Source organism: Mobula birostris, chromosome 1, assembly GCF_030028105.1.
Source record: "Mobula birostris isolate sMobBir1 chromosome 1, sMobBir1.hap1, whole genome shotgun sequence".
NCBI classification, from domain to species: domain Eukaryota; kingdom Metazoa; phylum Chordata; class Chondrichthyes; order Myliobatiformes; family Myliobatidae; genus Mobula; species Mobula birostris.
This window is the reverse complement of record NC_092370.1, coordinates 62,103,310-62,391,667: the sequence shown is the minus strand read 5'-3', so window position 1 is coordinate 62,391,667 and position 288,358 is coordinate 62,103,310. Positions and strand designations below refer to the sequence as shown.

Below are 288,358 nucleotides of genomic sequence, written 5' to 3'. Positions count from 1 at the left end.
ACATGGATCTCTGGATTGGGACTTGGAACTCGGGACCCGGACTTGGAAATTGGAACTCGGAATTCGGGATCCGACTTGGAACTCGGTATTTGGAACTCGGGACCCGAACCTGGAACTGGGAACATGGAACTTGGGACCTGGAAATGGAAATCGGGACCCGGACATGCAACTCGGAACTTCGGACCTGTACTTGGAACTCAGGAACCGGACATGGAACTCGGAACCTGGACCTGGAACTGGGAACATGAAACTTGGGACCCGGACTTGGAACTTGCAACTTGGAACTCGGGACCCAGACCTGGAACTGGGAACATGGAACTTGGGACCCGGACATGGATATCGGGATCGGGACTTGGAACTCGGAACCCGGACTTGGAACTCGGAACTTGGAATTCAGGACCCGACTTGGAACTCGGAACTTGGAACTCAGGGCCCGTTCTGGAACTTGGAACGTGGAACTCGGGACCCCGGACACGGAACTCGGAACTTGAAAGTAGGGACCTGGACTTGAAACTTGGAACTCGGGACTTGAACATGGAACTTGGAACTCGGGATGCGGATTTGGAACTTGGAACTCGGAACCGTGACTTGGAACTGGAAACCCGGAATTGGACTTGGAATTTGGATCTCGAAACTTGGATCTCGGGACCCGGTCTTGGAACTCGGAACTAGGAACTGGAGACTCGGACTTGAACTTGGAACTTGGAACTTGGGACACGGACTTGGAACTCGGGACCCAGACTAGGAACTCGGGACCTGGACTTGTAACTCAGAACTTGGAATTCGGGACCCCACTTGGAACTCGGAACTTGAAACTCGGGACCCGGACTTGGAACTCGCGAGCCGGACCTGGAACTCGGAATTTGGAACTCAGTACCCGGATTTGGAACTCGGAACTTGGAACTCAGGACCCGTACTTGGAACTCGGGACCCGGACATGGAACTGGAACCATGGAACTTGGGACCTGGACCTGGATCTCAGGACCCTGACCTAGAACTGTGAATATGGTACTTGGGACCTGGAAATAGAACTCGGGACCCGGACATGGAACTCAGAACTTGGAACTCGACCTGGACCTAGAACTGGGAATATGGAACTAGGACCCGGACATGGAATTCAGAACATTCAACTCAGGACCGGGACATGGAACTCGGAGCGTGGAACTGGGGACCGGGACTTGGAACTTGGGACCCGGAACTTGGAAATAGGAACTTGCAATTCACGACTCGACATAGAACTCAGTATTTGGAACTCGGGACCCAGACATGGAACTCGGAACTTGGAACTCGGTACCCGGACTTGGAACTCGGAACTTGGAATTTTGGACCTGACTTGGAACTCTGGTCACGGTCCTGGAACTCGGGACCCGGACATGCAAATCGGAGCTTGGAACTTGACCCGGACCTGGAACTGGGAATATGGAACTCGGGACCCGGACATTGAATTCGGAACATGCAACTCGGGACCAGGACATGGAACTCGGAAATTGTAACTCGGGACCCAGACATGCAACTCGGAACTTTGAACTCAGGACCCGTACTTGGAACTGGGGATCCGGACCTGGAACTGGGAACATGGAACTTGGGACCTGGACATGGAACTGGGAAAATGCAACTCGGGACCCGACATGGAACTCGGTATTTGGAACTCGGGACCCGGACATGGAACTAAGAACTTGGAACTCGACCCAAACCTGGAACTGGGAATATGGAACTCGAAACCAGGACATGGAATTCAAAACATGCAACTCGGGTCCGGGACATGGAACTCAGAACATGGAACTGGGGAACCAGACATGCAGCTCAGAACATGGAACTCGGGACCGGGACTTGGAATTCGGGATCCTGACTTGGAAATCGGAACTTGGAATTCGGGACTCGACATGGAACTCAGTATTTGGAACTCGGGACCAAGACTTGGAACTCGGAACTTGGAATTTTGGACCCGACTTGGAACTCTGGTCATGGTCCTGGAACTCAAGACCCGGACATGCAAATCAGAGCTTGGAACTTGGACCCGTACTTGGAACTCGGAACTTGGAACTTGGGACCCGGACCTCGAACTGGGAACATGGAACTTGAGACCTGGAAATGGAACTCGGGACCCGGACTTGGAAGTTGAAACTTGGAACTCGACCCGGACATTGAACTCGGAACATGCAACTCGGGACCATGACATGAAACTCGGGACCCGGACATGGAACTCGGGACTTGGACATGGAACTCGGAAACCGGACTTTGAACTCGGAACTTGTAACTTGGGACCCGGACCTGGAACTGAGAACATGGAACTTGGGATCCAGACATGGATCTCGGGATCAGGACTTGGGACCCGGACTTGGAACTTGGAATTCGGGACCCGACTTCGAACTCGGAACTTGGAACTCAGGACCCGGACCTGGAACTTCGAGCGTGCAACTCGGACCCCGGACATGGAACTCGGAACTTGAAAGTCAGGACCTGGACTTGGAACTTTGAACTGAGAACATCAGAGGCTAGACTTGTAACTCGGAACATCAGAGCTTGTACTTTTCTCAGACACAGGAGATGGAAAACTGAGCTGGGCGTCCTCCTTTGGTACAGAACATAGAAACGGGTCTCTTCTTAGACACAGGACATGGGTAAACAACAAATTGACCTTTTGTAACTGTTGTTGTAATTGCGCAATTTTTTTTTCTGGAACTGTTACCTTCGAATTTCAAGTCACTTTCTTGAATTCTGTGAGATGCATTCTGTATAGGATTCCAGTGGGGAATTCTGCCTAGCGAGAGTTTGGGAAAGAGTATTTGTGTCTGCTGGTTCCATGTTTGGCTAGATCGTTCTGTCACAAGTGCGGAACATGGGTGGACCTAAAAACAGAACACAAATATGTTTTGTAGCATTAAAAAGAATTGAGTTTGCTAATCATTACTGGGAAAGCAGGGAAGCAAGGATTGTTCAGAGGGAGATCAAGAAGGGAGCAAAGCAGTAGCAGGAATAAGCATGGCTAGACTCGGACTGGGACATGGAACCTGGAACTCGGTACTGGAGAGCTGTACATAGAACTCGGAACTTGGAAGTGGACCTGGAACTGGGAATATGGAATTCGGGACTCGGACATGGAACTCGGGACCCGGACATGGAATTGGGAACATGGAACTTGGCACCCGGACATGGAAGACGGGTCCCGTACTTGGAACTTGTGACCCGGACATGGAACTCAGAACTTGGAACTCGGTACCCCGACTTGGAACTCGGAACTTGGAATTTTGGACCCGACTTGGAACTCGGGTCACGGTCCTGGAACTCGGTACCCGGACATGCAACTCGGAACCTTGAACTCAGGACCTGTACTTGGAACTCGGGACCTGGACCTGGAACTGGGAACCTGGAACTTGGGACCTGGACATGGAACTCGGAAAATGCAACTCGGAACCTGGACATGGAATTTGGAACATGGAACTCGGGCTCAGGACCTAGAACTGGGGACATGGAACTCGGGTCCTGGACATGGAACTCGGAAACCGGACTTCGAGCAGGGAACTTGTAACTCGGGACACGGACCTGAAACTGGGAACATGGAACTCGGGACCGAGACATGGAACTCAGAACATGGATCTTGGGATCGGGACTTGGAACTCGGAACTCGGAACCCGGACTTCGAACTCGGAACTTGTAACTCAGGACACGGACCTGGAACTGGGAACATGGAACTCGGGACCCTGACTTGGAACTCGGGACTCGGACTTGGAACTCGGAACTTGTAACTCGGGACCCGGACCTGGAACTGGGAACATGGAACTCGGGACTCGGACATGGAACTCGGAACATTGATCTCGGGATCAGGACTTGGAACTTGGGACCCGGACTTGGAACTGTGAACATGGTACTTGGGACCTAGAAATAGAACTCGGGACCCGGACATGGAACTTGGAACGTGCAACTCGGGACTGGGACATGGAACTCGGAATGTGGAACTGGGGACTGGGACTTGGAACTCGGGACCCGAACTTGGAAATAGGAACTTGGAATTCGCGACTCGACATAGAACTCAGTATTTGGAACTCGAGACCCAGACATGGAACTCGGAACTTGGAACTCGGTACCCGAACTTGGAACTCGGAACTTGGAATTTTGGACCTGACTTGGAACTCTGGTCACTGTCCTGGAACTCGGGACCCGGACATGGAAATCGGAGCTTGGAACTTGACCCGGACCTGGAACTGGGAGTATGGAACTCGGGACCCGGACATTGAATTCGGAACATGCAACTCGGGACCAGGACATGGAACTCAGAAATTGTAACTCGGGACCCGGACCTGGAACTCGGAACTTGGAATTTTGGACCCGACTTGGAACTCGGGACCCAGACATGCAACTCGGAACTTTGAACTCAGGACCCGTACTTGGAACTGGGGATCCGGACCTGGAACTGGGAACATGGAACTTGGGACCTGGACATGGAACTGGGAAAATGCAACTCGGGACCCGACATGGAACTCGGTATTTGGAACTCCGGACCCGGACATGGAACTAAGAACTTGGAACTCGACCCAAACCTGGAACTGGAATATGGAACTCGACACCAGGACATGGAATTCAGAACATGCAACTCGGGTCCGGGACATGGAACTGGGGAACCAGACATGCAGCTCAGAACATGGAACTCGGGACCGGGACTTGGAACTCAGGATCCTGACTTGGAAATCGGAACTTGGAATTCGGGACTCGACATGGAACTCAGTATTTGGAACTCGGGACCAAGACTTGGAACTCGGAACTTGGAATTTTGGACCCGACTTGGAACTCTGGTCATGGTCCTGGAACTCAAGACCCGGACATGCAAATCAGAGCTTGGAACTTGGACCCGTACTTGGAACTTGGAACTTAGGACCTGGACCTGGAACTTGGAACGTGGAACTCGGGACCCCGGACATGGAACTCGGAACTTGAAGCTCGGGACCCGGACTTGGAACTTAGAACTGAGAACATTAGAGGCTAGACTTGTAACTCGGAACATCAGAGTCTGTACTTTTCTTAGACAGAGGAGATGGAAAACTGAGCTGGGCGTCCTCTTTTGGTACAGAACATAGAAACGGGTCTCTTCTTAGACTCAGAACATGGGCTAACAGCAAATTGACCTTTTGTAACTGTTGTTGTAATTGTGCAATTTTTTTTCTGGAACTGATACCTTCAAACTTCGAATCACTTTCTTGAATTCTGTGAGATGCATTCTGGACAGGATTGCAGTGGGGTATTCTGCCTAGCGAGAGTTCGGGAAGGAGTGTTTGTGTCTGCTGGTTCCATGTTTGGCTAGATCGTTCTGTCACAAGTGTGGATCATGGGTGGACCTAAAGGCAGGACACATATATGTTTTGTAACTTTAAAAAGAATTGAGTTTATTAATCATTACTGGGAAAGCAGGGAAGCAAGGATTGTTCAGAGGGAGATCAAGAAGTGAGCAAATCAGAAGCAGGAATAAACGTGGCTACACTCAGACTTGGACTTGGAACCTGGAATTCGGAACTCAGGACCTGGACATGGAACTCGGGACCCTGACTTGGAACTCGACTCGGACCTGGAACTGGGAATATGGAACTTGGGACCCGGACTTTGAACTCGGAACATGCAACTCAGGACCAGGACATGGAACTCGGGACCCGGACATGGAACTGGGAACATGGAACTCGGCACCCGGACATGGAAGACGGGTTCCGTACTTGGAACTCGTGACCCGGACATGGAATTCGGAACATAGATCTCTTGATTGGGACTTGGAACTTGGGACCCGGGCTTGGAAGTCGGAACTTGGAACTCGGTACCCGGACTTGGAATTCGGAACTTGGAATTTTGGACCCGACTTGGAACTCGGGTCACGGTCCTGGAACTTGACACCTGGACATGCAACTCAGAACCTTGATCTCAGGACCTGTACTTGGAACTGAGGACCTGGACCTGGAGCTGGGAACATGGAACTCAGGACCTGGACAAGGAACTGGGAAGATGGAACTCGGGACCCAGACATGGAACTGGGAACATGGAACTCAGGACCTGGACAAGGAACTGGGAAGATGGAACTCGGGACCCGGACATGGAACTGGGAACATGGAACTCGGCACCCGGACATGGAAGACGGGACCTGTACTTGGAACTTGGGACCGGGACATGGAACTTGGAACATGGAACTAGGGAACCAGACATGCAGCTCGGAACATGGAACTCGGGACCGGGACTTGGAACTCGTGACCTGGATTTGGAAATCGGAACTTGGAATTTCGGGACTCGACATGGAACTCAGTATTTGGAACTCGGGACCCAGACATGGAACTCGGAACTTGGAACTCGGTAGCTGGACTTGGAACTCGGAACTTGGAATTTTGGACCCGACTTGGAACTCTGGTCACGGTCCTGGAACTCGGGTCCCGGACATGCAAACCGGAGCTTGGAACTTGGACCCGGACCTGGAACTGGGAATATGGAACCTGGGACCCGGACATTGAACTTGAAACATGCAACTTGGGACCAGGACATGGAACTCGGGACCCAGACCTGGAACTGGGACATGGAACTCGGGACCCAGACGTGGAACTTGGAACATGCAACTCGGGACCCCGGACACGGAACTCGGAACTTGAAGGTCGGGACCCGGACACAGTAGATGGAAAACTGAACTGGGCATCCTCCTTTGGTACAGAACATAGAAACGGGTCTCTTCTTAGACACAGGACATGGGCAAACAACAAATTGACCTATTGTAACTGCTGGAATTGCGCAATTTTTTTTTTCTGGAACTGATACCTTCGAACTTTGAGTCACTTTCTTGAATTCTCTGAGATGCATTCTGGACAGGATTCCAGTGGGGGATTCTGCCTAGCGAGAGTTCGGGAAAGAGTGTTTGTGTCTGCTGGTTCCATGTTTGGCTAGATCATTCTGTCACAAGTGCGGATCATGGGTGGACCTAAAGGCAGGACACAAATATGTTTTGTAACTTTCAAAAGAATTGAGTTTATTAATCATTACTGGGAAAGCAGGGAAGCAAGGATTGTTCAGAGGGAGATCAAGAAGTGAGCAAATCAGAAGCAGGATTAAGCGTGGCTACACTCGGACTTGGACTTGGAACCTGGAATTCGGAGCTCGGGACCCGGACATGGAACTCGGGACCCGGACTTGAAACTTGGAACTCGGGACTTGGACATGGAACTTGGAACTCTGAACTCGAGAGCTGTACATGGAACTCGGAACTTGGAAGTCGACCTGGAGCTGGGAACATGGAACTCGGGACCCGGACATGGAAGACGGGTCCCGTACTTGGAACTCGTGACCTGGACATGGAATTCGGAACATAGCTCTCTGCGGGACTTGAAACTCGGGACCCGGACTTGGAAGTCGGAACTTGGAACTCAGTACCCGGACTTGGAACTCGGAACTTGGAATTTTGGACTGGACTTGGAACTCGGGTCACGGTCCTGGAACTCGGTACCCGGACATGCAACTGGGAACCTTGAACTCAGGACCTGTACTTGGAACTCGGGACCTGGACATGGAACTGGGAACCTGGAACTTGGGACCTGGACATGGAACTCGGAAAATGCAACTCAGAACCTGGCCATGGAATTCGGAACATGGAACTCGGGCTCCGGACATGGAACTGGGAACATGGAACTCGGGATCTGGACATGGAACTGGGAAGATGGAACTTGGGACCCAGACATGGAACTTGGAGCATGGAACTCGGCACCCGGTCATGGAAGACGGGACCTGTACTTGGAACTCAGGACCCGGATGTGGAATTCGGTACATGGAACTCTGGATCAGGACTTGGAACTCGGGACTTGGATATGGAACTTGGAACTCGAGATGCGGATTTGGAATTTGGAACTCGGAACCCTGACTTGGAACTCGAGATCCGGAATTGGACTTGGAACTTGGATCTCTAAAGTTGGATCTCGGGACCCGGTCTTGGAACTCAGAACTATGCACTGGGAATTCAAACTTGGAACTTGGGACTCGGACTTGGAACTCGCGACCCGGACTTGGAACTCAGAACCTGGACTTGGAACTCGGAACTTGGAATTCGGGACCCCACTTGGAACTTGGGACCCGGTCTCGGAACTTGGAACTTGAAAGTCGGGAACCGGACTTGGAACTCGGGAGCCGGACCTGGAACTCAGAACTTGGAACTCGGTACCCGGGTTTGGAACTCAGAACTTGGAATTTTGGACCCGACTTGGAACTCGGGATACGGTCCTGGAACTTGAGACCCGGACATGCAACTCGGAACGTTGAACTCAGGACCCGTACTTGGAACTGGGGACCCGGACCTGGAACTGGGAACATGGAACTTGGGACCCAGACATGGAACTCGGAACATGGATCTCAGGATCGGAACTTGGAATTCGGGACCCGACTTGGAACTCTCAACTTGGAACTCAGGACCCGGACCTGGAACTTGGAACGTGCAACTTGGGACCCCGGACACGGAACTCGGAACTTGAAGGTTGCGACCCGGACACAGTAGAGGGAAAACTGAGCTGGACATCCTCCTTTGGTACAGAACATAGAAATGGGTCTGTTCTTAGACACAGGACATGGGCTAACAACAGATTGACCTTTTGTAACTGCTGTAATTGTCACAATTCTGTCACAAGTGCGGAGCAGGGGTGGACTTAAAGGCAGGACGTAAATATGTTTTGTATCATTAAAAAGAATTGAGTTTATTAATCATTACTGGGAAGGCAGGGAAGCAAGGATTGTTCAGAGGGAGATCAAGAAGGGAGCAAAGCAGAAGCAGGAATAAGCGTGGCTAGACTCGGACTGGGACATCGAACCTGGAACTCGGAACTCGAGAACTGTACGTGGAACTCGGAACTTGGAAGTCAATCCGGACCTGGAACTGGAAATATGGAACTCGGCACCCGGACATGGAAGACGGGACCTGTACTTGGAACTCGGGACCCGAACATGGAATTCGGAACATGGATCTCTGGATCGGGACTTGAAACTCGGTATTTGGAACTCGGGACCCGGACCTGGAACTGGGAACATGGAACTTGGGACCTGGAAATGGAACTCGAGACCCGGACATGCAACTTGGAACTTGGAAATTCGGACCTGTATTTGGAACTCAGGAACCGGACATGGAACTCAGAACCCGGACCTGGAACTGGGAACATGAAACTTGGGACCTGGAAATGGAACTCGGGTCCCGGACTTGGAACTTGGAACTCGGGACCCGGACATGGAACTCGGAACATGGATCTCGGGATCGGAACTTGGAATTCGGGACCTGACTTAGAACTCGCAACTTGGAACTCAGGACCCGGACCTTGAACTTGGAACGTGCAACTTGGGACCCCGGACACGGAACTTGGAACTTGAAGGTTGGGACCCGGACGCAGTAGATGGAAAACTGAGCTGGGCATCCTCCTTTGGTACAGAACATAGAAACGGGTCTCTTCTTAGACACAGGACATGGGCTAACAACAAATTGACCTTTTGTAACTGCTGTAATTGTCACAATTCTGTCACAAGTGCGGAGCAGGGGTGGACTTAAAGACAGGACACAAATATGTTTTGTATCATTAAAAAGAATTGAGTTTATTAATCATTACTGGGAAGGCAGGAAGCAAGGATTGTTCAGAGGGAGATCAAGAAGTGAGCAAATCAGAAGCAGGAATAAGCGTGGTGACACTCGGACTTGGACTTGGACTTGGAACTTGGAACTCGGAGCTCGGGACCCAGACATGGAACTTGGGACCCGGACTTGAAACTTGGAACTCGGGACTTGGACATGGAACTTGGAATTCGGGATGCGGATTTGGAACTTGGAACTCAGAACCCTGACTTGGAACTCGAGACCCGGAATTGGACTTGGAACTTGGATCTAGGGACCCAGTATTGGAACTCGGAACTAGGAACTGGGGACTCGAACTTGGAACTTGGGACACGCACTTGGAACTCGGGACCCGGACTTGGAACTCGGGACCTGGACTTGTAACTCGGAACTTGGAATTCGGGAACCCACTTGGAACTCAGGACCCGGTCTCGTAACTCGGGACTTGAAACTCGGGACCCAGACTTGGAACTCGGGACCTGGACTTGTAACTTGGAACTTGGAATTCGGGAACCCACTTGGAACTCAGGACCCGGTCTCGGAACTCGGAACTTGAAACTCGGGACCCGGACTTGGAACTCGGGAGCCGGACCTGGAACTCAGAACTTGGAACTCGGTACCCGGATTTGGAAGTTGGAACTTGGAATTTTGGACCCGACTTGGAACTTGGGTCACGGTCCTGGAACATGGAACTCGGAACTTGGAACTCAGGACCCGTATTTGGAACCCGGAACTTGGAACTCGGGACCCGGACCTGGAACTGGGAATATGGAACTTGGGACCCGGACATGGAACTTGCAACATGCAACTCAGGACCGGGACATGGAAGTCGATACATGGAACTCGGGACCCGGACATGAAACTGGGAACATGGAACTCGGGAGACAGACATGTAACTGGGAACATGGAACTCGGGACCCGGACATGGAACACGGGACCCAGACTTGGAAATCAGAACTTGGAAGTCGGGACCCGACATGGAACTCGGTATTTGGAACTCCGGACCCAGGCATGGATCTCGGAACTTGGAATTCGGTGCCCGGACTTGGAACCCGGAACCTGAAATTTTGGTTCCGACTTGGAACTCGGGTCACTGTCCTGGAACTCAGGACCCGGACATGCAACTAGGAACTTGGAACTTGTGTCCCATACGTGGAGCTCGGAACTTGGAACTCGGGACCTGGACCTGGAACTGGGAACATGGTACTTGGGACCCTGTCATGGAACTCAGAACATGCAACTCGGGACCGGGACATGGAACTCGAAACATGGAACTGGGGAACCTGACATGCAGCTCGGATCTTGGAATTCGGGACCCTGGACTTGGAACTCGGGTCCAGAATTTGGAACTCGGAACTTGGAATTCAGAACCTGACTTGGAACTCGGAACCTGGACCTCAGGACTTGGTCCTGGAAATTGGAACGTGGAACTCGGGACCCCGGACTTGGAACGTGGAACTGGGAACATCAGAGCCTGGGCATGGAACTCACGACAACAGCGGCTGGACTTGGAACTCGGAACATCAGAGCCTGTACTTTTCTTAGACACAAAGGAGATGAAAAACTGAGCTGAGCCTCCTCCTTTGGTACAGTATTTGTGTCTGCTGGCTCCATGTTTGGCTAGATCATTCTGTCACAAGTGCGGAGCTCGTGTGGACCCAAAAGCAGGACAAACCACATTTTGTAACATTAACCAGAATAGAGTTTATTAATCAATACTAGGAAAGCAGGGAAGCAAGGATTGTTCAGAGGGAGATCAAGGAATGAGCAATGCAGAAGCAAGAATAAGCGTGGCTAGACTCGGACTTGAACGTGGGACGTGGAACTCGGAACTCGGGACCCGTACATGGAACTCGGGACCCGGACTTGAAACTTGGAACTTGGGACCCGGACTTAGAACTTGGAACTCGGGACCTGGACATGGAACTTGGAACTCGAGATGCGGATTTGGAACCTGGTACTCGGAACACAGGTTGGAATTTGTAATGAGAGACCTGAAATTGGACTTGGAACCAGGATATAGGAGCACTGACTTGGAACTTGGATCTCGGAACCCGGACTTGGAACTTGGAACTTGGGACCCGGGTTTGGAACTCGGAATATCAGATCCTGTACTTTTCATAGACACAGGAAATGGAAAACTTAGCTGGGCCTCCTCCTTTGGTACAGAACATAGAAACGGGTCTCTTCTTAGACTCAGGACATGGATGAACAACAAATTGACCTTTTGTAACTGTTGTTGTAATTGCGCAATTTTTTTTCTGTGAAACTGATATCTTCGAACTTCGAGCCACTTTCTTGAATTCTGTGAGATGCATTCGGGGCAGGATTCCCGTAGCGGATTCTGACTAGCGAGAGTTCGGGAAACAATGTTTGTGTCTGCTGGTTCTATGTTTGGCTAGATCGTTCTGTCACAAGTGCGGAGCACGGGTGGACTCAAAAGCAGGACACAAACACGTTTTGTAGTGTTAACCAGAATAGAGTTTATTAATCGTTACTAGGAAAGCAGGGAAGCAAGGATTGTTCAGAGGGAGATCAAGGAGTGAGCAAAGCAGAAGCAGAAATAAGCGTGGCTAGACTCAGACTTGGACTTGGAACCTGGAACTCGGAACTCGGGACCTGGACATGGAACTTGGAACTCGGGACCCGGACTTGGAACCTGGAACTCAGGACCTGGGCATGGAACTTGGAACTCGGGACCCGGACTTGGAACCTGGAACTCGGAACACTGACTTGGAACTTGGAACTCGAGACCTGGAATTGGACTCGGAACTTGGAACTTGGGACCCGGACTTGGACATGGAACTTGGATCTCTGGACCCGGTCTTGTAACTCGCAACTTGGAACTCGGGACCCGGAGCTGGAAATTGGAAAATCAGTACCTGGACTTGGAACTGGGAACTTCAGATCCTGGATTTGGAACTCTGAACATCAGAGCCTGGACATGGAACTCGGGACCCGGACTTGGAACGCAGAATGTGGAACTCTGGACCAGGACTTGGAACTCGGATGTTGGAACTCAGGACCCAGACTTCGTACTCGGATCTTGGAATTCTGGACCCGGACTTGGAACTCAAGACCCCGACTTGGACCTCAGGACCCCGACCTGGAATTGGGAACATGGAACTCGGGACCCGGACCTGGAACTCAGAACTTGGAAGTCAGGACCCGGACCTGGAACTGGGAACATGGAACTCGGGACCCAGACTTGGAAGTTGGAGCTCGGAAACTGGACTTGCAACTTGGAACTCGTGATGCAGATTTGGAACATGGAAGTCAGGACACAGACTTTCAACTTGGAACTCGAGTCCCGGAATTAGAGTTGGAACTCGGAATTCGGGACCCGGACTTGGAACTCGGGACCTGGACCTGGAACTCGGAACTTGGAACTCAGGACCCGAACCTGGAACTGGGAACATGGAACTCGGGACCTGGACATGGAACTCGGTACCCAGACTTGGAGCTTGGAACTCAGGACGCAGACTTGGAACTTGGAACTCGGAACCTGGACTTGCAACCTGGAAGTCGGGTTGCAGACTTGGAGCATGGAACTCAGGACCCAGACATGCAACTTGGAACTCGAGACCCGGAATTAGAGTTGGAACTCGGAACTCGGGACCCAGACCTGGAACTTGGAAACTGGAAATCACGACCCGTACTTCGACTCGGAACTTGGAACTCAGGACCTGGACCTGCAACTTGGAACTCAGAGCCTGGACATGGAACTCAGAACATCAGAGGCTGGAATTGGAACTCGGAACATCAGAGCCTGTACTTTTATAAATAAAGGATATGCAAAACTGAGCTGGGCCTCCTCCTTTTGTGCAGAACATAGAGCCGGTACTCTTCTTAGAAACAGTACATGGGCTAACAACAAATTGAACTTCTGTAACTGTTTTAATTGCGCAATTTTTTTTTCTGAAACTGATATCTTCGAACTTTGAGCCACTTTCTTGAATTCTGTAAGATGCATTCTGGGCAGGATTCCTGTAGCGGATTCTGACTAGCGAGAGATCGGGAAACAGTGTTTGTGTCTGCTGGTTCCATGTTTGGCTAGATCGTTTGTCACAAGTGCGGAGCATGGGTGGACCCAAAAGCAGGACATAACACATTTTGTAGCATTAACCAGAATAGAGTTTATTAATCGTTACTAGGGAAGCAAGGATTGTTCAGAGGGAGATCAAGGAGTGAGCAAAGCAGAAGCAGGATTAAGCGTAGCTAGACTTGGACTTGGACTTGGAACCTTGAATTCGGAACTCAGGACCCGGACTTGGAATTCAGAACTTGGAACTCGGGACCCGGACTTGGAACTCAGAACTTGGAATTCGACCGGGACCTGGAACTGGTAATATGGAACTCGGGACCCGGACATGGAATTCGGAACATGCAACTCGGGACCGGGACATGGAACTCGGAACATGGAACTCGGAACCCGGGCCTGGAACTGGGAACATGGAACTTGGGACCTGGAAATGGAACTCGGGACCCGGACATGCAACTCAGAACTTGAAACTTCGGACCTGTACTTGGAACTCAGGACCCGGACTTGGAACTCAGAACCCAGGCCTGGAACTTGGAACGTGGAACTCCGGACCCCGGATACGGAACTCGGAATTTGAAAGTCGGGACCCGGACTTGGAACTTGGAACTGAGAACATGAGAGGCTAGACTTGTAACTCGGAACATCAGAGCCTGTACTTTTCTTAGACACAGGAGATGGAAAACTGAGCTGGGCGTCCTCCTTTGGTACAGAACATAGAAACGGATCTCTTCTTAGACACAGGACATGGGCTAACAACAAATTGACCTTTTGTAACTGCTGTAATTAACCATAGAAACCATAGAAACTACAGCACAGAAACAGGCCCTTTGGCCCTTCTTGGCTGTGCCGAACCATTTTCTGCCTAGTCCCACTGACCTGCACACGGACCATATCAATCCACACACCTCCCATCCATGTATCTGTCCAATTTATTCTTAAATGTTAAAAAAGAACCCGCATTTACCACCTCGTCTGGCAGCTCATTCCATACTCCCACCACTCTTTGTGTGAAGAAGCCCCCCCTAATGTTCCCTTTAAACTTTTCCCCCCTCACCCTTAACCCATGTCCTCTGGTTTTTTTCTCCCCTTGCCTCAGTGGAAAAAGCCTGCTTGCATTCACTCTATCTATACCCATCATAATTTTATATACCTCTATCAAATCTCCCCTCATTTTTCTACGCTCCAGGGAATAAAGTCCTAACCTATTCAACCTTTCTCTGTAACTGAGTTTCTCAAGTCCCGGCAACATCCTTGTAAACCTTCTCTTCACTCTTTCAACCTTATTGATATCCTTCCTATAATTTGGTGACCAAAACTGAACACAATACTCCAGATTCAGCCTCACCAATGCCTTATACAACCTCATCATAACATTCCAGCTCTTATACTCAATATTTTGATTAATAAAGGCCAATGTACCAAAAGCTCTCTTTACGACCCTATCTACCTGTGACGCTACTTTTAGGGAATTTTGTATCTGTATTCCCAGATCCCTCTGTTCCACTGCACTCCTCAGTGCCTTACCATTAACCCTGTATGTTCTACGTTGGTTTGTCCTTCCAACGTGCAATACCTCACACTTGTCAGTATTAAACTCCATCTGCCATTTTTCAGCCCATTTTTCCAGCTGGTCCAAGTCCCTCTGCAGGCTCTGAAAACCTTCCTCACTGTCTACTACACCTCCAATCTTTGTATCATCAGCAAACTCGCTGTTCCAATTTACCACATTATCATCCAGATTATTGATATAGATGACAAATAACAATGGACTCAGCACTGATCCCTGTGGCACACCACTAGTCACAGGCCTCCACTCAGAGAAGCAATTCTCTACCACCACTCTCTGGCTTCTTCCATCGAGCCAATGTCTAATCCAATTTACCACCTCTCCATGTATACCTAGCGACTGAATTTTTCTAACTAACCTCCCATGCGGGACCTTGTCAAAGGCCTTACTGAAGTCCATGTAGACAATATCCACTGCCTTCCCTTCATCCACTTTCCTGGTAACCTCCTTGAAAAACTCCAACAGATTGGTCAAACATGACCTACCACGCACAAAGTCCTGTTGACTCTCCCTAACAAGCCCCTGTCTATCCAAATGCTTGTAGATTCCGTCTCTTAGTACTCCCTCCAATAACTTACCTACTACTGACGTTAAACTCACCGGCCTATAATTTCCCGGATTACTTTTCGATCCTTTTTTAAACAACGGAACAACATGAGCCACCCTCTAATCCTCCGGCACTTCACCCGTAGACAGCGACATTTTAAATATTTCTGCCAGGGCCCCCGCAATTTCAACACTAGTCTCCTTCAAGGTCCGAGGGAACACTCTGTCAGGTCCCGGGGATTTATCCACTTTAATTTTCCTCAAGACAGCAAGCACCTCCTCCTTTTCAATCTGTACAGTTTCCATGGTCTCACTACTCGATTCCCTCAATTCCATAGATTTCATGCCAGCTTCCTTAGTAAATACAGACGCAAAAAACCTATTTAAGATCTCCCCCATTTCCTTTGGTTCCGCACAAAGCCGACCACTCTGATCTTCAAGAGGACCAATTTTATCCCTTACAATCCTTTTGCTCTTAATATACTTGTAGAAGTTCTTTGGATTATCCTTCACTTTGACTGCCAAGGCAACCTCATGTCTTCTTTTAGCCCTCCTGATTTCTTTCTTAAGTATTTTCTTGCACTTCTTATACTCCTCAAGCACCTGATTTACCCCCTGTTTCCTATACATTTCATACAACTCCCTCTTCTTCTTTATCAGAGTTGCAATATCCCTTGAGAACCAAGGTTCCTTATTCCTATTCAATTTGCCTTTAATTCTGACAGGAACATATTTTTTCTGGAACTGATACCTTCGAACTTCGAGTCACTTTCTTGATTTTTTGTGAGATGCATTCTGGGCAGGATTGCAGTGGGAGATTCTGACTAGCGAGAGTTTGGGAAACTGTGTTTGTGTCTGATGGTTCCATGTTTGGCTAGATCGTTCTGTCACAAGTGCGGAGCAGGGATGGACCTAAAGGCAGGACACAAATGTGTTTTGTATCGTTAAAAAGAATTGAGTTTATTAATCATTACTGGGAAGGCAGGGAAGCAAGGATTGTTCAGAGGGAGATCAAGAAGTGAGCAAATCAGAAGCAGGAATAAGCGTGGCTACGCTCGGACTTGGAACCTGGAACTCGGAGCTCGGGACCCAGACATGGAACTTGGGAACTGGACTTGAAACTTGGAACTCGGAATTTGGACATGGAACTTGGAATTCAGGATGCGGATTTGGAACTTTGAACTCAGAACCCTGACTTGGAACTCGAGACCCGGAACTGGACTTGGAACTTGGATCTTGAAACTTGGATCTAGGGACCCAAGTATTGGAACTCGTAACTAGGAACTGGGGACTCGAACTTGAACTTGGAACTTGGGACACGGACTTGGAACTCGGGATGCGGACTTGGAACTCTGGACCCAGGCTTGGAACTTGGGACCCGGACTTGGAACTCAGAATTTAGAACTTGGGACCCGGACTTGGAACAGAGAACTTGGAATTCGGGACCTAGATTAGGAACTCGGAACCTGGACTCGGAACTTGGAACTGGGAACTTGGCACTTGGAACTCGGAATCCGGACTGACTTTAAACTCGGAACTTGGAACTCGGTACCCGGACACGGAACTCAGAACTTGGAACTTGGGACCTGGACATGGAACTCAGAACATGGAACTCGGGAACTGGACTTGGAACTCGGGACCAGGATTTAAAACTCGGAACTCGAGACCCAGATTTGGAACATGGAACTCGGGACCCAGACTTGGAACTTGGAAGCCGAGACCCATACTTGGAACTCAGAACTCAAAACCCGGATTTGGACTTGGAACTCGGAACTCGGGACCCGGACGTGGAATTTGGAAACTGGAACTCGGGATCTGGACTTGTACTCGGAACTTGGAACTCAGAATTTGGTATTCGGGACCCGGACTTGGACCTCGGGACCCAGACCTGGAACTCGGATCTTGGAATTCGGAACCCTGGACTTGGAACTCGGAACTTGAAACTCGGGTCCAGAACTTGGAACTCGGAACTTGGAATTCAGAACCCGGTCCTGGAACTTGCAACGTGGAACTCGGGACCCCGGACTCGAACGTCGGACCCCAGACTTGGAACGTGGAACTGAGAACATCAGAGCCTGGACATGGAACTCAGAACAACAGAGGCGGGTCTTGTAACTCGGAACATCAGAGCCTGTACTTTTCTTAGACACAGGAGATGAAAAACTGAGCTGAACCTCCTCCTTTGCTACAGTATTTTTGTCTGCTGGCTCCATGTTTGGCTAGATCATTCTGTCACAAGTGCGGAGCACATGTGGACCCAAAAGCAGGACACAACACATTTTGTAGCATTAACCAGAATAGAGTTTATTAATCGTTACTAGGAAAGCAGGGAAGCAAGGATTGTTCAGAGGGAGATCAAGGAATGAGCAACGCAGAAGCAGGAATAAGCATGGCTAGACTCGGACTTGGATGTGGAACCTGGAACTCGGAACTTGGGACCCGGGACCCGTACATGGAACTCGGGACCCGGATTTGAAACTTGGAACTTGGGACCCGAACTTGGAATGCAGAACTTGGAACTCTGGACCAGGACTTGGAACTCGGATGTTGGAACTCGGGATCCAGACTTCGTACTCGGAACTTGGAATTTGGGACCTGGACTTGGAACTCAGGACTCCGACTTGGAACTCAGGACCCCAACCTGGAATTGGGAGCATGGAACTCGGGACCTGGAACTCGGAACTTGGAACTCAGGACCTGGATGTGGAACTTGGAACTGGGAACATCAGAGCCTGGACATGGAACTCAGAACATCAGAGGCTGGAATTGGAACTCGGAACATCAGAGCCTGTACTTCTATAGACACAGGATATGCAAAACTGAGCTGGGCCTCCTCCTTTGGTGCAGAACATAGAGCCAGTACACTTCTTAGACACAGTACATGGGCTAACAACAAATTGACCTTTTGTAACTGTTGTAATTGCGCATTTTTTTTTCCTGAAACTGATGTCTGCGAACTTCGAGCCACTTTCCTGAATTCTGTGAGATGCATTCTGGGCAGGATTCCTGTAGCGGATTCTGACTAGCGAGAGTTCGGGAAACAGTGTTTGTCTCTGCTGGTTCCATGTTTGGCTAGATTATTCTGTCACAAGTGCGGAGCACGGGTGGACCCAAAAGCAGGACACAACACATTTGTAGCATTAACCAGAATAGAGTTTATTAATCGTTACTAGGAAAGCAGGAAAGCAAGGATTGTTCAGGGGGAGATCAAGAAGTGAGCAAAGCAGAAGCAGGAATAAGCATGGCTAGGCTTGGACTTGGACTTGGGACCTGGAATTTGGATCTCAGGACCCGGATTTCAAACTCAGGACCCGGGCTTGGAACTCAGAACTTGGAACACGTGACCTGGACATGGAACTCAGAACATGGAACTCGGGAACTGGACTTGGAACTCGGGACCCGGATTTAGAACTCAGAACTTGGGACCTGGATTGGAACTCGGGGCCGGACTTGGACTCGGAACGTGGATCTTGGGACCCAGACCTGGAACTGGTAACATGGAACTCGGGAACTGGACTTGGAACTCGGGACCCGGATTTAAAACTCGGAACTCAGGACCCAAACTTGGAACTTGGAACTCGGGACCCGGATTTGGAACATGGAACTCAGGACCCAGACTTCGAACTTGGAAGTCGAGACCCGGTATTGGACTTGGAACTCAGGACTTGGAACTCAGAACTTGGAATTCGGGACCCGGACTTGGAACTCTGATTTTGGAATTTGGGACCAGGACTTGGAAATCGTGATTCAGACTTGGAATTCGGTACCTGGACATGGAACTCGGAACATGGAACTCAGGAAATGGACTTGGAACTCGGGGCCCAGACATGGAACTCGGGACCTGGACATGGAACTTGGGACCCTGACGTGGAACTCAGAACATGGAACAAGGGACCGGGACTTGGAAATCGGAACATGGAACTTGGGACCGGGACTTGGAACTTGGCACCCAGACTTGGAACTCGGGATCCGGACACGGAACTTGGGAACCCGACTTGGAACTCAGGACCCCGATTTAGAACCTGGAACTTGGAACTCGGAACTCAGGACCCAGATTGGAACTCGGAACCTGGACCTTGGAACCCGGACCTGGAAATTGGAACATCAGTGCCTGGACTTGGAACTCAGAACTTCAGAGCCTGGAATTGGAACTTTGAACATCAGAGCCTGGACATGGAACTCGTGACCCGGATTTGGAACTTGGGACCAGGACTTGGAACTCAGAAGTTGGAACTCGGGACCCAGACTTAGAACCCGGAACTTGGAATTCGGGATCCGGACTTGGAACTCAGGATCCAGACGTGGAACTCGGAACCTGGACTTGGAACTCGGAACTTCGAAGTCAGGTCCCAGACTTGGAACACAGAACTTGGAATTCGTGACCTAGACTAGGAACCCGGGACCTGGACTCGGAACTGGGAACTCAGAACCCGGACATGGAACATGGGAACCGGACTTGGAACTCGGGACCCGGATTTAGATCTCGGAACTTGGAACTTGGGACCCGGTTTGGAACTCGGAATTCGGTACCCGGACTTGGAATCCGGAGCGTGGAGCTCAGGATCCGGACCTGCAACTGGGAACATGGAACTCAGGACCCGGGCATGGAACTCGGTACCCAGATTTGGAACTCGGGATCCGGATTTAGAACTCAGAAGTTGGAACTCGGAACTCGGGACCCAGATTCGAACTCGGAACTTGGAACTCGGGACCCATACTTGGAACTCAGAACTCAGGACCCGGACTTGGACATGGAACTCGGAACTCGCGATCCAGGCGTGGAACTCGGAAACTGGAAATCGGGATCCGGACTTGTACTCGGATCTTGGAATTTGGGACACTGGACTTGGAACTCAGTTCCCGGACTTGGAACTCGTAACCTGAAATTCAGAACCCGACTTGGAACTTGGAACTCAAGACCTGTACCTGGAAATTGGAACGTGGAACTCGGGACCCCGGATACGAAACTCAGAACTTGGAAGTCAGTACCCGGACTTGGAACGTGGAACTGGTAACATCAGAGCCTGTACTTTTCTTAGACACAGGAGATGGAAAACTGAGCTGAGCCTCCTTTGGTACAGAACATAGAGCCTGGACTCTTAGACACAGGACATGGGCTAACAACAAATTGACATTTTGTAACTGTTGTAATTGCACAATTTTTTTTTCTGAAACTGATATCTTCGAACTTCGAGCCACTTTCTTGAATTCTGTGAGATGCATTCGGGGCAGGATTCCCGTAGCAGATTCTGACTAGCGAGAGTTTGGGAAGCAGTGTCTGCGTCTGCTGGTTCCATGTTTGGCTAAATTGTTCTGGCACAAGTGCGGAGCACGGGTGGACCCAAAAGTGGGACACAGCACATTTTGTAGCATTAACAAAATAGAGTTTATTAATCATTACTAGGAAAGCAGGGAAGCAAGGATTGTTCAGAGGGAGATCAAGGAGTGAGCAACGCAGAAGCAAGAATAAGCCTGGCTAGACTCGGACTTGGACGTGGAACCTGGAACTCGGAACTTGGGACCCGTACATGGAACTCAGGACGCGGACTTGAAAGTTGGAACTTGGGACCCGGACTTAGAACTTGGAACTCGGGACCTGGACATGGAACTTGGAACTCGGAACACTGACTTGGAGCTGGAGACCCGAAATTGGACTTGGAACCATTATATAGGAACACTGACTTGGAACTTGGATCTCGGAACCCGGACTTGGAACTTGGGACCCGGGTTTGGACTTGCAACTTGGAATTCGGGACCCAGACATGGAACTCGGAACTTGGAACTCGGGTCCCGGACATGGAACTCGTACCCGGAACTTGGAACACTGACTTGGAACTTGGATCTCGGTACTTGGATCTTGGGACCAGGACTTGGAACTTGGAACTTGGGAACTGGGCTTGGACTTGGAACTTGTAAATCGGGACCCGGTCTTGGAACTCGGAACTTGGAACTCGGGACCTGGACATAGAACTCGGAACTTTGAATTTGGGACCCCACTTGGTACTCGGAAGGTGGAAGTCGGTACCTGGACGTGGAAGTTGGAACTGGGAACATCAGAGCCTGGACATGGACTCAGAACATCAGAGGCTGGAATTGGAACTCGGAACATCAGAGCCTGTACTTTTATATACACAGGATATGCAAATCTAAGCTGGGTCTCCTCCTTTGGTGCAGAACATGGAACTGGTACCCTTCTTAGACACAGTACATGGGCTAACAACAAATTGAACTTTTGTAACTGTTGTAATTGCGCAATTTTTTTTCTGAAACTGATATCTTCGAACTTCGAGCCACTTTCTTGAATTCTGTGAGATGCATTCTGGGCAGGATTCCTGTAGCGGATTCTGACTAGCGAGAGTTCGGGAAAGACATAGAACATAGAATAGTACAACACAGTACAGGCCCTTCGGCCCACAATGTTGTGCCGACCCTCAAACCCTGCCTCCCATATAAGCCCCCACCTTAGATTCCTCCATATACCTGTCTAGTAGTGTCTTAAACTTCACTAGTGTATCTGCCTCCACCACTGACTCAGGCAGTGCATTCCACGCACCAACCACTCTCTGAGTGAAAAATCTTCCTCTAATATTCCCCTTGAACTTCCCATCCCTTACCTTAAAGCCATGTCCTCTTGTATTGAGCAGTGGTGCCCTGGGGAAGAGGCGCTGGCTATCCACTCTATCTATTCCTCTTATTATCTTATACACCTCTATCATGTCTCCTCTCATCCTCCTTCTCTTCAAAGAGTAAAACCCTTGCTCCCTTAATCTCTGATCATAATGCATACATTCTAAACCAGGCAGCATCCTGGTAAATCTCCTCTGTACCTTTTCCAATGCTTCCACATCCTTCCTATAGTGAGGTGACCAGAACTGGACACAGTACTCCAAGTGTGGCCTAACCAGAGTTTTATAGAGCTGCATCATTACATCATGACTCTTAAACGCTACCCCTTGATTTATGAAAGCTAACACCCCATAAGCTTTCTTAACTACCCTATCCACCTGTGAGGCAACTTTCTGTGGACATGTACCCCGAGATCCCTCTGCTCCTCCACACTACCAAGTATCCTGCCATTTACTTTGTACTCTGCCTTGGAGTTTGTCTTTCCAAAGTGTACCACCTCACACTTCTCCAGGTTGAACTCCATCTGCCACTTCTCAGCCCACTTCTGCATCCTATCAATGTCTCTCTGCAATCTTTGACAATCCTCTACACTATCTACAACACCACCAACCTTTGTGTCGTCTGCAAACTTGCCAACCCACCCTTCTACCGCCACATCCAGGTCGTTAATAAAAATCACGAAAAGTAGAGGTCCCAGAACAGATCCTTGTGGGACACCACTAGTCACAATCCTCCAATCTGAATGTACTCCCTCCACCACCACCCTCTGCCTTCTGCAGGCAAGCCAATTCTGAATCCACCTGGCCAAACTTCCCTGGATCCCATGCCTTCTAACTTTCTGAATAAGCCTACCGTGTGGAACCTTGTCAAATGCTTTACTAAAATCCATATAGATCACATCCACTGCACTACCCTCATCTATATGCCTGGTCACCTCCTCAAAGAACTCTATCAGGCTTGTTAAACACGATCTGCCCTTCACAAAGCCATGCTGACTGTCCCTGATCAGGCCATGATTCTCTAAATGCCTATAGATCCTATCGCTAAGAATCTTTTCCAACAGCTTTCCCACCACAGACATAAGGCTCACTGGTCTATAATTACCTGGACTATCCCTACTACCTTTTTTGAACAAGGGAACAACATTCGCCTCCCTCCAATCCTCCAGTACCATTCCCATGGACAACGAGGACATAATTACTAGGAAAGCAGGGAAGCAAGGAATGTTCAGAGGGAGATCAAGGAGTGAGCAAAGCAGAGGCAGGAATAAGCATGGCTAGACTTGGACTTGGACTTGGAACCTGGAATTCGGAGCTCAGGACCCGGACTTCAAACTCAGGACCCAGACTTGGAACTTGGAACCTGCAACCTGGACATGGAACTCAGAACATGGAATTCGGGAACCGGACATGGAACTCGGGACCCGGATTTAGATCTCAGAACTTGGGACCCAGATTGGAACTCGCAACCCGGACTTGGAACTCAGAACCCGGACTTGGAACTCGGAACGTGGAACTCGGGACCCGGACCTGGAACTAGGAACATAGAAATCAGGATTCAGACTTGGAACTCTGGACCCGGACATGGAACTTGGGACCGGGACTTGGAACTCGGGACCCGGACTTGGAACTCGGAACATGGAACTCAGGAACCGGACTTGGAACTCAGGATCCGGACATGGAACTCGGGACCTGGACCTGGAACTCGGTACATGGAACTCGGGACCCAGACATGGAACTTGGAACATGGAACTCGGGACACAGTCTTGGAACTCGGAACTTGGAACCTGCAACCTGGACATGGAACTCAGAACATGGAATTCGGGAACCGGACATGGAACTCGGGACCCAGATTTAGAACTCAGAACTTGGGACCCAGATTGGAACTCGCAACCCGGACTTGGAACTCAGGAAACGGACTTGGAACTCGGGACCCGGATTGAAACTTGGGACCCGGATTGGAACTTGGAACCCGGACTTGGAACTCGGAACCCGGACTTGGAACTCGGAACGTGGAACTCGGGACCCGGACCTGGAACTAGGAACATGGAAATCAGGATTCAGACTTGGAACTCGGGACCCGGACATGGAACTCGGAACATGGAACTCAGGAACCGGACTTGGAACTCAGGATCCGGACATGGAACTCGGGACCTGGACCTGGAACTCGGAACATGGAACTCGGGACCCAGACATGGGACTTGGAACATGGAACTCGGGACACAGTCTTGGAACTCGGAACTTGGAACTTGGCTTGGAATTCGGAACCCGACTTGGAACTCAGGACCCGGACCTGGAACTTGGAATGTGGAATTCGGGACCCTGGACTTGGAACTCAGAACTTGAAAGTCGGTACCCGGACTTGGAAATTGGAACTGGGAAAATCAGTGCCTGGACATGGAACTCAGAACAACAGAGGCTGGACTTGGAACTTGGAATTTCAGAGCCTCTACTTTTCTTAGACACAGGAAATGGACAACTGAGGTGGGCCTCCTCCTATTGTACAGAACATAGAGCCTGGACTCTTCTTAGACACAGTACATGGGCTAACAAGAAATTGACCTTTTGTAACTGCTGTAATTGTGCAATTTTTTTTCTGTGAAACTGATACCTTCGAACTTCGAGCCACTTTCTTGAATTCTGTGAGATGCATTTGGGACAGGATTCTCGTAGCGGATTCTGACTAGCGAGAGTTCGGGAAACAGTGTTTGTGTCTGCTGGTTCTATGTTTGTCTAGATTGTTCTTTCACAAGTGCGGAGCACAGGTGGACCCAAAAGCAGGACACAAACACGTTTTGTAGAGTTAGCAATAATAGAGTTTATTAATTGTTACTAGGAAAGCAGGGAAGCAAGGATTGTTCAGAGGGCGATCAAGGAGTGAGCAAAGCAGAAGCAGGAATAAGTATGACTAGACTCAGACTAGGACTTGGAACCCGGAACTCGGGACCCGGACAGGGAACTTGGAACTCAGGACCTGGAGTTGTAACCTGGAATTCAGGACCTGGAAATGGAACTTGGAACTCGGGACGCCGATTTAGAACCTGGAACTTGGAAGAGTGACTTGGAACTTGGAACTCGAGACCCGGAATTGGACTTGGAACTTGGATCTCGGGACCCGGACATGGTACTTGGAACTTGGAACCCGGGACCCGGACCTGGAAATCAGAAAATCAGTACCTGGACTTGGAACTGGGAACTTCAGAGCCTAGATTTGGAACTCTGAACATCAGAGCCTGGACATGGAACTCAGGTCCCGGACTTGAACCTCAGACCTTGGAACTCTGGACCAGGACTTGGAACTTGGAATTTGGAACTCAGGATCCAGACTTCGTTCTCGGAACTTGGAATTCAGGAACCGGACTTGGAACTCAAGACCCCCTCCTGGAACTCAGGACCCCGACCTGGAATTGGGAACTTGGAACTCGGGTCCTGTATCTGGAACTCGGAACTTGAAACTCAGGACCCGCACCTGAAACTGGGAACATGGAACTCGGGACCTGGACATGGAACTCGTACCCAGACTTGAAACCTGGAACTCGGGACCCAGACTTGGAACATGGAACTTGGAACCTGGACTTGCAACTTGGAACTCGGGATGCAGATTTGGAACCTGGAACTCAGGACCCAGACTTGCAACTTGGAACTCGAGACCCAGAATTAGAGTTGGAACTCGGAACCCGGACCTGGAACTTGGAAACTGGAACTCATGACCCGGACTTTGACTCGGAACTTGGAATTCGGGATCCGGACTTGGAACTCGGGATGCCAACCTGGAATTCGGATCTTGGAATTCGGGACCCGGACTTGTAAATCGGGATCCGACGTGGAACTTGGAACTCAGGACCTGGACCTGGAACTTGGAACGTGGAACCTGGGACCCCGGACACGGAACTCGGAACTTGAAAGTCAGTACCCGGACTTGGAAATTGGAACTGGGAACATCAGAGCCTGGACATGGAAGTCAGAACATCAGAGGCTGGAACTGGAACTCGGAACATCAGAGCCTGTACTTTTATAGACACAGGATATACAAAACTGAGCTGGGCCTCCTCCTTTCGTGCAGAACATAGAGCCGGTACTCTTCTTAGACACAGTACATGGGCTAACAACAAATTGAACTTTTGTAACTGTTGTAATTGCGCAATTTTTTTTTCTGAAACTGATATCTTCGAATTTCGAGCCACTTTCTTGAATTCTGTGAGATAAATTCTGGGCAGGATTCCCGTAGCGGATTCTGACTAGCGAGAGTTCGGGAAACTGTGTTTGTGTCTGCTGGTTCCATATTTGGCTAGATTGTTCTGTCACAAGTGTGGAGCATGGGTGGACCGAAAAGCAGGACACAGCACATTTGTAGCATTAACCAGAATAGAGTTTATTAATCGTTACTAGGAAAGCAGGGAAGCATGGATTGTTCAGAGGGAGATCAAGGAGTGAGCAAAGCAGAAGCAGAAATAAGCATGGCCAGACTTGGACTTGGACTTGGAACTTGGAATTCGGATCTCAGGACCCGGACTTGAAACTCAGAACTTGGAACTTGGAGCACGCAACCTGGACATGGAACTCGGGAACCGGACTTGGAACTCGGGATCTGGATTTAGAACTCAGAACTTGGGACCCGGATTGGAACTCGGGACCCGAACTTGGAACTCGGAACGTGGGACTCGGGACCCGGACCTGGAACTGGGAACATGGAACTCGGGACCAGGACTTGGAACTCGTGACTTGAACTTGGAACTCGGGACCTGGACATGGAACTCAGAACATGGAACTCAGGAACCAGACTTGTAACTCGGGATCCGGACATGGAACTCGGAACGTGGAACTCGGGACCTGGACCTGGAACTCGGTACACGGAACCCGGGACCCAGACATGGAACTCGGGACACAGTCTCGGAACTCGGAACTTGGAACTTGGAATTCGGCACCCGACTTGGAACATGTGACTTGGAACTCAGAACCCGGACCTAGAATTTGGAACGTGGAATTTGGAACCCCGGACATGGAACTCGGGACCTGGACTTTGAACCTGGAACTCGGAACTCGGGACCTGTGAATGGAACTTGGAACTCGGGACCCGGACTTGGAACTTGGAATTCAGTACCTGGACATGGAACTTGGAACTTCGGATGCTGATTTGGAACCTGGAACTCGGAACAGTGACTTGGAACTTGGAACTTGAGACCCGGAATTGGATTTGGAACTTGGATCTTGGGACCGGACTTGTAACTCGGAACTTGGAACTTGGCATCTGGACTTGGACGTGGAACTTGGATCTCGGGGCCCTGACTTGTAACTTGGAACTTGGGACCCGGACTTGGACATGGAACTTGGAACTCGGGACCCAGACCTGGAATTTGAAAAATCAGTACCTGGACTTGGAACTGGGAACTTCAGAGCCTGGATTTGGAACTCTGAACATCAGAGACTGTTCATGGAACTCAGATCCCGGACTTGAACCTCATACCTTGGAACTCGGATGTTGGAACTCGGGATCCAGACCGTACTCAGAACTTGGAATTCGAGACCCGGACTTTGACTCAAGACCCCGACTTGGAACTCAGGACCCCGACCTGGAATTGGGAATATTGGACTCGGGAGCAGGACTTGGGGCTCGGGACTCGGACTTGGAACTCGGGACCCAGACATGGAACTCGAAATATGGAACTCGGGAACCGGACATGCAGCTCGGAACGTGGAATTCGGGACCGGGACTTGGAACTCGGAACATGGAACTCAGGAACCGGATTTGGAACCGGGATCCAGACATGGAACTCGGGACCTGGACATGGACCTCGGTGCATGGAACTTGGGACCCAGAAATGGAACTCGGCACACAGTCTCGGAACTCGGAACTTGGAACTTGGAATTCGGAACCCAACTTGTAACTTGCAACCCGACTTGGAACTCAGGACCCGGACCTGGAACTTGGAACTTGGAATTCGGAACCCGACTTGGAACTGGCAACTTGGAACTCAGGACCCGGACCTGGAATTTGGAACATGGAATTCGGGACCCCGGACATGGAACTCGGAACTTGGAACTTGGGACTCGGACTTGGACAAGAAACTTGGAACTCGGGACCTGGACCTGGAAATTGGAAAATCAGTACCTGGACTTGGAACTGGGAACTTCAGAGCCTGGATTTGGACCTCTGAACATCGGAGCCTGGACATGGAACTCGGGTCCCGGACTTGAACCTCAGACCTTGGAACTCTGGGCCAGGACTTGGAACTCGGATGTTGGAACTGGGGATCCAGACTTCGTACTCGGAACTTGGAATTCGGGACCCAAACTTGGAACTCAAGACCCCGACTTGGAACTCAGGATCCCGACCTGGAATTGGGTACATGGAACTCGGGACCCGGACCTGGAACTTGGAACTTGGAACTCAGGACCCGCACCTGGAACTCGGGACCCAGACTTGGAACTTGGAACTCAGACCCTGAACTTGCAACTTGGAACTCGAGACGTGGATTTGGAACATGGAGCTCAGGACCCAGACTTGCAACTTGGAACTCGAGACCAGGAATTAGACTTGGAACTTGGAACTCGGGACCCGGCCCTGGAACTCGGAAATTGGAACTCGGGACCCGGACCTGGAACTCGGAACTTTGAACTCAGGACCCGGACCTGGAACTCGGATCTTGGAATTCAGGACCCAGACTTTTAAATCGGGACGCGACTTGGAACTTGGAACTTGGGACGTGGAATTTGGGTCCCCAGACACAGAACTCAGAACTTGGAAGTTGGAACTGGGAACATCAGAGCCTGGACATGGACTCAGAGCATCAGAGGCTGGAATTGGAACTCGGAACATCAGAGCTGGTACATTTTCTAGACATGGCATATGCAAAACTGAGCTGGGCCTCCTCCTTTGGTGCAGAACACAGAGCTGGTAGTCTTCTTAGACACAGTACATGATCTAACAACAAATTGAACTCTTGTAACTGTTGTAATTGTGCAATTTTTTTTTCTGAAACTGATATCTGCGAACTTTGAGCCACTTTCTTGAATTCTGTGAGATGCATTCTGGGCAGGATTCCTGTAGCAGATTCTGACTAGTGAGAGTTCGGGAAACAGTGTTTGTGTCTGCTGGTTCCATGTTTGGCTAGATCATTCTGTCACAAATGCGGAGCACGGGTGGACCGAAAAGCAGGACACAACACATTTGTAGCATTAACCAGAATACAGTTTATTAATCGTTACTAGGAAGGCAGGGAAGCAAGGATTGTTCAGAGGGAGATCAAGGAGTGAGCAAAGCAGAAGCAGGAATAAGCATGGCTAGAATTGGACTTGGACTTGGAACCTGGAACTCGGAACTCGGGACCCGGACATGGAACTTGGAACTCGGGACCTGGACTTGGAACTTGGAACTCGGAACCCTGACTTGTAACTTGGAATTCAGGACCTGGACATGGAACTTGGAACTCGGGACGCTGATTTGGAACCTAGAACTCGGAACAGTGACTTGGAACTTGGAACTCTAGACCCAGAATTGGACTTGGTACTTGGATCTCGAGACCTGGACTTGTAACTCGGAACTTGGAACTTGGGACCCCGACTTGACATGGAACTTATAACTCGGGACCGGACCTGGAAATTGGAAAATCAGTACCTGGACTTGTAACTGGGAACTTCAGAGCCTGGACTTAGAACTCTGAACATTAGGGCCTGGACATGGAACTCGGGTACTGGACCTGGAACTCAGACCTTGGAACTCTGGGCCAGGACTTGGAACACGGCCGCTGGAACTCGGGACCCAGACTTCGTACTCGGATCTTGGAATTCTGGACCCGTACTTGGAACTCAAGACTCTGACTTGGAACTCAGGACCCCGATCTGGAATTGGGAATCTGGAACTCGGGACCGGGACTTGGAACTCGGGACTCGGACATGGAACTCGGGAACCGGACATGCAGACCGGAACATGGAACTCGGGAGCCAGATATGGAACTCGGAACATGGAACTCAGGAACTGGACGTGGAGCTCGGAACGTGGAACTCGGGACCTGGACCTGCAACTCGGTACATGGAACTCGGGACCCAGACATGGAACTCGGAACATGAAACTCATGACACAGTCTCGGAACTCAGAACTTGGAACTTGAAACTTGGAATTCGGAACCCGACTTGGAACTCGCAACTTGGAACTCAGGACCCGGACCTGGAACTTGGAACGTAGAACTCAGGACCCCGGACACAGAACTCGGAACTTGGAAATCGCTACCCGGACTTGGAAATTGGAACTGGGAACATCAGTGCCTGGACATGGAACTCAGAACAACAGAGGCTAGACTTGGAACTCGGAATATCAGAGCCTCTACTTTTCTAGACACAGGAAATGGAAAACTGAGCTAGGCCTCCTCATTTTGTACAGAGCATAGAAGTTGGACTCTTCTTAGACACAGTACATGGGCTAACAACAAATTGACCTTCTGTAACTGCTGTAATTGCGCAATTTTTTTTCTGTGAAACTGATACCTTCGAACTTCGAGCCACTTCCTTGAATTCTGTGAGATGGATTTGGGACAGGATTCCAGTAGCGGATTCTGACTAGCGAGAGTTCGGGAAACAGTGTTTGTGTCTGCTGGTTCTATGTTTGTCTAGATCATTCTGTCACAAGTGTGCGGCACAGGTGGACCCAAAAGCAGGACACAACACATTTTGTAGCATTAACCAGAATAGAGTTTATTAATCAGTACTAGGAAAGCAGGGAAGCAAGGATTGTTCAGAGGGCGATCAAGGAGTGAGCAAAGCAGAAGCAGGAACAAGCGTGGCTGGACTTGGACTTGGACTTGGAACCTGGAATTCGGAACTCAGGACCCGGACTTCAAACTCAGGACCCGGACTTGGAACTCAGAACTTGGAACTTGGGACCCAAACTTGGACTTCGAACGTGGGACCCGAACTTGGAATTCGAACTTGGAACTCGGGACCCAGACTTAGAACTCGGAACTTGGAACTTGCGACCCAGACATGGAACTCAGAACATGGAACTTGGAACCTGGTTTCAGAACTCGAAACTTAGGACCCGGACATGGAACTCGGGACACAGTCTCGGAACTCGGGACCCGGACTTGGAACTTGGAACTCGGGACCTGGACATGGAACTTAGAACTCGGGATGTGGATTTTGAACCTGGAACTCGGAACACTGACTTGGAACTTGGAACTCAAAACCCGGAATTGAATTTGGAACCTGGAAATCGGAACACTGACTTGGAACTTGGATCACGGAACTTGGAACTTGGGACCTGGGCTTGGAGTTGGAACTTGGAACTCGGGACCCGGACTTGGAACTCGGAACTTGGAACTTGGGACCCAGAGTTGGAACTCGGACCTGGAACTCGGAACACTGACTTGGAACTTGGATCTCGGGACCAGGACTTGGAACTTGGAACTTGGGACCTGGGCTTGGACTTGGAACTCGGGACCCGGACATGGAACTCGGACGGGAAACTCGGAACTGGGAATTCGAGACATGGATTTAGAACTCGGAACTCGGGAACCGGACTTGGCACCCGGAACATAGAACTCAGGACTCCGACCTGGAACTGGGAACATGGAACTCGGGACCTGGACATGGAACTCGGAACATGGAAGTCGGGACCCTGACATGGAACTCGGAACATGGAACACAGAACCGGGACTTAGAACTCGGATCTCGGGACCTGGACATGGAACTTGGAATGCGAGATGCGGGTTTGGAACCTGGGACGCAGAACACTGTCCTGGAAATTGGAACTTGTACTAGAGACCCGGAATTGGACTTAGAACCTGGATATCGGAACACTGACTCGGAACTTGGATCTCGGAACTTGGAACTCGGACCAGGAACTTGGAACTTGGAATTCGGGACCCCTCTTGGTATTCGGAACTTGGAATTCCAAACACCACTAGGAACTCGGAACATGGAACTCGGGAACCGAAATTGGAACTCGGGACGCGGATTTAGAACTCGGAACTTGGAACTTGGAACTCAGGACACAGATTGAACTCGGTCCTTGGAGCTCGGGACCCGGGTTGGAATCCGGAAAGTGGAACACAGGTCCCGGATCTGGAACTGGGAACATGGAACTCGGGAACCTGACAGCGAACGTGGAACATGGGACCGGGACTTGGAACTCTGATCTTGGAACTCTGGACCCGGACATGGAACTCGGAACATGGAACACGGGACCGGGATATGGAACTCGGGACCCGGACTTGGAACTCGGAATTTGGAACTCAGAATTTGGAACTCAGGACCTGGACATGAAACTTGGGAATCGGACTTGGAACTCGGGACCTGGATTTAGAACTCGGAAGGTGGAATTCAGAACCCGACTTGGAACTTGGAACTCAGGACCCGGACCTGGAACTGGGAACATGGAACTCGGTAACCAGACATGGATCTGGGAACATGGATCTTGGGATCGGGCCTTGGAACTCAGGCTCTGGACTTGTAACTCGGAACTTGGAACTCAGGACTTGGACCTGGAACTTGGAACTTGGAACTCGGGACCCCGGACACGGAACTCGGAACTTGGAAGTCGGTACTCGGACTTGGAGCTGGGAACATCAGAGCCTGGGCATGGAACTCAGAAGAACAGAGGCTGGACTTGGAACTCGGAACATCAGAGCCTGTACTTTTCTTAGACACAGGAGATGGAAAACTGAGCTGAGACTCCTCAATTGTTAGAGAACATAGAGCCGGGACTCTTCTTAGACACAGGGCATGGGCTAACAACAAGTTGATCTTTTGTGACTGTTGTTGTCATTGTGCAATTTTTTTTTTTCTCAAACTGATATCTTCAAACTTCAAGCCACTTTCTTGAATTCTGTGAGATGCATTCTGGGCAGGATTCCGGTAGCGGATTCTGACTAGCGTGAGTTTGGGAAACAGTGTTTGTGTCTGCTGGTTCCATGTTTGGCCAGATTGTTCTGTCACATGTGCGGAGCATGGGTGGACCCAAAAGCAGGGCACAACACATTTTGGTCATTAACCAGAACAGAGTTTATTAATCATTACTAGGAAAGCAGGGAAGCAAGGATTGTTCAGAGGGAGATCAAGGAGTGAGCAAAGCAAAAGCAGGAATAAGCGTGGCTAGACTTGGACTTGGACCTGGAACCTGGAACTCGGAACTTGGGACCTGTACGTGGAACTCGGGACCCGGACTTGAAATTTGGAACTAGGGACCCGGACTTGGAACTTGGAACTCGGGACCTGGACATGGAACTTAGAACTCGGGACGCAGATTTGGAACTTGGAACTCGGAACACTGACTTGGAACTTGGAACTCGAGAGCCAGAATTGGATTTGGAACCTGGATATCGGAACACTGAGTTGGAACTTGGGACCCGGGCTTGGAGCTGGAACTTGGAACTCAGGACCCGGACTTGGAAATTGGAACTTGGAACTTGGTACCCAGACATGGAACTCGGAGCTGGAACTCGGAATACTGACTTGGAACTTGGATCTCTGGACCAGGACTTGGAACTTGGAACTTAGGACCTGGGCTTGGACTTGGAACTCGGGACCCTGACATGGAACTCGGACCGGAAACTTGGAACTTGGAATTAGAGACACGGATTTAGAACTCGGAACTTGGAACTCGAAACTCGGGAACCGGACTTTGAACCCGGAACATAGAACTCAGGACTCCGACCTGAAACTGGGAACATGGAACTCGGGACCCGGACATGGAACTCGGAACATGGAAGTCGGGACCCTGATATGGAACTCAGAACATGGAACACGGGACCGGGACTTGGAACTCGGATCTCGGGACCTATGGAACGTGAAACCTGGGACGCGGATTTGGAACCTGGAACTCGGAACACTGACTTGGAACTTGGAACTTGGAACTAGAAACCAGGAATGGACTTAGAACCTGGATATCGGAACACTGACTTGGAACTTGGGTCTCGGAACTTGGAACTTGGGACTTGGACTTGGAACTTGGAACTCAGGACCCGGACATGGAACTCGGACTGAGAACTCGGAACTTGGAATTCGGGACCCCACTTCGTACTCGGAACTTGGAATTCCGGACCCCACTTGGAACATCGGAACATGGAACTCGGGAACCGGACTTGGAACACGGGACCCAGATTTAGAACTCGGAACTTGAAACTCGGAACCTGGATTGGAACTCGGAACTCGGGACCCAGACTTGGAACCCGGAACGTGGAACTCAGGACCCGGACCTGGAACTGGGAACGTAGAACTCAGAAAATGGAAATTGGGACCCTGACATGGAACTCGGAACATGGAACACAGGACTGGGACTTGGAACTCGGATCTTGGAACTCTGGACCCGGACATGCAACTGGGAACATGGAACACAGGACCGGGATATGGAACTCGGGATCCGGACTTGGAACTCGGAATTTGGACCTCAGGACCTGGACATGGAACTTGGGAACCGGACTTGGAACTCGGGACCCAGATTTAGAACTCGGAAATTGGAATTCGGGTCCCGGACTTGGAACTCGGAAGTTGGAATTTAGAACTCGACTTGGAACTCAGGACCCAGACCTGGAACTTGGAATGTGGAACTCGGGACCCCTGACACGAAACTCGGAACTTGGAAGTTGGTACCCGGACTTGGAACGTGGAACTGGGAACATCAGAACCTGGACATGGAACTCAGAAGAACAGAGGCTGGACTTGGAACTCGGAATATCAGAGCCTGTACTTCCTTTAGACACAGGAGATGGAAATAGAACATAGAGCCTTTGGTACAGAACATAGAGCCTGGACTCTTCTTAGACACAGGACATGGGCTAACAACAAATTGATCTTTTGTAACTGTTGTTGTAATTGCGCAATTTTTTGTTTCTGAAACTGATAACTTCGAACTTCGAGTCACTTTCTTGAATTCTGTGAAATGCATTCTGGGCAGGATTCCAGTGCAGGATTCTGACTAGCGAGATTTCAGGAAAGAGTGTTTGTGTCTGCTGGTTCCATGTTTGGCTAGATCATTCTGTCACAAGTGCGGAGCACGGGTGGACCCAAAAGCAGGACACAACACATTTGTAGCATTAACCAGAATACAGTTTATTAATCGTTACTAGGAAAGCAGGGAAGCAAGGATTGTTCAGAGGGAGATCAAGGATTGAGCAACGCAGAAGCAGGAATAAGCGTGGCTAGACTCGGCCTTGGACGTGGAACCTGGAACTTGAAACTCGGGACCCATACATGGAACTCGGGACCCGGACTTGAAAGTTGGAACTTGGGACCCGGACTTGGAACTTGGAACTCGGGACCTGGACATGGAACTTGGAACTCAGGACGTGGATTTGGAACCTGGAACTCAGAATACTGACTTGGAACATGGAACTAGAGACCCAGAATTGGTCTTGGAACCTGGATATTGGAACACTGACTTGGAACTTGGATCTCGGGACCCGGACTTGGAACTCGGGACCTGGACATGGAACTCGGACCTGGAACTCGGAACACTGAATTGGAACTTAGATCTTGGGACGAGGACTTGGAACTCGGAACTTGTAATTCAGGACCCCACTTGGTACTCGGAAGTTGGAATTCCGGACCCCACTTGGAACTCGGGACCCGGTCTTGGAACTCGGAACTTGAAACTCGGGACCCAGACTTGGAACTCGGTATTTGCAACTTGGGGCCCAGACCTGTGACCCGGTCTTAGAACTCGGAACTTGAAACTCGGGACCCGGACTTGGAACTCAGTATTTGCAACTCGGGACCCAGACCTGGAACTCTGAACTTCGAACTCAGTACCCGGACTTGGAACCCAGGATCCGAACCTGGTACTCGGGAACCAGACTTGGAACTTGGAACTCGGAACTTGGACTTGCAATTTGGAAATTGGGACGCGGATTTGGAACATGGAACTCAGGTCCCAGACTTGCAACTTGGAACACGAGACCCGGAATTAGACTTGGAACTCGGAATTCGAGACCCGCACCTGGAACTCACGACCCGGACTTTGACTCGGAACTTGGAATTAGGGACCCGGACTCGGAACTTGAGACCCGACTTGGAACTCGGAACTTGGAACTCAGGACCCGGACCTGGAACTTAGAACGTGGAACTTGGGACCCCAGACACGGAACTTGGAACTTGGAAGTCGGTACCTGGACTTGGAACTTGGAACTGGGAACACCAGAGCCTGGACATGGAACTCAGAACATCAGAGGCTGGAATTGGAACTCGGAACATTAGAACCTGTACTTTTATAGACACAGGATATGCAAAACTGAGCTGGGCCTCCTCCTTTGGTGCAGAACATAGAGCCGGTACTCTTCTTAGACACAGTACATGGGCTAACAACAAATTCTCCTTTTGTAACTGTTGTTGTAATTGCACAATTTTTTTTTCTGTGAAACTGATATCTTTGAACTTCGAACCACTTTCTTGAATTCTGTGAGATGCATTCGGGGCAGAATTCTAGTAGCGGATTCTGACTAGCAAGAGTTCGGGAAAAAGTGTTTGTGTCTGCTGGTTCTATGTTTGGCTGGAACTCGAGACCTGGACCTGGATCTAGGAATTCCAGACTTGGAACTTGGGTCCCGGATTTGAAACTTGGAACTTGGTATTCAAAAACTGTCTTGGAACTGGGAACGTGGATCCCAAACCCGGATCTGGAACTCGGAACATGGAACTCGGGACCCTGGACACGGAACTCGGAACTTGGAGATCGGGACCCAGACTTGCAACTTGGAACTGGGAACATCAGAGCCTGGACATGGAACTCAGAACATCAGAGGCTAGACTTGGAACTCGGAACATCAGAGCCAGTAATTTTCTCAGACAAGGGAGATGGAAAACTGAGCTGGGCCTCCTCCTTTGGTACAGAACATAGAGCCGAGAGTCTTCTGAGACACAGTACATGGGCTTACAATAAATTGACCTTTTGTAGCTGTTGTTGTAATTGCGCCATTTGGTTTTCCTAAACTGATAGCTTCGAACTTCGAGTGACTTTCTTGAATTCTGTGAGATGCATTCTGGGCAGAAATCCAGTGGGGGATCCTGACTAGCAAGAGTTCGGGAAAAAGTGTTTGTGTCTGCTAGTTCCATGTTTGCCTGGATTGTTCTGTCACAAGTGCGGAGCACGGGTGGACCCAAAAGCAGGACACAAGCACGTTTTGTAGCATTAACAAGAATAGAGTTTACTAATCATTAGTAGGAAAGCAGGGAAGCAAGGATTGTTCAGAGGGAGATCAAGGTGTGAGCAAAGCAAAAGCAGTAATAAGCGTGGCTAGACTTAGACTTGGACTTGGAATGTGGACTCGGAACTCGTGACTGGGACTTGGAACTCGGGACCCGCACATGGAACTTGGATTCTGGGACCCGGACTTGGAACTCCGAACTCGGGACAAAAACCTGGAAATTGGAAAATCAGTGCCTGGACTTGGAACTGGGAACTTCAGGGCCTGGATTTGGAACTCTGAACATCAGAGCCTGGATGTGGAACTCGTGACCCGGACTTGGAACTCGGATGTTGGAACTTGGGACCCAGACTTCATACTCGGAAGTTGGAATTGGGGACCTGGGCTTGGAACACAGGACCCAGACTTGGAACTCAGGACGCGGACTTGGAACTCGGGACCCAGACTTGGAACTTGGAACTCGGAACCTGGACTTGCAACTTGGAACTCAGAATGCGGATTTGGAACATGGAACTCAGGACCCAGACTTGCAACTTGGAACTCGAGACCCGGAATTAGATTTGGAACTCGGAACTCGGGACCCAGACTTGGAACTCACAGCCCAGACTTCAACTCTGAACTTGGAACTCGGAACTTTGAATTCGGGACCCGGATTTGGAACTCGGGACCCGGACCTGGAACTCGGATATTGGAATTCGGGACCTGGACTTGTGAATCGAGACCCGGACCTTGATATGGAACGTGGAACTTGGGACCCTGAACACGGAACTCAGAACTTGGAAGTCGGTACCTGCACTTGGAACTTGGAACTGGGAACATCAGAGCCTGGACATGGAACTCAGAAAATCAGAGGCTGGAATTGGAACTCAGAACATCAGAGCCTGTACTTATATAGACACAGGATATGCAAAACTGAGCTGGGCCTCCTCCTTTGGTGCAGAACATAGAGCCGGTACTCTTCGTTGACACAGTACATGAGCTAACAACAAATTGACCTTTTGTAACTGCTGTTGTAAGTGAACAATCTTTTTTCTCTGTGAAACTGATATCTTTGAACTTTGAGTCACTTTCTTGAATTCTGTGAGATGCATTCGGGGCAGGATTCTAGTAGCGGATTCTGACTAGCGAGAGTTCGGGAAACAGTGTTTGTGTCTGCTGGTTCTATGTTTGGTTTGATCATTCTGTCACAAGTGCGGAGCACAGGTGGACCTGAAAGCAGGACACAAACACGTTTTGTAGCGTTAACAATAATAGAGTTTATCAATCATTACTAGGAAAGCAGGGAAGCAAGGATTGTTCAGCGGGAGATCAAGGAGTGAGCAAAGCAGAAGCAGGAATAAGCGTGGCTAGACTTGGACTTGGACCTGGAACCTGGGACTCGGAACTCAGGACCTGTACATGGAACTCGGGACCCGGACTTGAAACTTGGAACTAGGGACCCTGACTTGGAACTTGGAACTCAGGACCTGGACATGGAACTTAGAACTCGGGACGCGGATTTGGAACCTGGAACTCAGAACACCGACTTGGAACTTGGAACTCGAGACCCGGAATTTGATTTGGAACCTGGAAATCGGAAGACTGACTTGGAACTTGGATCATGGAACTTGGAACTTGGGACCAGGGCGTGGAGTTGGAACTTGGAACTTGGGACCCGGACTTGGAACTCGGAACTTGGAACTCGGGACCCAGACATGGAACTCGGACGTGGAACTCAGAACACTGACTTGGAACTTGGGTCTCGGAACTTGGATCTCGGGATCAGGACTTGGAACTTGGAACTTGGTACTTGGGACCTGGGCTTGGACTTGGAACTTGGAACTCAGGACCCAGAATTGGAACTCAGGACCTGGACGTGGAACTTGGACTGGAAACTCAGAACTTGGAATTCGAGACACGGATTTAGAACTTGGAACTTGGAACTTGGGACCCGGACTTGGAACCCGGAACACAGAACTCAGGACTCCGACCTGGAACTGGGAACAAGGAACTCGGGATCCGGACATGGAACTCGGAACATGGAAGTTGGGACCCTGACATGGAACTCGGAACATGGAACACGGGACCGGGACTTGGAACTTGGATCTCGGGACCTGGATATGGAATGTGAAACTCGGGACGCGGATTTGGAACCTGAAACTCGGAACACTGACTGGGAACTTGGAACTTGGAACTAGAAACCAGGAATGGACTTAGAACCTGGATATCGGAATACTGACTTGGAGCTTGGATATCGGAACTTGGAACTCGGGACCTGGACTTGGAACTCCGAACCCGGACATGGAACTCAGACCGGGAACTCAGGACTTGGAATTCGGGACCCCACTTCATACTCGGAACTTGGAATTCCGGACCCCACTTGGAACTCGGAACATGGAACTCGGGAACCAGACTTGGAACACGGGACCCAGATTTAGAACTCGGAACTCGGGACCTGGGACCCGGATTGGAACTGGGAACTGGGAACTCGGGACCCGGACTTGGAACCCGGAACGTGGAACTCAGGCCCCGGACCTGGAACTGGGAACATGGAACTTGGGGCCCTGACATGGAACTTGGAACATGGAACACGGGACTGGAACTTGGAACTCGGATCTTGGAACTCTGGACCCGGACATGCAACTCGGAACATGGAACACAGGACTGGGATATGGAACTCGGGACTCGGAATTTGGAACTCAGGACCTGGACATGGAACTCGGGAACCAGACTTGGAACTCTGGACCCGGATTTAGAATTCAGAAATTGGAATTCGGGTCCCGGACTTGGAACTCGGAAGTTGGAACTTAGAATCCGACCTGGAACTCGGAATTTGGAACTCAGGACCCGGACCTGGAACTTGGAATGTGGAACTCAGGACCCCAGTCACGAAACTCGGAACTTGGAAGTTGGTACCCGGACTTGGAACGTGGAACTGGGAACATCAGAACCTGGACATGGAACTCAGAAGAACAGAGGCTGGACTTGGAACTCGGAATATCAGAGCCTGTACTTTTCTTAGACACAGGAGATGGAAACAGAACATAGAGCCTTTGGTACAGAACATAGAGCCTTGACTCTTCTTAGACACAGGACATGGGCTAACAACAAATTGACCTTTTGTAACTGTTGTTGTAATTGTGCAATTTTCTTTTCTGTGAAACTGATTATCTTCGAACTTCGAGCCACTTTCTTGAATTCTGAGAGATGCATTCTGGGCAGGATTCCAGTAGCGGATTCTGACTAGCGAGAGTTCGGGAAACAGTGTTTGTGTCTGCTGGATCCATGTTTGGCTAGATCGTTCTGTCACAAGTGCAGAGCACGGGTGGACCCAAAAGCAGGACGCAAACACGTTTTGTAGCGTTAACAATAATAGAGTATATTAATCGTTACTAGGAAAGCAGGGAAGCAAGAATTGTTCAGAGGGTGATCAAGGAGTGAGCAAAGCAGAAGCAGGAATAAACGTGGCTAGACTTGGACTTGGACTTGGAACCTGGAATTCGAAACTCAGGACCCGGATGTCAATCTCGGGACCCGGACTTGGAATTCAGAACTTGGAACTTGGGATTGGAACTTGGAACTCGGGACCTGGACATGGAACTTGGAACTCAGGATGCGGATTTGGAACCTGGAACTCAGAACACTGACTTGGAACTCGGAATTAGAGACCCGGAATTGGTCTTGGAACCTGGATATCGGGACCCGGACTTGGAACTCGGACTTGGACTTGGAACTCGGGACTTGGACATGGAACTCGGACCTGCAACTCGGAACACTGACTTGGAACTTGGATCTCGGGACCAGGACTTGCAACTTGGAACTTGGTACCTGGGCTTGGACTTGGAACTTGGAACTCGGGACCTGGACTTGGAATTGGGAACTTGGAACTCAGGACCTGGACATGGAACTCGGAACTTGGAATTCGGGACCCGGACCTGGTACTTAGAATGTGGAACTTGGGACCCCGGACACGGAACTCGGAACTTGGAAGTCGGTACCTGGACTTGGAACTTGGAACTGGGAACACCAGAGTCTGGACATGGAACTCAGAACATCAGAGGCTGGAATTGGAACTCAGAGCATCAGAGCCTGTACTTTTATAGACACAGGATATGTAAAACTGAGCTGGGCCTCCTCCTTTGGTGCAGAACATAGAGCTGGTACTCTTCTTAGACACAGTACATGGGCTAACAACAAATTCACCTTTTGTAACTGTTGTAATTGCACAATTTTTTTTTCTGAGAAACTGACATCTTCAAACTTCGAGCCACTTTCTTGAATTCTATGAGATGCATTCGGCGCAGGATTCTAGTAGTGGATTCTGACTAGCGAGAGTTCGGGAAACAGTGTTTGTGTCTGCTGGTTCTATGTATGGCTAGATCATTCTGTCACAAGTGCGGAGCACAGGTGGACCCGAAAGCAGGACACAAACACGTTTTGTAGCATTAACAATAATAGAGTATATTAATCGTTACTAGGAAAGCAGGGAAGGAAGAATTGTTCAGAGGGAGATCAAGGAGTGAGCAAAGCAGAAGCAGGAATAAGCGTGGCTAGACTTGGACTTGGACTTGGAATCTGGAATCCGAAACTCAGGACCCGGACGTCAATCTCGGGACCCGGACTTGGAATTCAGAACTTGGAACTTGGAACCCGAACTTGGACTTCGAACGTGGAACTCGGGACCCGGACTTGGAACTCGGAACTTGAAACTCGGAACTTGGGACCCGGATTGGAACTCGGAACTTGGACCCCAGGACCAGGACTTGGAACTTGGAACGTTGTACTCGGGACCTGGACCTGGAACTGGGAACATGGAACTCGGTACCCGGACTTGGAACTCGGAACCTGGAATTTGGGACCTGACTTGAAACTCGGGACCTAGACTTGGAACTCGGGACCTGGACCTGGAACTCGGAACCTGGAACTCGATACCCAGACTTGGAACTCAGAACTTCGAACTCGGGACCTGGAATTGGAACTCGGCTCCCAGACCTGAAACTTGGAATTCGGTACCCAGATTTGGAACCCGGAACTTGGAATTTGGGACCCGGTCTTGGAACTCACCACTTGCAACTCGGAACTTGGAACTCCAGATCTGGAATTGGAGCTTGGAATTTGGAACTCGGGGCCCGGAATTAGAACTCGTTAAGTGGAACTCGGAACTCTGACTTGGATTGGAACTCGGAACTCGGAACGCAGGATCCGGACATGGAACTTGGGACCCGGACTTGGAACTCGGGACCCAGACTTGGAACTTGGAACTCGGGACCTGGACCTAGAACTTGGAACTCAGGACGCGGATTTGGAACATGGAACTCGTGACCCGAAATTGGAACTCGAGACTCGGAACTGGACTTGGAACTCTGAACTTGGGACCCGGACCTGGAGTTCAGAACATGGAACTCGGGACCCTTACTTGGACTCGGAACTTGGAAGTCGGGACTCCGGGCACGGAACTTGGAACTTGGAGGTCAGGACCCAGACTTGCAACTTGGAACTGGGAACATCAGAGCCTGGACATGGAAGTCAGAACATCAGAGGCTGGACTTGGAAATCGGAACATCAGAGCCAGTAATTTTCTCAGACAAGGGAGATGGAAAACTGAGTTGGGCCTCCTCCTTTGTTACAGAACATAGAGCCGAGACTCTTCGTAGACACAGTACATGGGCTAACAATAAATTGACATTTTGTAGCTGTTGCTGTAATTGCGCCATTTATTTTTCCTAAACGGATAGCTTCGAACTTTGAGTCACTTTCTTGAGTTCTGTGGGAAGCATTTGGGGCAGGATTCTAGTAGCGGATTCTGACTAGCGAGAGTTCGGGAAACAGTGTTTGTGTCTGCTGGTTCTATGTTTGGCTAGATCATTGTGTCACAAGTGCGGAGCACGGGTGGACCCAAAAGCAGGACACAAACATGTTTTGTAGCATTAACAAGAGTAGAGTTTACTGATCATTAATAGAAAAGCAGGGAAGCAAGGATTGTTCAGAGGGAGATCAAGGTGTGAGCAAAGCAAAAGCAGTAATAAGCGTGGCTAGACTCGGACTTGGACTTGGAACGTGGAACTCGGAACTAGGGACCGGGACTTGGAACTTGGAACTCGGGAGTCAGACCTGGAAATTGGAAAATCAGTGCCTGGACTAGGAACTGGGAACTTCAGTGCCTGGATTTGGAACTCTGAACATCAGAGCCTGGACATGGAAGTCGAGACCCGGACTTGGAACTCGGATGTTGGAACTTGGGACCCAGACTTCATACTCGGAACTTGGAATTCGGGACCTGGACTTAGATCTTAGGACCCAGACTTGGAACTCAGGACGAGGACTTGGAACTTGGAATGTGGAACTCGGGATGTGGATCTGGAACTTGGGACCCGGACATGGAATTCAGAACATGGAACTCGAGGCCCGGAATTGGAACTTGGAACTTGGAATTTTGGACCCAGTTTTGGATCTTGGAACTCAGGAAGCGGATTTGGAACATGGAACTCGTGACCCGAACTTGGAACTCAAGACCCGGAACTGGACTTGGAACTCAGAACTCGGCATCCGGATCTGGAACTCGGAAAATGAAACTCGGGACCCTGACTTGGACTCGGAACTTGGAAGTTGGGACCCGGACTTGGAACTCGAGACCTGGACCTGGAACTCAGTTTGGGAATTCCAGACTTGGAACTCAGGTCCCGGACTTGGAACTTGGAACTTGTAATTCAAAAACTGACTTGGAACTGGGAACATGGATCTCAAACTCGGATCTGGAACTTGGAACGTGGAACTCGGGACCCCAGACACGGAACTCGGAACTTGGAGATCGGGACCCAGACTTGCAACTTGGAACTGGGAACATCAGAGCCTGGACATGGAACTCAGAACATCAGAGGCTGGACTTGGAACTCGGAACATCAGAGCCTGTACTTTTATAGACACAGGATATGCAAAACTGAGCTGGGCCTCCTGCTTTGGTGCAGAACATAGAGCCGGTACTCTTCTTAGACACAGTACATGGGCTAACAACAAATTGACCTTTTGTAACCGTTGTTGTAAGTGCGTAATTTTTTGTTCTGTGAAACTGATATCTTCGAACTTCAAACCACTTTCTTAAATTCTGTGAGATGCATTCGGCGCAGGATTCTAGTAGCGGATTCTGACTAGCGAAAGTTCGGGAAACAGTGTGTCTGCTGGTTCTATGTTTGGCTAGATCATTCTGTCACAAGTGCAGAGCACAGGCGGACCCAAAAGCAGGACACAAACACGTTTTGTAGCGTTAACAATAATAGAGTACATTAATCGTTACTAGGAAAGCAGGGAAGCAAGGATTGTTCAGAGGGAGATCAAGGAGTGAGCAAAGCAGAAGCAGGAATAAGCGTGGCTAGACTTGGACTTGGAACCTGAAAATCGAAACTCAGGACCCGGACGTCAATCTCGGACCCGGACTTGGAACTCAGAACTTGGAACTTGGGACCCGAACTTGGACTTCGAACTTGGAACTCGCGACCCGGACATGGAACTCAGAACATGGAACTCGGGAACCGGACTTGGAACTCGGGATCCAGATTCTGAACTCGGAACTTGGAACACAGAACTTGGGACCCGGATTGGAACTCGGAACTTGGAACTCGGGACCCGGACTTTGAACTCGGAACGTCGTACTTGGAACCCGGACCTGAAACTGGTAACATGGAACTCGGTACCTGGACTTGGAACTCGGAACCTGGAATTCGGGACCTGACTTGGAACTCGAGACCCGGGCTTGGAACTCAGGAGCCGGACCTGGAACTCGGTACCCAGACTTGGAACTCGGAACTTTGAACTCGGGACCCAGAATTGGAACTCTGGTTCCGGACCTGGAACTTGGAACTTGGGACCCAGATTTGGAACTCGGGATGCGGATTTGGAACATGGAACTCGTGACCCGAACTTGGAACTCGAGACCCGGAACTGGACTTGGAACTCAGAACTCGGGACCCGGACCTGGAACTCGGAAAATGGAACTCGGGACCCTGACTTGGACTCGGAACTTGGAAGTCGGGACCCGGACTTGGAACTCGAGACCGTGACCTGAAACTCAGTCTGGGAATTCCAGATTTGGAACTCGGGTCCCGGACTTGGAACTTGGAATTCAAAAACTGACTTGGAGCTCAGAACGTGGATCTCAAACCCGGATCTGGAACTCGGAACGTGGAACTCGGGACCCCGGACATGGAACTCGGAAACTGGAACTCGGTACCCGGACTTGGAACTCGGAACTTAGAATTGGGGACATGACTGGGAACTCGGGACCCGATTTTGGAACTCATGACCAGGACATGCAACTCGGAATTGGAACTCGGGACCCGGATGTGGGACTGGGAACTTGGAACCCAGGACCCGGACCTGGAACTCGGAACATGGAACTCGGGACCCAGCCATGGAACTCGGAGCATGTAACTCAGAACTCGGAAGTTGGGACCCGTACTTGGAACTTGGAACTGGGAACATCAGAGCCTGGACATGGAACTCAGAGTGTCAGAGGCTGGACTTGAAACTCAGAAATTCAGAGCTTGGAATTTACTTAGATGAAGGACATGAATCACTGAGCTGGGCCTCCTCCTTGGGTACAGGACATAGAGCCGGGTCTCTTCTTAGACACAGGATATGGGCTAACAGCAAATTGACCATTTGTAAAATTGTTGTAAATGTGCAAATTTTTTTTCTGGAACTAATACCTTCAAACTTCAAGGCACTTGCTTGAATCCTGTGAGATGCATTCTGGACAGGATTCCAGTGCAGGATTCTGACTAGCAAGACTTCGGGAAACAGTGTTTGTGTCTGCTGGTTCTTTGTTTGGCTGGATCGTTCTGTCACAAGTGCGGAGCATGGTTGGACCCAAAAGCAGGACACAAACACGGTTTGTAGCATTAACAAGAATGTAGTTTACTGATTATTAGTAGGAAAGCCGGGAAGGAAGGATTGTTCAGAGGGAAATCAAGGTGTGAGCCAAGCAGAAGCAATATTAAGCGTGGCTAGACTTGGACTTGGACTTGGAACTCGGGACCGAGACTTGGAACTTGGGATCTGCACATGGAACTTGGAACTCGGGACCCGGACTTGGACCTTGGAATACGGGACTGGGACCTGGAAGTTGGAAAATCAGTGCCTGGACTTGGAACTAGGGACCCGGACTTGGAACTCACAACTTGGAACTCTGGACCAGGACTTAGAACTTGGATGTTGGAACTCGGGACTCAGACTTCATACTCGGAACTTGGAATTCGGGACCCGGACTTGGAACTCAGGACCCAGACTTGGAACACGGGACTCGGACTTGGAAATCGGAATGTCGAACTCAGAACCCGGACACGGAACTCAGAACATGGAATTCAAGACCTGAACTTGAAACCCGGACCCAGACTTGGAACTTGGAACTCGGGACCTGGACTTGCAATTTGGAACTCGGGACGCTGATTTGGAGCATGGAACTCGGGACCCAGACTTGGAACTTGGAATTCAGAACCTGACTTGGTACTCGGAACGTGGAACTCAGAACCCGAACTTGGAACTGGGAACATCAGAGCTTGGACATGGAACTCAGAACATCAGAGGCTGGACTTGGTACTCAGAAATTCAGAGCCTGCACTTTACTTAGACGAAGGACATGAATCACTGAGCTGGGCCTCCTCCTTGGGTACAGGTCATAGAGCTGGGTCTCTTCTGAGACACAGGACATGGGCTAACAACAAATTGACCTTTTGTAACTGTGGTTGTAATTGCACAATTTTTTTTTCTGGAACTGATACCTTCAAACTTCGAGACACTTCCTTGAATTCTGTGAGATGCATCCTGGGCAGGATTCCAGTGGGAGATTCTGACTAGCGAGAGTTTGGAAGAAACAGTGTTCGTTTCTGCTGGTTCCATGTTTGGCTAGATCGTTCTGTCACAAGTGCGGAGCATGGATGGACCCAAAATAAGGCCAAAAACACGTTTTGTAGCATTAACAAAAATGGAGTTTACTGATCATTAGTAGGAAAGCAGGGAAGCAGGGATTGTTCAGAGGGAGATCAAGGTGTGAGCAAAGCAGAAGCAGTAATAAGCGTGGCTAGACTTGGACTTGGAACGTGGAACTGGGAACTCGGGACAGGGACTTGCATCTTGAGACCCGCACATGGAACCTGACCCAGACTTGGAACTTGGAACTCGGGACCCCGACCTGGAAGTGAGAAAATCAGTGTCTGGACTTGGAACTGGGATCTTCAGAGACTGGATTTGAAACTCTGAACATCAAAACCTGGACATGGAACTCTGGACCCATAGTTGGAACTTGGGACCCAGACTTTGTAATTGGAAATTGGAATTTGGGACCTGGACTTGCAACTCAGGACCCAGACTTGCAACTCAGGATGAGGACTTGGAACACAGAACATGGAACTTAGGATGCGGGCCTGGAACTCGGGACCCGTACATGGAACTCGGAACATGGAACTCGAGACCCAGACTTGGAACTTGGGACCCGTACATGGAACTCGGAACATGGAACTCGAGACCCAGACTTGGAACTTGAAACTCCGGAGCTGGACTTGCAACGTGGAACTCGGGACACGGATTTGGAACATGGTACTCGTGACCCGAACTTGGAACTCGGGACCCTGACTTGGAACTTGGATCTCGGATCTTGGGACCAGGACTTGGAACTCTGAGCTTGGAACTTGGTACCTGGGCTTGGACTTGGAACTTGGAAATCTGGACTTGGAATTCGGAACTTGGAACTCAGGACCCGGACATGGAACTCAGAAAATGGAACTCAGGACCCTGACTTGGAACTTGGATCTCAGAACTTGGATCTCGGGACCAGGACTTGGAACTCGGAACTTGGAACTTGGTACCTGGGCTTGGACTTGGAACTTGGAACTCGGGACCTGGACTTGGAATTCGGAACTTGGAACTCAGGACCTGGACATAGAACTCGGAACTTGGAATTCGGGACCCGGACCTGGTACATAGAACGTGGAACTTGATACCCCGGACGCGGAACTCGGAACTTGGAAGTTGGTACCTGGATTTGGAAATTGGAACTGGGAACACCAGAGCCTGGACATGGAACTCAGAACATCAGAGGCTGGAATTGGAACTCGGAGCATCAGAGCCCGTACTCTTATAGACGCAGGATATGCAAAACTGAGCTGGGCCTCCTCCTCCAGAACATAGAGCCGGTACTCTTCTTAGACACAGTACATGGGCTAACAACAAATTCACCTTTTGTAACTGTTGTTGTAATTGCACAATTTTTTTTTCTGTGAAACTGATATCTTCGAACTTTGAGTCACTTTCTTGAATTCTGTGAGATGCATTCAGGGCAGGATTCTAGTAGTGGATTCTGACTAGCGAGAGTTCGGGAAACAATGTTTGTGTCTGCTGGTTCTATGTTTGGCTAGACCATTCTGTCACAAGTGCGGACCACAGGTGGACCCGAAAGCAGGACACAAACATGTTTTGTAGCGTTAAAAATAATTGAGTATATTAATCGTTACTAGGAAAGCAGGGAAGCAAGAATTGTTCAGAGGGAGATCAAGGAGTGAGCAAAGCAGAAGCAGGAATAAGCGTGGCTAGACTTAGACTTGGACTTGGAACCTGGAATTCGAAACTCAGGACCCAGACGTCAACCTCGGGTCCGGGACATGGAATTCAGAACTTGAAACTTGGGACCCGAACTTGGACTTCGAACGTGGAACTCGGGATCCGGACTTGGAACTCGGAACTTGGACCTCAGGACCCGGACCTGAATCTGGGAACATGGAACTCGGTACCCTGGACATGGAACTCAGAACCTGGAATTTGGGACCTGACTTGGAACTCGGGACCCGGACTTGGAACTCGGGACCTGGACCTGGAACTCGGAACCTGGAACTCGATACCCAGACTTGGAACTCAGAACTTCGAACTCGGGACCCGGAATTGGAACTCGGCTCCCAGACCTGGAACTTGGAACTCGGTACCCGGACTTGGAACCCGGAACTTGGAATTTGGGACCCGGTCTTGGAACTCGCCACTTGCAACTCGGAACTTGGAACTCGGGATCTGGAATTGGAGCTTGGAACTTGGAACTAGGGGCCCGGAATTAGAACTCAGTAAGTGGAACTCGGAACTCTGACCTGGATTGGAAATCGGAACTCGGAACACAGGATCCGGACATGGAATTTGGGACCCGGACCTGGAACTCGGGTCCCAGACTTGGAACTCGGGACCCAGACTTGGAACTTGGGACCCAGATTTGGAACTTGGAGCTCGGGACACGGATTTGGAACATGGAACTCGTGACCCGAACTTGGAACTCGAGACCCGGAACTGGATTTGGAACTCAGAACTCGGGACCCGGACCTGGAACTCGGAAAATGGAATTCGGGACCCTGACTTGGACTCAGAACTTGGAAGTCGGGACCCGGACTTGGAACTCGTGACCTGGACCTGGAACTCAGTCTGGGAATTTCAGACTTGGAACTCGGGTTCCTGACTTGGAACTTGGAATTCAAAAACTGACTTGGAACTGGGAACGTGGATCTCAAACCCGGATCTGGAACTCGGAACGTGGAACTCGGGACAATGGACACGGAACTCAGAACTTGGAGATCGGGACCCAGACTTGCAACTTGGAACTGGGAACATCAGAGCCTGGGCATGGAACTCAGAACATCAGAGGCTGGACTTGGAACTCGGAACATCAGAGCCAGTAATTTTCTCAGACAAGGGAAATGGAAAACTGAACTGGGCCTCCTCCTTTGGTACAGAACATAGAGCCGAGAGTCTTCTGAGACACAGTACATGGGCTTACAATAAATTGACGTTTTGTAGCTGTTGTTGTAATTGCGCCATTTGGTTTTCCTAAACTGATAGCTTCGAACTTCGAGTGACTTTCTTGAATTCTGTGAGATGCATTCTGGGCAGAATTCCAGTGGGGGATCCTGACTAGCAAGAGTTCGGGAAAAAGTGTTTGTGTCTGCTAGTTCCATGTATGTCTGGATCATTCTGTCACAAGTGCAGAGCAAGGGTGGACCCAAAAGCAGGACACAAGCACGTTTTGTAGCATTAACAAGAATAGAGTTTACTAATCATTAGTAGGAAAGCAGGGAAGCAAGGATTGTTCAGAGGGAGATCAAGGTGTGAGCAAAGCAAAAGTAGCAATATAAAGCAGTCCTGACGAAGGGACTCGGCCTGAAACGTCGACTGCACCTCTTCCTAGAGATGCTGCCTGGCCTGCTGCGTTCACCAGCAACTTTTATGTGTGTTGCTTGAATTTCCAGCATCTGCAGAATTCCTGTTGTTAGCAGTAATAAGCGTGGCTAGACTCGGACTTGGACTTGGAACGTGGACTCGGAACTCGTGACTGGGACTTGGAACTCGGGACCTGCACATGGAACTTGGATTCCGGGACCCGGACTTGGAACTCCGAACTCGGGACCCAGACCTGGAAATTGGAAAATCAGTGCCTGGACTTGGAACTGGGAACTTCAGAGCCTGGATTTGGAACTCTGAACATCAGAGCCGGACATGGAACTCGGGACCCGGAGTTGGAACTCAGGTGTTGGAACTTGGGACCCAGACTTCATACTCGGAAGTTGGAATTCGGGACCTGGGCTTGGAACACAGGACCCAGACTGTGAACTCAGGACGTGGACTTGGAACTCGGAACTTGGAACTCAGGACCCGGACCTGGAACTCGGGACCCGAACTTGGAACTTGGGATGCAGACTTGGAACTTGGAACCTGGACTTGCAACTTGGAACTCAGGATGCGGATTTGGAACATGGAACTCAGGACCCAGACTTGCAACTTGGAACTCGAGACCCGGAATTAGATTTGGAACTCGGAACTCAGGACCCGGACCTGGAACTCACAACCCAGACTTCAACTCTGAACTTGGAACTCGGAACTTGGAATTCGGGACCCTGATTTGGAACTTGGGACCTAGACCTGGAACTCGGATATTGGAATTCGGGACCCGGACTTGTGAATCGAGACCCGGACCTGGAACTTGGAAAGTGGAACTTGGGACCCCAGACACGGAACTCGGAACTTGGAGATCGGGACCCAGACTTGCAACTTGGAACTGGGAACATCAGAGCCTGGACATGGAACTCAGAACATCAGAGGCTGGACTTGGAACTCGGAACATCAGAGCCTGTACTTTTATAGACACAGGATATGCAAAACTGAGCTGGGCCTCCTGCTTTGGTGCAGAACATAGAGCCGGTACTCTTCTTAGACACAGTACATGGGCTAACAACAAATTGACCTTTTGTAACCGTTGTTGTAAGTGCATAATTTTTTGTTCTGTGAAACTGATATCTTCGAACTTCGAGCCACTTTCTTAAGTTCTGTGAGATGCATTCGGCGCAGGATTCTAGTAGCGGATTCTGACTAGCGAAAGTTCGGGAAACAGTGTGTCTGCTGGTTCTATGTTTGGCTAGATCATTCTGTCACAAGTGCAGAGCACAGGCGGACCCAAAAGCAGGACACAAACACGTTTTGTAGCGTTAACAATAATAGAGTATATTAATTGTTACTAGGAAAGCAGGGAAGCAAGGATTGTTCAGAGGGAGATCAAGGAGTGAGCAAAGCAGAAGCAGGAATAAGCGTGGCTAGACTTGGACTTGGACTTGGAACCTGAAAATCGAAACTCAGGACCCGGACGTCAATCTCGGACCCGGACTTGGAACTCAGAACTTGGAACTTGGGACCCGAACTTGGACTTCGAACTTGGAACTCGCGACCCGGACATGGAACTCAGAACATGGAACTTGGGAACCGGACTTGGAACTCGGGATCCAGATTCTGAACTCGGAACTTGGAACACAGAACTTGGGACCCGGACTTTGAACTCGGAACGTTGTACTCGGAACCCGGACCTGAAACTGGTAACATGAAACTCGGAACCTGGAATTCGGGACCTGACTTGGAACTCGAGACCCGGGCTTGGAACTCAGGAGCCGGACCTGGAACTCGGTACCCAGACTTGGAACTCGGAACTTCGAACTCGGGACCCAGAATTGGAACTCTGGTTCCGGACCTGGAACTTGGAACTTGGGACCCAGATTTGGAACTCGGGATGCGGATTTGGAACATGGAACTCGTGACCCGAACTTGGAACTCGAGACCCGGAACTGGACTTGGAACTCAGAACTCGGGACCCGGACCTGGAACTCGGAAAATGGAACTCAGAACTTGGAACTTGGGACCCGAACTTGGACTTCGAACTTGGAACTCGGGACCCGGACTTGGAACTTGCGACCCGGACATGGAACTCAGAACATGGAACTTGGGAACTAGACTTGGAACTTGGGACCCGGATTTAGAACTCGGAATTTGGAACACAGAACTTGGGACCCGGATTGGAACTCGGAACTTGGAATTCGGGATCCGGACTTGGAACTTGGAACGTTGTACTCAGAACCCAGACCTGAAACTGGGAACATGGAAATCGGTACCTGGACTTGGAACTCGGAACCTGGAAGTTGGGTCCCGGACTTGGAACTTGGAACTTGGAATTCAAAAACTGACTTGGAGCTCAGAACGTGGATCTCAAACCCGGATATGGAACTCGGAACTTAGAACTTGAGACCCCGGACACGGAACTCGGAACTTGGAGACCGGGACCCAGACTTGCAACTTGGAACCTGGAACATCAGAGCCTGGACATGGAACTCAGAACATCAGAGGCTGGACTTGGGACTCGGAACATCAGAGCCAGTAATTTTCTCAGACAAGGAAGATGGAAAACTGAGCTGGGCCTCCTCCTTTGGTACAGAACATAGAGCCGAGACTCTTCTTAGACACAGTACATGGGCTAACAATAAATTGACCTTTTGTAGCTGTTGTTGTGTTGACTTGGAACTCGAGACCCAGCCTTGGAACTTGTAACTCGGGACCCGAACTTGGAACTTGGAATTCAGGACCCCACTTGGAACTCGGGACCCGGTCTTGGAACTCAGAACCTGGACTTGGAACTCCGGACCTGGAACTGGAACTCGGAATTCAGGACCTCACTTGGAACTCGGAAATTGGAACTCGGTACCCGGACTTGGAACTCGGAACTTGGAATTGGGGACCTGACTTGGAACTCGGGACCCGGTTTTGGAACTCGTGACCAGGACATGCAACTCGGAATTGGAACTCGGGACCTGGACGTGGAACTGGGAACTTGGAACTCGGGACCCGGACCTGGAACTCGGAACATGGAACTCGGGACCCGGTCATGGAACTCGGAGCATGGAACTCAGAACTTGGAAGTCGGGACCCGTACTCGGAACTTGGAACTGGGAACATCAGAGCCTGGACATGGAACTCAGAGCGTCAGAGGCTGGATTTGAAACTCAGAAATTCAGAGCTTGGAATTTACTTAGATGAGGGACATGAATCGCTGAGCTGGGCCTCCTCCTTGGGTACAGGACATAGAGCCGGGTCTCTTCTTAGACACAGGATATGGGCTTTCTTTCTTTTTCAATCGTTTTAATAATTTCAAAATATAGAAACAAAACATAGCAATAATACAAATACTAGGAGGTATATTGTTACACTTAAGAAAACTAATTGTAAAATCAAATAGTGTAACTTAACAGAGCTCCCAATCATGTAAAACTAACAACGGATAATACAAAGCAAAAAAAAACTAGAAAAAAAGTCATGAAAAAGAAAAAAAACAAAACAAAAAAAAAAGCAAACCCCATCCCCAAAGAAAAACAAAATTAATCAACTAAACTAAAAGACTTGGGCAAAACTAACAACTTAAAAATGGAAAAGAAGAAAACCTTAGTGTCGACGACTCCATTCCTCTCCAACAACAGTACAGAGAGATAAAACAAGTTTGGAGATGATCAAATTACATCAAATGAAAATGCTGAATGAATGGCCTCCAATTTTTTCAAACTTAATGGAAGGGTCATAAACTGCACTTCTAATTTTCTCCAAATTCAAACACACCATAGTTTGTGAAAACCAATGAAATACATTAGGAGGGTTAATCTCTTTCCAATTCAACAAAATGGACCTTCTAGCCATTAAAGTAAGAAATGCAATCATCCTTCATGATGAAGAGGTTAAATTATTTAAGTCTATCATTGGTAGTCCAAAGATAGCAGTAATTGGATGAGGTTGTAAGTCTATATTTAGGACCGTTGAAATAATATCAAAAATATCTTTCCAATATTTCTCCAACAAGGGACATGACCAAAACATGTGGGTTAAAGAAGCTATCTCGGAATGACATCTGTCACATATTGGATTAATATAAGAGTAATAACGAGATAGTTTATCTTTGGACATATGAGCCCTGTGCACTACTTTAAACTGTATCAACCTATGCTTAGCACATACAGAGGATGAATACACCAACTGAAGAATTTTTTCCCATTTTTCAGTCGGTATATTAATCTCAAGTTCTCTTTCCCAGTCAGTTTTAATTTTATTAGCAGCATCAGGACATAAATTCATAATTATATTATATATAATTGCTACTACACTTTTCTGAGAGAGATTTAAATCTAAGATTTTTTCCAAAGTGTCCATTGGATATGGGTGTGGAAAATTAGGGGAGACAGTAATTAAGAAGTTTCTAATCTGTAGATATCTAAAAAAGTGAGATCTGGGTAAGTTATATTTATTAGAGAGTTGATCAAAAGACATAAAACAATTATCCAAAAATAAATCGCGAAAAGATATTATACCTTTGATTTTCCAATCAAAGTAAGCTTGATCCATCGTGGAAGGTTGAAAAAGAAAATTTGATATAATGGGACTTGCTAGAATAAATTGATTAAACCCAAAAAATCTTCGGAATTGAAACCATAAACGTAAAGTATGCTTAACTATTGGGTTGTTCATTTGTTTATATGATTTAAAAGAAGTAAAAGGAAGTAAAGTTCCTAAAACCGAACCCAAGGAAAACCCTTGTAATGAATTAGATTCAAGATTTACCCAATGAGGGTTTAAAGATACGTCCAAATCTCGTAACCAAAATTTTAAATATCGAATATTAATTGCCCAGTAATAGAATCTAAAATTCGGGAAGGCAAGCCCCCCCTCCTTTTTAGATTTCTATAGATACCTTTTACCTACCTAGGATTTTTATTCTGCCAAATATATGAGGAAATTTTTGAATCTCCGTTATCAAAAAAAGATTTTGGGATAAAAATTGGAACTGATTGGAATATATACAAAAATTTGGGCAAAATGATCATCTTAATAGCATTAATCCGACCAATCAAAGACGAAGAGATTGGCGACCATTTGGTAAATAAAAGTTTAATCTGGTCAATTAAAGGTAAAAAATTAGCTTTAAATAAATCTTTATATTTTTTCGTAATTGTTATCCCTAAATATATAAATGAATCAGTAACCAATTTAAATGGTAAACGTCCATAAATAAGTACATGCTTATTTAAAGGAAATAATTCACTCTTATTAAGATTCAATTTGTAACCAGAGAAGTTACTAAATTGAGCCAACAGACCTAAGATAGCAGGAATTGACTTCTCCGGGTTAGGGATGTATAACAACAAATCATCTACATATAATGATAATTTATGTATTTCGTTTCCATGGGTAATACCAACAATATTTGGCGAGTCACGAAAGGGAATTGCTAAAGGTTCAAGAGCGATATTGAATAGTAAAGGACTAAGAGGGCAACCTTGCCTAGTACCACGAAAAAGACGAAAAAAAGGAGATCTATAATTATTTGTACAAACCGAGGCTACCGGGGAGTAATATAACAATTTAATCCAAGATATAAATGTCAAATTAAAATTAAATTTCTCAAGAACATTAAATAAATAAGGCCATTCAACTCTGTCAAAGGCTTTCTCAGCATCTAATGAGATAATACATTCCAGGGTAGTAAGTGAGGGGGTATAAACAATATTCATTAACCTCCTAATATTAAAGGATGAATAGCGATTTTTAATAAATCCAGTTTGATCCATGGAAATAATTTGAGGTAACACCTTCTGCAACCTAGCTGCTAGAATTTTTGAAAAAATTTTAGAGTCTACATTCAGAAGAGATATCGGTCTGTATGATGCACAATCAGTAGGATCTTTATTCTTTTTAAGAATTAAGGAAATAGAGGCTTCATAAAACAATTGTGGTAATTTACCTAAACTGATTGCTTCCTTGAATATTCTAGACAACTTAGAAGAAAGAATGAAGGAAAAAAATTTTTAAAATTCCACTGTAAACCCATCCAGACCGGGTGCTTTACCGGAATTCAATGATGAGATTGCAGTTATTATTTCTTCCTCTGAAATGGAAGCTTCTAACGATAAGCAATCTTCGGGTGATAGTGTCGGAAAACTCAATTTACTTAAAAAATCATGCATGAAATTAGAATCATGAGGAAAATCAGAGTGATATAAAGAGGTGTAAAATTTTTGAAAGGTTTGGTTTATCCCAGCATGATCAACTGTGAAAGTATCATCCTGTTTGCGAATCTTAGTAATTTGACGTTTAACCAAATCACTTCTAGTTCTCATTAATTGATTTTCGATCGAGGATGTTAATAATAAGCTATGTTCCAATTGGAGTTCAACTCTGTGTTTGTACAGCTCCTTACTGGGAGAACTAGCATATTTTTTATCGACTTCTTTAATTTTATCAACCAACAGAAGTATTTCATTGTTAACACGTCTTTTCAAACCAGTCGAATAGGAAATAATCTGACCATGGATATAAGCTTTAAAGGCGTCCCAAACAATTCCATTGGAAACTTCTTCCGTAGTATTAGTTGAAAAGAAGAAATCAATCTGCTCCTTTATAAATTTGACAAAGTCCTGAGCTTGAAGCAAAATAGGGTTAAATCGCCATTGTCTGCTAGTACAAGAGGTGTCCATTAACTTGATGGAAAGTTTCATTGGAGCATGATCTGAAATAGCAATAATGTCATAATTACAATCAACTACATATGGAATCAAACGAGAGTCAATCAAGAAATAATCAATTCGGGATAAAGAACGATGAACATGTGAAAAAAAGGAGAATTCCTTATCATTTGGATGTAGAAATCTCCAAATTTCTGAAATCCCAGAATCCAACACAAAAGAGTTAATAATAGTAGCCGACTTATTCGGTAAAGCCGGACTACCTATGGATCTGTCCAACATGGGATTCAAACATAAATTAAAATCACCGCCCATTATCAACATATACTCGTTTAAGTTAGGAAAGGAAGTGAATAAGTGTTTAAAAAATTCAGGGTAATCCACATTTGGAGCGTAAACGTTAACAATAGTGACCTTTTTATTAAAAAGTACCCCAGTAATTAACAGAAATCTGCCATTAGGATCTGAAATAATGTCTTGATGAATAAATGTAATTGAGGGATCAATAAAAATTGAAACGCCTTTAATTTTGGCTTGAGCATTTGAATGGTATTGTTGTTCTTTCCAAAACTTAAAGAAGCATTGATTGTCCTCTTTCCTTACATGAGTCTCTTGTGCAAAAATAATATAAGCATTCGGTCTTTGGAACACTTTGAAAATCTTTTTCCGTTTTATTGATGATTTAAACCATTTGTATTCCAAGAGACAAAATTAATAGTATGAGCCATAATTGAAAATTAACCCTTTGGTGAGTAAGGGGTTAACCATAATGTGAGCTCATGAAATCGGAAGAGGAATACATGATTAGAGAGGAACCGGAAATCTCGACACTGCGGACATCTTTGTAGTTCTGAATCAGCCCAATAGAAAAAATTAGAAAAGAAAAAGACTACCCCATCCCCCAACCTCAAGAACCCCGAACTAAGCCAAAGAAGGCTGAAGAAAGCACTAACTAAAACTAACTCTAACCCCATTTCTGCAGGGGGCAACTCCAAAAATATATGTTAAATAGGTGACCTCCCGGAGACTAATATATGTAAAAAATAAACAGTATAGTAAATTAGTCTACATAGTAAAAATTACTAAAATATATAAAATAAAAAAAATTAGTGTCAATACGTATAATTAGTTAATTATAAACGAGTAAATAAAAAATCACTTCCAGAAGGAGAAAAAAGGATTATGGGAAGAAGAAGCATAAGAACATGGCATCCCGAAAAAAAAAGGAGGTTATACAAAAAGAAAGACAAGTCGCTATTTTAATTATGCGGAAACCAAAAATAGGAAACTCATAACTAAAAATGATCGTCGGATCAAATCATTAATAATAACGAAAAAGGAAAAGTTAAAACAAAAGGTTAACTAAAGGAAAATGATGTTATTCACAGGAGATAAGTATTCTATATAAGTTATAGAATAACAACGATAGTAATAAACAAAGAAAAATCTTGGACTTATAAAAAACCTTCATCGCACGGTAGCACCAGACACAAATTAAGAGAGGGTGTCTGTATCAGATGGGAAATTATCATCCAAAAAGCTTCGAGCGGCAGTTGTAGAATGGAAGACATGACAATTTCCATCGGGAAGAGAGATCCTGAGACATGAAAGGATACAATAGTGCCGGTTTGAGATTTTTTTGATAGCATTCCGACATTAGAGGTTTAAAAGTCATTCATTCCTTCATCACTTCAGGACTATAATCTTGAACTATCCTGAAGGAATGCTGGCGATAGTTGATCATCCCTTGTCGACGAGCAGTCTGGAGAAGCTGTTCTTTAACATTGACATAATGGAAATGAAGAATAACTGGTCTGCGTTTGGAAACAGCCGCTGCCGACTTTATCCACGGTATACGATGGGCGCGGTCGAGTAATGGAGGATCGTTGGGAAAAACTGAACCGAACGAATCTTTTAAAAGTTGAGGAAAGAATATTGCAGGGTCTCCAACCTCAACATCCTCAGGTAAGCCAATTAAACGTAAGTTTTGTCTTCTCGATCGATTCTCAAGATCAATAACTTTGGATTTAAGTTGTTGGAGTTGTTTAGTAGTCGAAGCTAGATTCTTCTCTAAGATCTCAACTTTTGTATCCGTCTTCTGAGATTTAGTATCCAGTTCAGAAATTTTAGCATCATGTTTTTGAACATCAGAATTCAGGGATTTCAAAGAATCCGTGATTGATTTTAAATCTTCATTGAGGCTTTGGCGATGTTGTTCAAATTGGGCAGTTAAACTTTCAGATAATTTTATCCGATGCTGCTCAAACATTTCCTCCAAACACTTCATCATAACTTCGTAAGTTAATTCCATTTGTTTGGAATTACCTTTCTTCTTTCCTCCGCTCCCATCAGCGTCTTTCCCATCTTTGGTTTTAGATCTCGTACTCATTTCTTTAAGCTCGAGAGTTACAGTTTACAAAAGGAAATCAATTAATCAGTAAATCAGGAAGATAAAGTAAATCTTCTGGTGTACTTAAAGTTGATTAGATCAAGGAGATGATAGGTTAAAAAGGATAACGGGAATGGAGCAAAGCCAGAGAGAGGACCTCACTCCATGAGCACTCCCTGCAGAATCAGGATATGGGCTAACAGCAAATTGACCATTTGTAACTGTTCTTGTAAATGTGCAAATTTTTTTTCTGGAACTGATACCTTCGAACTTCAAGGCACTTGCTTGAATTCTGTGAGATGCATTCTGGACAGGATTCCAGTGCAGGACTCTGACTAGCAAGACTTCGGGAAACAGTGTTTGTGTCTGCTGGTTCTATGTTTGGCTGGGTCGTTCTATCCAGTTGGTCCCAAAAGCAGGACACAGACAAGGTTTGTAGCATTAACAAGAATGTAGTTTACTGAACATTAGTAGGAAAGCCGGGAAGGAAGGATTGTTCAGAGGGAGATCAAGGTGTGAGCAAAGCAGAAGCAATAATAAGTGTGGCTAGACTTGGACTTGGACTTGGAACATGGAACACAGAACTCGGGACCGGGACTTGGAACTTGAGATCCGCACATGGAACTTGGAACTCGGGATCCGGACTTGGACCTTGGAACACGGGACTGGGGCCTGGAAGTTGGAAAATCAGTGCCTGGACTTGGAACTGCGAACTTCAGAGCCTGGACATGGAACTAGGGACCCAGACTTGGAACTCTGGACCAGGACTTAGAACTTGGATGTTGGAACTCGGGACTCAGACTTCATACTCGGAACTTGGAATTCGGGACCCGGACTTGGAACTCAGGACCCAGACTTGGAACACGGACCTCAGACTTGGAACTCGGACCTCAGACTTGGAACTTGGAATGTCGAACTCGGGACCCGGACTCGGGACCCGGACTTGGAACTCGGAGCATGGAACTCAGAACTCGGAACATGGAACTCAGAACCCGGACATGGAACTCGGAACATGGAATTGAAGACCTGAACTTGAAACCCGGACCCGAACTTGGAACTCGGGACCTGGACTTGCAACTTGGAACTCGGGACGCTGATTTGGAACATGGAACTCGGGACCCAGACTTGGAACTTGGAACTTGAGACCCTGAACTTGACTTGGAATTCGGAACTCGAACCCGGACCTGGCATTCAGGACCCGAACTTGGAACTCGGGACTCGGACCTGGAACTCAGATCTTGGAATTCAGGACCGGGACTTGGAAACCGGGACCTAGACTTGGAACTTGAAACTCAGGTCCCAGACTTGGAACTCGGAACCCGAACTTGGAACTTGGAACTCGGAACGTCAGAGCCTGGATATGGAACTCAGAACATCAGAGGCTGGACTTAGACGAAGGACATGAATCACTGAGCTGAGCCTCCTCCTTGGGTACAGGACATAGAGCTGGGTCTCTTCTGAGACACAGGACATGGGCTAACAACAAATTGACCTTTTGTAACTGTGGTTGTAATTGCGCATTTTTTTTTCTGGAACTGATATCTTCGAACTTCGAGACACTTTCTTGAATTCTGTGAGATGCATTCTGGGCAGGATTCCAGTGGGGGATTCTGACTAGCGAGAGTTCGGGAAACAGTGTTTGTTTCTGCTGGTTCCATGTTTGGCTATATCATTCTGTCACAAGTGCGGAGCATGGATGGACCCAAAAGAAGGCCAAAAACACGTTTTGTAGCATTAACAAAAATGTAGTTTACTGATCATTAGTAGGAAAGCCGGGAAGGAAGGATTGTTCAGAGGGAGATCAAGGTGTGAGCAAAGCAGAAGCAGTAATAAGCGTGACTAGACTTGGACTTGGACTTGGAACGTGGAACTCGGGACAGGGACTTGCATCTTGAGAACCGCACATAGAACTTGAAACCGGACTTGGAACTTGGAACTCGGGACCCCGATCTGGAAGTGAGAAAATCAGTGCCTGGACTTGGAACTGGGATCTTCAGAGCCTGGATTCGAAACTCTGAAAATCAAAACCTGGACATGGAACTCGGGACCCGCAGTCGGAAATTGGGACCCAGACGTTGTAATTGGAAGTTGGAATTTGGGACCTGGACTTGGAACTCAGGACCCAGACTTGTAACTCAGGACGAGGACTTGGAACTCGGAACATGGAACTCGAGACCCAGACTTGGAACTTGAAACTTGGGAGCTGGACATGCAACTTGGAACTCGGGACGCGGATTTGGAACATGGATTTCATGACCCAGACTTGGAACTTGGAACTCAAGACCCGGAACTGGACTTAGAACTCGGTACTCGGGATCCGGACCTGGAACTCGGAAATTGGCACTCGGGATCCGGAATTGGAACTTGGAACTGGGAACATCAGAGCCTGGATATGGAACTCAGAACATCAGATGCTGGATTTGGAACTCAGAAATTCAGACCCTGGACTTTACTTAGACGAAAGACATGAATCACTGAGCTGGGCCTACTCCTTGGGTACAGGACATAGAGCCGAGTCTGTTCTCAGATACGGGACATGGGTAACAACAAATTGACCTTTTCTAACTGTTGTTGTAATTGCACAATTATTTTTCCTTAAACTGATACCTTCAACTTTCTCGTCACTTTCTTGAATTCTGTGAGATGCATTCTGGGCAGGATCCCAGTGCAGGATTCTGACTAGCAAGATTTCGGGATACAGTGTTTGTGTCTGCTGGTTCTATGTTTGGCTGGATCGTTCTGTCACAAGTGTGGACAATGGGTGGACCCAAAAGAAGGCCAAAAGCACGTTTTGTAGCATTAACAAGAATAGAGTTTTCTAATCATTAGTAGGAAAGCAGGGAAGCAAGGATTGTTCAGAGGGAGATCAAGGTGTGAACAAAGCAGAAGCAGTAATAAGCGTGGCTCGACTCGTACTTGGACTTGGAACGTGGACATCGAAACTCAGGACCGGGACTTGGAACTTAAGACTCGCACATGGAACTTGGAACACGGGACCCGGACCTAGAAAATGGAAAATCAGTGCCTGGACTTGGAACTGGGAACTTCAGAGCCCGGACATGGAACTCGGGACCCGGACATGGAACTCAAGACCTGGACCTGGAACTTGGAACTTGAGACCTGGAACTGGACTTGGAACTCGGAACTCAGGACCTGGACATGGACTCAGAACTTGGAACTCGGAAAATGGGATTCAGGATCCAGACTTGGAACTCGGGACCCGGACCTGGAACTCAGATCTTGGAATTCGGGACCAGGACCTGGAAATCGGGATCCAGACTTGGAACTCTGTTCCCGGATTTGGAACTCGGAACTTGGAATTTGGAACCCGACTTGGGACTCGGAACGTGGAACTCAGGAACCAGATAGGGAACTCCCAATGTGGAGCTGGGGACCTGGACATGGACTTGGAACTTGAAACTTGGAATTCGGGACCCAGACTTGGAACTCGGAATGTGGAACTCGGAACCCGGACTTGGAACTTGGAACTGGGAAATCAGAGCCTGGACATGGAACTCAGAACATCAGAGGCTGGACTTGGTATTCAGAAATTCAGAACCTGCACTTTACTTAGATGAAGGACATGAACCACTGAGCTGGGCCTCCTCCTTGGGTACAGGACATTGAGCCGGGTCTCTTCTGAGACACAGGACATGGGCTAACAACAAATTGACCTTTTGTAGCTGTTGTAATTGTGCAATTTTTTTTTCTGGAACTGATACCTTCGAACTTCGAGTCACTTTCTTGAATTCTGTAAGATGCATTCTGGGCAGGATTCCAGTGGGGGATTCTGACTAGCAAGAGTTCGGGATACAGTGTTTGTTTCTGCTGGTTCTATGTTTGGCTAGATTGTACTGTCACAAGTGCAGAGCACGGGTGGACCCAAAAGAAGGCCAAATACATGTTTTGTAGCATTAACAAGAATAGAGTTGACTAGTCATTGGTAGGAAAGCAGGGAAGCAAGGATTGTTCAGAGGGTGATCAAGTTTTGAGCAAACCAGAAGCAGGAATAAGCGTGGCTAGACTCGTACTTGGACTTGGAACGTGGAACTCGGGACCCATACATGGAACTTGGAACACGGGACCCGAACCTGGAAAATGGAAAATCAGTGCCTGGACTTGGAACTAGGAACTTCAGAGCCTGGACATGGAACTCGGGACCCGGACTTGGAACTCTGGGCCAGGACTTGGAACTCGGGTGTTGGAACTCGGGACCCAGACTTCCTACTCGGAACTTGGAAGTCGGGACCCAGACTTGGAACTCGGAACATGGAACTCAGGACCCGGACACGGAACTCGGAACGTGGAACGTGGGACCCGGACTTGGAACTTGGAGCATCAGAACCTGGATATGGAACTCAGAACATCAGAGGCTGGACTTGGTTCTCAGAGATTCAGAGCCTGGACTTTACTTAGACAAAGGACATGAATCACGGAGCTGGGCCTCCTCCTTGGGTACAGGACATAGAGCCGGGTCTTTTCTGAGACACAGGACATGGGCTAACAACAAATTGACCTTTTGTAACTGTTGTTATAGTTGGGCAATTTTTTTTTCTGGAACCGATACCTTCGAACTTCGAGTCACTTTCTTGAATTCTGTGAGATGCATTCTGGGCAGAATTCCAGTGGGGGATTCTGACTAGCAAGAGTTCGGGATACAGTGTTTGTTTCTGTTGGTTCTATGTTTGGCTAGATTGTACTGTCACAAGTGCAGAGCACGGGTGGACCCAAAAGAAGGCCAAATACATGTTTTGTAGCATTAACAAGAATAGAGTTGACTAGTCATTGGTAGGAAAGCAGGGAAGCAAGGATTGTTCAGAGGGTGATCAAGTTTTGAGCAAACCAGAAGCAGGAATAAGCGTGGCTAGACTCGTACTTGGACTTGGAACGCGGAACTCAGGACAAGGGCTTGGAATTCGGGACCCGTACATGGAACTTGGAACACGGGAGCCGAACCTGGAAAATGGAAAATCAGTGCCTGGACTTGGAACTGGGAACTTCAGAGCCTGGATATGGAACTCAGGACTCGGACTTGGAACTCTGGGCCAAGACTTGGAACTCGGATGTTGGAACACGGGACCCAGACTTCCTACTCGGAACTTGGAAGTCAGGACCCAGACTTGGAACATGGAACTCAGGACCCGGACACGGAACTTGGAACGTGGAACGTGGGACCTGGACTTGGAACTTGGAGCATCAGAACCTGGACATGGAACTCAGAATATCAGAGGCTGGACTTGGTTCTCAGAAATTCAGAGCCTGGACTTTACTTAGACGAAGGACATGAATCACGGAGCTGGGCCTCCTCCTTGGGTACAGGACATAGAGCCGGGTCTTTTCTGAGACACAGGACATGGGCTAACAACAAATTGACCTTTTGTAACTGTTGTTGTAATTGCGCAATTTTTTTTTCTGGAACTGATACCTTCGAACTTCGAGTCACATTCTTGAATTCTGTGAGATGCATTCTGGGCAGGATTCCAGTGGGGGATTCTGACCAGCGAGAGTTCAGGAAACAGTGTTTGTTTCTGCTGGTTCCATGTTTGGCTAGATCGTTTTGTCACAAGTGCGGAGCACGGGTGAACCCAGAAGAAGTCCAAAAACACATTTTGTAGCATTACCAAGAATAGAGTTGACTAATCATTGGTACGAAAGCAGGGAAGCAAGGATTGTTCAGAGGGTGATCAAGTTTTGAGCAAAGCAGAAGCAGGAATAGGCGTGGCTAGACTCGGACTTGGAACGTGGAACTCGGAACTCAGGACCGGGACCTGGATCTCGGGACCCGCACATGGAACTCGGGACCCGGACTTGGAAATTGGAACTCGGGACCCGTACCTGGAAATTGGAAAATCTGTGCCTGGACCTGGAACTGGGAGCTTTAGAGCCTGGAATTGGAACTCTAAACATCAGAGCCTGCCATGGAACTCGGGACTCGGACCTGGAACTCGAACTTGGAACTTGGGACCATGCTGTGGAACTCAGGACCCGGATTTAGAACTCGGAACTTGGAACTTGGAACTCGGGACCCGGACATGGAACTCGAGACCCAGACGTGGAACATGGGACCTGGACTTGGAACTCGGAACTCGGGACCCAGACTTGGAACTTGGATCTTGGGACCTGGACTTGCAACTTGGAACTCGGGATGTGGATTTGGAACATGGAACTTGAGTCCCAGACTTCTAATTTGAAACTCAAGAACCGGAATTGGTCTTGGAACTCGGAGCTTGGGGCCCGGACCTGGATCTTGGAAATTGGAACTCGGTTCCCGGACATGAACTTGGAACTTGGAACTTGGAATTCGGGATCCAGACTTGGAACTCGGGACCCAGACCTGGAACTTGGATATTGGAATTCAGACCCGGACTTGGAAATCGGTACCCCGACTTGGAACTCAGAACTTGGAACTCAGGTCCTGGACTTAGAATTCAGAACCAGACTTGGAACTCGGAACTTGGAACTCAGGACTCGGACCTAGAACTCGGAACATGGAACTCGGGAACCCGGACAAGGAACTCAGAACTTGGAAGTCGGGACCCGGCCTTGGAACTTGGAATTGGGAACATCAGAGCCTGGAAATGGAACTCAGAACATCAGAGGCTGGACTTGGAACTGGGAACATCACTGCCTGTACTTTTCTTGGACACAGGAGATGGAAAACTGAGCTGGGCTTCCTCCTTTGGTACAGAACATAGAGCCTGGACTCTTCTTAGACACAGGACATGGGCTAACAACAAATTGACCTTTTGTAACTGTTGTTGTAATGGAGCAATTATTTTTTTTCTGAACCTGATACCTTCGATCTTCGAGCCACTTTCTTGAATTCTGTGAGATGTATTCTGGGCAGGATTCCAGCAGCAGGTTTTGACTAGCGAGAGTTTGGGAAACAGTGTTTGTGTCTGCTGGTTCTATGTTTGGCTGGATCATTCTGTCACAAGTGCGGAGCACGGATGGACCCAAAAGAAGGGCAAAAACACGTTTTGTAGCATTAACAAGAATAGAGTTTACTAATCATTAGTAGGAAAGCAGGGAAGCAAGGATTGTTCAGAGGGAGATCAAGGTGTGAGCAAAGCAGAAGCAGTAATAAGTGTGGCTCGACTCATACTTGGACTTGGAACATGGACCTCGGAACTTGGGACTGGGACTTGGAACTCGGGACCCAGACTTGGAACTCGGGACTCGGGACCTGGATATGGAACTTGGAACTCGGGATGTGGATTTGGAACCTGGAACTCAGAACACTGACTTGAAACTTGGAACTCGAGACCCGGACTTGGAACTTGGGACCCCAACTTGTACTTGAAACATGGAACTCAGGACCCGAACTTGGAACTCAGAATTTGGAACTCGTGACCCGGACATTGAACTCGGACCTGGAACTCGGAACTTGGAATTTGGGACCCCCACTTGGAACTCGGGACCTGGTCTTGGAATTCAGGACCCGGACTTGGAACTTGGGACCTGGACTTGAACTTGGAACTCAGGACCCAAACTGGGAACTTGGAACTCGGGACCCGAACATGGAACTCGGACCTGGAACTCGGAACTTGGAATTCAGGACCCGACTTGGAACTCGGGACCCGGTGCTGGAGCTCAGAACCTGGAACTTGGGACCCGGACTTGGAACTCGGGACCCAGACCTGCAACCCGGAACATGGAACTCGGAACACGGAACTTGGGACTCGAACATGGAACTCGGAACTTGGATGTGGGGACCCGGACTTGGAACTCGGGACCCGGTGCTGGAGCTCAGAACCTGGAACTTGGGACCCGGACTTGGAACTCGGGACCCAGACCTGCAACCCGGAACATGGAACTCGGAACACGGAACTTGGGACTCGAACATGGAACTCGGAACTTGGATGTGGGGACCCGGACTTGGAACTCGGGACCCGGACCTGGAACTCGGCTCTTGGAATTCGGAACCCGACTTGGAACTCGAAATGTGGAACTCAAACCAGGACCTGGAACTCGGAAAGTGGAACTCGGGACCCCGGACATGTAACTTGGAACTTGGAGGTCGGGACCCGGACTTGGAACTTGGAACTGGGATCATCAGAGCCTGGACATGGAACTCAGAACATCAGAGCCTGTAATTTTCTTAGACACAGGAGATGGAAAACTGAGCTGGGTGTCCTCCTTTGATACAGAACATAGAGCCGGGACTCTTATTAGACACAGTACATGGGCGAACAACAAATTGTTCAGAGGGATCTCAAGGTGTGTGCATAGCAGAAGCAGGAACAGGAGTGGCTAGACTTGTACTTGGACTTGGAACGTGGAACTTGGAACTCGGGACCCGCACATGGAACTTGGAACTCGAGACCCGGACATGGAATTTGGAACTTGGGACCCGGACCTGGAAATTGGAAAATCAGTGCCTGGACTTGGAACTGGGAACTTCAGGGCCTGGAATTGGAACTCTGAATATCAGAGCTTGGACATGGAACTCGGGACCCGGACTTGGAAATCGGAACTTGGAACTCAAGACCAGGTCTTGGAACTCGGGACCCAGACTTGGTACTCGGAACTTGGAATTTGGGACCCGGACTTGGAACTCGGAACTTCGAACTCAGGACCTGGACTTGGAATACAGAACTTGGAATTCCAGACCTGGACTACGAACTCGGGACCCAGATTTGGAAGTCGGAACGGCGAGCTCGGAACTTGGAACTCGGGACCCAGACTTGGTACTCAGAACTTGGAATTCGGGACCTGGACTTGGAACTCAGGACCCAGACTTGGAACTCGGGACCCCGACTTGGAACTCAGGACTTGGAACTTGGGACCCGGACTCGGAACTCGGGACACAGACCTGGAACTAGGATCTTGGAATTCAGGTCACGGAAATGGAAAAATGGAAATCGGGACACGGACTTGGAACTCGGAACTTGGAACTAGGGACCCAGACTCGGGTCCTGGTGTTATGTTTGGCTAGATGGTTCTGTCGCAAGTGCGGAGCATGGGTGGACCCAAATCAGGACACAACACGTTTTGTAGCGTTAACAAAAATAGAGTTTATTAATTATTACTAGGAAAGCAGGGAAGCAAGGATTGTTCAGAGGGAGCTCAAGGAGTGATCAAAGCATAAGCAGGAATAAGCGTGGCTAGACTCAGACTTGGACCTGGAACCTGGAACTCGGAACTTGGAACCCAGACATGGAACTCAGGACCTGGACTTGAAACTTGGAACTCGGAACCGGGACATGGAACTTGGAACTCGAGACCCGGAATTGGATCTCGGAACTTGGACCTCGGGACCTAGACTTGGAACTCGGAACTTGGGACCCGGACTTGGACTTGGGACTTGGAACTCGGGACCCGGACTTCGAACTCAGGACCCTGACATGGAACTGGGACCTGGAACTCGGGACTCGGACTTGGAACTCAGAATATGGAACTCAGGACCTGGAACTGGAACTTGGAATTCAGGACCCCACTTGGAACTCGGAACTTGGAATTGGGGATCCCACTTCTAACTCATGACCAGGACATGCAACTCAGAAGTGGAACTCGGGACCCGGACTTGGAACTGGGAACATGGAACTCGGGATCTGTACATGGAACTCGGGACCCGGACTTGGAACTTGGAACTCGGGACCTGGACCTGAAACTCGGAACATGGAACTCGGGACACGGACATGGAACTCGGGACCCGGACATGGAAGTCGGGACCTGTACTTGGAACTGGGAGCATCAGGGCCTGGACATGGAACTCAGAACGTAAGAGGCTGGATTTGGAACTCAGAAATTCAGAGCCTGGACTTTACTTAGACAAAAGACATGAATCACTGAGCTGGGCCTCCTCCTTGGGTACAGGACATAGAGCCGGGTCTGTTCTCAGATACGGGACATGGGTAACAACAAATTGACCTTTTGTAACTGTTGTTGTAATTGCGCAATTTTTTTTTCTGGAACTGATACCTTTGAACTTCGAGTCACTTTCCTGAATTCTGTGAGATGCATTCTGGACAGGATTCCAGTGCAGGATTCTGACTAGCAAGATTTCGGGATACAGTGTTTGTGTCTGCTGGTTCTATGTTTGGCTGGATCGTTCTGTCACAAGTGCGGAGCACGGGTGGACCCAAAAGAAGGACAAAAACACGTTGTGTAGCAATAACAAGAATAGAGTTTACTAATCATTAGTAGGAAATCAGGGAAGCAAGAAGTGTTCAGAGTGAGATCAAGGTGTGAGCAAAGCAGAAGTAGTAATAAGCGTGGCTCGATTCAGACTTGGACTTGGAACGTGGAACTCGGGACCTGGACTTGGAACTCGGGACCCAGACTCTGAACTTGGAACACGGGACCCAGTCTTGGAACCTTAAACTCGAGACCTGGACTTGCAACTTGGAACTCGGGACGCGGATTTGGAACATGGAACTTGGGACCCAGACTTGGAACTTGGAACTCGAGACCTGGAATTGGACTTGGAACTTGGACCTCGGAACTTGGATCGCGGGACCCGGATTTGGAACTCGGAACTTGGAACTTGGGACCCGGACTTGGACTTGGAAGATGGAACTCGGGACCCGGACTTGGAACTTGGACCTGCAACTCGGAACTTGGAATTCAGGACCCCACTTGGAACTCGGGACCCAGACTTGGAACTTGGAATTTAGAGCTCGGGACCTGGAACTGGAACTCAGAACTCAGGACGCCACTTGGAACTCGAAACTTGGAACTCGGTACCCGGACTTCGAACTCGGAACTTGGAATTGGGTACCCGACTTGGAACGCGTGACCTGGACATGCAACTCAGAATTGGAACTCGGGACCCGGACTTGGAACTTGGAACTCGGGACTCGGACCTGGAACTCGGAACATGGAACTTGGGACCAGGACATGGAACTCAGAACATGGAACTCGGGACCCGGATTGGAACTTGGGACCCAGACATGGAACTGGAAACATGGAACTCGGGACCCAGACTCTGAACTTGGAACTCGGGACCCAGTCTTGGAACTTTAAACTCGGGACCTGGACTTGCAACTTGGAACATGGAACTTGGGACCAGGACATGGAACTCGAAACATGGAACTCAGAACTTGGAAGTCGGGACCCGTACTTGGAACTGGGAACATCATGGCCCGGACATGGAACTCAGAATGTCAGAGGCTGGATTTGGTTCTCAGAAATTCAGAGCCTGGACTTTACTTAGATAAAAGACATGCATCATTGACCTGGGCCTCCTCCTTGGGTACAGGACATAGAGCCAGGTCTCTTCTTAGACACAGGGTATGGTCTAACAACAAATTGACCTTTCGTAACTGTTGTTGTAATTGTGCAATTTTTTTTCTGAAACTGATACCTTCGAACTTCGAGTCACTTTCTTGAATTCTGTGAGATACATTCTGGGCAGGATTCTGACTAGCGAGATTTCGGGATACAGTGTTTGTGTCTGCTGGTTCCATGTTTGGCTAGATCGTTCTCTCACAAGTGCGGAGCACAGGCGGACCCGAAAGAAGGCCAAAAACTCGTTTGGTAGCATTAACAAGAATAGTGTTTACGAATCAATAGTAGGAAATCAGAGAAGCAAGGAATGTTCAGAGTGAGATCGAGGTGTGAGCAAAGTAGAAGCAGTAATAAGCGTGGCTCGACTTAGACTTGGACTTGGAACATGGAACTCAGAACTCGGGACCGGTATTTGGAACTTGGGACCCGCACATGGAACTTGGAACTCGGGACCCGGACTTGGAACTTGGAACACGGGACCCGGACCTGGAAAATGGAAAATTAGTGCCTGGACTTGGAACTGGGGACTTCAGAGCCTGGACATGGAACTCGGGACCCGGACTTGGAACTCAGAACTTGGAACTCTGGGCCAGGGCTTGGAATTCGGGACCCAGACTTGGAACTTGGAACACGGGACCCGGACCTGGAAAATGGAAAATTAGTGCCTGGACTTGGAACTGGGAACTTCAGAGCCTGGACATGGAACTCGGGACCCGGACTTGGAACTCAGAACTTAGAACTCTGGGCCAGGACTTGGAACTCGGGACATAGACTTGGAACTCAGGACCCAGACTTGGAACACGGGATTCGGACTTGGAACTGGGAACGTGGAACTCAGGACCCGGACTTGGAACTCGGGACCCAGACCTGGAACTTGGAGATCGGGACCTGGTCTTTCAACTTGGAACTCTGGACACCGATTTGGAACATGGAATTCGGGACTCAGACTTGGAACTCGGGACCCAGACTTGGAACTTGGAATTGGGAACATCAGAGCCTGGACATGGAACTCAGAACATCAGTGGCTGGACTTGGAACTTGGAACATCAAAGCCTGTACTTCTCTTGACGCAGGAAATGGAAAAATGAGCTGGGCCTCCTCCTTTGGTACAGAGCATAGAGCTGGGACTCTTCTTAGACACAGGACATGGGCTAACAACAAATTGACCTTTTGTAACTGTTGTTGTAATTGCGCAATTTTTTTTTCTGAAACTGATACCTTCGAGCTTCGAGTCACTTTCTTGAATTCTGTGAGATACATTCTGGGCAGGATTCTGAGTAGCGAGATTTCGGGGTACAGTGTTTGTGTCTGCTGGTTCCATGTTTGGCTAGATCGTTCTCTCACAAGTGCGGAGCACAGGCGGACCCGAAAGAAGGCCAAAAACTCGTTTGGTAGCATTAACAAGAATAGTGTTTACTAATCAATAGTAGGAAATCAGAGAAGCAAGGAATGTTCAGAGTGAGATCGAGGTGTGAGCAAAGTAGAAGCAGTAATAAGCGTGGCTCGACTTAGACTTGGACTTGGAACATGGAACTCAGAACTCGGGACCGGTATTTGGAACTTGGGACCCGCACATGGAACTTGGAACTCGGGACCCGGACTTGGAACTTGGAACACGGGACCCGGACCTGGAAAATGGAAAATTAGTGCCTGGACTTGGAACTGGGGACTTCAGAGCCTGGACATGGAACTCGGGACCCAGACTTGGAACTCAGAACTTGGAACTCTGGGCCAGGGCTTGGAATTCGGGACCCAGACTTGGAACTTGGAACACGGGACCCGGACCTGGAAAATGGAAAATTAGTGCCTGGACTTGGAACTGGGAACTCGGGACCCGGACTTGGAACTCGGGACCCGGACTTGGAACTTGGAATTGGGAACATCAGAGCCTGGACATGGAACTCAGAACATCAGTGGCTGGACTTGGAACTTGGAACATCAAAGCCTGTACTTCTCTTGACGCAGGAAATGGAAAAATGAGCTGGGCCTCCTCCTTTGGTACAGAGCATAGAGCTGGGACTCTTCTTAGACACAGGACATGGGCTAACAACAAATTGACCTTTTGTAACTGTTGTTGTAATTGCGCAATTTTTTTTTCTGAAACTGATACCTTCGAACTTCGAGTCACTTTCTTGAATTCTGTGAGATACATTCTGGGCAGGATTCTGACTAGCGAGATTTCGGGATACAGTGTTTGTGTCTGCTGGTTCCATCTTTGGCTAGATCGTTCTCTCACAAGTGCAGAGCACGGGTGGACCCAAAGTCAGGACACAACACGTTTTGTAGCATTAACAAGAATAGAGTTTATTAATCATTACTAGGATAGAAAGGAAGCAAGGATTGTTCAGAGGGAGATCAAGGAGTGAGCAAAGCAGAAGCAGGAATAAGCGTGGCTGGACTCGGACTTAGACTTGGAACCTCGAATTCGGAACTCAGGTCCCGGACTCGGAACTCGGTACTTGGAACTCGGGACCCATACTTGGAACACGGAACCTGGAATTCACGACCCCACTTGGGACTTGGGACCCGGTCTTGGAACCCGGAACTGGGAACTCGCTATTTGGAGCTCGGGACCCAACTTGGAACTCGGAACTTGAAACTCGGGACCTGGAATGAGAACTCAGAACATGGAATTCGGAACTCAGGACCAGGATTTGGAACTTGGAACTCGGGACCTGGACTTGGAACTCGGAACTTGGATTTCAGGACCCGGACTTGGAACTCAGAGCTTGGAACTTGGGACCCGGACATGGAACTCAGGACCTGGATGTAGAACTCGGAACTTGGAACTCAGAACTCTGACCCGGATTGGAACTCGGGACCCAGTCCTGGAATTGGGAACATGGAACGCGGGACCAGTTCTTGGATCTTGGAGCTCAGGGCCTAGATTTGGAACTTGGAACTCGGGAGCTGGACGTGCAACTTGGAACTCGGGACGCGGATTTGGAACTTGGAACTCGAAATCCGGAATTATACTTGGAACTCGGAACCTGGGACCCGTACCTGGAACTCAGAAATTGGAACTGGGGACCTGGACTTGGACTTGGTACTTCGAAATCAGGACCCGGACCTGGAACTCAGAACTTGGAATTCGGGACCCGTTCTTGGAACTTGGAACTCAGGACGTAGACTTGGAACTTGGAACTGGGGACCTGGACGTGCAACTTGGAACTTGGGTTGCGGATTTGGAACATGGAACTCGGGACCCTGACTTGGAACTAGGAACTCGAGACCCGGAATTGGACCTGGAACTCGGAACTCGGGACCTGTACCTGGAACTCAGAAATTGGAACTCGGGACCCGGACCTGGAACTCGGAACTTGGAATTCCAGACCCGGACTTGGAAATCGGGACCTGGTCTTGTAACTCGGAACTTGGAACTTGGGACCCAGACTTGGAACTTGGAACTCAGGACCCGGACCTGGAACTCGGAACTCGGAACGTGGAACTCGGGACCCCAGACACAGAACTCAGAACTTGGAGGTCGGGACCCGGACTTGGAACTTGGAATTGGGAACCTCAGAGCCTGGACATGGAACTCAGAACATCAGAGGCTGGACTTGGAGCTCAGAACATCAGAGCCTGTACTTTTCTTGACGCAGGAAATGGAAAACTGAGCTGGGCTTCCTCCTTTGGTACAGAACATAGAGCCGGGACTCTTCTTAGACACAGGACATGGGCTAACAACAAATTCACCTTTTGTAACATTGACTGTACCTCTTCCTAGAGATGCTACCTGACCTGCTGCATTCACCAGCAACTTTGATGTGTGTTGCTTGAACCTTTTGTAACTGTTGTTGTAATTGCGCAATTTTTTTTCTGAAACTGATACCTTCAAACTTCGAGTCACTTCCTTGAGTTCTGTGAGATGCATTCTGGGTGCGATTCCCGTGCAGGATTCTGACTAGCATGATTTCCGGATAAAGTGTTTGTGTCTGCTGGTTCCACGTTTGGTTAGATCGTTCTGTCACAAGTGCAGAGCACGGGTGGACCCAAAATCAGGACACAAACACATTTTGTAGTATTAACAAGAATAGAGTTTATTAATCGTTACTAGGAAGGCAGGGAAGCAAGAATTGTTCAGGGGGAGATCAAGGAGTGAGCAAAGCAGAAGCAGGAATAAGCGTGGCTAGACTCGGACTTGGATGTGGAACCTGGAACCCGGAACTGAAGAGCCTATTTATATGATTTTATGACTCTCATTTGCTCTTAAAATTGATTAAATGCATTAACACAAAGTAAAATAATTAAAAACTGAAATGACCATTTGGTTCCAAATCTTAAGATCAGGAAAGCCCGTTTATACCAACAGGGACTATCTGGATTATTATTGTAAGAGCAGCATAAATTTGGGATGTTCTGAGTGCACCCATCCTATGATATGACTGTAATGATATAATGGACGTAGAACAGAGATTGAATAAAATAATATGTTGTATTTTTGAAATTTAGAAGCTCACTTCTCTCAACGTATCATTCAATTTAATGTGTTTTCTCTTTTTAATAAATGAATTTACAATTCCTATCATGCATTCCCTTTAGATGTTTTACATTATGTCATTTTGTTTAAATACATAGATGATTTCAGGGGATAATAATGCTAAATTTAACCTTACATTTGAATAATTTGATGATTATTATTTTCATTAGTATCATTTTGCAGCATGTACTTAGAATGTAGTGAAAAGTTTACTCTCTAATGTTAGTGGACACTATTGATATAGCTAAACAATTAATCCAGATTTTTTTTAAGAAAAAAAGGTTAAATGAGAGTTAATACTGAAAATCTCCCATGCCCCATCTTCCTGCTAAATATAGTTCAGTAAATTCCCACTAAGACTCCAGTTGTCACTTGTTTCCATTTGCCCTACTGCCATTCTTTGTGTCTGCAAATAAACATTCTATAGTTAAACTGTGCTCTTGCCTGTAGTGGTATTGAAAAGATTAAAAACTGAATGGACCTTACATATTCCTTGCAGAATGAGTGAATAATTATGAACAAGAGCTGAGATACTGGAAACCATATACACAATAACACAAATGTGATAAAGCAACTTCCATTAGCAAAGGTTGAAATGGACAAAGATTTCAGCATGATTACTGTCCATTCATTAAAAGTATCTAACAAATGCAAAACACCAATCAGTAATAATATTCAAGTACTACCTTTGAATTCAATATGAAGCCATTTTACCATGTCCAAATAACTTGTTTTAATTTTATGTTAATTTATTGCAGTTATTTTATGTCTAGAATACCAGCCCTCTGCAAAAGTGGTTTTCTGGAACGAATTCAGAGAACAACAGAGGTCTTTGGTTCTGTTCAGAAAGAGGTAAACAAAACTAACACCGCTGGAATAAATTAGATTAAGGGTTTTAAAATATTGAGACTTATGGAAAAGTTATATCTAAAAAGACAATTTAATTTGATCATAGAAGATGGATAACAAACTTGAAGCAAAGGATGAAATATTAAAGATTCCTTATAGATAGTAGTGGCTGGGCAGAATGAGTTTCCAGTTAATATTATGCTAATTAATACAGCTTATTTTTATAAAAATAGTTTTCATAAAAATAATTGGTGATCATTTATTAGATAAAAATGTAATGTGTTTACTGAAAGGAATATAACTTTAGATAAAAGTAAATAGTAAACAAAATGACAAGTTTTATGATGCTATATACAGTAAAGTATAAATAGAATGCAGGGTGGGTAAGACTAGGCTGGACGAACATGCTTGAAATCTATATTAAGTTATGAGATCATCTTCCACTGTGCAGTGAATGGCTATATTCCAGTCCTCCTCATTGGACTTCCTCTATTTAGAACAATGTGTAATACAAAGAAAGGTTAGCCATTGGATAATAGTTTGAGGAGTCTTTTGAGGTTTAAGGCAAAAACTTTATTAAAAGGGAGCAAAATGGAGTTCTGCATAGGAGTTGTCAATGATACTGATTCATTGACAGATGGAGAATGATTCGGAATTCAGATATCTTATTAAAGAGCTCGTTAGAGTTGGGGAGAAAAATTAATGAAGGTCTATTGTAACTAACTATAAAATGAGACAAATGCTTTTCTGTGGAGTCCTAACAAATACACAGCTGAGAAGGATGCTAATTATTCAGGTACACTTGTATAAATGAACTACAATTGTTCAAGTTGAAAAGTATAAATGATTGAGACCAGCCAATCAGGCAACTTACTCCAAGCATCACAGGCATAATTGAAAACAAGACCAATAAATATTTATAGAGTCATAACTAATCAAGGGGACTTCATGAGCTAGACTCATTTGCCATGTTTAGCCCACATCCCTTTAGACCGGGACTTGGTTAATGGCAAGGGTCGTGGCATAAAAAAGTTTGGGATCCCCTGCCATAGACGCTGCCTACTCACAAATCTGCAGTCGAGTCATATAGCACAGAGACAGACCTTCAGCCCAATTGGCCCATGCTGATCAAAGTTCCTATCTAAGTAGTCCCATTTGCCTGTATTTGGCCCATATCCCTATCTGATGGCCAGAAAGAACTCAAATCTACAAATAATGAGAAGGAGTGAGGCAGGAGCAGTGGAAACAGACAAAGAAAAGGACATGTCATCACAGGGATAGAGGCTGCCATTTTGTGAGACTGTTCTTGCAGCCACCATTTTATGAACTGTTTGAATGAACTGATTCTTATTCTGGAAAGCTGCTTAGATGCTGCAGAGTTACCTTCATGAATGGACCATCAAAGTTGTTATCTCTGGTCAGGCTTCTGATTCTTCAACCATCAATGCATCTGTACAACAGGGTTCAATACTTGGGCCACTTCTGGTTTTCCATCATTATTGACAATTTGGTTGATGCATGCAGTAACGAGCTATACCTGTACACTGATGACTCCACACTATTTGCACCAATTAGAGCAGGAGAGAGTAATACAGTGGCAGCAGGCCTGAATAGGGATCTTGACAGACTGAAAGCCTGGGCAGGTGACTGGAATGTCACCTTTGAGCCTACTAAGTGCAAGGCGATGGTAATGTCTAGGAAAAGGAATCCATCTAACCCCAACCTGTATTTTGGGCGCTGCAAGCTTGATTTAAAGGAGCTAGTAATCCTTGGTGTTAATATTGACAGCAAGTTGGTGTGGGGTAAACACCTTTCCACTATTTCAAACAAGGCTGGACAAAGGCTCAGAGCTCTGCGGAAAGTAGCATCCAAACTAGACAAAGAGGGCAGAGCCACGGTTTACAAAACCCAGATACGAAGTATCATGGAGTATGCCTGCTTATCATGGATGAATGCCTCACAGAGTGTCCTCAGCCAGCTTAATTCAAAGAAAGGCTCTCAGGATTATAGGTGAAGATGAAGCCATAGCTCATGAGAAGATAGCCATCAGTAGCTTACACCACAGATGACAGGTTGCTGCAGCTACTGTGCTATACAAAGTGCACACCAGCCACAGCCCTGCAGACCTTCGCGCCATGCTGCCTTCATCTTATGAGAGACAGCGCACCATACAATCAAGTTTATCTATGTCTGCTCATGCTGTTCTATGCCTGATGCAAGAACCTACATACTGGATAGAAGCTTCCTTCACTGTGCTATCAGAATTTGGAACAGCCTTCCAGATGCTGTGGTTGGAAACATCTGCGATGATGGGGTCCAAGCCTTCAAGAGTCGAGTGCACAAACACCTATCATCTCTGGGAGGAAAGTCACATACTTCTTCATAAGTTATCATGAAGGGGACCAGGACAGCAATGCTTGGTTGTTGGTAGGTAGGGTTAATACCTGACTTTCAAGGGCACTTGTGAGTTACGTTCCGGCTGGACTTAGTCCTTAAACTGCTGGAGAACAGTGCAGAAAGAACAGATGCTGTTTTCTCCCGGTGGGGATTAGTTTTTAGTTCCAAGTGCTCCTGCCATGTTTTGTCACCCTGCAACCTTATCCTTCAATCTCTTTGAATTATGGAGGATAGCATGTGTGTAAATGTCTCTCTCCAGCAGACTTCATCATGATCATCATGACTCCAGTATTGCTACTATTTTTTAATGTTTCTTAATTGTACATATAATTTTTTTGTGTGTTCTATCACTGAGCAGCAGTAAAACATCTGATTGGCCTATCAGAGTGCTCTTTGGGAACTAGTTGACTTGATCAGCATTTCTGATCTGGCTACTGTTCACGATTGCACTTAATAAAAAAAAAAGGATAACTGTATCAGAGCAACTGACCATGGACGCAATGCGTTTTCTGCAAACCTGAAACCATTTTCAGATATGAAGCTTGTTATCATGTAAAAGTGAAAGCTGGTAGAAGGAACTGCTTGTGATCTGGTGGTCTGGGCCGAGTATCTGGCCAGCCTGCTTGAACTGGTTTGAACTAGTCTATGTTGGAAATAATAAAAGAAACTACCTAGGGCATGTCTGGGAAAAAGACGCATAAAGTAATTCTGCTTCTTGGACTACACCTCTTCCTACCCCGTTACTTGTAAAAATGCCATCCCCTTCTCTCAATTCCTCGTTCTCTGCCGCATCTGCTCTCAGGATGAGGCTTTTCATTCCAGAATGAAGGAGATAGTCTTCCTTCTTCAAATAAAGGGGCTTCACTTCCTCCACCATCAAAGCTGCACTCAACTACATCTCTTCCATTTCACACATCTCTGTCCTCACCCCATCCTCCCGCCACCCCGCTAGGGATAGGATTCCACTTGTCCTCACCTACCACCCACCAGCTTCAGTGTCCAGCACATAACTCTCAGTAACTTCTGCCATCTCCAACAGGATCCCACAACCATCTTTCCCTCCCTCCCACTTCCTGCATTCTGCAGGGATTGCTCCCTACTCCCTTGTCCATTTATCCCTCACCACTGATCTACCTCATGCCACTTATCTTTGCAAGTGGAATAAGTGCTAAACCTGCCCCTACACCTCCTCCCCACTACCATTCAAAGCCCCAGACAGTCCTTCCATGTAAGGCAACACCTCACCTGTGAGTCTGTTGGGATCACCTATTGTATCTGATGCTCCCGTCGTGGCCTCTTTTGTACCTACTTCGCGAAGCACCTACGCTCCATCCACAGAAAAAGTGTGGTTTCCCAGTGGCCACCCATTTTAATTCTGCTTCCTATTCTCATTCCAACATGTCCATCCATGGCCTCCTCTTAGATCATGATGAGGCCACACTCAGGTTGGAGGAGAAACACCTTTTATTCTGTCTGGGTAGTCTCCTACCTGATGGCATGAGCATCAATTTCTCAAACCTGGTAATGCCCCTCTCCTCTGTTTCCCATCTCCTTTTCCCTTTCTTACCTTATCTCCTTGTTTTCCCATCACCTCCCTTTGACGCTCCTCCCCCTTTTTCTTTCTTCCATGGTCTCTGTCCTCTACTATTTGTCATGGTCCGGTCCGTGAAGTCCGCATTCTGGTTCACGGTCCGGTCCATTGACTCAGGACTCCGGGTTTTCCAGCTGTCCATTGTTTTGGTTGAGTTAATCATAGGCACCTGATTCCCATCTTGGGGCTTGGAATATAAGTAGCCTTGGGGATGACGGTGGGTTGCTGGTTTGTCTTGTTAAGATCTTGTGGGAGCAATCTGCTGGTGGAAGGCTGGGGTGGACACTTGTCATCTTTGGGCTGATTGGAGAATCATCCCTTCATGGAGCCTTGCTGTTGGTAGTTGGAGCTGTTGTTGTGGTGTGGATTTGGCTGTTTCCCAGGCCAGCTGAGTGGCTGTCAGCCACTCCGAGCTAGGTAGGGATCTGGCTGTTTCTGTAGCCAGCTGAGGTTGCTGGCTGAACTGTGATACTATTAGATCCCCCCTTCTCCAGCCCTGCATCTCTTTCACCAATCAACTTCCTGGGTCTTTACTTCACCCCTCCCCTTTCCTCTCCCAGTTTCACCTCTCACCTTGTGTTTCTTTCTCCCCTTCCCCCACCTTCTAACTCTGACTCCTCATTGCTTTTCTTATTCTCCAGTCCTGCTGAAGGGTCTTGGTATGAAATGTTGACTGTACTTGTTTCCATAGATGCTGTCTGGCCTGCTGAGTTCCTCTAGCAATTTGGTGTGTTGCTTGGATTCTACTGTCTGCAGATTTTCTCTTATAAGTAGTTCTACTTGTAGCCTTGGGCCAGACCCAGTGAGAAGCTGACACAAGTCAGTTAGATGAGCTGGAGCCATTGAAATTGAAAGATAACAGATTGATCTGATATGGAGAAGGATAAAAATGGAGGATTTTGCAAGTATAGACAGCAACTACTGCAGTAGTGGATGACCCCACTTTGGAAATATGGAGATTACATCAGAATCAAAAGGAAAGACTGGCCATTGTAGACTCCTTTCCCAAGGTAATTACATTTGCTATGCTTTGACAATTTATGGAGGGTACACAGGTACTTAGTTTTGTAAATTCATGTGTTTGTTAACTGTTCCAATAAAGGTATTTGTCAGTAAATACAGATTCTGTCTGTGCCCAAGGGATCATTATTGTTGAGAGTTAGTATCTGTTACATATCCATATACATGTCCAAGTGCCTTTTAAATGTTGCTAATGCACCTGCCTCAGCCACTTCATTTGGTGGATCATTTCCTAAACTGACCACCTTCTTGGTGCAAAAATTATCCCTCATATTCCTATTATTTTCCCCCCCTCACCTTAAATCTATACTCTCTAATTCTTGGCACCACAACCTTAGGAAAAAGATTGTGTGCGTTCACACCATCTTTGCCCATCATGATTTTATACATCTCTGTAGGATCACCCCTTATTCTCCTCTGCTCCAGTGAATAAAGTCCCAATCTGCCTTACATCTCTCCATAACTCAGTCCCTTAATACATGCCAATATCTTTAAAAACATTATCTGCTGTCTTTACAGTTTAATGCAATCTTCCCTAAAATGGAACTCAATAATCCAAATGCATGCTCACCAGTGTCTTGTCCAAATGCAGCATATTCCAACTTATATAGTCAGTGACCCGATTGATGAAGGGCAGCACACCAACCGCTTTCTTCATGAACTTGTCTACCTGCAATGCCACTTTCAAGGAACCATGTACTTATACTCCAAGATCCCTCCAATCTACAACACTTCCTGGGTCCTACAATGTTCTGTCTTCCCAAAATGCAACACCTCATCCTTATCCAAAGTAAATTTGATAGGCCATTCTTCAGCCCACTTGCCAGCTATCTAAATATCTTTTAAATGTATTCTTCAACCAGTCTCTATCCCTTCCTTTGGCATCATATTCTATATACCTACCATCACCTGTTTGAAAGCTTATGCCTCAGATTCCTTCTCACTTTAAAATGTATGACCTCTAGTTTTAGATACCCTCCTTTGGAAAAAGACTGTGACCATCCACCTATGAATTCACCTCAAGATTTTATAAACCTTTTTAATGTCACCCCTCTGCCTCTTTTGCACCAGGGAACATATCGCAGCCTATCCATTTTCTCAGTATAAGCTTGTCATTCCCAATAAATTTTTGTAAAACTATTCTGCACCCTCTCTAGCCTAACCACATTCTTATAGTATGGCATTCAGAACTGCACACAATTTTCCAGGTGTGCTGTCGTCAACATCTTGTGAGGCTGTCATATAACATTACAGCTTTTTTTAAAACTCAGTGCAATGCACACAAGATGCTGGAGGAACTAAGCAGATCAGGCAGCATCTATGGAAATGAATAAACAGTGAACATTTTGGGCCAAGACCCTTCTTCAAGACTCAGCCCAAAATGTTCATTATTTATTCATTTCCATACATACTGTCTGACTTGCTGAATTCCTCCAGCATTTTCTATGTGTTGATCTGGATTTCCAGCATCTGCAGAATCTCTTGTGTTTTTAACTCAGTGTTCCATATGATGAAGGCATGAGTGTCAAATGCCTTCTTCACCACCTTATCTACCTACAGTGTATTGCAATGCTTGAGGAACTTGGTACTTCTTCCCACATATCTTTGTTTCATCACATTCCCCAGAGCTCTACTATTCAATGTTCTGTGTTTAACTTCACAAAATGCATCACTTCACACTTATCTGCATTAAATTCTATTTGCATTCCTTGGAAAACTTTCCCAATTGATGTAGACTCCATTGAAACTTTAGACAACCTTCTTCACTGTTCAGCTCACTACTAATTTTGATGTCATCTGCAAACTTGTCATGCCAACTACATTCTCATCCAAATTGGTGAAAAATATGGCAACCCAGCCCTGATCCCTGTGCTACATCACTGGCCACAGTCTTCTCATTTGTAAAAGGATGCTTCACCACCACCCTCTGACACCTTCCACAAAGTCAATTTTGTGTCTAATTGGTTAGCTCACCTTGGATCCCATGTGGTCTCACCATCAGGACCCAGACCACCGTTGTAGAACCTTGTCAAAAGCCAATGCCTACCTCTCTGGCCTTTTCAATCTTCTTGGTCACTTCTTCACACAGTCAAAGGCACGAGGCTTTATTGTCACCAAAGACACTCACAAAGTCATGAGTTCCTACAGATGTACTATGGAGAGCATTCTAACTGGCTGCACCACTGTCTGGTATGGGAGGGGCACTGCACAGGATTGAGGTAAGCTGCAGAAGGTTGTAAACTCAGTCAGTTCCATCGTGGGCACTAGCCTCCACAGCATCCAGGACATCTTCAAGGACTGATACCTCAGAGAGGCGGCATCCTTATTTAAGGACCCCCGTCACCCAAGATGTGCCCTTTCTCATTGCTACCACCAGGGAGGAGTTGCAGGAGCCTGAGGGCAAACTCTCAACAATTCAGGAACAGCTTCTTCCCCTCTGCCATCAGATTTCTGAATGGTCATTGAACCCATAAACACTGCCTCACTACTTTGAGTTTTATTTCTTGTTGCACTACTTACTTACTTTAACTTTTTTAAAAAATATATATACTTACTGTAATTTACCATTTTCATTATGTATTGCAATGTACTGCTGCCGCATACAACAAATTTCACAACATATGCCAATGATATTAAACCTGATTCTGATTCCATGTTGAATATCCCTAATCAATCCTTGACCTTCCAAATGCATATTGATCCTATCCCTTAGGATCCCCATTCATTAACTTTCCCATCACTTGTCATGGTCCTGATCATTAACTCCTTATCTTTCTCCTAATTTCCTTTGATTGTGCCATAGTTCCGACCACTAATCTCCCATTTGCTTCTAATTCTCTTTGATGACGGCACACCTGGTTTCCATCAAGACCTGCAGCATAAGAACCCTGGTGTTACAACCACTAGTTGCCAGATCGTTGGTTTTGCCTGTGTGGTGATTAATGTTTCCTGCCTGCTTAGGACTGTGTGTTCTAAGTTTTGCTCCAGTTTCAAGGTTTACCTATGAAACTCTGTCTCTCTGTGTCAAGGCTCAGTGTCCAGATCCCTCCTGTTTGCTTTTCAACGTTCACATCCGCGTAAGCATCCTAACTCAATCTCCATGCCTGTGTCCTGCTCTTGGGTTCGCTTCATTCACTCATTACAACAGAATGTTCTGGCCACAATGGACCCAGCAGACACGAGTACCCTGCAACAAGCCCTCGCCAGCCAGGACTCCCTACTGGGTCTGCACAATCAAGTTCTCTGGGATGTAATGGAGAACCTCTGTTCCCTGTCTGCTAATGTAACGAAGATCAGTGACCAGGTGGACCGTGTATCTACTCAATTAACCTAATTTCCTCTCCTCAAGCTCCTATAGTTCTTGCTACCCCTGGTTAAGTGGCCATAATCCCCACATTGACTGGTCCACCGGGAAGATAGTCAGCCGGAACCAGCCCAGACAGCCTGTAGTGGCAACCTCCTACGTGTCAGCAACACCCTGCCAAGAAAGCCGCACATACCTGAACCAGAACACTATACTGGGGATCTGGGGAAGTGCCAGGCCTTTCTTCTGCAATACTCCTTGGTGTACGAACAGCAGTCATCCACGTACTCCACGGATAAGTCAAAGATAGCTTATATCATGGAGTTGTTGTGGGGAAGTGCCTTTGTGTGGGCTACAGCTGTTTGGGATAATCAACCGGATATCTGCTCTTCTTTCCCCACCTTTATCACAGAAATGAGAAAGATCTTTGACCACCCCATCCATGGTAAAGATGCCGCTAAGTATTTACTCTCTCCGTCAGGGCTCACGCAGTGTTGTCGAATATTCTGTGGAGTTCCGGACGTTAGTGGCTGACTCGGGGTGGAACAATAAGGTGCTCCAAGGGGTATTTTGGAATGGTCTCAGCGACATGGTGAAAGTCGAGTTGTGGCAAGAGATGACACCGACAGCCTGGGTTCCCTAATCTCCCTAGCCACCAGGTTGGACAATTGTCTTCGAGAACGCCAAAGGGAAAGAACTGGTCGTCCACCACCTTTGGCCACTCCACGGCACTCATTACCGTCTCCCACCAGCACAAGCCTCTCTTCTCCCGCTCCTAGAATAGCTTCCAGCCCGACTGTTTCCACCGCCCCAGGAGAGGAACCCATGCAGCTGGGACGGAACCGCCTTTCTCCCACAGAGCGACTCCAGAGATTGAGAGTGGGGGAGTGTCTCTATTGCAGCCAGTCCAGCCACTTCCGTGCTACCTGTCCCCTTCGGCCAAAAGGGAAGGCTCACTAGTAGAAAGGGGGACCCTGGTGAGCCAGACAACATTCCCTTCCGTCCCCCGAACCCGGATGCAGATCCTGGCTACCTTATGTTACAACCAACAATCCCTGCCTCTATCAGCTGTAGTGGACTCTGGCGCTGAGGGAAACCTTCTGGATGAAAGCATAACTTTCTGGGCCGGAATTCCTCAGGAGCCGTTGAGTACCCCTCTGGAAGCCCGGGCACTGAATGGTAGACTTCTGACCCAAGTCACACACTGCACACCACCCCTGTCTCTTATTCTCTCCAGGAGCCATTGGGAACAGGTGCGATTTAACCTAATTTCCTCTCCTCAAGCTCCTATAGTTCTTGGTTATCCCTGGTTAAGCCGCCATAATCCCCACATTGACTGGTCCACCGGGAAGATAGTCAGCTGGAATCCATTCTGTCACTCCACTTGTCTAGAATCGGCCCTTTCTCCTGTGAAAGTCACTGCGACCTCGTCTGCCGCTGAAACGCCGGACTTATCCAAGGTTCCAGCAGAGTAACATGATATGGGAGAAATGTTCAACAAACAACGGGCTCTTTCTCTGCCTTCACACCGCCCTTACAATTGCGCAATTGACCTTCTCCCCAGAGCCCCTATACACACCAGTCGGCTGTACAACCTGTCCCAGCCCAAAAGGGAAGCAATGGAGGCTTACCGAAATGACTCTCTCGCGGTGGGCATTATTCGACCCTCATCTTCCCCTGTAGGCGCAAGTTTCTTTTTTGTGCAGAAAAAAGATGGCTCACTGCACCCCTGCATTGACTACTGGGGCCTGAATAGCATAACCATAAAGAATAAGTATCCACTGCCCCTTATCAACTCTGCTTTCGAATCCCTTCATAGAGCCACCATCTTCTCTAAGTTGGACCTACGAAATGCCTACCACCTAGTCAGGATAAGGGAGGGAGATGAGTGGAAAGCAGCTTTTAAAACTTGGTCACTTCGAATATCTGGTCATGCCATTCGGTCTCACCAATGCCCCCACCGTCTTCCAAGCTCTGGTAAACGATGTCCTTAGGGACTTTATTAACTGTTCCATTTTTGTTTATTTGAATGACATCTTAAACTTCTCCCACAGTCTTCAGGAACACATCCACCATGTCCGTCAGGTTCTGCAGAGGCTTTGGGAGAACAAACTATTCACGAAGGCTGAGAAGTGCGAGTTTAATGTCCCTTCTGTCAGTTTCTTAGGGTACATCATCAAGAGCGGGCAAGTGAGGGAGGATCCCGAAAAGATCTGGGCGGTGGCAGAGTGGCCAAAACCCACCTCACTGAAGCAACTCCAGCAACTTCTGGGGTTTGCAAACTTTTATCGTTGCTTCATCAGGGATTACAGCTGGGTGGCAGCACCCCTTATTCGACTCACCTCTCCTATGACCCCTTTCCACTGGGACCCCGAAGCGGACTCAGCCTTCTCGGAGCTGAAGAGGTGTTTCACCTCCACTCCCATCCTGGTCCAACCTGACCCCTCTTGCCAATTCATTGTGGACGTTGACGCCTCCGACTCTGGGGTGGGAGCGGTCCTCTCCCAACGCTCTGGCCCAGATCAAAAACTCCATCCCTGCGCAGCCTTCTCTCACCGGCTATCCCCCGCTGTAGGGAACTGGGAGTTACTGGCCATGAAACTCTCTTTGGAGGAGTGGAGGCACTGGCTGGAGGGAGCGGAACATCCATTCATCGTCTGGACTGATCATAAGAATCTTACATACATCCAGACTGCCAAATGCCTGAATTCTCACCAAGCCCGTTGGGCACTATTTTTTAACTGTTTTAGATTCACACTCACCTATCATCCAGGATCCAAGAACGGGAAGCACGATGCTCCCTCATGTCAATACGTCTCCGAGGAGGGCCTTCCGAACCCCGAGACCATCCTTCCACCATCCTGTGTAGTGGCTGCCCTCACCTGGGAGATCGAATCCATAGTCAAAGAGGCCCAACAGACTCTACCTGACCTCTTCATGCCTGACTTGGTTTGGTCTCAGGTTCTCCAGTGGGGGCACACTTCTCGTTTCGCCTGCCATCCTGGAATCGATCGAACTCTGTCCCTTCTGAAGAGACATTTCTGGTGGCCCTCCATGGACGCTGACACCTGTTCCTTCGCCTCTGCTTGTTCTGTTTGTGCACACGGAAAAGCCTCCCACCGACCACCAGCTGGGTTGCTTCGTCCCCTACCTGTCCCTAGCCGCCCTTGGTCTCACATTGCACTGGATTTTGTTAATGGACTACCCACTTCACATGGGAACTCTGCCAGACTCATCGTGGTGGACCGCTTCTCCAAAGCTGTGCATTTTGTAGCCCTTCCCAAACTCTTTACAGACAGCCGACCTCCTTGTTCATCACGTCTTCCGCCTTCATGGAATTCCCTCTAACATTATTTCTGGCTGGGGTCCCCAGTTCATTTCTCAACTCTAGAGATCCTTTTGTCAAGCCCTTGGAGCCTCAGTAAACCTGTCTTCTGGCTTCCATCCACAGACTAATGGTCAAACAGAACGAGCAAACCAGGATTTGGAAGCAGCACTGCGCTGCATAACCGCTAACAACCTGTCATCCTGGAGCACCCATCTCGTTTGGGTCGAGTAAGCCCACAACTCCCTGGTCAGCACCGCCACTGGAATGTCTCCCTTCAAATGCTCCCTCAGTTACCAACCCCCTCTGTTTTCCGCACATGAAGATGACATTGCTGTGCCTTCTGTTCGGACCCATCTCTGCAGGTGCCGCAAGATCTGGAAGGATGCACTAGCGGCCCTGCTCCACTCAGCCAACCGCAACCAGAGGATTGCCAATCGCCATCAAATTCCTGCACCAAATTATCGGCCTGGACAGAAGGTTTGGCTCTTGCCAAAAGACATTCCCCTCAAGAATGAACCCAAGAAACTCGCTCCTCGCTACTTGGGACCATTCGAGATTGAGAGTGTCTTCAGCCCCTCAGCGGTCAGACTCAAACTGCCCGGATCCATGCACATTCATCCCACGTTTCACACCTCCCAATTGAAACCTCTATCTGTCAGCCCTTTGTGCCCTCCTGCCAAATCCCCTCCACCAGCCGGATGATTGACGACCACCCAGCATACACCGTCCTGCGAATACTGGATGTGCGCTACCGAGGCAGGGGCCTCCAGTACCTGGTCGATTGGGAGGTAAACGGCCCAGAGGAAATCTCCTGGATTCCTCACTCCTTCATCCTGGAACCTTCCCTCCTCTGTGATTTCTATCGAGACAATCCGGACAAGCCTGGTGGGTTTGCCTTGAGATTCCTGATTTGGGGGGGGGGTACTGTCACAGATCATTAATTCCTTACATTTCTCCTAATTTCCTTTGATTGTGCCATGGTTCTGACCATTAATCTCCCACTTGTTTCTAATTCTCTTTGACGGCACACCTGGTTTCCGTCAAGACCTGCAGCATAAGAACCCCGGCGTTACAACCACTAGTAGCCAGATCATTGGTTTTGCCTGTGTGGTAATTAACATTTCTCAGCTGCTTAGGGCCGTGTGTCCTAAGTTTTGCTCCAGTTTAAAAGTTTACCTATGAAACTCTGTCTCTCTGTGTCAAGGCTCCGTGTCAAGATCCCTCCTGTTTGCTGTTCAATGTTCACGTCCGCATAAGCATCCTAACTCAATCTCCGTGCCTGTGTCCTGCACTTGGGTTCGCTTCATTCACTCATTGCAACACCACTGATGTTAGGCTCCTGATGTAATTGTTTGTCCTATTTAATCTTTGTCTGATTAATGTGGGCATCAGTCTGAGGGAGAGAGGAAAGTACAATAATATTGATTGTCTAATATGAGGTGGGAAAGTTCAGCCAGACCCAGTGCATGGATTGGTCTGTGTTACTTCTTTTGAGTTAAGAAAATAAAGTTGTACAAGGCAGTTGGAACTTAGGTCACAAAATGAGCTTGTTCAGCTATCTATTGATGCAACAGCCAGGTTTTGAAATTAATACATATATTGTTCTTGAATATCATAATTTTTGGCCGCACATAATGTTTAGTATTGCTCTTGAAGTATCATTTGAAGTCGGAATACTTGTGATTCTACATCTGTGTATGTGTGCACGCGTGTGTTAAATCCATGAGGCAGAGCCTAGTCCCTTGTCTTGAACCTCTGCTTTGGAGACCTGTTGATTTTTTTTTAAATCTTGCATAGACGCCTCCCGCTCCTGTAAACGTCCCATTTCCATCTTCCACATCCCTTCGCCTCATCTGTGACCGTCCGCGGATCCTACAACGGATTCATCAGTCATTTCAAAATCCACCGAACTCGCGAGGAGGCAGGTCACCTCGAATCAGAGAACCGCTAAGAAGATTGTGATCCTGGCACCTTTCAGTCCACATATGTGTATGCAATCACCGGATCAGCTATCAGGTCAATCCCGTGAGAGGGGCAGAGGGTGGCTAAAATTAGTGGTGTGTATTCAGATTTAAGAAGCGAGTGGGTAAAAGGGATCGGCAATTTGAAGCTTGAACTCCATTAATTGCAAACTCTTATTTCTGTCTGCATGAAATGTTAAACAGCTCTTTACCTGCATGCAATCCCTTGAGATTTCTAGCCGTGGGAGACTGATTACTTGCTCTAGTGCTATATTTATCAATCCTTCAAACCATAAAAGGTCGGGACTCTGGTTTTACATTCCACTGACGGGAGACATTATTTTTGTACAGAACTCTGCAGCCGCTTTCCCCGAAACATCACACCGAGCGTTCTCTCTAGTATATACAACAAAATCCCAGAAAACATTTGACATTTGGTAAGTGCGCCTGATTCTCAGTAGATTTAGCAGCTCTTGTGGCGGTTCTGTGACTTAAATGTCATTTGCCTTGTTAAAAAGTTAAAGTTCCGTTGGCAGCTGACCGGTGCAGTTCTAAATGTGCACTCAACACATAGTTCAACTGGCGAGATCGGTCAGAATCACTGAGTTTTATTAATTTGGTTTTGTGTCAGGGTTATCTACAATAAAGGGCACACTTAGAGAGCAAGAACGAACCCGTATAATATTTCAACTGAATTCTATGTGGTTGGATGTTAACAATTCAATCAGAATTACTTTAACATTCATCTTGAAATAGAAAATTGAACACAGAATGGGAAGTTGGATGTAAGTGTGGCAAATGCAACGCACGATGGTCAATTTGCAGCTAATTGTGTTTATTAAAACGGATTATTTAAAATAATTATTTAAACCGATCGAAAGTAGTGCCGGTTATTTCGAATTATAATTATTTTTATTTAATATGATTGATATATATATATATATATATATATATAATAAAAACCCTGTACTTTTGTTTCGCATTTCTTGCCAATCATGATAAATTATACTGAAACTTTGCTAGATGTAAGGATTTAAATGTTTCTCTGCACTGCTGGAGCTGTTACTTCGACCGGCTATGGTTGGACCAGAAAAAGAAACAAAATGAAATAAATCAGAACCCTGTTACCTATATCTCGGCTTCAGCGCACTCTAAACTTCACCCACTGACAATGACCTACGTACATCATTGTCGGTTTATTCTGTTTACATTAATGGAGCAGATCGTTGAGCCCTTTACCTGATTTACTTTTTTTTTTGTTTCTGCTTTATCTACGAGCAGATTCCTGAGAATTCATACAACGTAAGAGTTGGATATTACGTTGCCAGCATGTCCTCGCTATCATTACCTTTTTACCAGAAGCACCACCGGCACTATGACCGTAACTATCGTAGTAGCCAGTTGCAGTCCGCTATGCAAGACTACCGCCTGGAGGAAAAGCGCAAAATTACAACTCACTCCCATGGGTAAGACGCTTTCAGGGTCACATACTGACTGGGGATGGAACACCGACCACGAATTTGCAAAGTTCTCCAATATGTAAACCGTGTTTACGTTGTATTTTAATGTATGCCAACAGCGGACGCTCCCAAAATTGTAACAAATTTCCAGGATTTGGTCTGAACATAAATTCTTAATCATCTGCAGGGATCTTGATTTAAATAACTATTAAATCTTATCAACGTGCGGGACAATTTCTTAGCCTAAGCTAGGGATCTCAGAAAACATCGATCTATTCCAATTAAACTCTTTCACTCTGAGAGTATTCATTAGATCAAAATTTTAAAGTGACTGCCATTTGATTGAGTTGATTCCCACAAAATGGTATGGTGAATTGAATGATCCCATTTAATAGACCAATCTAAATCTTTCAGGTGCTGATAAATTCACAAGTTTCTTCCAGCATGGTTGATTTGAATGTATTTTTGTTTTATACTAGTCTATTGTAAATTTGAGATTGAAATCATGCTATAAACACCCAATTATGCATGTAGCCTAGTCAGTCACAAGTATGTAGTGCAGTGAAGCAGGGAGAGGGTTAATCTCTCAGCTCTACAATCAGCCAAGCATAACAATGGAAATAAATGCACCTTGCATATATATTGTACCACTAACATAGTAAAATAGTTTGGTGCCATTATGTTACGAACATGAAAGTATACTAGCAAACCTTTAACACCCCTAAGATATCTAATATATATTCTTTTTCAGTGGTAATTTGCTGTAAAATTCCATTATCCTCCACCCTGAATTCTCCAACTTCAATTGCTTTCTCCACAGTAAAATCAGATGAGAAATATTCAATTAAGATCCTACCCATATCCTTTGACTCCATGCACATATTGCTAATGGACCTCGTATATTCTCTGGATACTCTTTTGCCTTTAATATACTTATTTTACTCGAATACTTTCCTTGATCTTTGCCCACCAGTGTGATCTCCTATCCCCATTTTGTTCTCCTACTTTGTCCTCTACAGGTCCTGTAGAGCCACTTCTATTTTCACTTTCACTACTGCCACTACGATTTTGTTTCATTAACCAACACTCCATATCCCTTAACCTGTAGGGGGTTCCTTCGACTTTCAGTTTTTATCTTTCACCCTTACAGGAATGCTTAGGCTCAAAACTCTCACTGTTTTATTTTTAAATGACTATTGCCCTCTCTGCTATGAGAGCCAAATCGTTTTTGTTTGGGAGATTAGGAGAAAGGTAAAACAATTGTTAACAAGAGGATGTCAACAACAATTTTTCAATCTCAGAAATCTATCATTTGATGGCATGTAAAGAGGGTCACTTTGAATAGTTAAGCAAACACAGACAATGTTGTTCCTTCTGAGTTAGTTTATTGTAACTGTCACTATCAATTATGACATTATATTGGGAACACGAGTATATACTACTTGTGGGAGTTTTCTATTCAAAATATTCAGATCAGGATTTTGAGCATTTGAGCTAGAAAATTTTCTGTATTAATTTTATGTGTGACTCATGAAGGATTTTAAGTGCCACACTAATTGCATTGCATTTTTTATAATAGCTATTTGCCTGGCCACCATCAAACACTGGTACATTTGTTACTAGATTTGAGCTTTCCTATGTTGAAGTTGAAAGTATTTTGCATTAGCACTTTTTCTATGGTGATGGACTGAGCCAGATCAAAGAGCAAATTTAATATTGTGTCTATAGACATGACTTCATTGTTATATTATTCTGCAAAGCAATTTCAATCTCATTTATTTTCCAAAAAAGCTTGGGCTGGGTAGTACAAGCAACACACTCAAAATGCTAGAGGAACTCAACAGGTCAGGCAGCATCTATGGAAAAAAGTACAGTCGACGTTTTGGGCCAAAATCCTTCCAAAGAGTTTTGGCCTGAAATGTCGACAGCACTTTTTTTTCCATAGATGCTGTCTGGTCTGCTGAGTTCCTCCAGCATTTTGTGTGTGTTGCTTAGTCTGCTAGCATCTGCAGATTTCTCTTGTTTGTGATTGGGCTGGGTAGTATTTTGATCATACTTCACACATCTCACATCTGATACAAATGAATTTAGGTGCAGAATTTTTTTGTTCTGACACCAGGGATTGTGCAGTCCCACAACACTCTTTTAAAAACATAAATAGGGGCTAGTTATCTGTTTTATTAGTCAAACCTCCAAATCCTTGCAATTGCAGATTCCACAATCTTTCAAACAATCAGATGTTTTGAGGACTGAAAATTGTACATGCCCTCAACCTAAAAAAGCAGAAGAATTAATTAGATAACAATTTGTTAATCAGACTATCATTGACAGTGGGAAGACATCTGGAGACAATTGCCCAAGAGTGTTAGATTCCTCTTGGCTAATAAATGACAACTAGCAATGTAGTGATAAGGGGAAATTCTATCTGATTAACCCGGCAATGTTTTCAGATGAGATAATACTACATAATAATTGAAATGCTAGCAAAATGAAAGTCTGTGCAATTACAGTGATAGTAATAACATATATAAAATAGGTTGAATGTCAGAAAATGAATAGTAGTTATTTTCCTTTCATAGGCAGAATGTAAAGCTGGCCTTGGTTACTTCTGCTGAGTTTAATTAATCTGCATTTGGGCACAGGAGGCAGCATTTTAAAATTTATGGATGGAACAAAGATTAGAAATATAGAAAAGAATGAAGAGAACTGTAAGAAGCATTTGGAGACGACTTGGTGTTGCAGCAGGCACCTACATAACAGATGACACTTAATGCAACAAATATTTTAAAATGATACAAGAGGAGAAGCAAATGACATTTTAAAAAGTGAAGAAAGTTCATAGTTTCTAAATTCCATTATTTGACAGTGACTAATCAAGTGAAACAAGTAACAAGTTTCTTGGCTTTATAAATGGAGCTGTAGGAAACAAAAAAAAGGAAGCTGTGGTAAAGCTTTTTAAGTCATTGATTGGACATCAACTGCATTCAATTAGACTTGTGACATGGAGCACTAGATGCCAATAACCAGTACTTTGCTAATTCCTGAAGCACATTAGAAAGGAGCTTTGTACTGTCTGTCATCCACAATGTAAAACAAGGTGCTCATTTAGGATGAGGGAGATTGGGACCAATATTCTTGCAGGCAGGTTTACTAGAGCTGTTGGGAGTGGCTTAAATTAATATAGCAGAGGGATGAGAACCAGTATGATAGAGCTGAGGATAAGCCTGCAGGTTTACAAGTAGATGATCGATGTAACATGAGTGTAAGGAAGGACAACTCAATGATCGGGTACAAATGCAGACAGAACTAAGAGATAAATTGTACTACAGAGGCAAGATTCAAAAAGGTGAAGAATGCAGGACTGAATGTGCTATATTTAAATGTGCGTAGCAATGGAATAAATTGGATGAACTCGTGGTGCAATTAGAGATTAGTTGGTATGACGTTGTGGGCGTTGGTTGAAAGAAGGCCACTGTTTGGAGCTTAAGATCATATGACCATAGAACCATAAGGTATAGGAGCAGAATTAGGTCATTTGGCCCATGATTCAATCATAGCTGATCCTCTTCTCCCCCCTCTCTAGCCTTCTCCCCGTAACTTCTGAGGTTATATCCAATCGAAAACCTATCAACTCTGCCCAATAACCTGGCCTCCACAGCTGCCTGTGGTAATACATTCCACAAATTCATCACCCTTTGGCTGAAGAAATTTCTCTGCTTTTTCAATGGATGCCCTTCTATCTTGAGGCTGTGCTCTCTTGTCCTAGACTCCCTCACCTCGGGAAACATCCTTTCCCCATCTACTCTGTCTAGCCCTTTCAACAATCAGAGGATTTCAATGAGATTTCTCCCTGCCTATCCTTCTACATTCCAGCGAGTACAGATGCAGAGCTATCAAACATTCCTCATATGATAACCCTTTCATTCTCAGAATCATCCTTATGAACCTCCTCTGAACCCTCAAAGGTACATCAAAAGATATACTTTGTATTGAGAGGACAGGCAGAAAGGCAAAGGTTGTGGTGTGGCTCTGTTGGTATGAGATGGAATTATATCTTTATAAAGAGGTGACATAGGGTCAGAGAATGTTGAATCTCTGTGGGTGAAGTTAAGAAACTGCAAGGGTAAAAAAACCAATATGGGAATCATATATAGGCCTTCAAATAGTTGACAAGATGTGAGGTTGAGATTGTAAAGGGAGTTGGGAAAGGCATGCAATAAGGGTAATGTGGCAATAGTAATGAGGGATTTCAATATGCAAGAGGATTGGGAAAATCAGATTGGTGTCGAATCGTAAGAGAGGGAATTTGTTGAATGACTATGAGATGGCTTTTTAGAGCAGCTTGTGCTTGAGCCTAGTCGGGGAAAATACTACCTTAGATTAGGAGTTGTGTAATAACCCAGATAATATTAGGGAGCTAAGTGTAAAGAAACCCTGAGGAGGCAGTGATTATAATATGACTGAATTCATACTGCAGTTTGAGAGAGAAAAGCATAAGTCACACATATCAGTATCGCAATGGAATGAAGGGAATTACAGAGACATGAGAGAGGAGCTTGAGCCCTGGATTGGAGGAGGTTACTGGCGGTGTTGACAGCAAAGCAGTGATGGCTGAAGTTTCTGGGAATAGTTCCCAAGACACAGGATAGATATGTCCCACAGAAGAAGTTGTTCCGAAATGGCAGGGGTAGGCAATCGTAGCTGACAAGGGGAGTTAAGGACTGCATAAAAGACAGGGAAAGGGCATATCAGGTAACAAAAGTGAGTGGGAATTTGGATGTTTGGGCAGCTTTTAAAATCCAACAAAAGGCAACTAAAAAAGCTATAAGAAGGGAAAAGATGAAATTTGAGGGCAAACTAGCCAATACTATAAAGCAGGATACCAAAAGTTTTTTTTCAGTTATATAAAGAGTAAAAGGGAAGTGAGAGTTGATATTGGACAACTGGAAACTGATGCTAGTGAGGTAGTAATGGCTAACAAAGAAATTATAGATGAACTGAATGGATACTTTGCATCAGTTTTCACTGTGGAAGATATTAGCAGTGTGCCAGAGGTCCTTGAGTGTCAGGGAGCAGGAGTGAGTGCCATTGCTATTACAAAGGAAAAAGTGCTAGGCAGACTAAAAGGTGTTAAGGTGGATAACAGATGGACTACATCCCAGAGTCCTGAGAGAAGTTGCTGAAGAGATAACGGATGCATCGGTCACAATCTTTCAAGAATCACTTAATTCTGGCATGGTCTCGGTGGACTGTAAGATTGCAAATATCACTCCACTCTTTAAGAAGGGAGGAAGGCAAAAGTGAGGAAACTATAGGCCAGCTAACCTAACCTCAGTGGCTGGGAGAGTGTTGGAGTCTATTATTAAGAATGAGGTTCCGGGGTACTTGGAAACTAATGATAAAATAAGTCAAAGTCAGTGTGGTTTCTGTAAATGAAAATCTCGTCTGACAAATCTGTTGGTTATTTGAGGAACTAACAAGCAGGGTGGACAAAGGAGAAACAGTGGATGTAAATAACTTGGATTTTCAGAAGGCATTTATTTGATAAGGTGCCACACACGAGGCTGCTCAACAAGATGAAGTCCCATGGCATTACAGGAAAGATACAAGCATGAATAGCTGACAGGCAGGAAGCAGTGAGTGGGAATAAAGGGAGCCTTTTCTGGTTTTCTGCCAGTGACTACTGCTGTTCCTCGGGTCAGTATTGTTACTGCTATTATTCATATTTTGTCATTGATTTTAGATAATGGAATTGATGGCTTTGTGGCAAAGTGTGCAGATGATATAGAGATAGTTGGAGTGGTAGGTAGAGCTGAGGAGGCAACGTGATTGCACCTGGACTTAGACAAATTGGAAGAATGAGCAAAAAACTGACAGATGGAAAACAATGTTGGGAAATGTATGATAATGCAATTTTGTAAGAGGAACAACAGTGCAGATTATTTCTAAATGGGTAGAAGGTTCAAACATCAGAGGTGCAGAGGGACTTGGGAGTCCTTGTGCAAAAGTCCCAAAAGGTTAATTTACAGGTTGAGTCTATGATAAAGAAGGCAAATGAAATATTGGCATTTATTTTGATGAATAGAATATAAAAGCAGGAAGATAATGTTGAGGCTTTATAAGACACTATGCAGTCTGCACTTAAAGTATTGTCAACAGTTTTGGGCCTCATATCTCAGAAAGGATGTGCTGTTATAGGAGAGAGTCCAGAGGAGGTTCACGAGGATGATTTCAGAATGAAGGGATTAACATATGAGGAGTGTTTGGCAGCTTTGGGCCTGTAGTCACTGGAATTTAGAAGAATGCAGGGGGATCTCATTGAAACCTACCGAATATTGAAAGGACTAAATAGGGTGGATGTGGAGGGGATGTTTCCTATAGTAAGGCTATCCAGCACTTGAGGGCACAGCCTCAAAATCGAGGGGTGACATTTTAGAACGGAGGTAAGAAGGGGTTTTTTTTTTAGCCAGAGTATAGTGAAACCCTCTGCCACAGATTGCGGTGGAAGCCAAGTCCATGGATATATTTAAGGCGGAAGTTGATAGTTTTCTGATTGGTCAGTGCATCAAAAGATATGGTAAGAAGGCTAGTGTATGGGGTTGAGTGGGATCCGGAATCAGCCATGATAGAATGGCGGTGTGGACTCCATGAGCTGAATGACATAATTCTGCTCCTATGTCTTATGGTCTTTAGTGATTCAGAACCTGGAATTTTTCTTCTTAGTGCAACAGAGGATATGATTTAACGGAGGTAGTCAAATACAATTTGCAGAAAGGTCAAAAACCAGACAATCTGGATTTAGAATAAATGACCAAAAATCCATGGGTTGGGGGGGGGAAATAAGACAAAACTCCTCTGAATCATTAATGTATGCCTTGCCTGAAATGTGGTGGAAGCAGATTCCATAATAATATTCAAATTAAATCAGATGAAAATTTTAAAATGAAACATTTTCAGAGCAATGGAAAAGGTTAGGGAAATGGGGTTAATAGGTAGCTCTTTCAGAGAATTAGCATTGATGTAATGGATCTCCCCCCCCCCCAGAATATTTTGACTGTTTTGATAAAATCTCTACATATTTGCTTTCATTATATTGCTGGATGGACTGCACATCATTGTAAATTGAACGCAAATGCAATGATAATCTAATATATTCATCAACTTAAAACATGAGGAAATCAATGAGATTACTGACGTTATCAAAGAAACGATTTGTTACTTATATGGACTTCCAGCAGATTTTTGATTAACGCCCTCATAAGGATTTCACTAAAGTAGAAGGCAGCTTTTTACCCTGGTTAGAGAAGTAGGAGAGCATAAAGCAACAAACCATAGGATATTGGATAGGTGCTATAGAATTTGCCAAGCACAATCATGCTCCTAGACCATGATTATCCCAGTCATACTATATGGTACATAATGATGATGACCCTGATATGCAAAAGATGAATACCAAAGGAATTGTCTTAGGTTTCCATCAAAAACCTTTCATCCCTACCACTGTATTGCAGGTAAATGTATGATGCATGTGCAGAATTGTAAGAGTGGCTACAGGGCATTATGACTACTCAGCAGCAACATTGAAAGCCTTGATGAGTAAACTGCAGTGCAGTGACCTTTCAGTTCATGGAAATGTTGCTGGAACAAGCAACATGGTGTTAATTGGTTATGAGGGAGCTGAAGAAAATGGTGGTTCATAAGAGTGCAAGAAAACCATCAAAAGGAATCTGAACTCAGATGAATGTATCTCTTTGAAGGATTTTACTCAGCACTGGAACATTGGTGGCTTTTTTTGATTGCATGCTGCACAGAAAGTCTTTGTGGTTTAAGTGATGAACTAAGTGAATCAGAGTTATTAGGCACACAGATTCTCACATTTGATTTTGCATGCATAACTATGACATCTACAGAAATGCCACTGATAAATGCTAAAGATGCCAATAATGCTGCAGTTTGTCAGAGCAAGAACTCACAGAAGGCTCATGTACCCAAACTGAAGTTGATGTGGTTAATGGAAAAATTTAACTTGCCTAGCATTTAACCACCCTGACAATGACAAAATGACAATTGAATTGAATTCTCCAACTTCCGGTAATTCCTTCCCCCTCCCTTCCCCCTCCCTTCCCCCTCCCAGTTTCACTCTGCCCCCTCCTCCAGCTGCCTATCACCTCCCTCATGGTTCCGCCTCCTTCTACTACCCATTGTGCTTTCCCCTATTTCTTTTTCACCTTTCCTGCCTATCACCTCCCTACTTTCCCTCCCCCACCACTTTATCTTTCCCCTTACCGATTTTTCACCTGGAACCTACCAGCCTTGTCCTTCCCACCCTCCCCCCAACTTCTTTATAGGGCCCCTGCCCCCTCCCTCTTCAGTCCTAATGAAGGGTCTCGGCCGGAAATGTTGACTGTTCGTTTCCACGGATGCTGCCTAACCTGCTGAGTTCCTCCAGCATGCTGTGAGTGTTGCTTTGACCCCAGCATCTGCAGAGTATTTTGTGTCATGATTAAATGGTCAGTGCATCAACATGAGCCTCAACATCATGGCAGCATACCACTTATTTATGGACAAGAATGTATTTCTGATTTATATAAATTAAGTCCCACTGACATACAATGAACTTGAAAACATATCCCAGTGAATTATTGAAAACTTTATGCCAAATTGAAATGATTAACATCCCATTGTTGTCAGCTGTTTCAAATGACAAATGGTGCAGCTGATGCTGATAACTGATTAATTGGGAAAGATTGGATCAGAGAAGTGAAGTTAGATTGGAAAGAAATGTTCAGCATGGATTGTCAAAGGCACGCTTAAATTTAGAGTCATAGAACATGGAAACAGGTACGTCAGCCCAATTTACTACAAAGCTTGAGACTGTAGGAGTAGTTACCTGTGCTAAGTAGTGCCAGATTTTAAAAGTGAGTGGGGCCTGTCAGGGCATTCTGCAGAGCTTGAGATTGCTTGGTTTATCAAGTAGTAGGCAAGTGCCAATAAAATGAAGATAGGTTGAATTGGAGCAGCCATTGTGCGTGTGGCCATAGTGTGAGTGGACAGAGTGGGGAACTAAGGTTTTGGCTCAAGAGGCTTCAGTGAGAAGAGGCTGAGGCTAGAAATAGTATCTATCAAGTTGCTGCTTCTTTCTTTTCTAACTAGGATAACAAAAATGGATCTTGGTAGTGGTGTGCTCCTCTTGCAAGATGTGGCAAATCTGGAAGGTTCTCCATTCTAGTGTAGCTTGCATACCATGTTAAGGAAATGGAGTGGAGCTGGATGACCTACAGATCATTCAGGAGAATGAGGAGGTGATAGATAGGAGCTACAGGGAGGTAGTCACAGCTACAATACAGGAGGCAGGTAGCTGGGTGACTGTCAGGAGAGGGAAAGGAAATAGGCAGATAGATTCCATTGTGACCATTTCCCTCAACAGTAAGTATACAGCTTTGGATACTGTTGGGGGCATGACCTACCAGGGGAAAACAACAGGGACCAGGTCTCTGGTACTGAGTTTTGCTCTGGAGCTCAGAAGTAAAGGAGGGAGAAGAGGAGAGCAGTGGAAAAAGGGATTCAATAGTTAGGAGAACAAACAGAAATTCTGTGAATGTGAAAGACTCTTCCCAGATGGCATATTGCCCCCCAGGGTAAGGGATGTCTCAGATTGGGTCCACAGCATTTAAAAGAGGAAGGGTGAGCAACCAGAAGTCATATTGGTACTAAAGACATGGGTAAGGAAAAAGAATGCTTCCTGAAGTGCAAATATAAGGAGCTATTTAGGAAGCTGAAAAGCAGGTTCACAAGGGTAGTAATCTCTGGATTGCTACCTGTGTCACGCACCAGTGAGGGTAAGAATAGTAAAACATGGTAGATGAATGTGTGAATTGTTACAGGGGACAGGGTTTCAAATTTGTGGATCATTGGGATCTCTCCTGTGGAAGTTATGGCCTGTACAAAGGGGATAGATTACACCTGAACTTGAGTGGGACCAATGTCCTTGTAGGCAGGTTGATAGATGCATTTGTAAAGCTTTAAACTAAGTTAACAGTGAGATAGGACCAGAGTGACAGGACAGAGGATGTAGCAGTTGGTGTAAGGGAAATACAACATGTAGAGAGACTGTGAGGAATGATAGATAATGCATAGGACATAAATGCAGTCAATTGGATAGGTTGATGTGTTTATTTTAAGGTAATAAGTATTAAAAACAAGGGTGATGAATTTGGAGCATAGCTCAGTACATGAACTACAGCATTGTAGATTTGGCTGTCACAAAGGCAGGAATGGCTGCTGGATGTTCCAGGGTTTATATATTTCAAAAGGGACAGTGAGGGAGATAAAAGAGGAGGGGTGGGGGGGGGGGGGAGCATTGCTAACCAGGGATAGTACTAGAGCAGCCAAAAAGATGTATGTTATGGAGGGATCATCTTCTGAGTCAGTATGGGTGTAATCAGAAATAGGAAGGGAGCATTTACTTTATAGGGAGTAATTCTATAGACCTTCAGTAGAAACAGATAATGAGGAGCAGGTTGGGAGGTAGGTTTTGGAAAGGTGCAAAAATAACAGGGTTGTTGTCATGGATGACTTCAACTTCCCTAATACTGATTGGCAACTCCTTAGTGTAAAATGTTTAGAAGGAACAGGATTTGCTAGGTGTGTTTAGGAAGGATTCCTGTCACAATATGTGGACAGGTTGACTAGAGGAGAGGCCATAATGTATCTAGTACTAGGTAATGAACCTGATAAATGACAGATCTCGATGGGTGAGCATTTCAGAGAAAATGGCCATAACGCCCTGAGTCTTGCACTGGGATAGGAGCAATCGGTATGGAAAAGTATTTAATTTGGGAGGGTGAATTATAATATTAAGCAGGAACAGGGAGTGTAAATTGGGAATAGATGCCCTCAAGGAAATGCACCAGGGAAATGTGGAGGTTGTTTAGGAAGCACTTGCATGGGATTCTGCAAAAGTTTGTCCTGCTGAAGCAGAGAAAAGATGGTAGGGTGAAGGAACATGTGGATCATCTAGTCAAGACAAAGAAGGAACCATACTTAAGGTTTAGGAAGCAAGGATCAGACTGGGCTCTGGAGAGTTGTAAGGCAGTCAGGAAGGAGCTTAAGAAGGGTCTTGGGAGAACTAGAGGAGGACATGAGGAGGTCTTGGTGAGTAGAATTGAGGAATACCTTAGGATTCATCTACACATATGTGAAAAAGAGGTGGATGACTAGAGTGAGGGTACGACCGATCAGGAATAAAAGAAAACATGCTTGGAGTTAGAGGAGCTAAGGGAGGTGCTTTGCTTCACTTTTCACCAGTGAGAGGGATCTTGACAAAAGGGAGGACAGCATAAAACGGGCTGAAATGCTGGAACATCTTAACTTTAAGAAAGAAGATATGTTGGAACTTTTGAAAAACATTAGTAAGGATAAGTCTCCAGGGCCAGAGGGATACACCACAGGCTTCTACGGGAAGTGAGAGAATAGATTGTCTGCCTTTGGCAATGATCTTTGCATCCTCACTGGCAATCGGACTGGAAGGAGGCAAATGTTATTCCTTTGTCCAAGAAACGTTAGGCCTTTGACAAGGTGCCGCACATGAGGCTGCTTAGAAAGATAAGAGCCCATAGAATTACAGGGAAGTTACTAAAATGGGTGGAGCATTGGCTGGTCGGCAGAAAGCAGAGTGGGAATAAAGGGATCCTATTCTAGCTGGCTGCCGGTTACCAGTGGAGTTCCACAGGGGCTGGTGTTGAGACTGCTGCTTTTTACAATGTATGCCAATGATTTGGACTACAGTATGGCTAAATTTGCCACTGATACAAAGATAAGTGGAGGCGTGGGTAGTGTTGAGGAAACAGAGAGCCTGCAGAGAGACTTAGATAGGTTAGAAGATTGAGCAAAGAAGCGGCAAATGAAATACAATGTTGGAAAGTGTATGGTCGTGCACTTTGGTAGAAGAAATAAACAGGCAGACTATTATTTAGATGGGGGAGAGAATTCAAAATGCAGAGATGCAAAAGGACTTGGGAGTCCTTGTGCAAGATGCACTAAAGTTTAATCTCCAAGTTAAGTCAGTTGTGAAGAAGGCGAATGCAATGTTGGCATTAATTTCTAGAGGTACAGAATATTAGAGCAGGGATGTGATGTTGAGACTCTATAAGGCACTTGTGAGACTGCAATTGGAGTAGTGTGTGCCGTTTTGGGCTCCCTATTTTAGAAAGGATATACCGATATTGGACAGGGTTCAGAGAAGATTTATAAGAATGATTCCAGGAATGAAAGGGTTACCGTATGAGAAATGTCTGGTAGCTCTTGGGTTGTATTTTCTGACGTTCAGGAGAATGAGGGGGGGATCTCATAGAAACATTCTGAATATTAAAAGGCCTGAATAGATTAGATATGGCAAAGTTATTTCCCATGGTAGGGGATTCTAGGACAAGAGGACACGACTTCAGGATTGAAGGATGTCCATTTAAAACTGAGATGCAGAGAAATTACTTTAGTCAGATGGTGGTAAATCTGTGGAATTTGTTGCCATGAGTGGCTGTGGAGGCTGAGTCATTGGGTGTATGTAAGGCAGAGATAGATAGGTTCTTGATTAGCCAGGGCATCAAAGGATATGGGTTTAAGGCAGGGGAGTGGGAATGACTGGAAGAATTGGATCAGCCTAAGATTGAATAGTGGAGCAGATTCGATGGGCCAAATGGCCTACTTCTGCTCTTATATCTTATGGTCTTATACAAGTGAGTTATGTTAGTGGAGAGCAAACTATTGGAGAGGATTCTTAGAGACAGGATATATAAACATCTGGCGAAGCATAGGCTGATTAGGAAGAGTCAGCATGGCTTTGTGAAGAAAAAGCTGTGCTTCATGAACCTGATCAAATTCTTCTAAGAAGTCACAGAACAAGTTGATGGAGGTAGATCAGTGGAAGTTGTGTATATGGGTTTTTGTAGGGCATTTGAAAGGTTCCCCAAAGTAGGCTCATTTCAGGAAGACGGGAGGCATGGGATTCAGGGAAACACGGCTGCACAGATTCAGAAGGTGGAGAGTGGTAGTAGATGGAGCGTATTCCGTCTGGAGGTCAATAACCTACTGTGTTATGCAGGAATCTGTTATGGGACCCTTGCTCTTTGTTTTTTTTTATATAAATTACTTGAATGAGAAAGTAGAAGGGTGGGACAATTAGTCCGTAGATGACATAAAGGTTGGTATTGTTGTAGGCAGTGTAGAGTTTTCATAATTTACAACGGGATATTGATACAATGCAGAGCTGGGCTGAGAAGTGGAAGATAGAGTTCAATCTGGATAAGTGTGAAGTGATGCACTTCGGAAGGTCAAACTTGAAGGCAGAATACAGGGTTAATGGCAGGATTCCAGACAGTGTGGAGGAACAGAGGCATCTTGAGGTCTATGTCCAGAGATTTCTCAAAGATGTCACACAAGTTAATAGGGTATTTAAGAATTTTCATGGTGTATTGGCCTTCATTTGTCAGGGAATTGAATTTAAGAGCTGCAAGGCAAATTTGCAGCTCTTTAACACACTGGTTAGACTACACTTGGAGTATTCTGTTCATTTCTGGTCACATCATTATAGGAAGGACATAGAAGCTTCAGGGAGGGTGTATAGGAGATTTACCTGGATGTATTCTAGATTGAAGAACATGGCTTATGAGAATAGGTTTTTCTCTTCGGAGGAAGAACGATGAGAGGTGACTTAATTGAGGTGCAAAACTTCAAGTGATTGAAGGAAAATGTGGAGGGATGTCAGGGGTACTTTTTTTGCACAGTGGTGGGTGCATGCAATGCACTGCCAATGTGGTGCTTGAGGCAAATATGATAGGAACATTTGAGAACCTCTCAGATAGGCACCTGAATTAAAAAAATGGAAGGCTATGTGTGAATTGAAGGGTTAGATTGCTCGTAAAGTAGGTTAAAAAGATTGTGCAGCATCATGGGCTGAAGAGCTTGTACTATTGTGCAATATTCTATGTTCCATGTTCTATGTACTATGACCCATGCTAAGATTTCCCATCCAAGACAGTCTAATTTGCCAGCAATTAATCCTTTTAAACCTTTGCAATCCTTGTACCCATCCAATGTCTAAGCATTATTATTGTACCCGTCTCAGCCACTTCCTCTGGCAGCAGGTTCCACATAACTACCACCCTAGGTGTTTTTTTTTAAAGTTGCCCTTCAAGATCGTTTTAGACATTACCCCTTAAATCTATGTTCTCTAGTTCTTGATTTCCCAGCTCTGTGAAAAAGACTGAGTGCATTCATCCTATCTATAAATCTTCATGATTTTATACACCTCAAAAACATCACCTCTTGGTCTCTGATGCTTTATGGAATAAAGTCTTAACTTGTCCAACCACTGCCTATAACTCAGTCCCTCAAGTCCTGGGAGTATCTTTGCAAATCTTTCCTGGTCTCTTTCCAGTTTAATAACATTTTTCATAGAACAAGATAACTGAACCATGTACTCCAAGTGCCCTGTACAACTGCACCGTGATCTCTCATCTTTTATACCCAATGTCCTGATTAATGAAAGCAATATGCCAAAAGCTTCTTCACCAGTCTGTCTACTTGGAAGTCTACTTTGAATGAACCATGTACAAATACTCCAAGATCCCTACTACACTTGACAGGGCTCTGCCATACACCATGCATGTCCTATCCAGATTTGATTTTCCAAAATGCAATACTTCACACTTATCCAAATTAAATTCCATTTGCCATTCCATGGGCTACTTGCTGATTAGGATGCCTCTGTAGTTTTTGATAGCCATCTTCAATGTCTAGTCTGCTGTCTATTTTACTACTAGGTAATTATGGAGAAATATTCAAAGATACAACTGTGAATGCTCATCCTTATCAATACAACTGCAAAACCAGTCTGTGGAGGTTTTGACCTGCTGGATATGTATTAAAGAATAGCTGGAGGAAGGGTGAAATAAGTTCTAATAAAATAGAGTCCTAGTGAAGATAATCTATGCTGACCGTTCAATAGGAATTGCAGTGATATGTACAGTGAACAAAACTGTTGAATTGTGTTGTGATTACAAGGTGACATTGAAGCAGACAGTTGATGACTAACAAAAACCATTGCCTACTTCACAGGATTTATATGCAGACTTGGCAAGAACCAATGTTTTCACCAAACTATATCACATGCATGTGTTCAACAATGTTTTGGATAAGGAATAGCTGGAATATTTGATAATCAAATCTCTTTTACTCCTACTTAAAATAACTGCATGGTGTGTAGTTAGCACCACAGGTCTTTCAATAGATAATATATTACTAGATTATTGTCAATGCAATGAAGAACATGCAGTAAAAACCACAAGTGCTGAAGAAGTAGTTTTACTATTAGAACCGTTCAGACAGCTGCACAGGAAGCAAGAAGACATTTCTACCAGAAAGGGGCATCACAAATACCACAGCTAAAAGAACTGCTGCTTCACAACTCCTGCAACCTGAGCTCAATCCTGATTTCTGGTTCTTTCTGTGTGACATTATCATATTTTTCCTGAGTGTTCTGACTTCCTCCTATATCTCAAAGCCATGCACATTGGTGATTTAATTGGCCATAGCAAATTTCCTCTGTGATGTGTGTGGGAGTGTGTTAGAATCTGGCAATACTTGATGGGAAGTTGTGGAGAAATATTTGGGATTAGTGCTATAAGATATTTGAGCAGAGATATTGGGCTGAAGGGCACGTTTCAATTTTCAAGAACTTTATGACTAAGTAGTTTAAACTTGCCTAAAAATAGATGCATGTGGATCGCAAGTAAATAAATTACAATTGAAGTGCAAGGAATCCTCAGGTCTTTAGCATATACAGATTCTGCAAAAATATTACCTTTACGGCAATTATGAAGAAATAAGCAAAATAAATGATGCAATGAATAGTACACAGCATAGGACAAGCAAGAAATTCCTGGGAACTTAGATTTAATTAGTTCACAATGATGCAACATGTACATTTATACTTATAATGCCTTAAGTAAGAGACTGAGAGCTGAAATTGCCTTCTGTAAATTCAGAGAAAATGCATGGAATTGTTTTTCAGGTTTAATGTCACTGACATATGTCGTGAAATCTGTTGATTTGTGGCAGCAGTACGTTGCAATACATAAAACTATAATTTACAATAAATATATGAAAAATGAAATTAAATTGTACAAACAGAGAGCAAAATAGTGAGGTACTGTTCATGAGTTGGTTTATTGTCAATTCAGAAATCTGATTGTGGAACATAAGAAGCTGTTCTTAAAATGTTGAGTGTGTGTCTTCAGGCTCCTGTACCTCCTCCCTGATGGTAGCAGTAAGATGGCATGTCCTGGTTGATGGGAGCCCTTGATGATGGATGCAGCCTTTTTGAGGCATTGTCTTTTGAAGGTATCTTGAATGCTGGGAAGGCTAGTGCCCATGATGAAGCTGGCTCAGTGAGCAACCTTCTGCAGCTTTTACCAATTCTATAAAGTCGCCCCTCCATCCCAGATGGTAATGCAACCAGTTAGAATGCTATCCATGGTACATATGAAGAAATTTGCTGGAGTCTTTGACATACCAAATCACCTCAAACTCCTAAAACTATAGAGCTGCTGTTATGCCTTCTTTGTAATTCTATCCATATGTTGGACCCAGGATAGATCTGAAGGTTTGTTGACAGCCTGGATAACTGTCGGGAGAGGGAAAAGAAATAGGTAGGCAGTACCCCTGTGGCCATTTCCCCAATAAGAAGCATCTCACTTTGGATACAACCTACCAGATCAAATTCCAAGAAAGGGGTGACATTATGTAGGATCAGAAGATGTAGTACCCTTGTAAGCAGAGTTAAGAAACTGCAGGAGTAAAAAGACCCTGATGGGAGTTATATACAGGCCTCCGAATGGTAGTCAAGATGAGAGATACAAATTACAACAGGAGATAGAGAAGACACGTAAAAAGGACAACATTACAATAGTGATGGGAACTTCAATATGCAGATAGATTATGAAAGTCAGGTTGATGCTGGATCTCAAGAGAGGGAACTTGTAGAATGAATATGAGATGGCTTTGTAGAGCAGCTTGTGGTTGAGCCCATTAGGAGAAAGCAATTCTGGATTGGGTGTTGTGTAATGGACCAGATTTGATTAGGGAGTTTAAGGTAAAGGAATCCTTAGGAGACAATGATCACATTATGGTAGAACTCACCCTTTGAGTATCCTGAACAATTTTGGGCTCCTTACCTAAAAAAAGATGTGCTGGCATTGGAGAAGATCCAGAGGAGGTTCACAAGAATGAACAGATGTCTCTGGTCTATACCGGCTCAGGTTTAGAAGAATGAGGAGGCATCTTATTGACACCTATCTAATGTTGAAAGGTCTGAGTAAAGTGGATGTGGGGAGGACGTTTGGTATAGTGGTTAAATAAAGTACCAGTGCACAGCCTCAGTAGAGGGATGTCCATTTAGATCAGAAAGGAGGAGGAATTTCTTTAGCCAGAGGGTAATGAATCTGTGGAATTCATTGCCACAGATGGCTGTGGAAGCCAAGTCACTGAGCATATTTAAAGTGGGATTGATTGGTTCTTGATTATTCAGGTCTCCAATAGGCTATGGGGAGAAGGCAGGAGGATAGGATTGAGAGGGATAATAAATCAGCCATGATGTGGAGCAGTCTTGATGGGTTAAGTGACATAATTCTACTCCTGTGTCTTATGGTATAAGTTGAAACTGCTCACCCCTTCCACTGCTGATCCCTCTATTGGTGTGTTTTCTCGACTTCCCCTTCCTGAATTCCACAATCGATTCCTTGCTCTTATTTTCTTTGAGTGCAAGATTGTTGAGACACCACTCAACCACCTGATCTGTCTCATGCTTGTATGCCTTTTCCCCTGAGAATTATCTAAATGTTGAAAGTAAAAGCTGATATTTATTTGCTACAATAATAAAGAAAGCTGAGGAGCACAGAGCCATATTGTTCTAATTTGAGTGACCTTTACAAGAATGGACAGATTCAGGCACATTGTCAGAATCAGATGAAGACACAGAACCCCACTTTAACAAATGATGTAATTGGAAAAAGGTTGCAGCAAAAGGGGACATGCAGCTGTATTACTGAGTGTATCTAATTGATGGACTTCTGAATTGCTTAAAAGCATGAAAAGCACTGCCTGAGTCAGTGGTGGAGGCAGATACACTCGTGAAGTTTAAGAGACTACTAGACTGGTATGTGGAGGAATTTAAGGTGGGGGGTTATATGGGAGGCAGGGTTGAGGGTCAGCACAACTTTGTGGGCCGAAGAGCCTGTAATGTGCTGTACTATTCTACTTTTCTATGAAAACCACGGCCAGAAATTTTTGTTATTGCCTGAGTTTTGATAAGGGTCTTGAAAAGTTAACAGATGCAGATTCCCTTTGTCAAGAATACAGAGTGAAGCCAGTAGAAATATCTTCATATATTTGGAATTGGCCAACAAACCTTTCCTTATAGCTCAATTATTATTGTGAGAAGGGTATTAGATGTCCTTTCAGATTGCAGTCATTTCAAATGGTCATGGATAGAACATGTTTGAACCGGTACTATACGGTATCAGAGTGTACAATCAACCAATTGTAATCCAATTTCTCATGTCATAAGATCTCATCTGCATTCTTCTCTAACCCTATGATCATCTAGGATATCAGGACAACACCAGTTTTCACTTCCTAATCATTCTGAAATATAAATACTCCACTTACCTGGCAAGATTTTGTGCTATAGAATAATATTGATGCAGATAATAATAATAATAAAGGCATCAGTTAGTCTTGCGAGACCATGGATCTGCACCTGGAAAGTCTTCACTCTCCAGGGCGCAGGCCTTGGCAAGGTTGTATGGAAGACCAGCAGTTGCCCATGCTGCAAGTCTCCCCTCTCCACGACACCAATGTTGTCCAAGGGAAAGGCATTAGGACCCATACAGCTTGGCATCAGTGTCGTCGCAGAGCAATGTGTGATTAAGTGCCTTGCTCAAGGACACAACACGTTTCTTCTGCTGGGGCTTGAGCTCATGACCTTCAGGTCGCTAGTCCAATGCCTTAACCACCTGGCCACGTGAAGAGAACAAAATTGTGCACAGTGCAGGTCAAGGTCTCATTCTGCATTGATATAATAGGATGATAGGTTCCCTTCAACCATTCAATTGTCAAATCAACCAACACAACCCTAATTATTACAGTTTAGCAGCATTATGTCCACTTTGATCACTTTGCACTTAAACAGACTTTGATTTCTTTGTTCGAATTTGTCATGTACTGTAACTCCAGAAATCAATTGAAAGAAAAACACAGGAGCCCAATAATAACTCGTGTACTTCATTTTACATTAGTGAGGTGAGCACTTATGAAGTGGTGGTTTAATGACATACGCCATTCACATACTTTTACGTATAACTCATAATAAATTATTTAAACAACAAAGAATGCTTAAACAATATATTTACAATATTACTTAAATATTATTGAAATATTAAATACACAATACAATTGTGTTAATTTTTTTGTAAAGGTTGTGTCTAGTCTATGTTTAATTTGTTTTTCTTGTTAATGCTGCTTATAAGATGCTATGAGCCCTTGATCCTGTTGCAATTAAGTTTTTCATTGCACCTGTGTACACATGTACTTGTGCATATGACAATGAACTCAAATTTTACTTTGAACTTGACCATCTGCTGTAAAATTCTGAGTTTTAAGTTTTAAGGCCCTAACATTTAAGATGAATACATTAGATGCGAATCAATGAGCAATGTGCATGATTTTAAAGCTTGTCTTTAATTACTGAAGAGTGTCAGATAAAATTCAAGTAACTCATTACAATGTACAAGGGAAATATAGTGGGAAAGCAATGTATAAAAGTATTGGGTAATATTTATACACTGTTTTCTTTGTTTAGCCACGAACATGTCAGCAGAAATATTGCTGTAAAGGATGAAAAGCTCAAACAGTCAGAAGGATACATTGGTGGTGAGTTTCAGCTCTTCCAAAAGGATACTAGTGAAGAACATAACATTGCAAGGACTGCAGTACATAAGTCAAGAAAAGTAGCCATCCGGGAGTCTGCTGAACGCATTTCACTGAATAAGCAGGTGAATATATTAAAAACTTCAATCCAGACTATAGACGTTAGATAGTTCTTTAGAATCAAGGATTATTTGGTTCCACTCCATTTCTGTGGGTTTTCAGGACTGACAAAACCTGCAGCAGATGAAACAAAAGGTATCTGATAAGGCCTGTGGGTAATTAGGAGGTGATTTGCTGCTGCGGTATTCAATGCTGTGATGCCGTGTGCTCTGAATGTGTGGACATAAGATTCTCAACATCATCCAGAGTGTCTCTTCTCCTGGAGACTTTGGTGACTGCCAGATCTGCTTTATATTGAAAATGGAAGGTGAAGCCTCAAAATTAATGCAGAGTGGGGATCAAGTAGGGAAGTCTGAAGTGTGCATGAAATACCCCCGGGTTTGTTGTGGTGAAATCTTGGCCCCGGGGCCTCACCTATATGTCTCAGCTACTGAGCATCAACCAAGAAGAAGTGGCGTTTGAACACTGGACCAGAGTGGAATGTCCAGTAACTGAACGTTAATGGATGGGCCATGTGAATGGGCACATACAGCCATCCCACATCTCTCGGAACTTCCGGGAATCTCCCGTATATTAATAGTGGCTGTCTGATGCCCGCAAATTATATACAATATCACGGAAATCAATTTTTTGAAAGCAAGCAAGAGAGGGCGTGAGAGTGACCATGAGAGAGAGCGCGTGAGCGAGAGTAAGAGAGGGAGAGAGAGCGAGTGAGAGAGAAAGCAAGCGAGAGCGCGTGAGCGACCACGAGAGAGAGAGAGAGAGCACGAGTGATAGTGCGCCATTGCAGAGTGTTCCAAAAAAATATAAAACGTACGTCACCCCAGACTACACTAAAGTGTACTTCTGCCTAATAGGGGTCAAAATAATGACAGTGTTGCTCATTGCACTGTTTGCAACAGTGACTTTTCTATTGCCCATGGTGGGTTAAGACTGTAAAAGACATGTTGAGGTAAGTTTAACAGGTGTCATTCGTTCATTAGCATAGCTAACATTATTTAAACTAGCTGGCCAGCTGCTAAGGAGCTACTCTATTGCAGACCTCTCCCGGAAGTCTCCCGCAAATTGATGGTGCTACCTCCCTGAAATGAATTTTTGCAGGGTGGGATGTCTGCGCATATATATATATATAGGAATGATTAGAGTGAGAAACCACAAACAAGGGCAAACTAGTGGAGAAATGAATTAATGTGTTCATCTGGATGAAGTTAATGCTTTCTATTATTAATATTCTGTAACCTATACAGATGTGCTAATCAATATGAGGAGTATCCCAGCAGTTAGAAATAAGGAAGTCCTTTGTACATTTCTTACTCCTGACACTACCAACTATATTTTAATTAGAAGAAAGCAGTTTTATGGCTGTTATTTAATACCCTATAATATGAGCCAACTCTTTTCTATAATTGAAAGAGTTAAAGTTCTGAACTTAATACTTCAATCCTATTAAGAATGTCCTTCCTAACTTTATTTTGTTGTTTTTCAGCACAATGAAATGGGAGAGTCTAGGAGCAGAGGGCACAGCTTCACAATCAAAGAATGTCCCTTTAAAACAGAGCTGGGGAGGGATTTCTTCAGGCGGGGGGGTGATGAATCTGTGGAATTAATTGCCACAGACAGCTGTGGAGGCCAAGTCATTGGGAATATTTAAAGCAGAAGATGATATGTTCTTGATTAGTAACAGTGTGAATGGGGGTAAGAGGGAAATAAATCAGCCGTGATTGAATAGCAGAGCATACTTGATGGGACAAATAGGCTAATTCTCGCCAATGTTTTATGGTCTTATTATCTTGTGGCTCTCCGCGTAATGCCTGTAGCTAGCAACATTATGGCCTTAGAAGTCTAATTGAGATTGGGATCTTGCTTGCACGAGTGCCCTCAGTGCCATGTCATCTGTAAGTGGTAATTCGACCTCAGGCAATGTTTCCTGCACCCCTGTCTCTGAACTGCTCTGACACACATTTATCAGCTCTGGTTGTTAAAGGCCTTATGCAAATATCTCTAATAATCAAAGTCATTGAGAAAAAATTATATTAATTTTCAGAATGCATTTAGCTGTTATAAAATTCAAAGCATTAACTAATTAAAATATTAAGGAAAAAGCGATCAATTTAACCTCCTCCTCACCGTCCCCTGATCTGTATGACTGATCTCTGTTGCTGAAGCAGAGCTGAGTTAAATGGTGATCAAAAGGTCACATGTGCTGACATCTAGCCTCCAGCACAATCATGACTATCGTACTTTATTCTACAAGCATGTGCTAACATGTGAACAAGACTTCAATGGTAGTTCTCTTCCACACCATAGGCAAAAGGTAAATACAGTTGGGAGTCAGAAATCTTTTCTTCAATTTACTTTTTTTTGTATTTTGAGAATTATGGAGCAGAAATAGCATAGAAATCAGCTGATTAATAGCTGATCAGGCAGGTTTCTGAAGAATGTTGCTAACCACTGATCATATGGCAACCACCGTGATTGCAGATGAAATGTCAATGCAAGCTGAAATGTGGAATTGGAAAAGATTAAAGGTAGGATGAAATCTTATAGGATACAGAAATTGAAGTCGGTGTAACTTCATGATAGATAGTAAGAAAGTGAAATCAGTACGGATAAATTTTTAAAAGCGGAAAGGGGATTTACTGTTTGGAAAATGAGATTGGAGAGTTTTGGATGAATGGGTGATTATAGGAAACTGACAATTAAGTTAGTGAAAATATTAAGTCAGGAGGTGACACAGGCATCAGTATTTTCTTGGACAATGAGTATTAACCAGGGATGGAGGTGACTGAGAAATGTAAGCACTCCTTTGGATGGATGTGGGTTTGTAAGTTCGTGTCAACGTTCAGTAGGACACCGAGACCATGTACCTCTATCAATACACACAAAATGTAGGAGCAACTCAGTGGGTCAGGCAGCATCTATGGAGGAAAATGAACAATGTTTTGGGTTGAGATCCTTCATCGGGACTTGAAAGGAAAAGGGCAGAAGCCAGACTAAAAGGATACTGTTGATGGGGATGATCAGGAGCTGACAGGTAATAGTGAATCCAGGTGAAATGGGAAGGCAGGAAAGTAGGGGTGGGGGGGGGGGGAGGGAATAATGTGAGAAGATTACTTTCCTGCCTTCTAGGTGTTCTCACCTAGAACCTCTACACACCTGCGCCCCCCCCCCCATCTGGAAGCTTCTCTCTATTACCTTCCTCCCTCCCCCACTCTCCTGCTTTCCCCTCCTTATCTGTCCCCTGCCTGATCTTGCTCCTTCCCTTTCCATTACCCTTTTATTCTGGCTTCTGCCCTCTTCCTTTTCAATTCTGATGAAGAGTTTCAGCCTGAGATGTCATTTTTTTCCATAGGTACTGTCTTGCATCATTATAAGGATTTTGAATGCATACACAAGAAAGGGGTGGAATTAGGATCAATGACATTATGATTCTGACACTGAATAGGATGGCTTTAGACCCAGTGAACATTGGTGTCATCCATGACCGTATGTCAGATTGTATGTTGAATAACTTCTGTCAGTCTTCAAATTAATGATGTTGATGGGGATTGCCACTAGAGGCAATTATGTACACTAGATGATGAATACAGGGAAACATCAATGATGCTTCATGGTATAGGCACTAGAAATGAAACTCTCATATGAAATGTGCTAGGTACAATAGAAAAGATAGAAATTGAACTATGTGTTGAAGCACATTGGAGCTAACAAAGGAATTGCTGGAAGAAAAAGATATGATATTTCACACAGAATGCTGTAGAGGTACTGAAGATACAGTGATAGAAAATATACCACAGTCACTGTTATACATGTTAGTCACCTTTAAGTAGAACAGAATTGGCACTATAGGCATTTGGAGCCAAGAGTGAAGGCACTTTAACATGGTTTGGAGGGGGAGCTGAATATTGTTGGTGGGTCTAGAAGAACATAACAATTGTTCATTGAAAAAGGAATTGCACAGAGCAATGGAGGGTAAGGAATATTGTGCAGCTTCAAACGGAAAAGATATCTGAAGGAAAATGTCCTCCAATGGGAACAACAGACTTGGAAATAAACCAGTCCTCTTTTTAACTTTTAAAGCTCTAGGGTTGATACAGACAGTTGTCCAGGTGTAAGCCTATGTCAAGGTAAAACATTTTCTATGTTGAACTGAGGCGGTATTCTAGGCATGCCATGGGAAACAGGCATTGGGAATAAGGACAAACTCAACAATGGAAGTAAGGTCAGGCTCAAAAGCTTACCTTACTGGAAGTGGGGAAAGGAGAGAAATTTTGTCCATCCTCATTAAGATCCTTGAATGATCTGAAGAATTGGCCCTTTCTTGCCCATATACTGCATATAGAATGCTCAGGAGCTGTTAACAGGAAACATCTTGTATCTTCTTTGTGTAACCTCTGAGATCCTGAATTCTGAGAATTAAATATACAAGGATGGGAAACAAACATATTTTTCTGCCATGCTGCTAAATCAGTAAGGTTGAAGCAATATTCAAGTTTTTAGAGTTGTTAACTCAGCTCTCCTACAATCAATCGGAACATCTAATCGGAACATGGAAGATTTGAAAAGATTTACTAGACTTGGATAAGACTAGTGCCAAGAAGCTAATGTCCCTATTTCCATTGGTGGACTTAACAATTTCTATCAGCAATACAATAATTTGTATCTTTATTATCACGTTGCAAAGAACTAGATCCTCTGTTCTTGTGCCAAAAAAAACTTGAACGAAGTCAGATCAAACATTATATTAAGAGCTTCTAAAACAGGAGCCTCTACAATAGTACATACATGAATTCTAAAGCCTGTTTCTTGGCCACTTTGAATGGAGTTGGTTAAAAATCCATGCACACTGTCCTGCATCATGTTAACTTCTCATAATCTGCAGTCTGTAATTGTTTGCAGAGTGCTTTTATAAAAAGAAATATTGAAGTAATGATTTTGCTGAATTGTGTACTCCAATGCAACTTTTGCTAAATTTCAGTTAATCTGTGAAAATAGATATTAAAATACTTAAATATTAATGTCAGTAATTCTCAAATATTTTGTGCTGGATATGGATCATGTTCTTATTTATCTTGCCTCAGATTCATGAGACTGAAGAATTTCACAAAAGACTGAAGGAAGACAGCCTGCTTCGTTTGCCTGAATTTATAATCAAGCCTAGATCCCATACAGTCTGGGAAAAGCAGAATGTGAAGCTACATTGCACTGTCTCAGGATGGCCTGAACCCCGAGTCACATGGTAAATATCTCCATTATAGCACAGTAGAATGTGCTTCAGTACTTTCTTCAGTGCTGCACGATTCCATAATTCCACGTGGTTGATATTACCCGAGTCTGAATGGAAAAAAACAACAGGAATTCTGCAGATGCTGGAAATTCAAGCAACACACATCAAAGTTGCTGGTGAACACAGCAGGCCAGGCAGCATCTGTAGGAAGAGGTGCAGTCAACGCAGCAGGCCAGGCAGCATCTGTAGGAAGAGGTGCACCTCTTCCTACAGATGCTGCCTGGCCTGCTGCATTCACCAGCAACTTTGATCTGAATGGAAAATGTGGGTTGAGTGCATTTTATTTCCACTTTTAGTGGAATGCTATATATATTCAGTGCCACTTTAATAGCTATCTCCTGTAATGGGCACTGAATGTATGTGATCCTCTGTTGCAATAGCCCAACCACTTCAAGGTTCAACATGCTGTGCATTCAGAGATGCTCCTCTGCACACCACCTTTGTAACACATCATTGTTTGAGTTATTGTGCCTTCCTGGCAGCTTGGACTAGTCCAGCTGTTCTCCTCTGACCTCTGTCAAGGTGTTTTTGCTTACAGAATTGCTGCTCACTGAATGTTTTTTGTTTTTCATACCACTCTCTATAAAATCTAGAGACTGTTATGCGTGAAAATCCCAGGAGATCAGCAGTTTGAGATATTCAGACCACCCCATCTAGCAGCAAAAATCATTCCATGGTCAAAGTCACTTGGATCACGTTTCTTCCCCATTCTGATATTTGGTTTGAACAGCAACTGACCTCTTGACCATGTTTTCAGGTTTATGTATTGAGTTGTTGCAACATATTTGGCTGATTAGATAATTACATTAATGAGCAGGTGTACAGCTGTACCTAATAAAGGGGCCACTGAGAGTATATTTTGTGATTGAGAAGGGTTTTAATGAAAGGAAGTTCTTAAATTTCAAATTGTAGGAATTGCCTAATCATTGATTTCAAAACTAATTGCACTTGGTTCCTTAGATTTTGTTTTTGTTCTGTTTTTCTCTCTCTGCTTTTAGACTTAACTGCTCAACCTGAGGATATATTGCTTCCTAATATTATTAAATTTAACAAGTACTGTACAAAACAATGACTGAACATATCCTTGTGGATCAATAATGAGTTCAGTCTTAGTTCAGCTATGGTGGTAAATTGAGATATGAATTGAGGTTTAGACCATCTGATATCACAGAACAGAAGAAGCAGCCTTGATTCCTGAGCTTAGTGTGAAGGCAGGGAAACTAAACTTGATGATGGATGTTTATTGATAAATACTTTGTTATCGATGCAAGTTATGCCCTTCAGGTGTATATTTGATTTGTACTGGCTGCGTAACTTTAATTGTACTTGAAGCTTTACCATACTGTTGTGATGATTTGCTGTTAAAATTGTACCTTTTTTTTAATCCTGGTTGGTTTATTGCATGACAAAAACCCAGGTGCTTCCTGAGGAACTTGGAACATAGAACACTGCAGCACAATACAAGCTTTTTGGGCCATGATTTGTGCCGATCTTTTAACCTACTCAAAGATCATTCTAATTCTCTCTCCACATAGTCCTCCACATTTCTTTCATTCATCTGCCTATCTCAGAGTCTCTCAAATACCCATAATGTACCTGCCTCTACCACCACCCCAGCAGCACATTCCATGCACCCATCACTCTGTGTAAAAAAAAAAACAAAACAAAAAAAAACGCACAAACCTACCTTTGACATACCCCTACGCTTTCCTCCATCACCTTAAAATTATGTGCTCTTTTGTTAACCATTTATGCCCTGGGGAAAAAGTCACTGGTTGTCCATTCTATCAATGCCTTTAATTATCTTATGCAATTCTAACCAGTCACTTCTCATCTTCTTTTGCACTAAGGAAAGAAGCCTGAGCTCGCACAATTTTTCTTTACTTTCCCCATAAAATAGTACAGTACAATATTGAAGAATATCCTTACATGATCTGCTTTTCTGAATTTAAAGCTTTCACATCCTTCCTATAATGAGGCGTCCAGAACCGAACACGATACTCCAAGTGTGATCTAACCAGAATTCTGAGAGCTGCAACATTACCTTGCTGCTTCCTCATCCAAATCATTTATAAAAATTACAAAGAGCAAGGATCCCATAACAGATCACTGCAGAACACCATCGAGCACCGACATTCAGACAAAATATGCTCCATCTACTACCATCCTCTGCCTTCTGTGGGTAAACCAATTCTGAATCCATCCAGCCAAGAGGCCATGCCTCCTGACTGAGCTTATCATGGGGAACCTTGTCAAATGCCTTACTAAAAGTCCATATAGACTACATCCACTGCTCTACCTTCAACAGGACCAGCCTAACCATTTCCTGAGGTGAACAGGAAGCTTAATCCACATGGAGGTTACTGCTAATTGCTAACAAGAGAAATTCCACATATGCTGCAAATCCGAACAACACACACAAAATGCTGAAGGAACTTAGCAGGCCAGGCAGCATCAATGGAAAAAGTACAGTTCACTTTTCGGTCCGAAATGTCGACTGTACTTTTTTCCATAGATGCTGTCTGGAATGCTGAGTTCCTTCAGCATTTTGTGTGTTATTCTACTAATTGCTAGCTGCTGTAAATCTTCAACTCCTGAGCACAGGGAGCAGTGATCTTGTCAAAGTTAAGAGAATTGGGAACAAGAATTAAAATAATGAAGAGCTTTTATTTCTATAATGCTCAGAACTTCATAACATCCCAGTGCTCCTTGAAGCCAACAGAATACTTCTGAAGTGTAATCACTGTTGTAATGTAGCCAATATAAATGCAGCCAGTTCCCACAAATAGCACTGTGATCATCACCAGATAATCTGTTCCAGTGATGTTGACTGAGGAGTGAATATTAGCCAGAATACTGGAAATAAATTTGCTTCCCATCTTTAAATTAGTGCTGAGGGATCTTCTATTTCAACCTGGGAGGGCAGACAGGATATTGGTTTCAATGCATTATCTAAGGGATAGCATCTGCAGCAGTGCAGCATTTCTTCAGTGGTGAATTGGGACATCAGCCTAGATTCTAGTGGTCAAGCCACTGGGATAGGACTTGTACCCTCCTTCTTCTGATTCAGAGACAGAAGTGCCATTTACTGAGCTACATCAGGGAACAAAAGTGAAATATATTTCTTCATACAATGTTGTAGTATCATATTGAAAAACACCTTTATTTGATCTGGGTTTTTTGGGGGGAATTTAGTTGAAGTATCATTTCCTTTTGTATTTATTATACATATGAGCATGCAAATATTTATTATACATATCAGCACCTTAAGTCTATTCCACCATTCAATAAAATCACAGTTGACCTAGCTGTAACATTAATTTTACTTTCCCATCTACCCCATTATATTTGTATCCCTGTGCTCATTGAGAATCCATTTACTTCTGCTTTAAAAATATTCAAAGCCTCTACTTTCTCTGACATTTGAAGAAAATTTTCAAAGATTTGTGACCTACTGAAAGAAAAAATATCGCCCTATCTTTGCCTTAAATTAACAACTGTTTATTTTTAAATAGTGACCTGTCCCTTTTCCTAGATTCGTCCACAAAAGCAAACACTCTCCTTGTCAAGCAGCCCCAGGATTTTACATTTCCAATAAATATTCACTACTCCACTGAACTTCGGAAGAAACAAACTTAACCCGTCCAGTCTTTCATCATGAAACAACCTGCTCATTCCAAGTATTAGTCAAGTAGACCTTCTCCGAATCACTTCAAATGCATTTACATCTTTCCAAAAATAAGGTGATCAATATTAAATATAATATTCTAGATTGTGGTGTCAACAGTGTCTTATGCAACTAAGGCATAATCTCTTCAAATTTGCATTCATTTCCTCCTATAGTATATGGTAATATTTTGTTAGCCTTCCTAATTACTCACTATTCCTGACAACCAGCCTTTTGAAAATCATGCACTAGGTCATCATGATACCCTGCATTTTAGAGCTTTGTAGTTTCCCACTACTAAAATAAATGGTTCCTTTCGGGTAATATAAAGGGTAATGTAATTCACAACCACCAACATTGAGTTGGGGTTCACTTTAAGAGAATGGTCGTGATGTAATGATGTGAACTTTTTTTACCTCGGTTTACATTCTATGTTTGGTTGACAATAAAGTGATTTGTTACAATTTCCCTTAAACTTAAAATGCCTCTGCCACTTTATTTGAGAAAACTTGCATCTTTTTATTTTTCCTGGTAAAATGGACATTTCCCATTTTCCCACTATGCACCATTTAAAGATGAAAAGATTAGTTGTATTTGTCACATGGACATCAAAACATACAGTGAAATGCATTATTTTGCATCAAATCAAATCAGCAAGGATTGTGCTGAGCAGCTTGTAAGTGTTGCAAAGCTTCTAGAGCCAACACAGCACACCCACAACTCACTAACCCTAACTGTACATCTTTGGAATGTGGGAGGAAACCAGAGCAACAGGAGGAAACCCACACTATCATGGGGAGAATGTGCTCAGGGGTGGGAATCAAACCCTGTGGAATCAAAAAATATTGTGGTATGCTACTCATTACATCTTTGCAGTCAAAGAAATTCTTTGATTGCCAAGAGATTCTTTGTCAACCAGAAAATTGTCAGTTTTCTGTTAGCCAGATAATTTTCTGTCCATGTCTTCTATTAACATGAGCTTTTATTTTCCACAATAAACTTTAATACAATACCTTAGCAAATGCTTTCTGGAAATCTACAGTAAGTGTAGTATATCTTCTGATACTCTGTTATCCAACATGTTTGTAACTTCTTTAAACAACTCCAATAAATTGGGCAAATATAATTTCCTTTTCACAAAACTCTGTTGATTTTGCCAGATTACCTTGACATTTTCTGGGTTATCTTCAAAAATGTCTTTAATAATGGCCTTCAACATTTTCTTTGGCTTGATATTAAGACAATTGACCTGTAGATTCCTGCTTTCTCTCTATAGATTACAGTTTAAGCATCGCATGCATATTTTGTGTTTGAGATTGGGAAAAATTGCTAAATACCTGCAAAGATTAAATATTAACACTGTTTTTATTTTTACCACTCAGGTACAAAAACAATGTGCCTGTTAATATCTACACTGACCCTGGGAAGTACGTCATTGATAGTAAATATGGCATTCATTCCTTGGAAATTAACAAGTGAGTCCTTTTCATTCTTCCATCTGAGCTCAATTTGTTTGAGTTAGAAGAAGAAATAATGTACTTAAGGAATCAGAACCACAACTACAATGTGACTCAGACATTAACGAAAGTGGAAATGAATTCTTTCACTGATGCTTCAGTTGTCGGATCTGTTACTTGCAGGTGTAGCACTTGTGTAAATGATTTATCGATATAGCATATTGCTTGATTAGGTGGTGTGGTAGCTCTTCTCACTACTTTGCCGAGGTAGCTCTTCTTTCTACTTTTGTCAGTTGCACATACCAAGGAAAAGTACACAAGAATATCCCATAGCAGTACTTTAAACCACAGATGTCATCAATATTTCACACATTTTGATTTAAGATGGTACAGTTAGGGAAATTGGGCAACTGTGAGTGATCTCCTCAATCAACGTGTAAAAAAATTAGACTGAAGACTGAATTAACAGGGGAAGGACAGCAAAGGAAGATGATTAAAAGATTGTGAATTGGAAATTGATTAAAAAAAATGGAACAATTATATTAAATGATAAGAAGGAAATGAATATAAAAAATCACGTTTTAAAACTGTAAAATTGAAAATAAATGTCAACTTTACAGTGTAATTGAAGAAGATTGTCACTAATATTTTCTACTAATTATATTTCTATAGCATGTTTAATCATACATATACAGTAGGTCATGAGTTAGTATATATCAGCAGTGAGGCAGATACAGAAATGTTATTGTCACAACTGCGATATGAATATCTTTTAGACCGGGGGTCTCAACTTGGGATCCACAGACCCCTTGATTAATGGTAGGGGTCTATAACATTTGTGTTAGTTGTTCATATAACCCTCACACAAAAGTTATTGACTTTCTGTATAAATAATTGTTTGTTTCAATATTAGCCATTATTTTGCCATCATTCCACTGTGAAACTGGTAAGTTTTATAAATAATGTAAATGTTAAGAATTTGCATCAAGAGAACAAATAGACAAAGCAAATGGAGTAATAATTTGTCGAATTAACTATAACAGTTAGGTTCACAACTAAAATAAAAATTGATCAAAGTTTATTATCCAGACCGTTCATGTTCAAGTTTATTGTCATTCAACTGTATAGATGAATACCATCAAGCGAAACAATGTTCCTCCAGACTAAGGTGCACAACACAGTATATATAACTCAATTTCAAAGTAAATTTGCTATCAAAGTATATAGGTGTCACCATATACAACCCTGAAATTTGTTTCCTTGTGGGCATGCACAGTAAATCCAAGAAACATAATAGAATCAGTGAAAAAAAACACCTAATAAGAGAGACAACCAACCAGTGTGCAAACGGCAACAAACTGTGCAATTACAAAAGAAAAATAAGTAAATACATACATATTAATGAGAACCTGAGATGAAGAGTCTTTGAAAGTGAGTCCTTAGTTTGTGGGAACTGTTCGGTGATTGGGTGAGTGAAGTTATCCCCTCTGGCTCAAGAACCTGATGGATGAGGGGTAACAAATGTTGCTGAACCTGGTGGTGTGGGTCCTGAGGCTCTTATACCACCTTCCCAATGGCATTAGTGAGAAGAGAGCATGACCTGGGTGATGGGGGTCCTTGACGATGGATGCTGCTTTCCTGTGATAGCGCCCTGTGCAGATATGCCCAATGGTGGGGAGAGTTTTACCTGTGATGGACTGGGCCCTATCAACTATTTTTTGTAGGATTTTCCATTCAAGGCATTGGTGTTTTCATACTGGACTTTGATGCAATCAGTCAATATACTATCCAGTACATAACTATAGAAGTTTGTCAAAGTTTTAGATGTCAAACAGAATCTTCACAAACTACTCAGGAAGTACAGGCACTGCCATACTTTGTTCATAATTGCACTTGTGTGCTGGGCCCAAGATACATCCTCCAAAATAATAACTCTGAGGAATTTAAAGTTGCTAACCCTCTTCACCTCTGATACCCCATTGCGGAATGGTTCATGGACCTTCGGTTTCCTCCTCCTCCTGAGGTCAATCATTAGCTCCTTCGTCTTGCTTACGTTAAGTGAGAGATTGTTGTTGTGGGACAACTCAGCCAGATTTTCAGACTGTTGCCTATATGTTGATTCATGACCACCTTTGATTTGGCCAATGACAGTGGTGTTGTTAGCAAACTTAAATATGGCATTAGTGCAGTATTTAATCTCAGTCTTAAGTATAAAGTGAGTAGAGCAGGGTGCTAAGCACACAGCCCTGTGGTGCACCTGTGCTAATGGAGATTGTGGAAGAGTTGTTGTTACCAATCTGAAGTGACTGGCAAGTGAGGAAATCAAGGGTCCAATTCCTCAAGGAGGTATTGAGGCTGAGGCCTTGTAGCTTATTGATTAGTATTGAGGGGATGATGGTTTTGAATGCTGAGCTGTAGTCCATCTTTGCAGTCCAGATGTTCAAGTGCTGAGTGAAGAGCCAATGAAATGGTATCTGCTTCGGACCTGGTGTGCCAGTAGGCAAACTGGAGTGGATCCATCCCATTTCTCAGAAAAGAATTGAATATGTTTCATCACCAACCTCTCAAAGCACTTAATCAATGGAAATAAGTGCTATTGGACAATGGTCATTGAGGCAGGTTACCGCGTTCTTCTTAGGCACTGGTATAATTGAAGCCTGCTTGAAGCAGGTGGGTATCTCAGACTGCTGAAGTGAGATAAATCTTTCTTCTGCATTGATCCACTCAGCAATCTTCACAATCCTTTGTCGGGACTTGCAGTCAGATGCCTTGCAGTTCTTCTACCTAATTGTTGTCTCATTTGAATTTTTCAGACTAAACTAAAAGAGACATTAATTCAACTTTAGTTTAGTCCTCTAAGAAATTATGGCCAATTACAAATACAGCTTAGAAAATTATAACTATGCATTGACATCAGTAAATACAACAATAACTGATTAACGTTGATTATTTTAACTGAAGTTTTATTTCCTTTATTATTTCCTTTCCTTCGACTAAAGCAGAAATTAAGGCATTGTGTCTTTGTTTGTAAAGATAACTGAGATTTTTTTGTTTTTTGTCTTTGTACTTGATTTTCATCTTCTGTTGGTATTAAAACTATATTTGGTAAAGATTAATAACCATTATCGAGACTTGAAATAAATAAATATTTGGACAATTAAAAAAATAGAAGATGACATTGGGCTGAGCAGATCATTTCATAAGTGAGTTACAATAGAAAAAAGGGGTAAATTTTAAAAAGAATGAAATTTAAGAAGTTACTCTCAATGTTTTAATAGAAATATCACAAGTCTTGAGCATATTTCAGTGTCCAATATTCAGCCATTTAATTTATATAGGCAATGGTATACCCTCAACTCCCATGTTTCTAATTAAATTTGCTGAATAATCATGTCCAAATATATATTTTTTTAACATAAGTCAATTGAGTACATATGTGTTGCCATAATTCTTAAATTGGTACCAAATTTAATGCCAACTGCTATTCGGAAAGAAAATATTTAATTCTGTAAAAAGCAGCATTTGCGTATTACGGATCACATAATAAAGGGACCAGATCTTGTTCGTATGGACCCCCAGTCCAAAACTGTCACCTGTCATCAATATTTGTCTGAGCTTGATGCAGAAGACCAACCTTGTTGGCCTCTAAGTGTACTGGACTCCCACTGTGTGGCCTGGCAGCATCAAAGACTTCATTGCACCTCTGAAATCCTACTTTAAACCTCCTTGAAATCTTTGACAATGGGCAAACCTTCAACTGAAATAAATATCTAATGGTAAAAGAAATAAACAATTAAATATGAAAAACAATACCTAAAAGTCCTTCCGTAATTAAAAGCTAATCATTTTTAAAAAAAACATTCCAATCCTCTATCTAAAGCCCTGTGATCCCTATTGAAATCAATGGAGCCATGGATCTTTGATAACATGATGATCATCAATGCTGTAGGTCTAATTTAAAACAGAATCCAAGAAGTGATTATTCCATTGCAAATGCAGAGCAATCTGATAAAATGAGACTTTGCCATTGTATTCCACATAGAATCCTGGAATGGAGTGAACTGGTAAATTCAGTGTTTGCCAAAAAAAAATCTGAGTCGATACAAGTGGAATGTTTAATTCAAATGTTATTTCAAATATCAATGTTATGAATACTACAACTTCAAGCAAAATGAACAACTACCATGTTCAGTTCTTATTGTAAATTGGTGTTGTCAGAATTTGAGTTCTGGTTATAGTAATTGCTATTTGGAATGTTATTCTTTAACTTATTATTAATGTTCTTTTGAACTGTCATCGATCACTGACATAAAACTTTGGGGGCAAAGAAGGCAAATATCTGAATGACCTCAATTCCATCTCATGCATAACAACTATATGCAAAGGTGTATATGTAGCACTTTGAATGGTGGAACAAATTTTAATCAGAGCAAATGCAGCATGTTAAGATTTTTTTTAAATGATCCCTCATCAAATAAATATATTAGCGGATTCTCCAATATTTGGTGACTGCCTACTGCTGGAAAATTGTACGAAGCAGTGACAATTGTGAGACAGATTCTGAATATTCTAGAGTTATCATTTGAACTTGAAGGATTTCCAATATTAAAGTTCATGTACTTCGGTTGGGACATCTCACTTAATTAGAACTGCTAAGCTAGCATCATTCAGCCATATGGCATACAAATCTATTATCACCAGTTTATAAATAGCTGAACACTGCATCAAAACTATAGAACTGTCCAGTTTGCCTAATCATATGTGCTCCTTTAGAAATGCTTGTTTAGCTATAAAATTATTGCAGTGAAATATGTTCATAGATTTTCAGTTTTACTTTTTCTTTCTGCAGTGCATTATTTTCAAATTTCATCTCTTGAAATATGCCATTTTATTGTGTTTATTCCACAACTAACTTGCATGTATAAATTCTGATGTACCTTTGAAATGCAAGTACTGCCATGATGAAAGGAAGCACAACATCGAATTTGCAGAATAATCCTCTTTCATAATGTTAATTGAGGAAAATTTCTGGTTGTGATACTAGGACAACCCCTTTCTGTACTTCAGATAGTGCTTTAGATTCCTTTGATTGATGTGAAAAGACTTAAAAAGCCTAGGTTTAATGTTTCATCTGAAAGATGGCATCTCTGACATTATATCTTTCCCATAGCACTTTTAGTCTAGATTATGTACTAGTATCTCAATGGAGAGATCAGCATACTACACTAACCTAATGCTATCTCCCAAAAAACAGTATTAATGCAAGTACAATTCTCAATTTTATTACCTCATTCAATTTTACATCACATTTTCTTTCCCTGCTATTTTATGCAGTGCAGACACTATAGTTTCTCCTATATAATTGACTCTTGCTATTTCAAATGTTCTACAGTTAGTTTCAATGATAAGCTCAAAAGTTCTGTGACAAGCAAATACAAAACCTATGCAACCAGCAGGATCAACATTGGTACAAAAATGAGAAATTCTGAATTGACTAACTAGTGCCCAGAAGAATAAAGTGGGATCTTATTTTATATGGCAAGGGCTTCATTTGGGAGGGGCTACCTACAATCATCATGTCAACATTGATGAAATTGTGGAATTGGTGACTGGCTAAAAAGGAAAATGTATTGAGGAAGTTACTGTGATTAATCACTACACTGCCAGGACAAACCAGGAACCATGGTTCACTGCAGAGGCTTGTGCACTGCTAAAGGATCAGGGCACAGTTTTCAGATCAGGGGATAGGATGATTCGAAGACCAACAAGAGCCGTGCTCTCCTGCACCATCAGGAAGGCAAAGAGAGAATGCCACAGAAAATTCACTGACAACTTTGTTACACCAGGGACAAGTTGCACAGTTTGAAATGTATACAAATCATGGCAGATTACAAGTCCACCCTGCGTGTCAACGACAGTGACATCTCCCTTCCTGATAGGCTGATTGGCTTCTGTGCATGATTTGATGCAATGAATGATGTGACATTGAGGAAAGCTCCCTCTCTCCCTGAGGAACAGGCACCCTGTCAGGCCACAGCTGAGGTGAGAAGGATCCTAGCCAGGGTAAATCCCGCCACAAAGCTACTGGCCGGATAACATATGCAGTCTGGTGCTGAGGGATTGTGCGGCCCAGTGACCAAAGACCTTAACAGACATCTTTAATATCTCCTGTCAACTGTCTACCGAACCTGCAGGCTTCAAGGCAGCCACCATCATTCCAATGCCCAAGGGTGCGATGGTAATTGGCCTAAATGATTACCATCCAGTGCCACTGACTTCAACAATCATGAAGTCCTTTGAGTAGCTGGTAATTGATTTTATAAAGTCCCACCTTCCAGTTGCATTGGCCCCTTTCCAGTTCACCTACTGCTCAAATTAGTTCACTGATCCTCCATCCTGTCCCAACTATAAAACAATGCCTCATAAGCCAGCATGTTATTCATCAGCAAACAACAGGAATTCTGCAGATGCTGGAAATTCAAGCAACACACATCAAAGTTGCTGGTGAACGCAGCAGGCCAGGCAGCATCTGTAGGAAGAGGTGCAGTCGACGTTTCAGGCCAAGACCCTTCGTAAGGGCTAACTGAAGGAAGAGTGAGTAAGGGATTTGAAAGTTGGAGGGGGAGGGGGAGATCCAAAATGCTAGGAGAAGACAGGAGGGGGAGGGATGGAGCCAAGAGCTGGACAGGTGAAAGGCAAAAGGGGATACGAAAGGATCATGGGACAGGAGGTCCGGGAAGAAAGACAAGTTGGGGGGGGGGGGACCCAGAGGATGGGCAAGAGGTATATTCAGAGGGACAGAGGGAGAAAAAGGAGAGTGAGAGAAAGAATGTGTGCATAAAAATAAGTAACAGATGGGGTACGAGGGGGAGGTGGGGCCTTAGCGGAAGTTAGAGAAGTCGATGTTCATGCCATCAGGTTGGAGGCTACCCAGACGGAATATAAGGTGTTGTTCCTCCAACCTGAGTGTGGCTTCATCTTTACAGTAGAGGAGGCCATGGATAGACATGTCAGAATGGGAATGGGATGTGGAATTAAAATGTGTGGCCACTGGGAGATCCTGCTTTCTCTGGCGGACAGAGCGTAGATGTTCAGCAAAGCGGTCTCCCAGTCTGTGTCGGGTCTCGCCAATATATAAAAGGCCACATCAGGAGTACCGGACGCAGTATATCACCCCAGTCGACTCACAGGTGAAGTGTTCCCTCACCTGGAAGGACTGTTTGGTACCCTGAATGGTGGTAAGGGAGGAAGTGTAAGGGCATGTGTAGCACTTGTTCCGCTTACACGGATAAGTGCCAGGAGGGAGATCAGTGGGGAGGGATGGGGGGGACGAATGGACAAGCGAGTTGCGTAGGGAGCAATCCCTGCGGAATGCAGAGAGAGGGGGGTGGGAAAGATGTGCTTAGTAGTGAGATCCCGTTGGAGGTGGCAGAAGTTACGGAGAATAATATGTTGGACCCGGAGGCTGGTGGGGTGATAGGTGAGGACCAGGGGAACCCTATTCCTAGTGGGGTGGCGGGAGGATGGAGTGAGAGCAGATGTACGTGAAATGGAGGAGATGCATTTAAGAGCAGAGTTGATAGTAGAGGAAGGGAAGCCCCTTTCTTTAAAAAAGGAAGACATCTCCCTCGTCCTAGAATGAAAAGCCTCATCCTGAGAGCAGATGCGGTGACTTCTCTAACTTCCGCTAAGGCCCCACCTCCCCCTCGTACCCCATCTGTTACTTATTTTTATGCACACATTCTTTCTCTCACTCTCCTTTTTCTCCCTCTGTCCCTCTGAATATACCTCTTGCCCATCCTCTGGGTCCCCCTCCCCCGCCTTGTCTTTTTTCCCCGGACCTCCTGTCCCATGATCCTCTCGTATCCCCTTTTGCCTATCACCTGTCCAGCTCTTGGCTCTATCCCTCCCCCTCCTGTCTTCTCCTATCATTTTGGATCTCCCCCTCCCCCTCCAACTTTCAAATCCCTTACTCACTCTTCCTTCAGTTAGTCCTGATGAAGGGTCTTGGCCTGAAATGTCGACTGCACCTCTTCCTACAGATGCTGCCTGGCCTGCTGCGTTCACCAGCAACTTTGATGTGTGTTGCTTGTTATTCATCAGCTTCAACTTGGCATTTAACAAGATTTTCTTCAGAGGCTGTGGGAAACAGTCCTCATTGGACTCAAAACCCCTCTCTGTAACTGAATCTTAGACTTCTTGATGGAAAAGTCACAGACAGTCCAAGTTGGAAGCAATGTCTCAAGCTTCATCACACTGTCCCCCAGAGCTGTGTGTTCAGCCCACTGCTGACACACGACTGCACTGCCAGATCCAGCCCATGCTCAAGTTTGCATCATCAAGTTCTCTGATGATACTACAGTGGTTGGCCTCATCAGCAGCAATAATGAGTTGGCATACAGAGAGGAGGTAGGGAGGCTTGTCAAATGGTGTGAGAATGACAATCTGAGTCTCAATGTGAGAAGATAAAAGAGATGGATACGGATTTGAGGAAGGTGCAGGTTGACCACTTTCCATTGCACATCGATGGCTCTGCTTAGGAGAGAGTGAAGAGCACAAATCTGCTTGGTGTACACATAATGGACAATCTAACCTAGACCTACAACATCTCCTCATTAGTCAAGAAGGTACATCAGCTTCTACACTTTCTAAGGAGAGTGAGATGCACAAGGCTCCCCCCCCCACCCCCCCCCCCCCCGATTCTAACAACTTCCTGCAGAAGAACCATCGAGAGTGTCCTGTCTGGATACATTATTGGAAGCTTTAATGCATCAGGCTACAAGCCCCTACAGAGGATGATTAAAAACTGCTGAGAGGACTACTGGGGTCTCCTTCCCCTTCTATTGTGAAATACTGTATACAAAGGGGCCAAAGCATTGTTGAGGATCCCAACCACCCATCCCACAATCTCCTTGATCACACTATCATCAGAAAGGAGGTTTTAGCAACATCAGGACTAGGACTGTCATACTGGGTAAAATCTTCTTGCCTCAGGCTGTGAGACTAATGAATCCCCTGCCACCATTGAGATCTCGTCATGAGGAGAGTGAGCTGTTTACTGTTTACCTGTGCAGCACACTACAGGCATTTTGAATTGTATTTGATTAATTTAATCATAGTAGCATTTATTTATGTGTTGTGTGTGATGTATATATTTTATGTGGGTGCACAGTGGTCTGGAGGAATGTTGTTTCATTTGGTTGTATTTATTTAATGAGACAGTATGGAATAGGCCCTTCAAGCCGTGCTGGCCAGCTCCCCCTGATTTAACCCTAGCCTAATATGGGGACGATCAACATTGACCAATTAACCTGCTAACCAGTAGATCTTTGGAATGTGGGAGGAAACAAGCACCAAGAAAAAACATGTACATTTCACAGGGAAGATTTAAAGACTCCTTACAGATAACAATGGAATTGAACTCCAATGCCCTGAACTGTAATAGCATCTGGTGCTAATCAACTACGCTACAATCGCGTCCCATACATATATGCACAGTCAGATGATAATAAACTTAAACTTCCCTGATATCATCACTAAGAGGAAGATGATCATGAAATGCTAAGTTGTAATGTTCCTGATATTTTCACAGCTAACAGCGATTAAACAAAAAAAACAACAATTAAACATCAAAAATAAGATGTACCAATTGAGGCAGAAAGAGTACCACATTAGGATTCCATGGCAGATAAAATTAATGAAAGACTAGGCGGTAGCTGCTCCAACAATGAACCAGTTTCTTTGAGAGAAGACAAACTAGGACAATATTAAACAATTGAAAAAGCTAATTGTATATTGTATAACAAATATAGTTTTCTTGTTTTTTGTATCTAATTTTGCCATCTGGTTCCATTTCAGTTGTAACTTTGATGATACTGCCCAATATCATGCTTCTGCCATGAATGCCAAGGGAGAACTTTCAGCTTATGCATCAGTTGTGGTGAAGAGTATGTCCATGCAAATAACTTTTTAATGTTACCCATTTCAGTGACTTGTGTTATTTTTGGTGGAATGCATCAATAGACATCCTTCTGTTTCCTATTTGCTTCAGGGTTCAAGGCTGAACATGATGATTTCTCATTCCATCCGGGAAGATATGGAGTTCCTTCCTGTACGTACCACTTTTATCAGTGTAGTCAGCTTATATAGATACCACTGCTGGATAAACTAATTTTTACTCTACTAATTGATTGCAAAATAACATTGATCTATATTTTAAATCATATGTAGATAATTCTATGATTTGTAATTTGTAGAGTTTAAAATCAGAAACCTGACATTACACTAATTAACATTCCATGATGTAACATTTTCCCTCTTTTCAGCATTCTTGAGATCTGCACCAGTGGTTCTCAACCATTCTCTGTTTGTGGCCCAATTGTGACTTTCATTTACTTCTGTGGCCCCCAGCTTTTAGAGTCTCCATTAGTTACTAAGGTTTTTTTGTTGGGGGGGGGGATCAACTGTACTAATTATTCCAATATACAGTCAATATTTGTTTTAACAGGTTATAGGTATTGTATGTTAAATATAATGTTACAAGTGTATATGAAAAACAAAACTACTTTGAAGCCCTGAAAAGGATACTTTATTTATAATATATAAAATATCCTTCCAACCAGAAACAATAAAGCACTTAATATCGTTACTTGGGTATTTAGTGAGATCCTGGCAGCTGACACAAACTAGCAAGTTTTTTGAATATCTGGTTGCAACTTGGTTAAAGATAACTAAATTACATTTATTCATTTCTTTTTTATTTATATATTTTAGTAATTTAAAAAATCAAAACAGGAAACTTGTGGCCCATTCAGAAGCTCCTGTGGCTCCCCGATTCTTGTTTTTTACTTGTTTTTTACTACAAAAACTGGCATGGTCCACATTGAGAACCACTGAAATAGAACTTCCTTTGATCTCATTAAAAGTAATAAACTGTAGCCAGTTGATAATTGATTCTGATTAAGTGACACTAGATTTCATCTGATTTGATAAATTAACCAGGTAGATAGAATATCACAGGTACTACAACGTCTGCAAATGCTGGAAATCCAAAGCAATACACATAAAATACTGGGTGCTGGTCGGGCAGGATCTATGAAATGAATAATCAGTTGACATTGGGACGAGACCCTCCTTCAGGACCAAAAAGATGTTCCCCATCCTTTTCAGACCTGAAGTACAGTGTTGGCCCGAAATGTCATCTGATTATTCATTTCCATAGATGCTGCCTGACTTGCTGAGTTTCTCCAGCATTCTGTGTGTGTTGCTTTGTAATATCACAAAAATGATATTCTTGGAAACTTTACATATTGTAATACAACAGTGGTTCAGTTTAAATCAAATCTGCAAAGAGCATTATTTTTGCTTTAATAAATACAATAGTAAGCAACAAAGAATCAGTGATGATGATCTAAATAATATGACCACGTATTCTCCAGATATAAACAAAATAATATTGTTAAAGAGTTAATGATCAGCATTTGAAAGGTCAAATATGTTAATGGGCTTTGTCTGATGGATTTTTAGTTTGTATTGCTCTAGAAAACCAGCTGTTTGCTACGGCATGCATGTCAGTCGCTTCTGCATGCACACAGTGCAGAGGCACCAAGTTTGGAACCATTGAGTTCAGGAGTGATTCCTAATTGTACTGAGTTGAGAAACCACAAAACTTCCTTCCAGGCTATCCAGCTTTATGTCAGCCAGAAGTGGCCCATCAAATACTGTCCCATTCATTTGAATGTGATTGCCAATTTCATTTTCATTATAAGAAGCAGTAAATAATTCATGTTTGCTTGAATTTTAAATGCCTCTAGCATTTTTTTGTTTGGAATACAGGGAAATAGGAGTAGGAATAGCTACCTGGCCCCTCAAATCTGTCCATCCATTCAATCTGGTCATGGCTGATCCGCCCCAGGCCTTAACTTTTGAAAATGAACTTGCCAAAAGTGTATTTAAATCCTCAATCCAGCTTTTATTCTTCCACAGTTCATGTCGCTTAGATGTCTTTATTATTTTTGGGATCTGAGATAGTTATTTCCCTAATCTGATTATTCAGAACATAGAAGGAACAAAACTAAACTGAAAATATTTTTCAGATGTTGATAAATCCAGCATTACATAGCAGTACTTTCTGTTTTTATATGAGACTTTTTCAAGGCTTAATAGAGTTAGATCTTAAGTTAGCATGATCAACTGGGTTTCATTTGTTTTTATAGTCTCTTTTATGGTATCTGAATCTGCAGTACTTTTTGTATTATGTTGACAAAACCAGTCAAAATAAGTTTTCTAAAATTTATTTCACCTGATAGGTATGTTAGCAGTCTGACTTCTTATCAGGGCCATATAGTTAGGCAGATTCTTGTTAAATGTGTTCATTGTTGCTGTCCCTGACTATTGTGAAATTACTGCAGTAATGGTCAAAAGCTGCATGAATATAAAATAGTTATTTCATACTGAACAAACCTGTAACTTCCTGTTACCCATTTGCAACTCTTCCCTTGGGCTACCAGAGGTCAAGTCAGGGGATATTTACCCTTTGCAGCAAATTACAATTTGCTCAATACTTGTAAAGGCTACGCTCGGGAAATATTTGCAGGGGTCACTAGTGGGAGCATGAAAATGAATGGAAGCAACACACAGAAAAGTTGCTGGTGAACGCAGCAGGCCAGGCAGCATCTCTAGGAAGAGGTACAGTCGATGTTTCGGGCCGAGACCCTTCGTCAGGACTAATTGAAAGAACAGCTAGTAAGAGATTTGAAAGTGGGAGGGGGAGATCCGAAATGATAGGAGAAGACAGGAGGGGGAGGGATGGAGTCAAGAGCTGGACAGTTGATTGGCAAAAGGGATATGAGAGGATCATGGGACAGTATTTATATACACATATTCTTTTTCTCTCTCTCCTTTTTCTCCCTCTGTCCCTCTCACTATACCCCTTGCCCATCCTCTGGGTTTTTTCCCTCCTCCCCCTTTTCGTTCTCCCTGGGCCTCCTGTCCCATGATCCTCTCATATCCCTTTTGCCAATCAACTGTCCAGCTTTTGGCTCCATTCCTCCCCCCCCCCGTCTTCTCCTATCATTTTGGATCTCCCCGTTCCCCCTCCCACTTTCAAATCTCCTAATAGCTCAGTTAGTCCTGACGAAGAGTCTCAGCCCAAAACGTCAACTGTACCTCTTCCTAGAGATGCTGCCTGGCCTGCTGCGTTCACCAGCAACTTTGATGTGTGTTGCTTGAAATTCCAGCATCTGCAGATCAACTGGTGTTTGCGTTTTTAAATGAATGGAAGGTTCTGAATATTATATACTTTTCTAAACAGATGACTACTTCCCTGGGGATTCTCACGTGAAGTTTGATGTGCATATTGTTGAAAAGTTCGGTGTGTCATTTGGTACGGAAGGAGAGACGATGAGTTTGGGCTGCGCTGTCATTGTTCACCCCAGTCTAAAGCGATTTCAGCCAGAGATCCAGTGGTGGCGTGATGGTAAGTGTCCTTTCTGTGCTGGAGAAATCATTATGACACCATATTTACCAAGAAATTAAACTGAAAACAAAAACAAAAATATTCCTTAATTATCTCCCAATTTTCCTGGCATGTTGTTCAAAAGCATTCATCAAACCTCCCTAACCTTCTCCCTATCGTTCTCCAACCAGCCCTAGTTCTCTAACACTTATAACAAAAGCTAAATCTGTGAATTTAGATGATATGACACAGTGTGGTGCCTTGTCACAAAGACCAATGCTGGAAAATGGTTAACTAGATATCAGCCAAGATACTGGGTGATAGTGGCTGCTATTGATAGCCTTTTGCTGTCGTGACTCTGAAATCTGCAACTCACAGCCACTATGTGGGTAAGATCAACTGATCAAATTCCAGTCAGCGGTCGAGTGCATGATGTTGCTTTTGGATGAGCACGTTAAAGAGACATGATTTATATTTGTGCATTCTTAATGTTCTATTTGATAATTATAAGTGCCAGTGTCCTTGCTGGCAATTCCCCTGCAAGCAGACAATATAGATTTGGGATTTTCCTACCTTAACTTTCAATATTTTATACTTTAGATTTCATTTTAACCACATTGACAGTGATAAGCATGCCTAGTAAACATAAGACATTGTTGGAATTGTGGCCTCACTGTCTTGCTGTCTGCGCCTGTCCTATGCTTATTTTCTATCTTTTATATTTCTTTACTAGGTATTCAGTTACATCCTTCCAAATGGGTTCAGATGCACTGGAGTGGTGAACATGCCACACTAACTCTTACTCACTTAAACAAAGAGGATGAAGGGCTGTACACAATGCGTGTGCTGACAAAGTCTGGTTATGAACTCCATAGTGCCTATGTGTTTGTGAGAGGTATGTATGTGCAACGTTCCATTATATTAGCTCGTGTATGTCTAGGGGAAACCCCGCCCAGCACCTGCTTCAACACTCCCCTCAGGGTCAGTCGCCGCCCGAATCAATCACAAACATCAATCATCAGCCAGCACACCCAGTAAATTTTAACACATACACTTTATAGATATTACTAATTCTATGACATTAATATGCATTTGATACAGAGAGGAAAGTAATGGAAAAAAAAAGGCGCCAACACTTATCAAAGTCCAAGTTCTTCGCGCGCTACTGTTGGAGCTCAATTTGACGTCAGACGACCACCCGAATTCCGTCGACTCACGGCTCGGGACCACCCTGAGTGATCGACCGGAGCCTCTCCGCACGTCTGCCGTCCTCCTCGTCTCTCCTCCGACTCCCCGCCAAAACTCAGTCCACAGTCATATCATACAGCATGGCATCCGAAAACAAAACGATACATAACCACCCATTGGCTAATAGAACCTTGTTATCTCATTTTAAAGTAAAACAAACTGTTAGCGCAAACTCTCTGCAGCATTAAAACACAACAAAGCCGCATTCCCCAGATTAACATAACAAAATCGCCATTTTAAATGTAACAAAAGAAAGACCCCGTACATATGTAAATAAACTTTCAGATCCAGTATTAACAAAATTCTCAGACAATATCTCTGCATAGCTTCTCCCATTATGATACCCACTCAGCATCCATCCTTCAAAAAGGTATCTTCAAATAACATGGGTGTTTTCTGATTATCAATCCTCCTCTACCACCATCCCAATATCACTCTTTGAGTAATTAATCACCAGCATAAGTACAATAAACATAGTTCAGCAGTGATCGTGGTTGTATAGGTAGTTTTCTTCCTATTGGTACTCTCCCAGTTCAGTATAAACACATCTAGGTGGGGAAAATCAACTACAACTCAGTTTCTTTTAAACAAGTTTTAAAAAGTTTATTAACATCCAACCAAATGCAATGAAAACAATATAAATAGAAACTTTACAAATGACATATGATGTTGAGTGAAATTACCAAAGGTATGTATAAAATATTACAAGTTGTTGAGCTCTGGTGTGACTGCTGTATTCTGTTCTTGAGAGCATTTGCACTCGTAACAATAACTACTGTTCTTTCTGCACGTATGCTGAAAAATGTTGTAGTTCCCTTGCAAACTCCCAATATTAGTTTACACAGAACTCGTATGGAAGCCAATCAGAATTTTTGGTATATAATTCCCCACAATTTTTTTTTTGTTTCTTGCTGAGCTTTTTGCTTGTAATCCAATAATCACACCTTTAATAATTTGATTTTCGCAACCTTCCTTTTGTTTTTATCATTGTGTTTGTACAACTTCTTGTGATGACAAAAACTTTTGAGTATATCAGTAGTTGAATGGCTGTTAATAAATATCTTGCTTGATACTCACATTTGCCAAAATTTGTTGAGGATCAAACCAGACAACAATGGAGCCATCCTGCTACTTGACTTGTTACTTTAATGACAAGATCACATAGCAAAGTTCCAGAGGAAAATAACATTGCCTTTGCACAAGCAAATATCTCAGTATTTCCTTTCCAGTTTATAGTAAATTTAAAATGTTCAGCAATGAATTGAATTCCCCATGATGTCTTGAGAAAGGAATTGCTTGCAATTTTTGGTCATTTTCACATTCACCACGAGTGCTATCTTCTTGCTGAAGGCATATGTCTGCAATTGGAGATACTCTAATCTGATGGAGAACCATGCCATAACAGTTATGCTTATAACCACTGAATAGACTTCAAGAATCTGCTAAACCCATTGTCGCATGGGTTACCAACACAGAATGGAACCCAGTATATCTGTAAAAATGACAGTCATTTGAAAAAAAATATAATGAACTGGCCACGAGTTCAAAACCAGCCAATAATGTTGCTGTAACTGGGCAGATGAAGTGACTGGTAGTGTGAAAGAGTCTGCAGTGTGGATAGGAGTAAGGGAATGCATTAATTGCTGGTATCTTCTGTATAAACTATTGATTTGCTTTGCCCTTTACTTGACATTGACCTGTTGATTGTTATATTGCTGCACATCCAGGAACTAGGAAAGATATTGCAGGTTGAGAAGTGGCAAGCTGATATGGATAAAATAATTAGAAGCTTGTGTCTACTTTACAGATAGTGATGCGGAGGTTGCTGGAGCCCCAACTGCTCCCTTAGATGTCTCCTGTTTGGACGCCAATAAGGATTATGTCATTGTCAGCTGGAAACAGCCAGCAGTTGATGGCGGAAGCCCGATCTTTGGGTACTTTGTTGACAGGTGAGTAGTAAAAATCGACAACTGAGCCGTTATAAATTTGCTTATAAATTTATTTTCTAATTAAGTCAAGTTATGCCAAAACATTAAATTTAAACAGAATCTGTTGGAATTACTCAAAGATCTGTAAAGAGAAAAACAGTTAACATTTTGAATAAGTGACATTTTAAGGTCCACAATTCATAAGACATGCCGAAGTTTGGGTTACCGGAGAAAGAATACTAGTACTATCAATTAGATTTGTATATTGGTTTATTATTGTCACATGCACAGTGGAAAAACTTGCATGCATACAGTCTGTACATATCAATTCATTACAACAGTGTATTGAGGTAAATAAAACAACAGAATGCAGAATAACGTGTTACGCTATGGAGCAAGAGCAGCGAGTAAGGTCACGACAAGGCAGATTATGAGGTGAAGAGCCCATCTTATTGATCAGGGAACCATGCAATATTCTTATAACAGCATGATAGAAAATGTCCTTGAGCCTGGTGGTATGTACTTTCAGGCTTTTATACCTTCCGTCCAATGGAGGGAGTGGGCAAGTACACCATGAGTAAGTGGTCAGATCAGCCATGATTTTACTGAATGGCAGAGCAGGCTTGACAGGCCAGATGGCCTACTTCTGCTCCTTTTCTTATTCCTTTTATAATATAGTACCAGATAATTTTAACATAGTACAAACTGCAGGATTAGCAGTAGAAAATTACATTGAGTTTCAAACAAAATGTACCTTACACAAAAGAGTGTCTTAATTCAAAGTATTAGAGGAGGACTTAGAGCAGAAAATAATATTTGGTTAAATTTTCTTTTAATTGAACTGCTTAAAAAGCACTCCCTTGACTCTGTGGTTAAGAAGGCATACAGTGCATTGGCCTTCATGAACCGTAAGATTGAGTTTAAGAGCCGAGAGGTAATGTTGCAGCTGTATAGGGCCCTGGTCCGACCCCACTTGGAGTACTGTGCTCAATTCTGGTCGCCTCAATACGGGAAGGAGGTGGAAACCATAAGAAGGGTGCAGAGGAGATTTCAAGGATGCTGCCTGGATTGGGGAGCATGCTTTATGAGAATAGGTTGAGCGAACTTGGCCTTTTCTCCTTAGAGCGACGGAAGATGAGAGGTGACCTGCTAAAGGTGTACAAGACAATGAGAGGCATTAATTGTGCAGTCAGAGGCTTTTTCCCAGGGCTGAAATGGCTAGCACGAGATGGCATAGTTTTAAGGTGCTTGGAAGTAGGTACAGGGGAGATGTCGGGGTAAGTTTTTTTAAATGCAGAAAGTGGTGAGTGCGTGGAATGGGCTGCCGGCGGCGCTGGTGGATGCAGTCTTTTAAGAGACTCCTGGATAGCTACATGGAGCTTAGAAATATAGAGAGCTATGGGTAAGCCTAGGTAGTTCTACAGTAAGGACATGTTCGGCACAGCTTTGTGGGCTTTCTATGTTTTCCTGTTTTTTATCATTACAATATACTAATATTCATTTTCTAATCCATGGAACAGTTGTGGGATTACAGTTACTGTTCTCCACTGGTGCTAGTGGGACTTGGATCCCACACTAAACTTTTGAAAAACCATTTATAGAGGGAGAGCAGCTTCAAATTACTCAATGTTGGCATTTCTGAGAATCTGTCCTGGATCCAGAACATGGGTGCAGTTGGGAAGAAAGCTCAGCAGCATCTCTACTTTCTTAGAAGTTTGTGAAGATTCACGTAACCTAAAACTTTGTTGTCTGCTGGAGAGTACATTGACTGGTTGCATCACATCCTGGTCTGGAAACACTAATGCCCTTGAACAGAATAGCCTACAACAAGTAGTGGTTATGGCCCAGTACATCATGGTTAAAGCCCTCCCTATGATTGTCACAGGAAAGCAGCATTCACCATCAAGGACCCCTACCATCCAGGCCCTGCTCTCTTCTTGCTGCTGCCATCAGGAAGAATGTACAAAAATCTCAGGACCTGCACCACCAGGTTCAGGAAAAGTTATTATCCCTCAACCAACAGACTCTTAAACTAGAGGGGATGACTTCACTCAACTTCACTTGAGTGGGGAAATGTTCCCACTGAACTGGACTCACTTTCAAGGATTCTTCATCTCATGTTCTCGATATCCTTTGCTTCTTTATTTATTATTAATGTTATTATTTCTCTTTTTCTCTTTTTGTATTTGCACAGTTTGTTTTTTTAATCATATTGTTGTTGTCTGCTCTGTTGTGTCACCATTTACAACCCTGAGATTCATTTTCTTGCAGACAATCACAGTAAATATAAGAGACACAAAAGAATCAATAAAAGGGAGCACCCAACAAAGTACGTACTTCGATAATATGGTGTCCAGTGGTTTAGTGGCATCCACACTGGGCTTCGAGGCGAGTTGTCCTGGATTTGAATTCAGCCAGCTTCTTGCACACTTTCCATCCATGCTGGGTTGAGAATCAAGTAGCTACTTGGCCTTGTAAATATAGACAAATGCTGAAAGAAACAGCAAAGTTGCCACCTGATGCACCACAAGGCTCAGAGGAACCGCAAAAACTTTGATAATCAATCGACTTTGAACTTTGAAGTTTGAACTTTATAACCTAAGCTTCCACATGAGGATATGAGGTTGGGTGAGGCACTGAAGGACTATCTAGTAAATCTCCGATAATCTGGGTGTTGGTGTTGGATTCGCAAATTTTGCAGATGATTAGATATTGTAACTACTAATATACTACCACGTTTTATTCACTTTTTAGATATTACACAGTATTGCAATTAATTTCTCAGTGAATCAGTTCGTAGGGATAAGGGACCCTTGTCACTCTGGAACCACACTGAAGGGGAAGGGAGTATGGGGATTTGGGCTCTAGTAAATTGGAAGGGAGAATAGGAACACCGACTCCGGCATTTGAAAGACATTGCAGGAAACCACGGCAGTGTGAGTGGAAGGGAATGTAGGATTGGGGCCTCAGAGAATCAGAAGAGAGTACAGTAAACATTACGCAGTGAACTGGATGCAGAATTGTTGGAATACCTGAATTATCAGCTCATTGTCAGAGTTGTACCATAAGAGGGAAAAATCAACATACAAAACAAAATCAAACTTTGTTTTGAGGTATTTAAAGGTACGTACTTGTATAACATAAAACTATAGCATTATTGTGTAATAGTGATATCTGAATTAATTAATAGAAGGGGTAGGTCTTTTGTTTGTGCCATAAAACAGCTGAAATTCTTTTCTTACAGATGTGAAGTTGGAACCACTCATTGGGTTCAGTGTAATGACACCCCAGTGAAATTTGCCCGCTTCCCTGTCACTGGGTTGGTGGAGGGACGCTCTTACATCTTTCGTGTACGTGCTGTTAATAAGGTTGGAATTAGCAGACCTTCCCGTGTGTCTGATCCTGTGGCAGCCTTGGATCCTTCTGACAGAGATAGGCTGAAGGGTATGCCTGCCTCTTCTCAGACCAAATCTTTTGAGTGACTCTTTTGATATTATCTATACATGCACAGAATAAATCATAGTTGCTGTAAAATGATGGTAAAATAAAATACACCAAATTAAAGCATCTCACAAAATGGAGTGCTGTTTCATCAGTAATAATCAGAGATAGGCAATTAATGCTAGCCTTGCCAGTGATACTCAGTTCCTCAGCAATAAAACTTGCCTAGGGTTTCTGAAAATTTATGTCCATCATATCCACTGCACTGTCATGTTCTTTGTCATATCCTCCAAACAATGCAAGTTACCATTGCTCATATATTGTATACTGTGGTAGCTGTGTTAGATTAGAACCCTATGGACTGATAGATATGTGTATGTTTACAACTTTGATTAACCCTTCCTCTTTATTTCTGGCACAACAAAAATACTTTGAAATATGTTTTAAACATTTTTTTCAAATCAGCTTTTAATTTTTTTTTTGTTATTTAATTATTAGGCATACCATTAGCCCCCTGGACTGGTCAGATTATTGTAACAGAAGAAGAACCAGCAGGTAAAGAATATGTTACCTTCTATACAGTATCAGTCTGCTAAACCTGTACCAAGTGACAACTAATCAAAAAGTTCTTGCTCCTAAAAAGTAATTGTTCTCTCAGAAGAGTTTATGTACTTTCTGAGGTGGTGCTAATCAAAATGAGAAGATTTTAATCCTTGGGTGTCTGACTTGTGGAGCATGCCAGGCAGTTGTTATAGATCCAAATGGCCTGACACAATTTGAGTCTTAAGGTTCACTTAAGTCAAAAAGGAAAGCTAGGAGGCCAAAAGGGCAGTTGGTGTTCATACTGGGTTACTTAGCTCATTCTGGCTGATGCTTTATTAAACACCTTCCAAGTAATTAAGATTGTGATCAAAAAGTCTATTATGTTATGAGGCCTGAACAACCATTTTTTTTTTATCTGAGATAAGACCATAAGACATAGGAGCATAATTAGATCATTCAGCCAATCAGGGCTGCTCCACCATTCCATCATGGCTGATTATTATCTCTCTCAACCCCATTCTCCTCAGTCTGTTCTAAAGGGACATTCTTGTATACTGAGGTTGTGCCCTTTGGTCCTAGACTCCCCCACTAAAGGTTGGGGGTGTTGTGGGTAGTGTGGAGGGCTGTCAGAGGTTGCATTGATAGGATGCAAAACTGGGCAGAGAAGTGGCAGATGGAGTTCAACCCAGATACGTGTGAAGTGGTTCATTTTGGTAGATCAAATATGATGGCAGAATATAGTATTAATGGTAAGACTCTTGGCAGTATGGAGGATCAGACGGATCTTGGGGTCCGAGTCCATAGGACACTCAAAGCGGCTGCGCAGGTTGACTTTATGGTTAAGAAGGCATACGGTGTATTGGCCTTCATCAATCGTGGAATTGAATTTAGGAGCTGAGAGGTAATGTTGGAGCTATATAGGATCCTGGTCAGACCCCACTTGGGGTATTGTGCTTAGATCTGGTCACCTCACTGTAGGAAGGATGTGGAAACCATAGAAAGGGTGCAGAGGAGATCTACAAGGATGTTGTCTGGATTGGAGAGCATGCCTTATGAAAACAGGTTGAATGAACTCTGCCTTTTCTCCTTGGAGCGACAGAAGATGAGAGGTGACCTGATAGAAGTGTATAAGATGATGAGAGGTGTGGATAGCCAGAGGCTTTTTCCCAGGGCTGAAATGGCTGCCACAAGAGGATACAGGTTTAAGATGCTTGGGAGTAGATACAGAGGAGATGTCAGGGGTAAGTTTTTTACGCAGAGAGTGGTGATTGCATGGAATGGGCTGCTGGCAACAGTTGTGGAGGTGGATATGATAGGGTCTTTTAAGAGACTCCTGGATAGGTACATGGAGCTTAGAAAAACAGAGGGCTATGGGTAACCCTAGTAATTTCTAAGGTAGGGACATGTTTAGCACAACTTTGTGAGCCGAAGGGCCTGTATTGTGCTGTAAGTTTTCTATGTTACTATGTTTCTATAGGAGGCATTCTATCCACATCCACTCTATCTTGGTCTTTCAATATTCAATAGCTTTCAGTGAGATCATTCTCTCATTCTTCTAAGTTCCAGTCAGTACAATCCCAGAGCCATGAAATTGTGGAATTTGAAGTTAAAGTGACTCAATAGTGAAGACTAATGAAATTTGAACTATCACTTTGTCAACTCTGTTGATTGCTAACTATCAATGAACTTAATGAAAGCATCTATCGCAAAACTTTAAAACAACTAAATTTCTTCAATCTTTCAAATGTAACATTATAAATTTTCAGCTTGAGGTTTCCAACACTAAAATGGCCTAGATCTGTTCATATTGCCTCAAGAGCTTAGCTAGAGCACAAGCAATAGCAGTTCATCTTTTCAAAGCTCCACTGATTTGCAGCTTGGTAAACATAACCCTAAATATATCCCTTAACACAAAGAAACATAGGCTTCACCTAATGCTCTGACATATAAATGTACAGTAAACTTTTCTGTGTATTCACTGACACCCATCTAACAATTCCTATCACCTCCAGAATACCATGGTTGCACTGTTTACTGTCTACAAAGAGCACTGCAGTTACTTGCTAACATCTCCAAACCCACAATCGCTAACATAAGAAGGACAAGGGTAGTGGGTGCATGGGGACACCACAATTAACTTCTCCTCCAAGTCACCATACTGCCTTGGAAGTATTTCACAGTTCTTTCATAATTCCTGAATCTAAGTCCTGGAATAACCAACCCAACAACATGGGAGGAAAGTGGTAGTGAGGGCAGCAGTGGGAGGCAGGGTCTGGCACTAGAAACATTTCATAAAAGTGCCTCACATTTAACTTCTCCAGGACAATTTGGGATCGGGCATTAATACCTAGTTAAATAATAAGAAGCATTGATCTGTTAGGGAAAATCCTGAGGAATTTTTTACATTGAAGTTATACATTACTATCTCACTCTTGCCTCTACAGAAGGAATTGTCCCTGGAAAACCTACAGAACTTACGGTGACTGAAGCCACCAAAAATTATGTTGTCCTGAGCTGGAAACCACCCGGTCAACGCGGCCATGAGGGTATCGTGTATTATGTGGAAAAGGTAAAGATCTCAAAACTCCAGCGGTGAAATATAATATAGATTAACTGATGTAAAAGCAGCTTAAATAATGTCAGAACCAGAATCAGGTTTATTATCACCAGCATTGTTGTGAAATTTGTTAACAGCAGCAGCAATACAATGCACTACATAGCAAAATAGAAAACCTGCAGCACAATACAGGCCCTCTGCCCACAATGCTGTGCTGAACATGTACTTACAGTACTTTAGAAATTACGTAGGGTTACCCATAGCCCTCTATTTTTCTAAGCTCCATGTACCTATCCAGGAGCCTCTTAAAAGATCCTATTGTATCCACCTAACATCACTGTCGCCGGCAGCCCATTCCATGCACTCACCACTCTCTACATTAAAAAAAAACTTACTCCTGACATCTCCTCTGTATCTACTTCCAAACACCTTAAACCTGTGCCCTCTTGTGGCAGTCATTTCAGCCCTGGGAAAAAGCCTCTGACTATCCACACGAACAATGCCTCTCATCATCTTATACACCTCTATCAGGTCACCTCTCATGCTCCGTCGCTCTAAGGAGAAAAGGCCAAGTTCACTCAACCTATTCTCGTAAGACATTCTCCCCAACCCAGGCAGCGTCCTTGTAAATCTCCTCTGTACCCTTTCTATAGTTTCCAAATCCTTCCTATAGAAAGAAAAAAAATAAGTAGATCAATTACATTATTTATGTATATATATATTTAGATTAAAAGTTGTACAAAACAGGAATAATGTACAGGTTGCCCACCAATTTTCTGGAAACTGATGGTTCAGCACCTCTTTTAATTTGGATGAAATTATAAGGCCAGGTATCACTCACTTTTCATGAAACATCTGTTAGATGAGGTGAGTACTGGCAATTCTTTACAGACATTTATTAAAAAATTTAACATGAAGGACATTATTTGGTTCACTGCTCGAGGGTGGGAGAAGGTAGAAACTTCAACACTAAAGAATGGCTGGCATGAGTTAGGCCTTGCCTTGACGTTTGATAATGCGGCTGAAGAAAAGTTTGACAATGATTTTACAAGATTTCATGTGCCAAAGGAGAAAGTAATTGTTCATGATTTGCTTGCATAAGCCAAAGTATAGGTTTCCCCCGCCATCCGAAGGTAAAGCATTCCTATGAAACGGTTCGTAAGCCGAAATGTCGTAATGCGAAGAAGCAATTACCATTTATTTATATGGGAAAATTTTGTGAGCGTTCGCAGACCCAAAAATAACCTACCAAATCATGACAAATAACACATAAAACCTAAAATAACAGTAACATATAGTAAAAGCAGGAATGATATGATAAATACACAGCCTATATAAAGTAGAAATATTTCTCTACAATGATTGCCTGCCCAGATCTCCGTAGCAAAAATCTCACGCAAGCGCTGTTGGCATAAACGCGCTCTCCAGTAACCTTTAAGCTATGAGGCTGCCAAATCTACCAAATAACACGTAAAAATACACAGCCTATATAAAGTAGAAATAATGTATGTACAGTGTAGTATCACTTACCGGAATCAGGAAGACAGCTTGCCGAGCAAACTGATGATGGTGTGTTAGGCTGAGTCGTCTCAGGTTGGGTGGTGAAGTGGTCCCCACCCTCCAGGCCACTGACCCGATATATTGGTGCGAAGAACGCAGCAGTAGCCGGGAGGCACACAGCTCATCTCTAAGAAAAAAGCTGAAATAAGCATGCTAATTAATTAGGTGCTTCCGACACGTAATTGTCGGCCCAGATCAGAGGTGACAACGGCACCTAATTAATTAGCCTGTTTATTTCGGCTTTTTTCTTAAAGATGTGCCGTGTGCCTCCCGGCTACTGCTGCATTCTCCGCGAATCAGTATGGTATCTGTCCGGGGCCTGGGTGTTGGGGTGGTGGGGCATGGGAGTGTCATCTCATCGTCGATCAGGGCAGGCAACTCATCTTCTCCTATGACTGCCTGCCTTGATGTCGAAGATGGAGGTACGTCGTCTGATGTGGAAGGCTTGCTTGACTGCCAAACCTCGCGCATTTTTCTATCATACAGTTGTTTGTAAGGACTCAAACCATCCTGCAAATATCCCCTAAACCTACGTACCCTTTCAAAATTAAAGTTGTACTTTATCATTGCAGCGAAAATCTCACGCAGTTGCTTCACGTTCAGTTCACTATTGCATTCGGTTTCGATTGTTATCCTTTCCTCTTCCAATTGCATCAGCTCTTCGTCTATCAGTTCTTGATCATGGGATGCCAAAACCTCTCCAACATCATCTTCGTCAGCTTCCATAAGCCAAACTCACTTTGTCCTTGCTTCATTCACCACGATCGAAACGCTTAATTATGTCTAGTTTTACGCTAAGTGTAACACCCTTATGAGCTCTTTTAGGCTTTTCCGACACCTCAGAACTCATCTTGCTAATGGCTGCTCACAGGCACGTGTTTAAGCAATGCCGTTTCGAATCCGGGGCAGAGCGGCTGCTCGGGACATGCGCTGCCTTTTATCGCACGCTGATTTTTTATCGCGCGCTGCCTTTCTTCGTAACAGTGAAAACACCTTCTGAAAGCGAAAACAGGGTACTACTGTAGGTCTTTCGTAACAGTGAGGTTTCGTAAAGCGAACGTTCGAAAAGCGGGGGACACCTGTGTTACATGACCTGCTTTCAAAGATATAGCAAGTCGACTTAATGAAAAAAATCAATGTGAGTGGACGACAAAACACCTGTTGTGCATCTCCTTACAGACTCAGAAACTATAGATAGTGTTCTGAAAGCTGATAAAAACACTACAAGTAATGAAGGTGGCAGTGATGATGATGAAAAGAATGAAACTCAAAGATTTATGATTGACAAGTTAATTTAATTGTTGGGTGACTTAATCAAATGGTTAGAGAAACCTACCTTCATGACAGAACAAGAGCTAATGAATTTTTATTTGATGCAAGAAAAATTACACAGAGAGAGGTCAAAACACATGAAGCAACTTTGCCTGAATGAAATGTTTTAAAAAAAAAAATGAGAAGCAACATTCTATGTAAACACAGTGATTAATTCTTTTTAAACTTCTACAGTCCATTTTTGCCATTATTATTGCGTGACCTCGTTTACCTGGGCAAAAATGTTAATCTGACAAGGCTCAGGAACCGAGGGTGCTGGAAAATCGGTGGTCAATCTTGACGTATATTTAAAAAAAAAAAGTGAGTAGTGTTCATGGGTTCAATGACCATTTAGAAATCAGGGAAGAAGCTGTTCCTGAATTGCTGAGTGTGCGGCTTCAGCCTTCTGTAGCTCTTTCCTGACGGTAACAATGAGAAAAGGACATGTCCTTGGTGATGGGGGGTCCTAAGTAATGTTCGCAGCCTTTCTGAGGTTCTGCTCCTTGAAGGTGTCTTGGATACTACGGAGGCTAGTACCTAAGATGGAACTGACTAATTTTACAACCTTCTGTAGCTTCTTTCAGTCCTGTGCAGTAGTAACTCCAACCACCCCCCCACCCCTCCCCATACCAGAGAGTGATGCAGCCTATCAGTATGCTCTTAGTGGTACATCTAAATGTTTTAGGTGACAAACCAAATCTCTTCAAACTCCTCATGAAATATAGCTGCTAGACCACTGTTACACCACCATCAAGAACGCCTACTGTGCTATTCCACACCCACACTTCGGAAAGTCTGACCACCTGGCTGTATTCCTACTCCCTGAGTATCAGCAGAGACTGAAAACTGCAGCACTAGTAGTGAGGACCAAGAAGATATGGATAAGGGAAGCATAGGAGCGCTTACAGGACTGCATTGAATTGGTGAACTGGATTGTATCCAGGGATTCATCTTCAAATCTGGATGAGTATGCCACAGTTGTTACCGACTTCATTAAAACCTGTGTGGATGAGTGTGTGCCTACAAAAACTTACTGTACATTTCCAAACCAAAAGCCGTGGATGAACCAGGAGGTTCGTCATCGCCTTTGGGCTAGATCTGTGGCATTTAAGTCTGGTGACCCAGGTTTGTACAAGAAAACCAAGTATATTTGCAGAGGGCTATTTAAAGAGCAAAGAAACCATGCTGAGTGAGGTTAAGGCCATGTCAGATGCACACCATCTCTGGTAGGGTTTGCAGGACATTACTTCCTACAAAGCAAAACTCAACAGCTTGAATAGCAGCGATGCTTCACTACCAGATGAGCTCAATGCCTTCTGTGCCTGCTTTGAATGAGAGAATATAACTACAGCTATAAAGGTCCATGTCGCACCCAATGACCCTGTAATCTCTGTCTCAGAGGCCGATGTGTTCTGATGGATGAAAAACATATCATTTTTAATGCAACTCCTCAGTCTATCTGGCTGGATTATTCACCGAGATCTTTAACCTCTTGCTTCAGCAGACTGAGATGCCCACCTGCTTCAAGCAGGCTTCAATTGTACTGGTGCTTAAGAAGCACATGATAACCTACCTCAATGACTATCATCCAGCAGCGCTTACATCCACAGTGAAGAAATTTTTTGAGAGGTCGGTGATGAAACATATCAGCTCCTGTCCGAGAAGCAACTTGGATCTGCTCCAATTTGCCTCCTGACACAACAGGTCTGCAGTAGATACCAGCTCTTCACTTAACCGTGGAACAACTGGACAACAAAGGTGCATACATCATGATGTTCTTTATTGACTACAGCTTAGCATTCAATACCATCATCCCCTCAACACTAATCAGTAAGCTTCAAGACATTGGACTCAATACCTCCTTGTGCAACATCTCTTCAACAACTTCCATCAGTAAAGGCGTGCCAGAAGGCTAAGTGCTTAACCCCTTGCTCGACTTTCTGTGACAGACATCCCATCCCCCGGAAGTTCCGGGAGTCTCCCTCATATCGATAGTGGCTCCCTGACATCCAGAAATTATATACAATATCCCGGAAATAGATTTCTTTGAGAGGGAGAGTGAGCATCTTGATTGGTCTCTCTTCGTGCTACGATTGGTCCCCAACCACCGGGCCACGAGGAAACAATATGATTTGGCGATATGAAACAATATGAGTCAGCTGCACCTTTCCTCATTCCTTGTCACACACTGTTGAATTTTAACACACGCGAGGTCATCAGTGACCCAAGATATGCAAAGGAATGGGTTTGTGACCCATTTGTGAATGTCCTCGGTGAATTATCCATGTCAGCGCAGGAAAAAGATCAACTCCTCAAGCTTGCGAATGACGACGGGCTGAAAAGTATGTTTGACATAACATCTCTGCTGGCATTCTGGATCAAAGTCAAGGCTGAATATCCTGAGACAGCAACGAAAGCACTGAAAACGTTGCTTCAATTTCCAACATATTTCTGTGAAGCGGAGTTTTCTGCAATGAATGCAACGAAAACTAAATTGTGGATAGACTGGACATAAGGAACCCCTTTCGAGTGATTCAGCGATATTGCTGTGTTGCAATGATTTTATATGTTCTTACGAGGAAAATATGCACCGTGTGTTTAATATCCAAACGCTACTTAAAATGTTATGATGCTATTGACTTATAAGTGGCTTATAATTCAGCGGTCCCCAACCTTCGGGCCGCGAAGAATACAGCGGTGGCCGGAACGCGCCGCGCACATCTTTAAGAAAAAAGCCGAAATAAACAAGCTAATTGATTAGGTGCCACCCGGCATGTAAATGTCAGCCCAGATCAGAGGCGATTGCCAATTGCGTCGTCTCTGATCTGGGCCGACATTTACATGCCGGGCTGCACCTAATCAATTAGCTTGTTTATTTTGGCTTTTTTCTTAAAGATGTGCTGGGTGCGTTCTGGCTACCGCTGTACCGCTGCATTGTTCGCAGCCCAGAGGTTTGGGACCACTATTATAATTGACTTATCACTACATTCATGTGAGGAAAATATGTGCTGTGTTTAATATTAAATTCGTTAGATAAGCCCCTTTAGAAACGAAATTGAGTGTATTAGCCACTTACAAGTGACTTATAGTTGACTTATCACCTATACAACATTTAAAAAAAAAACTTGGACTGGTACATGGATGAGAGGGAATATGGTCCGCTTGCAGGTCAGTGGGACTAGGCAGAAAAATGGTTCGGCACAGCCAAGAAGGGCTGTGCTGTTTCTGCACAGTTTCTGTGCTGTAGTGTTCTATGGTTCTATATTTCGGTCATGTTTAACACCAACACCCACCACCCCGCCCCCCCTGACTGGGTCAGCCAGTCCACAAGAATATTTTCAATATTAAACTGATCTGCGGTGCAAAAAAGGTTGGGGACCCCGATTTAAGCTAGCTGGCTAGCTGCTAAGGAGCTACGCTATTGATGTCCTACTTGATGAGGCCAAACTCCCTGTAGACTTGCTTAAAGTTATAATAGAATAAACATGATAATATAAGTACATATTTTAATGTCACATTTGCTGCATATACCCAACTTGGTTTACAGATTAGACAAAATCCCTAATAAAGTATTACATACACCCTTGGAGGTCAACCGTGGGGGGGGATGTGGGGTTGTGGGGAGCAGGGGTGCTACCTCCCTGAAATGAGTTTTTGCAGCGTGGGATGTCTGCTATGACTGTGTGGCTAAGCACAACTCGAATGCCATACTTCATTTTGCAGACAACAACATTATTGTAGGCCAAATCAAAGATGGTAAGGAATTTGCATGTAGGAAGGAGACTGAAAATCTGGCTAAGTGGTGCCATAAAAACAACCACATTGTCCAGAAAGACCTGGTTATTAACTTCAGGAGGAGGAAATTGGTGGTCTATGAAGCAGTCCTCATCAGGCAATCAGAGGTGGACAGGGTCAGCAACTTTAAATTCCTCAGTGTTATCACTTCAGAGGACCTGTCCTGGCCTAGCACTCAAGTACAATTACGAAGAAAGCAAGGCAGCACCTCTACTTCCTTAGAAGTTTGCGAAGATACGGCATGACATCTAAACCTTTGACAAAATTTTATTGCTGTCTCGTCTCATCTCATCAATATACTCTGTGGTGGAGAGTATGTTGGTATATTGACTAGCTGCATCACAGTTTGGTATGGAAGCACCAATGCCCTTAAATGGAAAAGCCTACAAAAAGTAGTGAAAATGTCCCAGTCCATCACGGGTAAAGCTCTCCCAATCATTGAGCACACTTACATGGAGTGCTGTCACTATCCATCATCCATCATCCATTATCAGAGCCCCCCACCACCCAGTACATGCTCTCTTCTCGCTGCTGCCATCAGGAAGAAGGTACAGGAGCCTCAGGACTCACACCATCAGGTTCAGGAACAGTTATTATTCCTCAACCATCAGGCTCTTGAACGAAAGGGAATAACTCCACTCAGCTGCACTTGCTCCATCACTGAACTGTCAACACAAACTATGGACTTACTTTCAAAGACTCTTCGTCTCGTGTTCTAAATATTTATTGCTAGCAGTGCCGACATACCATAAATAGTTAAAATATCAGTAAATTTAGCACTTTGTAGACACTTTGATTCATTTGTTGATTTTTATTCTTCTTTGCTTGTGCTAGTGTGTGGCAGGCACTGAGGACTGGCAGAGAGTTAATCCAGAAATCCCCGTAAAGTCTCCACGCTTTGCATTGTTTGATCTGGCTGAGGGTAAATCATACCGTTTCCGTGTCCGCTCGGCTAACTCTGCTGGTATTGGTGAGCCTTCTGAAGCAACAGAATTTACTGAAGTAACAGATAAACTTGGTGAGTATGAACCACACAAGCAACTTTCTTCATGTTACCACGCACCTGCACTACCTGTCCCCAGAGTATTTCAAAATAATGGTTGACAGGATGTCACCATTATTGGATTAGGCTCTGAAACATACTTCAGGTAGGCTATGGGTTAGAGCTTGCAATGTTAGTTATTCTGTCTGATGTTTTGTGCTCTTCCCTTCTGTTTGTGTTGTATACCCTGAATCTTGTCTGTTATTTGTTTTGCTGTAAATTTGTGAAGAGTTTTTCAACTACATCAAGAAACACAGTCTAGCTGATCAGACAAAAGTCAGGTTACATCTTCCACACAAATTCTGGAAGTTTATTTTGGAGCACATTACCTACCAAACAACAAAATACAATGCTGAGAGTGATTTTTAATGAATAATTTATCTTACAGACTAGGGGAGGTTTAAGGCTAATTAAGGTTGCTCTGTTGATATAATCTTTTTGTTATGCATTTTGTTATTTTTTTTCTTCCAGATGTTCCGAAAGCACCTGGTCATATTATACCTTCAAGGGACACAGACACTTCTATGGTCATAAGTTGGGAAGAATCAAAAGATGCAAAGGAGTTGGTTGGATACTATATTGAAGGAAGCATCAACGGATCTGGAAAATGGGAGCCATGCAATAACAAACCAGTGAAAGGAAAAAGGTAGTATCATGGCTTTTAGAGGGACTGGGACAAATAAAGGAGTAGAAGGACTTGGGTAGAATCACATTGAATGAGATAAAATGGAGGGTGAGACTGCATGGAGAGTTTGCTGCAGGGTTTGTAAGTAGCCATTAACCCTAGCAGAAGGACTGTAGGAGTAGCTGCAAGAAATTTGCTTCCAAGTCTCTGATATTGTAAATTGTGGAAGTAGTTCTGGTGATCTGGACCTACTGTAAGTCACCACATTTGAATGCACAGCTTATTGTAATTATTTTCCTTCAGTCCCCAACTAAATCAAAATGTTATCAGATATGAATGTGGCAGTTAGAGATGTCTGATGGATACTTCAGCACAGATGTCTTTATCTTATTATAGGCCCTGTGCTCAATAGAATTTTGCTGCCAACTTCCCCATTTGAAAGAAGCATGAGCTTCAAAAGCATTGCTAACTTAACATGTTGTAATGCACAATTCTAATCCTAATTCTTTTGAGCAAAAGGCATTATTACAAATATTGGACATCAAACATAATAATACAAAGTAGTGTCAGTCAGATTGGCAAACTGATTGGCTGAAGACAAAAATGGTGTGGAGAAAAGCTGGACATATGAATGGGGAAGATAGGAGTATTTCTGAAGCAGTAAGGTGGTGGGTAAGTTTGGAAATGAACACAAAGAAAATTAGTTAATGATATAGTAGATGTCTTAAATGCTCCTTTAACTAATACTGAACACTCCAAATTAGGCTTGTTTTAATATGATGGTCTAGGTGGTTCTTTTGTGCAGCCAAGGACTTTATACAAGTGATATCAAAGTTTATGTTTGTTGCCCAATGACTTGACATGGACCTGCTCAATCAAACTTGCAGAGGTGGGCTATGCTTGCACAAAGTACATGATCCATTTTTCATAACTTACGTAAAATGTATCATGTGGGAGGTTCTTTGCCTGCTATCTTTAGCTCTGAATCAAAAGAAAAAAAACAGTCTTCAGAGGCACCCATCACAATCTAGAAGGTATCACAATATACTTTACAACCATTAATTACATTTTTAAAGTGTGGTCTCAATGATAATGTAAGAGATACAATTAATGCAATATAAACTCCATAAATAGAAATATTTGTGATATTAATTGAATGTTAAATGTGTTCTGATTTTTTTTGGAAAATAGTATCATGAGGATTTTCTGAATACAACTCATAGAGGAAGTAAATTTTAATCTAAAAGATGTGCCACTGACAAAGTGGTGACTAGTTCTGAGAAGCGCACCAAGTTGCTTGATATTTTACTCTTGTTCCTTTTAACTTTCTTATTTTTTGGAAGGACTCGTGCTGAATCATCTGATCATAATGAATGAAGGAAAGTATAATTGCCTATCATTAGGCATTGAAAGCAGATTATTGCAAGATGCAGGCAGTTTGAGATTAGTCTGCACCAAATCCTTGATACCATAACAATGAATAGAACTCTTTATAAACTTTAGCATTAACCTCAAGGAATGGAAACAGAGTTGGATAATTGCTGTTGAGTATCAAATTAAAGTTCTCAACTAAGATAAAATATTATGGCAACACATACAAAACACCGGGGGATCTCAGCAATTCAGGCAACATCTATGTAAGGAAATAAACAGTCAAGGTTTCAGGCCTAAACCCTTCATCAGGTCAGGGATTATTCAGAAATTTGATGGTAGAGAGGAAAAAGCTTTTCCTAAAACTTTGAATGTGTGTCTTCAGGCTCCTGTACCTCTTCTCTGATGATAATAATAAGAAGAGGGCATGCCTTGAGCTACACACATCAAAGTTGCTGGTGAACGCAGCAGGCCAAGCAGCATCTGTAGGAAGAGGTGCAGTTGACATTTCAGGCCGAGACCCTTTGTCAGGGCATGCCTTGAGCTACCAGCTTTTGCAGACGTCCTTGATGGTGGGGAGGCTTGTGCCCATGATGGAGCTGTCAAGAGTCTGCCACTCTGTATAGCTTCGTATAACTGTGTGCATTGGAGCCTCCAATCAGTTGGTGATGCAACCTCAGAATGCTCTCCACAGTACTTCTGTAAAAATCTGCTCGAGTCTCTAATGGCATATCAAATCTCTACAAACATCAATGTAGTATAGCTAGTGGCATGCCGCCTTCATGATTGCACCAATATGTTGGGTCCAGAATAGATTCTCTGAGATGTTGGCAGCCAGAAACACGAAGCTGCTCACCCTCTCCACTGCCTTACCCCTTGATGAGTACTGGTGTATGTTTTCCCATCTTCCCATTCCTGATGTCTACAATCAATTCCTTGGTCATACTGACACTGAGTGGAAGGTTGCTGCTGTGATACCACTCAACCAACTTATCAAACCCACTTCTGCATTCCCTTTGCCCTCTGAGGTTCTGTCAACAAAACAGTGTCATCAGCAAATTTATAGATGGAGCTTGAGCTTTAAATAGCTGCACAGTCATAAGTGAAGAGAGAGTAGATCAGTGGGCTAAGCACACATCCTTGATGTGCCCCTTTTGATTATCAGTGAGGAGGAGATGTTATTACTGATTTGCATTGACTGAGGGCCCCTGATGAGGAAGCCAAGGATGCATTTGCAGAGGGCAGTGCAGAAGCCCAGGTTTTGACGCTTGTTGATTAGGACTGAGGGGGTTGCTAAGTTGTAATCAATAAACAGCAATAATGTAACTATTGCTGTTGTCCAGTTGGTCCAAGTCCAAGTGGAGAGCCAGTGAGATTGCAATGTGTAGTGGTAGGCAGATTGCAGTGGGTAAAGGTCCTTGATCAGGCAGCTCTGACCATCCTCTCAAAGCATTTCATCACAGCAAACATGAGTGGTATTGGCGATCATCACTGAGACAGCTCCCTTTGCTCTTCTTGGGCAGCAGTATGATTGATGCCCTTATGAGCAGGTAGGAACCTCTAACAACATCAGTGAGAGGTTGAAGATGTCCTCGAACTTTCCAGCCAGTTGTCTAGCACAGGATTTCAGTACGCTGCCAGGTTACTAAGGCCTTGCAAGGATTCATTCTTTTGAAGGATGTTCTGATGTCAGCCTCCAAAACAAAGATTGGAGGGTCACCAGATGTAGTGAGGATTTGCAAAGGTGTAGTTCTATTCTTCCTTTCAAAGCATGCATAAAAACCATTGAGTATCAGTGAGTGAAGCATCGCTGAGAAAACATCACCTATGCCGCTGGGTTTTAATGTATAAGAAGTAATGGGATGCAAATTCTGGCACAGTTATTCTGCATCCATCTCTAACTTCACATGGAATTGCCCTTTTGTTCTTGTCTTGACCTTCCAGAAGTCCATTTTTCTACTTGTAGGGTTCTGTATGACCAGTCTTGAATGCTATTGATCTATCCCTCAATAGACCATGAACCTCCTGGTTCACTCAGTTTTTGGTGTGGGGATGTCCGGTAGGTTCTCGAAGGTACACACTTATCCACAAGGATCTGTGGCACGGTGGTGACTATGATATACTCATTCAGATCTGAAGATAAATACCCGAATATGGTCCAGTCTACTGATTCAAAGCACTCCTGTAATCATCGTTAATCAGACAAGAAATAGAATACATTCACTAAATATTTTCAGCCATATGGGGCCAAAATATTAATTAAGTACAAAGCTCACGATGTTTCCTCCAGCTGAATCTGACTGAATATTAAGGATAAAAAAGATGCTGGCAATAGAGAGAGAGAGAGATACAAAACACTGCAGTTACTGGAAGAGAATAGTGGAGATACTCAGCAGGAGTGCCAGCTTGTAGGGAAAGCGAGACAATAGCACAGCTTCGTGACTTCTCATCAGAATGACCAGTCCTGTTACAAACAAAGGCTGGTTTTCTGAAATAGATTATCCAGTGTTGACTGCTGAGAGCTGTAAAGTGCCAAACTGAAAGCAAATATACTGTATCTCAAGCTTATGTTAGGCCTTGTTTGTGGAACATAAGAGGTGAAAACAAAGGTCAGAAGGGGACTAATAATATAGTCCAATATGATTTTAAATACACACGTGATGCTGGAAGTTCAGAGTAACACACAAAAAGGTGGAGGAACTCAGTGGATCAGGCAAGATCTATGGACAGGAATAAATAGTCTATATTTCGGGCTGTTCATTCTGAGACCTTTCATCAGCCTAGATGAACATTCACTATTTATTTCCCTTCATAGATGCTACCTGACCTGCTGACTTCCTCCAGATTTTAATTCACCTCTGTGTAAAGAAAAAAAAATTGAAAATAGCATTGTTTTGTGATTTAGAGAAGAAACATTCACTAAAATAAACAAATACTCCAGTTATAGACCTATATAAATTTATGATAAATTAATTGATGTCATGAATGTTATTTTGGTTTTGAAGGTTTATATGTCATGGGCTACACACCGGGGAGTTATACAAGTTCCGAGTCAGGGCTGTCAATGCAGCTGGCCTCAGTGAATACTCACAGGAATCTGAGGCACTGGAAGTCAAGGCAGCTTTAGGTATGTAAAGCACTCATTTTTGAAAGTTAATTTGCTAATTTTAGGAAAATTAAGTGCATAATAGTTTGCTTATTTTTGAAAGTGTATTTACTTATTGTCGAAAGCAGATGTATTCATTTTGGAAAAGCATTCATTTCTGTGTTTATTTCTTAATTGATCACAGATGATTTTCACAGTACCATTTGTATCACTTTTCCACCCTCGATGTCATAAGTCGTTGTTCTGATCATGTGCTGCCTGTATCACAAGGAAAGTGTATTCCTTTTCACTGTGCCTGTCCATTAGCCACCGTACAAAATCTCACGAGTCTGCTTCACGGTCAAAAGTTTCAAAACTTAACAGAATCATAGATTATCATCTTTGCTCCAGCACAATGTAATGTATAATGCACAAGACCATCCAGTGCATATCTTGTTCACAAATAAACCATCTAATATCTTTTCTAATCTGCATTTACCATCATTTTGTTTGCTACCTGTTTAACAGTAATCTTTTAATGTGTGTTCCCATGCTGCTGGTGCATGCTCTAATAAATTATTTTCTCCCTTATAAACTGCTATTGTGTGAAATGTCTACCTGCAAATATCAAAAACTAATCCATGCACTTCTTACTATCATTTAATATTTTCATGTTATATTTAGGTAAAATAATTTATATAAATAGGATTTCACAGATTTAAATGCAATTATAATGATTGAATTCTAGTTCGGATCAACAATGTATTCTTTGAACAACTTTCAAATTCTTGTCAGGCATTAAAGATAATTAGATTAATTGTGAAAATTAAATCTAAAATAATTGAAAATGGTGGAAACATTCAGCAAATCAGACAGCATCTATGAAAGGAGAAAAGGATTTAATTTGAAAAAGTTGTAATGCTAAGATTATAATGCAAAAGATTTTTTAAAAATCTGGACATTTACTAAGCCAAATAGCTAACAAAATGCCTTTCCTGTATTGGCTGAGTACCTTATAATGATCATGGTTATTTTTGGTACATGGAGTGTCATACATAATATCTCTGCTGAGCTGTGGTTATTTATTCCTGGTTAAAACATCTGTCAGAGCAGCTGTGGAACTAAAAGTTCTTAGATTTGAGCTTTTGGGCTGTGAATCCGTCAGACAAGTTTTACTCAAGCTGTTTGTAGGGCACTTGTTTGGGGGACTTTGTCATTAATGTGTTCATGTGGTCGTTTCAGAGATTTAGGTTTCAATTGTAGATTTGGCCCATGGTCCTTTTGTGACTATGCACTTCCTCTTTAGCTTTATACGGTATATTTTCTTTATTTTTGTTACCTCATGCCATTTTATTTTATAACAGTCCTTTTGTTTCCCTACAAATGACATCTTCACTGTAACAGAAACTGTGCTTTGAAGTGAATAGAGAGCAATGTTGTACAATGCCTGACTTCCTCTAACTTAATGGTAATGACAGACTGTCCTGGTTATCATGAGAACAACGTTTGCTGCTTACAAGCACCAAACTTCTCATGCACCTTTTGTGTCAGATTTCTTCATTTTTCTTCAATGCCTCTTATTATTTTTTTTTCTCTATGCACTATACTGCTGCCAAAAAACAACAAATTTCACATCATATAAGACAGTGAAAATTATTCTGATTCTGGTTTAGAAGTAGATTGTGAAGTCGAGTACTTCTTATCATACCAGGAGACCACTTAATATTCAGCAGCCTATAGAAGCTTCCTTAAGCCTGGTGCTTGTGCTTTCAGGTTCTTGAAGCTTCTGTCCAGTGGGGGTGGGGGTGGTGGAGAGAATGCCTGGAGTGGGTGGTGTCTTTAATTATGTTGACTCTTTTAGCAAGTGTAGACAGAATCCACGAAGGGGAGACTGGTTCCCAAAATTATGCTGAGCTGTGTCCACAGTTTCTTGTGGTCATGGGCAGAGCAATTGCCAATCCAAGCCATGATGCATCCGGGGAGGATGCTTTCTCTGGTGCATCAATAAAAATAGTGAGGTCAATGGGGACGTGTCAAATTTTCTGACTCTTTAGCCTGCTGAGGAAGTAGAGGTGCTGGTGAGCATTCTTGACCATGATATTTACATGCTTGGACAATGACACTATCTCCTTCCTGTACTTCCAATCCTTGTTATTTGAGATACAACTAGCTATGGTGGTATCATCTGCAAACTTGCAGATAGAGTCAGGTAGAATCTGACCGCTCAGTATTAAGTGTATAGTGAGTAGAGTAGGGGCCTGAGGGCACAGCCTTATGGGGCACCAGTGTTGAGAATAATCATGGCAGAGATGTTGCAGCCTATCCTATCTATCAGGAACAGATTTATTCTTTAAATCTTCATTAATTTAATTTTTCTTTATTGAACAAATTACTGTGTTATAAGCATAAAAAGATTTGCTGATACTAGTTCTTATTACGAAAGTGATTGTTGAAATCTTTGAGGTATTGCTAAACAAATCAAATAAAATTATATTCTGCCCAAAAGAAGTAAAGAAAAACCTTCAGAATCTGGGAATCTAAAACAAAACCAGAAAGAGAAACAGAGTTAACATTTCAGATCCGTTGATCAGAACTGTCAAAAAGTCTTGAGCCTGAACTTTAATTCTGTTTCTCTTTACATAGATGTTGCCTGACCAGCTGAGTGTTTTGCTTAATGTTCTGCCTAACACGTATGAATACAAAGCAATTGCTTACTTAAAGTTTTATACTTTGCTGCTTTCTACATTTGATGTTGCATCTTCGAGGTCTGAGCTTTGAGCAATGCTGCTTTATTTTCCTTTGTATTGTAGTAACAGCTGATGAGAATTTATTGCTCTGTATCTGGTTTATTGCCATGTTAAATGTTGAGTAAAAACATACATTTGCATCTCATTCCATGTTTTATGTTAACCATGTATCTTCATTTCTTCATCCTTGAAAAAATGAAGTCTGTTGTTGAGCAGAGATGTTCTTAGACTGCCTGATTAATTACTTTATTTAACTCTAGGAGGAGGAGTGCCTCATGGTGTGTTTCCTGAACAAAGTGGTAACATTGGTGGACTAACAGAAAGGCGTGCACGCTGGGATTGCAAGCATGAGGCATCTCAGCCCGCACGTCACACTTTACTAAGTAGTGATGCTGTGCTTAACAGACACCAGCTACCCACTGGCTCTGATAATTTGCCATACACAGCACCAGATACTTCAAAGGAGGTAAATGCAAAGTGGACAAGCGAGCCTAATCACAGGAGCTCAAAGGTACAAGATATGCATAAGGAGGGTATAAAGGTACCAGACATACATGAAAAGGTTCCAAACATACAAGATAAACATGGGAAGGGCCTAAAGGTAGAAGATATGCACAAGATTGGTTCTAACATACAAGATGGAAGTGAGAAAGACCCCAGAGTACAAGATGTGCACGTGGACAATCTAGGTGAGAAATCAGAAAATAATATTCAAGTTAAACATATAAAGAAATGCAATCATATTCTGAGTGGAATTTACTCATGCCAAACAAATGTGACTGAATTACGTAATCGGTTTCTAAGGAAATATAATGAATAACAACAAAAATATATTTGTTATCACTCATATCAGATGAAGTTTCTAAACAATGGGAGGCATGTACGTTAAGCACAAGTTGGAAGTAGACTGGAAAGAGCCAAACTATGTCTTGCAAAATATGTTTGGTGGAGATGTTCAAAAGAGGAGGAAGTGGATTACTTTTGGGCTGTATTACAGGAATATGGATCCAGCAGAAGAAAGAATGAGCCCAAATAACCTTGTGATACATAAGCAATAAGTTAATTTCAGTGGAATGGTGGGTTACACTGAACCTTATAAAGATATTATTATATTTAAGGAAATCTGACATTAAACTTGGCATTTAAAGATGAGATTGTTACAACAAAGCTGAAAAAATGAAGACGATAAATCTTAGGGTGTTCATCGCTATTTTGTGAGATTTTCATGAGATTAGATAGACCAATTTGACCAGAAATATGGCTGAATAGATTACCTTTCTCAAATTATGCTATTCATGACTTCTACTGCCCCCGCAGTGTGTATGCACAGTAAAACACCTCAAAAGGCACCGGAGAGAGAAGCATCCTTCAGGGATTTTAATGAGATCTTACTTTTGAAAAGATATTGCTCTTTCAGGGGAAAATACAGAGAAGATGGAGATAGACATCTTTTTACCATGTGCTTCAAAATGGAAACCAAATTAACTGACGCTGGAAATAATACAAAAAACAATTTATATACAGGAAGTGACGTTAATATAAAACAAACTCCATACTAAGCGAACTGCACCTCTAGAGGTCAGAACACTCCCCACCTGGCATCCACAGGGTGTCAAACTAGACTATTGAAACTAAAAGTCAAATGATCATTTCACTAAGCCTTTGGCAAAAGAAGGATAGTCTTGGAAATTAATCTTGGAAACAGCCTTCAGCAGTTTTCATGTTGAAAATACTGGCCTTGATGATGTTCCTGGTGGGGATCAGCAAGAAATACTGGACTATGAGGAGAGTGTGAGCTGATGATTTTGGAGCCCTCTTGTGGCATGATCAGCCAGGTTGAGATCAGTAGGAACAGAGTTCTGTTGACTCGTCTGGGTTAATTGCCTGATACATTGGATCGATTGCCTGGTATGTTCAATCTATCATGTACATAACCATAGAATCTCTTTTTGTTTCATTAAATGTATAACTGAGCACAACCTTGCTGTCGGTAAAGAACTTGGTATGTGTCCAGCTCTTCGGTTATCATCTCTGCCATCTCAGCTGCTAGAACAGTGGCATTGAGTTCAAGGCTTGAAATGGGCGGAGACTCAGGAATACTTCCATACTCAGATGTAGAATGATTCTTCATTGCTGTTTCCAAAACAATTTTGTTTTACCTGTCAGGTCTGTGAACCCTGACCTGACTCCCCAAACCTGGAGGGCCGGTGGACCACTTTTTGTCTGTCCTCTACCCTTTGACCTGTTTGGCATGGGAGACCCTACCAAGAGCCAAAGCATATAAAGCCCTGAATCCAGCCAACGTAGCTCTCCACGTCATCAAGGCAAGCAAACCTCCAAACCATGACAAGGTTCTGGTCCTTTCGGAGGATTATTTCAATACTTTGTCCCAAAGGCAACACTACTGTCATTATAGCTGCCATTCAGATCTGCACTGAGTACCAGCATGGCAGATGTACTTACCGAGTACCTTATATCTATCTTCACCGTGGAAGACACTAGCCAGAGTGTCAGGGAGCATGAGTGAGTGCCATTGCTATTACAAAGGAAAAATTGTCAGGCAAATTCAAAGGTCTTAAGGTGGATAAGTCACCTGCACCAGATGGACTTCATCCCAGAGTCCTGAGAGAGGTTGATAAGGCATCCGTTAGTCTTGCGAGACCATGGATCTGCACCTGGAAAGTCTTCACTCTCCAGGGCGCAGGCCTGGGCAAGGTTGTATGGAACGCCAGCAGTTGCCCATGCTACAAGTCTCCCCTCTCCTTGACACCAATGTTGTCCAAGGGAAGGGCACTAGGACCCATACAACTGGGCACAAATGTCGTCGTAGAGCAATGTGTGATTAAGTGCCTTGCTCAAGGACACAACACAAGTTGCCTTGGCTGGGGCTCGAACTCACAACCTTCAGGTCGCTAGTCCAATGCCTTAACCACTTGGTCACCTGCCCACACAGAGGTTGATAAAGAGATAACAAATGCATTCATCATCATTTTTCAAGAATCTCTTCAATCTGACCTTGTCCCAGTGGACTGGAAGATTGCAAATATCACTCCACACTTTAAAAAGGGATGAAGGCAAAAGAAGGGAAATTATGGGCCAATTAGCCTAACATCAGTGGTTGGGAAAGTGTTGGAATCTGTGATTAAGAATGAAGTTTTGGCGTACTTGGAGACTGATGATAAAATAAGTCAAAGTCAGCATGGTTTCTATGAATGGATATCTGTTAGAGTTCTTCAAGGAAGTAACAAGCAGGGTGGACAAAGGAGAGGCAGTGGATGTCATTTACTTGGATTTTCAGAAGGCATTTGATAAGGTGCCACAGATGATGCTGATTAACAAGATAAAATCCTATGGTGTTACAGGAAAGATACTGACATGGATAGAGGAGTGGATGGCAGACAGGAGGCAGCCAGTGGGAATAGGAGGGGGGTTTCTGATTGGCTGCCAGTGACTAGTGGTGTTCCTCAGAGATCAGTACTGGGACCACTGCTTTTCACACCGTTTGTCAATGATTTGGATAATGGAATTAATGGTTTTGTGGCAAAGTTTGTGGATGATATGAAGATAGGTGGAGGGGTAGGTAGTGTTGAGGAAACAATGTGATTGCAGTGGGACTCAGGCAGATTGGAAGAATGGGCAAAAAAGTGGCAGATGGAATACAGTGATGGGAAATGTATGATAATGCATTTTGGTAAAAGGAACAATAGTGCAGACTATTATCTAAATGGGGAAAAAATTCAAACATCAGAGGTGAGAGGGACTTTGGCATCCTCGTGCAAGACCCCCAGAAGGTTAATTTATAGGTTGAGTCTGTGGTAAGGAAGACAAATGCAATGTTGGCATTTATTTCAAGGGTAATAGAATATAAAATCAAGAAGATAATGCTGAGGCTCTATAAGACACTAGTTAGGCAACACTTGGAGATTTGTCAACAGTTTTGGGCCCCATATTTCCAAAAGGGTGTGTTGTCATTGGAGAGAGTCCAGAGGATGTTCAGAAGGATAATTCCAGGAATGAAGGGTTTAACATATGAGGAGTGTTTGGTAGCTTTGGACCTGTACTCACTGGCAATTAGAAGAATATGTGAGGATCTCATCGAAATCTACCGAATTCCGAAAGGACTAGATAATGTGGATGTGGAGAGGATGTTTCCTATGGTGGGGGGGAGGGGTATCCAGAATTAGAGGGCACAGCCTCAAAATTGAGGGATGATCTTTTAGAACTGAGGTAAGGAGGATTTTTTTTAGCCAAAAAGTAGTGAATCTGTGGAATGCTGTGCCACAGACTGAGGTGGAGGCCAAGTGCGTGGGTATATTTAAAGCAGAGCTGTTGAGGAGGGATTAAACTAACTTGGCAGGGGGTGGGTACCAGAGTGAAGGGACTCAGGATAGGACAGATGGTAAAAACGTAAAGATAGCGTGCAGTCAGATTGTCAGGAAGGGCAGGCAGGGGATGGGATTTAGTTGTAGCCAACAGGCTGAGTATCAAATCATTAGGGATGCAGAATCAGAAAGGATAGCAAATAGGGTACTCAAGGTGTTGTATCTAAATGCACATAGTATAAAAAATGAAGTGGATGATCTTGTTGAAAATTTACAGATTACCAGGTATCATGTTGTGGCCATCACTGAATCTTAGCTGAAGGATGGCTGCAGTTGGGAGCTGAATGTCCAAGGTTGCACGTTATATTGGAGAGATAGGAAGGTAGGCAGAGGGGGTGGTGTGGCTCTGCTGGTAAAGAATGGCATCAAATCAGTAGAAAGATGTGACATGGGATCAGAAGATGTTGAATCCTTGTAGATTGAGTTAAGAAACTTCAAGGGTAAAAGGATGTTGATGGCAGTTGTTTACAGGCCTCCCAACAGTGACTGGAAGGTGGACCACAGGTTACAGCGGGAAATAGAAACAGTGAGTCAAAAGGGCAATGTTATGGTAGTCATAGCAGATTTTAACATGCAGGTTGATTGGGATAATCAAGTTAGCAATAGATCTCAAGCGAGTTGAGTTTGTTAAAAGCCTAAGAGAAAGCTTTTTAGAGCAGTTTGTCATTGAGCCTACTAGGGGATCAGCTATACTGGATTGAGTGTTAAGTAATGAACCGGAGTCAATTAGGGAGCTTAAGGCAAAAGGACCCTTAGGAACTAGTGATCACAATATGATTGTGTTCAACTTGAAATTTGATAGGGAGAAAGTAAAGTCTGATGTAGCAGTATTTCAGTGTAGTAATGGAAATTACAGTGGTACAAGAGAGGAGCTGACCAAAGTAAATCGGAAGGAGCTGCTGGCAGGCATGTCAACAGAGCAGCAATGGTGTTCGTTTCTGGCAAAAATGAGGAAGGCGCAGGACATGAGTATTCCAAAATTGAAGAAATACTCAACTGGTAAAATAGCACAACCGTGGCTAACAAGGGAAGTCAAAGTATTTGTAATAGCAAGAGAAAGGGCATACAACAAAGCAAAAATTAGTGGGAAGATAGAGGATTGGGAAGTTTTTAAAAACCTATGGAGAGCAACTAAAAAAATCATTAGAAAGGAAAAGATGAACTATGAAAGCAAGCTAGCAAATAATATTAAAGTGGATAGTAAAAGTTTTTTCAAGTATGTTAAAAATGAAAGAGAAATGAGAGTGGATATAGGACTGCTAGAAAATGAGGCCAGAGAAATAATAATGGGGGACAAGGAGATGGCTGATGAACTAAATGAGTATTTTGTGTCTGTCTTCACTGTGGAAGACACCAGCAGTATGCCTGATGTTGTAATGTGTGAAGGAAGAGTAGAAGGTGCAATTACTATTACAAGGGAGAAGGTGCTCCAAAAGCTGAAAGACCTAAAAGGTACATAAGTCACCTGGACCAGACGAACTGCACCCTAGGGTTCTGAAAGATGTAGTGTTAAAGATTGTGGTGGCATTAGAAATGATCTTTCAAAAATCATTGGATTCTGGCATGGAGCCAGAGGACTAGAAAATTGCAAATGTCGCTCCACTTTTTAAGAAAGGAGGAAGGCAGCAGAAATGAAATTATAGACCAGTTAGCCTCACCTCAGTGTTAGAGTCAATTGTTAAGGACGAGGTGATGGAGTATTTGGTGATATAGGACAAGATAGTACAAATTCAGCATGGTTCCCTTCAGAGAAAATCCTGCCTGATGAAACTGTTGGAATTCTTTGAGAAGATTACAAGTAGGATAGATAAAGGGGATGCAGCGGATGTTGTATATTTGGACTTCCAGAAGGCCCTTGACAAAGTACCACACATGAGGCTGCTTACCAAGTTAAGAGCTCATGGTACTACAGGAAAGTTACCAACATGGTTCGAGCATTGGCTGATTGGTAGGAGGCAGTGAGTGGGAATAAAAGGATCCTTTTCTGGTTGGCTGCCAGTTACTAGTGGTGTTCCACAGGGGTCGGTGTTGGGACCACTTCTTTTTATGCTGTATATAAATGATTAAGATGATAGAATAGATGGCTTTGTTGCCAAGTTTGCAGATGATACAAAGATTGGTTGAGAGGCAGGTAGTGTTGAGGAAACAGATAGGATGCAGAAGGACTTAAACAGATTAAGAGAATGGGCAAGAAAATGGCAAATGAAATACAGTGTTGGAAAATGCATGGTTGTGCACTTTGGTAGTAGAAATAAATGTACAGACTGTTTTCTAAATGAGGAGAAAATCCAGGAATCTCAGATGCAGAGAGACTTGGGAGTCCTTGTGCAGAACAACCTGGAGGTAAGGAAGGTAAATACCACGTTAGCATTAATTTCAAGAGGTCTAGTATACAAGAGTAAGGATGTGATGATGAGGCTTTATAAGGCACTGATGAAGCCTCACCTTGAGTATTGTGAACAGTTTTGAGCCCCTCATCTTAGAAAAGATGTGCTGGCATTGGAGAGGGTCCAGAGGATATTCACAAGGATGATTCCAGAAATGAAAGGGTTATCATTTGAGGGACGTTTGATGGCTCTAGGTCTGTATTCACTGGAATTCAGAAGGATGAGCTGGGATCTCATTGAAACCTTTCGAATGTGGAAAGGCCTGGACAGATGTTTCCCATGGTGGGAGAGTCTAGGACAAGAGGGCACAGCCTCAGGATAGAGGCGCGCCTTTTCAAAACAAAGATGCGGAGAAATTTCTTTAGCCAAAGGGTGGCGAATTTGTTGCCACATGCAGCTGTGGAGGCCAGGTCATTGGGTGTATTTAAGGCAGAGATTGATAGGTTCTTGATAGTTATCAAGTTTGAATGGATAACCAAATGAACCAAGATGATATTTAAATTGTTGGTAATTAACTGGTTTAGCTGCTTTAAAAAAAATCTTACTAATTTTCCCAAGCAAGCTTATTAGCTTCTGCCTTAATGTTTCCCGTAGGATACAGACCTTGAAATAAAAAGAATAAATACAAAGGGGAATATGTAAATGTACAATTTAATATAATTATGAAGTATTATATCTTGATATTTATAAAACAACACATTCTTAATGTAAGGAGTGGGAGTGAACAACTAGTCAAAATATATCATCCTTGCTAGTCAGTGTAAAGCAGTAAAGCTGTGGAAAAAGTTGAGGAAGGAAAATGTATCCTCTAGGATGAAATAAGTAAGTTTTGATGGATTGTTTTTGACAAACTCTAGTTCATGCACAGAAATGTGAACAGGTTTGGACATTCAATAACAGTAAATTGAGGATCATTATGATTCAAGTTTTGGCGTACTTGGAGGCACATGGTAAAATAGGTTAAACTGAGCATGGTTTTGTTGAGGGAAAATCTTGCCTGACAAATCTACTGGAATTTTTTTCAAGAAACAACAAACAGGATAGACGAAGCAGAATTGATGGATGTTGTGTACTTGGATTTTCAGAAGGCCTTTAACAAGCCACACATAAGATTGCTTAGCACAATAAGTGTTCATGATATTACAGGAAAGATACTAGCATAAATGGACAATTGGCTGATTGGCAGGAGGCAACGAGTGGGAATAAAGGGAGCCTTTTCTGATTGGCTACCAGTGACTAGTGTTGTTCCGCAGGGGACAGTCTTGAGACTGCTTTTTACATTATATGCCAATGATTTGAATAATGGAATTGGTGGCTTTGTGACCAAGTTTGCAGACAATGCAAAGATGGGTGGAGGAGCTGTTAGTTTTGAGGAAGCAGGGAGGCCTCAGAAGAACTTACAGATAGGAGAATGGGCAAAGAAGAGGCAGATGGACTACAATGTTGGGAAGTGTATGGTCATGCACTTTGGTGGAAGGAATAAAAGTGTAGACTATTTTCTAAATGGGGAGAAAATCCAACTATCAAAGCTGCAAGTGGACTTGGGAATCCTCGTGCTGGATTCCCTAAAGGTTAACTTGCAGGTTGACTCAGTGGTGAGGAAGGAAAATGCAATGTTAGCATTTATTTTGAGGGACTAGAATATAAAAACAAGGACGTAATGAGTGTTTGACGGTTTTGGGCCTGTACTTGCTGGAATCTGGAAGAATGAAGTGGGGGGGAGGTGGTGATCCCATTGAAACCCATTGAATGTTGAAAAGGTAGATGGAGCGAATGTGGAGGGGATGTTTCCTATATTGGGAGAGTCTAGGTCCAGAGGATACAACCCCAGAACAGAGGGATGTCCAGTTAGTGTGGAGCTGAGGAAGAATTTCTTTAGCCAGAAGGTGGTGAATTTGTAAAATTCATTGCCACAGGCAGCCATGGAGGCCAGGTTTTAGGTGTATTTAAGGTGAAGGCTGATAAATTCTTGATAAGTCATATGAAAAGTTACGGAATGAAAGGTTACAGGAATGGTGGAGCAGACTCAATAGCCTGAATGGTCTAATTCTGCTCCTATGTCTTATGGTCTTAAGGTCTAAATGAATATTTGCAACATTCTAATTTCTTGCCTGCTAATCTTTGAATCTACTTACACTATTGCTAATAATTACGCCATTTAGCCAGATTGCATTACTTCCAATTGATGGTTTCTGCAGTTTGTTCAGTTTTCTTTTATTTAGCAATACAGCGCCGAGTAGGCCCTTCTTCCCCTTAGAGCCGTGCCATCCCAGCAACCCAGCTAAATCTGATTAACCCTAACCTAATCATGGGACAAATTACAATGACTGATTAATCTACCTAAGTTCAAGTTTAATTGTTATTCAACCATAAATGAATGCCCATGAATACAGCCAAACAAAACAGTGTTACTCCAGGGCCCAGGTGTAAGACTCAGTACCAACAGTCTCACACGGCACAAGGCACACATAGCACATATAAGAAAGCAGTAAAATACAGTCACATAAGAAAATATATAGTCCAAGTCTCTGAGTCCATGTATGTTGCAGTAGTCTGCAGCTGAACACAATACGTCTTGTTGCCTGTCAAGCAAACACTGGAGGGCAGCACTGATTCCAGCCTGCATGCCACACCATACTGCCTCCATCCTAGCAGTGGAGTGCATCGACTCTGACCTCTCTCTCCTGGGCAGTTGCAAATAGGTAACACTGTGGCTTGAGGCCCTGCAGCTCCTTCACCACATGCCAATAAATCAGTGTATTTGAATTGCAGCATTCTGCATAAGCAGGATATTGCAATCACAAGAAAACTGACTAAGACGATCGCTTGTTGTTAGACTTCACACCTCCTTCACACACCCACTCCGCTGCCTCTCTGATGCAGGCAGCAGCGCGATTTGCACCAAGTCCAACTCCTTCAGTTTCTCCACTGATGAGCAACTCACTGATGGGGTATACCCGCAGTATTTTAGGTTGTTAATGTCCAGCAGGTTCTTGAGATATACATTCTAAAAAGACGATAACACCATTGGTTGGCCCCGTAGAAGACGGTACACAGAGCGTGTTTCCATCCTACTACAAGTCCAGTAGGTTTGGACTGTGGGAGGAACCCGGAGCAGCTGGAGAAACCCATGCATTCCACGAGGAGAAGGTACAAACCCCTTAAAGAATGATGCTTAAATTGAACTCAGAATTCCAGAATGCCCCGAGCTGTAATAGTGTCACGCTAATCACTAAGCTACCACGGTGCTGTTTTAGTTGGACAAGAGAGCAGTCTCTGATTATGGAAGGAAATCCTAGAACCTGTGAGATTTCCATGGTATGTTTTAACAGTGCCAACTAAACTACAGTAGTTCAGCATCTCATCTTAGGTGTAAATTCTAGTTTTGTTTCATAATCCTTTGATAACCTATTTTTTCTGTCGCCGTCCCTGTGATTGCTCACTCACGTTTGCCCCAGTCTGGTAATATTTCAAACTCAACATTTTCATTATGTGTCTGAAACCAGACTGTCCCCAGCATATCCTTGGGCTGTGCTGGCTGATGAGACAAACAATGAATTTCACTGTATGTTTCAATGTACTTGTGATGAATAAATGAACCAGAATCTGAAAATGCTCATTCTGTAACTTCCTCCAGCATTGCAACTTCCCAAGAACTCTGTGTTCCTCTAATATTGTCTCCTGGATATGTGTGACATCTTTCACTCCAGCAATAATGGGATCAGTCCAAGCTCTGAAATGTCATCTCTCACCTTTCTGCTACTGTTCCTCTCATTCCTCTTTTTGAGATAATCTTAAGGCGCTCTCCTTCCACCGATTCTTTTGTCACTATTCTAATATCCCCTTCATTGTGTCAGTCTCTAATTCTGTGAATTACTTTTGAGTGGTTTACTCTATTAAAGGCCTTATTATTATTATTAAAAAATTACATCACATTTTAGTTAATTTGTTCAAGAATCCGGTGATAATGATCACATGGGGATTCAAGCTGAATGAAGATACTGAAGGTTGAGGAGACAAGTAAACAGAACATTAGATTTATGTCCTGGGAACTTGGGAATTATTCAATATAATTGTACACATTAACTCCATTCATTCAAATATGTCAGATTCAGAATCACAGAGATGCAGCATGTATACAGGATCTCCTGGAGGAAACCCCTGTGATCACAGTGAGAAAGTGTAAAGTCCATACAGACAGCACCTAAGGTCAGGATTAAACCCTCTTTGACTCCACTGCTGGAAGGCAGTGTCTCTAACAGGTGCACCACAGTCCTGCCCTGGTAACCTATTGTCCTAATTACATTTGAAACAAATGGATCACCTTTGAAACAAAACTGTTATAGAATGTCATCAACGTGTTGTAACTGAATGAATGATGATGATAAAGGTAGTCTGCACTGTTGGAAATGGGCTCAATTCCACCATTAAGATGTTATGGTGTAGAAGTTAATTTCACTGCTGTAACTTACAAATGTGTTTCTTACCTCAGTGCCATTCTTTGTGGAAGAAATCGTGTACAGAAGTATTGAAAACAATTTATAGATTTTCTTTTACTTGTGTGAAACACTTTTGCCACTCATAAACACAAAATGAATGTTTGTCACTATTAAATTCTAACCCACTATCACCAGAGTGATGGGCTGGATAAATTTTGTCACTTTTTTTCAATACATATGTTTTTTTGAATTTAAAGCATGTGCATTTTTCCTCTTTTTAAATCCTTTTGTCTTACTATTTCCTAAATTCCATGTTAGGCTCTTAAACTCTGTGACTGTCTGGTAGAACTGAGAAACTGCATCTCAGAACTCTTCACATGCAGTTTCCTCATCCTCTGTGGAAAAATGTCCTATTTCCTGGTCTCAGTTTTGAGCTACAGTACTCACCATATGAAGATCTGATCTATTATTAACTCTCAAATTAAATTAATTTATGCCTTCTTTTATAGACTGTACGGAGCAATGATGTTAGACCCTCCAGAGCATTCATTAGCTAGTAAAGCTCTCAACAAAAGTATTTTCTTATAAAGCAATGACAGCAAGGGTGATGGATAACATAAAGGAAAGCATAAAACTAAAAGCTCATGCATATAAAGTTGTGAAGAATAGTGGTACACTGGAAGATTATTTAAAAAGTCACAAAGAACCGCTAAGCAAACAATAAAGAAAGGGAGGATAGATTATGAAGGTGAACCAGCACAAAATATAAAACCAGATAGTACAATTTTCTATAACTATATAAAGCAGAAGAGAGTGGCTAAAGTGTGTATAGGTCCCTTGGAAAACAAAAAGTGGTAACTAATATTAGTTAATACATAAATTGCCAAGGGTTTGAACAAGTACTATGTCTCAGTCTTTACAGTGGAGGACACATTGAATATGCAGAGAGATGTTATGGATGTGATGGGAGGTGAAGACCTCAGCACATTTGCTATCACTAAAGAGGTAATGCTGAGCAATCTATTGAGCCTAAAGGTTAACAAGATCCTTGGTCCTGATGGACTGATTCCCTGAGTACTGAAAGAAATGGCTGAAGTTATAGTAGAAGCACTTGTGATAACTTATCAGAATTCTCTGGACTCTGGGCAGATCCTGGAGGATTGGAGCAAATGTTAGGTCTGTTGGTTTTAAAATTTTGTAAAATGCTTGAAGCAATGACTATTGAAGAAATAGTAAGATATTTGGATAGGAATGGTTCCATCGGTCAGAGACCGCATGAATTGAAGAAGGGTGGGTCCTGCCTGACAGACTTATGGGAGTTTTTTGATGATATAACAAGCACAGTGGATAGACGGAAACAGTTGGATGTTGTATACTTGGATTTGCAGAAGGTATTTAATAAATTGCTGCATAAAAGACGTAACTATAACATAAGGATGAATGGAGTTAGGGGTAACATATTAGTATGGATAGAGGATTAGTTTACCAATAGAAGGAAGATGGGCTAAATGGGTATTTCTCTGAAGGGCAATCAGTGGTGAGCGGAGTGTTGCAGAAGCTGGTGCTGGGCCTACAAATGTTCAAATATACATTAATGATTTGGAAGCGGGTACCAAGTGTAGCATAATTAAGTTTACTGATGACACTAAATTGAATGGAAAAGCATGTTGCACAGAGGATGCGAGAGTCTGCAGAGAAATGTAGATAGGGTAAGTGAGTGGGCAAAGGATGGCAGATGAGTACAATGCTGGTAAATGTGAAGTAATCCACTTTGGAAGGAAAATTAGAAGATTAAATTATTATTTAAATAAAGAAAGGTTGCAGCATGTCAGTGCTTGTGCGAATTGCAAAATGTTGGTTTGCAGGTGCAATCAAGTTGTCAAGAAGGCAAATGGTATATTGGCCTTCACTGGATTAGGAGGTTATCCTACAACTATACAGAGTACTGGTGAGGTTGCACCTGGAGTACTGCATGCAGTTTTAGTCTCTTTACTGGAGAAAAGATGTACTGGATTTTGAGGCAGCGCAGAGGACATCCACCAGGTTAATCCCTGGGGATAGGAGGTATGAGGACAGATTACGTTGTCTGGGACTATATGTGCTGGAATTCAAAGAATGAAAGGAAATCTTATAGAAACATATAAAATTATGAAAGGGGTAGGTAAGATAGTAGCAGGAAATTTGTTTCCACTGGTAGATGAGTATAGAATAGAGGACGTAACCTCAAGATTTGGAGCAGGGACTTAGGAAAGGGAAGAAGAGGAATTGCTTTTCTCAGAGAGTAGGGAACTCCAGGATAGTAGAAAAGGTTATCTCAGAAATATATTTAAGACACAGTTAGATAGCTTTTTTTCTTCTCAGGGGAAATTATGGTGAAAAGGCAGACAAGTGGAACAGAATTAACAGATAGATCAGTCATGATCTTATTGAATAGTGGAGCAGGCTCAATGGGCCAGGTGAACTACCCCTGCTCTTATTTCTTATGTTCTTCTGATACGTTATCTCCTTCAAATTCAAGCACAAAGTTAATTGAAATTTGATTCCCTACATTATCTAATAAAAATCTTCTAGGTTTGAAGTTGGTACAATATGTAAGAGAAATAATACTAGTTGAATGAAGATAACAAGTGAGATAAAATTGGTAAATAACAGACCAATTACTTAAAATATAATTAAACATTTTCCCCTGTCAATTTAATAGTGTAACTGACCTCATTATAGATTGTCTACATCAGGAATATGGTGTCAAGTGTGCAAACAATGTGGCCTGCCCATTGGAGGATGTTTGCTTACTCTGCCAGTTGATTTGGAAGATTTTCAGGAGGCAGCATGGGTGCTATCTGCTCAAATTTTCTTTTCCACCATCAATTTTGGGTAGCCCATATCTTGGAAGTGTAAAAGAGGACAGGATCACAGATGCCTTGTAGACCATGAGGTATGAGCCAGGTTTGAGGTCCAGTAATTGCAGAGAATATCTCAGGCATTTTCTTTCATCCTTTACAACATGGCACTGGGAATATTTAATGAAATTGCACTACTTTTTATTCGTAATAGATCTGCTAATTAATTTGAACACTCTTAACAAAGGGGTAACATATCCAGGAACAACTATCTGTTTCTTTCTCTATAATAAATGTATAAGGGTTGTTGCTGAATTTAAATTTCATTGGCATTTTTTTTTGTGATTCCACTATAATATAAAGTCTCACGCCAGCTGCAGTTTTAAGTAATTTATATGAGAAGGTCGTTATGCTGATCAGATCCAAGATCACTTGAGGGATTACTTATAAAATATCTAGAATGCCTTCTTTATTGCATTACACAAAGAGATCCATACAGCCAGATTTGTATTAAAAGAGCTGAACTGTCATGGAATCAAATGCTAATTTGATAAACTCTGCCTTCAACCAGCTGCTCCAGCTCCACCTTATGGAATAACAGTGCTTGAAAGTGTCCGTGATTCAATGGTGCTCGGATGGAAGCAACCCAAATTCCACGGTGGTTCTGATGTCACTGGCTACTTTGTGGATTATCGTGAAATTATTAATGATAAACCTGGAAAATGGAAAGAAGCCCATATCAAAGCTATCAGCGATCGAGCATACAGAGTAGGTGAAACAATGACTTACTTCCCAGACATGTTTTTTAAGTTGTAAAAGAGAGCTCTTTTGAAATTGGTTCTCGTGGCAATCTGAAAGTATCAAAGGAATTAACCTATGTATCACTGGCATTAAAATAATTTTAACTTTAAAATCTAAGGACAACTAATTTGACCCTCCTTTCATCTAAAGTTATTGCATCTGCTTCACTTTTGCAGACATGTAACCTTTGTCTCAGACTGGCATGTAAACATTTCATTAGAAATATACCAGCACTGGATTATGGTCCATATCAACAGACCATGTGCATCTGCAAGGTCAAATGGAGTAATGCTGAATATTGCTTGAAATATGGTTTCATGGAATTGTAAAACAATTAGAGTTTTACTTTAATCCTGTGTAAATCATTGGATGATGCTGGTAATTCTCAGCACATCAGAGAACATTTAAGGAAACAGAAACAGGGTTAACACTTTTAAAAAGAAAATCAGTATCAGAACTGATTGCATTATAAACAGCCACAGAAGGCAGGAAAGGATTGTAAAATGATATAAAGTGGAAGACTTACAATTAAAAGACCAACGGGATGACAGTACTAGCCATAATAAAGCAGTAATTACCAGTGTCAAATAAGATGAAAGAAGAGTAACTCCTTACAGCGGAATAGCTCAGAGATTGTGAGGGTTCACATGAGTGAGGTGCTTAAGGAGAAGAAAATATAGGGGACATTGATGGAAAATCTGGAAAATATAGAATAGGTTATAGTTAACTGGGACTTGAAATTCTATCTGGTTTCCCCCTCCATTGATGCACCCTGACATGCCGAGAATCCCAATGCTTTTAATTTCAATTGCTTTTAATTTCAATTGCTTTTAATTTCGATAACTGGCGTCAAATGCATTTATGATAATTAGTGGACCTATTATATTGTCGTCTTCTACTTCTTGGTTTTGTAACTTGCTTTCTTTAGATCAATGACCTAAAGGAGAACATGACATATCAATTTCAAGTTCGTGCGGGCAACGTGGCTGGAATTGGTTTACCTTCTGAACCGAGTGATAAGTTTAAGTGTGAAGAATGGACCATTGCTGTTCCAGGCGGGTTTATCAGTCTTTTGAAACCAGATACTTAGAGTGTTGAAGCAGAATACTAAAGTGAGAATGAGAAATGCTTTTAAATGGGAATGGTGCTAGGAACTGAGGCATAAGAGCAAATTGTCAGTAGACGAGAAGATTTTTTTTTTGTAATTTCATGGAATTTACTTGCAGGCAATTGCTTCTAATAACAAAAACAGACAAAACATACCTTTTTAGAGATGCTTCCAGTCAGGCCTCTCAAGGCACAGAGAAATTGATCTAACTGTGTCATGCATGCTCTCCCTATTTACAATATGTTTACAGAAAGGCAAACAAACTTCCTCAGGTGGATGATCTAGGTTGTAGAACGTAATTTTCTGCATTTAAAAAGTTCCTACAGAAAAGTAAATATGTAGATACATGAGTGTTAACAATTTGATTCGTACACTGTGGTAGCAATGAGTTACAAGGTATTGTTTTGCATTCCAACTGTAGGCAACATTTCCTCTGGTTGCATTTTCTAGAAGAAGATGTTTACATCTACATTAGAAACACATAGCTGAATCCTGTAAGGATGTCCCGATATATAGGGATTTTCTATTCACGTATACTATAATTTTTCAAATTACTTTTGGAGAGGATCCTAGCTAGGACTGACTGTAAGTGATCTATAGTTACTGTCTTTGTCTGGACATATTTTGTGTGAATAATGTATTTTCCATATCAATGCAGGGCCACCCCATGATCTTATGTACACTGAGATCAGAAAGAACTCAGTGGTCCTCACCTGGAGAGCTCCAGTATATTCAGGACGTAGTGAGGTGAGAGGGTACTATGCTGATGTCCGGGAGGCAGATGCAGATGAAGAAAAATGGACAAGTGTCAATGAGAAGGCAATATTGAAGAGATTCGTAAAGGTAAAGGGCAATAATTCCTACTCCCAAAAATATGCTATATGAACACAATTTTTCAGCTCAGCTTTGTTAGATCAAATGAACAAGATAGAATCACAGAGTCATGGAAAGGTACAGCACAGAAACAGGCTCCTCAACCAATCTAATCCATGCCAAAACCTCTTAAACTGCCTACTCCCATCGACCTGCACTGGGACCATAGCCCTCCATATCCCTACCATTCATGTACATATCCAAACTGCACTTAAGTGTTGAAATTGTGCTCACATTGACCACTTGTGCCAGTAGCTCATTCCACACTCACATGAATAACCTTCTGAATGAAGAAGTTTCCCCTCATGTCTCCTTAAGCTTTTCACCTTTCACCCTTAATCCATGACCTCTGGTTGTAGTCCTGCCCAACCTCAGTGGAAAAAACCTCCTTGCATTTACCCTATCTGTACCCCTCGTAATTTTGTATACCCCTATCAAATCTTCCCTCAGTCTTCCATATTCTAAAGAATAAAGTCCAAACCTATTCAATTTTTCCTTGTAACTCAGGTCCTCCAGACCTAGCAACATCCTTGTTAATTTTCTCTGTACTCTTTTAACCTTATTTACATCTCTCCTGTAGCTAGGTGACCAAATCTGCAGACAATACTCCAAACTAGACCTCACCCATGTCTTACACAATTTCAACATAATATCCTATCTCAATACTTTGATTTATGAAAGCTAGTGTGCCAAAAGCTTTCTTTATGACTATCTACTTGCAACACCACTTTCAATGAATTCTGGATCTGTATTCCCAGATCCCTTTGTTCTACCACACTCCTCAGTGTCCTACCACTCACTGTGTAAGACCTACCCTGGTTTGTCCTGTTGAAGTGCAACACCTTGCACCTCTCTGCATTAAATTCCATCTATCATTTTCAGCTCAATTCTAGCTAGCCAGATCCCTCTGCAAGCCATAATAGACGTCCTTGCTATCCACAAAATCCCCAATCTTGGTGCCATCCACAAATCTGCTGATCCAGTAACCACATTATCATCCAGATTGTTGATATAGATGACAAACAACAACAGACCCAGCACCAATCCCTGCAGCACTCCTCTGACAGGTCTCCTGTCTGATAGGCCACCATCTCTGGCTTCTCCCACAAAGCTAATGTCTGATCAAATTTACTACATCATCTTGAATGCTGAGTGACTGAATCTTCTTGACCAACCTCCCATGTGGAACCTTGTCAAATGCCTTGCTAAGGTCCATGTAGACAACATCCACTGCCTTGCCTTCATCCACTTTCCTGGTAACTTCTAGGAAAACCTTATAAGATTAGTTAGGCATAACCTACACGCACAAAGCCATACTGACTATCCTTAATCAGTCCACGTCTATCCAAATACTTGTATATTCAGTCCCTTAGAATACCCTTCAATAACTTTTCCACAACTGATGTCAGACTCATTGATCTATAATTTTCTGGATTACATTTAGAGCCATTCTTAGGGCCTCAATATCTCTTGAAAACTAACATTTCCTATACCTGTTATCTTTACCTTTTATTCTGACAGGTACATACAAGCTTTGTACTCTACGTATCAAGTACACCTTTACCAGAAAACAGCCTGTCCCAATCCACACTTGCCAGATTATTTCTGAATCCATCAAAATTGGCCTGCCTCCAATTTAGGATCTCAACCCGCAGACCAGGCCTATCCTTTTTCATATCTACTTTGAAACTCATGGCATTGTGATCACTAGATGCAAAGTGTTCCTGTACACAAACTCCTGTCAGCCGGCCTCTCCCATTGCCCCATAGCAGATCAAGTACCGCACACTTTCTTGTTGGGACTACTACATACTTATGAAGGAAGCTATCCTGAACACATTTGAGAAACTTGATCCCATCTAGTCCTTTTATAGTATGGGAAACTCAGTCAATATGTGGAAGGTTAAAATCACAACCTTATGTTTCTTGCAACAGTCTGTGATCTCTCTACAAATTTGTTCCTCTAGATCCTGCGGAATATTGGGTGGGCTGTAATATAGCCCCAATAACATGGTCATACCTTTCTTATTTCTCAGTTCACCTTACTAAACAAGTTCTTCAATCTGTCCTGACTGAGCACTGCTGTGACATTTTCCCTGCCTAGTACACCACCCCTCCTACTTTAATCCCTCCTGCTCTGTCGTGTCTGAAACAACGGAACCCCGGAATATTGAGCTGCCAGTCCTGTCCGTCTTGCAAACAAGTTTAATTAATGGGCACAATATCATACTTCCAGGTGTTGATCCATACCCTGAGCTCATTCGTCTTTAGTACAATACATCTTGCATTGAAATATACTGTATGCAGCTCAGCACGCTTGTCGCACCATACGCAACATTTTGATTCCTGACTTTGTCTGAGGTCTGATAAATATCTGTCTCCTCAGCCTCACCACTAATTGTTCTGGCACTCTGGTTCCCAACCCCCTGCAAGAAAATAATGGTGATGTTCCCAGCTTTCCAAAAGATTGATGTATATATTACTAAAAAGTTGACATCTAATTCTGTTCTAAAGTTAATATTTCAGTTACTCTTGTATACTTAATTCTTATCAGATTGTTTACAGCTGTTGGTTTGGAAAGTTACTGAGTAGTCTCTCAATTAATAGAAATTGCAGTTTATTGCAGGCCTGAACTATGATGGTCAAGATGTTGGTAATAGTACCCATAAGTGAAAGAACCATTGGGATCTTTGTAATGAGAAGTAAAGGGTTTAGCACTTGTTTGAAACCCACACTGCATGATTGCTTGGCCTTTCTGTTCAAGTGTATGATGCTTTACAAATACAAATAGTTGATGGGCAGAGGGGGTGATAAAAGAAAGGGAAAAATAAAACAGTATTTTGTGGCATGGAGGGTGTTGCCAAGTGCAAAAGAATTTTATCAAGTTCATAATGAAGAATGAATAAAAAGAGATTTTACTTTTAAATTAGCTCAGTGTTTCACCAATACTTCAATATTGCCATTAGGTACAAGGACTGAAAGAAGGTGTGAGCTATGTTTTCCGTGTACGGGCTGTGAACATGGCAGGTGTTGGAAAGCCATCTGATTTAACAGAGCCAGTCACTGCAGAAACAAGCCCAGGTTTGTCTTTATAGTTTCCAAAGAACCTTGAGAATTAAAATAAATCTTATTCACAGTGAGTGGATTGAATTTAAGTGAAATAAGTGGCTTTGATCATAATTGCCACTCTCTATTGTACAATAAGGCAGCTTAATTTTTCACACCAGAGCTTCTCTCATTTAGGTGCTATTTGATCTTCCCTAAACTGTAAAAGATGTTAAGACCACAAGAGGGTACAACCACCGGCTTCCATAATTGAATAATCTGCATTAGGCAATTTACATACATTACTCTCTGCTTTATTCCAACTGATCTACATTATTAAACCTGAAAAAAATATGTGAGGTGTACTGAAGAAATGTAACACCTCGTCTGTACTGAGATATCTAATTCCACAATGGCAGAATTTAACCCAACTGCTCCCCAGGAAAGAAGTTTGGTCCATATTCTCTTGATAGCCTGCAGGCTGGAATGATTATTTTGTGCAAGATGATTTCATTTCTAATTTGTCATTGGATTAAATAATTTAGTGACACCACTTAGCCTCTAATTTAAAGAATGTACACTTGAGAAAAGTATCAGATGTGCTTCCAAGTTGGAATCACAGGCCACTGCAAGAAAAGGCCTTGGCCTAAGGGTACTGAGGCCTTTTACAACATGGTTTGTAACCCTCTAGTTCAGAGGTTCCAAACCTTTTTTATGCCATGGACCCATATCATTAACCGAAGGGCTCCTGCTGTAATTGGTGTCATGTCAGTGATCGCAAACCAAAAGACAAGTCTTGGACCTTCTGATTTGTATAACTGATATTAATTTCACTGACACTGCCAATGAGTAACAATCTGCTGAAGGAATGCAACAGGCCAAGCAACATCTGTGTGGGAAAAGGAATTGTCAATATTTAAGGTTGAAACTCAAAAATGGCAATTCTTCCCCCACCCCCACCACAGAAGCTGCTCGACCTGCTGAGTTTCCCCGGCAGATTGCTGGAATATCGACAGTCTCTGATTTCGACCCTACCAATGAGAAAGTTTAATCACATTTTGTTGCAGTTTTCAATGTTTTTTAAATCTATCCTTTGTCTACCTGGCCTGTAAATCTATCAAATTTGGACTGCCAGTGTGAGGATTGAGTTTGAGTCGCATTCCTCAGCCGTGACATCATAAAATAAAAACCTAAATATGAATTAAAATCCTTTGATGTTTTAATCAAAGAAACTAATAAATCATAATTCCTTCAGAAAAAGTGGCACATTTTGGAGAGAAACAAAGAAATTCTGAAGTTCCTTTTTGAATGAAAGTGCTGTTCTCTGACTAATAGAGGTAATTGTCTGCTGGATAATTAGAGTCCTAGAGTAATACAGCACAGAAAAAGGCTCTTCAGCTCAACTGGACCATGTCAGTTATAACATCCTCCCTGCTAGTCCCAGTTGCCTGCAGACATCCCACCCTGCAAAAACTCATCTCAGGGAGGTAGCACCATCAATTTGCGGGAGACTCCCAGGAAAGGTGGGATGTCTGAAATAGAGTAGCTCCTGAGCAGCTAGCCAGCTAGTTTAAATAACTTCTGGATGAATGACACCTGTTAAAGTCACCACAACATGTCTTTTACAGTTATTTGGGCAATAGAAAAGTCACTGTTGCAAACAGTGCAGCGAGCAACACTGTCATTATTTTTGACCCCTATTAGGCAGGGGTACACTTTAGTGTAGTCTGGGGCGATGTACGTGTTATTTTTTTTTGGAACACTCTGCCACTCTGACTTTTTTTGGAACTCTCTCGCTCTTGCTCTCTCTCTATCGCGCGCGCTGTCTCGCTTATGGTCGCTCTCACTCGCGCTTGCTTTCTCGCTCTCTCGCGCATGCTCTCTCGCGCTTGCTTTCTCGCTCTCTCGCACTTGCTTTCTCGCTCTCTCGCGCTTGCTTTCTCGCTCTCTCTCATGGTTGCTCTCACTTGCACTCGCTCTCTCGCACTTGCTTTCTTGCTCTTGCGCTCGCTCTCTCGCGCGCATTCTCTCACGCTCTCAAAAAAGTCAATTTCCAGGACATTGTGTATAATTTGCGGGCATCAGGGAGCCACTATTAATTTGCGGGAGACTCTCGGAAGTTCCGGGAGAGGTGGGATGTCTGTGCCTTCTTTCGGCCCATAACCAACCAAGCTACCCCCCCACCCCCCGTACCTATCCAAATAATGTATTTTCCACGCTCTCTTTCCTGACAATTGTACACAATACCGCAAGTGCAGTCTCTCCAATAACTTTTATAACTGCAACATGATGTCCCTACTTCTAAACTTTATGCCCTGACCGATGAAGGCCAGCATGCTAAATGCCTTCTTTACCACGCTGTCTACTTGTGAGGCCAATGCTAGTGAACTGTGCACTGAAGCTGCCAGGTTCCTCTGTTCCATCAGTGGCCTGCCATTAATCTTACCCTGGTTTGACCATCCAAAATGCATGATCTCATACTTATCTAATTGAGAACTCACAAATCTTGATTCACACACATGGGAAGAAGGACACCCTTACAAGTCACATGTACTCTGATAGTCTACAAAATAAACTGTTTTCATGGGTAAAGAGATAATACCAGATGCTGTCTAACGAAGCAATGTTTTGTGGATGGCTTCTTCCCACAAGTATGATGTTAGATAATCAGCAAAGGGGATACTTGCAGTGTTCCTACAAAAGTTCCACTTTACAAATCTATCCAAAATGCTTAGGATCTGTTCAAATCCTGTGCAGAATACAGCAAAAGCTATTTTGAATTTACAAGAACATATAAAGAAAATCTTGCTTAATCCAGTGGCCAATCACTGGAAATTATTGTCTTCAAAGTATCAGTAAAGTACTGAAATAAAGACTGGATAGAGGGAGGCATCAGACGAGTGAGTCTTGTGTGCACAGAGACACAGTTAAAAATTATTATTAATAGTAAAGTAATGTAGTCATTATCGGAAATAACAATTATTAGGGATAAATGTCAGTCTTGCCAACAATAAATTCCACACCACCAGGTTCAAGAACAACTACTCCCCTTCAACTATTCAGTTCTTGAATATACCTGTACAGCCCTAATCATTGCCACAGTATACCAAAACTATGACCACTTTGCACTACAATGGACCTAGTTTTATTTTGTTATAATTGAGTTCTTTCTTGCAAAAAAAAACATGTATAGTTTATCTTTCTCTTGTAAATACTGCTTATTTGATTTTATGTGAATGTGATGTTGCTGCAAGTAAATTTATAATTGCACCTGTGCACACATGTACTTGTGCATTTGACAATAAACTAAACTTTAAGACATTAAGATGAACTTCTATGTTCAATGGCTAACCACTCACTGTACATAGCAACATGTTCTATTTCCCTTACACCCAAACAGTTCCAGTATGGAACACAAATATACAGCTCTGTGTTATTAGAAGAAAGATCCTCCTGGAGAGATCTGGGGTCACTAGAATTGAAATCATCCTAGATGCCCAGATGCTGAAGAGGTGGTGACCTACTGAACTTTTAACAATACTTGAACAAAAAATTCTAGCCTGAACGCACAATCATTATCATCACCAAACATTTGGAAATTAAAATTCAGCAGCCAATTCTTTCTGTCTTTTTTAGGTACCAAAGAAATTACTGTAGATGTGGATGACAATGGAGTCATTTCCCTGATCTTTGAGTGCACTGATATGGCTGCAGGTTCAAAATTCATTTGGTCTAAGAATTATGAAGAACTTATTGACTCATCAAGAGTTACTCTAGAGAGCAAAGGTGGAAAGTAAGGACACTCTTTCTGTCAATACAAGGATTTTTGCTCTCTCATTAATTTTTTTCTATAACCAAAGAGGCAAAGTTATAATTACTTTGCTAGAAATAACCTTATAAACATATGAAATATATGTATTTTATATGGGCTCTACTGTACATCAATAACAAAATTAATAAGTTGAAAACATTATTGAGATATTTACTAATTCATCAGTACTTTGAACTGAGGAAAACTCAGCTTGATTGATATAATGATTATCTGACGCCTGATACAGAAGGAGAATTGTTAATTTGATACTAACAATTGAATGTTTCAACACCTTTGAAATATTACATTGTACTACATAAGAATTTAATTATAAGGTAATATGGAGGACATGGCAGGGCAGTAATTTGCTAGAATAAGCTAATTTGGTGTAATGCATCTGATGTAACTGAAGTTTAGAAGTGGCTAAGGAATTCTAAGGTGAGTTCTTTTCATATTAACTTGTTGATCTCTATTATATAAGGACAAAAATATTGTTGGTTTCAGGGCATCAGAAAATGTATTGCCCACACCCTTCAGCTTGTACCATGTGTATATCCTGCCTAATAAAACAGGAGGAGGAGAGCTAATGGTCTGAGGGTGCTGCGGCACAACACAAAACAACAACATATACTTCATCATCTCCTTTGCCTTTGCTTTATCCTGGATTTCAGGATTCACCGTTGAAGAATAAGCTCTGCAGGAAATTTTATCTAAATTGTTGTCACAAGATCAGACCAAACACTTTTGACACAATTCTCTGTAAATTGTTTTCAGGAAATTTGGGATAATAATGTTTAAGGAAAACATGGAAAGATAGTGCAAAGTACTGACCTCCAGACATGCACGCTGTGACTTGATAAGAATATTTCCCATCATTTCTGATGTAATAACTGATCTCAGTTGTGTAGCAATAAGAGGTACTAGACAGGGATGTTTCCTTTCAGGAATTAAGAAACCATCAGAGTAAAAGTCAATCTGATATCCTTTTTAAATAGGTAAGTAAGTTGCTAAGTAAAATCTTTAAGGGTAGATAACCTTTTTAGCATTATTTATCACGTTGGCAGAACAGGAGAGAGAAAATAAATGAATGCAACAAATCTGAGATAATGTACAGAATATCCTGCTCAACAATATGCTAAGATTAATATCCTTTTCTACGTTTTCTTCAAATAGAACAAGACTAATTTTCAATGACCCAGGAAAAGAAGATTTGGGTGTTTATTCTTGTGTGGTCACTGAAACAGATGGAGTTTCTTCCAGTTATACCATAAATGAAGAAGGTATTTTATGTTGTTTCAAAAATTATTTTTGTAGTGAAAGCTCCAAAAGATTTAAAATAGTGATTTAAATTAAATCTGAATTTCTCCACTTGATTGATGGTGAGTGCTATTCATGGTAATGAGTGTTAAACACATATATTATTGCTGAGGTAGATTGGTTTTTGAACGAGGAGAATTGAGATTTATGGGAATCTGAAGCCTGTGCTCAGATGAGCCATGGTATTGAACGGCAGAGTGGGTTTGAGGAGCTTACTCCACCAAGAGTTTATCATGAAACGCACATCTTCACCTTTTGCCTTATTTGCAGAATATGTTTCTTCCCAGATCTGTATTGTAAAGTAAAATGCATAATTTTACATTGTTGATCAGTGTCATTGTTAACATAGGTAACGATGACCTTCTTTGAGTCTGTCGGTTGCAGAGTCTCCTCTGCTGTCACAGTGGTTCCATGAGACTAGCTATCTATCATTGCTGAGATGGCTCCTGTTGTACGTAGACCTCCCAGCAGAAGGACATGTTGGGGGTATGCTGGAACAAACAACCTGGCATAGGGTAAAGAGGCGATGATTTCAGGTTAACAGTAGATCTGCTGTAATATGGTAAAGGTAGAAGATGTTGCAACCTTGATCTGGCCTGTTTTGGTTATACAGGTTGAGTAGCCCTTATCTGAAATTCCACAATCCAAAAGCTCCAAAATCCAGATTTTTTTTGAGCACTGTCAAGATGTCACAAAAGAATACTGCCACAAGATACTTCCTAGGCAATGCAAACCTCTCTGTGCAGTTCTGAGAAGTGATGAACAAAAGTTAATGAAAAATAGAAAAACACTGCATAAAACAAAATATAAAGATCTCGATTGTGTATTGAAAAAGTGGATTCGGCAGCATCAGAGTGAACACGTACCTCTTAACAGTATGCCGATCATGAAACAAGCAAGGATCTATCAGGACAAACTGAAAATAGAAGGTAATTGTTTTAGATAGATAGATAGGTATACTTTATTGATCCTGAGGGAAATTGGGTTTCGTTACAGCCGCACCAACCAAGAATAGAACGTAAATATAGCAATATGAAAACCACAAACAATCAAACAAAAAAATGCAAACTATGCCAGATGGAAAATAAGTCCAGGACCAGTCTATTGGCTCAGGGTGTCTGACCCTCCACGGGAGGAGCTGCAAGTTCGATGGCCACAGGCAGGAACGACCTCCAGTGCCGCCCAGTGTTGTATCTCGGTGTAGTGTGGCCGAAGTCCAACAGTAAAAAGTTCAATATCCGGTCTACAAACACGTTCCTCGATCGTAATATGACCCAGATTGCACCATCTGTTATTAACCAGAACAGTAAGCACCCAACTCCTTTATGCTTACTGCTCTCAGTGCACTTCCGGTCAGCCGGAACAGTCTGGGAGCCGTCCATGGAGAAGTTTTGATCGGATATGTCCTCGTGCAGCCCTGTTCCAGTGAAACACATAACACTGCGCTCCCAAAATGTTCTCTGACTCCTGGTTAGCGCTGTGAACTCGTCCATTTTATTACCCACCGATCTCCTCTTCTCCATAAGTCTCTGTTGTCTCAACCCGGTCCTCTTTCCTCGACTTTGTGATCCCCCTCTGCATCCTCTGTGTGTTTTCCTCCAGATTTCAGCAGGGGTGTCTGCGGCTCTGCTCGCTAAATCAGCCGGCATTAGCACAAACAGCTGGTCCCTGGAATTCACAATGCGACCTTGCTTCTGTCCCGCGTGTCGGGATGTAACTATTTCTAGTGCTAAAAACCCAAATAAAACTCTCTCTACCAGCATGTTAGAGAGGGTGCAGCTTGTTACCGTGTTACCGTGAAAAAAAAATATACAAAAAATAACGTAAGTTATGAAGTAAGAAGAAGAAAGTAAGGATACTGAGCGGAACGGCTGTACCACGCTGCATGCATGACTGGCGCATGCGCACAATGAATTATATACAAAATTATTAAAATGTAATATAGAACAACCACCCTCTCATCATAGTTGCTGTGGAATGGGCAACTGTTTGAAATCACTGGCAGGTAATACAGTCCTCAGCCCATAACAGATGTGGTTAGGGGTGGTCATTCAACTCCAACTCTCTGTGTAGAACCCAGCTATATCACATCAGGCTGTGCTCTGACTGTGGACTGTATACTCTGTGAGCTTCACACCAGCTGTACCTAAGCAGCATATGTAATGTAAATGGATTTTGTGTTTAGACTTGAGTCCCATCTTCAAGGTGTCTGATGCAAATATTCTGAAATCCAAAAAAAAAATCCAAATCCAAAATACATCTGGCCTCAGGCATAAGGTATACTCAACTCGTATAAGCTTTGCTGAATCTATTGAAACAAGTTAAGATTTAGATTTAGATTTTTCATGTTACCAAACTGAAAAGAAGCTTACAGGAAAATTCATAGAACTGCATTATAAGTAGTAAAGTTGTTTAAATCTTTGCTTTTATCTTTGCAGAGCTCTTACGTCTTCTTGAAATTAGTCATGAACATAAATTCCCAGGTTGGTATTCTGAACATTATCAGCTGCAGTCATGATTGTTCCTAATGTAATTTGTTAGAATGACACATGATCACATTACTTGTGTTGGCAGTTGTACCTCTGAAGTCAGAGCTAGCAGTTGAGCTCCTGGATAAAGGACAAGTACGCTTCTGGTTGGAGGCTGAACGGTTCTCTCCAAATGGACAATGTAAATTTGTATTTAATGACAAGGAGGTTAAAAATGATGAGGTAAGTTACCTTACTAATTAATGAAACTCAGAAATGATTTCCTTCATATTTGTAAAATGAATTAAATTATTAAATCATTCCCTTTCACTGGTGATGATGGCTAAACATAGTGACATGGTAAATGGATTTTAAAGGAATCATTAGTAATTCTATCAGGAAAAAAATCAAAACACAATTGAGAGACACATAAATCAGAGAAGTTCCCACAGTGATTCTAAATGGTGTCTAGAGGCATCTCTTAAAGTAACCATCTTTCATTTTAATATCACATTAGAAGTCTTAACTTCAGGAATATTTTTAGTCCCTGCCAGTCCTTCTCTTGGTTATATTACAATGTCATTCACTAGAGGAGAAATCAAGTAAGCACCATTGGATTATTTATCTATGGTTAGCTTGGTAGAAGACATTAAGAATAGAAAATGGTTTGATCTTACCTCATCTATCACTTAGAGGTACAGCCCATTACCCCAAATGGTGTTTAGATCCATCTCTCACAACTGGTAACCAAACATTTCAGCTCCCCTATTACCCGGGGGTCCCATCTCCATCATCAACCAAACATTTTATTCTGTCTCAGTGTTGAACACTTGATGGAAAGAGATGTTGATTTTTTTTTGATATGTTCTCCTTTATCTGACCATGAATAGGGTTTTTTCTAGTAACAAAATGACCTAATCAGTTATATTACTGATGATGATCAAGCAATTGAGGAGGTCAGGTTTTAATGGTAGGCAAAGGTTTAAATATAATTAGCTTTAAAGGTATGGTAGAGCAGCAGTTAGTGCTGCTGCGTGACCACTCCGGGTGCCTGGTTTAAACCTCATCCTGATGTCTGTGCTGAGTGATTGCACAGGTTTCTTCAAGATGCTCCAGTTTCCTCCCTTGTCCAAAAGATGTGCAAGTTAATTGACTGCCATAAGTTACCATTCAGTATAGTTTGATGGCAAAAAAAAAACAAAAGGGAGGAGATTGTGTGTGTGTGTGTGTGTGTGTGTGTGTGTGTGTGTGTGTGTGTGTGTGAGAAAATTCTAGGAATACGGAGAAATAGGGTGATGGGAAATGTGACTAATGGGATTTCAACTTGGAGACAATGAGCAGAATGGCTGTCAACTGTGTTGTATCAGTATAAAATAAGATTAGTCAGACTAAATCAAGCTAAGCTAGATAAATAGCCAAGTACATTTTGGCCAGATTTCCTTTGAATGACAGCCATAAGCTATGGAGTGACAGACACTTCTGGTATTCACACCATAATACTCTCTGTCCAAAAATACATCTATTTATTTTGAGAAAATTACATTGCAGTGTAGATACTTATAGTATTTTTTTGAAGAAAGCAAGGCATTAACTGATTTTAAAGTGAATTGACGCTGTTCTGTTTTGAAGAAAATCCATGTTTTCAATTGTGATTTATTATATAAGAGATTCAGACTCGAATTTTGAAGAATCCTTGAACATTTTGACCAGGGCTAAAGTTTCACAGCCTCAGTGGTCTGCTTTGAAGCCAGGCCAATTTTCTGAGGTCATTTAATTTTGAACATGTAAGGTGGAGAATGCCTTGGAAAATGCTTGGCATTTGCTCTAGTGTATTTTTGTATGAATCCTTGAAGCTGCCTATTTTAAACATAAGCAATTGATTATTTTGTGATTAATTTACAAGCTTTTCTTCCTCAGTAGCAATTGGCATGTGTTTGCTGTTGCCAAAGTGCAAGAAATGGAAAAGAAATGTTAGATAGAACATAGAACAGTACAGAAAACAATTCAAATTTGTCTAACCTTATAGCTAATATATTCCAATCCAGGCAATATCCTGGTGAACCTCATTTCATCCTCTAAAATGCTTCCATGTCCTTCTGATGGAGCAGGATTTCACACAGTACTCGAACTGTGGCCTAACCAGAGTTTTATACAGCTTCAAAGTGACTTCCCACTTTTATATTCATTGCTACATTCAATGGAGACAAAAACATACCTTCTTTACCACACTATCTAGCTGTGTTTCCATTTTAGGGAGCTATGGACATGCATCCAAAGGTCCCTCTGTACATCAGTGCTCCTAAGGGTTCTGCTATTGACTGTGTAATTTCCTCTTGCATTTGACCTCCCACTTGTACCACCTCACACTTGTCTGGATTAAAAACCTTTCTTTCCAACTGATTATATCTTGCTGTATCTTTTGATATAATGTAGTTCAGTCAATTGATTAACATTAAGGTACTCATTTTATGAGTCATGTCAATGGCAAAGACCTGCTTCTCACCTACAGCGCAAATATCTGGAAGTGGTGGAGGGAGGATGGCAAGGATCTAGGATTCTGCATTGTGGAGAGTTTATTTCTTCATTTATGGCGAGGAATGCTAGTTAGAAGACTCAGAAGATTAAGCTGATCTAAAATAAACACTGCCACAAGATGGTGACGTATAGAGTAATGCCAATAGTCTCCATGCAGTAATTTTTCAGCGTCAGCGAATGCATTGATGGTGGCACCAAATGTGGTGTAGATTAGAAAACCTAAAGGCAAACCATCAACCTGTAGATAGTTACAGAGCAGTACTGAATGAAATCATTCAAATCATTGCCTAAGATTCACCTGTCAGCTCTTGCAGTTCCTATCTCCAGTGACCTCACAAATCTAACCTTAGCAACCAACTAGTTCTCACCTACACGCTGTCCTTTGCAACATTATGTGACAATAATTGGAAAGACCTTTCATTGAAGAAGTAAGAGGACTGTGCAAGCCTGTCATGTTTTAAGCATTAAACTGGGTGCAAACTCAGGACCACAAACTGCAGGGTGAAATGCAGCAATGCACTCTACTGTACTGATCTTCTCAGTAAGTTCACCATGGAAGTATAGGCATCCTCAAACTATGCAGTTCCTAGGCTAGGAAATCTGCCCACTGAATCTCTGTCAAGTTAAATATTTCATGAGCAGTGGTCAGACAGAATGGGTAGAAACAGCTACCCACTCAAGCATAAGAAATTGGTTTTATTAACTTAAATTTAATTGCTTAAAGTGTGCAGGTTTTATTGGTGTTTTGCCTGTCAGTAGAAGTATCTGTCCATGGTGTCAGATTGTGTGTGTATGCTGATCTAACTACCTTTCCCCACCCATCCACTGCATCTGTTCTCAGATTGTTTATCCACGATTCAAGTTCAAAGAAATATCTTTCTCCAGCTACATAGTAGTTATGATTGGCAGGTATGATGTTGGCATTGCTGATTTGTGGCTGAAAGAATATCATACTTGGGAGATTATCATCCAAGGATACACATTGTATTGAAAGGATAAGCAGGTGGTAGGCACAGGGGCTGGGGTGGCCCTGTTGATTAAAAAAAAACTTAAATCAAATCCTTAGAAAGAACTGACATAGGAGCAGAAGAAGCAGAATTGTTGTGGGTAGCGTTAAGAAATTCCAAGGGTAAAAAGGCTCTGATGGGAGTTATATAAAGGCTTCCGAACAGTAGCCATGATGTAGACTACAAATTACAATGGAAGATAGAAAAGGCATGTAAAACAGGTAATATTGTGATAATCATGGGGATTTCAATATGTAGGTAGATTGGGAAAATCTTATTGGTGCTGAATCCCAAGAGAGATAATTTGTAGAATTTGTAGAATGCCTACAAGATGGCTTTTTAGAGCAGCTTGTGGTTGAACCAACTGGAGAATAGTAATGACCCAGATTTTATTAGGGAGCTAAGGTAAAGGAACCTTAGAAACCAGTGATCATAATATGATAGAATTCACTCTGCAGTTTGAGAGGAAGCTAACATTCAATATATCTTTATTACAGTGGAGTAAAGGGAATTACAGAGGCATAAGCTGGTCAAAGTTGATGGGAAGGGGACACTAGCAGGGATGATGGTAGAACAACACTAACTGGAGTTTCTGGGAGAAATTCAAAAGGCACAGGAAAGACTTAGGCCAAAGATGAAGAAGTATTCTAAAGGGAGGATAAGGCAACTGTTGCTGACAAGGGAAGTCAAAGACAGCATAGGAGAGGACATACAATACAGCAAAAAAAAAACACAGTGGGAAGGAAGAGGATTGGGAAGCTTTCAAAAACCAACAGAAGACAACTAAAAAAGCCACAAAGAGAGAAAAGGTTAAATATGAAGGTAAGCTAGCCAATAATATAAAAGAAGATACAAAAAGCTTTTTCAGATGTATAAAGAGTAAAATAGAGACAAGAGAAGATTTTGGACTACTGGAAAATGATGCTGGAGAAGTAGTAATGGGGGAATAAAGAAATGGTGGATGAACTTAAGTATTTTGCATCAATCTTCACTGTGGAAGGTACTAGCTGAATGTCAGAAATGTAAGCGTGTCAGTGGGCAGAAGTGAGTAGTTGCTATTACTAAGGAGAAGGTGCTTGGGAAGCTGAAATATCTGAAGGTAGTTAAGTCACCTGGACCAGATGGACTACACACCAGAGTTCTGACAGAAGTAGCTGAAGAGTTTGTGGAGGCATTAGTAATGATTTTTCAGAATTACTAGGACTGGAAAATTGCTACTGTCACTCCACTCTTCAAGAAGCAAGGGAGGCAGAAGGAAGGAAGTTATAGATTAGTTAGCCGGACTTCAATGGTTGGAAAGTTGTTGGAATCTATTATTAAGGATGAGGTTTCACAGTTCTTGGATGCATACAACAAAATAGGCCAAAGTCAGAATAGTTTCCTTAAGGTAAATTCTTGCCTGACACATCTGTTGGAATTCTTTGAGGAAATAACAGTCAGGATAGACAAAGGTGAGTCAGCGGATGTTGTTTATTTGGATCTTCAGAAGGCCTTAAACATGCTGCCGCACATGAAGCTGCTTAACAAGAACCCATGTAAACAGTGGGAATAAAGGGGGTCTTTTCTGGTTGGCTACCAGTGACTAGTTGTGTGCCACAGGGGTCGGTGTTGTAACGGTTTCTTTTCACATTCTATGTCAATGATTTGGATGAAGGAATTGATGGTTTTGTGGCCAAATTTGTAGATGATGTGAAAATAGGTGGAGGGGCAGGTAGTGTTGAGGAAGGAGGGAGTCTGCAGAAGGACTTCGGTAGATTGGGAGAATGTCAAAGCAATGACAGAATATAGTGTCATTGGAATATAGTGTAGATTAGTGCATGGTTATGCACTTTGGTAAAAGGAATAAAGGCATGGACTATTTTCTCAATGCGGAGAAAATTTAAAAGTCCAAGGTGCATAGGGACTTGGGAGTCCTTATACAGGATTCACTAAAAGTTAACTTGGGGTTGAGTCCATTGTAGGGAAGGCAAATGCAAAGTTAGCAATCATTTTGAGGGGACTAGATTATAAGAGTAAGAATGTAATGCTGGGCCTTCAAAGGCATTGATCAGACCACCCGTGGAGTATTCTGACCAGTTTTGGGCTCCTTACCGAGGAAAAGATGTGCTGGCATAGGAGAGAATCAAGAGGAGGTTCATGAGAATGATCCCAGGAATGAAAAGGTTAACATATGAGGTGTGTTCAATGTCTCTGGGCTTGTACTTGCTGCAGATTAGAAGAATGAGGAGAGGGGTCTCATTGAAACATATTGAATATAGAAAGCCCTAGATAGAATGGATGTGGAGAGAATGTTTTCTACAGAAGAAGAATCTAGGACGAGAGGACACAGCCTCAGAATAGAGGGGTATCTATTTAGAACAGAGATGAGGAAAAATTTCTTACGCAGATGGTGGTGAATGTCTGGAATTCATTGCACTGACAGCTGTGCAGGCCAAGTCATTGCATACATTTAAGGTAGAGGTTGATAGATTCTTGATTAATCAGGGCGTCAAAGGTTACAGGGAGAAGGCAGGATGATGGGTTGACAAGTATAATAAATCTACAGTTTTTCGGCATTTTCTTTCTTGTGGCTGATTGGTGGTAGGTGATCTGTTAGTTCTGTGCGTGAGAGTTGGGGGAGGAGTTTTTTGATGCTACTGTGGCTGTTCTTTTCTCCTGGTCAGGGGTTGGGGATTGTATTGTTATTTTTTTTTCTGTGGATAAGAGGTTCAGGGATTGTTATTTTTGCTGTTTTTTTCTGTGGGGAGGATGTGGAGATATGTTGCTACTGTTGCAGATTTTTTTTCTGTGGGGGTGATGTGCAGGAATCTAGGGTCTGCATGTTTTTTTTTTCGAGTGTATTTCATGGCTATCTGAAGAAGTCAAATATCAATAGTTTTCTCTAGGTTCAATAGCTACATTTAATGTCAGAGAAGTGTATACAATATACATCCTGAAATTCATTTTCTTCACAAACATCCATGAAATCAGAGGACTACTCCAAGGAATGAATGGCAGCTAAACATTAGAAACCCAAAGGCTCTCCCAGTTCCCCCCTCCTACGCACAAGCAACAGAGCAACAGCAAGGCAATGACTACCCCCCCCCCACCAGGCAAAAAGTATCGGTGCCCCCCCCCCCCACCGAGCACTCAAGCATGCAGCAAAGCATCAATAAAGACACAGACTTGCAGTCCAGAGACTTAGGCTACTCGTTCACCTGGTAATTCGACATACCACAGGCTTGCTCTCTCTCCCTAATAAGGGAAAAAAAGGTGTCCCCATTTCACAGTGAGAGGGGAAACATAACAAACAAATCACTGATTTATGATGTTTAAAGTATGTTGCATTGCTTTTTCCAAGCTCTGTGCCCAGAGAGTTAATCCCCAGGCTTAGGTCTCTGGACACACAGCCCACAGTGTTCCGTGTTTTCCTGTGATGCCTCAGTCAGGGGCACCAGCCTTGACTCAGCCCATCTCCAGAGCCATGAAAATCCAGCACCCTGAAGGCACACTAGTCTTCCAGGTCACGTCTTTGGTATATCAAAAAGCAGCTTGTCACGAGGCCCTGACAGCAGGTCTCTTTCCTGCAAAGAACCAAAGTCAGAGTTTAACTCCAGGTCAGGGTGTTCAAAAGAACCTTGAAAAAGAAAAAAAAAAGATATCAAAGATAGAAATAGAGCTGTTTCTGAAGGTACAAGCAAAAGAGTCGCCGTTTAGCGCCATCATTTCGCTCCGCCCTCAAATGTTGTATTATACATGCACACTTTGACAATAAAATTAACTTTTGAAATCAGCCATAATGGAATGGCAAAGCAGACTTGATAGGCCAGATGACTTAATTATGCTCCTATTTCTTAGGGTCTTATGGTCTCGTAATGGAAATCACTGCCATTCATAAACTCTGTTCTACATCCATTCCAAACCTTGTATACTTCTGAAATTGAACCAGACTGTCCACAAGTTGAGGTCATGTTTAACTCTTAAATGAGTTCTAGATAACGTTTCTGGTCTTGTTTCATTTGAGAAAAGAAAGCTGAACATTTAACCAATATAAGTTCATAAAATGATGAAATGTTTTGATAGGGAATGAGAGGGTTAACATATGAGGAACGTTTGTCCGCTCTTGGACTGTATTCCTTGGAGTTTAGAAGAATGAGGGGAGACCTCATAGAAACATTTCGAATGTTAAAAGGCATGGACAGAGTGGATGTGGCAAAGTTGTTTCCCATGTAGGGGGAGTCTAGTACGAGAGGGCATGACTTAAGGATTGAAGGGCGCCCTTTCAGAACAGAAATGCCAAAAGATTTTTTTAGTCAGAGGGTGGTGAATCTATGGAATTTGTTGCCACGGGCAGCAGTGGAGGCCAAGTCATTGGGTGTATTTAAGGCAGAGATTGATAGGTATCTGAGTAGCCAGGGCATCAAAGGTTATGGTGAGAAGGCAGGGGAGTGGGACTAAATAGGAGAAAATGGATCTGCTCATGATAAAATGGCGGGGAAGACTCGATGGGCCGAATGGCCTACTGCTCCTTTGTCTTATGGTCTTATGGATAGTGTAAATGTAGAGAGAATGTTTTCACTTGTGGGGAAGAGCTCAACACACAGCCATTAATATAAAATAATTACCAAGAAATCCAATAAGAAATCTAGAAGAGCTTCTCCACACAAAAAGAGGTGAGAATGTGAAACTGGTTGAGGCCACTAATATAAGTACATTTGAGGAAACACTGGAGAAGGAAACAGAAATGAGGAAAGATGGGAAGATGCAACATAAGTGCCAGCATGAACCAATGGTCTGAAAGACTCATTTCTGTACTGTGTATCCAATGTAAATCTATTTTTTCACTATTCTCATCAAAATCCAGTTTTTCAAGCAAGTTTTTGACTACTTTCTCTAATGTCTATTTATTTTGCTCAGTTTCATATTATGTGTGATATCTCTCCTATAATGTATTTTGTCTAATTAAAGTCAACATGATATTATGTAATTGGTTGTTTATTATTGTCACATGTACTGAAGTGCAAGGAAATACTTTGTTTAGGATGCCATCCATTTAGATAATTTCCCAACATCAGTACTTTGAGGTAGTACAAGGGGAAAGCAATAACCGAATGTGGATATTAAATGTTGCAGTTACAGAGGAAGTGCCGTACGCACAGACAGTAAGGTGCAAGGCCATGATAAGGTAGATTGTGATGTCAACAGTCCATCTTATTGTACAAGAGGTCCATTCAAAAGTCTTGTAGTAACAGAGTAGAAGCTGACCTTGAGTATGATGGTGCCGACTTTCAGACTTTGGTACCTTCTACCCATACTCCGCCCATAGTGCAGAAGAGAAAATGAGCGGGATGGGAGGGGTCTTTGGTTATATTGGCTGCTTTTATGAGACAGCGAGAATCCGTGGTGGAAAGTCTGGTTTTGATGATGTGCTGACTGAATTATACCCCAAATTCTGTGCAGTTTCTTGTGCTCTTGGGAGATCAGTTTCCGTATTGAGCCAAGACACATCTGGATATGGTGCATCAATAAAAGTTATTGCAAGGTATTCCACAAAATTCAGGGAGCTGTAAATGTAATTACTTTTGTTTTGTTTCAAACTTCTTTTGTCCTTCCCAGAAATATAAAATAAAGGTTGATCATAAAACCGGTTTGGTGGAAATGATAATGGAGAAATTGGAGGATATAGATGAAGGTACTTACACTATACAACTACAAGATGGCAAAGCAAATAACCAATCAAGTCTGGTGCTGATTGGAGATGGTGAGTTCTTATATGGTGTTCATTTTTATGTAGCTTAATTCCAATCACATTTAGTGGAAATAGAACACCAGGGACGTGCTGAGTAATACATAGCTTCTAATTTTAAATGCAGGACTTATTAATAGTACAAATTGTAGGTCATCTCCTGATGTACTTCTCTAAAAGTGTACTTGGAGTTCACTGCTGTTTGTGACATTGAATAAATACAGATGATTCCAGCATTTCATCCTACCTGTTATATCCTTACTGCAGAATAAGTGTTGGTTCTCAGTTATCATTCCATGACTCAGTTTGTCTTGGTTCTTTAACTTGAACACCAAAGGGCTTCTGGTTAATGAGGGGAATGAGAATGCTATGCCTGCCTTTTTGTTGGCTTTGTGGAACAGTCCATGATCGAAGCCTATACTGGTATCCAGCATCTGCAGATTTCCTCGTGTATGAGGACAATGTGTCAGGTGGTCAGGTGGAAAATGAAACAGAGCAGTGTCTCAACTGATTTGATCCATGATACCATTTCCGCAACTACACCTGCCTCATCCAATATTGTCAGCCTGGTCTTCGTTAGCAATGAAAATCAAAAACAAAAACATTGCAAATGTTGGAAATGCTGGTGAAATTCAGCCACTCAAAAACTGCAGATGTTAAAAATCTGAAATAAAATCCAGGCATAGTGGAAATGCTTAGGAGATTATGTAGCATTTGTGGAGAGAGAAACAGTATTTCAGGTTGTTGATCTTTTACCATAACAGTACTGATCCCTTCAGCCAGGAATTCACTAAAGTATTAGTGCCCATGGGATATGTACATGAACACCTAAGTCTGGAAGTCGTCTTCAAAGGTTCACTGCTGTTTATCCTCTGCACTTCAACCCAGGACTGGGTGGAGTGCAGCCATAGGAACACGAAGTGGCACTAGTTCCTCACCAATCTTGCACCATGCTGGCACCAACACAGTGAGATCTTTTACTGTTAATTTCGGCGAACAACTGCCTTAAAGGACTTCAGTAAATATTAAATAGTTTAGATTTTAATAAGTGTTAGAGTATTTAAATATTTATTAAGTAGTTTAGAATTTTTTTAAGAATTTAAATATTTCTAGTATCTTTTTGTCTGTCAGAGGTATTCAGTGTTTGACAGCTTTAAAAGACTTGTGGAATTCAGAGAGTGCGACCAAGTTTTATGCTTCTATATTTCAATCATGTATTGTCACATTTATCATCATCTTCAGTAATGACACCCACCAAAATCTCATGCCTCCATGACTTGGACTTCCTCTTTCCCAACATCGGTTCTATCAGTTATTAGTTAAGGAGATCTTGGTGTACAACAGTAGTGATGTCATTAAAAATGTTGAATAGCCAAGCAAATTGAAGAATCATTACAGAAAACAAGTTAGATAGGTGAATGCAAATTTTAGCTAATGTATTAATTCTTTAACAAAGCATGAAATGTAAGTAATGTTGTAAAACAGAATTTTTCTTTATATATAAAATCTATGATCCCAGCTTCTGTGGGGCACATACTTTCATCACTCAGCTCCTATAAATTTGTACTTGCATTGCACAGCTTCTCCAGGCAGATGCTCAGATAGAACTTTGGTCCAAGGAGTCCCTATCCTCATCTGTCAGGCTGTACATTACAGGGTCTTCAGCACATAACTACAAAGAAAATTTCAATAATTACACACCACTGGCTCCATCAACAATCAAAGATCAAAAATGGTTTTTTAAAAACCTTAAATGTCTCTGAATTAAACACCTTCAAAAACACTTAGAAAATTGTAAAAAAAATATAAACTAAGTTTTAAAATATTAAACATGTAAAAATTTATATTTAAACTGATCTTAAAATATTTACATGAACACAGGAAATTTTGCAGATGCTGAAAATCCAGAGCAACACACAAAATGCTGAAGGGACTCAGCAGATCAGGCAGCATCTATGGAAATGAACAAATAGTCGACATTCTGGGCCAAGACCCTTCAGCAGGACTGGAATAGGAAGTGGAAGAAGACAGAAAATGTGGTAGGGTGAGGGGGAAGGAGGACAAGCTAGAATTTCATAGGTGAGGCCAGGTGGGTAGGAAAGGTAAAGGGCTGGAGGAGGAGGAATATGATAGGAGAAGAGAGTGGACAATGGGAGAAAGGGAAGAAGGAGGGTAGGTGATAGGCAGGTGTGAAGAAGAGGTAAGCGGTCAGATTGAGGAATAGAAGAAAAGGGAATGGAAAAGAAAAAAGAGAGAGAAAAAGAAGTTACCAGAAGGAGAAATCAATATTCATACCATCATATTGGAGGGCACCTGGACAAAATATGAGGAGTTGCTCCTGCACCCTGTGAGTAGCCTCATTGTGGCAGAAGAGGAGGCCTTGGACTGACATATTGGAATGGGAATGGGGATAGGAATTAAGATCACAAACATAAGAATATCTGCAGATGCTGTATATCCAAGTACCACACACAAAATGCTGAGGTAACTCAGTAGGCCAGAACATCTATGAAAAAGAGTAAAGAGTTGACTTTTTGGGCTGAGACCCTGCTCTGCACATCAAGACAAAAAAGTTGTTTTCTCAGTGAATTCAATGCTTTGACATAAAAGTAGTATACATTTCAATTGTACTCTAAAGTCCTGACTGCAAACCTAATGGAAACACATTTGGTTAACTTCCCACATGAGTATGAGTAGTTTTTTCAAGATAGTTCTGAAGAAAGGTCTTGGCCTGAAACATCGAATGTATTCCATAGATGCTGCCTGGCCTGCTGAGTTTCTCCAGCATTTTGTGTGTGTTGATAGGAATTAAAATGGTTGGCCACCAGGAAATTCCACTTTTGGTGAATGGAGTGAAGGTGCTTGACAAAGCAGACCACAATTTACATCGAGTCTCATCAATACAGATGAAGTTGCATTGGGAGCACTGGCTGCAATAGACGACCCCAACAGATTTGCAGGTAGAATGTTGCCTCACCTAGAAGGACTGTTTGGGACCATGAGTGGAGGTGAGGGAGGTGGTAAATGGGCATGTGTAGGATTTCTGTCACTTGCAGGGATATGTGCCAGAGGGGAGATTAGTTAGGAGGGACAAATGAACAAGAGAATCTTGAAAGGAGTGATCACTGTGAAAAGCAGAGAGTGGGGTGGGCAGGTAATGGTGTGGTAGGGTCCCATTGAAGGTAGTGTTGAAGAAGATACAGAAGCCTCAGGACACTCACCATCAGCTTTAGGAACAATTATTACCCGTCAACCACCAGGCTCTTGAAACAGAGGGGATAACTTCATTCAGCTTTACTTGCCCCCATCACTGAACTGTTCCCACAACCGATTGACTCACTTTCAAGGTCTCTTCATCTCATGTTCTCGATATTTATTGCTTATTATTTATTATTTATTATTATTAATTTCTCTTTTGTATTTGCAGTTGTCTTGTGTACATCAGTTGTTTGTCCATTCTATTGGGCGTGGGATTTCATTGATTCTATTTTCAGTCTTGGATTTACTGAGTATGCCTGCAAGAAAACAAATCTCAGAGCTATGTATGGTGACATACATGTGCATTGATAATAATTTTACTTTGAACTTTGAAATTGCGGAGAATGATGTGTTGTACGCGGAAGCTCACGGGGTGGTAGGTGAGGACAAGAAGAATGGGGCTTCCCTTCCTCCATCACTGATGCTGCCCTCACCTGCATCTCCTCTGTTTTGGCACTCAGCCCATCTTCCCCCTGTTGGATAGAGTTCCTTTTGTCCAGGTAGTGGGGTGAGGTTCGGGTGAAGATGGCAGACACTCTAACAAGAAGGTGAAGGGACCTTTATCTTGACATACATGTCCACTTGTGCTTCTCTAAATTCCAGGTACCCGTGTGTGATAGATTTCAACTGTACCATTTTAAATAAAGAAACCATCTCTTCAGCCCATCATCCTGAGCAAATTACAGATATCATAAAATGATATTTTTGGGGCTAAAGGATTTTCTATTAAAATATTATTCACAAAATGCCTCACACAATGAAACGTAACATTATCAAGGTATTTTACAGACAGTATCAGTTTTCATCAATCCATTTATTTCCCATAATTGCGAAGGAGAATCCTGCAGAAAGTGCAGCCCATAAAAGCACACTGAATTACAAACATATATTTTGTGGTTTCTGCAATAATCTGAAGATGTACAGAATCCTGATGGTGATGTCAGTTTCATATTGTAACAAATACAAATGCTGATAATTTTCATGTCACTGCTGTCACAAATTCTGTGTCAGAGTTTAACTAATTTTGTGTTCCATTTGTCTTTTCTTTAGTGTTTAAAAACCTGCAGAAAGAGGCAGCGTTTCAGAGAGCAGAGTGGCTCCGGAAACAAGGTAACGTCACAATTTGATTGATGTACTAATGGGGATATGGTACTGACATGGATAGAAAATTGGTTGGCAGACAGGAAACAAAGATTAGGGACCTTAATGGGTCCTTTTCAGAATGGCAGGCAGTGACTAGTGGGGTACCACAAGGCTCGGTTCTGGGACCGCAGCTATTTACAATATACATTAATGATTTAGATGAAGGGATTAAAAGTAACATTAGCAAATTTATAGATGACACAAAACTGGGTGGCAGTGTGAAATGTGAGGAGGATGTTATGAGAATACAAGATGACTTGGACAGGTTGGGTGAGTGGGCAGATGCAGTTCAATGTGGATAAATGTGAGGTTATTCACTTTGGTGGAAAGAACAGGAAGGCAGATTACTATCTGAATGGTGTCAAGTTAGGAAAAGGGGAAGTACAACGAGATCTAGGTGTTCTTGTACATCAGTCACTGAAAGCAAGCACGCAGGTACAACAGGAAGTGAAGAAAGCTAATGGCATGTTGGCCTTCATAACAAGGGGAGTTGAGTATAGGAGCAAAGAGGTCCTTCTACAGTTGTACAGGGCCCTGGTGAGACCACACCTGGAGTATTGTGTTCAGTTTTGGTCTCCAAATTTGAGGAAAGACATTCTAGCTATTGAGAGAATGCAGCGTAGGTTCACAAGGTTAAGTCCCGGGATGACGGGACTCTCATATATTGAAAGATTGGAGTGACTGGGGTTGTATACACTGGAATTTAGAAGGATGAGAGGGGGTATGATTGAAACATATAAGATTATTAAGGGATTGGACACGCTGGAGGCAGGAAACATGTTCCTGATGTTGGGGGAGTCCAGAACCAGAGGTCACAGTTTAAGAATAAGGGGTAAGCAATTTAGAAAGGAGTTGAGGAAAAACTTTTTCACACAGAGGGTTGTGGTTCTGTGGAATGCTCTGCCTCAGAAGGCAGTGGAGGCCAATTCTCTGGATTCTTTCAAGAAAGAGTTAGATAGAGCTGTTAAAGATAGTGGAGTGAAGGGATATGGGGAGAAGGCAGGAAAAGAGTACTGATTGTGGGTGCAAACACGAGGAATTCTGCAGATGCTGGAAATTCAAGCAACGCACATCAAAGTTGCTGGTGAACGCAGCAGGCCAGGCAGCATCTCTAGGAAGAGGTACAGTCGACGTTTCAGGCCAAGACCCTTCGTCAGGACTAACTGAAGAAAGAGCTAGTAAGAGATTTAAGAGGGGGAGGGGGAGATCCAAAATGATAGGAGAAGACAGGAGGGGGAGGGATGGAGCCAAGAGCTGGACAGGTGATTGGCAAAAGGGGTATGAGAGGATCATGGGACAGGAGGCCCAGGGAGAAGGAAAAGGGGGAGGGGGGGGAAAGCCCAGAGGATGGGCAAGGGGTATAGTCAGAGGGACAGAGGGAGAAAAGGAGAGTGAGAGAAAGAATGTGTGTATATAAATAACGGATGGGGTACCAGGGGGAGGTGGGGCATTAGCAGAAGTTAGAGAAGTCAATGTTCATGCCATCAGGTTGGAGGCTACCCAGACGGAATATACGGTGTTGTTCCTCCAACCTGAGTGTGGCTTCATCTTTACAGTAGATGATGCCATGGATAGACATGTCAGAATGGAATTGGGATGTGGAATTAAAATGTGTGGCCACTGGGAGATCCTGCTTTCTCTGGCGGACTGAGCGTAGGTGTTCAGCAAAATGATCTCCCAGTCTGCGTCGGGTCTCGCCAATATATAGAAGGCTACATCGGGAGCACCGGACACAGTATACCACCGACTATACCCCTTGCCCATCCTCTGAGCTTTTCCTCCCCTCCCCTTTTTCCTTCTCCCTGGGCCTCCTGTCCCATGATCCTGTCATACCCCTTTTGCCAATCACTTGTCCAGCTCTTGGCTCCATCCCTCCCCCTCCTGTCTTCTCCTATCATTTTGGATTTCCCCCTCCCCCTCCCACTTTTAAATTTCTTACTAGCTCTTTCTTCAGTTAGTCCTGACGAAGGGTCTCAGCCTGAAACGTCAACTGTACCTCTTCCTAGAGATGCTGCTTGGCCTGCTGCGTTCACCAGCAACTTTGATGTGTGTTCACTGATTGTGGATGATCAGCCATGATCACAGTGAATAGTGGTGCTGGCTCGAAGGGCTGAATGGCCTACTCCTGCACCTATTGTCTGTTGTACTGTTGCCCAGAAAATGGAATTCAATATCTTTTAATGTGTTGAACATGCATTCTACACAGCATTAAAGGGCACACGGGTCACCAGAAAAGTTTTGCAAAATTGAGCAAAAATGGTATGAAAAGTAGCACTATGGGGTGTATGATGCTGAATCATATGCAAGAGATACCTTGAAGTTCCCAACCAGATTTCTGTGTTGAAACCACTTGGAAATGACTTATAGAATATTGTGCCCTGGCAGCAAAAGGATTGTAGCATTAAAGGCTGTCATGGAAGTAACAGAAAACATTGGGAAGAGGGGAGGATGGTGGAGGGTCACCAGCGTCTGGGAAATTTACATTAACATCAGGCTTAATCTGTCTCAAAGCTCCAGCAACTTAGATTCAGTTCTTGCTTCCAGTGCTGCCTGTGTGCAGCAAGCATGTTCTCCCTGTAGCCATGTGGGCTTTCCTGGTTCCCTCCCATATCTCAAGGACATGGTGGTAAGTTAATTGGTTACTGCAAGTTCCCCGTAGGTGGCTGAGTGATGGGAAACTAAGAGTGAAGTTGATGGTCATATGAGCCACTATAAATTACAGGGAAAAAAGCTGATGGGACTACCCTCGGCACTGACATTGAGTCTTCTCTGATGTAAGGAAAAATGAAATATGAAAATATATCAAGTGAAGTTGAGTTTATTGTCACGTGCACAAATACAGTGAGGTATAGATACAATGAAAAGATTACTTGCAGTAGCTTCACAAGTATGTAGGTACAGACAACACAAAGAATATGAAATGTACCTAAATTATACAAGACAATGCAGAGTCAAAAAAAGGCTGTCCAAACAAAGGTACTGATACAAAAAAAAAGTAATCAAGAGATGAGTCCATTGTAGTACAAGAGGTGATCCACAGTGTAAACATGAGGAATTCTGCAGATGCTGGAAATTCAAGCAATACATATCAAAGTTGCTGGTGAACGCAGCAGGCCAGGCAGCATCTCTAGGAAGAGGTACAGTCGACGTTTCCGGCTGAGACCCTTCGTCAGGACTAACTGAAGGAAGAGCTAGTAACATTGTTCTGGTAGAGTTATGGTTGTGTGGATTTGTTCAAGAATCTGAACCTGGTTAGCTTAACGTAGCCATTCCTAAACCTGGAGATGTGGGACTCATGAATATCAGCTTCCATACTGTGACTGACCCTCAAGATACCACATGTAGTGGACTGATCAACAGGCTCTGAATTAGCTTCAATTAATTATCTGACATAAAACGGGATAAGCAAGACTGGGATGCACTGTGCTTGAGATATTAATGTGACAGTCCAGACTCTATTGCCTAATCATGCACCCTTAGTGTTTTTGTGAGTAAACAGTGCAGCTGGTAGGTTTCTTCTGGAAGCTGCACTTCCTGCCAGCCATGAACTAAGTATACACTGCACAACCTATGACATTACAACCAACATTGGATAAATGTCAGCTGCATTTACATGAATTAGTCCCTAGGTGTCCAGTCCTGTGTATTGTGGTCTTCCTGAACATTTTCCAAGTAACTGAGCAAAGCAGCAAGGTTCATTCCTTTATCTGTGGTAACCATCTGCTGGGTAAGATTATCATCCTCCAGTTGAGCAGTTGTTTGCCACAGGTACCCAGTTGAGCCTATATTGATGCAAGATAGGAGCTATCATCTCCTGGGACTCACACTGCATTACTGGGTTGCTGCTTCTCCATGTCCCATTCACCCAACTATCAGCCATGGTAAAATGGGGTTCATTATCCCTTCCCTTCCTACTTGGAATATTATGGCTGTTTATTAAACCATTAATAAAACATTATGGTTTCTTAGCAAAAACTTGTTTACTGCCTGAAAACAAAGATATTAAGAAAATCACTGAACAGATTTCTTAAAACTTTAAGAGAGACGATAAAATGTGATAGATGAAATCTATGTTAACTAATTAACATGTGATAATGATAGGAACTGACTTGATTTTGATGTTGTGCAAAATAGTGTGTAGTGATAAATTTTCTGTGTTAACAGGCCCTCATTTTGTTGAGTATCTTAAATGGGAAGTTACAAGTGACTGCAATGTACTTTTGAAATGCAAGGTAAAAACAATCAGTATTTTTCTGCATGACTTTGATTCTACAATTCCACAAGTATTTAATGATTTAAATATTTAGTAGGCAGCACCTCATACTGAACAGAAAGGTAACAGCACTGCTTTCTTGAAAAAGAATTGTAAAAACATGCTAAACAGAGCAAGAACATTGTAGTTAGAGAATTTTCCTAATTTGCACTGTGAGAAAACTAGCTATTGATCAGATCGGGATCATCCCTGTCCCATTTCTATTTCAGATGTAATGGGTCCATCAAAATATGAATTAATATATTTAAACAGAACAATATCAATGCAAAATATTAGCAATGCTGGAAGTTAGCAATGCTTGTATATTGTAGAAAGTAGCACTGCCAACAGACACAGAACAACATGTTATATGATATTCAAAAATGTAGAATAAAAACTCAATGCAGAACAACATATCAACAGTTTCATAGTACTTCTCTAACTCACGTGTGATTTGTATGACATTTGTCAAATACAATAATTTATTTTGAAATTCAATGCTAGCTACATCTCAATATCTTCTCCCAAAATAATGGAAATCAGTTGCTGACTCACATAGACAGAGTGTTTAACCAAAACATGACAGAGAGACAAATTTCTCTACCATGTACTTACTACCACACAGTCAAATCAGTTCAACTTAGTACTACACATAGAGTTATTGATTACCTGCAAGAGAAACTCGGCAGATGCTGGAAATCCGAGCATCACACACAAAATGCTGGAGGAACACAGCAGGCCAGGCAGAATCTATGGATAAAAGCATAGTCGATGTTTTGGGCTGAAACCCTTTGGCATTACTGGAGACAAAAATGCTGAGGAGTAGATTTGAAAGGTGGGGGGAGAGGAGAGAGAAACATCAGGTGATAGGTGAAACTTAGAGGGGGAGGGATGAAGTAAAGAGCTAGAAAGTTGAAAGAGACAGAAGGCCATGGAAAAAAAGAAAAATGGTGGGGTGAGGAGCAACAGAGGGAGGTAGTGGGTGGACAAGGAGATAACATGAGAGAGGGAAAAGGGGATGGGAAATGGTGAAGGCGGGGAGGCATTACTGTAAGTTTGAGAAATGGATTTTCATGCCAGCAGGTTGGAGGCTTCCCAAACGGACTATAAGGTGTAGTTCCTCCAATCTAAGTGTGGGCTTATCACGACAGTGGAGGAGGCCGTGGATGGACATACTGGAATGGGAATGGGAAGTGGAATTAAAATGAGTGGCCACTGGGAAATCCCACTTTTTCTGGTGGACAGAGTGTAGAATCTCGGTGAAGCAGTCTCCCAATCTATGTCAAATCTCACCAATAAACAGGAGGCCAGACTGGGAGCACCAATCACAATATATGACCCCCAACAGACTCACAGGTGAAGTGTCGCCTCATCTGGAAGGTCTGGTTGGGGCCCTGAATGGTGGTGAGGGAGGAGGTGTAGGGGCAGGTGTAGCATTTGTTTCACTTGCAAGGATAAGTGTCAGGAAGGAGATCAGTGGGGAAGGATGAATAGGCAAGGGAGTCGTGTAGGGAATGATGCCTGCAGAAAGTAGTGGGGAGAAAAGATGTGCTTGGTGGTGGAATCCCATTGGAGGTGGCGGAAGTTTTGGTGAATTATGTGCTGGACAGGGAGGCTGGTGGGGTGGTAGGTGAGGACAAGAGGAACCCTATCCCTAGTAGGGTGGCGGGAGGATGGGGTAAGAGCAGATATGTGTGAAATGGAAGAGATGCAGTTGAAGGCACTATTGATGGTGGAGGAAGGGATGCCCTTTTCTTTGAAAAAGGAGGATATCTCTTTTGTTCTAGAATGAAAAGCCTCCTCTTGAGAGCAGATGCAGTGGAGACGGAGGAATTGAGAGAAGGGGATGGCTTTTTTTTTTTACAAGTATCAGGGTGGGATGAGGTATAGTCCAGGTAGCTGTGAGAGTCCTTTGGTTTATAATTGAATCTGCTCCTCAGCCTTTTTTCTCCGGTCCTGCCGAAGGGTTTCGGCCCAAAACATCAACTGTGCTTTTTTTCCATAGATCCTCCTGGCCTGCTGAGTTCCTTCAGCATTTTGTGTGTGTTATTGAGTACCTGCTACAGTTCTTAAAATGAATACAAAAATTACATAAAGCACACCTGTAACAGTTACTTCTATTTCTTTTTTATTAAAGTATGGCATTTTCACCCTTAAAGACTCTAAAATAATTTCCCTAAACAAATGTTTGGTTAACCAGTATGTGCATTATTTATGTTAACTCTGTCTTCCTTTTAAAAAGGGTGCCACAATGGCATTGTTCCAGTTGCAAATTTGCATCCATACATTACCAAAATGTAAAAATCTAATTCTTTGGGAGTCAGTAATTTTCTCCCTTTTCTGATTCTGAAATTAAATTCCAGTGAAGTCAATGGAACTAACTTTCATATACAATGTACGAAGCTGTTTCGTGTGATTGAAACAAAGGTGTACAGGCTTTTATTCCAATGCCATAAAGTATGTGATGATGTTGTTCTACTGCACTATTTCTGGAGTTTTCCAAAAATTTTATATCCCGTTGATAGTTCACTTAAATGGCTGTGTCAGTGTGGTAAGATTTGTCCAGACAAATAATAGAGTGGTCTACACAATGTATCAGAGTAAAATGTCTAGTGTCCCGATGGTGCACTAATGTTTCAAATCTTGAACATTCAATTCCATGTGAAACTACAAATATTTCTCACAATTAGATAGATGATTTAAATTTCCTGTACTTGGTGTGTTGTGCAGAACAATTGGCACAATTCTAAAGCATGGTTAACTTAGAAATGTAAAACAGCCCTTGTAAGTTGAAGCTATGTCATTTTCCCACAACAATGGAAGAAAGCAGAATCTGTGCACTCAGCCTCCTACAGCTAATAGAAAGTATCTCCATTGTTTTGGAACCAGGCAACCTGATTTAGTGGCTGCTTTTGTTGTGAGAGGTTTGTTGTTGCATTCAAATGAAGCTTCCTTATTAGCTTTATTAAGCTCCATTAATTAGACAAGAGGAATTAAGCATGCTCTTAATTTTAATTAAATACAGTATGCTCTCAACTTTTAATGAGGAGAAAGCTGTATTATGATAGAAACCTGGCTTAGCTTTGCTGTTCACCATTGGTTAATATCCTGCTGAAATCACGCACCATGACCAAATTTTCTGTGATTGACATTCAGACTGGAAGTGTATTTGTCAAAGATGTCCAGTGTCAGTGAGAAGATTCTGTCATGTACGTTTAACACGAGGGAGGAATTGTAGGCACTTCGTCCACACTGACTAAAAAGATCAATATATGCCGTCCTTCTTTCTCACTTACCTTCTCCAACCCATCTAAGAGGCACTTAGGCACCTGAACGGGAAGGAATGAAAGTAGATGGACTCATTTGAATTGGCATCATGGTTTTTACAGACATCGTGGGCTAAATAACTGTTCTATGTGCCTCATCATTCTAGACATCCTCGCCAAAAGAGGAATTAAAGTAAACTTAAATATTCCTGAAACTTGGATATTAGTAACTATAAAAACAAAATTAATTATATTTAATCAAGAGCTCATCTTGATTCCAAGGATGACATGGGGAAAACTTGTGGACAATGAATCTTACTTTATGGTTCTCTGACAATGAGTAAAACCTTTTGAGAGTTTGAATTCAATAATGTTCACAAGGGAGGAATACTATTCATATAAGTGGCTTCACTTTGGATAAATGGAGTCTCAGATAAATGGAATAGTAACTCCAGGAAGAGTACTGGCATGACAGTACAATCTCCCCTCGTTGTTTTAGCATGCACAAATGGAATGGGACTTGCAAGGTAATTAAAGAAGCACTTTTGTTTTTAGAACCATAAGACTGGTATAGAAGATTAACAACTATTCATTGAATCACAAGCCAAAATGAAGTGCCACCCTAAGTGAATTGTTTGAAGGGACATTTTGGCAAAAGTTAAACAGCAAATTAAAAAAATTCAATGCCATACTTGTGAATTTATTGCAGAAAATTTCAGAAGGTAGGAAGAATGAAACACATAGTTCAAACCTATATTTTCTTTCTTTTTTCTATTTTCTTTCAATTTAGGTGGCTAATATTAAAAAGGAGACATCAATCATCTGGTACAAAGATGATAGAGAGATAATGTTTGATGAGAAGCATGACTTCAAAGATGGTGTGTGTACTTTATTGGTGCAACAGGTATGAAAAAATGTTCAGGTACCTTTCTGAGACTTGCACTAATTACACCTGTCAGTAGGAGGCATGGCTTGTTATAAGAATAATGGACTGCATTGGTGGAAGAATCAGAGTTGGGAATGTGAACAAAGAGTTCCCACACAAATGCTCTGGAGTTATGAACACAAATTGCATCTTCTTTTGTTAATGAGCTCTACAGTCAGATGGTTTGACTAGAAACCAGATTATAAAACCCTGAGATGGGTGGCAAAGTATATGGCTCCTAACCCTGGACCCAGAAGGATATTCAGTACTGGGAAACCAGTCACTGATGCAGGGTGATCACAAAGATGACCAATTGTAGGGTTGCAGGAGTGGCCTACTCCTAGTGCCCGGAAAGAACCCTGCAGTTGGATCTGTCTGTCTATTTCCTGTCCAATCTGTTTAAATCAAAGGTTCATGGTCTGGAAACCATTTGGGCTGCTTTCTTATACCTAAGATTTTGAATTGGAGCCTGATGTACTTAATGGCAAACCAGAATTTGGCACCTTGCTGTGGTGGGGATGTGTGGACAGAAGTGTTGCAAGATTATTTGCATCCATGCAAAGCTTGTGGTGGGCGGGGCAGTTAGAATGATTAAGAAAAGATTAATCAGCATTTGTGTAATTCAGCAAATTTGAAGTCAGAGTCTGATGCCATTTAGGGTCAGAGGCCAAGAGTCATGACCTGTGCTGATTGGAGGTTGAAAGGTTGGGCAGTAAGTTTTATGCCTTCAACAGGATGCTAGGGTTGATTGTAGACTTGGGGGTCAGAGCCAATCAGGAATTCAATAGGTTCAATAAGTGCATTTAATGTCAGAGAAATGTTTACAATATACATTCTGAAATTCTTTTTCTTCATAAGCATCCATGAAAACAGAAGAGTGCCCCAAAGAATGAATGACAGTTAAATGTTAGAACCCCAAAGCTTCTCCCCAGCTCCCCCTTTCCATGCACAAGCAACAGCAAGGCAATAACCCCCTCCCTCCCCACCAGCAAAAAAGCATCAGCATCCTCCACTAAGCACTCAAGCGTGCAGCAAAACATCAATAAAGACACAGACTTACAGTACCCCAAAGACTACTCATTCACCCGATAATTCAACATACCACAGACTTTCTCTCTCCCTAATAAAGGAAGAAGAGGTGCCCCTGTTTCACAGCGAGAGGGGAGACATAATGAACTCATTTATGGTGTTAAAAGTCTGTTGCATCGCTTTTTCCAAGCTCTGTCCCCAGAAAGGCTCAGGTCTCTGGACACATATCCTACAGTAGCTAACCCGTTGCTCCTGATGTTCCATGTTCTCCTGTGATGCCTCAGTCAGGAACACCAGCCTAGAATCAGCCTATATCCAGAGCCACAAAAATCCGGCACCCAGAAGGCATGCTCATCTTCCAGTCCGTGTCCTTGGGATATCAAAAAGTGGCCGGTCGTGAGGCCCTGAGAGTGGGTCCCATTCCCCCAAAGAACCAAAGTCAGAGTGTAACTCCAGGTCGGGATCTTCAAAAGAACCTTGAAAAGGCAAAAAAAGAGATATCAAAGATAAAAGTAGAGCTGTTTCCGAAGATGCAAGCAAAGGGTTCACTGTTTAGCTCCATCATAACTTCTCTTCACCCCTCTGAAGTATTTGTAGGGATTTAGGCCAATGATAACTTTTGGGTAAGAATGGTGGGAGAATAGATTTGGTACTGGTGAGAAGGGATAGTTGGCATGTATGGAGGTTCATGTAGATGAGACAAATGATGTCGTTGCTGTGAAAGCCTGGTTGTCCCTGGATTAGTCAAATTTCCCATCAGGAATGTTGCATAGGAAATTCTGTAATTTGACACACCTCTGATGTAGAAATCACATCAGGTATCTAATAGTGAATAACAACTATAAATGCTTTGTTGAATTTTAAGGGTAGAGAGACCCAACCTGAAAGAGTACACAATCACATTACACCAGACAAAAAAAAATGTACTGCTAAATTGTGCCAAGCATCCCAGTCGGAACAGATCTACATGTGAAAGAGCAGCTGCAACCTGAGGAGGAAAGCGGTTTTTCTAATTGATGTCAAAGGAACCACATTTTGAATTATGGAATCAAAACTGAGAGAGAAAATATCTCCGTCTTGTTTCCATAATTCAAAAGACAATCAAAGAACGCATCTGGAACATTAGTACTTTGAACTGCCTCACCACAATACAAAATAGCAGATGTTTGATCTGCTCATCCATAATTCATCATTAAAGTTACCACACCAAGAAATCTAATATAAACTGCACAAGAGTTTATATGTAAAATATGTGGATTCCTGTTAATTGGGGCAACCACTTATTTGGGGCAACTCTGAAAGAATAACAACTAATCAAGAAAATAACCGGGATTCTCTAAGTTTATTTGGGATACAATGCTGCTTAAATAGGACAGGAGACTGTTGACAAATAGTTTCTAGCTAGTGTCTGTTGTATGCACTTTTGCAACCGTTACACAGTACACTGTGGTTAAAGCAAACAGTTTTTAAATAGCATCAGTTGTGTGTGTTTGTGTTCAAAAATCAACTGTTTTTGTCAGTGATAGTTGGTGAAAAATAAGCAGTAGGATAATTAAGAGCTATTTGAAGGTATCAACAATCATCTTAAATGTTATAATGGAAATGAAGATTTGGAGGATGCAATCATTGAAAGCTGTATGAAGGCAGTCTTTTGATTGATGGTAAATGAACTAAATGTCTATGTTGATTTTGTTCATTTACCATCAATCAAAAGAACACGGCAGCATACTCTGGATGAATTCCTCCATTAATGATGATAAGAACTAATACAGTTTTATAGTAGTGTCCTAATTTGTTCAGTATTTCATTTAAATACAGAATTTGTTACTCAAATGGTAGTTTTTTTAATATAGCTTTTTAACTATTTCAATGAAATTTCAGCTAATTTTGGTAGCTGCTTAACTGGGCCAAAATGTCCAAGTCCTGATGTGTCCCAATTAACTGGAAACCACTGTATTATGGTCCAAAAAAGGCCACTTTTTCAAACAGCTGCTGACAATTTAAGGATATGATAAACATAAATAGCTGTATTTGATGCAGTATTCTGATTTAATATTTGCCAATAGTTTTCAAAGAAGGATGCTGGTACTTATGAACTTGTACTGAAAGATGACAGAGGAAGGGATTCAAGTTTCCTCCGACTGCTTGAGAAAGGTATGGTGTTCAGACATTAACAAAGGGAATAATTTTACATGGGTGAAAATGACAAATTGGGTATAAGTAAGGTTGAAATCAAGGGCAATACTGAATGTGTTAGGATTACAATTCCCAGATGCCAACCTGTAGGTCTTGTGGACATGTTACCAATGTAAATATTTTAATAAAACAGTTGACCTCTAGATTAATTTGCTTTATAGGGTTTTCATGGCTGACCTGGAAAACCCAGTAGCAGGGATGCTTTCCCTCCAGTCTCACCCACCTCAGACTACAATTACATTAAATGCATTCAATGTTGGGAATCAGGTTGTACCCCAAGATCTCCCTCTCTTATGAACGTGGAGTAGACGATCAACAGAATGAGGATCAAACAGTATTGATGTTGGAGCCTTTTCTAAGGCCTCCCTTCTCAACTAGATGGCATCTAGGTTGATTGTTAGCTAAGGAATTACCTGGTAGAAACCTCACACTTCATGGAGTATAATCTGAAGTATATGACCACAGCTTTTAGAATAATTATTAACCTAAGGAAGTGCAGCCTAGATTTTTGGATTTTCTGCCTGAAACTCATTGAACCACATGACAATACAGACCACCTTCAAAGGAAATCCCCTGCAAGACTTAGAATCATCACAGCCTAGCCCAACTATGTCCTCAACCTCCCAAATATGCAGACAGCACTCCCCATATTTACCGACTATTCTTAATACTCAAACATGACCTTCAAAGTCTACATTTCTCCATGACTTTAGCTTTCATGTGATCCCACAGACTCCTATTATGGCTTGCTTTTCACAAACTACCCAAACCCCTCTATTAGGACCACAATGGAGAAATTCATGAGAGAAAGACTTTTTGTGTATTTAACTGTGCAAGTTCAATTCAATGCTGCATAACTTATGACTGTACCTTTGTAACTATGGAAGAATGTAGCTATCACCGAATTCCACCAACTATTTACTGTAAATGCTTCAAAATATCTGCAGTCCCTTAATTCTGTTTCTTTAGGAAATTCAATTGCTTCTCCAAAGGTACCTTTAGGAAAGGAATTGTCAATGTTTTGGATCAAAATCCTGCAACAGGGCTGATGCAGAGTTTTGTCCAAAACATAGACCATTCCTTTCTTCCCACAGATGCTGTTCTACCTGTTGACTTCCTCCACTCGGTTTTTTTTTTGCTTCCTTTAAAACCTGTTTTTTTAACTGAGCCATTGGTCATGCCCCCTAATGTTTCCTTATTACTCAGCATCAACTTTTGTTTGATCATGCTCCTGTGATATTCTGTATACAGTAGTATTTAGCTGTTTTTGTGTTTTAGATGTTAAGGGATCCTAAAAATATAGGGTGTAACACAAGTGGAGGCCTAGATTATTCCAGGTATAACCATACAAAATTGTGGACTCCCTAAAGAATCAATAAAAACTGAAGGTGTTGGATTTCCTAAACAAAAGCAGCAAATTCCAGAAACACTTATTCAGTTAAACAGAATTCACATTGATAAAAGGCCTTAGACATAGAATTGACAGAAGTTTCCAGAATGGAAACATTAACTCTTTCTCTCCATTAAGCTACTGCCCACTGTAACACTCTGGATTTTCTGGTGGCCAACCATTTTAATTCAGCTTCTCATTCCCATACTGACTTGTCTGTTCAAAGTCTCTTCTACCGCCAAGTTGAGACTAGATACAGATAAGAGCAATGGCACATAATATCTGTTTAGTGGTCTCCAACCTGAAAGTATCAACTTTGACTTCTCTAGCTTTCAGTAGCCACTTCAACCTGTTTTCCCCTCCCCCTCTTGTTTTCCTTATCCCACTGGCCCTATCACATCTTCTCTTTCCCCTCCCCCATCCTCTCCATTTGCCCATCACCCACACCTTCTTCCCTCTAGTGCCTCAACTCCTTTCCTTTATTCCTTGATCCACTGTCCTCTCCTGTCAGTCTCCAACTTCAGCTCTGTCACTTCCACCTATCACCTGCCAGCTTCTTATATCATTCCCATTCTCCCCCTTCCCCATTTGCCTATCTTCCCCATCTAACATCGATTCACCTATCACCTGCCAGCTCTTGCTGCATTACCCCTTCCATCCTTTTAGAATGGTTCTCATCCTTTCTTTCTAGTCCTGATGAGAAGTCTCAACCTGAAACATTTTCCTCCATTGATGCTGCCTAATTCACTGAGTTCCTCCAACATTCTGTGTGTAACTTTTATTGGCTTGACCTCCTGAGTGTTTCCAGCATTTTCCTTTTAGTTTCAGGCTCTCTCAAGAAACTGACCACATAACAAAAAAACGGGGCATTTGGTCTGGTATTTAAGGGAATGTGAAACAATAAAATATTAATTGCAAGTGATGCATAAAAATAGTTCTACAGGCCTTCACTACTCTGGTCAAAGGTACCCTTATGCCCTGCATCACACTTGAATTGCCAATTTTGGGTAATTAGCTCGTATATAACAAACCTGTATTGCAATTGGTTACTTATATTAACCAGATTTTAACAGTAACCAGCACCTTAGTAAAGAGTTATTATCAAGCGATATTATCAAGACCCAGCATGTGAAGCAAAATTTATTACTTTATCATTCACTTTGTGACTGAAATTGTGTAATCTAAGGTAATTGTTATGGACATGTCATGATACCTACATTTAATCTTAAATTTTACAGCTTTCAGTGATGTGATAAGTGAAGTTTGTCGTATGGCTGGTGAGTTTTTTGAGAACACTGTACAGATTTCTCTCTTTTCCAGATTGTCATTAATTGTTAAAGAAACTGAGGGTTTATTTGTTAACTTTGTAGCTCTGACTGCAACTGATGTGAAGGTACAGAGTACAGAGCATGGTATCAGACTGTACTCCTTTGTTTCTTACTACCTGGAGGATTTGAAGACCATGTGGTACCACAAGTAAGAAATCACATTTAGTACATTTAGCACCAGAAGGCTGTAAGCTTTGCAGATTGGATGGCTGACCATGTTCAGTTTGCTAACTGCAGCTTCCAGCCAGTATGTGGCCATTCAAATTATCTATTTGTATTCAATTTTTAACAGATAAGCACAAAAAGTATTAAGTTTATTGCCTGCTCTTTGAACTGGCTTTTTGTTACATCAGTGGGGAACTGAATAAAATATGTAACCTAAAGTTGAGAATGCTTTTAAAATGCTTATTTTCTCTCTGCAGGGATACAAAACTAGCATCCACAGACAGAGTGAAGAGTGGCATTACAGGCGAGCAGATCTGGCTGCAGATTAATGAGCCCACTGAGAAAGATCAGGGAAAATATACAATGGAACTCTTTGATGGAAAAGAAGGTCACAAAAAATCAGTTGAATTAACTGGAACTGGTAAGAGTGACAGAAAACTTCTGTGCAGACTGATTTTGATATTGTAATGATATGCTGCTTCTGATCCATTTTCTTGCTGACAGCCACCAGAATCTTTAAGGGAGACCTTACCAGAGCAGATTTGGAGCAACCTTCCCCATGGCCTCATCTCAGCTGTTATTTGTACATTGTTGGCAGGCATCTGCGTCATCTATTATTCCAATGAGGTCTTCTCAGATGAATTGGAACAATTTAGCAAATTACCCAACTTACATAATATTTGAAAGTGAGGATTGTACTTAACAGGCACTAGTTCATACCTATCCTGTTATTTTATTTAATTGACCCTGGACGCTGGGATTTTTGAAATGGATCTTATTATTATGATCCCAGGTATCATCAAGTCTGAGGTAAAATGAAAACAAGACACTTTATGATAGGCTGTTATATATTTCCTTTCTGTGACATGTTTTGCAGATAAAAGTTATATTTGTTCCAATCTTAGCAACATTTCTAAAGAAAATGTTTTCATAAGAAAATGTACTGTGGTATATTGCCAGGTAAACATGTTATTCTATATGATGCAGAGTCTTACTCTGTAGGTTTGGAACTGAGCTTTAACAGGAAAAAAGTTTTTTTTAAGGAAGCCTCTGGTTCCTGTTATAATTGGCCAGGAGTCTATAGTGTATTGACTGCCAAGGTAGGTTAAAAGAAAATTCCTTTATTCCCAGTGAAGTCATTTACCTTCATATCTTAAAAGAACTTGTAAGAATAAAATCTATTAACAAGTGTAACATGAAAACTAACTACATGAACAGATTTTTTTCATACAAATGCATTTACTCAATTCATAATTTTAAGGTGGAAAACAAACTGGAATCATTTCAACTACTGATTATGAACAGTAACGAAAAATGCCTTGTGTCAAGAAGCAACAAGAACATAATAGACATTGAACGATGACTTCTGAAATTGTTTCCTGGGTGATGGTTAAATTTTAAACATTGTCATCTAGGTGGTACCTTTCAGGAACCCCAATCTCAGAATGTACCAACACATTAAACTAATGGCATACAGTTTATCCTGGATGAAGTATTTTCATGAGTATATTTTATTGCAATAATATTAAAATATTTTAATTATTTCTGTTGGGGAATATGTAATTGATTTCAACAAGCACAGCACAACTCTGGAGTTCTTAATCAATTTTGGTTTGTTGGAGGTAGAACCCTTTGTTGATTCCTGTACACCACATATTGTCCCATGCATTACAAATTCCTGAACATACAAGACCTATTAACATATATTATGGAATGAAGACTTTAGAACCAGGATTTGACAATTTAGACACTTGAGTTTCCTTTATCATTTTGTGGACATTGTTACACTAAAGCCCGTTCCTTCATTTAGATCCCTCTATACTTTAGCTCAGACCAAGAAAAAAGACCTCTCTAGCCAGCTGCATTACAAAAGAAGCTTCAAAGGAGTATTCATTTAACAAAGATGTCTTTAGATTCAATTTGGTTTATTCCACTTACTCTACATTTCACATTAAGAATGGGAAAGAAGTTATAACCTTGAATTTCATAATATTTTGTGCAGTGCTGCAGAACTTGACAGAATTTCTTTTTTAAATAGAAAATGAGAGAGAAGAACAATAACTGAAATGCCACAACGGTAGCAATAATAATGTAAACATTTGGTGTGATTTTCATCCTGTTGCAGCTTGTTTGAATAAACAATGTGAAAAATTATCAGTTTCCATTGGCATCTACTGATCTTGAATGCCACTTTTGGGAGGAAATTGCAAATTTATTTTGTTGCAGTGTTTTCAGTACATGCAGCTGCTGTACTAATTGATACTCATTGTACCACCACTGTTTCTTTTCTTCTTGAAAGTATTTGAAGAAGCATTTGCAGAATTCCAGAGGCTGAAGTAAGTACTGCAATTTTATTAAGTGCTTCATTTGTGCATTTTTAATGTTTTCTTTCTGTTCAGCTACCCTTGCTGGAATGTAAATCCACTGCTGCAGATTTTTTGCACTGTTTTGTCGATTTACCTGTTTTTTAAATGCATGGCAGGTGCATACATTATGTGCACTTTCACACGGTCAGCTGTGCTTTAATTGGTACCACTCTCATGGGAATGTCTTGCTCTAGGAGAATGAAATCCAGGGAGATATTCCAGTGCAGTTGCTAGAAGGTGGTACATTGTGGATGAAATTTTAAAATTAGATTTGAAAGGTGTCATGGCATTACTTTGAAGGAGAAGAAAGTAGTTATGCCTTGCTAGTATTTAATCATAATTGAATATTAGTAAAACAGTTATATGTGATTATCTGCATTTTTATTCTATATCTGTGATCATAAAACCATTATCTATGAGCAGATAACTTTGCTGCTTATCACAGCATGCAAGTTACTTGCCACATTTTCATCAATACAACAGTGACAATGATTGGAAAATTAATTGATTTGCTATACTGAATGCATGTTGTGGGGATTTCTAGAGGACTTAAAGCACTTTTTAAATACACTTTTTTTTCCTTGAGGTGAAAATGCACATGGGGTTTGACTACACATCAGTCCTTTTTTAATAAAGAGGCTACCACATTAATCTCTTACATTTTCCTTTTAAATTTTCCTTCAATATCTATTATGTCTGTATGTGGGGATGCAACAATTTTCACTGTTAGTACATAACATCAGCAGTAATCCTTTGTATTGCTATGTTGCAATTTTTATCCTTCTTTCAAATGTGAAATTAGATAGCTTTTTGTAAGTGTTTTTGGGAAGTATTAAATCTTTCCATCGAATCAGTGTATCAAAATAATCTCCACTCAATCGCTACCTATTCAAGGTCTTAAACACAGAATAGAACATAGAATAGTACTGCACATTACAGGCCCTTCGGCTCACAATGTTGTGCCAACCCTCAAATCCTGCCTCCCATATAACCTTCCACCTTAAATTCCTCCATATACCTGTCTAGTAGTGTCTTAAACTTCACGAGTATATCTGCCGCCACCACTGACTCAGGCAGTGCATTCCACGCACCAACCACTCTCTGAGTAAAAAACCTTCCTCTAATACCCTCTTTGAACTTCTCACTCCTTGCCTGAAAGCCATGTCCTCTTGTATTGAGCAGCGGTGCCCTGGGGAAGAGGTGCTGGCTATCCACTCTATCTATTCCTCTTATTATCTTGTATACCTCTATCATGTCTCCTCTCATCCTCCATCTCGCCAAAGAGTAAAGCCCTAGCTCCCTTAATCTCTGATCATAATGCATACTCTCTAAACCAGGCAGCATCCTAGTAAATCTCCTCTGTACCCTTTCCAATGCTTCCACATCCTTCCTATAGTGAGGCGACCAGAACTGGACACAGTACTCCAATTGTGGCCGAACCAGAGCTTTATAGAGCTGCATCATTACCTCACAACTCTTAAACTCTATCCCTCGACTTATGAAAGCTAACACCCCATAAGCTTTCTTGACTACACTATCTACCTGTGAGGCAACTTCCAGGGATCTGTGGACATGTACCCCCAGATCCCTCTGCTCCTCCGCACTACCAAGTATCCTGCCATTTACTTTGTACTCTGCCTTGGAGTTTGTCCTTCCAAGGTGTACCACCTCACACTTCTCCGGGTTGAACTCCATCTGCCACTTCTCAGCCCACTTCTGCATCCTATCAATGTCTCTCTGCGATCTTCGACAATCCTCTACACTATCTACAACACCACCAACCTTTGTGTCGTCTGCAAACTTGCCAACCCACCCTTCTACCCCCACATCCAGGTCGTTAATAAAAATCACGAAAAGTAGACGTCCCAGAACAGATCCTTGTGGGACACCACTAGTCACAATCCTCCAATCTGAATGTACTCCCTCCACCACGACTCTCTGCTTTCTGCAGGCAAGCTAATTCTGAATCCACCTGGCCAAACTTCCCTGGATCCCATGCCTTCTGACTTTCTGAATAAGCCTACCATGTGATACCTTGTCAAATGCCTCACATCCACTGCACTACCCTCATCTATATGCCTGGTCACCTCCTCAAAGAACTCTATCAGGCTTGTTAGACACGATCTGCCCTTCACAAAGCCATGCTGACTGTCCCTGATCAGACCATGATTCTCTAAATGCCCATAGATCCTATCTCTAAGAATCATGACATTTTACTGTGATAAAAAGCAGAATATGCAGGAGTGCTGTGGTTAAGTCTTTTAAACTTCTGTGGTGCTCCACCTCAATTAAAACATGAGAAATTTCTTGATAAAACCTGCTCTAGGAATTCCCTTTACCTCGCTATAAGAGTTTGCCAGTATTTTTTTTCTTTTTTCTTTCCATTCCATCGCTTTCCTCACCCTTTCACCTTCTGTCCATCTTCATCTCCTTTATCCTTTCTCAATCGTTCTTGATCCTCAATCTTTCTCTCCTTCCCCCATCTCTCCCAATCTATCTCAACCTAGTTATTCCACTGACCTCATTTCATTTGACAAATAACATCCTTATACTTGACCATCAATTAGCTTTGTCACATACATCGGAACATACAGTGAAGTGCATTGTTTGCTTCAAATCAAATCAGCGAAGATTGTGCTGAACAGTCCACAAGTTTAGACATGCTTCTGGCACCAATACAGCATGCCCACAACTAATCAACCCCAACCATCTTAGGAATGTGGGAGGAAGCCAGAACACCCAGAAGAAACCCATGCAAACTTCCTTTCTCAAAATCACTTTCTTTAAGTTCCTATTTCTTTAAATTCCAATCAAATAAGCCACTATTTAGAGAACTCCACTCAATTCACTGTTTTACTGGAAACTCACTGGCTATTTGACAATTTGCACAATTTTTATCAAATTGAAATCAGTACTTACTCTAATGAATTACCACTCAATGAGTTAAGGTGAATGTAACTTCTGGTATCCAAAGATGGATAGAAATTGCAGAAGCATTAGCTGTAATTTTATAAATCTGACTGGATGGATAAAGTCAGTTAAACCCAAATGACTTTTCTCTCCTATTTTTAAAATAGAAAGAATTTACAATTAAGAAGAAACAAGGGCCTTTGAAAGCTAACCATAGCATTCCAATTTTAAGTAAACTTAATTTCCTGTGAAACAAGCCTGCTAAGAGAGGTAGAGGATGGGAGTGCAAAGGGGTGCATTTGATTCAAGCGGAATTTGGAAAAACAATAATTAGACTTCATAATGATGATCCAGTGTTCTGTGCTAAATCTCCAATCTTTTACATTTTGCAGTGTTAGCAGTTTATTCTATTCTGGCCCCACCTGATGTTTTGCACTTTTAATACCTATATAGGTATTTTGGTCAGCATGAACAAATTGGGCCAAAAGGTCTGTTTCCATGCTCTATATGCAGGGGATACCTCTTCGTACAGGAGTGGTTTGATAATAATCAATGTAGCAACATGTTCAAATTTCTACTTTTTAATTTAATAATACTTTGGAAATGGGCCAGACTAGGTAAGGATGACAGGTTTACTTATTAGTGAACCAGATGGGTTTTCCAGAAATCTCTAGTTTGGTTATTATCATCTCTAAGAAAAATTGCATTGATGCTTTGGTGAGATTTGAACTTGGTTTTCTAGATTATTGGTCCAGATCTCAGATTACAAGTCTGATAATCTAAATGATGTACCACTACTGCACTCATCCTTTTGTATGATCTACTTATGCTAACACACTTACAAAGCATAAAAAAAAGACTAGTAGTCTACCTTGCCTGTCCTATTCAGTGAATGTGCCTTCAAGATATCACATCACATAAAGATGTTATAGAATCATAAAATCATTCAGCATGGAAACAGGTCCTTTAAGACAAAATGATCCATGCCAATCAAGATTCTCATCCAAGCTAGTCCCATTTTCATTTGGCCCATAATGTCCTAAAAGGTGTACTAGTCCAAATGTTTTTTTAAAAGCTGGTGTTGTACTTGAATCAATCACTTCCTCTGGCAACACATTCTACATATTTAGGGCATTATGATCTCTAGATCTATCGTGTTCCCCTACACAACCTTCAGTCTCCTGCCCTGTCTCATTCCCTGATAGGAGGTTTTGTATCACACCCTCTCTAGTTGAGACCGCTATGTACTGATTAAGAAAACTTCCCGGAACATATTTGACAAGCTCTATTCCACCCAGCCGTTTTACAGTCTCAGAGACCCAGTCAATATGTGGAAAGTTAAAATCACCTGCTATCACAGCCTTATATTTCTTGCAACAGTCTGCTATCTCTCTTTAGTTCTGTTCCTCTAAATTCCGTGGACTATTGGGAGGTCGATAATATAATCCAATTAACATGGTCATCCCTTTCTTAATCCTCAGTTCCACCCATAGAACATCAGTAAATGAACTCTCCAGTCTGTCCTGTCTAAGCACTGTCATAACATTTTCCATGACTAGTAATGCCATCCCTCCCCCTTTAATCCCTCCCACTTTACCATGTCTGAAACAATGGACTCCTGGAACTTTGAGCTGCCAGTGCTAAACCTCCAGCAGCCAAGTCTCACTAATGGCTAGAATGTTGCTGAGGGGAACAGCCACAGGAGTACTGTGCACTGATTCCCTATCCCCTTTCCCCCTCCTGACAGTTAACCAGTCACCCGTGTCCTGGACCTTGGATGTAACTGCATCCCTCTATGTCCTGTTGATCAGCCTCTCAGCCTCCTGAGTGATCCACCGTTCAAGTAGTTCCAGCAATTCTTTAGCACAATCTGAAAGAAGCTGCAGCTGGATGCACCTCTTGCAGGTGTAGTCATCAGGGACATTGGAGGTCTCCTTTCCTTCCCACATCCCGCAAGGGCAGCATTCCACTGTCCTGTCTGGCAAATCCACTGCTCTAACTGTGCAGAAAGAAAGAAAGAAAAATTAAATGAAGAAATCTGCCGACAGCCTTCCCCTCCCTTGCTGAAACCTCTGTATGAGCTAAGTCCCTACATCCCTAGTCTAACACTGGTCCGATCCCACAAAGGCTGCTCTGCTTAAACCTTACTTTTATATTGGACCCTGCCAAGTGCCTAATTATGCACAATTCAACATCTCCTTGGGAATTGTGGTATGCAAGTGTCCTGCTTCTTTTAAATTCTCAAAAGATGCAGAACGTTTTTCTTATCAAAAGAGTAACAGTTCCTTAGAAAAGCGCTTGCTTTATTATTGGTGCTCTGTAAAATAGGAAGTTGTTAGAAAGAGCAAAGGGAGTGGGGGTAATTGATGTGCTGATGTTATTTACTCCTTGTGATTGATGAAGAGTAGACTATCTTGTGACTAATAATGTTTACATTTTCAAACCAACATATGGACGTAATAATATTTGCTAACAAATTACAATTTTTTGAGCCGAATGTAATTAAATCAATGTTTTACTTTCTTAGAGCTATTGCAATTTACTGATGGGAAAATCTATTTACAATGCACAGTAATCAATTCAGGCAAGAGCTACATCCCAAATAGTATAAATCATACTTAGTGGAAACCTCTGGACAAATTTTTTTCCCCAAACTGTCCATGTGACTTTGTTCCAGTTTTAAATTCTCCCAGGAAACTATATTGTGCCATAGGAAAAACATTATACTGCATGGAATTCAGGGAGAACTAGCTAATTGGATCCACAATTGAATTGAGGGAGGAAGCAGAGGATGAAGGCGGAAGGCTGTTTCCCTGACTGGAGGCCTATGCCTCAGAGGGTGGCACTGGGTCTCTTGTTGTTCACCACCTATATCAAATATTTGGATAAAAATGTACAAGGCATAGTTAGTAGGTCTGCAGGTTGACAATGGAGAAGGACAGGTTGGGTCCACGGGTTGAGATTCAAAATTGAAAAAAGGCCAATTTTGATGGTATCCGAAAAGATATGGCAAGTATGGACTGTGACAGGTTGCTTTTTGGCAGAGGTGGGAGGCCTTCAAAACTGAAAAATTAAGAGTACATAGTTTGCATTTTTCTATCAGAATAAAAGGCAAGGATAACAGGTTTAAGGAACCTTGGTTTTCAAGAGATATCGAGGCCCTGGAGGAGATGCATGGTAGATATAGGCAGGAAGGAGCAAATGAAGAATTTGAAGAGTATAAGAAATGTGAGTGAACACGTAAGAAGGAATCAGGAGGGCTTAAAAAAATAATATGAGCTTGCTCTAGCAGACAAGGGGAAGGAGAACCCCAAGGGCTTCTACAAATACAGTGCAGAATTCCAAGGGTTTCTGCAGAAATATGAGCAAAAGGATAGCAAAGGACAAAATTGATCCTCTGGAATATCAGATTGGCAATCTATGCATGAAGCTGAGAAGAGAGGGGGAGATGTTAAATGGATTTTTTTGCATCTGTATTTACTTGGGAGATGGGCACAGTCAATAGAAGTGAGGCAAAGGAGCCATGGACCATATACAGATTACAGAGGAGGAGAAGGTTTTTGCTGTATTGAGCAAATTAGGGTGAATAAATCCCCAGGATCTGACAAGGTGCACCTTGTGGGAGACTACTGCAGAAACTGCAGGTGCCGAAGCAGAGGTATTAAAAACATCCTTAGCCACAGGTGAGGTGCCAGAGAATTGGAAATCAGCTAAAGTTGTTCCATTGTTTTAGAAGGGGTCTAAGAATAAGGGACTGATTAGTGATAGACAGGATGGCTCTGTGCATGGTAAGTTGTGACTAACCAATCCTATAAAGTTTTTAGGGAAGTTACCAGAAAAGTTAATGAAGACAAGGCAGTGGATTTTGTCCGCATGTACTTTAGCATGACCTTTGGCAAGGTCCCGCATGGGAGGTTGGTCCAGAAGGTTCAGTTGTTTGGCATTAAAAATGAATTAGTAAATTGGATTAGACATTAGCTTCATGGGAGAAGCCAGAGAGTAGCAGTAGATAGTTGCCTCTCTGAGCAGATGCCCCTGACTAGTGGTGTATTGCAGGGATTGGTGGTGTGTCCATTGTTTTTTGTCATCTATCAACGATCTGGATGATAATATGGTAAACTGGATCAGCAAATTTACAGCTGACACCAAGACTGGGGTGTAGTGGACAGTAAGAAAGACTATCAAAGCTTGCAGCAAGATCTGGACAAGCTGGAAAAATGGGGTGAAAACTGCAGATGGAATTTAATACAGACTAGTGTGAGGGGGTGCACTTTGGAAGGACAAGCCAGGGTAGCACTTGCCTAGTGAGCTGTAAGGCACTGAGGAGTGTGGTGGAACAGAGGGATCTGGGAATACAGATCCATTATTCCTTGGAAGTGGTGTCACAAGTAGATAGGGTCATAAAGAAAGCTTTTGGCACATTGGCCTTCATAAACCCATGTACTGAGTTCAGGAGTTGGGATGTTATGTTGAAATTGTATTAGATGTTGGTGAGGACTGATTTGTCATATTGTGTACAGTTTTGGTTACCTACCTGCAGGAAAGATGAAAGAAGGCAGAGAAAATTTACAAGGGTGTGGCCAGGACTTGAGGACCGGAGTTACAGGGAAAGGTTGAGTAGGCTCGGACTTCATTCCCTAGAGTGTAGGGGAATGAGGTGAGATTTGATAGAGGTAAACAAAATTATGAGGTGTATAGATAGGGTAATTGCAAGTAGGTTTATTTCCCACTGAGGCTGGGTGAGACTAGAACTAGAGGTCATGGGTTAAGATGAAATGTGAAAAGTTTAAGGGGAACACAAAAGGAAACTTCTTCACTCAGAGGATGTTAAGAGTGTGCAATGAGCTGTCAGCTGAAGTGGTGATGTGGGTCCAATTTCAACATTTAAGAGAACTTTGGACAGGTAGATGGATGGAAAGTGCATGGAAAGATATGATCATGGTGCAGGTTGATGGGACTAGGCAGATTAATAGCATGGCGTGGACTAGATGGGCTGAATGGCCTGTTTCTGTGCTGTAGTGCCTCTATGACTCTATTTCAGTGTTCAGAATTCACATGTAATTGCTAATTTTCTCTTAATTTCTCTTTTCTTAAACTTTCTGAACACAGACAAGCTGCAATTGCTGAAAAAAGTAAGTATTATATTCTCAGATATTTTATGAATATATATGTAAATAGCAGTTTAAATAAATGATTTACTGATAATTAGCATTGATGTGTTTAAAAGGATACATCATATGTGAGAATTTAGGATTATTTATTTTTCTCAAACTACCACTGATTTTGCTGGACATTGAGTTAACTACTTCCAGCATTCACCAAAGCTACTTCAATTACATGTCTGCATTTCTGAATTTCTTCCTGAAATACCCAGTTAGGGATGGGAGAAAGCCTTGTGATTAATTTGCCATCTTAAGTTTCAATGTACCATACAGAGGCAACACCAAATTCCCACCTGGGAACAAGCTATTCCTGGCCCAACTAGTTGCTGTTACAACCATAATTTCAGCATCAGCTTTGTAATTTGACACGTAATTCCACAAGAAATGTTGACTTTTTTTCTGTTAGATCGTGCTCGAGTTATCGGAGGTTTGCCTGACGTTGTCACAATTCAAGAAGGGAAGGTAAATGCTCTCATACTTCCAGGTGGCATGTCTGGTACAGGCATTTTATATTTAAATAAATATTACACTGCATGTATTAATAATATATCAAACTTATCATAACAGATATTGGACCTCTAGTTTTCTAATGATTAGCAAAATAACTATTTACGACTACAATTTAAATGTATATGTCCACGGACTAATAGAAAGGTATCTTTAATTTTAAATAAATACATTTTATTCTATAATAACTCTTTTGACATTTGTTGAGAAAATCATTGTGTATTACTATTTTTAATATCTTTTCAGTCACTTAACCTTACTTGTAATGTCTGGGGAGAACCTGTTCCTTCGGTTTCCTGGTTGAAGAATGAAAGGGAACTGTTAGGAGATGCTCATCTGATACTGAAGTTTGAATCTGGAAAATTTGCTTCCTTCACCATCACTGATGTCAGGACCACAGACTCTGGCAGATATAGCATCCTTGTGAAAAACAAATATGGCACTGAGACAGGCGATTTTACAGTAAGTGTTTTCATACCTGAGGAAGAGGAGCAAATTGAAAAGGAAAAAGCACAAAAGGAAAAAGCACCAAAGAAAAAGTGAGGCAGTTGTATTGAGGAAGATAAAAGAAAACAAACAAGCTGAAGCTAACATATATTATCAGCAGTGTGTAAGTTTTGACATGGAGGTTAGTTTGTCACTTGGTGAGACTGGAGGAATGACTTTCAAGAAGCAATTTTATAGACTTACAGCAAGTCGACTAGTCACTGAGTGCATCTGAAAAATTGAGTTAGAGAAGTAGAATTCCGTAAGATAGTTTTTTAGCAACTGTTTTTTGTGTCCCAAATATCAATGTGAACACCAAATGATGACAATGTTGTAATGAATAAAATCCCAGAACAATTCACTAATAAATGGTGCACAAATCCTTCACACCTACCTCCACTTATTTTGCACTGTGTCGTCTTTTGTGGAATATTATCACAATAGTTCACAACTTCCTGGTTCATTGGCTCCCATGCTGTGCTAAAGGTTGCAGTATCCCTTGTCCAATATAACTTAATCCATTCAAAATCGTATTCAAATTGAAAATTATTGACATTAAATTTGTTCCTTACGTTGCAAGATTGATACTGCAGTGAATCGTACATGGTTACCATTCAATGATGAGGATTATACTTATTCCTCTTTTGTAGTACTGTCATGGAATAGGATTTGCATGAACAACAGCAATTTTGCATGTTGAAGACACTCATTAGTCAAACTTTATGCTGCCCTCATTAATGGATTTATAGGTTTTTCTCTGTTTGCATACTTGAGCTCCAGATGCTGAATTAGTTTCTGGAAATAGCTTACCCACAGGATAAAACTAGCCTATTACAACAAACTGCATGTAACTTTCCAAAGAGAACAACTCATAAAACTCAGTGATAGAGATTCAAAAGTGTTGATGGATTCCTGTTATCCGTAAAAGCTCTATGCCACTTCCTAATAGGGATGCTGTAATTTTCAAATGTGCAGTATGGGAGCAACAATAGATTCTAACTGAAATAGATAAACATCGGTTTGCCAATAATAATTCTTTGTATGAATACACTCAGTAATCTAACTGATCAGTCAATGATTTCATGCAATTTAGTGAGGCACTGCACATACAGAATATAGTGTGTCTTTGTGCTAAATTGGCAATTAATTTACTGTTCAAAGGAGCACTGAAATATTAACTCATCATTTGATGTTAAAGATGTTACTAACACCACACTCAACACAAAAATAAACATTAATTTTCACATGAAAGAGGGGTGCCTCTTAACCTGAGAACCTTACTAAACTCTCTTGCGTGGATTAAGAAACTCAAACAGTTAAGATTTGCTTAAATGTGCATATACAGTGTTTTAATTTGGTAATGAGACAAAACTTCAATTCACATATTATTGAAAAAACAGTAAGGGCAGGATGTTGAAAAGTAGTTATTGACAAGATTCAGAAAAAATAATTAATGCAACAAGCAGAGATGGAGCTTTGATTTACAAACGTTTGTAAATTAGTGGATCCATCGTGATAAGCATGAATAAAAAGTAAATCAAATACAACTTCTACAGGTATTATTTACACAATACCTACAAGGTTATATAGGATTACATAAAATCGGAGTTACATTGAGGTGTAATTATCATACCAAACAGAATCTATACTGTTTCGTCTTAGTGAATTTAAGTTATGAAAATGAGGCAAGATTGCAATAATTATTGAGCCAAAGACTTGAAAAATCATGATTAGTTCAAGGTCCGGCATATAGCCCAGAAGCTGCATGACTTTTTCTGCAAACCTTTATTGTTGCATAAAAATCCTAAACATAAGTAGAGACAGATGATGAATTGCAAATTGCAGGACAATTTGTGGCTAGCTTTGCAAAATCAGAAGCTTGCTGTCAATCTCTCTGTGAGTATCAACAAATTGCTTTTAATCACAGTTCAGTCTGACTATGATCATAGAGCTCTTGTTTCATGTCATAAGGACCCCTGTTAATATAATTTATATTCCTGACATTCTGCTGGATTTCAGAAACCCAGAAATGAAAATTAAACTATAAAACCTCATTACTGTAAATCATAACATTTTACGTTTCATTTACCTTTCATAGTCTTCCTTTCACGGTGTTCTATTCTCTTCATTTATTTCTCACTATCTACTTTTAAGTTTCATAACTTAAGGTCAGCGGATTGGAAATGTTTGTTTACCTCACTAAACAGTCATCAAGTTGCATCGCTAGCATTTTTCATAGAATCACAGAGCATAGAAATGGGCCCCATCAGCCCACCTCTTCCATGTTGACAATGATTCCTATCTATGCTAATCTGATTTGCCTGCATTAGGCCTCTATCCCCTACTTTGTGTCACTGACACACTTTGACCCTCATAACTCTCTCCAATAAAGCTATTTTTGATTGAAAGTGAGGTATAGATTGCCATTAAATCTGGTTTAGCATTCATATTACGTTTTCCTGTTATAATTTAAAAGAAAAATACTGCAAATGCTAGAAATCAGAAAAAAAAACAAAATGATGGAAGCAGCAAGTCAAGGAGCAGACATTTAAGGTCAATGTCCTTTTACAAGTTTCTGATGAAAATACAATGGCCTGAGAGCCTATTTCCAGCATTTTCTCTCTGTAATACCTATTGCAGTTTCATGTTTTTAGTTGTTTACCGTTGATGTTTGTGGATGATTTTTGAGCATCAATCCACATTTTCCTAGAAGATCTGTGGATAAAAATATGCGGAGGGATATAGAGAATGCTCAGGTTTTCTTCACTAATGCATATCTGAAATGAAGGAGGATGTGATGACAAAGTTCATTATGTACACCAACAGTTTCCTTACAGTATTTTTTTAATCAAAAAAGATTAAAATACTGGAAACATCATATAGACAAATGGATACAGAAGGCATTTGTGGATTTTAGTCAAATGAATTGCCTAGTTATCTTTATCTATTTTTGTAGGTCATTCTTGCATGAGAAACTACCCTTTATATATGAGCAATGAGTAGTCCCAGGTGATATAGTTGTGGGAAACATGAAATAGTCCAATCATTTACTCTCATGTCACACAGCACAGGCCACACCTCTGTCTTCATAATGCAATCCTTGCTTGTTGCTGAATCAGCTTATTGCTTGTTGCTGAATCAACTGTGCCTGGGCTGAGTGTTGAGCTAACGACTTGACCTTGTTAAAAAAAAAAAACACCTGGAGAGGGATGGGCTCTGCCAGGTTTCAGATGCCCAAGACCTGCCGTATGATGAGCATACCAAAAAAAAGCTTGTCATGACGATGCCCCGACAACTCCACCAGGAGTTAAGGACGCACACACATATTTAGCAGTAGTTGGAATTCACTTACATTTTATATAGGCCGCAAAATGATGACATGCCTTTTTTGAATCGCTTAAATGTTCAGCAGTTCAACTTATTTAAAGACACATCTAAATAACATTACACTTTGCTGAACATTTGCAGAAAAAGCTGCCAAATTTATACTTAATACAGCCCTCAAGTGAAATATTAGATTACTCAGGAGGAAATACGTTCTATGATGAGTAACTGCTAAGGCAGGCAGTGAGTGTATTATACTGCTGAAGAGTCCCTGGATAAAGACCTTTGGGATCTTAAGTATTACAACACATTTTGCTCACTAAACTGTTCAAAACTTATTTCAAAACATTCTTCTCACTTCAACAATTCCATTGCATGGTATCAGCAAAAGTCCATGACAGCAGATAATTTGGCAGGAGCAGTAAATTCTCCAGAGTATTTTAGACTGTGGAAATCATTATCTAACATTCCATACAGTGCAACACACTTTGTATCCACAATTTTGCCAAGCCATCTGTTCACAGAGCAGCCAAAGCTCCTCATATTGGATGTCAACCAAATTAACTTAGAGCTGTGGGCTTAAGTCAATCGAATGGAGTTGTTTGGTCATTTAATATTTTTATGTGAGAAAGTAGATTTATTTAATCCCTATCAAAGTGGGAACTCTTATACAGCGCTTGTTCATTAGAATGTTTTATTATTGGTTTACTATTGTCACACATAAAAAGATACTATATAATCATATAATCATATAACAATTACAGCACGGAAACAAGCCATCTCGGCCCTTCTAGTCCATGCCGAATGCTTACTCTCACCTAGTCCCACCGACCTGCACTCAGCCCATAACCCTCCATTCTTTTCCTGTCCATATAGCCATCCAATTTTACTTTAAATGACAATATCAAACCTGCCTCTACCACTTCTGCTGGAAGCTCGTTCCACACAGCTACCACTCTCTGAGCAAAGAAGATCCTCCTCATGTTACCCCTAAATCTTTCCCCCCAACACTCAACTCATGTCCTTTTGTTTGAATCTCCCCTACTCTCACTGGAAAAAGCCTATCCACATCAACTCTATCTATTCCCCTCATAATTTTAAATATCTCTATTAAGTCCGCCCTCAACCTTCTACGCTCCAAAGAATGAAGACCCAACTTTCCCTGTAACTTAGGTGTTGAAACCCAGATAACATTCTAGTAAATCTTCTCTGTATTCTCTCTATTTTGTTGACATCTTTCCTATAATTCGGTGACCAGAACTGTACACAATACCAATGCCTTGTACAATTTTAACATTACATCCCAACTCCTATACTCAATGCTCTGATTTATAAAGGCCAGCATACCAAAAGCTTTCCTCACCACCCTATCCACATGAGATTCCGCCCTCCGGGAACTATGCACCATTATTCCTAGATCCCTCTGTTCTACTGCATTCTTCAATGCCCTACCATTTACCATGTTTGTCCTATTTTGATTAGTCCTACCAAAATGTAGCACCTCACATTTATCAGCATTAAACTCCATCTGCCATTTTTCAGCCCACTCTTCTAACTGGCCTAAATCTCTCTGCAAGCTTTGAAAACCTACTTCATTATCCACAACGCCACCTATCTTAGTATCATCTGTATGCTTACTAATTCAATTTACCACCCCATCATCCAGATCATTAATGTATATGACAAACAACATTGGACCCAGTACAAATCCCTGAGGCACACCACTAGTCACCGGCCTCCAATCTGACAAACAGTTATCCACCACTACTCTCTGGCGTCTCCCATCCAACCACTGCTGAATCCATTTTACTACTTCAATATTAGTACCTAATGATTGAACCTTCCTAGCTAACCTTCCATGTGAAACCTTGTCAAAGGCCTTACTGACGTCCATATAGACAACGTCCACCGTTTTATCCTCATCAAGTTTCCTAGTAACCTCTTCAAAAACTTCAATAAGATTTGTCAAACATGACCTTCCACGCACAAATCCATGTTGACTGTTCCTAATCAGACCCTGTCTATCCAGATAATTATATATGCCATCTCTAAGAATACTTTCCATCAATTTACCCACCACTGATGTCTAACTCACAGGCTGATAATTGCTAGGTTTACTCTTAGAACCCTTTTTAAACAATGGAACAACATGAGCAATACACCAATCCTCCAGCACCATCCCCGTTTCTAATGACGTTTGAAATATTTCATACAATGAAAAACTTTGTGCACTGTCCATGCAGATCATGCCATACACAAGTATATTATGATAGTTATAAGAAAATAGAGTGCAGAATATCATGTTTTAGCTACAGAAGAAGTGCAGTGCAAGCAGACAAATTTGCTTCAATAGCCCTGAAGAGGTAGATTAGGAGATCGAGAATTCATCTACAGCTTATGAGAGGTCCATTCAGGAGTCTGATAATAGTGGGATAGAGGCAGTTCTTGAGTCTGGTTTTACAAGATTTCTGGCTTTTGTGTGTGTTACATGACAGGAGAGGAGAGAAGATAGAATGTCCAAGGTGGGTGGACTCTTTATGTTGGCTGCTTTCCTGATGCAGCAGGTGTAGACAGGGTTAATGGGAGGGAGGCTAATTTGCATGATAGATTGGGTTGCATTCACAATGTTTGCAATTTTTTGTGGTCTTGGCAGAGCAGTTGCCATACCAAGTTGTGATGCATCCAGATAGATTAGGAGAATATCTGACCCATTCATAAGCAAGCACAATACTGCTCATACTGAATATTAAGTGAACCAAAGCATTCTGAGAGATGAACATGCTTGGAAAGCTGAAGTGTAGTGCAATTAATCAAATGTAAGAAATGTTCAGTCATCGCTTCAAGTCTCCTCCCCATTTAATATGATCTTGACTAATGTTTGTATTCTCAACTCCACATTTTCACCTACTGTACCTGTGCTAAACTCTCATAGCCTTGTTTATGTATTTCCTTCCAGTGGCGATGGAAGAGAGTTGTAAAAGCTCACAACCTGCTGAAAGAAAACATATCACACAATGCCCTTCTAGATTCTTGCACAAGAGGAAACAACCCCCTGCACATCTACCCTGTCCAGACCCTTTAGGATTTTATGTTTCCTTATACTCTTCTAAACACTAACGAATATAAACACAGTTAAAACTTTATAAAAGCATAACTGCTCCAGGAACCAGTGTAGTAAACTTCTGAATTACTTCCAATTGCATAATTATCCTTTCTAAATCAGACCAATACAGTGGTACTCTAGATATTGAGTCCCCATGGTCCTATAGAGCTGAAGCATAACCTCCTCACTTTTATAATCACTGCTCTATTAACTATCCTAATTAAATTTGTCAAATCATACCTCAGACACACAGATTTCTTGGTATCTCAGAATTTCATGCTCTTTCATCATTTGAATCATGAGCACTTTTATATTTCATGCCAAAATAGTTCATTTCACAATTTGGTACTTTACATCCCAGATGCCAATTGTTTACCCATTCACTTAACTTATCCATATCCCCATGTGGATCACTTAATTCCTCTTTTTAATGAACTTCCGCACATGTCTTTATCATCAGCAAATTTAGCAATTGGGTGTCTTCATTTAGAACCATAGAACATTACAGCACAGAAACAGGCCTTTTGGCCCTTCTTGGCTGTGCTGAACCATTCTTCTGCCTAGTCCCACTGACCTACACCTGGACCATATCCCTCCATACACCTCCCATCCATGTATCTGTCCAAGTTTTTCTTAAGTGTTAAAAGTGAGCTCGCATTTACCACTTCATCTGGTAGCTCAGTCCACACTCCCACCACTCTCTGTGTGAAGAAGCTCTCCCTAATGTTCCCTTTAAACTTTTCCTCCTTCACCCTTAAACCGTGTCCTCTGTTTTTTTTCTCCCCTAGTCTCAGTAGAAAAAGCCTGCTTGCATTCACTCTATCTATACCCATCATAATTTTATATACCTCTATCAAATCTCCCCTCATTCTTCTACCCTCCAGGGAATAAAGTCCTGACCTATTCAACCTCTCTCTGTAACTCAGTTTCTCAAGTCCCGGCAACATCCTTGTAAACCTTCTCTGCAGCCTTTCAACCTTATTTATATCCTTCCTGTAATTTGGTGACCAAAACTGTACACAATACTCTAAATTCGGCCTCACCAATGCCTTATACAACCTCACCATAACATTCCAACTCTTATACCGTACTCAATACTTTGATTTATGAATGCCAATGTACCAAAAGCTCTCTTTACGACCCTATCTACCTGTGCCGCCATCGTTAGGGAATTTTGTATCTGTATTCCCAGATCCCTCTGTTCTACTGCGCTCCTCAGTGCCCTACCATTTACCTTGTATGTTCTACCTTGATTTGTCCTTTCAAGGTGCAATACCTCACACTTGTCTGTATTAAACTCCATCTGCCATTTTTCAGCCCATTTTTCCAGCCGGTCCAAATCCCTCTGCAAGCTTTGAAAACCTTCCTCACTGTCCACTACACCTCCAGTCTTTGTAGCATCAGCAAATTTGCTAATCCAATTTACTGCACTATCATCCAGATCATTGATATAGATGACAAATAACAATAGACCCAGCACTGATCGCTGTGGCACACCACTAGTCACAGGCCTCCACTCAGAGAAGCAATCCTCCACTACCACTCTCTGGCTTCTTCCACTGAGCCAATGTCTAATCCAACTTACTACCTCTCCATGTATACCTGGTGACTGAATCTTCCTAAATAACATCCCATGCAGGACCTTGTCAAAGGCCCTACTGAAGTCTATGTAGACAACATCCACTGCCTACCCTTCATCCACTTTCCTGGTAACCTCCTTGGAAATACTCTAATAGATTGGTCAAACATGACCTACCACGCACATACCCATGTTGACTCTCCCTAATAAGTCCCTGTCTATCCAAATACTTGTAGATCCTATCTCTTAGTACTCCTTCCAATAATTTACCTACTACCGGCATCAAACTTACCGGTCTATAATTTCCCGGATTACTTTTAGAGCCTTTTTTAAACAACAGAACAACATAAGCTATCCTCCAGTCCTCCGGCACCTCACCCGTAGATACCGACATTTTAAAATATATCTGCCAGGGCTCCTGCAATTTCAACACTAGTCTCCTTCAAGGTCCGAGGAAATACCCTGTTAGGTCCTGAGGATTTATCTACTCTGATTTGCCTCAAGATAGCAAGCACCTCCTCCTCCTCAATCGGTACAGGTTCCATGACCTCACTACTTGTTTGCCTTATTTCCATTGACTCCATGCCAGTTTCCTTAGTAATACAGACACAAAAAACCCATTTAAGATCTCCCCCATTTGTTTTGGTTCCATACATAGCCGACCACTCTGATCGTCAAGAGGACCAATTTTACCCCTTACTATCCTTTTGCTCTTAATATACCTGTAGAAGCTCTTTGGATTATCCTTCACCTTGACTACCAAAGCAACCTCACGTCTTCTCTTAGCCCTCCTGATTTCTTTCTTAAGTTTTTTTTTGCACTTTTGAAACTCCTCAAGCACCTTATTTGCTCCCTGTTTCCTATACATTTAGGGAAAGGATGGTATGATAAAAGAACCATGGTGTACAAACCGCATGGTTTGTTGCCTCCCAGGTGCCAGGGTCCGGGATGTCTCTGACCGGGTGCACGACATCCTGGTACGAGAGGGAAAGCAACCAGAAGTCGTGATACATGTTGGGACCAATGACATAGGCAGGAAGAGGGATGAAGTACTGAAGTGTGAGTTTCAGGAACTAGGCAGAAGACTGAAGAACAGGACCTCAAGGGTGGCATTCTCAGGATTGCTGCCAGTGCTACATGACAGTGATGGTAAGAATTGGAGGAGATGGCAGTTGAATACGTGGCTGAGGAGTTGGTGCAGGGAGCAGGGTTTTAGATTTTTAGATCATTGAGATCTCTTCTGGGGAAGGTGGGACCTGTACAGATTGGAAGGGTTGCACCTGAACTCGAGGGGGAGCAATATCCTTGCAGGTAGGTTTGTTAGCATGGTTCGGGAGGGTTTAAACTAATTTGCGAGGGGGATGGGACCCAGAGCGATAGAGCAGTGAAAGAAGTGCATGGAGTAAAGCCAGATCTAACATACAGAGAAGCTTTGAGGAAAGAGAAGCAGAATAAACGGTGTAAAGACAGTAAGGTAGAAGGGCTGAAATGTGTGTACCTCAATGCAAGAAGCATCAGGAACAAAGGTGATGAACTGAGAGCTTGGATACATATATGGAACTATGACATAGTGGCCATTACAGAGACTTGGCTGGCACCAGGGCAGGAATGGATTCTCAATATTCCTGGATTTCAGTGCTTTAAAAGGGATAGAGAGGGTGGAAAAAGGGGAGGAGGGGTGGTATTACTGGTCAAGGATACTATTACAGCTACAGAAAGGGTGGGTAATGTAGTAGGATCCTCTTTTGAGTCAATATGGGTGGAAGTCAGGAACAGGAAGGGAGCAGTTACTCTACTGGGGGTATTCTATAGGCCCCCTGGTAGCAACATAGATACAGAGGAGCAGATTGGGAGGCAGATTTTGGAAAGGTGCAAAAATAACGGGTTGTTATCATGGGTGACTTTAACTTCCCTAATATTGATTGGCACCTGATTAGTTCCAAGGGTTTAGATGGGGCAGAGTTTGTTAAGTTTGTCCAGGATGGATTCCTGTCACAGTATGTGGACAGGCCGACCAGGGGAATGCCATACTAGATCTAGTACTAGGTAATGAACCGGGTCAGGTCACAGATCTCTCAGTGGGTGAGCATCTGGGGGACAGTGACCACCGCTCCCTGGCCTTTAGCATTAACATGGAAAAGAATAGAATCAGAGAGGACAGGAACATTTTTAATTGGGGAAAGGCAAATTATGAGGCTATAAGGATAGAACTTGCGGGTGTGAACTGGGATGATGTTTTTGCAGGGAAATGTACTATGGACATGTGGTCGATGTTTAGCGATCTCTTGCGGGATGTTAGGGATAAATTTGTCCCGGTGAGGAAGATAAAGAATGGTAGGGTGAAGGAACCATGGGTGACAAATGAGGTGGAAAATCTAGTCAGGTGGAAGAAGGCAGCATACATGAGGTTTAGGAAGCAAGGATCAGATAGGTATATTGAAGAATATAGGGAAGCAAGAAAGGAGCTTAAGAAGGGGTTGAGAAGAGCAAGAAGAGGTCATGAGAAGGCCTTGGCGAGTAGGGTAGAGGAAAACCCCAAGGCACTCTTCAATTATGTGAAGAACAAAAGGATGACAGGAGTGAAGGTAGGACCGATTAGAGATAAAGGTGGGAAGATGTGCCTGGAGGCTGTGGAAATGAGCGAGGTCCTCAATAAATACTTCTCTTCGGTATTCACCAATGAGAGGGAACTTGATGATGGTGAGGACAATATGAGTGAGGTTGATGTTCTGGAGCATGTTGATATTAAGGGAGAGGAGGTGTTGGAGTTGTTAAAATACATTAGGACAGATAAGTCCCCGGGTCCTGAAGGAATATTCCCCAGGCTTCTCCACGAGGTGAGAGAAGAGATTGCTGAGCCTCTGGCTAGGATCTTTATGTCCTCATTGTCCACGGGAATGGTACCGGAGGATTGGAGGGAGGCGAATGTTGTCCCTTTGTTCAAAAAAGGTAGTAGGGATAGTCCGGGTAATTATAGACCAGTGAGCCTTACGTCTGTGGTGGGAAGGCTGTTGGAAAAGATTCTTAGAGATAGGATCTATAGGCATTTAGAGAATCATGGTCTGATCAGGGACAGTCAGCATGGCTTTGTGAAGGGCAGATCGTGTCTAACTAGCCTGATAGAGTTCTTTGAGGAGGTGACCAGGTATATAGATGAGGGTAGTGCAGTGGATGTGACCTATATGGATTTTAGTAAGGCATTTGACAAGGTTCCATGCAGTAGGCTTATTCAGAAAGTTAGAAGGCATGGGATCCAGAGAAGTTTGGCCAGATGGATTCGGACTTCACTTGCCTGCAGAAGGCAGAGTGTGGTGGTGGAGGGAGTACATTCAGATTGGAGGATTGTGACTAGTGGTGTCCCACAAGGATTTGTTCTGGGACCTCTACTTTTCGTGATTTTTATTAACGACCTGTCTGTCGGGGTACAAGGGTAGGTTGGCAAGTTTGCAGACGACACAAAGGTTGGTGGTGTTGTAGATAGTGTAGAGGATTGTCAAAGATTGCAGAGAGACATTGATAGGATGCAGGAGAGGGCTGAGAAGTGGCAGATGGAGTTCAACTCAGTGAAATGTGAGGTGGTACACTTTGGAAGGACAAACTCCAAGGCAGAGTACAAAGTAAATGGCAGGATACTTGGTAGTGTGGAGGAGCAGAGGGATCTCGGGGTACATGTCCACAGATCCCTGAAAGTTGCCTCACAGGTGCATAGGGTAGTTAAGAAAGCTTATGGGGTGTTAGCTTTCATAAGTCGAGGGATAGAGTTTAAGAGTCACGATGTAATGATGCAGCTCTATAAAACTCTGGTTAGGCCACACTTGGAGTACTGTGTCTAGTTCTGGTCAACTCACTATAGGAAGGATGTGGAAGCATTGGAAAGGGTCAGAGGAGATTTACCAGGATGCTGCCTGGTTTAGAGAGTATGCATTATGATCAGAGATTAAGGGAGCTAGGGCTTTACTCTTTGGAGAGAAGGAGGATGAGAGGAGACATGATAGAGGTGTACAAGATAATAAGAGAAATAGATAGAGTGGATAGCCAGCACCTCTTCCCCAGGGCAACACTGCTCAATACAAGAGGACATGGCTTTAAGGTAAGGGGTGGGAAGTTCAAGTGGGATATTGGAGGAAGGTTTTTTACTCAGAGAGTGGTTGGTGCGTGGAATGCACTGCCTGAGTCAGTGGTGGAGGCAGATACACCAGTGAGGTATAAGAGACTACTAGACAAGTATATGGAGGAATTTAAGGTGGGGGCTTATATGGGAGGCAGGGTTTGAGGGTTGGCACAACATTGTGGGCTGAAGGGCCTGTACTGTGCTGTACTATTCTCTGTTCTATATTCAAAGGATGTGGAAAATCTTGTTAAGAAAAGCTTACAAAAGCTTCAAGAAACTAGGTACTGTTAGAGCTCTAGAAAATTACAAGGTTGCCAGGAAGGAGCTTCAGAAAGAAATTAGGAGAGCGAGAAGGAGCCGTGAGAAGGCCTTGGCTAGCAGGATTAAAGAAAACCCCAAGGCAAATGTGAAGAGCAAGAGGATGAACCATGTGAGAATAGGACCAATCAGGTACAATAGTGTAAACACATGCATGGAGTCAGAGGAGGTAGCGGAGGTACTTGATGAATACTTCGCTTCAGTATTCATCGGGGGAAAGAACCTTGGCAATTGTGGGGATGACTTACAGCAGACTGAAACGCTTGAGCATATAGACATTGGGAAAGAGGATGTGTTGGAGCTTTTGAAAAGCATTAAGTTAGATAATTCACTGGGACTGGACAAGATTTACCCCAGGCTACTGTGGGAAGTAAGGGAGGAGATTGCTGAGCCTCTAGCAATGATCTTTGCATCATCAGTAGGGATGGGAGAGGTTCCAGAGGATTGGAGGATTGTAAATGTTATTCCCTTGTTCAAGAAAGGGAGTAGAGACAACCCAGGAAATTACAGACCTGTGAGTCTTACTTCAGTGGTGGGCGAGTTGTTAGAGAAGATTCTGACAGGCAAGATTTATGAGCATTTTGAAAGACATACTCTGATTAGGGATAGTCAGTATGGCTTTGTCAAGAGCAGGTCATGCCTTACGAGCCTGACTGAATTCTTTGAGGATGTAACAAAACACACCGATGAAGGTAGATCAGTAATGTGGTGTATATAGATTTCAATAAGGCATTTGATAAGGTTCCCTATGCAAGGCTCATTCAGAAAGTAAGGAGGCATGGGATCCAAGGAGACCTTCCTTTGTGGATCCAGAATTGGCTTGCCCACAGAAGGCAAAGGCTGGTTGTAGATGGTTCATATTCTGCATGGAGGTCAGTGACCAGTGATGTTCAGCAGGGACCTGTTCTGGGACCCCTCCTCTTTGTGATTTTTATAAATGACCTGGATAAAGAAGTAGAAGAGTGGGTTAGTAAGTTTGCTGATGACATAAAGGTTGGAGGTGTTGTGGATAGTCTAGAAGGTTGTCAGAGGTTACAGCATGACATCGACTGGATGCAAAACTGGGCTGAGAAGTGGCAGATGGAGTTCAACTGCCACTGACAACCCTTCAGATAAGTGTGAAGTGGTTCATTTAGGTAGATCAAATTTGAAGATAGAATATAATATTAATGGTAAGACTCTTGGCAATGTGGATAATCAGTGAGGTCTTCGGGTCAATGATCATAGGACACTCAAAGCTGCTACACAGGTTGACAGTGATGTTAAGAAAGCGTATGGTGTGTTGGCATTCATCAACTGTGGGATTGAGTTCAAGAGCAGAGAGGTAATGTTACAGCTATATAAGACATTGGTCAGACCCCACATGGAGTACTGTGTTCAGTTCTGGTCACCTCATTACAGGAAGCATGTGAATGCTATGGAGAGAGTGCAGAGGAAATTTACAAGGATGTTGCCTGGATTGGAGAGCATGCCTTATGAGAATAGGTTGAGTGAACTTTGCCTTTTCTCCTTGGAGCGACGGAGAATGAAAAGGTGATCTGATGATGAGAGGCATTGATTGTGTGGATAGTTAGAGGTTTTTTTCCCAGGGCTGAAATGGCTAACAAAAGGGGCCATAGTTTTAAGGTGCCTGGAAGTAGGTACAGAGGAGATGTTAGGGGTAAGTTTTTCATACAGAGAGTGGTGAGTGCATGGAATACACTGTCGGTGGCAGTGGAGGAGGCAGATACAACAGAGCCTTTTAAAAGACTCTTAGATAGGTACATGGAGCTTAGAAAAATGGAAGGTTATGCAGTTGGGTAATTCTAGGCAATTTCTAGAGTAGGTTGCACAGTCGGCACAACATTGTGGGCCAAAATGCCTGTAATGTGCTGTATAAGACCATAAGACATAGGAGCAGAATTAGGCCATCTAGCCCATCGAATCTGCTCCACCATTCAATCATGGATGGTCTTTTTTTCCATCTCCTCAGGGTCTTCTCCCTGTAACCTGATGGTTCTGATGGCTCGAACGTTGACTTCTCAAACTTCCGCTAATGCCCCACCTCCCCCTCATACCCTATCCATTATTTATTTATTTATATTCACACATTCTTTCTTTCTCTCTCCTTTTTCTCCCTCTGTCCCTCTCACTATACCCCTTGCCCATCCTCCGGGCTCCCTCCCCCCCCCTGTTTTCTTTCTCCCTCGGCCTCCTGTCCCATGATCCTCTCATATCGCTCTTGCCAATCAACTGTCCAGCTCTTGGCTCTATCCCTCCCCCTCCTGTCTTCTCCTATCATTTTGGATCTCCCCCTCCCCCTCCCACTTTCAAATCTCTTACTCGCTCTTCTTTCAGTTAGTCCTGACAAAGGGTCTCGGCCCAAAACATCGACTGTACCTCTTCCTAGAGATGCTGCCTGGCCTGCTGCATTCACCAACAACTTTTATGTGTGTTGCTTGAAATTCCAGCATCTGCAGATTTCCTCGTGTTTGTGACTTCAATAAAGAGCTGGTACAAGCAAAGTCATGGTGTTAATGAAGGTGCAGTCAGGGAGGTTAGCCTACAGTAGCGTTTCCTATCACCTTCCTTACTAATTCCAACACAGCTCATCCTCTACCATCACCACCACTACTGCCATCACCCACCTCCTAGCCGTGCAGAAGATCTGGCTGTCTAAATTCATTTATAGACAAGGTAGAACATTGCCCACCAAACCATAGTCAAGATACAAGTAACCTCAATCTGACCTAATATTTGACATACTTTTGTGTGCATAAATAATAACATTTGTGCAATTATTTAAAACTATTTAGCAATTTGATGGTGTGAAAGTGATGACTGAACAGGTTTCTCTAAATAAGAAGTCATCTCATTTTTAAACTAATCTGCAGATATCTGCATGAATAGAAGTTAATCCAGGAGCCATTCTCCTTATGCACCTACTACAAAACATGGCACAGTTTTAAGAAGTAATTTTTGTAAAATGGAACATTGAATTTTCTTTTTCAATGAATATACCAATAAGGAAAGCATTTACATGGTAATGGAAATAGAGTTGGGGTGCAGTGGGGAGGAGAACTCAATGAAAGAGCTGAACAGCCACAATGGGTTAAACACTTTTTCTGTGCCAGTCCGTGTGGCTCCATGTATGTTTAATTAACTTCACAATTCAATTAACAATGTCAGCTCAGACTTGCTGTTGTGTCTACTTTACCCATATGACCAGAGCAAGACCCTCTGAGAGGTTTGATATACTGGAGACCTCTTGAACCCAGCCTACTGGAATTCAATGGAATTGCTCAGGATTGACGTAGGCACTGGAACCCCACTTACAGCTCTTATTATATCCCAGGTTACTGTGTTATCCTGCTAAATCTATTAGGCAGCAGGTTTTCAGTCTGAGTATTTTTCTCTCATATTCCATGGAGTATTTTTCATCTAGAGGTGATGAACTATATTTTTTAATTAATTCTCAACTGTTTTAGCATTTAGTATTCATTAAGAATCAGGAGTGAGTATAACATACCTTGTATATCAATTTGCACCAACCATAACATATTCTGCTGATGTATCAATCACAAGTGATAAAAAGAAATCTTGAGGACTATGGAAAGCAAAGAACCTTCTCCACCAGTACTGTCAGTTTTATTGATGACCCTTCAAGGAAACACCATGAATGGAGAGCTTTCAACAAGTATATACAGAAAGGTATATACTAGCAAAGCTTAATGAAATGGAAATATGAAGAAAAATCTCTTTAAAATAGCCAGAGAGATGTTGGTTAGATATCCAGTGTTGTTTTGAAGAACCAACTCAGTAAACTTAAAAGTTACAGATAGGGTTAAGCGATCCCATAACCAATATATTTGATGAAATCTCTGGAGTTCTATGCCCATCTAGATATGGATGATGGTGGGCAACTAAATATATTTAGTGATATGGGCTCCATCAACCTCGAGGGAAGAGAATTCCAGAGATTTGCTACCTTCTGACAGAAGAAATTTCCTTACACTTCAGTTTTAAATAAATGACTCTTTATTTTGTAGATACTTCCCCTTGTTCATGGCTCTCCCACTAATGACAACATCTTAACATCTCCCCTGTCCAGCCTCCTAAGGAAATTAGTAGACTCTCCATTGATCAGTGTTGAACATGAATGTTGCGTCCTAGTTGTGTATGCAAACCAGTACACAGGCCAGGGTAGTACAATTTGGAGAAAGCTGTTGCTCATGTAGCAGGCTGTCCCTCTCCACACAACTGATGAATCCAAAGGAAGAGCAGAGGTTGGTACGGCACCTGTGACATCGCAGGAGTTGCCAGTCAGTGTTGAACTCCTCATACGACTGCCTCAGTGACTTCAGCTCCATAGTTTTCCTCAAGGTTTACTCTCAAAGCCTTCCCAGTGAGTGCATATAGTCGCAACGCAGCAGAGGTTTGAAATCAGAATTTTCCTTCTCCTAGATGAGTTGCTAACTATGGATGACAAGCCCCTACTGCCTGAAGCGCTGGTTTTAAGGAGTTAGTAACCCACCTTTGCCCCTTCTCATGTCAGCAGAACTGGTTCCGCTGGACTTAGTAACTAAACCACATGTGAAGGCCAGCAGCTGGGCTGTTGTCAGAGACTATTTGAGGTGCACGCCATTGGGAGCATTTAATAGTTAGTGGGACTTTATCCTCACTACTCCCCCCACCCCCCCCCGGACTATGAGAATCTTAAGGAACTTGAGGAAATTATGTGTGTCTGTAAGGTCACCCTTCATTCTTCCAAACTTCAAGGAACATGGACCCAAACTGTCTAGGCTCTCTTGATAGAATTACCCTTACAATTCCAGGAATTCCAGGCAGTTGAATCTCATTTGGACTGCCTCCAATCATATCATGTCCTTTCCTCGGGACAAGGAACAAAACAAGTGTGTATGTGGCAAAGGACATATATTCTTCACAAAATGCAACAAGATTAAGCTTATATAGCTTTATTTCTCACATGTATGTGTCCAATTACTTATTCAGAACATGTGTCACCAAGTCTCCAACCATCAACATCCTAGTATTCAATGACCTATTTATCTTCTGACCTCACAACCTTTCCATTATCTTCAATGTACAAATCAGAAATGTAATGGAATACTCTACACTTATCTGCATAAATGCAGCTTCAACAAGATTAAAGCAGGTCAATACTATTCAATATCAAGCAGTGCTCTCACCACCCAGACTACTCACACATTCCTCCACAGCACACAGTGATGGTAATGCATACCATCTTGTTTTATTTATTTTGAGGGATCTGGGTGAAGATAGCAATGCTAATATTTAGTGCTTATGTCAAAATGCCCTCGACAAGGAGGCAATGGTGAGTTAGAAAAATCCCTGGATTTCACTGCTCATTGTGAAATTCTGGGATTTAGATCCAACAATAATGTATTCAGAAGTTGGGATGGTACACAGCTCTGAAGGGAATATGCAAATGGTAGTGCTCCATGAGTTTGCTACCTTAATATTCCTGATGACAGAGATTGTCCATTACAGAGATAGTTAGAATAATTTAAGCTGTGTACAGCAGGGTAGGAAATCAATGTTCGGGGATGCCAATAGGAAGCCATTCACGCTGGCTGCTTTGTTCCAGATGTTGTCCTTGAATTTTATTGGAGGTGTATGCATCTAGACAAGTGTAGCATATTCCATCATTCTCCTGACTTATGCTTTGTAGATGCTGGAAGACTTTGCAATATCTGGAGATGAACCATCCACCACGGGAATAACCAATCTCTGAAATGTTCTTGATATCATTGTATTTATATGGCTATTCAAAAAGAAATCAGCCATGATAGAATGATGGAGCAGATTCAATAGGCTGAATGACCTAATTCTGCTCCTATGTCTAATGGTCTATACAGGTTGAGATAGTGGATAATGGTGACAGCCTGAATAATGATAGCAAGGATGCAAAGGCAGTGGTAAGGACAGATAGTGAAGCTCTCTTTTTAGATTTCATCTTTACCCAGTACATCTGTAGCATGAGAATAACTTGCCACTAATCAGCCCATTAGAGAGTTAGAATGTTGTCTAAGTCTTGCAGCATGCAGGCATGGACCGCTTGACTTGCTGAGAAGCAGACATCGCTAATGAACATTGTGCTCTCATTCTGTGGCTGGGAAGATTGACTTCTAGCAGCTACAACCATCTTTCTTTGTGTAAGGTATGACTCCAACTACTCCAATCACTCCAGCCACTCCAACACATACACATCCACCTGTCCATCTAGATTTTTTCTCCCTTTGTTCACTTTTCTATCCCCTCCCCCTCTCTCACTCAGGTCCATTTTCCCATCATCCCCTCTTCACGTGGTTACACATTTTGCCCAACAGCCTTGCCCCAACCTTCTCTCAAACTGACAATCTTTCCATTCAGTCCTAATGCAGAGACTCAGACCAAAATGTTGAATGCACCTTTGCCTCCACAGATGCTGTATGACTCACTAGGTTCTTCCAGTGTCTGTTTTATTTATTTCCAGCATCTGCAGGGCTTTCTGTCTTTGACTTCACCCTTGTAATGTTTTTCCCTTGATAACCAATTCCAGAGCTCTTCAATGCTCCACTCAGTCAATGAGTGGATGATGCTTTGATGTCAAGGGCAACCACTCTCACCTTACAGGTAGAGTTCACCTCTGACCCATGCTTGGATATGCTATGCTGAGGTATGGATATCAGTAACCAGATTATTGAAATAGGTAGGAAAAGGAATAAGATCCTGAAGAGAGAATTTAGGGAGTTAGATAGAAAGTTGAAAAGCAGGAGCTCCATGGTAGTAATCTCTGGATTGCTGCCGTGTCAAGTGCCAGTGAGGACAAGAATAGGATGAGTTGCAGGAGGCAGGTAGCTGGGTGACTGTCAGGAGGAATGGAAATGTAATTAGGCAGTTAGAGCAGAGCACACCTCTGGCTATTCCCCTTATAATCAAGTATTACGCTTTGGATACTTTTGTGGGGAATGACCTCCTGGGAGAATGCCACGGTGACCAGGTTACAGGCACTGAGCATTAGTCTGTGGTGCAGAGGGAAAAAAGAGGGAAGAAGGGAGTGGTAGTGACAGGGGACTCAATAATGAGGGGAGTAGACGGGAGATTCAGTGGACGTAAACGGGACACCCAGATGCTATGTTGCCTCCCAGGTGCCAGGGTCAGGGACATCTCTGATTGCGTCCACAACATTTTGGAGAGGGAGGGAGAGCAGCCAGGTGCCTTGGTACATAGTGGTACCAATGACATAGGAAAGAAAAGCAAAGAGGTCTTGAAAAGAGATTTGAGAGAGCTAGGTAGAAAGCTGAGAAGCAGGACCTCCCGGGGTAGTAATTTGTGGATTGCTGCCTGTGCCATGCACCAGTGAGGATAATTTGACAGGTAAATGTATGGCTGAGAAGCTGGTGCAGAGGTCAGGGCTTCAGATTATTGGATCATTGAGATCTTCTGGGGGAGGTATGACCTGTTCAAAAGTGACAGGTTGCACCTAAATCCGAGGAGGACCAATGTTCTCGCAGGCAAGTTTGTTAGAGCTGTTGGGGAGGGTTTAAACTAATTTGGCAGGGGGATGGGAACCGGAGAGGTGGGACTCAGGATAGAATGGATGGCAACAAAGCTAAGATAGCATGCAGTCAGACTGTCAGGAAGGGCAGGCAGGTGATGAGACTTAGTCACAGCCAACAGGGTGAGTATCAGTACATTAGGAATGCAAAATCAAAAAGGATAGCAAATACAGTATTCGAGGTGTTGTATCTCAATGCGCGGAGTATAAGAAATAGGGTGGATGATCTTGTTGCATTTTTACAGGTTGCCTGGTATGATGTTGTGGCCATCACTGAATCATGGCTGAAGGATGGTTGTAGTTGGGAACTGAATGTCCAAGGTTACACGTTGTATCAGAGGGACAGGAAGGTGTGGCTCTACTGGTAAAGAATGGCATCAAATCAGTAGAAAGATGTGACATAGGATTAGAAGATGTTGAATCCTTGTGGGTTGAGTTCAGATACTACAAGGGTAAAAGGACCCTGATGACAGTTATATACAGGCCTCCCAACAATGGCTGGGAGGTGGATCACAGATTACAACAGAAAATAGAAAAGGCGTGTCAAAAGGGCAATGTTACGATAGTCATGGGAGATTTTAACATGCAGGTTGATCGGAATAATCAGGTTGGTAATGGATCTCAAGAGAATAAGTTTGTTGAATGCCTAAGAGATAGCTTTTTAGAGCAGTTTATCATTGAGCCTACTAAGGGATCAGCTATACTGGATTGGAAGTAATGCAATGAACTGGAGGAGATTAGGGAGTTTAAGGTAAAAGAATCTTTAGGAACCAGTGATCACGATATGATTGAGTTCAACTTGAAATTTGATCGGGAGAAAGTAAAGTCTGATTTCAGTGGAGTAAGTGAAATTACGGTAGTATGAGAGAGGAGTAAATTGGAAGGAGGCGCTGACAGGGATGTCAGCAGAGCAGCAATGGCGTGCATTTCTGGTAAAAGTGAGGAAGGTACAGGACATGTGTATTCCAAAAATGAAGAAATACTAAAATGGCAAAATAATACAACCATGGCTGACAAGGGAAGTCAAAACTAATGTAAAAACAAAAGAGAGGACATACAACAAAGCAAAAATTAATGGGAAGATAGAGGATTTGGAAGTTTTTAAAAACTTACAGAAAGAAAATAAAGGATCATTAGAAGGGAAAAGATGAAATATGAAAGCAAGCTAGCAAATAATATCAAAGTGGATAGTAAAAGCTTTTTCAAGTACAGTGGCATGGAAATGTTTGGGCACCCCTGGTCAAAATTTCTGTTACTGTGAATAGCTAAGCGAGTAAAAGACGAACTGATTTCCAAAAGGCAAAAAATTAAAGATGACACATTTCTTTATTATTTTAAGCAAGAAAACTTTTTTATTTCCATCTTTTACAGTTTCAAAATAACAAAAAAGGAAAAGGGCCCGAAGCAACGTTTGGGCACCCTGCATGGCACAAAGGGGATGTCACTAAGTACTGTCATGCAGGGTGCCCAAACTTTTTTGCTTAAAATAGTAAAGAAATGTGTCATCTTTAACTTTATGCCTTTTGGAAACCAGTTCATCTTTTACTTGCTTAGCTATTCACAGTAACAAAAATTTTGACCGGGGTGCCCAAACTTTTGCATGCCACTGTATGTAAAAATTAAAAGACAGATGAGAGTGGATATAGGACTGCTAGAAAATGAGGCAGGAGAAATAATAACAAGGGACAAGGAGTTGACAGATGAACTAAATGATTATTTTGCATCAGTCTTCACTGTGGAAGACACTAGCAGTGTGCCAGATGTTGTAGTGTGTAAAGGAAGAGAAGTGGGGACCTTTACTATTACAAGGGAGAAGGTGCTCAGAAAGCTGAAAGACCTATAAGTACATAAGTCACCTGGACCAGATGAACTGCACCCTAGGGTTCTGAAAGAGGTAGCGTTAGGGATTATGGCGGGATTAGAAATTATCTTTCAAAAATCACTGGAATCTGACATGGAGCCGGAGGACTGGAAAATAGCAAATGTCACTAAGGAAGGAGGAAGGCAGCAGAAAGGAAACTATAGACCAGTTAGCCTGACCTCAGTGGTTGGGAAGATTGTTAAGGACAAGATGATGGTGTACTTGACAGAGGACAAGATAGGACAAAGTCAGCATGATTTCCTTCAGGGAAAATTCTGCCTGACGAACCTGTTGGAATTCTTTGAAGAGATTTCAAGTAGGATGGATAAAGGGGATGTAGTAGATGTTGTATATTTGGACTTTCAGAAGGCTTTTGACAAGGTGCCACACAAGAGGCTGCTTACCAAGTTAAGAACCCATGATACTACGGGAAAGTTACCAGCATGAGTAGAGCATTGGCTGATTAGAAGAAGGCAGCGAGTGGGAATAAAAGGATCCTCGTCTGGTTGGCTGCCAGTGACTAGTGGTTTCCACAGGGGTCGGTTTTGGGACAACTTTTTATGTTGTATATAAAATGGTTTAGATGATGAAATAGGTGGCTTTGTTGCCAAGTTTGCAGATGATACAAAGATTGGTGGAGGACAGGTAGTGTTGAGGAACCAGGTAGAATGCAGAAGGACTTAGACAGATTAGGAGAATGGGCAAGAAAGTGGCAAATGAAATATACTGTGGAGAATGCATGGCCATGCACTTTGGTAGTAGAAATAAATGCGGACTATTTTCTAAACGGGAGAAAATCCAAAAATCTGAGATGCAAAAGGACTTGGGAGTCCTTGTGCAGAACACCCTAAAAGTTAATTTGCAGGTTGAGTCAGTGGTGAGGAAGGCAAATGCAATGTTCACGTTCATTTCAAGAGGTCTAGAATACAAGAGCAGCGATGTGATGCTGAGGCTCTGGTGAGGCATCATCTTGAGTATTATGCACAGTTTTGGGCTCCTCATCTGAGAAGAGATGTGCTGGCATTGGAGAGGGTCCAGAGGAGGTTCACAAGGATGATTCCAGGAATTAAAAGGTTATCACACGAGGAAAGTTTGATGGCTCTGGGTCCGTACTTGCTGGAACTTAGAAGGATGAGGAGGGATCTCATCGAAATCTTTTGAATGTTGAATGGCCTAGGCAGAGTAGATGTTGTAAGGATGCTTCCCATGATGGGAGACTCTCGGACAAGAGAGTACAGCCTTAGGACAGAGGGGCATCCATTCAAAACAGAGACGCAGCGAAATTTCTTTAGCCAAAGGGTGGTGAATTTGTGGAACTTGTTGCCACATGCAGCTGTGGAGGTCAGGTAATTAGGTGTATTTAAGGCAGAGACTGACAGGTTCTTGACTGGACATGGCATCAAAGGTTATGGAGAGAAGGCTGGGAAATGGGGTTGAGGAGGAGAAAGAAAAAGGATCAGCTATGATTGAATGGCGGAGCAGACTCGATGGGCCAAATAGCCTAATTCTGCTCCTATCTCTTATCATCTAGGATGACTTGTCAGATGAATGTTTGGCTGAGGAACTGGGTCTTCAGATTTCTGAATCATTGGGATCATTGGGTAGAAGGTATGACCTGTACAAAATGGACAGGTTACACGTGAACCCCAGGGGGACCAATATCCTTGCGGGCAAGTTTACTAGAGCTAATGGACAGGGTTTTCAACTAATTTGGCAAGGGGGTGAGAACCAAAGTGATAGGGCTGTGGATGGGATAGTTGGTATACTGTACAAGCAAACGCAGTATGTACTGAGAATGTGAGGAAGGACAGGCAGATGATGATAAGGGCAAAATAGCAGTCACTGGGATGAGTGTAACATGGGGACAAAATCATAAAGGGTAATGAATACAGGAGTGAAGGTGTTATATTTGAATGGATGCAGTATACAGAATAAGGTAGATGATCTTATAGCGCAGCTAGAGATATTGTGGGTATTGCTGAGTTCTGGCTGAAAGAAGATTATAATTGGGAGCTTAACATCCAAGGATACACATTGTATCGAAAGGACAGCCAGTTAGGCTGAGTGGTTGGCGTGGCTCTGTTGGTAAAAAATTAATCAAATCCTTAGAAAGAGGTGCCATAGGATCAGAAGATGTATAAACCTTGTGGGTGGAGATAAGAAACTGCAAGGGTAAAAAGACCCTGATGGGAGTCATATACTAGCCTCTCCCATACAGTAGCCAGGATGTGAGAGAGAAATAACAATGGGAAGTAGAAAAAGCATGTTAATATCCAAATAGATAGGGAAAATCAGGTTGGTGCTGGATCCCAAGAGGGAGAATTTGTAGAATGCCCACGAGATGGCTTCTTAAAGCAGCTTGTGGTTGCGCCCACTATGGGAAAAGCTATTCTGGATTGGGTGTTGTGTGATGAACCAGACTTGATTAAGGAGTTTAAAGTAAAGGAATCTGAGAAGTAATGATCCTTATATGAGAGGAAGAAGTTAAAGTCAGATGTACCAGTATTACAGTGAAGTAAAGGGAATTATAGTCTCATGAGAGATGAGCTGGCCAAAGTTGATTGGAAGGGGACAGTAGCAAGGATGACAGCAGAACAGCAATGGCTGGAGGTTCTGGGAGCTATTCAGAAGGCATGGGATAGATACATATCCCAAAGTAGAAGAAGTATTCTAAAGGCAGGACAAAATGAAGCAACTGTGGCTGACAAGGGAGATCAAAGACAACATCAAAGCAAATGAGAAGGCAATAGTAATAGAGCAATACAGTAATAGTAATAGAGCAGTAATAGAGCAAAAATTAATGGGAAGTTACAGGATTGGGAAGCTTTAAAAACCAACAGAAGGCAACTAAAAATGCCTTATGAGGGAAAAGATGAAATATAAAGGTAAGCTAACCAATAATATCAAAAAGGATACCAAAGGTTTTCTCAGATGTATAAGGAGTAAAACAGGGGCAAGAGTAGATATCGGACAGCTGGAAAATGACACTGGAGCTGTAGTAATGGGGGAAAAGGAAATGGCAGATGGTTTCCTTTTCCCCTATTACTACCACTCCAGTGTCATTTTCCATATATTTTGCATCAACCTTCATTGTGGAAGGCATGAGCGGCATGCTGGAAGTTCAAGATTGCCAGACAGCAGAAATAAGTGCAGCTGCTATTACTAGGGAGAAGGAGCTTTGGAAGCTGAAAGGTTTGAAGTTAGGTATGTAACATGGATCAGAGTCCCCAGGGTCCTGAAAGAGGTAGCCGAAGAGATTGTGAAGGTATTAATAATGATTGTTCAAGAATCACTGGATGCTGGCATGGCTCTGGAGTACTGGAAAGTTGCAAATGTCACTCCACTTTTCAAGAAGGGAGGCAGACAAAAGGAAATTATAGGCCAGTTAGCCTGACCTCAGCGGCTGGGAAGATATTGGAGTCAATTCTTAAGGATAAGGTCTCAGGATACTTGGTGAACATGATAAAATAGGCCAAAGTCAGCATAGTTTTTTTAAGGGGAAATCCTGCCTGAGAGATCTGTTGGAATTCTTTGAGGAAATAATAAGCAGGATAGAAAAAGGAGAATCAGTGGATTTTGTATACTTGGAATTTCAGAAGGCCTTTGACAAGGTGACTCTCTTAAGGCTGCTTAACAAGGTAAGAGACTATGGTATTACAGAAAAGATGCCAGCATGGATAGAGCATTGGCTGATTGGCTGGAGGCAAAGGTTGGGAATTAAGGGAGCCTTTTCTGGTTGGCTATTGGTAACTAGTAGTGTTCCACAGGAATCGCTGTTGGGACCACTTCTTTTTACATTGTATGTCAATTATCTGGATGACAGAATTGTGACCAAGTTTGTGGACAATGGCAAGGATGTAATGCTGAGGCTTTATGAGGCACTAGTTAGGCATCACTTGGAATATTGTGAGCCATTTTGGCCCTCTTATCTAGACCATTAGACCATAAGACAAAGGAGCAGAAGTCAGCCATTCGGCCCATCGAGTCTGCTCCGCCATTTTATCATGAGCTGATCCATTCTCCCATTTAGTCCCATTCCCCCGCCTTCTCACCATAACCTTTGACGCCCTGGCTACTCAGATACATATCAATCTCTGCCTTAAATACACCCAATCACTTGGCCTCCACTGCTGCCCGTGCCAACAAATTCCATAGATTCACCACTGTCTAAAAAAATGTCTTCGCATTTCTGTTCTGAAAGGGCGCCCTTCAATCCTTAAGTCATGCCCTCTTGTACTAGACTCCCCCATCATGGGAAACAACTTTGCCACATCCACTCTGTCCATGCCTTTCAACATTCAAAACTTTTTTATGAGGTCTCCCATCATTCTTCTAAACTCCAAGGAATACAGTCCAAGAGCAGACAAACGTTCCTCATACGTTAATCCTCTCATTCCCAGAATCATTCTAGTGAATTTTCTCTGTACCCTCTCCAACGTCAGCACATCCTTTCTTAAATAAGGAGACCAAAACTGCCCACAGTACTCCAAGTGAGGTCTTACTAGCACCTTATAAAGCCTCAACATCACATCCCTGCTCCTATACTCTATTCCTCTAGAAAAGAATGCCAACATTGCATTCGCCTTCTTCACTACTGACTCAACCTGGAAGTTAACTTTAAGGGTATCCTGTACGAGGACTCCCAAGTCCCGTTGCATCTCCAAACTTTGAATTCTTTCCCCATTTAAATAATAGTCTGTCCGTTTATTTTTTCTGCCAAAGTGCATAACCATACACTTTCCACATTGTACTTCATTTGCCACTTCTCTGCTCATTCTTCCAATCTATCCAAGTCTCTCTGCAGACTGTCCGTTTCCTCAGCACTACCAGCCCCTCCACCTATCTTTGTATCGTCAGCAAACTTAGCCACAAAGCCATCTATTCCATAATCCAAATCCAAATCTAAGAGAGGATATGCTGACATTGGAGGGGGTTCAGAGGAGGTTCACGAGAAGGGTTCCGGGAATAAAAGGGTTATCGTATAAGGAATGTTTGATGGTTCTGGGCCTGCGCTTGCTGGAATTTTGAAGAATAAGTGGGGAATCTCATTGAAAACTATTGAAATGTTGAAAGGCCAAGATACAGTGGATGTGGAGTGGATGTCTCCTATAGTGGGGGAATCTAGTACCAGAAGGCACAGCCTCAGAATAGAGAGACGTCCATTTAGAACAGAATTGAGGAGGAATTTCTTTAATCAGAGTATGGTGAATCAGTGGAATGTGTTGCCACAGGCGGCTGTGGAAGCCAGATCATTGGGTATAATTAAGGCAAAGGTTGATAGATTCTTGATTAGTCAAGGCATAAAGATTATGGGGAGCAGCCAGGAGACTGTGGATGAGAGGGAAAATGGATCAGCCATGATGAAATGGCAGAGCAGACTTTATCAGTCCTGATGAAGGTTCTCAGCTCGAAATGGCATGGTGGCTGCCTGACCTGCTGAGTTCTTTCAGCATGCTTTGTGTGTTGCTGAGGAAGTTTCCATATTGTTGTGTAGATTTAAAAGTTGTATGTACATTGATATCTATTTTGCACACCCCTTACAGTACTATTCCTTTAAATTATACAAAAATATACAAGATTATTCAAATAAATCATTTTAAATAAGTCCATTTTGTAATGTAGCCACATCTTGTCATGATTAATGTTAAGACGGTAACCCACCATGTAATTGTAATAATTAGAAGAACAATTAATAATGTTTTCTGTGTTTTATTATTTATACACAGGACATATCATCTTTGTGTAAACAAATAATTATTTTTCTGACTAGCTGATGATTGTCCAAGCCTCTGGAGAAATCTGTATGGCAATGTACGTTGCTGATGCTGCGGGCAATGTTCAGGAATCACTGACCAAAGACACTACAAAAAACACAAGTGGAAGAAAAACTGTTGCCCATACAGATGAAGGTGAGTAAATGGCTCATGTTTTTGTATAGTGGGCTAAAGACCATCTAAACTTTCTGAACTAGTACTTGCTGAAGCTCTGCTCAAATATTTAGGATTGGTTTCTGCAGTCAGCAGCAAAGCAATGGCGCTCTCTACTGATCTGCAAGGAAGATGTCAGTAAAAATCTAGTTATCTTCCAGTTGTTACTAAGCACCAGCTCTTTGAGTTCAAGCTTACCCCCAGCAACAGTGACGTTGTAATAAAAGCTGAGCAACCAATACATTAAAGAATTTTCTCAGATAGAAAATTAGTAAATAAAAAAAATGACAAACTATACAACAAACTTTTGAAACATTTCACAGCAAGAGTATTATGGATTCAAAGAATCTTGTAAGTATATAGCACATAAATTGCCCCTTCTGCCCACCTTGTCCATCATGTGTCTGTCTGTCTGTCTGCCTGTATGAAGCTTGTTTATTGGCATTTGGTCCATAGCCTTCCAATCATGGTCAATTCAAGTTCTTGTCCAAATACTTTTTGAATGTTATGAGAATAACTACCTCCTAAGAGGAAAATTGGATCGGCGATAATGAAATGACAGAGCAGACTCGATGTGCCAAATGGCCTAATTCTGCTCCTATATCTTATGGCCTTATGGTCTATGGTCTTCCACCCACTCATACAGTGTATTCCTGATTCTGTCCATCCTCTGGTGAGATTCCATTTAACCATTTACAGCATGGTAGCTCAGCCGTTAGTGTAATGCTTTACAGTGTCAGTATTCAGAAAACTGGGGTTCAATTCACCCCACTGTCTGTAAGGAGTTGGTATGTTCTTTCCATGAGCCCGTGAATTTTGTGTGCGCCAGTTTCCTCCCACATTCCAAAGACATACAGGTTAGGGTTAGTAAATTGTGGGCATGCTATGCTGGTGCCAGAAGCATGGTGACATTTGCGGGCTGCCTCCCAGCACATCCTCAGACAATGCTGGTAACTGACGCAAGTGACACATTTCACAGTGTTTCGGTGTACATGTGACAAAAAGAGTTAATCTTCATGCCATTTATGGGGAGAACTTTCTAATTATAAACTTTATCGCTGCCCATTATAACTCTGTATATCACAAACAGCACCCACTACTCCCTACCCCTTAGTCTCATCTCTTCAAGGAAAACAAATCCAGACTATCCAGTCTCTCATTTGTTAAGCACTGTCCAGGCAAGATCCTGGTGAACGTCCTTGGCACCTTTTCTTTCCTTTCTGTGGTGACCAGAACATAGAACATAGAATAGTACAGTACAGTACAGGCCCTTTGGCCCACATTGTTGTGCCGACCCTCAAACCCTGCCTCCCATTTTACCCCCCACCTTAAATTCCTCCATATACCTGTCTAGTAGTCTCTTAAATTTCACTTGTGTATCTGCCTCCACCACCGACTCAGGCAGTGTATTCCACGCACCAACCACTCTCTAAGTAAAAATCTTCCTCTAATATCACCCTTGAACTTCCCACCCCTTACCTAAAAGCCATGCCCTCTTGTATTGAGCAGTGGTGCCCTGGGGAAGAAGCGCTGGCTATCCACTCTATCTATTCCTCTTATTATCTTGTACACCTCTATCATGTCTCCTCTCATCCTCCTTCTCTCCAAAGAGTAAAGCCCTAGCTCCCTTAATCTCTGATCATAATCCATACTTTCTAAACCAAGCAGCATCCTGGCAAGTCTCCTCTGTACCCTTTCCAATGCTTCCGCATCCTTCCTATAGTGAGGTGACCAGAACTGGACACAATACTCCAAGTGTGGCTTAACCAGAGTTTTATAGAGCTGCATCATTACCTCGCAACTCTTAAACTCTATCCCTTGACTTATGAAAGCTAACACCCCATAAGCTTTCTTAACTACACTATCTACCTGTGAGGCAACTTTCAGGGATTTGTGGACATGTACCCCCAGATCCCTCTGCTCCTCCACACTACCAAGTATCCTGCCGTTTACTTTGTACTCTGCCTTGGAGCTTGTCCTTCCAAAGTGTACCACCTCACACTTCTCTGGGTTGAACTCCATCTGCCACCTCTCAGCCCTCTCCTGCATCCTATCAATGTCTCTCTGCAATCTTTGACAATCCTCTACACTATCTACAACACCACCAACCTTTGTGTCATCTGCAAACTTGCTAATCCACCCTTCTAACCCCACATCCAGGTCGTTAATAAAAATCATGAAAAGTAGAGGTTCCAGAACCGATCCTTGTGGGACTCCACTAGTCGCAACCCTCCAATCTGAATGTACTCCCTCCACCACCACCCTCTGCCTTCTGCAGGCAAGCCAATTCTGAATCCACCTGGCCAAACTTCCCTGGATCCCATGCCTTCTGACTTTCTGAATAAGCCTACTGTGTGGAACCTTGTCAAATGCCTTACTAAAATCCATATAGACCACATCCACTGCACTACCCTCATCTATATGCCTGGTCACCTCCTCGAAGAACTCTATCAGGCTTGTTATACACGATCTGCCCTTCACAAAGCCATGCTGACTGTCCCTGATCAGACCATGATTCTCTAAATGCCCATAGATCCTATCTCTAAGAATCTTTTCCAACAGCCAACCCACCACAGACGTAAGGCTCACTGGTCTATAATTACACAATTCTGTACACAATTCTGCAGTTGTAGCCTGAACCACGATTGTTCCCCATAATCTCCCTACCAAAGACATTACACACTCAAAGGTTTGTAATTACCTGACTTATCTTTGCTGCCGTTCTTGAAGAAGAGTAACATTTTTATCCTCCAGTTATCTGAAACATGACTCAGAACAGCAAAGCTTTAAAATCTCTGTACAGGCCCCAGCAATGTCCTTCCTTGCGACCTAGGAAACATCTCATCAGGTTCTGTGGATTTACCAATCTTTAAGCCTGCAAACATATCTAGTAGCACTTCCTTTGTGATATGGTCTAGAATTTCATCTCCTTCCACTACTATTCTCTGAATTCTCCAGCTACAATATTTAGCTACTGAATGAATGTAAATGAGAAAATTTATTTAAGATGCCACCAATCTCCAAAAGCTCTTTTCAGAATTTGTCATTTGAGACCATAAGACCATAAGACAAAGGAGCAGAAGTTGGCCATTCGGCCCATCGAGTCTGCTCCACCATTTTATCATGAGCTGATCCATTTTATCCTATTTAGTCCCACTGCCCCGCCTTCTCACCATAACCTTTGATCCCTGGCTACTCAGATACCTATCAATCTCTGCCTTAAATACACCCAGTGACCTGACCTCCACTGTCACCCGTGGCAACAAATTCCACAGATTCGTCAGCCTCTGGCTAAGAAAATTTCTTCGCATCTCTGTTCTGAATGGGCACCCTTCAATCCACTCTCATACTAGACTCCCCCACCACGGGAAACAACCTTGCCACATCCACTTTGTCCATGCCTTTCAACATTCGAAATGTTTCTATGAGGTCCCCTCTCATTCCTCTAAGCTCCACGGAATACAGTCCAAGAGCAGTCAAACGTTTCTCATATGTTAACCCTCCCATTCTCGGAATCGTTCCAGTGAATCTTCTCTGAACCCTCTCCAACGTCAGCACATCCTTTCTTAAATAAGGAGACCAAAACTGCACACAGTACTCCAAGTGAGGTCTTACCAGTGCCTTATAGAGCTTCAACAGCACATCCCTGCTCCTATACTCTATTCCTCTAGAAATGAATGCCATTCACCTTCTTCACCACCGACTCAATCTGGAGGTTAACCTTAAGAGTATCCTGCACGAGGACTCCCAAGTCCCGTTGCATCTCAGAACTTTGAATTCTCTCCCCATTTAAATAATAGCCTGCCCATTTATTCCTTCTACCAAAGTGCATAACCATGCACTTTCCAACATTGTATTTCATTTGCCACTTCTTTGCCCATTCTCCCAATCTATCCAATTCTCCCTGCAGACTCTCTGTTTCCTCAGCATTACTGGCCCCTCCACCTATCTTCGTATCATCAGCAAACTTAGCCACAAAGCCATCTATTCCATAATCTAAATCGTTGATGTACAACGTAAAAGGAAGCGGCCCCAACACGGATCCCTGTGGAACACCACTGGTAGCCGGTAGCTAACCAGAATGGGATCCCTTTATTCCCACTCTCTGTTTCCTGCCAATCAGCTAATGCTCTATCCATGTATGTAATTTTCCCGTAATTCCATGGGCTCTTATCTTGTTTAGCAGCCTCATGTGCAGCACCTTGTCAAAGGCCTTCTGAAAATCCAAATACACAACATCCACTGCATCTCCCTTGTCTAGCCTACTTGTAATTTCCTCAAAAAATTGCAATAGGTTTGTCAAGCAGAATTTTCCTTTGAGGAAACCATGCTGAGTTCTGCCTATCTTGTCATATGCTTCCAGGTACTCTGTTACCTCATCCTTGACAATCGACTCCAAAAACTTCCCAACCACCGATGTCAAGCTAACAGGTCGATAATTTCTTTTTTGCTTCCTTGCCCTCTTCTTAAATAGCAGAGTGACATTTGCAATTTTCCAGTCCTCTGGAACCATGCCAGAATCTATTGACTTTTGAAAAATCATTGCTAATGCCTCTGCAATCTCCACAGCTACTTCCTTCAGAACACGGGGGTGCATTCCATCTGGTCCGGGAGATTTATCTACCCTTAGACTATTCAGCTTCCTGAGTACTTTCTCTGTCATAACTGTAACTGCGCACACTTCTCTTCCTTGACACTTTTGAGTGTCCGGTATACTTCTGATGTCTTCCTCAGTGAAGACTGATGCAAAATACTCGTTCAGTTCCTCCGCCATCTCCTTATCTCCCATTACATTATGATTTTAGATCATAATGAACCCTTTTCTTTTCCCTAGTTAACCTCTTACACTTAAGATAGAATACTTTGTGATTTTCCTTAATATTGTATGCCAGTAATATTTTGTGTCCCATCTTTGTCTTCATAATTTCATTCTTAAGTCCCCTCCCTCTTACTGTCTGTACCACTGTTCCATTTTCAGTTCTGTATATTTGTCATTGCTTCTGTTCTATATCCAGTGCTCAAGATCCCTTAACATCCCGGAGGCGTTGGACTTGTCCTCCATACCTTTCACCATTACTGGAACATGTTGTCCTGAACTTTCACCATTCCTTTTTCAAATGAGCCCCACTAATCCAATGTGAACCTACTTACAAGTAGTTGCTCCCAGTCTAATTTTGCCAGGTTCTATCTCATGATATTTAGTTTGGCCTTAGCTTGATTCAGGACCTTAATTTTTGGACCACTCTTATCCTTTACAAAACTATCTTGAAACTTACAGAGTTACAGCCACTATTTTCAAAATGCTTTCCCACTGATACTTCAAATACTTGCCTAGCTGCATTCCTCAAGGTTAGGGCCAGAAATGCCCTTTCTCTGGTAGGGTAATCTACATACTGATTTAAAAGACTCTCCTAGACGCAATTTTAAAATTCCACCCCTCTATTCTTTCACACTAAAGTAGTCCCAGTTAAAATAGTGCAAGCTGAAATTCTCTATCATTACAACCCAATTATTCCTGCAGATCTCTGTGATGTGTCTGCTCCTCTAATGTCCGCTGACTATTACGAGACCTGGAGTGTAATCCAGCAGAGTAATTGCACCACCCCACCCCACCCCCACCTTTTCATTGCCGAGCACGATCCATAAGACCAGAAGACTTAGGCTTTTTGTGATGTACTTCTTGGATAGTCTCTCTCATCACTGCAGTAATTGATTCATTAATCAATATTGCAATGCTACCTCCTGTTTCACATCACCTTATCATGCCGGAATTCTATTCCCTGGAATGTTGAGTTGTCAGTCCTGCTATTCTTCCAACCACATCCGTATGATAGTAATAATATCATACTTCCATGTTCTGATCAATGCTCTCAGTACTTCTGCCTTACTAGTAACTCCTTGCATTAAAATATACATAATTTAGCCTTTAATCATCCTTCATCATGCTCCTGTATGCTTTGTCCACTAAACTGAATTATAACTTCATCCATATTTGAGTGCATCTTCCCAACTGTATATATGTGCCCCATTCCCCTGCCAAAATAGTTAACCAACCTTCAAAATCATTGGAAAACCTCCAAACATGCACTAATTCTGCTTCAGGTGCCATCAAGTTTGACACATCAAAGTTGCTGGTGAATGCAGCAGGCCAGACAACATCTCTAGGAAGAGGTGCAGTCGACATTTCAGGCTGAGACCCTTCGTCAGGACTAACTGAAGGAAGAGTGAGTAAGGGATTTGAAAGTTGGAGGGGGAGGGGGAGATTCAAAATGATAGGAGAAGACAGGAGGGGGAGGGATGGAGCCAAGAGCTGGACAGGTGATTGGCAAAAGGGATACAAGAGGATCATTGGACAGGAGGTCCAGGAAGAAAGACAAGTGGGGGGGAACCCAGAGGATGGGCAAGAGGTATATTCAGAGGGACAGAGGGAGAAAAAGGAGAGTGAGAGAAAGAATGTGTGCATAAAAATAAGTAACAGATGGGGTACAAGGGGGAGGTGGGGCCTAGCGGAAGTTAGAGAAGTCGATGTTCATGCCATCAGGTTGGAGGCTACCCAGACGGAATATAAGGTGTTGTTCCTCCAACCTGAGTGTGGCTTCACACTTCTCTAACTTCCGCTAGGCCCCACCTCCCCCTCGTACCCCATCTGTTACTTATTTTTATGCACACATTCTTTCTCTCACTCTCCTTTTTCTCCCTCTGTCCCTCTGAATATACCTCTTGCCTATCCTCTGGGTCCCCCCCCCACCGTCTTTCTTCTCGGACCTCCTGTCCCATGATCCTCTCGTATCCCCTTTTGCCTATCATCTGTCCAGCTCTTGGCTCTATCCCTCCCCCTCCTGTCTTCTCCTATCATTTTGGATCTCCCCCTCCCCCTCCAACTTTCAAATCCCTTACTCACTCTTCCTTCAGTTAGTCCTGACGAAGGGTATCGGCCTGAAACGTCGACTGCACCTCTTCCTAGAGATGCTGCCTGGCCTGCTGTGTTCACCAGCAACTTTGATGTGTGTTGCTTGAATTTTCAGCAGCTGCAGAATTCCTGTTGTTTGCCATCAAGTTTGTACTGGTCTATAGGTCCCATCTTCCTCGGTGATTCAGAAATCTAAAGTTTTCCCTCCTAAACCATTTCTTTAGCTACACTTTTATCTGCCTATCCTCCTACTCCAATATTTACTAGCATGTGGTACTGGGACCATGCACAAAAGAAGAGGGTAGAAGCTGAAATATCATAAATGCTTAAAGTATAAAACTCATTATTTAAAAATACAACAATTTACTCATATAAAAATCAGTTTTATTTTGTAACATTGCTCACTGGCCATAAAAACTCAGTTGCACGTAAATTACATATTAAATAAAGGACTTTTGTGTAACCTTGATCAGTGTTGAATGGTCAAAATGATTATTGGCAGTGCAGTTGGCTGCAGACAGATCAGACTTTGCATCATGAACATAAACCCATTTCCCCATGGGATTCACTGTTGTTATAAACTTTCGTAACCTTTTGGAACTTTTAGGGGTCTATTGGAACTTTTCAGCGGGCTACAATCATCGCGAGAGACCTTTTATTGGTGAGGCTATGTGAGATTTATATAGAGCTCAGGGCCATTCAGAACTTTTTGGCAGGTTGTAATCATAACAATCTCTTGGGCACTCAGCAGGGGCCAACAAAAAGAAGCAGAGTGGCTATTGTGTGAGCGACCATTGTGTAGGTGGTCCAGTATTAAAGTGGTCAGGCTTTGCATCAACAGGCTTAGGTGAGAATACGTGCATGCTAGAACTGAGTTTGAGAAGTTAGAGGTATAGCAACCGTAGTCAGGATAATAGTTCAGGCAGTGGAATGCACTTCCTGTGAGATGTTGGATTTCAGGTTATCTGACAATCCCCTAATGACTACATCTGACTGACATGGTCAAGGAACTGGAGCTGGAGCGAGATGTACTCAGAAACATTCAGGAGGCTGAAACCTCATAGGTGAGACTTTTACTGAGGGGGGTCACATCCAGAATGCCAGTTTTAGATAGTAGATCAGTGACCACCAGTAGAAGTAAAAGTTAGTGTGGGGTACCACCCCTTGGCAACCAGTATACCCTTTGGATACTTCTGTGGAGATGACCTATTAGGGCACAGCAGCAGCAGCCACAGACACAGCACTGTGGCCGGATCCGAGGCTCTGCAAAGAAGAGGCTGAAGACCAGGGCCTCCAAGGTAGTAATCTCTGGATCATTCCCAGTACCACGTGCTAGTCAGGGCAGGAATAGGATGATAGTACAGATCGCACTAATTGCACAGATAGTACAGTACACTAGCAGTATTGCAGAAATTCAAGAGTGTTAGGGGGCAGAAGTGAGTGTAGTTGATATCACTAAGGAGAAGGTGCTCGGGAAAACGAAAGATCTGAATGTAGGCAAATCAGCTAGGCTAGATGTTCTGAAAGAGGTAGCTGAAGAGATTGTGGAGGCATTATTAATGATCTTTTAAGAATCACTAGTTTCTGGAATGATTCCAGAGGACTAGAAAATTGCAAATGTCACTCCACTCTTTAAGAAGGGAGGGAGGCGGAAGAAAGGAAATTATAGGCCAGTTAACCTGATGTCAGTGGTTTGGAAGATGTTGGAGTTTAATAAAAGATGAAGTTTCAGGGTACTTGAAAGCACATGATAAAGTAGACAAAATTCAGCACCGTTTCCTTTATGGAAAACCTTGCCTGACAAATCTACTGGAATTCTTTGAGGAGACAGCAGGCAGGATAGGAAAAGGAGAGTCAGTGGACGTTTCTGTTTTGGATTTTCAGAAGGCCTTTGACAAAGTACAACACATGAGACTGCTTAACAAGAGTCCATGGTATTACAGGAAAGATACTAGCATGGATAGAAAATGACAGCTGGCAGGAGGCAAAGAGTAGGAATAAAGGGGACCTTTTGTGGTTGGCTGCTGGTGACTAGCAGGTTTCTGCAAGGGTCAGTATTGGGACAGCTTCTTTTCACATCAATTGTCAATGAATTGGCTGATGGAATTGATGGCTTTGTGACCAATTTTGCATAAAGTATGATGACAGGTGGAGGGTCAGGTAGTGTTAAGGAAGCAGAGAGTCTGCAGAAGGACTTAGACAGATTGGGAGAATGGGCAAGGAAGTGACATATGGAGTACTCTGAATGGAAAAAAAATTAAAAATCTGAGGTGCAGAAGATTCCCTTAAGGTTAACTTGCAGGTTGAGTTGATCGTAAGGAAGGCAAATGCAATGTTTGCATTCATTTCAGGAGAACTGGAATACAAAAGCCTGGATGTAATGCTTAGGCCTGCCAAGGCATTGCTCAGACCCTACATGGAGTACAGTGAGCAGGTTTGAGCCCTTATCTAAGAAAAGATGTGCTGCAATTGGAGAGGGCCCAGAGGATATTAATAAGAATGATTTGGGAAATGCAAGAGTTAAGCTACAAAGTGCATTTGATGGTTTTGGGCCTGTACTTGCTGGAGTTTAAAAGAATGGGTGGGGGTATTTCATTGAAACCTATCGAATATTGAAAGGTCTAGATAGAGTGGACATGGAGAGGATGTTTCCTTTAATTGGGGGAAGTCTCGAACCTGAGGGCACAGCCTCAGAATAGAGGGACATCCATTTAGAACAGAGAGGATGAGGAATTTCTTTAGCCAAAGGCTGGTGTATCTGTGTAATTCATTGTTCCACACAATTGTAGAGGCCAGCTCATTGAATATATTTAAAGTGGAGGGTAATAAGTTCTTTATTAGTCAGTGCATCAAAGTTATAAGGAGAAAGCAGGAAAATGGGGTTGAGAGGGATAATAAGTCAGCCATGATAGAATGGCAGGGTAGGTTCAGTGGGCTGAATAGCCTAATTCTGCACTTGTCTTATGGTCAAAACACTAAGTTGATTTCCACTGGTTACAATGAAAAGGTTGTACTGCATCCTGAGGAGTAAGTATTCACAGACAGCAGCTTCTGCATTTCCATATTTAGCTTCACATCAATTGTTGCTAGCTTTATGGTGAAAAGGCAGTGAACACTGACATCTTGTTGTCATTAGAACTTCAAAATCTGCCTTGTTCAAGATTTCCAGTACCAAGTGGAAAGGAGAATGAAATAATTGTTCTTCCAAATCTGATGCAGCACAGAAAAACACAATAAGATAAAGAACACAACTGTAAAAACTGTAAGCCTTACTGCTTGGAGAAAGTGACTGTTTTTGAATCTGGTGGTCCTGGCTTGGATACTGCCTATTCTCCGCTCTGATGACAGTGGGACAAACAGTCCATAAGCAGGGTGGGTGGGATCCTTCATGATATTCCTGGCCTTTTCCCAGCACCTTTCTGTATACATGTCCTTGGTGGTGCCAGTGATGTGCTGAGAAGTTTTGACTACCTGTTGTAGAGCATCCCTATCCACTGCAGTGCAGTTTCCATACCATGCAGTGATGCAATATGTTATCGTGTGTAGAGGAAGAATAATTATGTGATTTACCTCAAATGCAAATAGCACATTTATTTTACAAGATACAGTAAAATTCCAATAGTGGCTCATATGAGGGAGCATAATTTTAAGGTGATTGGAGGAAAACATAGGGGAGATATCAGGGGTAGGTTGTTTACACAGTACGTAGTGGATGTAGTTGCAGTAGTAGGCAGCCGTCCATCCCAGGGGATCATGGGTTTGCGCCTCTGGTGGACTGTGTCCTCTCCAGGGCGCCAGCCTGGGCAGGAAGATTTGAAGAACCAGCTGTTGCCCACATAGCGGGTTCCCCCTCTCCACGTCACTGATGTAGTCCAAGGGAAAGGCAACTGCCGATACAGATTGGCACCAGTGTCATCGCGGAGGTTGCCAGAGTGAAGTTGTAAACAACCGCAAACAGCCTTAAGGACCCCGGGTCCAGATTTCTTCCTTGGGTTTACTCCTGAAGCCTTTCCCATGGGTGGGTATGGCCGCAGGGTTTTCCTTCTCCTAGGCAGGCTGCCATCCATGGTGCCTGATGGTGGTAGAGGCAAACATATTAGGAACATTTAAGAAACTCTTAAATAGGCACATGGATGATGAAAGAAAGGAAGGCTGTGTAGGAGAAACACACATCAGAGTTGCTGGTGAACGCAGCAGGCCAGGCAGCATCTCTAGGAAGAGGTACAGTCGACATTTCGGGCCGAGACCCTTCATCAGGACTAACTGAGTTAGTAAGAGATTTGAAAGTGGGAGGGGGAGGGGGAGATCCAAAATGATAGGAAAAGACAGGAGGGGGAGGGATGGAGCCAAGAGCAGGACAGGTGATTGGCAAAAGGGGTATGAGAGGATCATGGGACAGGAGGCCCAGGGAGAAAGAAAAGGGGGGGGGGGAAACGCAGAGGATGGGCAAGGGGTATAGTGAGAGGGACAGAAGGAGAAAAAGGAGAGAGAGAGAAAGAATGTGTGTATATAAATAAATAACAGATGGGGTACGAGGGGGAGATGGGGCATTAGCGGAAGTTAGAGAAGCCAACATTCGTACCATCAGGTTGGAGGCTATCCAGACAGAATATAAGGTGTTGTTCCTCCAACCTGAATGTGGCTTCATCTTTACAGTAGAGAAGGCTGTGGATAGACATATCAGAATGGGAATGGGATGTGGAATTAAAATGTGTGGCCACTGGGAGATCCTGCTTTCTCTGGCGGACAGAGCGTAGGTGTTCAGCGAAACACATTTGTAAGCGGAACAAGTGCTACACATGCCCTTACACTTCCTCCCTTACCACTTATCCTTGTAAGCGGAACAAGTGCTACACATGTGGCACGTCCGTTATTTATTTATATACACACATTCTTTCTCTCTCTCTCTCTTTTTCTCCCTCTGTCCCTCTGACTATACCCCTTGCCCATCCTCTGGGTTCCCCCCCCCCACTTTCCCTTCTCCCTGGGCCTCCTGTCCCATGATCCTCTCATACCCCTTTTGCTAATCACCTGTCCAGCTCTTGGCTCCATCCCTGCCCCTCCTGTCTTCTCCTATCATTTTGGATCTCCCCCTCCCCCTCCCACTTTCAAATCTCTCACTAGCTCTTCCTTCAGTTAGTCCTGACGAAGGGTCTCAGCCTGAAACATCGACTGTACCTCTTCCTAGAGCTGCTGCCTGGCCTGCTGCGTTTACCAGCAACTTCAATGTGTGTTGCTTGAATTTCCAGCATATGCAAAATTCCTCGTGTTTACGCTGTATAGGAGGCACAGGTTAGATTGAACATGGAGTAGGTTAAAAGGTCAGCACAGGACCATAGGACCTGTACTGTGCTGTAAAGTTCTATGTTCTGTCTGTTATCTACCTATTTAGAAATCTCAATGGTTTGGCATCTGCTTTACTAGGTGCTGATTCCTGTGCTTCCCTTCACTCACCAGAGCATTCCCTGTGACCTGGGTTTTCCACAATCCCTCGAGACTCAGTGGTTCTGTCTCTCACAGTACCTTTAAAGTTCTCACTTCATTGGAAAATGTATTATTACCTTTTAAATTAAAAAGTATTACCCTGTGGAGTATTAACAAACTAACATCACATCGACCAGAAAATTTGCTGGTCCAGCACCAAAATCCTGCGAGTACAGGATTAATGAAGTTTTACAGTATTTACAAGATGACTATTGCTAACAACTAGAAGTACTGATTCAATAGCTCATTGTTACGTTTGGATTACCACAAGATCTCTGAGTTTATTCCTAACAGAGGCACACATTCTTTCTGCTCCTGGCTCAATGCATTCTGTTCAGTATCCACTTCTACTACAATGTAATTATGGAATATGTCCTTTATCCAATGTGCTGAAGATTGCAAACTGATTCCTGTTCTTTTGCAGACTTTTAATAGGTGGCAGTGATGAACACTGTGATAAGAATTGTGATTTTTTTTGTATATAATTTGTGTGACTGGTAAAAGAGTAAAATTCTGATAATCTGCTATCCTAGTAAATAGAAATTAGATTTACGTTAGATGTTAAAGTGATTCTTCCCAGGCTCCACCGAAACTAAACACATCCCGTCCTTATACTGTTCCGAAACTCTCCACAATTCTGGTTCCTGCTCCCCTCAAATTCACTGAGACTCCTTCAAGTCATGGACTCCTAAACCAATGGAATATTGCAGAAAATGCTAGCTAGATTGAGGGAGGAATAGAGAAACTTAAGGGTAAGAATGAGACAAGATGGATAGATGAAAAATGGTCAAAGATCGAGGTGGCAAGATAATAGAGGACACTACAGATCAAAGGAGAGGAACAAGGTTACACTTCCATTGGAGGTGTAAAAATATTTTGGGGGATGGGGCAGGAAGAGATTGTAAGCTCTGAAAGTGGACCTAAGGTATGGGATATGTCTAATTGTTAGAGAGGTTAATAGGTTGGTAGGGAGAGGGGGGTAAGGGGAGGAGTGGTCCAGCTGTCCACAGTACAACATTGGCGTTACAAAGGTATGCCTGCCTGTTCAACGTGGTAATTCTTGTACCATTTAGCTGCTAGGTTTCCTGAGACTAAGGAAGCATAGTTAACTGGGGTTTTGTCTGGAACAGAGAAAAGGTCTTTGAAACAGGAACTGCAGGTCCCGTTATCCTTTCTCTTTCTTGTAAAAAATGAAGGTAGTTAGGGTTAGAAAAGAACTTGAATTTTTAAAATTATTTCTACTTGCCCACATCTCGTGATTCTCGTGGGTTTAATTTTGCTGTTCATCACTGACTCTGTTGTTCACCTGTAACATAAACAGACTTGAAAAAACCCCAAGTGGAAGAGTTTATTGCAACTGAAGAAACTCCTGATCCAATAACGATTTCTGGATCAAATGAGAACACAATTCCAAACTACACCACAAGCAAAGAACCATTAGCGAAAATCGATGACTTTGAATAAGCTGCTGTGACAACTCTCTGCAAACAAGCATAGATTCAGCCATGTTTCGAAATCCACATGACTGAAAAAGTTTAGTGGAGCCAAAAAGGCCATGGAAGGTATACTTGGAAACGATGATGATCGATAAGTTGCTCGAGAATTAGCTTGGCAAGACAATGGATAAACATATATTCAATATAACAGATCAGTTTGAAATATTACATTATATCAGTAAAAATAAAATGACAAATAGATCGGAATGTGTTATAAAAGAGCAGTGTTCTAAAGGAAAGCCAAAAAAAACTGCAGATACCGAGAATCTGAAATGAAAATAGAAAATGCTGGTATTTGAAAAGCAGGTCATGCTTCTGTGGAAAGAGAAAAAGAGTTTACATTTTACATTTTAGGTCAATGACTTTTCACTCGTGAACAAAAACAGGTAGGTATTAAGTTGCAGAGAGGAATCCCATTCATTGAATTTGTGTTGGTCTTTATTGGGAAAGTACAGAAGGCCAAAGACAAACAGGCTGAAGCAGGAATGGGATGGAGAATTAAAATAACAGGCAAAAGAAAGCTTGCAATCATTCTTGCAAACTGAAAGAAAATGCTCTGCAAAGTTTTTGCTACCTCTATTTGATTTATCCATTGTAGAGAAGCACATAATAAACAGTAAATTGCTTCTTTATTTGGAAAGTCTGTGTCCCTAGATGGTGGAAGGAGTAGAGTTAAAAGGCAGTTGTTGTATCTACTATGGAAGTGCCATCAGAAAGCCAGTGGTTGGTGGTTGAGATATGAACAAGGGGTCTTGGAAATAACCATCCTACTGGAATACTGAATGGAAATGTAATTTTATAGAAGATAATGGAAATTATGGAGGATGATCCGTCAAGTGGTGAGCAGAAACGAGTGCTGGGCAAACCCAATTCTTGCTATGGCTGCAGGAAGAGAAGATGAAAGCAGATTTGCAGGAAGAGAAGATGAAAGCAGATTTGCAGGAAATAGAGGTAATATAGTCAAGAGCTCTGTCAACCATGGTAGAAGTAAGCTATAGTTAAGATTAAAAGAAGTAATCCCAGAAGTACTCATATGGAAAGCCCCAATAATAAAACAAATACAACTGAGATGCAGAACTTGGGAGAAAGGAATGAAATTCTTATAAGAAGTAAGTTGAAGGGAGTAATCACCAAGACAGTTGTGAGAACCTGTGAGTTTGTAATATAAATAGATGGTTAATCAAATTTTTTCTTGAATTCCCTCGTTCCATTTCAGATGATAGGTAATTTGAACCTCAGAGTCATCCTTGCAGATTGAATTTAAGAGTTGTATAACCTAACTTCTATTTAGCTTGCAAGGGTGATCTGAATTTTCAGCTGTCTGTCACCTTAACTCAACATCCCATTCCGTACTCTGACCTCCAATGAATCCCAATGGAAGACCAAGTCATCATGTATTCTTTCCTAGGACATTGTAGCCTTCTGGACCCAACAATTTTAGAAAACAAGTCTTGCCTGTTTGTATCAGAACCTGTAAAAGAAATTCAGCTTTTTCTCACTCTACAAATGCATCTGGTAAAAATAATCAATGGTAGGCCTTTCCCCCTTCCTTTCTGGAGGAGGATCTTGGCCTGAAATGCCAACTGTTTATTCTTCTCCATGGATGCTGCCCAACCCAGACTTCCTCCAGCATTTTGTGTGTATAGCTTTGGATTTCCAGCATCTGCAGAATTTTGTGTGTGAGATCTGTTCCTACTTCCTCCTTTCTTAAGTAGTGAGATCCCATTTGCTTCTCTCCAATCCACAGGAACAATTCTAGAATCTACTGCACAAGATTTTGAAAGATGAGAACTCGTGTATTCACTATCCCTGCAACCATCTGTTTTAAAATTTGGGTCTTCTGGGTGTTTCTAACATTCTTTTTATTTCAGATTTCCTGAAAAACCATGTTTTATTTACTTTATTTAGAGATACAACGTAGAACAGGTTACTCTGGCCCAGTGAGCTGTACCGCCCAACAACCCACCTATTTATAGAACTCTGAACTCTGCTGTAATAACCTCACATTAACCACTGTGCTACCATGACTCCCAGCTACATTACCATGGCATGGCTACCATTGCATCTCACAGTTCCAGCATTTCATTCCCTTGCTTTTATATTCATTTGCCTCCCTCTCTTTCCATTCCTGTAAATAAATCAGCTGAAATTAACAAACATTGATTACGCCTTCTTAGGTTACACTAAGAACAATTCTGTCACCCAGACAATCTTGGCTTCTTTTCCTTATGATCTCTCAGCTCTCTGCAACTTAAATTGCTCATTTTCTCACTTTTCTATTCTGATGAAAGGTTTTAAAACTGAAATGTTAACCCTGTTTCTCTCATTTTATCATGTCCTCTGAGATATTGCTCTATAAAATACACTGCAATGTGTGTGCTGTCTATTATAATATATATAACATTTGAAGTGTTGATTTTAGGTCAAATCCTGTGAATTTAATAGAAAATCAGAGCAACTTCATCATCACAATGTCTTCCATCTGCGCTTTCTTGAAAATCTCTGATTATAAAGACATTGTGTCACTAAAATTGCCCTCTCCTGTCCTATTTATTTTGTGTTACTTCCTCAGAGACACTGATTATTGTAAGTGAGTTGTGTTATAGTTACTGCACTGATATAATCCACGTGTTAAACAATATTGTATAAAGATTATTTTACAAAAACTATATTTCAGTAAGTCAGCCTCATCCACAATACAGTACATGAAAAGTTTAGTGAGTTTCTGATGTATCCTCAGTCAATAAAATTTCCCTGTCATAATGCAATACTGTCAAATTGCCTGGTTAATTACTATTACATGATATATTGTGTTGTCTGTTCAACTAGTCTCGGTTGAGAAAATAACTACCACAGACAAAAAAAAAGTCAAGTAGTTACAGATAACAGATGAAAGAATCTGAGCTAGAATTTTCTGATGATTCTTTGTAACTTTGATGGAAAACCAGTAGAAAGATATGAAAAGAAAGCACATCGTACCCATATGAATTCCCACAGCCTTCCTTAACTACTTCACCAAATTGTCATGATAACCTCCATGGCATTTGCCCCTCCACATCTCTGTGATAATTTACATCTTTAGGCTGTGGGACGAAAACCAAAGCAGCTGGAAATGAAAGCTAAGCAGTCTCAGGGAGAACTTGCGAACTGCACGTAGACAGCATCAGAGGTCAGGATTGAACCCGGGCTGCTGCTCTACCTGCTATCACTCTACTTTTTTAAAATCTTTGTATTACTGAAACCTTTTAGATTACTTAGGGGGTATGTCAGGGTAATTGAGATGTTTCTGTTAGAGTGAGAATCTTGAATAAAGGTGTATCTTTACAAGATGTCACTGAAAACCGAGGTACACAAGGACAACTTCTCGAAAGGGTAGTGCAGGCTTGATCATTTGGAGTAGTTAAACAGAAAGTGGATAAACTTTCATAAGAAAGATCAGGACATTGTGGGTTCTGAGCAAATTAGCACAGATGAGATTAGATTTATGTCAATGATTAAGATTAAAATGGATTAGCAAATTTGAGGATGACACCAAGATTAGTGGAGTTGTGGACCACATACAGGACTATAAAAGAACACTGGGATATAGATCAGTTACAGAGAAGTGGCAGAAGGGAGTGTGAGATGTCGCACTTTGGGAGGTCAAGTGGAAACAGAAAGCACACAGTTAATGGTGGCCTCAGTAATGGCATTAAGGTACAAAGAAATATTGAGGTTCAAGTCCATAGTTCACTGAAAGGAGCCATGGTGATTTTATTTGGCATACTGCTTGAAGACTGAATGACCAAATCCCATTTCCATTTCCTATATACTTTTATTTACTAACAGGATGTACATAACAGGCATGCACAGCATAAACTATCCATTTCCAGTTTCCTTACCAAGTTACACACATCGAAGTTGTGTGTTGCTTGAATTTCCAGCATCTGCAGATTTCCTCGTGTTTGCGTCCTTACCAAGTTGGTGTGGGCAGCTTTGTATATAAGTGAGGAGTTTAATAAGGCAACTACAGTGTCACGGGCCATCAATCTCCTTGTCCAGGTAAGAACAGATTTTCTCTCCTAAAGAACACTAGTGAACGAGTCAGGCTTTTACAACAATCCGGTATTGTTCTACTCACCACGGTTTATTTTGCCAGAGTTGCTAAATTAGTTAACCGACGAACTAAATTCCTGCGGGGTAAAGCTTTAAATTTAATCAAGGGATCATTTGTTCTGGTCTGTAATTTACGACCTTAATCGCAGTGAGGTATAAGGAAACACAATAGTAGTCCTTAATAAGCTCATTTGCACACCTGGTAAAACAGCAGATCACAAAACAGAAACTTCAATTATACTTGATGGCGTATATCGCTAGAATTCCGTCTCTGAACTGTCAGAACACTAAACCATGCTGTTCAAGCGAGAAACCAAATGTACTGAAGCAAAAATATATCGATAGATATTTATAATTTTAAACCAACTATTGCAAAACAACAAAAAATGCCGAACTTTGTTACTGTGAGGAACGTTGAGCGTTCACGTCGAGAGACTCAGCAGATGATAGAGGCTCTAACACCAGGCAGCACTGACCTGGTTGTGTATGAACACATGAGCGCTGGCTAGTCACATTAGATCAGACTGTTTCGATGTTTAATGACTTGCCCAGTTGTGGTCACGTCTCTGACTCCAACAGTACAAGGAAGAGAAGCTGTCAGTGCTTTAACATACGACATATTTCCTTCGGCACTATATTGCTGGAACATCTGAGTGGCAACGTGATCTCTAAATGTAGGCTGAGCGCAGGGAACTGCAGACATCACATTATCCTCGGCCCCGGTTGTGAACCCCCCCCCGAAACAAACTCGCACCGGCTTGTCGCGAAGCCCAGCAGCGGCGGCGGCGCGGCTCCGTGCACCCTGAGCGCGCGTGCCTGAAGGCGCCGCGCGACGTGAGCGGCGGCGCGGGCTGGCGGCCGGCAGTCACGTGAGCCGGGCTTTTGCTGGCAGAAATTGCAACTAGAAGAGGAAGCGGCGCGTTCGACTGTGAATGGGTTGCTTTCGTCTCTGTTGTTGTGGTTCAGTGTTGCGAATAAAGCACTTCCCACCAACGCTGATAACCTTACAGTTGTGAAGCCGGCACTGCAACAGAGGTGAGGGTCCTGCTGGTGGGTCACGGTTTGGTTATTCCGGCTAACGGTTCCTGTCTCCCTCTCCCAAAATGTATTGCCAACCCCTCTCAGTACTTTGTCTTGTTTATTCGTTGTAACGTTTAATGTTTTCCTCCTGTTTGTGTTAACTAGTTGGTTGCTTTATCCCACCTCGCTCTTCCGCCGGGTGCCACCTCATCCACCCGGAGCCTCCTCGCGAATGGAATCAATACATACGGACTTGTTCTGTCATACTATACACTTAATGCAATTTGATGGTGCTGAGTACTTCTGCCGGTCTGTATTTTTTTTCGTTTATGAAAATGGCACCTCGACAGGCTCTGGCATGTAGAGTTAAATGAATGTTTGCATCTTCACTGATCCGTTCGACAGGCACCTTACCGTAGTTATTCTATTTAAATGCCTCGGATGTCTCGATCATTTTCAGTACGCAACATTTACATGGATTCCTGATTCGCGGCCTTGAACAAAACTATTCAACGACTGTGAGTTGGATTGTTAATCTTACAGATTTGTGAGGTCATTAACAGTTTGACCCGACCCATTATTGATAGGGAGTTGATGGCATTTATCAAGGATTTGTTAAAACAAAATCTCTGAAGATGATTACTTTCTAACCTCTTGTAGTAGTACTTTCGACGGGGGCCACAGTCGGGGGCGGGGTGGGGGAGGATGGTGGTCGGTTGGTTTTGGTGTGTTTGTGTGTAGCTTCTGTCTGTGAAGTGTAAAGGACGTGGGATTTTTTGATGGTTTCTTGTTCAGTAATCCCAGGGGGAATTGATCGAAAGGAGATGACGTTACGTACATTTATTACCCTGAAACAGTTGCCAGTAGTAGAGACTTGCAGTTAGGCAAGGTATTGAAGATAAATATGTCGTCTTATCCTAAGGAGAAAAAACAGTAAAGAGGGGGATAGTTTAAACGTTAATAGTGTGTGGCGTAGAGCCTCTTAGGAGGCGAATGCTGTCATGAGACCCGATTGAAATTGTGATAGCTTCCTAAATAATACACAAAAAATGTTGGAGGAACTTGTGTTCCTCTGGATTTTCAGCCTCTGCAGGATCTCTTGTGTTTGGGGTGGCTTCTTGTTATTTTCTTAATTTTAGGTGCTATTTTTATTTACATATCAAATTGTCGAGTATGTTCCGTATTGAATAAGATTTGGATTTGCATAGTAATTTGCACCATAACTAGGAAATGACCCGCTTTAAGCAAATCGTTGTATCCTTGATTTTGTTTTAGTTTTTAACACATGACTACTTCAATCACTTTTCACAAAAATGGACACGCGCTAACTGTGCTCTTAACTTTAAAAGAAATCTGTATTTCTTGTGAATGCTACTTGTATGTGTGCCTGTGCTGCTGCTGCAGTTAAAGTTTTTCAACGCATCAGTGCATATGACCATGAGCTCGACTTTGAGCACTGTAATATGTCTAATTAGGAATTTAAACAAGTGGGTCATGATTTAAATTAGAAAATGAAGACAGTAGTGAGCTAGAGTAGCCCTTGAGTTGTTCAAAAATGCACTCACAGTCAATTTAGAGGTATTGGGCATTGATATGTTAAGACATTCAGGAAAGAAACAAGGTTAATTGTTATATGCAGACGTTTTCACTTTGGGCTAAATTTACTTCTATAAATGAAAATAATTATATTAATTTCATGTGATTTCTGAGCAAATCTAATAAAATTTGAGGAAAAAGGCAGTCTACTATGGGTGTCCTGGAATTCTTGCCATTTCTGTTCACACAATGAGTCCTTCCTTCAGCTTGTTTGCTTTTAAGAGCCTGTTGGATTTGCATATTATGATACATTTAGGATTAGAATACAATCACACTCTAACTTCATGCATTTGGCTCAATGTACAGGCTGGGTTGTTTGCATGTCTAACATTCAGACTGTGGAACCAGACACTCTGATCTGCACTCTGCCATGGGAAGAGATTACAAGTTGGACAGAGGGAAAGAATCAAGTGTTTAAAGCCTCCTATGGTAGGTGGGAGGACAACAGCACCTTGGGAATCTCTGGCACATGAACATTAAAACTACAAAAAAAAGCATTTAGGATGGCATTCACAACTTGATGCTTGTGATCACATAGGATCCTAGCAGAAGAATCACCCTTTTACAAGCTACGCCCAATTTGCAACAGCCATCTGTTTGTACTTTCAATGTTCATGTGCCAAAGTTGATGGGGCTTCATGTCCGCATTAACCTTATCAGGTACATTGGATCACACAGAACACATCCTCAGTCCTGAGTTATTGGATAGTACAGTACTGTACAAAAGTCTTGGGCATATGTAAAAAAAATGTAAAGCAAAGATGCTTTCTAAAATTTGAAGTTTGTAAAGATCAAAAAAATTACTATAAAGAGCATTATTGTTCAGTTTTATAAGAAAATTGATTGTTGGGCTGTTCCAAAGACCTTGGAGAACTTGCTACCATTCTCTGCAGACTTTGGTTGCCTCACTTGCTTCTGTCTCTCCAGGTAATTCCAGATAGCTTTGATGATGTTGAGATCAGGGCTCTGTGAAGGCCATGCCACCTGAAACCATATAAAACTCTAGAGTGCCTAAGACTTCAGCACAGTATTATAGCATGAAGATGGCAAGTTTAGTGGCCAATTTATGTTAGAGCTTAAAGAATAGCCCAGGTTTCAAATGCTTTTGAGAGGTTCCAATTAAATATGTAATTAATGCACTGCCAATCAATTGTTCTGCCTCACGCACAAGATGCTGGAGGAACTCAGGAAGCCTGGCAGCATCTATGGGTGGGGGAGAGGGGGAAGTAGTGGACATTTCGGGCCTACCGAAGGGTCTCGGCCCAAAACATCAACTGTACTTTCTTCCGTAGATGCTGCCTGGCCTGCTGAGTTTCTCCAGCATTTTGTGGGCGTTCCTCAGATTTCCAGCATCTGCAGATTTTCTCTCGTTTGTGAATTGTTCTGCCTCCAGGCCTTGCATATTATAAATACTAAATAGAGATTTTAAACTGAAATTATTTTTCTTCTCCCCCTTCTTTTTTTGCTCAATAAACTGCTATTTTTCATCTTCAGTTTGTGATTTGCCATTGAATTTGCTTTTCTCCATTATTCTTTTATTGAGCCCTGAAGTAAACTGGTTAAGGGCCATCCACTGCTGGCGACCTTCATCCCTTAGTCTTTTCAGTTTGCACTTTTGTCATTGTAGTTGAGCTGAAAGGCTGAGGGAAGCTTTATAACTGTAGTGAGACAAGGTCCAAAAATTTTGAATGTTTTGTGAATCTAGGAAATGCAATTTGGAGTTATTAATTTTAATACACTATTTGCTTTTCTTTATATATTTTGGATATGAGATTAAGTTCTGCTGGCCACAAGGGGAAAGAATAATTGATTCCAGGGAACAGAGTTGGCATCACTATTATATTGTTTTTCTTTCCTACGTTCATTGACATTTCCATGTGTGGTTTCAGTAAGTTTTCCAGCACAAAAAGGTCACCATTTTTCAATATAATTCCAGGCATTGCTGTCACCTATTTTCAGTAATGTTTTTCAGATTGTTTATTTAGCAAGTTTCAGAACTAGATTACAAATCCATTTGACTGTCCTGCAGATATCAGAATATTAACTTTTCGATCTTTTAAGGAGGCTTAAATGTCTAAAGTGGGGCCACATAAATATTTCTAAAATTGACGTTGGGTGCAAGTTTTATCCCAATTGTGGCCAGCTGCAGTACAACTATATAGATTAACTTTAAGCAAAAACCTGTAAAGTTTTGATTGATGTGATATGTTATAGAAACTTGTGATTGTTTTGTACTGCAATTTCAACTAATCTATAAAACTATGCTACTACAGAGCTCTTTTATGAGGGAGTATGCTACATTGTTTGTGTTTTGACACAACATAAAATATATTGGACATACTTGCACTCTCTTGACTTAAATGTTAACTGGGGTTCCCAAATTTCTTTACGCCATGGACTTCTACCATTAATAGAAGGATCTGTGAACCCCAGACAGGGGACCTCTAATTTAGGCAGTATGGGTGATGCTACTTTTAAGCAACAGGAAATGGTGTTTTACAGTCCAAGGACATGGTGAATGGGTAAAGTGGCTGATTGACTCGAGAGTGTGATAAAGCAAGCTAGATTTTCCCTGAGGCATAAACTGCTACGTTGGTAGAGCCTCTGCTTCACAGCAGCAGAGACCCGGGCCCAATCCTGTGAACTCAATCCTGTCTGAATGGAGTTTGCACATTTTCCCTTGACTACATGGCTTCTTCTGGATCCTTGAGTTTTTTTCCCCCCGAAGATGTGGGTTATTTGGTCTAGTAAATTGCCCCTGGTGTGTGCAGGTGAATGTTTGAATCTGGGGATGTAGATGAAAATGCAAGGGGAAAAATAAATGGGTTCACTGTAAATGGGTGGTTGATGTTCAGAGCAGGTTCAGAGAGTTAAAGTATTTTTTTTGTGCTTTATAACTCTGCTACACAGTGTCATGGATGAACATTAAATTTTTAATTTATGTTCTCAGTTCTTCAAATTGGCATTTTAAGATAATTTTCTGCCAGAAGTTTTAAGAAAACTTGATTTTGCAATGTCTTGAGATTGTCCTTTTTAGATATGTTGGCAATTTAAATGGACTTCCACAGCTTTGTTACAGAACTACATGAATCAACTGAGACTTCCATTATTTAACATGCATATAGTGCATATTTCATGTTCTCATTTGTAAATGGGGTCAGCTTGAGAAGAGTAGAGAAAATAGGTGAAGGCAGGTGATTTGAGAGGGTTAAATTTGGAATTTAACCCCAGAACTTAAATCTGTGCAGCTTCACTGGTATCAGGTTGAACTGGCTGAAATTTTCCAATAAATTGAAGCTTCCAGTGTATGCATATTGTTGGATTGACTGCTTTCTTTAAAATGAGCAATTGATGCTGTGGGACATAAATCAACTGAAAGTTGTGTGGAGCAAAAGCAAATGCAAGTTAAATCAGACAACTGTGAGGTGGTGCATTTTGGGCCATCTAATACTGGCTGGATATATAAAGTAAATGGCAGGTATTTTGGAAGCATTGATTACAGAAGGACACAAGTCATAGCTCTCTGAAAAGGGCAGTACAGGTGTATAGGACACTGAAGAAGGTATTTAGCTTGATTGGCTTCATTGGAGAGGTTTTGAGTTTGACTATCATGTTACAGCTGTATGAGTATTGTACACAGTTCTGATGACTACACTGGAAAGGATATGGTAGTGCTGGAAGAGATTCATTAGGTTCAAAGATTCAGAGTACATTTTTTTAATCAAAGTATGTGTGCAGTAGATAACCCTAAGTTTCATCTTCCCATAGACAGCTGCAAAACAAAGAAAGCCAGGAACCCATTCAAAGAAAAGCATCAACCTCCCCTCCCCCACATATCCAAAAACAAACAAGTCTCACAAACAGCACAAAAGCAGGTAAAAAGCAGACATCCCACCTCTCCCGGAAGTTCCGGGAGTCTCCCGCATACTAATAATGGCTCCCTGATGCCTGCAAATTATATGCAATATCACGGAAATCAATTTTTTTTTGAGAGAGAGAGAGAGAGAGAGAGTGCGCGAGAGAGACCACGGGAGCGAGAGAGCGCGCGTGAGAGACTGTGTGTGTGTGTGTGAGAGAGCGAGAGAGCGCACGCGCGCTCTGGGAGAGTGTTTCAAAAAAAGAAAATATAAAACATACGTCACCCCAGACTACACTAAAGTGTACCCCTGCCTAATAGGGGTCAAAAATAATGACAGTGTTGTTCACTGCACTGTTTGCAACAGTGACTTTTCTATTGCCCATGGTGGGTTAAGCCTGTAAAGGACATGTTGAGGTGAGTTTAACAGGTGTCATTCATTCATTAGCATAGCTAATATTATTTAAACTAGCTGGCCAGCTGCGAAGGAGCTACTCTATTGCAGACATCCCATCTCTCCCAGAAGTTCTGGGAGTCTACCGCAAATTGGTGGTGCTACCTCCCTGAAATGAGTTTTTGCAGGGTGGGCTGTCTGAAAAAGCACAATATAAAACTCAAAGAATCCAGGCATATTCAGTTCAATTCAAACTAGCAGTGTGACATTCATTATCTGTGGACCCACCTGATCAAGATCACCTAAAATAGCAACAAGAAACACATCTCAACATGAACTACAGAGTCCAATCCACAAACTGCATCAATTAAACCTTGCCTAAGACCTAGCACAATCCATGCATCAAGCCAGAGCGACCATTCGAACGCAGGGACCTTCCTTCGGGAGCAGTGGGCAAGAAGAGAGAGACCATCACATGCTGGTAGATGGCACTGAACACACACTTACTTTCCATTTTTGCCACAATAATTTGTGGGAGGGGCAGACGCACTCGAACCATGTAAAAGAGCATTTTGGTCATGACATGGATAGAAAAGAGATGAGCTAAATGCAGAAAAGTGGGATTAATGTAGATACACATTTCGTTGTTTGGTTGAGTTGGGCCAAAGGGCCTTTTCCCATATTTTTCTACTTCGACTCTAGCAGGGTATACTCCGGTCAAGATGGCACCTGCGTACAACGCTACTTTGGTGGACATCTTCCAGATCGATTATGAAACTATCTTTTTCCCTTCTTTTACACTTGTTTCTTGTCATGAATTTGATTCTGGAACCACTGAGGCCTGTGTTTTGCTGTTTGGAGATCGTTTGGGTGCTTCATTGCTCTGCAGTCTACGAGAGGATTCCAGGAGGCAGAGGTAGCATGAGCGAACCTCGTGGCAAAAAGGCTGCAGGATGGCGCGCGAGCCGATGGAAGTGATAAGAAATTGAAGAATTGACATGAGTGTGGAGGGTGAGCGTCGGTTGCTCGGTCCCAGAAGGGGGAGAGCCTGTGGCTACACCTGGGGTGTTGTCCAGGTTTTCTCTGTATTTTGGATTTAGACTTTTGGTCTATAGACTTTTTTCTCAGTCTTATAGTTTTTATTATGTTTTTTCACCTGATCTCATTTTTTTTGTGCGGGGTGGGGGTTTTGGGGGTTGATGCGCCTGATCGGTTTTGCTTGGTTTGTGTGCTGGAGGAAGGATTTTGGGATTGATCATGCTGCCTTTTATTTTCTTAATTTCATGGCTACCCAGAGAACTGAAGAATTTCAGAGTTGTATACTTTGATAATAAACGAACCTTTGAACAAAATGGAACAAAGGCTGCTGGATTGTGCAAAGCATTGGAAAATTCTAGCAAATGCTTGCTCTGTGGAGTTCTTTGAGCATAGGAAGAAAGAGGAACTAATATTGTGCTAAGCATTACGGCCGGTTCTGATAAAAAAAAGATTATTAAAATGACATGTCAATTCTTTTATCTTCATAAGTTCCCTGTCTTTCTGTATATTTTCAGAACTTTACAGATGCTGGAAATCAGAAGGTAAACTATTTTGTTTGGCCCGTTTTCCTCATGGATTGGGGGTGGTGGGGGCAAAAACTGAATTTTTATTGGTGGGATTAGGAAACTTATTTTAATAGTAAGGCATTTTAAATCTGCCATTCTAGGACCCTTTACAACGCTGTGCTGAACTTCATTTGGATGGAATTTAGCATGAATTTCTCATCTGTTGTCCAAGAATATTGAGTTTAGATTGATGAAAGGATGTGACAGTTAGTGTTATTCATGTGCTTTGGAATTCTGTGACTGGTGGTATCCTGTAGTGATTAGTCTGTGGATCTTACAGTTCGTTACGTGATTTTTATAGTCTGGATGTGACTGTAGGAATTGAATTGACTTTATTACTTTCATCCTTCATATACCTGAGGAGTCTCTGTCTAAACGTGCAATTTATAGTAATTTATAATGAATAGTATGTACAACAGTACAGTTAGTGTAACATGGAAATACATTTGTATCAGCATGAATTAATCAGTCTGATGGCCTGGTGGAGGAAGTTGTCCTGGAGCCTGTTGGTCCTGGCTTTTATGCTGTGGTACTGATTCCTGGATGGCAGCAGCTGGAACAGTTTGTAGTTGGGACAACTCGGGTCCCCAATGATCCTTTGGGCCCTTTTTACACACCTGTCTTTGTAAATGTCCTGAATAGTGGGAAGTTCACATCTACAGATGCGCTGGGCTGTCCGCACCACTCTCTGCAGATTCCTGCGATTGAGGGATGTACAGTTCCCATACCAGGCAATGATACAGCCAGTCACGATGCTCTCAATTGTGCCCTTTGTAGAAAGTCCTTAAGAATTGGGGGCCCATACCAAATGTCTTCAACTGTCTGGGGTGAAAGAGGTGCTGTTATGCCTGTATTCCCTATTTGATGGCTGGACTGATTAGCCAGTTTTGTGTTGTATTGTGGAGGAACACCACAGGGAGGCAATGGGCAGACAAGGTAAGAAGGAAATGGGGATGGGGAATACAGAAGGGTGTACATTACCGGTAGTTCGGAAGTTCAAGAAATTAATGTTCGTGCTATCAGGTTGGAGGCTTCCCAGGCAGAAAATAAGTTGTTGAAACATTGGCTATTTATTCCTCTCCATAGGTGGTGGCTAACATGCCAAGTTCCTCCAGCACTTTGGTTGTGTGTGTCTTGCTCAAGGATTCCAGCATCTGTGGAATCTCTCTGTTTATGATTCGGATAGGAACGTGGATAGAAAAGGTTTAGAGTGACATTTGCCAAATACAGGCAAATTGGACGTGAGGGAAGGCAGTTTGGTCAGCAAAGACAAATTGGGCTGAAGGCCCTATTTCTGTACTGTGTAACTTGGTCTTTATTTACTGCATTTGCTAGTAATTCATTGCTAAAACTATTACTGTTTTCAACTCTTGATTTGTCTTTGTAGTTTAGCTTTGCCAAAATTCACAAGCTGCCTGGCACATGAAGAATGGACACTTAAGATTTTCCAGAATTTGCAAAATTATTTAATTATTTTATAACTACAGAAATTTTCAACTCATTTTGTTGGGTTATTTTAAATATAGGAAAATGCAATTAATATTTAATTAAGAATCCATTGGTAAATAATATTACTGAATCATCTCAATAACCTGTATTAAAAGTTCATTATTGCATGGTTCCAATTATCGCAACTAGAAATTCTGCAAATGGTCTTAAGCATTTGCTAATATTCCTGTCGGGTTTCCTATTAATGTTAATTTGCAGAGCAAGGATTTATGACAGAATAGAGTTTGACTTGAGTCAATGTGAGATTCTTGCCTCCCTGTTGAATGCTTATTTGAGTTCAAGTTCAACACATGAAGAATGAGCATTTGAATGGTCAACTGCTCAGATTTTGGCAAGCTGGAAATTCCATGAGCTGTGTTTGAAAACTGACCCGTTACCCCCAGTTGATAATTTAATTAAAATAATTGATATATTTTCTAATGACTTAATTTTTAAATACCATAAGGGAGCTGACCAAAATTTGCAGTTTGCTTGCTCACTAAGCCTTTTTTTTTTTTTTTTGGAAGCAAAAAATGTTAGATCATAAGACATAGCAGCAAAATTGGGCCATTTGGTCCATCCAGTCTGCACTGCCATTTCATTATGACTGATCCATTTTTCCTCTCAACTCAATCTCCCTGTATCCCTTCATGCCCTGACTAATCAAATATCTATCAACCTCTGCCTTAAATATACATTAAAAAACTTGCCTCCACAGCTGCTTGTGGCAACGAATTCTACAGATTCACAAAGCTCTGGCTAAAGAAATTCTTCCTCCATCTCTGATCTGAGGCTGTGTCCTCTGGTCCGAGACTCTCCCACCATAGGAAACATCCTCTCCATATCCACTCTATAAAGGTCTTTCACCATTTGATGGTTTTCTATGAGATCACCCGTTATTCTTCTGTATCCTAGTGAATACAGGCCCAGAGCCATCAAACACTCTTCATATGTCAAGCTGTTCAATCCTGGTATTATTTTCATGAGTCTCCTTTGACCATTCCAGTGTTGGCATATCCCTTCTAAGATAAGGACCCCAAAACTGCTTGCATACTCCAAGTGAGGCCAAGTTACTTAGTGTTTTATAAGGCCTCAACATTACATTCGTGCTTTTGTATTTCGGTTCTCTTGAAATGAATGCTAATGTCACATTTGCCTTCCTCACCACAGAATCAACTTGCAAATTAACCATGAGAGAACCCTGCACAAGGACTCACAAGTCCTTTTCTGCCTCAGATTTTTGAATTTTCTCTCCATTTTGAAATTAGTCAATTGTTTTATTTCTTCTACCAAAGTGCATGACTGTACACTTCCTGACACTGTATTCCATCTGCCACTTCTTTGCTCATTTTCCAAATCTAAGTTGTTCTGTAACCTCTCTACTTCCTCTGAACTACCTGCCCCTCCACCTATGTTTGTATCATCTGCAAACTTTGCAACAAAACCATCAATTTAACTCATTCATTATATGAAAATTCACTTTTTCACAGCATATCATTTTCATTTCACATATTCACATTCTTTAATTCTGGTGTGGCAGAGTATTTTGTCCATTACAGACCACATGTGTTGATATTTGTTAACTTAGCAGCAGCAGTTCAATGCAATACATGATAACAGAAAACAAAGAAAAATAAGAAAATCCATTGCAATAAGTATATATGAATATTTGTACTGTAATATTCACGACCCATGCTGGTGATAATAATCCTGATTCTGATATATAATGGTTGTAATTAAATGTAAAGTACTTTGGTTACCATAAGTTTGTTAAAAGCATGTGCAGTATATTTGCTAAAATTTAAACATATACTATGAAATGTACCAAACTGAGGATCCTGAGGCCCAGGGGGGTGGAAGGAACTGGAGCGACTTTCACGTGACTGGCTTTGTCGACCTGCTAGTTTTAGCGCCTGAAATTTCACTGAAGTTTTACCCTTTTTTAAAAAAAAATGTTCTGTACTCAAAACAAGTTTGTCTGGAAGATCAGCCTTACCTTTTGATTGCATGCACTGGCAAGTAATGGATCTCCGTACGAAAAGAAAACAAGACTTGTATATTAAGCATATTTTTATATTAACAGAAAAAAATTATAGCGAAGTACCCCCAAAGTAAATCATTATTAAATATCCTTGTGCTGTTTGCAGTAGTCTGTGGGGCTAAATGACTGATTAATGGCTCAGTGTATTCCAGCTGATTATTTGTAGGCAGGAATGCTTTCTACTGCAGTTAAAGATCTCAAATTACTTTCAAATCAAAGGCCTAAGTTTAAAGCTTTCTGGTACCATGCACTGCTGTTCAACATGCCATAGGCCAAGAAAGGTGTAACCTTTCCATAAGAATGCTATAAATAAAACTTCAATTTACATTGTTTGAACAGGGCTCATTAATTTTGATGAATTTCATTTACACTGAAGTAAATAGTCAATTGCACAGTCTGGACACCAAAATCAGAATGCAGTGCACTTAAGTGAATTGAAAAGCAAAACCCAATGCGATGGTTTTTGTTTCTATGAGATTGTTTGCTTTGAGTCATCTTCCAAGTGCATTATTTCTAGAATTTAACTGAAGTAAGTTTAAATGTGATTACAATTTGAATCTGCTCACTTCTATTGTCTAAACTATTGTCTTTCAATCAGCAGCTAGGGGTCAGTTTTGAGGATTGTGCATTGTAAGGGAATTTAAATATTCCCACCCAGGAGTGGTTTGTACAAAGAAAGGACCCAGCTGCTTTGGTCTCTGTACAAATCAGAATTAGGTTACAGGTTTCCCCCACCATCCGAAGGTAGAGCGTTCCTATGAAGCGGTTCGTAAGCTGAAATGTCGTAAAGTGAAGAAGCAATTATCATTTATTTATAGGGGAAAATTTTGTGAGCGTTCGCAGACCCAAAAATAACCTAACAAATCATGCCAATAACACAAAACCTAAAATAACAGTAACATATAGTAAAAGCAGGAATGATATGATAAATACACAGCCTATATAAAGTAGAAATACTTTTCCACAATCATTACTGAACTGTTCTCCGTAGCGAAAATCTTACGCAAGCGCCGTCGGCAGAAAATCTTACGCAAGCGCCGTCGGCAAAAAATCTTACGCAAGCGCCGTCGGCAAAAACACTCTCTCCAGTAACCTTTAAGCTATGAAGTTGCCAAATCATACCAAATAACACGTAAAAATACACAGCCGATATAAAGTAGAAATAATGTGTGTACAGTGTAGTATCACTTACCGGAATTGGTTCAGTGCCGAGCACACTGATGATGATGTGTTAGACTGAGTCGTCGCAGGTTGGGTGGTGCCGACCAATATATTGCTGTGAAGCATGCAGAGGTGCAGCGGTAGCCGGGAGGCACACAGCACATCTTTAAGAAAAAAGCTGAAATAAGCATGCTAATTAATTAGGTGCCACCCGGCACGTAATTGTCGGCCCAGATCTGTGCCGAAAATTATGTGTCGGGCGGCAACTAATTAATTAGCATGTTTTTTTTGGCTTTTTTCTTAAAGATGTGCTGTGTGTCTCCCAGCTACCACTGTATTCTCCTTGAATTGGTATCTGTCCGGGGCCCAGGGGCTGGGGTGTCATCTCGTCGTCTGTTTCCATTAGAGCAGGCAGCTCATCTTCTCCTATGACTACCTGCCTTGATGTCGAAGGTGGAGGTTTATCATCTGCTGTGGCTGATGTGGAAGGCTTGCTTGACTGCTGAGCCTCGCGCATTTTTCTATCACACAGTTCTGTGTAAGGACTCGAACCATCTTGCAAATATCTCCTAAACTGATGTACCCTTTCAAAATTAAAGTCGTACTTTATCATTGCAGCGAAAATCTCACGCAGTTGCTTCACGTTCAGTTCGCTACTGCATTCGATTTCGATTGTTATCCTTTCCTCTTCCAATTGCATCAGCTCTTCATCTATCAGTTCTTGGTCATGGGATGCCAAAACCTCTTCAACATCATCTTTGTCAACTTCCACAAGCCAAACTCACTTTGTCCTTACTTCGTTCACCACGATGGAAACGCTTAATAATGTCTAGTTTTACGCTAAGTGTAACACCCTTACGAGCTCTTTTAGGCTTTCCCAATACCATAGAACTCATCTTGCAAACGGCTGCTCACAGGCACGAGTTTAAGCAATGCCGGCAAGAATGCAATTCTGAATCCGGGGGAGAGCGGCTGCTCGGGGCGCGCACTGCCTTTTATCACGCTGCTTTTTTTTCGTAACAGTGAAAACACCTTCTGAAAGCGAAAACAGGGAACTAATGTAGGTCTTTCGTAACAGTGAGGTTTCGTAAAGCGAACGTTCCAAAAGCGGGGGACACCTGTATTACCATTGGTTTAGTGTGATATGGTATTTGTTTTGCAGTACAGTGTAAAGGCATAAAATTACAAAATAAGCAGAGCAAAATAAAATGAAGTAGTGTTCATAGACAATTGAGGGGAAAGAAGTTGTTTCTGAATTGAGTGTGGATCTTCAGGCTCTTCTTCCACTTCTCAGATGGTAGTGACAAGGAAAGGACATGGCCTTTGAAGGTCAGGGTTCTTGGTGATGGATGCCACTTTCTTGAGGCATCATCTGTTGCAGATGTCTTTGGTAGGAAGGGTTGTGCCCATGATGGAGCTGGCTGACTCTACAACCCTCTGCCCCTCTTGCAATCTTGTGCATTGGAGCCTCCATGCTAGGCCGTGATGTCATTGCTGTCCATAGTACATCTGTAGAAATTTGCAAGAGTCTTTGGTGAAGTACCAATTCTCCTCAAACTCCTAATGAAGTAGAAGAGTAGTTGTCATGACTCCTTCAACATTGTATCAGTGCCTTGGGCCCAGGACAAATCCTCTTAAAATGTTCCAAGTAAATTTATTTTTGAAGTACATATACCATATACAACCTTGAGATTCATCATCTTGTAAGCATCCATAAAGCAAAGTAACACAATAGAATCCACAAAAAACACACA

General features: G+C 42.7%; 1 protein-coding gene and 1 long non-coding RNA gene across 6 annotated transcripts; one reads left to right on the top strand and one right to left on the bottom strand.

Annotated features, from left to right (window-relative positions):
* The first annotated feature begins 89,774 nt into the window (after positions 1 to 89,774).
* myom1b (myomesin 1b) lies at positions 89,775 to 272,112 on the top strand. Of its 4 annotated transcripts, XM_072255947.1 has the most exons (40): positions 89,775 to 89,927; positions 90,224 to 90,309; positions 91,154 to 91,338; positions 111,248 to 111,440; positions 116,517 to 116,674; positions 121,772 to 121,864; positions 131,705 to 131,793; positions 131,898 to 131,957; positions 135,159 to 135,323; positions 136,036 to 136,197; positions 138,358 to 138,499; positions 141,723 to 141,922; positions 142,418 to 142,474; positions 144,907 to 145,031; positions 152,520 to 152,703; positions 153,199 to 153,373; positions 157,729 to 157,850; positions 160,816 to 160,833; positions 175,175 to 175,371; positions 176,333 to 176,459; positions 177,171 to 177,355; positions 180,351 to 180,465; positions 184,066 to 184,222; positions 185,414 to 185,520; positions 187,996 to 188,040; positions 188,132 to 188,268; positions 197,163 to 197,307; positions 201,601 to 201,660; positions 205,858 to 205,925; positions 210,002 to 210,115; positions 213,232 to 213,319; positions 215,990 to 216,028; positions 216,122 to 216,227; positions 216,502 to 216,665; positions 218,544 to 218,580; positions 226,630 to 226,652; positions 227,089 to 227,144; positions 227,436 to 227,651; positions 255,303 to 255,441; positions 269,175 to 272,112. In XM_072255947.1, exons 3-40 carry the CDS (start codon positions 91,202 to 91,204, stop codon positions 269,315 to 269,317), a joined length of 4,548 nt encoding a protein of 1,515 aa, XP_072112048.1. In that variant the 5' UTR covers positions 89,775 to 89,927; positions 90,224 to 90,309; positions 91,154 to 91,201; the 3' UTR covers positions 269,318 to 272,112. The 4 variants fall into 4 exon arrangements, with proteins under 4 accessions (XP_072112048.1, XP_072112039.1, XP_072112067.1 ...); XM_072255938.1 differs by lacking the exon at positions 89,775 to 89,927 and having other exon boundaries at positions 90,041 to 90,309; XM_072255956.1 differs by lacking the exons at positions 89,775 to 89,927; positions 160,816 to 160,833 and having other exon boundaries at positions 90,042 to 90,309.
* Positions 265,941 to 274,847, bottom strand: LOC140196567 (uncharacterized). 2 transcript variants are annotated; one of them, XR_011885751.1, is made up of 3 exons: positions 273,231 to 274,842; positions 269,100 to 269,159; positions 265,941 to 266,441 (listed from the first exon to the last, which is right to left on the bottom strand). It is a non-coding gene; the product is annotated as an uncharacterized lncRNA (long non-coding RNA). The 2 variants fall into 2 exon arrangements; XR_011885750.1 differs by lacking the exon at positions 269,100 to 269,159 and having other exon boundaries at positions 273,231 to 274,847.
* Positions 274,848 to 288,358: the final 13,511 nt, after the last annotated feature.

Coding starts and splice junctions, on each gene's coding strand:
- myom1b (XM_072255947.1), top strand. CDS start 91,202: ATGTCCTCGCTATCATTACCTTTTTACCAGAAGCACCACCGGCACTAT. Junction 145,032..152,519: donor TCGTGTATTATGTGGAAAAG/GTAAAGATCTCA, acceptor TGCTTGTGCTAG/TGTGTGGCAGGCACTGAGGA. Junction 201,661..205,857: donor AGAGTGGCTCCGGAAACAAG/GTAACGTCACAA, acceptor CTGTGTTAACAG/GCCCTCATTTTGTTGAGTAT.